This window comes from Salvelinus alpinus, chromosome 15 (assembly GCF_045679555.1).
Source record: "Salvelinus alpinus chromosome 15, SLU_Salpinus.1, whole genome shotgun sequence".
Taxonomy (NCBI): domain Eukaryota; kingdom Metazoa; phylum Chordata; class Actinopteri; order Salmoniformes; family Salmonidae; genus Salvelinus; species Salvelinus alpinus.
Genome location: NC_092100.1, coordinates 44,187,907 through 44,451,925, shown reverse-complemented (window position 1 = coordinate 44,451,925; position 264,019 = coordinate 44,187,907). Strand labels below are relative to the sequence as shown.

At 43.0% G+C, this 264,019-nt stretch overlaps 10 protein-coding genes, 2 long non-coding RNA genes and 3 other non-coding genes across 29 annotated transcripts; 4 read left to right on the top strand and 11 right to left on the bottom strand.

The window, feature by feature from the left end:
* Positions 1-9,938: 9,938 nt before the first annotated feature.
* Positions 9,939-25,150, bottom strand: LOC139540129 (protein NEDD1-like). 3 transcript variants are annotated; one of them, XM_071343709.1, is made up of 16 exons: positions 24,962-25,149; positions 23,881-24,024; positions 23,559-23,653; positions 23,332-23,448; positions 22,991-23,131; positions 22,552-22,781; positions 22,078-22,282; positions 21,274-21,448; positions 20,879-20,989; positions 20,689-20,742; positions 20,226-20,327; positions 19,693-19,925; positions 14,584-14,773; positions 12,512-12,647; positions 12,335-12,401; positions 9,939-10,904 (listed from the first exon to the last, which is right to left on the bottom strand). In XM_071343709.1, the coding sequence occupies exons 2-16, from the start codon at positions 24,014-24,016 to the stop codon at positions 10,800-10,802; spliced, it is 2,097 nt and encodes a 698-aa protein (XP_071199810.1). In that variant the 5' UTR covers positions 24,017-24,024; positions 24,962-25,149; the 3' UTR covers positions 9,939-10,799. The 3 variants fall into 3 exon arrangements, with proteins under 3 accessions (XP_071199810.1, XP_071199809.1, XP_071199811.1); XM_071343708.1 differs by having other exon boundaries at positions 24,966-25,149; XM_071343710.1 differs by lacking the exon at positions 20,226-20,327 and having other exon boundaries at positions 24,966-25,150.
* An 11,904-nt stretch (positions 25,151-37,054) lies between these two features.
* LOC139540146 (UPF0235 protein C15orf40 homolog) lies at positions 37,055-47,898 on the top strand. Its single transcript, XM_071343732.1, has 4 exons — positions 37,055-37,399; positions 46,385-46,514; positions 46,686-46,813; positions 46,905-47,898. Exons 1-4 carry the CDS (start codon positions 37,202-37,204, stop codon positions 46,995-46,997), a joined length of 549 nt encoding a protein of 182 aa, XP_071199833.1. The 5' UTR covers positions 37,055-37,201; the 3' UTR covers positions 46,998-47,898.
* Positions 47,899-71,609: 23,711 nt separating this feature from the next.
* Positions 71,610-81,365, bottom strand: LOC139540145 (small ribosomal subunit protein eS17). The gene is made up of 5 exons (XM_071343731.1): positions 81,226-81,365; positions 80,119-80,270; positions 78,299-78,404; positions 72,066-72,131; positions 71,610-71,733 (listed from the first exon to the last, which is right to left on the bottom strand). Exons 1-5 carry the CDS (start codon positions 81,226-81,228, stop codon positions 71,656-71,658), a joined length of 405 nt encoding a protein of 134 aa, XP_071199832.1. The 5' UTR covers positions 81,229-81,365; the 3' UTR covers positions 71,610-71,655.
* LOC139540562 (small nucleolar RNA SNORA71) lies at positions 72,300-72,428 on the bottom strand. Its single transcript, XR_011668226.1, has one exon. It is a non-coding gene; the product is annotated as a small nucleolar RNA SNORA71 (small nucleolar RNA).
* Positions 78,573-78,702, bottom strand: LOC139540561 (small nucleolar RNA SNORA71). The gene has a single exon (XR_011668225.1). It is a non-coding gene; the product is annotated as a small nucleolar RNA SNORA71 (small nucleolar RNA).
* On the bottom strand, positions 80,344-80,474 carry LOC139540563 (small nucleolar RNA SNORA71). The gene has a single exon (XR_011668227.1). It is a non-coding gene; the product is annotated as a small nucleolar RNA SNORA71 (small nucleolar RNA).
* Positions 81,366-89,737: 8,372 nt separating the features above from the next.
* LOC139540143 (casein kinase I-like) lies at positions 89,738-148,231 on the bottom strand. 4 transcript variants are annotated; one of them, XM_071343727.1, is made up of 15 exons: positions 148,168-148,231; positions 147,906-148,030; positions 123,694-124,041; positions 117,780-117,820; positions 117,449-117,518; positions 101,918-102,069; positions 101,510-101,744; positions 98,332-98,417; positions 97,893-97,977; positions 97,609-97,757; positions 97,127-97,234; positions 93,708-93,821; positions 92,524-92,630; positions 91,399-91,422; positions 89,738-90,191 (listed from the first exon to the last, which is right to left on the bottom strand). In XM_071343727.1, the coding sequence occupies exons 3-15, from the start codon at positions 123,869-123,871 to the stop codon at positions 90,137-90,139; spliced, it is 1,404 nt and encodes a 467-aa protein (XP_071199828.1). In that variant the 5' UTR covers positions 123,872-124,041; positions 147,906-148,030; positions 148,168-148,231; the 3' UTR covers positions 89,738-90,136. The 4 variants fall into 4 exon arrangements, with proteins under 4 accessions (XP_071199828.1, XP_071199829.1, XP_071199830.1 ...); XM_071343728.1 differs by having other exon boundaries at positions 97,609-97,754; XM_071343729.1 differs by lacking the exon at positions 91,399-91,422.
* Positions 148,232-149,178: 947 nt separating this feature from the next.
* LOC139540142 (PCNA-associated factor-like) lies at positions 149,179-153,121 on the bottom strand. 4 transcript variants are annotated; one of them, XM_071343726.1, is made up of 5 exons: positions 153,040-153,121; positions 150,879-150,950; positions 150,188-150,271; positions 149,797-149,971; positions 149,179-149,347 (listed from the first exon to the last, which is right to left on the bottom strand). In XM_071343726.1, the coding sequence occupies exons 2-5, from the start codon at positions 150,922-150,924 to the stop codon at positions 149,305-149,307; spliced, it is 348 nt and encodes a 115-aa protein (XP_071199827.1). In that variant the 5' UTR covers positions 150,925-150,950; positions 153,040-153,121; the 3' UTR covers positions 149,179-149,304. The 4 variants fall into 4 exon arrangements, with proteins under 4 accessions (XP_071199827.1, XP_071199825.1, XP_071199824.1 ...); XM_071343724.1 differs by lacking the exon at positions 153,040-153,121 and adding an exon at positions 151,032-151,499; XM_071343723.1 differs by lacking the exon at positions 153,040-153,121 and adding an exon at positions 151,032-151,306 and having other exon boundaries at positions 150,182-150,271.
* Positions 153,122-163,395: 10,274 nt separating this feature from the next.
* On the bottom strand, positions 163,396-178,226 carry agbl2 (AGBL carboxypeptidase 2). Of its 4 annotated transcripts, none has more exons than XM_071343704.1 (23): positions 178,000-178,226; positions 177,763-177,809; positions 176,499-176,565; positions 175,974-176,120; positions 172,801-172,980; positions 172,497-172,604; positions 172,224-172,374; positions 171,418-172,084; positions 171,112-171,254; positions 170,796-170,955; positions 170,515-170,641; positions 170,332-170,432; positions 170,012-170,130; positions 169,871-169,937; positions 169,669-169,782; positions 169,323-169,409; positions 169,084-169,200; positions 168,764-168,821; positions 167,649-167,876; positions 167,353-167,377; positions 166,805-167,188; positions 166,450-166,590; positions 163,396-165,778 (listed from the first exon to the last, which is right to left on the bottom strand). In XM_071343704.1, exons 2-23 carry the CDS (start codon positions 177,796-177,798, stop codon positions 165,511-165,513), a joined length of 3,495 nt encoding a protein of 1,164 aa, XP_071199805.1. In that variant the 5' UTR covers positions 177,799-177,809; positions 178,000-178,226; the 3' UTR covers positions 163,396-165,510. The 4 variants fall into 4 exon arrangements, with proteins under 4 accessions (XP_071199805.1, XP_071199808.1, XP_071199807.1 ...); XM_071343707.1 differs by having other exon boundaries at positions 167,649-167,771; XM_071343706.1 differs by having other exon boundaries at positions 169,669-169,779.
* Positions 178,227-178,243: 17 nt separating this feature from the next.
* Positions 178,244-182,579, top strand: LOC139540128 (uncharacterized). 2 transcript variants are annotated; one of them, XR_011668091.1, is made up of 3 exons: positions 178,251-178,721; positions 178,850-179,842; positions 181,754-182,579. It is a non-coding gene; the product is annotated as an uncharacterized lncRNA (long non-coding RNA). The 2 variants fall into 2 exon arrangements; XR_011668090.1 differs by lacking the exon at positions 181,754-182,579 and having other exon boundaries at positions 178,244-178,721; positions 178,850-180,129.
* Positions 182,580-185,068: 2,489 nt separating this feature from the next.
* Positions 185,069-186,537, bottom strand: gdpgp1 (GDP-D-glucose phosphorylase 1). Its single transcript, XM_071343702.1, has one exon. It carries the CDS (start codon positions 186,284-186,286, stop codon positions 185,171-185,173), a length of 1,116 nt encoding a protein of 371 aa, XP_071199803.1. The 5' UTR covers positions 186,287-186,537; the 3' UTR covers positions 185,069-185,170.
* A 250-nt stretch (positions 186,538-186,787) lies between these two features.
* Positions 186,788-189,422, top strand: LOC139540125 (calcium and integrin-binding protein 1-like). The gene is made up of 7 exons (XM_071343703.1): positions 186,788-187,020; positions 187,406-187,440; positions 187,757-187,856; positions 188,347-188,500; positions 188,621-188,739; positions 188,986-189,074; positions 189,161-189,422. Exons 1-7 carry the CDS (start codon positions 186,970-186,972, stop codon positions 189,180-189,182), a joined length of 570 nt encoding a protein of 189 aa, XP_071199804.1. The 5' UTR covers positions 186,788-186,969; the 3' UTR covers positions 189,183-189,422.
* A 9,402-nt stretch (positions 189,423-198,824) lies between these two features.
* LOC139540123 (protein unc-45 homolog A-like) lies at positions 198,825-211,237 on the bottom strand. 2 transcript variants are annotated; one of them, XM_071343700.1, is made up of 17 exons: positions 211,087-211,237; positions 206,049-206,241; positions 205,762-205,937; positions 205,573-205,662; positions 205,295-205,462; positions 204,314-204,482; positions 204,040-204,210; positions 203,656-203,827; positions 203,157-203,457; positions 202,890-202,984; positions 202,656-202,797; positions 202,330-202,470; positions 201,067-201,194; positions 200,902-200,968; positions 200,691-200,804; positions 200,098-200,487; positions 198,825-199,951 (listed from the first exon to the last, which is right to left on the bottom strand). In XM_071343700.1, exons 1-17 carry the CDS (start codon positions 211,108-211,110, stop codon positions 199,676-199,678), a joined length of 2,817 nt encoding a protein of 938 aa, XP_071199801.1. In that variant the 5' UTR covers positions 211,111-211,237; the 3' UTR covers positions 198,825-199,675. The 2 variants fall into 2 exon arrangements, with proteins under 2 accessions (XP_071199801.1, XP_071199802.1); XM_071343701.1 differs by having other exon boundaries at positions 199,760-199,951; positions 200,079-200,487.
* Positions 211,238-215,844: 4,607 nt separating this feature from the next.
* On the bottom strand, positions 215,845-219,483 carry LOC139540122 (uncharacterized). Its single transcript, XR_011668088.1, has 3 exons — positions 217,643-219,483; positions 217,144-217,380; positions 215,845-216,647 (listed from the first exon to the last, which is right to left on the bottom strand). It is a non-coding gene; the product is annotated as an uncharacterized lncRNA (long non-coding RNA).
* LOC139540120 (alpha-mannosidase 2x-like) lies at positions 219,483-241,536 on the top strand. 2 transcript variants are annotated; one of them, XM_071343699.1, is made up of 23 exons: positions 219,483-219,662; positions 222,555-222,709; positions 223,394-223,651; positions 223,832-223,976; positions 225,676-225,847; positions 226,257-226,384; positions 226,673-226,846; positions 227,105-227,291; positions 230,640-230,817; positions 230,950-231,152; positions 231,372-231,554; positions 231,684-231,798; positions 232,022-232,092; positions 232,177-232,342; positions 232,506-232,742; positions 233,006-233,128; positions 233,245-233,493; positions 233,578-233,719; positions 234,444-234,577; positions 234,836-234,913; positions 235,238-235,432; positions 235,563-235,676; positions 238,823-241,536. In XM_071343699.1, exons 2-23 carry the CDS (start codon positions 222,575-222,577, stop codon positions 238,973-238,975), a joined length of 3,540 nt encoding a protein of 1,179 aa, XP_071199800.1. In that variant the 5' UTR covers positions 219,483-219,662; positions 222,555-222,574; the 3' UTR covers positions 238,976-241,536. The 2 variants fall into 2 exon arrangements, with proteins under 2 accessions (XP_071199800.1, XP_071199799.1); XM_071343698.1 differs by lacking the exon at positions 234,836-234,913.
* The last annotated feature ends 22,483 nt before the right edge of the window (positions 241,537-264,019 follow it).

Genomic DNA, 264,019 nt, shown 5'->3' with positions numbered 1-264,019 from the left:
TTTGTCTTTAATAATTTGCTCAGATATACTTGGATGCGTAGTGTCAGCATTTGTTACTGCCATGTTATGCCTAAATTTGCTAATCTTGCCAATTAATTATCAGTTTGTTTTGTGATGAAATGAGCCATCTGTTTCAATGAATGATGGAGCCGAGTTTGCCTTTCTTCCCAGAATTCCATTTAAGGTGCTCCAAAGCTTTTTACTATCCTTTGTTTCATAGTGTAGTTTCTTCTTTTTATTCAGTTTAGTCACATGATTTCTCAATAAGTTTGCTAATCGGTTGTGCAGCCAGACTTATTTGCCATTCCTTTTGCCTCATCCCTCTCAACCATACAATTTTTCAATTCCTCAATCCACAGGGATTTAACAATTTTTACAGTCATTTTCTTAATGGGTGCATGCTTATTAGTAACTGGGATAAGCAATTTCATAAATGTGTCACGTGCAGTGTCTGTTTGCTCCTCATTACACAGCAACAGATATTATTTACATTAATAACATAGGAACAACTACAAAACTTATTGTATGACCTCTTATACAATATATTAGGCCCAGCCTTCTGAACTTTGGTTTTCCTAGATTTGGCTACTATATTGTGATCACTACATCCGATGGATCTGGATGCTAATTTCTGCAGCATTAGTAAAAATGTTATCAATAGATGTTGATGATTTCATTCCTGTGCTGTTTGTAACTACCCTGGTAGGTTGACTGATAACCTGAACCAGGTTGCAGGCACTGGTTACAGTTTGAAGCTTTTTCTTGAGTGGGCAGCCTGATGAAAGCCAGTCAATATTTAAATCACCCAGAAAATATACTTCTCTGTTGATATCACATGCATTTCACACATTATCCAGATACTGACTGTTAGCAGCTTCCCACCAGAATAGGCTTTAGGTGAGGCAGATGAACCTGTAGCCATATTACTTCAACACTATTTGACATGAGATCCTCCACCATAGGCATTTATCTTTTCTATAACATTTTATAACCTTGTATTGCTACCACTGTATCATCTAAGTGGGTTTAAGGGAGAGAATATGAATGTCATCTGTTACTAGCAAATTATTGATTTCATGAACCTTGTTTCTTAAGCTAAATATATTAACGTGGGCTATTTTGAGCTATTTTCTTCTGGGATGCTTACTTGCTTTCATTGCTTTACTGGGAAACTTAGCAGCAGTAGATGTGCTCATGTTCTTTATGTTAGTGCAGGGTGAGGTGCTCACAGTGGACTTCCTCCTAGGGCACACCGGCTTAGTGCTAACAGTATAAATCTGGTTCATAGATAGGCACATGATTACTGCATACAATAGCTGTAGGATCAGTAGAGGCATTCAGGGCAGTTAAACACCCCTGGTGTAATGTACAATTGCTGAAGCATTATGACAATGGTAGGGATTAGCTGAGCTGGGCTTGAGTCATTGTTAAGTCATTGTCTTAACGCAGCCTTATAGTGCTGTGAAAGAATCCAGGCGCCCAAATGATTTGGATGGATCCCATCCTCCTTATAAAACGTTTTGTTTCCAAAAGGTATTGAAATTGTCAACAGAAGTTACACCCATTGAGCTGCAATAATCATGTAGCCAGTTGTGAAGAGAAAGAATCCTGCTAAAGCGTTCAATGCCACGATTCAGAGATGGCAGAGGGCTAGATATGATGGGTCTTTTGTTAGTGTTGCGCAGAGAGTCAATCAAGTCTTTAAAATCCAGTTTCAACTTTTCAGAACTGCCTTTCATAAATGTCATTAAAACCCACAAGGACTACAATAGAATCGGTTTCCATGTCCTGATGTAGTACATTAGGGAGCAGCTGAGTAATGTCATATACTCGAGCTCCGGGATAAGACATTATTTTTGCACCAGGAACGGTCACATTTCTTACCATGGAGCTGCCCAAAGAAACAAGGAAATCCGCCCAGGATTCGGAGAACCCTTTATGGACGGGCGAGAGGTAGGATAACTTGAGCCCTTTGCAGGCCTCCGACTGATGGAGAAGCCTTGCTCGATCCAGAGCAGGGACGGAAGGTTGTCAACGTCGACTTCAAATTCGTAGTAGAAGGCACTGCAGCCGCAGACACACACATCAACAGAAAGATGCCCAGGGTCCCTGCTCATCTGCGTGAACGTGCCTTAGGCATGCTGCAAGGAGGCAGGAGGACTGCAGATGTGTCCAGGATAATAAAATGCAATGTTCGTACTGTGAGACACCTAAGACAGGGAAACAGGATGGACAGCTGATCGACCTCGCAGTTGCAGACCACGTGTAACACCTGCACAGGATCGGTACATCCGAACATCACACCTGCGGGACAGGTACAGGTTTGCAACAACAACTGCCCGAGTTACACCAGGAATGCAGAATCCCTCCATCAGTGCTCAAACTGTCTGCAATAGGCTGAGAGAGGCTGGACTGATGGCTTGTAGGCCTGTTGTAAGGCAGGTCCTCACCAGACATCACCGGCAACAACGTCGCCTATGGGCACAAACGCACCGTCGCTGGACCAGACAGGACTGGCAAAAAGTGCTCTTCACTGACGAGTCGCGGTTTTGTCTCACTAGGGGTGATGGTCGGATTCGCGTTTATTGTGCGGGATTTCCTGCAAGACAGGAACGTCAGTGTTCTGCCATGGCCATCGAAAAGCCCGGATCTCAATCCCATTGAGCACGTCTGGGACCTGTTGGATCGGAGGGTGAGGGCTAGGGCCATTCCCCCCAGAAATGTCCGGGAACTTGCAGGTGCCTTGGTGGAGTAGGGTAACAATCCCAGAACAACAGCAAAGGACCTTGTGAAGGTGCTGGAGGAAACAGGTACAAGAGTATCTATATCAACAGTAAAACGAGTCCTATATCGACATAACCTGAAAGGCTGCTCAGCAAGGAAGAAGCCACTGCTCTGAAACTGCCATAAAAAAGCCAGACTACAGTTTGCAACTGCACATGGGGACAAAGATCGTACTTTTTGGAGAAATGTCCTCTGGTCTGATGAAACAAAAATAGAACTGTTTGGCCATAAGGACCATCGTTATGTTTGGAGGAAAAAGGTGCAGGCTTGCAAGCCGAAAAACACCATCCTAACCGTGAAGCACGTGGGTGCCAGCATCATGTTCTGCAGGAGGGACTGGTGTACTTCACAAAATAGATGGCATCATGAGTTACGGAAATTATGTGGATATATTTTAGCAACATCTCAAGACATCAGCTCACAAATGGGTCTTCCAAATGGACAATGACCCCAAGCATACATCCAAAGTTGTGGCTTAAGGACAACAAAGTCAAGGTATTGGAGTGGCCATCACAAAGCCCTGACCTCAATCCTATAGAAAATGTGTGGGCAGAACTGAAAAAGTGTGTGCGAGTAAGGAGGCCTACAAACCTGACTCAGTTACACCAGCTCTGTCAGGAGGAATGGGACAAAATTCACCCAACTTATTGTGGGAAGCTTGTGGAAGGCTACCCAAAATGTTTGACCCAAGTTAAACAATTAAAGGCAATGCTACCAAATACTAATTGAGTGTATGTAAACTTCTCACCCACTGGGAATGTGATGAAAGAAATAAAAGCTGAAATAAATACTAAATAATATTATTCTGACATTTCACATTCTTAAAATAAAGTGGTGATCCTATCTGACCTAAGACAGGGATTTTTTTTTACCAGGATTAAATGTCAGGAATTGTGAAAAACTGAGTTAATGTTTTTGGCTAAGGTGTATGTAAACTTCCGACTTCAACTGTATATAACTGAACAAAAATATGAAATACAACATGCAACAATTTCAAAGTCTTTGGAGTTGGATTTACCTAGTTCTTCAGTGCTGTAGTTATATTTGAAGATATTATAATCCTCTCCACCTGCAACAAGGAAGTCCTTGTCTGGGTGAATTGAGGCAGAGTAAATGGAGGCAGGAGCGTCAACGGTTTTGATCAGGTCAGGGCTGGTGATACACATTGAATTTTAGTCATTAGCTCAGACAAGTTGTAGATAGTCTCATACTCTCCAACCGCTGTAAACTTAACACAATAGTTTTGATTAGCGGTAGACATATTGTAATATGACAGCTCACAATACTGTTTTACGGTCTGTCGGCTTAGTCCTTCATAATAGCCCATTGAACAAAAATAAACAAACAACGTCAAAGATTTGACTGAGTTACCGTTCATACCCACCGCCGCCAACCCCTCTTTTACGCTACTGCTACTCTCTGTTCATCATATATTCATAGTCACTAACCGGTGTCTGTATGTAGCCTCGCTACTGTATATAGCCTGTCTTTATACTGTTGTTTTATTTCTTTACCTACCTATTGTTCACCTAATACCTTTTTTGCACTATTGGTAAGAGCCTGTAAGTAAGCATTTCACCTGTTGTATTCGGCGCACGTGACAAATAAACTTTGATTTGATATAAGGAAATCAGTCAATTGAAATAAATTCATTAGGCACAAATCTATGGATTTCATGACTGGGAATACAGATACCTTAAAAGGTAGGGGCGTGGATCAGAAAACCATTCAGTATCTGGTGTGACCACCATTTGCCTGGAACACAGTGTCATACGCATCGATCCAGAGCATCCCAAACATGCTCAATGGGTGACATGTCTGGTAAGTATGCAGGCCATGGAAGAACTGACATTTTCAGCTTCCAGGAATTGTGTACAGATCCTAGCGACATGGGACCGTGCATTATCATGCTGAAACATGAGGTGATGGCGGCAGATGAATGGCATGACAATGGGCCTCAGGATCTCGTCATGGTATATCTGTGCATTCAAGTTGCCATTGATAAAATCCAAATGTGTTCGTTGTCTGTAGCTTATGCCAATTCCACTTCACTGATCCTCAACACCGGGGCCCCACAAGGGTGCGTGCTCAGCCCCCTCCTGTACTCCCTGTTCACGCCTGTAGTAGGCCTGATTTCCAACAATGACAAGACAGCCCACAGGGAGGTGAGGACCCTACCGGAGAAGGGCCAGGAAAATAACCTCTCCCTCAACATCAACAAAACGTAAGAGCTGATCGTGGACTTCAGGAAAAAGCAGAGGGAGTACGCCCCTATCCACATTGACGGGAACGCAGTGGAGAAGGTGGAAAGTTCCTCGGTGTACACATCACTGACGATCTGAAATACTACTGCTGCTGTTTAACTATTTGTTACTTTTATTTTTAAAAATTTACTTCACTTTTCTTTCTTTTTAACGTCTTAAAGCATTGTTGGATAAAGGCTTGTAAGTAAGCATTTCACTGAAAGGTCTACACCTGTTGTATTCGGCGCATGTGACAAATAAGATTTGATTTGAAATGGTCCACCCACACAGACAGTGTGGTGAAGAACGCGCAACAGCGCCTCTTCAACCTCAAGAGGCTGAAGAAATTTGGCTTGGCCCGTATCACCGCCTGGTACGGCAACTGCATCGCCCGCAACCGCTGCCCTCCTGGACACCTACAGCACCCGATGTCACAGGAAGACCAAAAAGATCATCAAGGACATTAACCACCCGAGCCACGGCCTGTTCACCCCGCTATCATCCAGAAGGCGAGGTCAGTACAGGTGCATCAAAGCTGGGACAGAAGCTGTTTTTCAGTCTCAAGACCACCAGACTGTTAAATAGCCATCACTAGCTAGGTACCACCCAGTTACGCAACCTTTAGATGCTGATGTCCTATATACATAGACATGGAATCACTGGCCACTTTAAATAATGGAACACTAGTCACTTTAATAATGTTAACATACTGCTTTACTCATTTCATATGTACTGTATTTTAGTCAATGCCACTCCGACATTGCTCGTCCTAATATTTATAGATTTCTTAATTCCATTATTTTACTTTTAGATGTCTGTATTGTGGTGAATTGTTGGATATTACTGCACTGTTGGAGCTAGGAACACAAGCATTTCGCTACACCCGCAATAACATCTGGTAAATATGTGTATGTGACCAATAAAATTTGATGATTTAAAATGTGCAGTTGTCACAACACAATGCCACAGATGTCTCAAGTTGAGGGAGCGTGCAATTGGCATGCTGACTGTAGGCATGTCCAATAGAGCTGTTGCCAGAAAATGGAATGTTCATTTCTCTAATGTTCAGCTCTTTATGCTGCCAAACATACCCTCGTAAAACTGACTATCCTACCGATCCCTGACTTCGGCGATGTCGTTTATAAAATAGCCTCCAACACTCTACTCAGCAAATTGGATACAGTCTATCACAGTGCCATCCGTTTTGTCACCAAAGCTCCATATACTACCCACCACTGTATGCTCTCGTTGGCTGGCCCTCACTACATATTCGTCGCCAAACCCACTGGCTCCAGGCAATCTATAAGTCTTTGCTTGGTAAAGCCCCGCCTTATCTCAGCTCACTGGTCACCATAGCAGCACCCGCTCTAGCAGGTATATTTCACTGGTCACCTCCAAAGCCTATTCCTCACCGAATTCAGTGGGCAAATGCTCACCTTTCGATGGCCACTGGCACGTTGGAGGGCTGACCAGTATACATCCAACTGTCTAATCTTTGAAAAATTGTTGCATGTTTATTTTTGTTCTAAGGGACAGACAGTAAAACAGTATTGTGAGCTGTCATATTAAAGTATAAGTCTGCTGCTAATCAAAACCAGTGTTAAAAATGTACAGCGGATGGAGAGTGAGACTGTCTACAACTTGTCAGAGATCACGACTAAAATTCGACGTTTATCACCAGCCTTGACCTGATCAAAACCATTGACGCTCCTGCACCAATTCAAAGGTGTTCAGATGAAGCAGATGCTAAACTACAGGACTGTTTTGCTGTCACAGACTGGAACATGTTTCGGGATTCTTCCGATGGCATTGGGGAGTACACCACATCATTCACTGGCTTTATCAATAAGTGCATCGAGGATGTCGTCCCCACAGTGACTGTACGTACATACCCCAACCAGAAGCCATGGATTATAGGCAACATTCGCACTGAACTAAAAGAGTAGTGCTGCGGCTTTCAAGGTGCAGGACTCTAACCCGGAAGCTTATAAGAAATCCTGCTATGCCCTGCGACAAACCATCAAACAGGCAAAGCGTCAATACAGGGCTAAGATTGAATCATACTACACCCGCTCCGACGCTCGTCTTATGTGGCAGGGCTTGCAAACTATTACAGACTACAAAGGGAAGCACAGCCGCGAGCTGCACAGTGACACGAGCCTACCAGAAGGCTACCGTAGCCGACGTGAGTAAGACCTTTAAACAGGTCAACATTCACAAGGCTGCGGGGCCAGAAGGATTACCAGGACGTGTGCTCCGGGCATGTGCTGACCAACTAGCAATGGCCGTCACTGACATTTCCAACAGACCCTGATTACAGACCCTGATTGAGTCTGTAATACAAACATGTTTCAAGCAGACCACCATAGTCCCTGTGCCCAAGAACACGAGGGCAACCTGCCTAAATGACTACTAGCCATGAAGTGCTTTGAAAGGCTGGTAACGGCTCACATCAACACCATTATCCCAGAAACCCTAGACTCACTCCAATTTTCATACCGCCCAAACAGATGATGCAATCTCTATTGCACTCCACACTGCCCTTTCCCACCTGGACAAAAGGAACACCTATGTGAGAATGCTATTCATTGACTACAGCTCAGCGTTCAACACCATAGTACCCTCAAAGCTCATCACTCAGCTAAGGATCCTGGGACTAAACACCTCCCTCTGCAACTGGATCCTGGACTTCCTGACGGGCCGCCCCCAGGTGGTGAGGGTAGGTAGCAACACATCTGTCACGATGATCCTCAACACTGGAGCCCCCCAGGGGTGCGTGCTCAGTCCCCTCCTGTACTCCCTGTTCACCCACGACTGCATGGCCAGGCACGACTCCAACACCATCATTAAGTTTGCAGACGACACAACAGTGGTAGGCCTGATTACCGATAACGACGAGACAGCCTATAGGGAGGAGGTCAGAGACCTGGCCGGGTGGTGCCAGAATAACAACCGATCCCTCAACATAACCAAGACTAAGGAGATGATTGTGGACTACAGGAAAAGGAGGACCGAGCACGCCCCCATTCTCATCGACGGGGTTGTAGTGGAGCAGGTTGAGAGCTTCATGTTTCTTGGCGTCCACATCACCAACAAACTAGAATGGTCCAAACACACCAAGACAGCCGTGAAGAGGGCACGACAAAACCTATTCCCCCATTTGGCATGGGTCCGGAGATCCTCAAAAGGTTCTACAGCTGCAACATCAAGAGCATCCTGACTGGTTGCATCACTGCCTGGTACGGCAATTGCTCGGCCTCCGACCGCAAGGCACTACAGAGGGTAGTGCGTACAGCCCAGTACTTCACTGGGGCTAAGCTGCCTGCCATCCAGGACCTTTACACCAGGCAGTGTCAGAGGAAGGCCCTAAAAATTGTCAAAGACAATTTGTCAAAGACCCACCCAGTCATAGACTGTTCTCTCTACTACCGCATGGCAAGCGGTACCAGAGTGCCAAGTCTAGGACAAAAAGGCTTCTCAACAGTTTTTACCCCCAAGCCATAAGACTACTGCACAGGTAATCAAATGGCTACCCGGACTATTTGCACTGTGTGCCACCCCCCAACCCCTCTTTTACGCTGCTACTCTGTTTATCATATATGCATAGTCACTTTAACTATACATTCATGTACATACTACCTCAATTGGCCCAACCAACCAGTGCTCCCACACATTGGCTAACCAGGCTATCTGAATTGTGTCCCGCCACCCACCAACCCCTCTTTGATGCTACTGCTACGCTCTGTTCATCAGATATGCAGTCACTTTAACCATATCTACATGTACATGCTACCTCAATCAGCCCGACTAAACGGTGTCTGTATGTAGCCTAGCTACTTTAATAGCCTTGCTACTGTATATAGCCTCGCTACTGTTATTTTTCACTGTCTTTTTTATTTGTTTTACTTACCTATTGTTCACCCAATACCTTTCTTGCACTATTGGTTAGAGCCTGTAAGTAAGCATTTCACTAAGGTTCTAATACTAATTAACCTGTTGTATTCGGCGCACGTGACAAATAAACTTTGATTTGACAAGGACTTTGTTGCAGGTGGAGATGATTATAAGATCTACAAATATGACTACAGCACTGAGGAACTCTGTAAAATCAACCCCAAAGACCTACAAGGTTTTCTAAGATTGCTTCATTGTATTTTCCCATGTTTTTTAGTGTGTACATATTTATATATATCCCCATATTGGTGTCTAGCTGAAATTATCATATTAATCAATGATGCGTAAAACCCTCAATGGAATCTTCCATGTTTCTTTTGTGTAGAGCCAAACAAGTGCCACTTTGGGCCGGTCCATCGTTCAAATCAGTATTTTTGAACTGTTCATTTTTATTAGAGAAAAAAAAAGTCTCAACTTAGCTACTTCAAATTTCTAGAATAACATCCATTTTAAATGGACCACAGGTATTAGTTGTCTGCCAGTCCTCAGTTGGCAGCATGCCCTTCCACAGGCCGTATGTTGTTTTACCCACTGCTGTCTGCCACAGGCGGAGTGTTCCATCCTCTGAGCTGCTGGCATAGAGCTCCTCTATCAGTGTCCGTGCTAGATCTTTGGGACGTCCCTACCCTATGGAAGTTGACATTTTAAATGGGTAATGGTTAAGGACGTCCCAAGGATCCCAGATAGCACTGATCCTATGGTTGCTTTTACTCCATTTTAATGATGCAGTCTGATCTAGTTTTTAATTTCCTCCATTAGGAAGTATTTGGGCTCTAAGCATCAGATTTGTTTTAATCAATACTATTACAGATGTTTAAGTTATTTTGTAAGTGTTGCACCTGTATTTCATTGTTAAATTAAAGAATTAACTCTTTGGAACCATTCATGGTGCATTGTAACTGAAAACTTTCAACGGTCTCCTGCGTCACTCTGAAATCAGAATGAGTTACATTAAGAGATTGTATACATAGAGTATTTATTTTCCTCTTATAAAAAAAATCTATAACAAAAGAAACTCAACTATGAGGAACAGAAACTTGGCGATGCAAGCACCCTTCATAGAGGGGAGCTCGGCACCACTTTGCTTACAAGAAGAGAAATTGATGACCGATATGGCCTTTTCTTACTTAGTCCACAACAAACACTATCATGATTATGTCTTCCAACAAAGGCATGCCCTAATTTATCTTCAGTATTCCAGTAAAAGCCAAAAGATACTATCAACTTCAACCATACTGAAGATAAGTATTTAAGCGCAATCCCAAGCTAATGCATCTTCCAATCCCTAGGTCCTTGTTGATCTCTCCTTCACAGAACTAAAAATGAATAGGTATCAGCAATATTGTAACAGAGTTTGCATCATTACTTACACTTGTCCATTATATTAGATCCACTGGTGGAGTCAACAAGGACCTGCGAGAGGAGAGACCGGTTTTGAATTGGGGCAAAATAGTGCCATGCCATCACGGGCCAGCCCAGCATGATAACCACTGTGTCATACCTTGTGACTGATAACATACTGGTCGGCCCTTGGGTTACAACTAGTAAGGCAGTTCTTAATTAATTCATTCCAAGGCCCTTGGCAATTTGACATGTACAAAATAAACTGGTGAGAATACAAAAGGGTCCCTGCATGCCATGGAAAGAGATGGAGGGCATTAAACCAGGATACAAAAAAATGGCACCTTTGGCCTTCAGAGTTCTCTCTCTGGCACGATTATTCCACATAGACCTTAAGCTCTGCGGAAGACTTTCTGTCCGAGTTGAGAAGGGACAACAACTGTATCCAGGGGTGATTAACTCTATCAAGTCAACCTCTCAGTAATTGTCTCGGAGTCGCTTGTTCTCCTCCCTCAGCTTCTCGATCTCCTCCACCAGCGAGTCATTGACAGAGTACTTCTCGATCAGACCATGGATCTCGTTCTGAAAGGCAGCAAGGAACCAAGAGCAGGGTTTACACACATTTTGACAGAAGGAATAAAACTAAATATTATCGTTTAAATTATGATTTGTTAAAATGTAATTATTCGCGAGTGCCGTGATAATTTTTTGGGGACATGACGAAAACATTAATACATGCTAATAATTGCTAAACAGTTGAAGTCAGAAGTTTACATACATTTAGCCAAATACATTTAAACTCAGTTTCACAATTCCTGACATTTAATCCTAGTAAAAACTCCCTGTCTTAGGTCAGTTAGGATCACCACTTTATTTTAAGAATGTGAAATGTCAGAATAATAGTAGAGAGAATTATTTATTTCAGCTTTTATTTATTTCATGACATTCCCAGTGGGTCAGAAGTTTACATACACTCAATTAGTATTTGGTAGCATTTCCTTTAAATTGTTTAACTTGGGTCAAACGTTTTGGGTAGCCTTCCACAAGCTTCCCACAATAAGTTGGGTGAATTTAGCCCATTCCTCCTGACAGAGCAGGTGTAACTGAGTCAGGTTTGTAGGCCTCCTTGCTCGCACGGTTTTTCAGTTCTGCCCACACATTTTCTATAGGACTTTTGACTTTGTTGTCCTTAAGCCATTTTGCCACAACTTTGGAAGTATGCTTGGGGTCATTGTCCATTTGGAAGCTTCTAAAGCCATGCCATCATTTTATGGAATTTTCCAAGCTGTTTAAAGGCACAGTCAACTTAGTGTATGTAGACTTCTGACCCACTGGAATTGTGATACAGTGAATTATAAGTTAACTAATCTGTCTGTAAACAATTGTAGGAAAAATTACTTGTGTCATGCAAAAAGTAGATGTCCTAACCGACTTGCCAAAACTATAGTTTGTTATAACAAGAAATTTGTGGAGTGGTTGAAAAACGAGTTTTAATGACTCCAACCTAAGTGTATGTAAACTTACGACTTCAACTGTATGCTGGTTGTTAGCTTACATAACTGATGTGTATAATTGTAATTGATACTTTTTTGGATAATATTAACATTTACAGAGTGGGTGACCTCCATTCAAGTGTATGTAAACTTACGACTTCAACTGTATGTTTTGAATTGGCTGCATCGCACATATGCAGGTGATTCACGCAAACACAGATGCCCTAAAGTATCATTCGGATCCTGGTTGATGTGTCGATTTTTATTTGATTGATAAACAGAAATTATACAATTATTTTCTATGACATTTCCAGGCCTGGAAAACCCCATTTTAAAATGCCATGACTTTTCCAGGATTTTCATGACAGTACGAACCCTGCAAGAGGTTGGTTAGGGAAATGGAACCACAATGCAGACTGGTTTAGCGTGTGCTTTCTCGGGGACTCAAGTGTGGTGTGCAGTGGCCTATGTGTCACAGTGGACAAGTGTGGAGTAAGACCAGAGGGACATGTCACATACCAGCTGAATGTAGAACTGTTTGACCATCTCCACCTGGAGGTTCACTATGTCTCGGTGGCAGGCGTCCCTGTGGAGGAAACAGGGTTAGCCAAAAATCAACAAAACTATTGAACAGAGAAACGGTGCACAAGACAGTTCGGCAACTGTAAGTGATATGCTGTGAGAAGGTGCACCCACCTGAAGTCTTCCAGGGTCTCATGGATCATGTTGCGGATGAACTGGATCTGCAGAGATGTGAGGGGAGCGCCTCCATCCTCTGCTCCAACAGCCTCCACTATTCTCTCTGATAGCGAGGATGCCACTGCAAAAGACACTGACAGGGTATTTTCCATTAGTTTCATCAACTCACTACCACACACTGTACATGTAATGCTGTGCATACATAATTTCATATTTTACAATACTGAACAAAAATATGAACGCAACATACACCAATTTCAAATATTTACTGAGTTATAGTTCATAAGTAAATCAGTCAATTGAAATAAATAAATTAAGCCTTAATCTATGGATTTCACATGACGGAATACAGATATGCATCTGTTGGTCACAGATACCTTAAAAAAAAAGGTAGAGGTATGGATCAGAAAACCAGTCAGTATCTGGTGTGACCACCATTTGATTCGCATAGAGTTGATCAGGCTGTTGATTGTGGTCTATGGAATACTGTATATAGACTCGCTACTGTTATTTTGCTGTTGTTTTTTTATTTCTTTACATATCTATTGTTCCCCTAATAGCCATTTTTTTGTTAAAAATTGCACTGTAAGCCTGTAAGTAAGCATTAAGTAAGGTCTACCTACACCTGTTGTATTCAGCGCATGTGACAAATAAACTTTGATTTGATGTCCCACTCTGCTTCAATTGCTGTGCGAAGTTGCTAAAATTGGCAAGAACTGGAACACACTGCAGTACACGTCAATAGGATGATAAGATGATAATAAGCATCCCAAACATGCTCAATGGGTAACATGTCTGGTGAGTATGCAGGAACATTTTCAGCTTCCAGGAATTGTGTATAGATCCCTGCGACATAGGGCCGTATATTATCATGCTGAAACATGAGGTGATGGCGGCAGATGAATTGCACGACAATGGCCCTCAGGACCTCGTCACGGTATCTCTGTGCATTAAAATTGCCATAAATTAAATGCAATTGTGTTCGTTATCCGTAGTCTATGCCTGCCCATATCATATAACCCCACCGTCACCATGGGGCACTCTGTTCACAACGGTGACATCAGCAAACCGCTTGCCCACACAACATTATACACGTGGTCTGCAGTTGTGGGGCCGGTTGGACATACTGCCAAATTCTGAAAAATGGAGGCAGCTTATGGTAGAGAAATTAACATTCAATTATCTGGAAACAGCTCTGGTGGGTATTCCTTAATTGCTCTTTTTTTCTCTTCGTGGTATCCAAATTTGATAGTTACAGTCTTGTCTCATCGCTGCAATTCCTGTACGGACTCGGGAGAGGAGAAGGTCGAGAGCCACGCGTCCCCCGAAACACGACCCAACCAAGCCGCACTGCTTCTTGACACCAATGTGTCTGGAAGCCAGCCACACCAATGTGTCGGAAGAAACACCGTACACCTGGCGACAGTATCAGCGTGCATGCACCCGGGCCCACCACAGGAGTCGCTAGAGCGCGATGCCGGCCAAACCCTCCCCTGACGACGCTGGGCCAATTGTGCGCCGCCCTATGGGCCTCCCTGTTGCGGCCGGCTGCGACAGAGCCTGGACTCGAACCAGGAACTCTAGTGGCACAGCTAGACCTGCGATGCAGTGCCTTAGACCACTGCGCCACTCGGGAGGCCTGGTGGACATTCCTGCAGTCAGCATGCCAATTGCACGCTCCCTCAAAAAGGAGACATCGTGGCTTAGTGTTGTGTGACAAAACTGCACTTTTTAGAGTGGTCTTCTATTATCCTCAGCACAAGATGCACCTGTGTAATGATCATGCTGTTTAATCAGCTTCTTGATAATCCATCGACCTGACAGGTGTGGCATACCTTGGCAAAGGAGAAATGCTCACTAACGGATATAAAAACATTTTTGTGCATTTGGAAAAATACTCGGGTCTTTTATTTCATCTCATTAAACATGGGACCAACACTTTACATGTTACGATTATATTTTTGTTCGGTGTAGTTATGTATGCTATAATACGTGTTATGCTAAATTCATTGATATAGCATATTATCTACAGCTCTCACCCACACAGACAAATAACAACACAAACTCACCTGGTACAATAATGGGCAGCGCACCATTTAGGGGCGTGTTGTAGCTCAGCTGGGCCTGCACATCATTGGTCCTCAGGCCGGGTTCAGGGGTGAAGAACGGAGGTGCTGGTTGGCTGTGTGAGGTCTGGGCTGATGACGTGGGCGTGGTTGTGGCTTCACCCTCCAGACTGGAACCACTGTCCTTCTCATACTGTCAGTCGAACAGACAACAGGTGAAGAGCAGCTTGAACATTGTCTCCAGTTTCAGTACTGCCTGGACCACAACTTGCTTAGAAGCCATTAAATCCTGCATCCATAGTCCTATTTTGAGAAGCCTTACAGTAGAAGCCAGGCATAAAATAATGCCTATTTTAGAGGGGGTTTACTTATTGGTGGGAGACAACTTTCATCTGTATGAGAGGTTGACTATTGTGTACAGTGCCTTCAGAAAGTATTCACACCCCTTGACTTTTTCCACATTTTGTTTTGCTACAGCCTGAATTAAAAATTAGATTTTGTGACACTGGCCTACACACAATACCCCATAATGGCAAAGTGGAATTATGTTTTTAGATTATTTTAAACAAATTAATTCAAAATGAAAAGCTGAAATGTCTTCAGTCAATAAGTATTCAACCCCTTTGTTATGGCAAGCCTAAATCATTTCAGGAGTAAACATTTGCAGACATTGAATATCCCTTTGAGCATAGTGAAGTTATTAATACATCCAGTCAATACAAAGATACAGGTGTTCTTCCTAACTCAGTTGCCAGAGAGGAGGGAAACCTCTCAGGGATTTCACCATGAGGCCAACAGTGACTTTAAACCGGTTATAGAGTTTAAAGCCTGTGATAGGAGAAAACTGAGGATGGATCAACATTGTAATTACTCCACAATACTAATCTAATTAAGAGTGAAAATTAAGCCTGTACAGAATAAAAAAAGATTCCAAAACATGCATCATGTTTGCAACAAGGCACTATATCAAATTGTATAGGTCACATGAGCTGAATACAACATGTTTAGACCTTACAGTGAAATGCTTACTTACAAGCCCCTAACCGACAACGCAGTTTAAACAAATTACGGATAAGAATAAGAGATAAAAGTAACAAGTAATTAAAGAGCAGCAGTAAAATAACAATAACGAGACTATATACAGGGGGGTACCGATACAGAGTCAATGTGCGGGGGCACCGGTTAGTTGAGGTAGTATGTACATGTAGGCAAAGTAATTAAAGTGACTATGCATAGATGACAACAGAGAGTAGCAGTGGTGTAAAGAGGGGGAGAGGGGTGGGGGGCAATGAAAATAGTCTGGGTAGCCAGATGGCTTGGGGGTAAAAGCTGTTTAGAAGCCTCTTGGACCTATACTTGGCCCTCCGGTACCGTTTGCCATGCAGTAGCAGAGAGAACAGTCTATGACTAGGGTGGCTGGAGTCTGACAATTTTTAGGGCCTTCCTCTGACACCGACTGGTATAGAGGTTCTGGATGGCAGGAAGCTTGGCCCCAGTGATGTACTGGGCTGTTCTCACTAACCTCTGTAGACGAAGGCCGAGCAGTTGCCATACCAGGCAGTGATGCAACCAGTCAGGATGCTCTCGATGGTGCAGCTGTAGAACCTTTAGACAATCTGAGGACCCATGCCAAATCTTTTTAGTCTCCTGAGGGGGAATAGGTTTTGTTGTGCCCTCTTCACAACTGTCTTGGTGTGCTTGGATCATGTTAGTTAGTTGGTGGTGTGGACACCAAGAAACTTGAAGCTCTCAACCTGCTCCACTGCAGCCGATGAGAATGGGGGCGTGCTCGGTCCTCTTTTTGCTGTAGTCCACAATACTCTCCTTAGTCTTGATCACGTTGAGGGAGAGGTTGTTGTCCTGGCACCACACGGCCAGGTCTCTGACCTCCTTATAGGCTGTCTCGTTGTTGTCAGTGATCAGGCCTACCACTGTTGTGTCATCGGAAAATGTAATGATGATGTTGGAGTCGTGCCTGGCTGTGCAGTCATGAGTGAACAGGGAGTACAGGGGGGGACTGAGCACACACCCCTGAGGGGCCCCTGTGTTGAGGATCAGCATGGCGGATGTGTTGTTACCTATCCTAACCACCTGGCGGCAGGATCCAGTTGCAGAGGGAGGTGTTTAGTCCCTGGGTCCTTAGCTTATTGATGAGCTTTGAGGGCACTATGGTGTTGAACGCTGAGCTGTAGTCAATGAAAAGCATTCTTACATAGGTGTTCCTTTTGTCCAGGTGGGAAAGGGCAGTGTGGAGTGCAACAGAGATTGCATCATCTGTAGATCTGTTGGGGCGGTATGCAAATTGGAGTGGGTCTAGGGTTTCTGGGATGATGGTGTTGATGTGAGCCATGACTAGCCTTTCAAAGCACTTCATGGCTACAGATGTGAGTGCTACGGGTCAGTAGTCATTTAGGCAGGTTACTTTAGTGTTCTTGGGCACAGGCACTATGGTGGTCTGCTTAAAACATGTTGGCATTACGGACTCGGACGGGGAGAGGTTGAAAATGTCAGTGAAGACACTTTCCAGTTGGTCATCGCATGCTCGCAGTACACATCCTGGTAATCGGTCTGGTCCTGTGGCCTTGTGAATGTTGACCTGTTTAAAGGTCTTACTTACATCGGCTGCGGAGAGCGTGATCACACAGTCTTCCCGGAAGAGCTGGTGCTGTCATGCATGTTTCAGTGTTATTTGCCTCGAAGCGAGCATAGAAGTAGTTTAGCTCGTCTGGTAGACTCATGTCACTGGGCAGCTCTCGGCTGTGGTTCCCTTTGTAGTCTGTAATGGTTTGCAAGCCCTGCGACATAAGACGAGCATCGGAGCCGCTGTAGTACGATTCGATCTTAGTCCTATATTGATGCTTTGTCTGTTTGATGGTTCGTTGGAGGGCATAGCGGGATTTCTTAGAAGCTTCCGGGTTAGAGTCTCGCTCCTTGAAAGCGGCAGCTCTAGCCTGTAATCCATGGCTTCTAGTTGGGGTCACTGTGGGGTCGACGTCATCAATGCACTTATTGATGAAGCCAATGACTGATGTGGTGTACTCCCCAATGCCATCGGAGGAATCCCGGAAAATATCTGTCTGTGCTAACAGTCCTGTAGCTTAGCATCTGCTTCATCTGACCACTTTTTAAATCGATCTAGTCACTGTTGATTCCTGCTTTAATTTTTGCTTGTACGCAGGAATCAGGAGGATAGAATTATGGTCAGATTTGCCAAATGGAGGGCGAGGGAGAGCTTTGTATGCGTCTCTGTGTGTGGAGTATAGGTGGTCCAGAGTTCTTTTCCCTCTGGTTGCACATGTGACATGCTGGTAGAAATTAGGTCAAACGGATTTCAGTTTCCCTGCATTGAAGTCCCCGGCCACCAGGAGCGCCGCCTCTGGGTGAGCGTTTGCTTATGGCGGAATACAGCTCATTCAATGCTATCTTAGTGCCAGCCTCTGACTGTGGTGGTATGTAAACAGCTACAAAGAATACAGATGAAAACTCTCTCGGTAGGTAGTGTGGTCAACAGCTTATCATGAGATACTCTACCTCAGGCGAGCAATAGCTCGAGACTTCCTTAGATATCGTGCACCAGCTGTTATTTACAAAAATACATAGTCCGCCGCCCCTTGTCTTACCAGACGCTGCTGTTCTTTCCTGCCGGTACATCGTATAACCAGCCAGCTGTATGTTGATATTGTCGTCATTCAGCCACGACTCCGTGAAGCATAAGATGTTCATTTTTAATGTTCCGTTGGTAGTTTAATCTTCCGCGTAACTCATCGATTTTATTCTCCAAGGATTGCACGTTTGCTAGCAGAATGGAGAGAAGTGGCAGTTTATTCGATCACCTACGAATTCTCCGATGGCAGCCGCCCTTCGGCCCCTCTTTCTCCGCCTCCTCTTCACGCAGATCACGGGGACCGGGTCCGGTTCCCGAGGAAGCAGTATATCCTTCGCGTCGGGCCAGTCAGAGTCGTGAAAGGAAAAACAGGATTCTGCCAGTCCGTGGTGAGTAATCGCAGTCCTGATGTCTAGAAGTCATTTTCGGTCATAAGAGACGGTAGCGGCAACATTATGTACAAAATAAGAAACAAACAATGCAAATAAACACAATCTGCCGGCGCCATCTAACACTGCAAAAAAAAAGAAAAAAAAGTGGCACAGCAATTAACTTTTGGTTCTGAAAAAAAGTGTTATAGTTGGGGCAAATCCAATACATTACTCAGTACCACTCTCCATATTTTCAAGCACAGTGGTGGCTGCATCATGTTATGGATTAGCTTGTAATCATTAAGGACTGGAGAGTTTTTCCAGGATAAAAAAAGATACGGAATGGAGCTAAGCACAGGTAAAATCCTAGAGGAAAACCTGGTTCAGTCAGCTTTCCACCAGACACAGGGAGATGAATTCACTTTTCAGCAGGACAATAACCTAACACACAAGGCCAAATCTACACTGGAGTTGCTTACCAAGACAGAGAATGTTCCTGAGTGGCCGAGTTACAGTTGACTTAAACCTGAAAATGGTTGTCTAGCAATAAACAACAACAAATGACAGAGCTTGAAGACTTCTCAAAATAATAAACTGGGAAAATGTTGCACAATCCAGGTGTGGAAAGCTCTTAGAGACTTGCATCTTTGGCATTGATTACAGCTGTTTCTACAATGTATTGACTCAGATGTGAATACTTAAGTAAATTAGATATTTCTGTATTTAATTTCCAATAAATGTACAAACATGTTGTTTTCACTGTCATTATTGAGTATTGTGTGTAAAAAAAATATCTTTAATCCATTTTGAATTCAGGCTGTAACACCAAAATGTGGAATAAGTCAAGGGGTATGAATACTTTCTGAAGGCACTGCACATTTTGAAAGGAAAAACAGAGACTAAATCAGGGGTTTCATTTCTGGTTCTGGGGCCTCCCTGATCGGCACATTTTTGTTCCAGCCCAACACTATCACATTTGATTCAAGTAATGAACGTCCTTAAGTATTTGTATCAGGTCTGATAGTGTTGGGCTGGGAAGACCCCAGGACAAGAATTGAATACTCCTGGTTCAAATGGTCTGTGTCAGCATTCCAAGTTGGTCAAGGTACAACAGCTGATTGAATAAGGTAGACTGACCCTTTTTGAGTCCTGTGTATCTGTCTGTGCTGGTGCAGGAGGCATGGCTAGCTCCTCTTTGATTGGTGAAGGGGTCTGGAAGACAGGCAGGGGGCTGTAACAACACCCTCCTCCAAGGGTGCCCAGGGGAGTCTTGTGTTGTGGGGGCCCACCAGAGTAGGTAGGGAGGAAGTCCAGATGGTTTGCTTTCTTCCCATTTGATTCATCTGCAGTCATTCCATGGGTTTTGTAATCTGCAAAGATCAAGTGAATCAATGGCGTTACCGTACCTATAGACTTCCAGTCATTACGCTAATGCTAGTTAAGTGTTGGCTCACGAAACTACCGATAACTTCCTCCATACTGCAGGCAGAGACATAAAAGTGGTATCCTCAAGTTCATCTGACTCTGGGTAAGTAGAACAAGGTAAATGCAATAAACTCTCAGTATCCCTCTATTAAAGTGGAAAGGATTTGGAAAAGTTTGCAGGTTTGTGAAGCTGTGCAGAACAATGTGAACTTTGAATGTCAAGAGACACACAAATGGAATCTCACCCTCTCTAACAGGAGAGAAAATGTCCAGACTGTTGCGTCCCACTTTGCTGAACTTCTCCATGCTTTGCTGCCCTTCTCTGGAGAACATATCCAAACTGATCGCTATGGTACATACAAACAACAGTCACAAATGTGGTCTCAATCATATACACCAGTATATATATATATATATATATGAGATGTACAGTGGACAGTGAACTTTGTTGAATGTTTATAGCAGTGTTTCTCAATCCATTCCTGGATGAACCCCACATGGTGCACATTTTTGTTCTAGCCCAGCACTAACACACCTGAATCAACTACTTGCCAAGCCCTTCATTAGTTGCATCAAGTTTATTACAGAGGGATAATTGAAAAAGACGCACGTCTTCAACTCATGGTTAGCGGTGCAGGGTCCTCATGACCATTCATTCAACGAGAGAACTACTTGAACTGTAAAAGAGGACATGGCAAATACACCTACCATTCCCTTTGATTCCACCAGGAGCATCACCGCTCATACTGTGGGCTTTGTAATCTAAAGACAAAGAAAACAAGCTGTCAGTTTGAAAAGAAAACAGAGGTAGAGAGAGAGTGACAACCAAATCTAAACTTGATATACCAGAGAGTAAGTTGAAACTAAATTGAAGAGTCAAAGCAAGTGTGGAGCTCACCGTCTCTTACGGGGGAGAAGATGTCCAGGCTGTTTCTACCCACGCTGCTGAACTTGTCCAGACTAGGCAGGCAGTCAACACCCAGCTGGCCCTCTGCCTCTCTGTGTGTGCCTACACACACACACACACACACACACACACACACACACACACACACACACACACACACACACACACACACACACACACACACACACACACACACACACACACACACACACACACACACACACACACACACACACACACACACACACACACACACACAATCTGCTCTCTGGACCTCTAAGCTCAGGTTTGACTACCACTGGTCTAGACCATGAATTGGAAATCGGCTGGTGTTTCAGGTCAGGATGTTGGCCAGAGTATATTTGAGGTACTAGAGCGAGTCTGACCTGTGCCCTGGGCTTGTCCATCCCCTCTTTCTACTGCATGGGGTGCAGGCAGGCTAGAGGGGGGATTGGAGGTGGAGCTGGGGGTAGTTACTGGTAGGTAGGTACTACCCAGCCTGGCTGAGATCCTCTTGCTTGTCTGGGCGCTGGAAGACTTGCTGGACGCTATTTTACTGGACTAACAGGGGAAAAACCAAGGGACATGGTTAGCTTGAAAAGGTCAAGTTTAATTGATCTCAGGTAACACATGCCAGTTAAATACCTACAAGCTACAATACTGTCTCTATTGAGATCTGTATTTAAGGTTTTAGAAGCATTTTGGTCCTTTATTAGTCAGGAGCCCATAGCCATACAATGCAGGGCTTACAGTGCAAGCTATCAAGAGATACACACTGAACTGACAAAGTGCATTACTCTGGGCAAATGCTTACTGTAAAGACAAAAGGGCACAGCATTTCCCATCAAGTGAAATAGAACACTCAATTCAAAAGCATTTGTGTCACAATAAGTGTCAAACTATTTACATAAATTAAGGAATTAAAAAGAGTTTGTTCCGTACAACATGCACAACAGACCAAAGAAAACCCACATGGTCTTGGCGTGCCCCCTTGCACAAACAAATGTCATCCCAAAATCTCAAAACCAGTGTCTCAGTCACAGTACAGCTGCAGTCCCTAACAAAAATAAAATTTGAACTCAGTTTAGGAAATTCCAATTCAGTGATTTTAAAGAGTGCTGTTTATTTTAAACTTTTCAAATCTTGTGACTGGAAATAATTGAAAAGTGCGCTGGTGGTGTGTAGCCTACCTTGAGGTGTCTGCTCTGGGAGCTCTGGAAGCGCAGGCTGGTGATGGAGGTATTGTGTGCAGCGGCAGTCTTGGTAGGGGAGCTGAGGTTGCGCAGGTCGTACAGGTACAGTCTGCCCTGGGTGGAGCCCACTACCAGCCCTGCCCCATCTGGAGTGAAGTCAATGGCCGTCAACGGGGACTCCACACACATGTTTCGGAGAATACTGCGAGAGAAGGAGCGGAAACAAACAAACGTCAACACTGTACTTGAAAGCACAAGAGCCAGTTCTAAAGTCCCCTTTGCGCTGTTGAAGAACTAATCACTAGTATAGGACAGCATCATTGACAAAGTACAAAATAATGTGAATGTGTTTTGACCCCAAAAAATTGCAACAACAAAGCTTGTAAAAAAATACCAAGGTAACAGGCTTTCTCTCAGTCAAACAGTATATCTCTAAACTTGTTTGGTCAATACTAAACCTCATGCTCTTACATCTTGCTGGAGGTGTCATAGCAGATGATCTTCTTGTCCAGACCAACGGTGACAAAGAGCAGGTCGTTGGCAGGAGAGAAGGCCAGGCCCGAGGCGGGGGCCTTGTGGGCTCCATCAAACACGTGCAGCTCCTTCTGAGTGTTGGCGTCCCACAGGACCACCGAGCCGCTATCTGACACACTGCCCAGAAGGGAGCGCTTAACCACAGAGTACTTCAGGTCGTGGATGGGCTAAGGTGGGAGGAACGTAATTTCAGACCTGAGGCATCTTAATTGTCCCCAATTTTGTCATTGTCGTCTATCCTTCAGTCTCACATTGATTTCATGACCAGTAACAACCCCTAGCCCCTACTACTCAGGCACTGGGATAGAATTGGCTAAGTATAAGCAAAGGGTCATGGTTACAGTGTTAAGTGTGTCAGGTCCAACAGAACACTCACCTGGTTGGTGCCGTGTCCAAAGGCATTACTGGACAGGTTGGTGGTGATGCTGTGCAGGATGATGTCACCACTGGTGGAGCCCGAGGCGATGTAGCTGTCACTGCCGTTGAAGGACACGCACGTCACCTCCTCTTTGTGGTCCTGGTGAGAGAGAGGAGGGACAGGTGAGGATGGAAATTGCGCCTTGAGTCTCTGTGCTAGTAATACAGGTTACTCTAAAATGCCTTGATATCTACACCGAAAGCTTGGACCAGGTGTTCAGGTGAGATGTGTTCAAAATATAAGTAGTAGAACATAGTTCCCATGGGTAGGGTCACAGGTCCTGGTAAGACTGAGGGTACCTTGAGGGTGCGATGAAGCCTCTTGGCCTTTAGGTCCCAGATGTTAACAGAGTTATCAAGCCCCCCACTCACTAGGTACTGGGACGTTGAGTTCAGACTCACACGTGTCTGCTTTTTCTGAGGACAAAAAAATATTATAATAATGTGACAACATGCGGGAGGGTAATGAATTAGAATGGAACTGAGAATATTTTACTGGCCCTGGCTGTCAGGCCACATACACTCACCCCCTCTGCAAGCTCCAACACTGGGATAGGAGAGGACTTGAGACTGGATACCACCAGCTTGTCTCCTATACTGCTGGCACTTACAAGATACTGATCTGAGGAATCAAGTCAAGGCAACTGACTGCATATAGTAATTTATGTCACAGAACAGAACTGGGTGGATGAGAAAAATTACCTAAAAAATAAATCGTTTACATGAAGGTGTGGGGGCTGCTTACAACTATGGTTCAACTAGAATGTGACAAGAGCAAAGGGAAAACAAAAAATAATACATTATAACATAGGTACATGGACATGCCCAAAGGGTTAGTAAGAAGGATACTGTTGCTGCTCCAGCACACTTGGGCCACAGGGTGTGTATTACTGTGCGGGTTGAACTGTTCCAAAACTGTCATGGAGGCTGAGTCCCAGATCTTAACACAGTCGCCGGACGACACCAGATGCGTCACCTCCTCCATAGCAACGGCTGCAAAGACACAAGGACCGCTGTGAGTGATGGCGCACACACACTCCCCCGTTGTCAGGTGGATGCAAAATGAGATGCGTTTACTGAGAAATAACGCTGCTGCCAAGAAGCAAAGATGTTTTGAGCTTGCAGTGGGTGTCTTTTCTCTGCAGTGAGACTGATATGACAAAGACTCTGAGTGATCAATGACAGAGAACTACCTCCCATCTAACTTACAGAGGGAAAGCCCATGTTAACAGAATTATTTCACAACAAATTTTCAGAGAAGCGAAAACAAATAACGTTAATGACGTAGCTAATAAATGAGCAAGCTATACAGAAGAAATGCATAATAAAACAAGTTCAAATGGCATTTAAATTGTTAGCAGGCTATTTAGGTTAGCTAGCCCAAATGGAGATTTGAGCAAAGCTGAGAAATGTTCTTATCAAACTTTGCTACATGCACTATCAGCTAACTAGTCAGCTTCTAGTTACGTTAGCTATGTTTATCAAGTCACAAGAACATTAGCTAGCTATCACCATTAGCAAAACAGCTTACTAACGTTAGCCAACTAAGCTAAAATGTAAACAGCTAGCTAAGTTACAGTAGATAAATTAGTTAGCCTGAATTGGCAAGCGAGTTGGTGGTTCTTTTGACTATTCAAAATTATCAAAATGTGCAACAAAGCTGCTATAAACACCTAAGTTAAATGGATAGTTAGTGAACCTACTAACTTTAATTAACTAGTTAACCACAGGTAGCTAGCGTTAGCTAGTTGAGACTACTTCTGCGAAGAAAGAGTAGCTAGCATGTAAACGTTAGCCAGCGGCTAAATTTGATCAAGTTGCTAGCTAGCAAACGTTAGATTAGCTAAATAAAGTTTAAAGTACAGGGTTTGGTTATACTATCCAGCTAACGTCATTAGTCAATACGAGCTTGTCAATTCATGGCACTCACTTACTTGTTACTGATTTCCTTGTGAAATTGTCCTATGAATTGTCTGTCGAATGACGGGAATTGTCATAAACAATTTCAATAGTGTGCAATTACAAACCGCAATTGGCGGCGATCCTGCATGTGGGCATTCCTGCATTTGCAGCCAGGACAGCGGCCCCCCTAAGTCCCCAGGGTTCCAGTTGGGAAGCAAGCCATCGCATGTATACAGAGGACACTGGCGGAACTGCAGTTTAACTGACGCCGAGCCCAGAAAGACAACTCATAGACGCCCCCATAGAGAACTCTATTCCACATCAGATAACTGATGGAAGCAATAACATTATATATTTTTTAAACAGATCAAATACACCTTATGGAACAGCGGGGGACTGTGAAGCAACACAAACATAGGCAAAGACACATGCATACACGCGATAACATACGCACTATACACAGGTACACATGGATTTTGTATGTGGTAGTGGTGGAGTAGGGGCCTGAGGGCACACAGTGTGTTGTGAAATCTGTAAATGTACTGTAATGTTTTAAAAATTGTATAAACTGCCTTAATTTCCCTGGACCCCAGGAAGAGTAGCTGGGGATCCATAATAAGTTAAGACTTATTCAGACTGTGTTGTTTGTAACTACCCTGGTAGGTTGACTGACAACCTGAATCAGGTTGCAGGCACTGGTTACAGTTGAAATGCTTTTCTTGAGTGGGCAGCTTGATGAAAGCCAGTCAATATTTAAATCACCCAGAAAATATACTTCTCTGTTGATATCACATACATTATCAAGCATTTCACACATATTATCCAGATACTGACTGTTAGCATTTGGTGGTCTGTAGCAGCTTCCCACAAGAATGGGCTATAGGTGAGGCAGATGAACCTGTAGCCATATTTCTTCAACACTATTTAACATGAGATCCTCTCTAAGCTTAACAGGAATGTGGTTCTGAATATAGACTGCATCACAACCCCGTTGGTATTTCTGTCTTTTGCGTAGATGTTATAACCATGTATTGCTACCACTGTATCATCAAAGGTATTATCTAAGTGAGTTTCAGAGATAGTCAGAATATGGATGCCATCTGTTACAAGCAAGTTGTTGACTTCATTAACCGTATTTCTTACTAAGCTACATATGTTAATATAGGCTATTTGTGGCACTTTTCTGGGTTACTTGATTGTTTTTAATGCTTTATTGGGAAGGTTATCAGAAGTAGACTTGCTCATGTTATTTATATTGGAGCTAATAGTGCACGGTGAGCTGCACACAGTGGACTTCCTACTAGGGCACACCGCCTCAGTGCTAACAGTGTAACTCTGGTTCATAGGCACATGATTACTGCAAACAATAGCTGTAGGATCAACAGAGTTATTCAGGGCAGTTATAGGGACTTGAATTAAGTTACTTACATTGTGTCTGCCAACACCGCTGGGATAATGTACATTTGATGCAGCATTATGACAACTCAGTGTCACAATGGTAGCGATTAACTGAACTGGTCTTGAGTCCATTTTTAGAAGTTCTGAGCTAGCCCTCCTGATTGACCCCACATGGACTACGACAGTGTCAGCTCCCGGCATCTGGAGTAGAACAGTCGGAAGCAGCCTTGTAATGTCCTGTACTCGTGCTCCTGGGTAGCATAGGGTTTTTGCACTGAGAACCAAGATGTTTCTCACCATCGAGCTGTCGATGATGACAGCTGGTGAAACAGCCGAGGAGGTCCGGCCGTTCTTTCGCCTCGGGTGATTTAGAAGACCCCTCAAGGACCGAAGGGCGGTGGGGCCCGATGGACCTGAGACGGCTGTAGTATCCATCGTGGATGATGAATGGGCCGGGTGTCTTTGGCAGCCTCACGGTCTGATGAGGGTGGGAGCTCTGAGGATCTGAACCCGAGGTAGAAGCCACCGGAGAAGGAGACAGAACAGAGGACCAAGGCTCAGGTACCTCCGGCTCAGGTACCTCCGGATCCGATCTCGAATCGGAAGCCCCTAAGGAAGAAGGCGATGGAACCTCTGTATCCAGGGTGGCGAAGCCAGTTCTGGTCTGTGTCCAGTCCGGGCTTAACATCTCTAAGGAGGCACCCGTTGCCAGAGGAAGCTTTCTTCGACTTCCACGGCGCGTGACATATTTCCATGGCTGGTTGGTTGGGTCGAGAACAGAAACATCCCCTAAGTCCATTCTCCAGGGAAGGGGAGACTTCTTCGGGGAGGGATCCCTGCAGAGTCCCGGCCATTCGGCTGTGGAGAGCCGACACGGCAGCAACTCTTCCACCAGACCAGAGCGGCGTCCGGCTACTGGGGTGGAAGGAACGCCATAATATCCTATGTCATGTTTAAATAGAGTGTTGTGAACATTGACTGAACATTGGCTAACGCTGACCAAAAGCTCAGTTTTAATGGATAAGAGTAGATACTCCTCAGTTCCACCATCCCTCTCAGCTCCTTATTATATCACAATAAGGCAACGCCAACAATAAAAAGCCCCATTGGCCAAAAATGCAGCCTACCACTCATGCCCTCCTCCTTGTTTGGCTCAAGTAATTTGTTTCCATCCAAACCTCCATACCTCTTCCTCCATGTGCGTCATAGTGAATGGGTTCTCTGGAAACTGGAAAAACAAAAGATTTTCAGTATACTAGTTGGTATATTTTTGTCAATAAATATGATTGTTTATCTTGGTAACCAAATTACATTGTCTCTCTCAATAGATTGGGCTACAAAGTGTCACTACCAAATGAAACAAGCAAATTATTTCCTATTTATAATTAATGGATCAAGAGAAGGACAATGACAACACTTGAATAGCACAGTTAAAAAGTAGTAATGGCGCAGAAGGAGATGGCCGCCGTCTTATGATCCAGTAACCAATTGTGCTTATGTGTATGTTTTTTCGCGTTATTTGTAACTTATTTTGTACATAATGTTTCTTACACCATGTCTTATGACCGAAAAGAGCTTCTTGATATCAGGGCAGCGATTACTCACCCCGTACTGGAGGAATTCTTCTTCTTAAACGAGTCGGACGGGAAGGTTTTACTCCAGACACCTGATAAGGCCCTCATCCCTGTCATTCGTTGGAGGAAAAAATGTAGATATCGTGGACGAAGGTCCGGGTGCCATCCATCGCCGGGAGGGTAATCTACCTTTACCATCAGTCCTATTAGCCAACGTACAATCAATTGATAAAACAATTGACTAACTACGAGCACATACAGTGGGGAGAACAAGTATTTGATACACTGCCAATTTTGCAGGTTTTCCTACTTACAAAGCATGTAGAGGTCTGTAATTCTTATCATAGGTACACTTCAACTGTGGAAGACGGAATCTAAAACAAAAATCCAGAAAATCACATTGTATGATTTTTAAGTAATTAATTTGCATTTTATTGCATGACATAAGTATTTGATCACCTACCAACCAGTAAGAATTCCGGCTCTCACAGACCTGTTAGTTTTTCTTTAAGAAGCCCTCCTGTTCTCCACTCATTACCTGTATTAACTGCACCTGTTTGAACTCGTTACCTGTATAAAAGACACCTGTCCACACACTCAATCAAACAGACTCCAACCTCTCCACAATGGCCAAGACCAGAGAGCTGTATAAGGACATCAGAGATAAAATTGTAGACCTGCACAAGGCTGGGATGGGCTACAGGACAAGCTTGGTGAAAAGGCAACAACTGTTGGCGCAATTATTAGAAAATGGAAGAAGTTCAAGATGACGGTCAATCACCCTCGGTCTGGGGCTCCATGCAAGATCTCACCTCGTGGGGCATCAATGTTCATGAGGAAGGTGAGGGATCAGCCCAGAACTACACGGCAGGACCTGGTCAATGACCTGAAGAGAACTGGGACCACAGTCTCAAAGAAAACCATTAGTAACACACTACGCCATCATGGATTAAAATCCTGCAGCGCACGCAAGGTACCCCTGCTCAAGCCAGCGCATGTCCAGGCCCGTCTGAAGTTTGCCAATGACCATCTGGATGATCCAGAGGAGGAATGGGAGAAGGTCATGTGGTCTGATGAGACAAAAATAGAGCTTTTTGGTCTAAACTCCACTCGCCGTGTTTAGAGGAAGAAGAAGGATGAGTACAACCCCAAGAACACCATCCCAACCGTGAAGCATGGAGGTGGAAACATCATTCTTTGGGGATGCTTTTCTGCAAAGGGGACAGGACGACTGCACCGTATTGAGGGGAGGATGGATGGGGCCATGTATCGCGAGATCTTGGCCAACAACCTCCTTCCCTCAGTAAGAGCATTGAAGATGGGTCGTGGCTGGGTCTTCCAGCATGACAACGACCCGAAACACACAGCCAGGGCAACTAAGGAGTGGCTCCGTAAGAAGCATCTCAAGGTCCTGGAGTGGCCTAGCCAGTCTCCAGACCTGAATCCAATAGAAAATCTTTGGAGGGAGCTGAAAGTCCGTATTGCCCAGCGACAGCCCCAAAACCTGAAGGATCCGGAGAAGGTCTGTATGGAGGAGTGGGCCAAAATCCCTGTTGCAGTGTGTGCAAACCTGGTCAAGAACTACAGGAAACGTATGATCTCTGTAATTGCAAACAAAGGTTTCTGTACCAAATATTAAGTTCTGCTTTTCTGATGTATCAAATACTTATGTCATGCAATAAAATGCAAATTAATTACTTAAAAATCATACAATGTGATTTTCTGGATTTTTGTTTTAGATTCCGTCTCTCACAGTTGAAGTGTAGCTATGATAAAAATGACAGACCTCTACATGCTTTGTAAGTAGGAAAACCTGCAAAATCGTCAGTGTATCAAATACTTGTTCTCCCCACTGTATATCCTACTAACGGGACATTAAAAACTCTAATATCTTATGTTTCACCGAGTCGTGGCTGAAAGACAACATGATTAACATACAGCTGGCGGGTTGTAAGCTTTTCGGCAGGATAGAACAGTGGCCTCTGGTAAGACATGGGGCGGCGGCCTATGCATATTTGTAAACAACAGCTGGTGCACGAAATCTAAGGAAGTCTCAAGGTTTTGCTCACCTGAGGTAGAGTATCTCATGATAAGCTGTAGACCACACTATTTACCAAGAGAGTTTACATCTATATGTTTCGTAGCTGTCTATATACCACCGCAGACCGATGCTGGCACTAAGACCGCACTCAATGAGCTGAATATAGGCCAAAAGCTAACAGGAAAACGCTCATCCAGAAGCGGCGCTCCTAGTGGCCGGAGACTTTAATGCAGGGAAACTGAAATCTGTTTTACCTCATTTCTATCAGCATGTTAAATGTGCAACCAGAGGGGAAAAAAACTCTAGACCACCTTTACTCTACACACAGAGATGCGTATAAAGCTCTCCCTCGCCCTCCATTTGGCAAATCTGACTATAATTCTATCCTCCTGATTCCTGCTTACAAGCAGAAACTAAAGCAGGAAGCACCAGTGACTCGGTCAAGAAGAAAGTGGTCAGATGAAGCAGATGCTAAGCTACAGGACTGTTTTGCTATCACAGACTGGAACATGTTCCCAGGATTCTTCCGATGGCATTGAGGAGTACACCACATCAGTCACTGGCTTTATCAATAAGTGCATTGATGACGTCGTCCCCACAGTGACCGTACGTGCATACCCCAACCAGAAGCCATGGATTACAGACAACATCCGCACTGAGCTAAAGGGTAGAGCTGCCTCTTTCAAGGAGTCAGACTCTAACCCGGAAGCTTATAAGAAATCCTGCTATACCCTCAGACAAACCATCAAACAGGCAAAGTGTCAATACAGGTCAAAGATCTAATCGTACTACACCCGCTCCGACGCTTGTTTGATGTGGCAGGGCTTTCAAACTATTACAGACTACAAAGGGAAGCACAGCCACGAGCTGCCCAGTGACACGAACCTACCAGATGAGCTAAATCACTTCTATGCTCCCTTCGAGGCAAGTAACACTGAAACATGCATGAGAGCATCAGCTGTTCCAGACGACTGTGGGATCACGCTCTCCGTAGCCGATGTGAGTAAGACCTTTAAACAGGTCAACATTCACAATGCCGCAGGGCCATATGGATTACCAGGACGTGTACTCCGAGTATGCGCAGACCAACTGGCAAGTGTCTTCACTGACATTTTCAACCTGTCCCTGACTGAGTCTGTAAAACCAACATGTTTAAAACAGACCATCTTAGTCCCTGTGCCCAAGAACACTAAGGTAACCTGCCTAAATAACTACCGACCCGTAGCACTCATGTCTGTAGCCATGAAGTGCTTTGAAAGGTTGGTAATGGCTCACATCAACACCATTATGCCAGGAGCACTAGACCCACCCGAATTTGCATACCACCCCAACAGATCCACAGATGATGCAATCTCTATTGCACTCCACACTGCCCTTTCTCACCTAGACAAAATGAACACCTATGTGAGAATTTTATTCATTAACTACAGCTCAGCGTTCAACACCATAGTGCCCTCAAAGCTCATCAATAAGCTAAGGACCCTGCAACTGGATCCTGGACTTTCTGACGGGCCGCCCCCAGGTGGTTAGTGTAGGGAACAACACATCGGCCACGCTGATCCTCAACACGGGGGCCCCTCAGGGGTGCGTGTTCAGTCCCCTCCTGTACTCCCTGTTCACTCATGACTGCATGGCCAAAAACACCTTCATCAAGTTTGCCGATGTCACAACTGTTCAACGACAACGATGAGACAGCCTATAGGGAGGAGGTCAGAGACCTGGTTGTGTGGTGCCAGGACAACAACCTCTCCCTCAATGTGATCAAGACAAAGTAGATGATTGTGGACTACAGGAAAAAAGGGCAGAGCATGGCCCCATTCTCATCGTCGGGGCTGTAGGGGAGCAAGTTGAGAGCTTCAAGTTCCTTGGCCAACAAACTATCATGGTCCAAACACACTAAGACAGTTGTGAAGATGGCACGACAAAGCCTATTCCCCTCAGGAGACTGAAAAGATTTGGCATGGGTCCTCAGATCCTCAAAAGGTTCTACAGCTGCACCATCGACAGCATCCTGACTGGTTGCATCACTGCCTGATATGGCAACTGCTTGGCCTCCGACCGCAAGGCACTACAGAGGGTAGTGCGTACGGCCCAGTACATCACTGGGGCCAAACTTCCTGCCATCCAGGACCTCTATATCAGGCGGTGTCAGAGGAAGGCCCTAAAAATTGTCAAAGACTCCAGCCACCCTAGTCATAGACTGTTCTCTCTGCTACCGCACGGCAAGCGGTACGGGAGCGTCAGTCGAGGTCCAAAAGACTTCTTAGCAGCTTCCACCCCCAAGCCATAAGACTGAACAACTAATCAAAGGGCTTCCCAGACCCCTCTTTTACACTGCTGCTACTCTCTGTTTTTAATCTATGAATAGTTACTTTAACTAACCGGTGCCGCCGACCATTGACTCTGTACCGTACCCCCTGTATATAGCCTCGCTTGTTATTTTACTGCTGCTGTTTAATTATTTGTAACTTTTATTTTCTATTTAGACATTTTAAATCTATTTTTTACTTAACACTTTTTTTTCTTAACTTCTTAAAGCATTGTTGGTTAAGGGTTTGTCAGTAAGCATTTCACTGTAAGGCGCATGTGACAAATACAATTTCATTTGATTTGATTTGAATGGACACCAGCAAGAGTAGATGTTGTGATGGTAACAACTAATGGGGGTCCAAATAAACATCAAACCATTTACTTGGTTTTAAACAACGTTGTGCATAACTAACCATGTTCCAAATGCATTGAACTCCACTAAGACAAGTCTAGTCATGATGTGGGGGATAAGTAGTGTCCATCTCTAGGTGAGTTATGACATGTCAATCTATCATCAGCTTCTCCACTTGAAGCAGCACCTGGGCTGCATGTTTCCTTTGGTATGGGCTGCCTTGCCTTCAGTTAAATTCCATGCAATGTGACATTTCATTTACCTTTTTCGCTATGACTGGAAAATATGTAAGCTATTGCTTTTCCTAACATTTGACTATTATGATGAATATGAGTTAAACTTAGAATAGATAAGGATTTCCCTCTGTGTCTTGGCTTGGACTGTTTTCCATTGAGGGATGAGTCTGTCACTGGATACTTGGTCCACATGTGAGTGTGTGTGCTGTGTGTTATGTTGCTTGCTCTGAAGTTTCTGAAAGAATGGGATGAACTTAAAGGGGACCCAGTGAGAAAGTGGGTGGGACATTATTCAGAAGGAATGCTGAACCACTCAACTGCAAGGAAAGGGCAGTCATAGGTGTTTTTCAGGGGTGGGAAAACATTATAGAATGTGAACATGCTGTAACACCTTGAAGTTTAGGAGCACCAAAAAGGACTGCATTACACATTCACAAGCAATACATAAGAATTTACGAAATGTTTACTTTAGAGCCTGCAAATTTCTGTTAAAGCTGCAATATGTAACTTTTGGGGTGACCTGACCAAATTTACATTGAAATGTTAGTTATCAATCTGTCATTCTTATTGAAAGCAAGTCTAACAAGCGGTAGATCTGTTTTATGTGCGCAATTTCTATGCTTCCCAATCTTAGGCTTCGTTTTTGCATCTTTTACTTTTGGTTTTGTAAAATACAATATTTTAGTTTATGGAAAATATTTCTCACAGCAGTTTAGATGGTACAATGATTCTCTACACTATATTTGCTTGTTTTGTCACATAAACTGAAAATAGGCAAACTATTTGAATTTTAGCAACCAGGAAATGGCGGAGCGATTTCTGCATAGTGCATGTTTAAAGCTATGTCACAGTATATGCAGTTATACTGCAGTTGTTAACACTGTAGTTATTCCATTTCATACGTGTTTATGTTGTTTGTAACCTACTGCTGTGTGTTATATGGCTAATGAATGAAGTTATTATGTAGCTGCCCTTCAACTAAAGTAATACAGAAAATGTTGAAGTATACTAGACATAAAAAGTGAGCGAATTGTTATGTGGGCAAATTGTTATGAATTAAATTTTCTGAATGCCTTTACAAAAAAAAACGTTTAGAAAACATGCGCAGATAACGCGCAGAGTTGACACCGATGGAGACACGCTGTTGCAACTTGCCATGCGCAGGCAGACCTGTGTGAAATTAGCCACAAAACTGCCATTTGCAGTTTGCCTTCAAAATAAAGGTCCCCAATTGATAATGATTAAAACGAATACAAATAGTGGAATCATGCCATATTTTGACTAGATAATGCTAAACAAGTTCGGTATGTTGTTATATAAATTCAACAAATGACAAAAATGTGTTAATTTTATCTGTTGATAAAAATCTGTTGAAATCACACATGTATTAGACTTTATAATTGCATTGGGGGCATACTTACAGTGCCTTCAGAAAGTATTCACACCCCTTGACTTTTTACATATTTTGTTGTGTTACAGCTGGAATTGTTAAATGGATTACACTGAGATTTGTGTCACTGGCATACACACAATACCCCATAATGTCAAAATGGAATTATGTTTTTAGAAATCTTTATGAATGAATGAAAAATGAAAAGCTGAATGTCTTGTGTCAGTAAGTATTATTCCCCTTTGTTACGGCATGCCTAAATACATTCAGGAGTTAATATCTGCTTAAGAAGTCACATAATAAGTTGCATGGACTCACTCTGTGTGCAATTGTAACAGTATAACTTTAAACCGTCCCCTCGCGCGAACCAGGGACCCTCTGCACACATCGACAACAGTCACCCACGAAGCGTCGTTACCCATCGCTCCACAAAAGCCGCGGCCCTTGCAGAGCAAGGGGAAACCCTACTTAAGTCTCAGAGCAAGTGACGTAACTGATTGAAATGCTAGTAGCGCATACCCGCTAACTAGCTAGCCATTTCACATCCGTTACACAATATTAGTGTTTAACATGATTTTGGAGCAACTACCTAATCTCTGTACCCCACACATACAAGGTCCCTCAGTCGAGCAGTGTTGATGCAAACGTAGCTAAGATGGGGTGAGGCCTGTTTCATAATAAAGAGCTAATCTGCCTTTTTAACATAACTATCAACAAGGCAGGTCCTACAGGCACTAGTTTTGTCGAACCAGGACTACTGTCCAGTCTTGTGTTCAGGTGCCATAGAGGGACAGGGTGCCCAGAACAGGGCAGCACGGCTGGCCCTTAAATGTACACAGAGAGCTAACATTAATAATATGCATGTCTAACTCTCCTGGCTCAAAGGAAAGGAGAGATTGACCTCATCACTACTTTTTTTTGTAAGAAGTATTGACATGTTGAATGCAGTTGTGCTGTCTGTTTAAACTACTATCACACAGCTCAGACACCCATGCATACCACCAGGGGTCTCTTCACAAAGTACTACATAGAGCCATGACTACATGGAACTATTCTACATCAAGTAACTAATGGAAGCAGTAAAATCTGATTTAAAAAACAGATGAAAATACACCTTATGAAACAGCGGGGACTGTGAAAAGGCACATAGGCATAGACACATGCATGCACACACACACACACACACATGATATCATACGCACTATACACACAAGCACACATGGATTTTGTGTTGTAGGTATGTGGTAGTACAGTAGTGGCCCGAGGGCACTAACTGCTGTGAAATCTGTTGTGAAATGTATTGTAATGATTTTTAAATTGTATGTGGGGCGGCAGGGTAGCCTAGTGGTTAGAGCGTTGGACTAGCAACCGAAAAGTTGCAAGATCGAATCCCTGAGCTGACAAGGTAAAAATCTGTCTTTCTACCCCTGAACAAGGCAGTTAACCCACTGCCATTGAAAATAAGAATTTGTTCTTAACTGACTTGCCTAGTTATATAAAGAAAATATATATAACTGCCTTAATTTTGATAGACCCCAGGAAGAGTAGCTGCTGCCTTGGAATAATAAATACAAATACAACTCAGTTGCCAGAGAGGAAAGAAACCGCTCAGGGACTTCACCATGAGGCCAGTGGTGATTTTAAAACAGTTACAGTGTTTAATGGCTGTGCTATGAGAAAATTGATGATGGATCAACAACATTGTAGTTACTCAACAATACTAACTTAAATGACAAGGTGAAAAGAAGGAAGCCTTTACAGAAAAAATATATTCCAAAACATGCACTAAAGTAAAACTGCAAAAAAGGTGGCAAATAAATGTAATTTATATCCTGAATTCAAAGCATTATGTTTGAGGCAAATCCAACACATTACTGAATACCACTCTTCATATTTTCAAGCATGGTGGTGGCTGCTTCATGTTATGGGTATGCTCGTCATCGGCAAGGAATAGAGAGCTTTGTAGGATAAAAATAAATGGAATAGAGCTAAACACAAGTCCTAATGGAAAACCTAGTTCAGCCTGCTTTCCAACAGACAATGGGAAACAAATTCACCTTTCAGACAGGACAATAACCTAAAACATGAGGCCAAATATACACTGGAGGTGCTTACCAAGAGGACATTGAATGTTTCTGAGTGGCCTAGTTACAGTTTACTTAAATTGGCTTGAGGATCTAAGGCAAGACTTGAAAATGGCTTTCTAGCAATGATCAACAACGAACTTGACAGAGCTTGAATAATTTTTTAAAGAATAATGTGCAAATATTATACAATCCAGGTGTGCAAAGCTCTTGCTGTAATCGCTACCAAAGGGATGTGAATACCTATGTAAATGAGCCATTTTATTTTCAATAAACTAACCTTTCTAAAAACATGTTTTCTCCATCCTCATGTAACACAAAAATGTGGAATACGTTGAGGGTTATGAATACTTTATGAAGGCACTGTATAGCCTAACCTATGGATTGTGCACCCATGAAATGCTAATATTTGTGTAAACTCTACACAGTTGTGTAAACTCTACACAGTTGTGTTCTGCTGATACCCCATTTCATGAGTGCACAATCAATAGGTTAGGCTGTACAGTGCATATAAGTATGCACCCAATGCAATTCTAAAGTATAATACATCCACAGTGAGATGAACAGATTTTTACTTTTTTTGTGTCAATTTAACTAATTATTGTATTTTATTGAATTTATATAACAACATTCCGACTTTGTTAAGTATTATCTAGTCCAAACATGGCATGATTCCACTATTTCAATGGGGACTTTTATTTTGAAAGCAAACCGGAAATTACACTGTTGTTGCTAATCTTTATTCTGGCTAGCTTCACATGGGTCTCAGGTAGCACTGTGTGCAGTAGCTTTGTTAACATTTTCTGACCGCTGTGCCTTGACGTTACTGGAGATAGATTTAAAAACAATGCACTGTAGTTTGAATAGTCACTGAGATTCCTTGATGTTCACCCAAACCCGTTCTCTTCGTTTAACCCGGATAACATTATTTCAGGTGTTACATTTGAGCAACTTTATCCAAAAGCGTCTGTCTCTCTACTTCTGTCGGAGACTGTCCTCATCATCACACCAGCTTGAGGGACCTTTGGCAGCAAGAAGAAATTACTCTGGAAACCATAACATGCCCAAAAAGGACAAAACGGTAGGGCTGTGCTAAAACAATGTCCGTGTAGTACAACCTCCGCCCATTATAGTACCCTGCCCAGAATTTAGATACTATTACTAACCGGCTACCACCTGCGGTACTCAAACCTGCACCTTGGAGAGTGCTACCCTATGTGCATAGTCATTGAACACTGGACACTTTAATAATGTCTACATAATGTTTTACCCACTTCACATGTATATACTGTATTGTAAAAGCCACTTTATGCTTGATCTGGAAATGTGGTCGGAGACTTCCTATGGAGGTTGTGACGCAATTACGAAGCCTCTGGGGCATGCAGAGGCCAAATCAAACTGTTCCGTTTTAAAATGTTGTAACATTGCGGAGGTCTCTGTATAGCTCCGCATTGACATGCTTGGTTGACAGTAGGTGGGGTGGTATGTGCTGTATACAAACTAACTTCCTTCACAATAGCTCTGCTCCACTAAGCTTTGAAAGCCTTAAAGTCTGCGGAGGCTGCATTGCTATAAATGCTGTACGGCCACGTCAATTACAGATTGACCACGAAGAGCCTTTAAGGCTCATCCTATATAACTACTGCTGTAGGCTACACACCGTTTCTATTCATATACTGGCCAGCAGCATACCACCCTGCATCCCACTGCTGGCTTTCTTCTGAAGTTAAGCAGGGTTGGTTCTGGATGGAAGACCAGATGCTGCTGGAAGTAGTGATGGAGGGCCAGTAGGAGGCACCATTTCCTCTGGTCTATTATTTTTTATCCCAATGCCCCAGGGCAGTGATTGGGGACATTGCCCTGTGTAAGGTTCCGTCTTTCGGATGGGACGTTAAACGGATGTCCTGACTCTCTGTGGTCACTAAAGATCCAATGGCACTTATTGTAAGAGTAGGGGTGTTAACCCCGGTGTCCTTGCTAAATTCCCAATCTGGCCCTCATACCATCACAGTCACATAATCATCCCCAATTTACAATTGGCTCATTCATCCCCCCTGTCCCCTGTAACTATTCCCCAGGTTGTTGCTGTAAATGAGAATGTGTTCTCAGTCAATTTACCTGGTAAAATAAGGGTAAAATAAATAATATCTATACTGTAGCGACCCAGGTTTATAAGGGCGGTTATCGACTCAGTCAATGGTGGTTCGGGCCAGAAGTTTGTGGGTTCAAGTCGCGCTCCCTGCCTGTTTCATTACATTGGTGTCGGAAGTGATTGGACCTCACATTGACTACAGTGTGTGTGCTTGACCGGTGAGCGCCTGCGTTCGTGTAATGGCCGAGCCCAATATTCTTTTAATGCTTACTTTTCCCTCATGTTGAAATTAGCAAGCAGGCAGGCTAGATAGTGCTGTTAGGTATTCGGTAGCTTGAAACTGTAGTGAATTCCGATTGGTCAATAGCAACGTGATGTCACGGAGTATTTGCATAAAGTTCCGTTTTCCCCAATATTGGTCCCACCCTGTTCACGTCCCTCACGTTTCTTTGTTTCATCGCCCCAAATGTGCTATGTGGATCTCTTGTGTATGACTGCGTCTGAGGTCTAGCGCAAGGAAGCGCTCCCTGCCTGTTTATTTACAATACACACCATCATATACATATATATTTATATTCCGTAGTCTGACATTGCTTGTTCTAATATTTCTATATTTCTTAATTCCTATATTTTTGTGATTTGCGTGTATTGTTTTATATTGTTAGGTATTACTGCACTGTTGGAGATAGGAACATAAGCATTTCGCTACACCTGCTATAACCTGCAAAATATGTGTACATGACTAATAAGAATTTGTTCTTAACTGACTTGCCTAGTTAAATGAAGGTTACATTTACATTTTTTAAATGTAATTACAATTTTGATTTGTGTAGCTTTGCTTGCCAGTCCAGAAGTCCAGATAGGACATATGAAAGAAAGATCATTGCTCAACGTTGTTTCCAACGGCTCTGCTAAAAACCACAGCTCCAAATTCACTCCATTCATAAATATTACAAGTTAACCAACACCCATCTATTTTTGTGACTAGCTGGACCTACCATTTGGTTTTGAAGTATTGAAACCAAACCATATGATTTTAATGAAAAGTATTTTAATAAACCAAATGAAAAGAAGCACTCATCATTTCAAATAGGCTACATGTCTTATCAAACAGAATATACACACTCTAAATAGGTCAGGAGCCAGACAGGAAGCCTAATAAGGACAATTAATTACTTAGGCCATATTATTTCAATCATTTCAAGGCTATAGCCTACAAAGAAATACATTGTGGAGCATTTGTGAGTGTGACATACTAGGCTGACAGAGACATTAAGCACTCAGCATTTAAACAACATTTAGTTGTATTAAATCATTATGGTCTATAAATTGTGCATATAGACTGTGATTTACTTAGAATTAAATGAAAAATGCCTTATTAGGCTCAGTGTTTTTGAATTCATTTTTGGAAACACGAGTTTGGGCAAAAATCTGTGACTTCAGGCTCATGCGATGGTGCCTGGCCAGCAGGCCAGCAGTGGAGAATATCCTCTCTGTGCTTGCAGATCCACTGGGGATGCTAAACACCCTTCGGCCACTCTTTCCAGGCTGGGAAGGGATGCGGAGTTGTTTTAGTTTTTTTACGATAGGTAGGACTAAAGGTTTTTAGGCTAAATAACACTGTCAAAACGGAAAACTCGAAAGAGGTAATATGCCAGGCATGATGGCCTATTGTATAGATAATAGAACAAAAATTAACTAAACTTTTAAGAGATCAGATTTTTTTTTTTATAAATACTTTGACACACACAATAGCTACCCACTTTCTTCCTTTCTGTACACATAGTAAGTACAACATCATGCTTTCAGGATACATGTATTTTCAGATTCCACCATGATTATTTAGTTGTGGACACAACACCACCGCATTCCCTCTTGCTCTTGGTCCTCCTCATCTTTGTAAGTCACCTTGATTTTGCACCTGTGTGCTTTATCAGTTTCTTTATGAAAATATTTGGCGAACTCCATGACAGTAGCTAAAGCATGAGGCAGCACACAGGTAGACTACAAATGCATGCTGGGCAGGGCATGCCCTGAGCTTGTGAAGTGAGCACTACTTGGAGCGCTACTGTAGCGAAATTGGAGCGGGCAAGAAGTCCAACACCCCAGCCTTTGGGAAACTCGAAACCTGCTCAAGTTAAATTGGGCACGCTCCGCTCCTCGCTCCAGCTTCGCTCACATACTCTGCTTGGGGCAGCACTGAATGATGCCTGACAGGCAGTCTCCCAGACTGTGTGCCACCCCCAAGACTACAGCCAATCACATGCAAGCAACAACGCAGCTAACTTGGCTAGTCTTATGAGTGAGCAAGCTAGCTAGGTAGTCTTGTTAGCTAGCTATCTAGCTTATCTATGCTGGTTGTTAGCTTATGTAACAGTATAGCTTCCGTCCCTCTCCTCACCCCTACCTGGGCTTGAACCAGGTAGCATCGTTACCCATCGCGCCACAAAAGCCGTTACCCATCGCGCCACAAAAGCCGCGGCCCTTGCAGAGCAAGGGGAACAACTACTTCAGAGTGACGTCACCGATTGAAACGCTATTAGCGCGCACCGCCGCTAACTAGCTAGCTATCCATTTCACATCGGTTACACTTAAATAACCAATGTGTATAATTGTAAACGATACTTTTATGGATAATATTAACATTTACAGAGTGGATGAGCTCCATTCCTGACAGGCTGATCAGATTCAGTAGCAGCCTGAGAGGTTGATACAGTGCAGTCGGAAAGTATTCAGACCCCATCTCTTTTCTACATTTTGTTACATTACAGCCTTATTCTAAAATTGATTAAATATTTTTTCCACTCATCAATCTACACACAATAACCCATAATAACAAAGCAAAATCAGGTATTGATAAATGTTTGCAATGTATTAAAAATAAGAAACAGAAATACCTAATTTACATACATATTCATACACTTTGCTATGTTTGTACAACTTGAAAAGAGTCCACCTGTGGTAAATTCAATTGATTGGACATGATTTGGAAAGGCACACACCTGTCTATATAAGGTCTCACAGTTGACGGTACATGTCAGAGCAAAAACCAAGCCTTGAGATTGAAGGAATTATCCATAGAGCTCCGAGACAGGATTGTGTTGAGGCACAGATTTGGGGAAGGGTACCAAAACATTTCTGCAGCATTGAAGGTCCCCAAGATCACAGTGGCCTCCATCATTCTTAAATGGAAGAAGTTTGGAACTACCAAGACTCTTCCTAGAGCTGAGCAATCGGGGGAGAAGGGCCTTGGTCAGGGAGGTGACCAAGAACCCGATTGTCACTCAGACAGAGTTCCAGAGTTCCTCTTTGGAGATGGGAGAACCTTTTAGAAGGACAATCATCTCTGCAGCACTCCACCAATCAGGCATTTATAGTACAGTCGTGGCCAAAAGTTTTGAGAAAGACACAAATATGAATTTTCACAAAGTCTGCTGCCTCAGTTTGTATTATGGCAATTTGCATATACTCCAGAATGTTATGAAGAGTGATCAGATCAATTGCAATTAATTGCAAAGTCCCTCTTTGCCATGCAAATGAACTGAATCCCCCCAAAACAATTTCTACTGCATTTCAGCCCTGCCAAAAAAGGACCAGCTGACATCATGTCAGTGATTTCTCGTTAACACAGGTGTGAGTGTTGACGAGGACAAGGCTGGAGATCACTCTGTCATGCTGATTGAGTTCGAATAACAGACTGGAAGCTTCAAAAGGAGGGTGGTGCTTGGAATCATTGTTCTTCCTCTGTCAATCATGGTTACCTGCAAGGAAACACGTGCCGTCATCATTGCTTTACACAAAAAGGGCTTCACAGGCAAGGATATTGCTGCCTGCAAGGAAAAATGTGCCGTCATCATTGCTTTGCACAAAAAGGGCTTCACAGGCAAGGATATTGCTGCCAGTAAGATTGCACCTAAATCAACCATTTATCGGATCATCAGGAACTTCAAGGAGAGCGGTTCAATTGTTGTGAAGAAGGCTTCAGGGCGCCCAAGAAAATCCAGCAAGTGCCAGGACCGTCTCCTAAAGTTGATTCAGTTGCGGGATCGGGGCACCACCAGTACAGAGCTTGCTCAGGAATGGCAGCAGGCAGGTGTGAGTGCATCTGTATGCACAGTGAGGTGAAGACTTTTGGAGGATAGCCTGGTGTCAAGAAGGGCAGCAAAGAAGCCACTTCTCTCCAGGAAAAACATCAGGGACAGACTGATATTCTGCAAAAGGTACAGGGATTGGACTGCTGAGGACTGGGGTAAAGTCATTTTCTCTGATGAATCCCCTTTCCGATTGTTTGGGGCATCCCGGAAAAAGCTTGTCCGGAGAAGACAAGGTGAGCGCTTCCATCAGTCCTGTGTCATGCCAACAGTAAAGCATCCTGAGACCATTCATGTGTGGGGTTGCTTCTCAGCCAAGGGAGTGGGCACACACTAAATTTTGCCTAAGAACACAGCCATGAATAAAGAATGCTACCAACACATCCTCCGAGAGCAACTTCTCCCAACCCTCCAGGAACAGTTTGGTGACGAACTGTGCCTTTTCCAGCATGATAGAGCACCTTGCCATAATGCAAAAGTGATAACTAAGTGGCTCGGGGAACAAAACAGCGATATTTTGGGTCCATGGCCAGGAAACTCCCCAGACCTTAATCCCATTGAGAACTTGTGGTCAATCCTCAAGAGGCGGGTGGACAAACAAAAACACACAAATTCTGACAAACTCCAAGCATTGATTATGCAAGAATGGGCTGCCATCAGGATGTGGCCCAGAAGTTAATTGACAGCATGCCAGGGCAGATTGCAGAGGTTTTGAAAAAGAAGGGTCAACACTGCAAATATTGACACTTTGCATCAACTTCATGTAATTGTCAATAAAAGCCTTTGACACTTATGAAATACTTGTAATTATACTTCAGTATTCCATAGTAACATCTGACAAAAATATCTAAAGACACTGAAGCAGCAAACTTTGTGGAAATTAATATTTGTGTCATTTTCAAAACCTTTGGCCAGGACTGTAGAGTGGCCAGACAGAAGCCACTCCTCAGTAAAATGCATGACAGCCCACTTGGAGTTTGCCAAAGGGCACCTAAAGGACTCAGAACATGAGGAACAAGATTCTCTGGTCTGATGAAACCAAGACTGAACTCTTTGGCCTGAATGCCAAGCGTCACATCTGGAGGAAACCTGGCACCATCCCTACGGTGAAGCATGGTGGTTGCAGAGAGAGGAGACTAGTCAGGATGAAGGGAATGATGAACAGAGGAAATTACAGAGAGATCCTTAATAAAAACCTGCTCAAGAGCGCTCAGGACCTCAGACTGGGGCGAAGGTTCACCTTCCAACAGGACAATGATCCTAAGCGCACAGCCAAAACAGTGCAGGAGTGGCTTCTGGAAAAGTCTCTGAATGTCCTTGAGTGGCCCAGCCAGAGCCTGGACTTGAACCCGATCAAACATCTCTGGAGAGACATGAAAATAGCTGTGCAGCGACACTCCCCTTCCAGCCTGACAGAGCGTGAGAGGATCTGCAGAGAAGATTGGGAGAACCACCCCAAATACAGGTGTGCCAAGCTTGTAGCGTCATACCCAAGAAGAGTTGAGGGTGTAATCGCTGCCAAAGGTGCTTCAACAAAGTACTGAGTAAAGGGTCTGAATACTTACATAAATGTAATATCATTTTTTTGTATACATTTGCAAAAATGTCTAAAAACCTGTTCTTACTTTGTCATTATGGGGTATTGTGTGTAGATTGATGAGGGGAAAAAAATATTAAATCCATTTTAAAATAAGGCTGTAATGTAAAAATGTGGAAAAAGTCAATGGGTCTGAATACTTTCTGAATGCACTGTAAATCAGGATTCTACCTTTTTTATTTTTTATTTTTATTTAACCTTTATTTAACCAGGTAGGCAAATTGAGAACACGTTCTCATTTACAATTGCGACCTGGCCAAGATAAAGCAAAGCAGTTCGACACATACAACAACACATAGTTACACATGGAGTAAAACAAACATATAGTCAATAATACAGTGAAAAAAAATAAGTCTATATACAATGTGAGCAAGTGAGGTGAGATAAGGGAGGTGAAGGCAGACAAATATATGTATAAATAAATAAAAATATAAAAGGCCATGGAGGCGAAGTGAGTACAACACAGCAAGTAAAATAAAAACTAAAAAAACACTGGAATGGTTGGTTTGCAGTGGAAGAAAGTGCAAAGTAGAGACAGAAATAATGGGGTGCAAAGGAGCAAAATAAATTAATAAATAAATACAGTAGGTAAAGAGGTAGTTGTTTGGGCTAAATTGTAGATGGGTTATGTACAGGTGCAGTAATCTATGAGCTGCTCTGACAGCTGGTGCTTAAAGCTAGTGAGGGAGATAGGTGTTTCCAGTTTCAGAGATTTTTGTAGTTCGTTCCAGTCATTGGCAGCAGAGAACTGGAAGGAGAGGCGTCCAAAGGAAGAATTGGTTTTGGGGGTGACTAGAGAGATATACCTGCTGGAGCGCGTGCTACAGGTAGGTGCTGCTATGGTGACCAGCGAGCTGAGATAAGGGGGGACTTTACCTAGCAGGGTCTTGTAGATGACCTGGAACCAGTGGGTTTGGCGACGAGTATGAAGCGAGGGCCAGCCAACGAGAGTGTACAGGTCGCAGTGGTGGGTAGTATATGGGGCTTTGGTGACAAAACGGATGGCACTGTGATAGACTGCATCCAATTTATTGAGTAGGGTTTTGGAGGCTATTTTGTAAATGACATCACCGAAGTCGAGGATTGGTAGGATGGTCAGTTTTACAAGGGTATGTTTGGCAGCATGAGTAAAGGATGCTTTGTTGCGGAATAGGAAGCCAATTCTAGATTTGACTTTGGATTGGAGATGTTTGATGTGAGTCTGGAAGGAGAGTTTACAGTCTAACCAGACACCTAGGTATTTGTAGTTGTCCACATATTCTAAGTCAGAGCCGTCCAAAGTAGTGATGTTGGACAGGCGGGCAGGAGCAGGCAGCGATCGGTTGAAGAGCATGCATTTGGTTTTACTTGTATTTAAGAGCAGTTGGAGGCCACGGAAGGAGAGTTGTATGGCATTGAAGCTCGCCTGGAGGGTTGTTAACACAGTGTCAAAAGAAGGCCTTGTTGGCTGTTTCATAGGTTAAGCTCCTTGCAGAAAGATTAGCAAACAGTGCATTATGTAAATGATCAAGAGTTAATTCCTGGCAGGCTGATTTAGATTCAATAGCAGCCTCAGAGGCTGGCAAGTCAGGATGCTGCCTTGTAGGCTGTCTGCAAGGAGCCTTACAAATGAAACAGCCTACAAGGCAGCATCCTGACAGTTAATCTACCTGCAAGGAGCTTTACCTATAAAACAGCCTAAAGCATCTAGACATCAGCCTCTGAGGCTGAAATTTAATCTGATCAGCCTGTCAGGAATGAAGCTCACCCACTGTGAGTGTAAATATTATACACAAAACATTAAGTGTCACTTATAATTACACACATATCAGTTATGTAGGTTAACAACCATCATAGATAACAAGCTAGCTTGCTAGCTAGCTAACAAGACTACCTAGCTAGCTCACAAGACTAGCCAAGTTAGCTGCGTTGTTCCTTGCATGCGATTGGCTGTAGTCTTGGGGGCAGCAAGCAGACTGGGAGACAGGGTTGTCTGTCAGGCATCGTTCAGGGCTTAAATACCCTGCGTTGTAATCAACCTGTGGCTGCTTGATGAAGTGGTTCTCATGCATCTGAAGAAATTAATAGATGATTCGTGGTACTTTTATTGTTTTGTGATCTCAACAAAACATCTTTTGTTATGTAGTGATCACGAGATAAATTACATAATGAGAACCATTTTTTATCTTATTCATATGTCCTCTCTGGAGAGGTTTGGTTAAGCTAATTGAGTCAAATGAACTTTCATGCAGACCAATGGCTACTTAGTACTGTACTGTAAACATTTTGTGCCTCTCTCTTCCTCAGAATAAAACTGTAGGCCTACAGAAGCCGTTGGAGAAACCTTCACCTTCTGGGCCAGTAGCTCGAAACAAGAACGGAGTGGTGACAATTTCAGTGCACGCGAAGCCTGGATCTAAACAGAACGCAATTACAGGTGCACTCTTTTTGTATGCCGAAAAATGATGGCAATAGAAACTCAACTATGAGACTAATTGAGGGCTAGCCCCATATTTGTGTGCTCACATTATTTGTGTATTTTTGGTGTGTAATACATTTAACGTAGCTAGGCTATGTCATTTTTTTAAACCAAAATTATCTTTCCCAGATGTGTCTATAGAGGCAGTAGGTGTCGCTATTGCCGCACCGCCAACAGATGGGGAGGCCAATGCGGAGCTTGTGCGGTATCTCTCCAAGGTGCTGGAGTTGAAGAGAAGTGAAGTCGTTTTGGACAAGGTTTGTTTATATAGCCTACTGTGTTGCCCATAACAGAACAGTTTTCAATTTAAACTAAAATGCTGCATCATGTCCTTATGTCTCTCTGCAGGGCTCCAGATCCAGAGAGAAGATTATTAAAGTGACTGGGTCACTAACCCCGGAGCAGGTGTTGGACAGGTTAAAGCAAGAGGCTTCTGGATGACATCATGGAGGACATCGTATTCCTGGTTCTATGCACCTTTACAGTATTGGTTGATTTTAAGACATCTATGGAAAACAGCTCAGATAAAACAAGATAGTAGCTATGTGTTTGCATCAGCTGATACATACACCAATAAATACACAATATGTGACATGCCCTATATGGAAGCATTCTACAATTATTTTAAATGTATAGGGGTCTGAAATGATTCCCAAAATGTTGAAGGAACCCTTGTTTACGGAGGCCATCCTCTCTCTTTTCTCAGAAATAATTAGCTTATCATCTTTTGCACTATATGATAGTTAAAATTAAATATATGAATCACAATGAGTCTTGCCTTACACGGAACCCAAACCGGATGCGCATGTGCGCCATCGTGCATACATTTATTTTGTCCCCTGTTGTGGAAAATTGCAAGATTATTTTATAATGCTTGTATTACATTATAATGGTTGTTTTATTTGACAGAATAGAGTAGTCTGTTAACTATTGTGTGTGTGTTCCACTGAGGATGGGCCTCTATGAGATAGCACTGACAGAGGAGATTTACGATGTCTTTGGGTGATAAAACCTAAAGAGCATTCCAGATTGGATGAGGTAATGGTTCTGTGCTATGAAGTACCAGGAACGAGATTAGAACCTCGTCTTATGGACCAAACTGAGCGATAATTTATAGTGAATGTTATCTGGCAAAGGGATACTCCTTTCTCAATTATAAAGGCCCTTTGTGAAGATTTCCTAAGATCTGTGGTTCGTCATGTAGGTTGAGAGGGGTGTTGGCTATAAAAGATCTTTGTAATTTTCTGTAGTAACTTCCAATGGTTCATTAGAAATGGTGCATCATTGAAAGTCAAATTGCTATTGCAATGCTCTTATTATTAAAGATGTAGTTTAAGTATAACTCTGACTGGTGTGTGAAGTTTGTAACTCGCCTCATCTGGTAAAGCAGAAATATGCCACCACACCCCCCACACCAAACGTGATCACGACACGCAGGTTAAAATATCAAAACAAACTGAACCAATGACATTAATTTGGGGACAGGTCGAAAAGCATTAAACATGTATGGCAATTTAGCTAGTTAGCTTGCACTTTCTAGCTAATTTATCCTATTTAGCAAGCTTGCTGTTGCTAGCTAATTTGTCCTGGGATATAAACATTGAGTTGTTATTTTACCTGAAATGCACAAGTTCCTCAACTCTGACAATTAATCCACACATAAAACGGCCAACCGAATCGTTTCTAGTCATCTCTCCTCCTTCCAGGCTTTTTCATCTTTGAACTTATATGGTGATCGGCATCTAAACTTTCATAGTATTGTAACGACCCTGGATTTATAAGCGCGGATATCGACTCTGTCGCAAGAGCATGCTTTTGCGGCACAGCCCATAGCGCGCTGGACCTCGGGCTAGAAGGTCGAGGGTTCGAGACCTGCTCCCTGCTGTTTCATTACAGTATTACCACAACGACCGGCAACACAGTTCGTCTTTCAATCCCCCACGTGGGTATAACCAATGAGGAGATGGCACGTGGGTACCTGCTTCTATAAACCAATGAGGAGATGGGAAAGGCAGGACTTTCAGCGCGATCTGCGTCACAAATAGAAAGGAGTTCTATTTTAGCCCTTGGCATCGCAGACGCTCGTTGGCGCGCGTGAGCAGTGGGTGCAATAATTGAATAACATGGATTTCAAAATTTATTTTGCCACGCTCGCGCACGCGAGGTGTGGTCAGCATGTCAGGTGTGGTTACTTATTTGATTGCTATTGATGTATCATGTTCATACTGAAATCTTAAGTTCCCACCTTTTCAGCCCATCTACCTTCAGCGCAAGATATAGCTCACGGTATGTAGAAATGGCGCTGGAATGTAAACCGTCCGTTTTACGGGCTCCTGTGCAATTCTGCTATTTTGTGTGTTTTTTGCCACTGATCTTAACTTTCTTTGTACATAATGTTTTTGCCACCATTTCCTATGACCTAAAATAGCTTCTGGACATCAGAACAGTGATCACTAACCTCGATTTGGATGAAGATTTCTACTTCAATCAGTCGGCGGCGCAGGACATACTACCCACCCCGGACCAGGCCCTAATCCTGACACTCGGAAGAGGAAGAGAAAGAGATATAGAGGCCGATGTGCAGGTACTGATGAAACTATGGCGGCGAGTTAATAATCCACCTCTACCCTCTGTTCTATTGGCGAATGTACAATCACTGGAGAACAAACTGGATGAGCTCCGTTCGAGACGCCTATCAACAGGACCTGAAGAACTGTAATATCCTATGTTTATTGTTAACTTGGCTGAACAAGGACGTGGATAATATTCTAGCTTGTTTTTCTCTATGCATTGGCAGACAGAACGGCAGCGTCAGGTAAGCTCAAAGGGGGTGGTGGTGTGTGTCACTTTGTTAACAACAGCTGGTGGGCGATCTCAAATATTAAGGAAGCCTCAAGGTTCTGCTTGCCTGAGTTAGAATACCTCATGATAAGCTGATGACCATATTATTTACCAAGATATTTCATCTATATTTTTCGTAGCTGTCTATTTACCACCACAAACTGATGCTGGCACTAAGACCGCACTCAATGAGCTGTATAGAGCCATATGCAAACAGGAAAATGCTCATCCAGAGGCGGCGTAAGACTGCTAAATAGTTAACCAAATAGCTACCTGGACTATCTGCATTGACCCTTTTTGCACTAACTTTGACTCATCACATACGCTGCTGTTACTGTTTACTATCTGTCACTTTGTCTACCTCAATTACTTCTTACCCCTGCACATCGACTCTGTACTGGTACCCCTTGTATATAACCAATTTATCGTTTCTCATATGTATCTATTATTACTTTTATTTTTACTTTGTTTTACTTTTATGTTTCTCTATTTTCTTTCTCTGCGTTGTTGGAAAAGGCCCGTCAGTAAACATTTCACTGTTAGTTCACACTGTTCACGAAGCATGTGGCGAATAAAATTTGATAACATTTGATTTGATTAGTTATATCTTTTAGAAAATAGTTTAGATCCTTTTGCCAGTAAAATGTCTTCCCTGCATTCTATATGTTGCCCCTAAAACTTACATGAATATACCAAACATTAGGAACACCTTCCTAATATTGAGTTGTATCAAGTTGGCTGGATGTCCTTTGGGTAGTGGTGGGCTATTCTTGATACACACAGGAAACTGCTGTGCGCGAAAAACCCAGTAGTGTTGCAGTTCTTGACCAAACCGGTACACCTATTACCTCACCCCGTTCAAAGGCACTTAAATCTTTTGTCTTGCCCATTCACCCTCTGAATGGCACACATACAAAATACTTGTCTCAATTGTCTCAAGGCTTACAAATCCTTCTTTAACCTGTCTCCTCCCCTTCGTCTACACTGATTTAAGTGGATGTATCAAGTGACATCAATATGGGATCATAGCTTTCACCTGGATTCACCTGGTCAGTCTGTCATGGAAAGAGCAGGTGTTCTTAAGGCTTTGTATACTCAGTGTATGTTTTGTTTATTTTCTTTGACCTCATGTAGTTACCAGTATTTATTTCTGTATCTGTTTTTCTTCTCATTATTTTACCCCGCTTTCGTGGTATCCAATTGGAAGTTACAGTCTTAGCTCCTGTAGGGACTCGGGAGAGGCGAAGGTCTAGAGCCATGCGTCCTCCGAAACACAACCCAACCAAGCCGCACTGCTTCTTGACACAATGCCCACTTAACCCAGAAGCCGGAGGAAACACCATCCACCTGGCAACCGTGTCAGAGTGCACTGCGCCCGGCCCGACACAGAAGTCGCTAGGGCGCGATGGGTCAAGGACGTCCCTGCCGACCAAACCCTCCCCTAACCCGGATGACGCTAGGCCAATTGTGTGCTGCCCCATGGGTCTCCCGGTCGAGGTCGGCTGCGACAGAGCCTGGACAAACCCAGAATCTCTAGTGGCACAGCTTGCACAGTGCCTTAGACCACTGCACCACTCTGGAGGCCCTTTATTTCTGTATCTTATTGCTGTAGTTGTGGTAAATGAAATGGCAGTGAATTCTCAGTGACTCCATCTCCCCTGTGGTGTGACAGCGGGACAAGGCAGTCTGCCTGAATCCTGTACTTTTAATCAGGCTGTGGATTAATATTTGATTCACAGCAGGAATTAACCTTTATTTTAAATGTCCTTTTATTTACTTTCATGCAGCTGCTTACCAAAAAAGTGACAGGATGACTGCTATATTGTTATTTTCCCCCTTACATTTTTTAAATCTGATTACATAGTCCAGATAACATGTACAGTAATCCGTTACTACCCAACCTGCTCAGCTCCAGAGGACAAGTAAGGGCCTCCAGCCCTGTCGGAAACCGAGCAGCTTGCCACGTGCAGGCGCTCCATTCCCTTGGTCTCCCTCATCATGCTGGGCTCCACTGTGTACAACAGTTCCCCGTCGATCTGCTCCCTCTCAAAGGCTTGGCAGTACTGGCCCAGGTTGAGCAGTCACTGGCAGGAGTACACCTGTGCCACACTCATGTCCGGTAGATTAGAGAGCACTCTAATTAAAGAGCAGAAGAGTGGGTGCCATGAGCCACCATGAGCCGAGTTCTCCAATGGGTTGGGAGTTTGTGTCTAGTGATTTGTAAATATTGCTGCTTTTCTCTGTAAAGTAAAGGTGTTGTCTCCAAGTAAAGGTGTTGGTAGAGGTTGATTTCATCATCCTGCTTCCGAAGGCTCATGTCGATTGGCTTCACTCCATGTATTCATGACCAATGTTCCCTCAACATTTTTGCAGCACTGAGAAAATGTCAGGTCTGCTGAGCGCAAACTTGAACATTGAAAATTCTGTGCAACTTCCAGTTCTTGTTTACTGTGAACACGGAGGGTGTACCTGCTTTAAGTTATAGTGTTAACAGTGGCCGTGTAGGTTAATGTGGCTACTTGATCATAATGTAGACTTACCAGACTGTCCTACCATCAAAAACAACGGAGAAAATGTATCCCATAACATTTTAACATGGAAATAGCTATTCTATCATTCAGCCTACAGTAGCATCCAGTGTGTGGTGTTCAATGTAGGCCTATATTCCATGAGACTTTTGAAGGCAACGTGACTGAAAATGTTGTGTTGTTTGATGCAAGAAACCACTTTACAAAATAAAAGTGCATTATTATTCCCATACCATTATTACAGAGAATCACACAAATTATGCTACCCTCTGCCTATTGGCTACTTAGCTTATTCAAGCCTGTCTCGAAATACAACACTGCCCCATTTAAGAAAAAAAATAAGCTCTTTACCTGACTCGCTTTTCAAAGATGTCTGGAAATGTATACGTTTTGTGCTCTTGTAGGAAGCAATCACTCCCCTATTGCTGACTCCTTTTTTAAGGAGGGTGGCCAGAAGAGTGCAGGTGTGTATTGCGCAAGAGGCAGAGGCAATAAGTCAGAAGCTTACGCATAACCCATCGTTCTTTAGTTAAATATAGGCTAATACTGCATTTAATTTATTACCTGAAAGACGTAGGCTAGGACAGTGTCAAGAAAAAGTATGTGAACCCTTTGGAAATACCTGAACTTCATCAAATTTGATCCGATCTTCATCTAGGTCCATCTAGACCTTTAAACAGGTCAACATTCACAAGGCCGCTGGGCCAGACGGATTACCAGGACGTGTGCTCCGGGCATGTGCTGACCAACTGGCAGGTGTCTTCACTGACATTTTCAACATGTCCCTGATTGAGTCTGTAATACCAACATGCTTCAAGCAGACCACCAAAGTCTCTGTGCCTAAGAGCACTAAGGTAGCCTGCCTAAATGACTACAGACCCGTAGCATTCACATCCGTAGCCATGAAGTGCTTTGAAAGGCTGGTCATGGCTCACATCAACATCATTATCCCAGAAACCCTAGATCCACTCCAATTTGCATACCGCTCAAACAGATCCACAGATGACGCAATCTCTATTGCACTCCACACTGGCCTTTCCCACCTGGACAAAAGGAAGACCTCCATGAGAATGCTATTCATTGACTACAGCTCAGTGTTCAACACCATAGTACCCTCAAAGCTCATCACTCAGCTAAGGACCCTGGGACTAAACACCTCCCTCTGCAACTGGATGCTGGACTTCCTGACTGGAAGCCCCCAGGTGGTGAGGGTAGGTAGCAACACATCTGCCACGCTGATCCTCAACACTGGTACCCTCAGGGGTGCGTGCTCAGTCCCCTCCTGTACTCCCTGTTCACCCATGACTGCATGGCCAGGCACGACTCCAACACCATCAATACGTTTGCAGACGACACAACAGTGGTAGGCCTGATCACCGACAACGACGAGACAGCCTATAGGGAGGAGGTCAGAGACCTGGCCGGGTGGTGCCAGAATAACAACCGATCCCTCAACGTGATCAAGACAAAGGAGATGATTGTGGACTACAGGAAAAGGAGGACCGAGCACACCCCCATTCTCATCGAAGGGTCTGTAGTGGAGTAGGTTGAGAGCTTCAAGTTCCTTGGTGTCCACATCACCAACAAACTAGAATGGTCTAAACACACCAAGACAGTCGTGAAGAGGGCACGACAAAACCTATTCCCCCTCAGGAGACGATTTGGCATGGGTCCTCAGATCCTCAAAAGGTTCTATAGCTGCAGCATCGAGAGCATCCTTACTGGTTGCATCACCGCCTGGTATGGCAACTGCTCTGCCTCTGACCGCAAGGTGCTACAGAGGGTAGTGAGTACGGCCCAGTACATCACTGGGGCTAAGCTTCCTGCCATCCAGGTCCTCTAGATCAGGCGGTGTCAGAGGAAGGCCCTAAAAATTGTCAAAGACCCCACCCACCCCAGTCATGGAGTGTTCTCTCTGCTACTGCATGGCAAGCGGTACTGGAGCACCAATTCTAGGACCAAAAGGCTTTCTAACAGCTTTTAACTATACATTATTTTAACTATACACACTTTAACTATACATTCATGTACATACTACCTCAATTAGCCCGACTAACCGGTGCCCCCGCACATTGACTCTGTACTGGTAGCCCCTATATATAACCTCGCTACTGTTATTTTCACTGTCAGTTTACTGTGTTTTTAATTAAATACCTAATACCTATTTTTTACTTAAATTGCGCTGTTGGTTAGGGCTTGTAAGTAAGCACTTCACTAAGGTCTACCCTGTTGTATTCGGCACACGTGACAAATAAACCTATTTTATTTGAGGTCACAACAATAAACTAATAACACACAAACAATTATACGTTTGCATGTCTTTATTGAACACACTGTGTAAACATTCACAGTGCAGGGTGGAAAAAGTATGTGAACCCTTGGATTTAATAACTGGTTGACCCTCCTTTGCCAGCAATAACCTCAACTAAACGTTTTCTGAAGTTGTGGATCAGACCTACACAACGGTCAGGAGGAATTTTGGACAATTCCTCTTTACCAAACTGTTTCAGTTCAGCAATATTCTTGGGATGTCTGGTGTGAACTTCTCTCTTGATGTCATGCCACAGCATCTCAATCGGGTTGAGGTCAGGACTCTGACTGGGCCACTCCAGAAGGCGTATTTTCTTCTGTTGAAGCCATTCTGTTGTTGATTTACTTCTGTGTTTTGGGTCGTTATCCTGTTGCATCACTAAACTTCTGATGAGCTTCAATTGGCAGACAGATAGTCTAACATTCTCCTGCAGAATGTCTTGATGAACTTGGGAATTCATTTTTCCATCGACGATAGCAAGCTGTCCAGGCCCTGAGGCAGCAAAGCAGCCCCAAACCATGATGCTCCTTCCACCATACTTTACAGTTGGGATGAGGTTTTGATGTTGGTGTGCTGTGCCTTTTTTTCTCCACACAGTGTTGTGTGTTCCTTCCAAACAACTCAACTGTAGTTTCATCTGTCCACAGAATATTTTGCCAGTAGCGCCGTGGAACATCCAGGTGCACTTTTGCAAACTTCAGACGTGCAGCAATGTTTTTTTTGGACAGCAGTGGCTTCTTCCGTGGTGTCCTCCCATGAACACCATTCTTGTTTAGTGTTCCACGTATCGTAGACTTGTCAACAGAGATGTTAGCATGTTCCAGAGATGTCTGTAAGTCTTTAGCTGACATTCTAGGATTCTTAACCTCATTGAGCATTTTGCGCTGTGCTTTTGCAGTCATCTTTGCAGGACGGCCACTCCTAGGGAGAGTAGCAATAGTGCTTAACTTTCTCCATTTATAGACAGTTTGTCTTACCGTGGACTGATGAACATCAAGGCTTTTAGAGATACTTTTGTAAACCTTTCCAGCTTTATGCAAGTCAACAATTCTTAATCTTAGGTCTTCTGAGATCTCTTTTGTTCGAGGCATGATTCACATCAGGCAATGCTTCTTGTGAATAGCAACCTCACATTTTGTGAGTTTTTTTTTATAGGGCAAGGCAGCTCTAACCAATATCTCCAATCTCATCTCATTGACTGGACACAAGGTTAGCGGACTCCTGACTCCAATTAGCTTTTGGAGAAGTCATTAGCCTAGTGGTTCACATACTTTTCCAACCTACACCGTGAATGTTTAAATTATGTATTCAATATAGATATAGCCCCCGTGATATGCAACTTTTCAGGGAAGTTAGGAACCAATATACACAAGCAGTTAGAAAAGCCAAGGCTAGCTTTTTCAAGCAGAAATTTGCTTCCTGCAACACAAACTCAAAAAAGTTCTGGGACACTGTAAAGTCCATGGAGAATAAGAGCACCTCCTCCCAGCTGCCCACTGCACTGAGGATAGGAAACACCACCGATAAATCCACTATAATTGAGAATTTCAATAATCTTTTCCATGCTTTCCACCTGGCTACCCCTACACCGGTCAACAGCACTGCACCCCCCACAGCAACTCACCCAAGCCTTCCCCATTTCTCCTTCTCCCAAATCCAGTCAGCTGATGTTCTGAAAGAGCTGCAAAATCTGGACCCTTACAAATCAGCCGGGCTAGACAATCTGGACCCTTTCTTTCTAAAATTATCTGCCTAAATTGTTGCAACCCCTATTACTAGCCTGTTCAACCTCTATTTCGTGTCGTCTGAGATTCCCAAAGATTGGAAAGCAGCTGCGGTCATCCCCCTCTTCAAAGGGGGGAACACTCGACCCAAAATGCTACAGACCTATATCTATCCTACCCTGCCTTTCTAAGGTCTTCGAAAGCCAAGTCAACAAACAGATTACCGACCATTTCGAATCCCACCGCACCTTCTACGCTATGCAATCTGGTTTCAGAGCTGGTCATGGGTGCACCTCAGCCACGCTCAAGGTCCTAAACGATATCTTAACCGCCATTGATAAGAAACAATACTGTGCAGCCGTATTCATTGACCTGGCCAAGGCTTTCGACTCTGTCAATCACCACATCCTCATCGGCAGACTCAATAGCCTTGGTTTCTCAAATGATTGCCTCGCCTGGTTCACCAACTACTTATCTGATAGAGTTCAGTGTGTCAAATCGGAGGGCCTGTTGTCCGGGCCTCTGGCAGTCTCTATGGGGGTGCCACAGGGTTCAATTCTTGGGCCGACTCTCTTCTCTGTATACATCAATGATGTCGCTCTTGCTGCTGGTGAGTTTCTGATCCACCTCTACGCAGAAGACACCATTCTGTATACTTCTGGCCCTTCTTTGGACACTGTGTTAACAACCCTCCAGACGAGCTTCAATGCCATACAACTCTCCTTCCGTGGCCTCCAATTGCTCTTAAATACAAGTAAAACTAAATGCATGCTCTTCAACCGATCACTGCCTGCACCTGCCCGCCCGTCCAGCATCACTACTCTGGACGGTTCTGACTTAGAATATGTGGACAACTACAAATACCTAGGTGTCTGGTTAGACTGTAAACTCTTCTTCCAGACTCACATTAATCATCTCCAATCCAAAATTAAATCTAGAATCGGCTTCCTATATCGCATCAAAGCATCCTTCACTCATGCCGTCAAACATACCCTCGTAAAACTGACCATCCTACCGATCCTCGACTTCGGCGAGGTCATTTACAAAATAGCCTCCAATACCCTACTCAATAAATTGGATGCAGTCTATCACAGTGCCATCCGTTTTGTCACCAAAGCCCCATATACTACCCACCACTGCGACCTGTACGCTCTCGTTGGCTGGCCCTCGCTTCATACTCGTCGCCAAACCCACTGGCTCCAGGTTATCTACAAGACCCTGCTAGGTAAAGTCCCTCCTTATCTCAGCTCGCTGGTCACCATTGCAGCATGCGCTCCAGCAGGTATATCTCTCTAGTCACCCCCAAAGCCAATTCCTCCTTTGGCCGCCTCTCCTTCCAGTTCTACTTTGCCCATTCTTCCACTGCAAATCTACCATTCCAGTGTTTTACTTGCTATATTGTATTTACCTCGCCACCATGGCCTTTTTTTGTTGCCTTTGCCTCCCTTATCTCACCTCATTTGCTAACATTGTATATAGATTTATTTTTCTACTGTATTATTGACTGTATGTTTGTTTTACTCCATGTGTAACTCTGTGTTGTTGTATGTGTCGAACTGCTTTGCTTTATCTTGGCCAGGTCGCAATTGTAAATGAGAACTTGTTCTCAACTTACCTACCTGGTTAAATAAAGGTGAAATAAATAAAAATAAATAAAATAGACAAGAAAAATACAATAATTTGTGTGTTATTAGTTTAAGCACACTATGTTTGTCTATTGTTGTAACTTAGATGAAGATCAGATTTGATGACCAATTTATGCAGAAATCCAGGTAATTCCAAAGGGTTCACATACTGTATGTACAGTGGCAAGAAAAAGTATGTATATATATATATATATATACATACACACACCAGTACCAGTCAAAAGTTTGGACACACCTACTCATTCAAGGGTTTTTCTTTATTGTTACTATTTTCTACATTGTAGAATAATAGTGAAGACATCAAAACTATGAAATAACACATATGGAATCATGTAGTAACCAAAAAATCCAAATCTATTTTCTATTTTAGATTCTTCAAAGTAGCCACCATTTGTCTTGATGACAGCTTTGCACACTCTTGGCATTCTCTCATCCAGATTCACCTGGAATGCTTTTCCAAGAGTCTTGAAGGCGCTCCCACATATGCTGAGCACTTGTTTGCTGCTTTTCCTTCACTCCGCGGTCCAACTCATCCCAAACCATCTCAACTGATTTGAGGTCGGTATATGAAAGTAAGTGTGTCGGTGTAGAGGGGTCTGCATAACGAAGGGGGACTTGGAACATCAAAACAAAAGAGCAAGCAGCAGCTAATGAATCATTGAGAAAATAATGAGGCAAGAGTACCAATCAGAGTGAAAGTGATTTCATCTGGGAATCGGCTTCAAAAGGGTGAAGCATACACCCTGGTGGAAGAAGACCTAAGATTTGAAAGTACAGCAAAGAGATGTGACATGTTCTCCATGCAGACTACACTACTCTGTGTGACCGGAAGGAACACCAAACCGCTCGCCTGACCCTCAACTTAGAAAGAACAGGGACATCAGATAAAACTCTTAACTTTGGACATAAGGATAATTTCTCTACAAGGTGGTTCAACTCGTAAATTCTGCCTCATGTCTATCTGTAACTGTGTCATTAGGCAACATTTTTCCTTTTTCAGTCAACACACCCATTCTCTAGATGCTGGCTGAGCAAGTGAGATCATCCAGTTTGTGTGGGTTACAGCCTTCAAACATACTTTCCACATAATGTGCCACTAAACTGAAATTAATAACACACAATTTCTGGTATTTTTCAGTCAACACACCCATTCTCTAGATGCTGGCTGAGCAAGTGAGATCATCCAGTTTGTGTGGGTTACAGCCTTCAAACATACTTTCCACATAATGTGCCACTAAACTGAAATTAATAACACATACAATTTCTGGTATTTTCCTTGGGTGGCTGTGTAAACATGTTTTTTTCGTGGCCACTGCATTTGGCCTTCAGCTGCTTGTCAGGATAGTGCAGGCAGCTGCGATTGACATGGACTTTACATTTCAGGCTGTGGGAACACCAGGCCCTATTCTGTGTCTGGGAAAATATTTTAGGCATAAAAAGCACCTCTCTAGTCTAATGTGGACAAAGAGACATGTGACAGATTCAGTCATGAAGACAGGCCTATCTGGAAGAAAGACAAAAACAAAATGTCCTCCTGGGCCCCGTGAGGACTGTGTGGCCTTTGACCTCAGTCACCATTTCACTTAGTCTCAATTTAACAGAGTAAGAACATCAATGAACATAGTTGTTCTCTTTAATCTGGCAAAATTTCACAATCCTTTCAATAACAGTGACATCTTATCAGAGATTCATCTGGACATAGAGCTTGAAGAATTTTGAAAAGGTTCATGGGCAAAATGTTGCACAATCCAGTTGTGGAAAGCTCTTAGAGACTCACCCAGAAAGACAACTTTAAACGCTGCCAAAGGCGACTAACGTATCGACTCAAGGGTGTGAATACTTATGTAAATGAGATATGTCTGTATTTCATTTGCTAACATAAAAAATAAAATAAAAATCACTTTGTTATTATGGGGTATTCTGTGTACATGGGTGAGAAAATAATATGTTTCATCCATTTTAAATTCAGGCTGTAACACAACAAAATGTGGAAAAATAATATGTATTTACAGTGCCTTCAGAAAGTATTCACACCCCTTTACTTTTTCCATGATGTTGTGTTAAAGCCTGAATTGAAAATGTATTAAATTGAGATTTTGTGTCACTGATCTACACACAATACCCCATAATATCAAAGTGGAATTTAGTTTTTAGAAAAAAATTATTAAATGTCTTGAGTCAGTAAGTATTCAAACCCTGTGTTATGGCAAGCCTAAATAAGTTCAAGAGTAAAAATGTGTTTAACAAATCGCATAATAAGCTGCATGGACTCATTCCGTGTTCAATCATAGTGGTTTCCATGATTTTTTTAAAGACTACCCCATCTCTGTACCCCACACATACAATTATCTGTAAGGTCCCTCAATCAAGTAGTGAATTTCAAGCACAGATTCAACCACAAAGACCAATCGCAAGAATGTTGCCGATTGGTAGATGTGTAAAAACATTTAATAAAGCAGACGATGAATAACCCTTTGAGCATGGTGAAGTTATTAATTACACTTTGGATGGTGTATCAATATGGGGCTCCCGAGTGGCGCAGTGGTTTAAGGCACTGCATCTCAGTGCTAGAGGTGTCACTACAGACCCTGGTTCGATTCCAGGCTGTATCACAACCAGCCGTGATTGGGAGTCCCATAGGGTGGCACACAATTGGCCCAGCGTTGTCCGGGTTAGGATTTGGCCGGGGTAGGAATTTGTTTTTACTTTCTCCCCGAGCTGAGAAAGTAAAAGATATGTAGTTCTGAACAAGGCAGTTAACCCACTGTTCCCCCGTAGGTCGTCATTGTAAATATGAATTTGTTCTTAACTGATTTGACTAGTTAAACAAAATTTAAATAAAATGTAGTTACTCCACAATACTAACCTGAATGATAGTGAAAAGTTGGAAGCCTGAACAGACTAAAAATATTCCAAAACATGCATCCTGTTTGCAACAAAACAATTAAGTAATACTGCAAACATTTACCAAAGAAATGCACTTTTTTGTCTTGAATACAAAGAATTTTGTTTGAGTACCACTCGTCATATTTTCAAACATGGTGATGGCTGTGTAATGTTATAGTTATGCTTGTCATAGACAAGGAATAGGATAAAAAGAAACGGAATAGACACTGGGAGACGAATTCACCTTTCAGCAGGACAATGACCTAAAACACAAGGTCAAATCTACACTGGAGTTGCTTACGAAGACGACATTGAATGTTCTTGAGTGGCCTAGGTACAGTTGACTCAAAATTGGCGTGACAATCTATGGCAAGACTTGAAAATGTCTGTCGAGCAATGATCAACAAGCAACTTGACAGCGCTTGAAGAAGGTCAATCCATTTGATTAGCTATTTAGCAGCCTTGTTTTCCTCTGATGTCCTGGTTGGCAGGGAGCTTGGCCCCAGTGATGTACTGGGCCGTACTCACCACCCTCTGTAGCACCTTGCAATCGGGTGCCTTGTAGTTACTGTACCAAGCGATGATGCAGCCAATTAAGATGCTCTCAATGGTGCAGCTGTAGAACCATTTGAGAATCTGAGGGCCCATGACAAATCTTTTCAGCCTCCTGAGGGGGAAGAGGCGTTGTCATGCCCTCTTCCCAGCTGTGTCGGTGTGTGTGGACCATGTTAATTCCTCAGTGATGTGGACGCTGTGTACCTTGAAGCTCTCAACCCGCTCCACTACAGCCCCATTGATGTGGATAGGGGCGTGTTCGTCCATTCATTTCCTGTAGTCCACAATCAGCTCCTTTGTCTTGCTGATGTTGAGAGATAGGTTGTTGTCCTGGCACTACACTGTCAGGTCTCTGTCCTCCGCCCTATAGGATGCCTCATCTTCACCCTGAGGGGCCCTTGTGTTGATGGTCAGCATGGCGGATGTGTTGTTGCCTACCCTCATCACCTGGGGGCGGTCCGTCAGGAAGTCCAGGATCCAGTTGCAGAGGGAGGTGTTCAGTCCCAGGGTCCTGAGCATGGTGATGAGCATGGAGGGGACTATGGTGTTGCATGCTCAGCTGTAGTCAATGAAGAGCATTCTTACATAGGTATTCCTTATGTCCAGGTGGGTGGGAGCAGTGTGCAGTGCAATAGAGATTGCATCATCTGTGGATCTGTTGTGTGGTATGCAAATTGGAGTGGCTCCAGTGTGTCTTGGATGATGGTGTTGATGTGAGCTATGACCAGCCTTTCAAAGCATTTCATGGCTATGGATGTGAGTGCTACGGGGCGATAGTCATTTAGGCAGGTTACCTTGGCGTTCAGGGTGGTCTGCTTGAAACAAGTTGGTATTACAAACCGGGTCAGGGATAGGTTGAACATTTCAGTGAAGACATTTTCCAGCTGGTCAGTACGCGTCCTGGTATTCCGTCTAGCCCTACGGCCTTGCTAATGTTAACCTGTTTAAAGGTCTTACTCACATCGGCTATGGAGAGAGAGATCACACAGTCGTCCGGAACAGCTGGTGTTCTAATGCATGGTTCAGTGTTGCTTGCCTCGAAATGAGCATAGAAGGCATTTAGCTCATCGTCTGGGTTTCCCTTTGTAATCCTTGATAGTTTGCAAGCATGTCAAAAGTTTAATTAAGATGAGCGGTGAGGTCAACTTTGTAGCAAACTCTATAGTAAACTAAATGTAACATTAAAGCACAACCAAAAAGTAATTAGGAGACAAACATTTAATGAGTGTCTTAACTGATAACCTTGTTTTGAACAATGGAGGAAGTCAATGGGATTGATTTAGGTTGTACGGAGGTGAATTGCTATTTCTGTTCCTGGGGATGAATTGAGATTGATTGGGTCAGTTGGTGTTATTTAAGTCCTCTCATCTGGCAGGGACATTGGTCCTCCTCAATCACTACTGCTTGACTGCTTGATTCAGAATAGGTAAGGCAAGAATTTTCTGTGAGATTTTCCTGGTTATCTGGCTCATTTTCTAAACTTTTTTCAACACAGAGGAGATTAAGGATGGAAGCTGTTGGAGGATGGTGGGTGTGTTGGGTGTGTTGGGGAAATGGGGGTGGAGGGATGGGGTGTGAGCGCAGTGAGTTTTGAAGACGGGCTACGTAGGCAGCGCTAAACAGACCTCAAAAGGAGACAAGCGGGAACCAAATTGTGGCCAATAGCCAAGCGGAAATTGGCAGAGGAACAAGGAGAGGATTTTAAACCCTTTAACTTGCCCCTCTTTTGATGGAGGTTTCACAGCACTGAATAGTGCAAAACCCATTTTTATTGTGCCCCGGGCACACAGAACTGGAAAATAAGATTTGGCTTTCATCCTTGATGCGCTTGGTTGAGATGAGATTACATGATGCCGAATCCAAACTTTAAATAACTCAGATTTTTTTAAACACAAACTGTCAATATCAATGCATGATTTTACCAGTTTAAGTTATGTACTTATGACTCAAGTTGATAATCTGCCCTATGCAAGGATGAAAAATACATCAAACACTGTATATCCTAATCATAGTACATTGTACTACTTTATTACCCCGTTTTCTCCCCAATTTCATGGTATCCAATTGGTAGTTACAGTCTTGTCTCATCACTGCAATTCCCGTACAGACTCGGGAGAGGCGAAGGTCGAGAGCCGTGTGTCCTCTGAAACACAACCCAACCTTGACACACTGCCCACTTAACCCGGAAGCTAGCCGCACCAATGTGTCGGAGGAAACACCATGCACCTGGCGACCTGTGTCAGCGTGCACTGCGCCCGGCCCACCACAGGAGTCGCTAGAGCGCAATGGGACAAGGACATCCCTGCCGGCCAAACCCTCCCCTAAGCCGGACGACGCTGGGCCAATTGTGCACCACCCCATGGGTCTCCCGGTCGCAGCCAGCTGTGACAGAGATCATAGTACATTGTTGAACAGTCCAATATCTATATCACTGCAGTTCTACCTGCTACCAGTGGTGCTTGTGTTATTGAATAAAAAAAAGTATAAAATAGGCTACTTTAACTGTGTAATAACCATTTTACCATGTCATATCATATTCTTAGTGATTACCTGGTATTTGCTATACAATATAGTTCCACCAAAGTTTCAATAGAGTGCAGAAGGGAAATGAAAACCAGATCCCAAGGGTATTGTGGTTTGTGTCTGCTATCATTTCAGATATGGTCTGATAACCTCGCCTCCCCCTATCTCAATCTCTACTGATGGGCCTGGTGCACTCCTTTCAAATCCACATCACTTAACCAGACCCATAACCTGCCAGTGGACACAAGGGTACGCTATTCATCACAGCCCATGAAAAAAAGGGATGTAGCATGAAATGGGGCCTTTTATCTGTGAGCTTGAAGACTATCATATAGACGCGTCTGGAAAAATAAAAACCACAAAGAGACCAGAGGAAAGAGGCACCCCTACTCGCCTTCTAACATCACTTATATCTGATCTCTCATCCATGGATTGACCAAGTCCAAATCTGTTAAGCTTCAGAGGTAAGTCAGCAGTGGGATAGAAGGTGGTATCGCTACTAGTCTGTTGTCGTCCAAGTCTTCTCAAGTAGTAGTAGACATATTTTTCTGGGCGATTTTCTCTAGATGGTTGACTGAAGTGTGCAGATGTCACCCTAGCTTCCCATTATGCTATGTTTGCTGAGTGTAATATGTTTACCTAGCCTTATTTTCAGGGGTCATTGAATTCTAGAAGGTTTACAATAGGTCTTACTGAATCATTTCAGGGACTAAATCATTTTGTGGCCTGACCGATGCCACAACTCCTGAACTATCTTGTCTTCATGGCAGATATCACATTTTCATTGCAAATGCCTCGAATCCCAGAATGTTGATACCGTAAAGGCTGAAACAATCAGAACATTTTAAAGTCAATGAAAGGCTGTCATTTTTGGTCAATGAGCTGCAGTGAGCTGGCTGGAGCCCATGTGGAGAGCTGACTTGACTTCTGCTAGCGAAAGTGCCTGCAACAATTATACCTCTATCTGTGTGGCTTGTGCTCCTGCCAAGCAGATTTGAATTAACTCCTTGTGTGCCGCTTAAAGTGTGCTTCCCATTTGGCTCAGCTTAATAGCTTTTTCCAGGTTGGAAATTGAAAACCAAACTAACCCAGACTGATGTGTATTTGTATGGATATTTTGTGATTGGCACACTGCTTTCGCTGCCAAGAGGACACACTCTCTTGACCATTTTGGTAAAGTTATGAGATGACAATCACACCCACCTTTTAGCGTGTAAAAATCATCTGTCCTCGGTTGCAACACTACTGAGTTCCAAACTGCCTCTGGAAGCAATGTCAGCACAATAACTATTCCTCGGGAGCTTCATGAAATGGGTTTCTATGGCCGAGCAGCCACACACAAGCCTAAGATTACCATGCACAATGCCAAGCGTCGGCTGGAGTGGTGTAAAGCTCACCGCCATTGGACTCCGGAGCAGTGGAAACACGTTCTCTGGAGTGAGGAATCACACTTCACTTCATCAAAAATGTCTTTTTGATACTATTGCGAAACTAACTAAAAAGCAGCATTCCCCAAGAGAGGATGGCTTTCACTTCAGCAGTAATAAATTCATGAACTTCTTTGAGGAAAAGATTATGACCATTAGAAAGCAAATTACGGACTCCTCTTTGAATCTGCGTATTCCTCCAGGGCTTAGCTGTCCTGGATCTGCACAGCTCTGCGAGGGCCTGGGATTGGGAGAGACACTTAAGTGTTTTAGTACTATATCTCTTGACACAATGATGAAAATAATCATGGCCTCTAAACCTTCAAGCTGCATACTGGATCCTATTCCTACTAAACTGCTGAAGGAGCTGCTTCCTGTGCTTGGCCCTACTATGTTGAACATAATAAACAGCTCTCTATCCACCGGATGTGTACCAAACTCACTAAAAGTGGCAGTGATAAAGCCTCTCTTGAAAAAGCCAAACCTTGACCCGGAAAATATAAAAAACTATCGGCCTATATCGAATCTTCCATTCCTCTCAAAATTTTTAGAAAAAGCTGTTGAGCAGCAACTCACTGCCTTTCTGAAGACAAACAATGTATACGAAATGCTTCAGTCTGGTTTTAGACCCCATCATAGCACTGAGACTGCACTTGTGAAGGTGGTAAATGACCTTTTAATGGCGTCAGACCGAGGCTCTGCATCTGTCCTCGTGCTACTAGACCTTAGTGCTGCCTTTGACACCATCGATCACCACATTCTTTTGGAGAGGCTGGAAACCCAAATTGGTCTACACGGACAAGTTCTGGCCTGGTTTAGATCTTACCTGTCGGAAAGATATCAGTTTGTCTCTGTGAATGGTCTGTCCTCTGACAAATCAACTGTACATTTCGGTGTTCCTCAAGGTTCCGTTTTAGGACCACTATTGTTTTCACTATATATTTTACCTCTTGGGGATGTTATTCGAAAACATAATGTTAACTTTCACTGCTATGCGGATGACACACAGCTGTACATTTCAATGAAACATGGTGAAGCCCCAAAATTGCCCTCGCTAGAAGCCTGTGTTTCAGACATAAGGAAGTGGATGGCTGAAAACGTTCTACTTTTAAACTCGGACAAAACAGAGATGCTTGTTCTAGGTCCCAAGAAACAAAGAGATCTTCTGTTAAATCTGACAATTCATCTTGATGGTTGTACAGTCGTCTCAAATAAAACTGTGAAGGACCTCGGCGTTACTCTTGACCCTGATCTCTCTTTTGACGAACATATCAAGACTGTTTCAAGGACAGCTTTTTTCCATCTACGTAACATTGCAAAAATCAGAAATTTTCTGTCCAAAAATGATGCAGAAAAATTAATCCATGCATTTGTTACTTCTAGGTTAGACTACTGCAATGCTCTACTTTCCGGCTACCCGGATAAAGCACTAAATAAACTTCAGTTAGTGCTAAATACGGCTGCTAGAATCCTGACTAGAACCAAGAAATTTGATCATATTACTCCAGTGCTAGCTTCCCTACACTGGCTTCCTGTTAAGGCAAGGGCTGATTTCAAGGTTTTACTGTTAACCTATAAAGCGTTACATGGGCTTGCTCCTACCTATCTTTCCGAGTTGGTCCTGCCGTACATACCAATACGTACGCTACGGTCACAAGACGCAGGCCTCCTAATTGTCCCTAGAATTTCTAAGCAAACAGCGGGAGGCAGGGCTTTCTCCTATAGATCTCCATTTTTATGGAACAGTCTGCCTACCCATGTGAGAGACGCAGACTCGGTCTCAACCTTTAAGTCTTTACTGAAGACTTATCTCTTCAGTAGGTCATATGATTGAGTGTAGTCTGGCCCAGGAGTGTGAAGGTGAACGGAAAGGCTCTGGAGCAACGAACCGCCCTTGCTGTCTCTGCCAGGCCGGTTCCCCTCTCTCCACTGGGATTCTCTGCCTCTAACCCTGTTACAGGGGCTGAGTCACTGGCTTGCTGGTGCTCTTTCATGCCGTCCCTAGGAGGGGTGCGTCACTTGAGTGGGTTGAGTTACTGACGTGATCTTCCTGTCTGGGTTGGCGACCCCCCTTGGTTTGTGCTGTGGTGGAGTCCTTTGTGGGCTATACTCAGCCTTGTCTCAGGATTGTAAGTTGGTGGTTGAGGATTTCCCTCTAGTGGTGCGGGGGCTGTGCTTTGGCAAAGTGGGTGGGGTTATATCCTTCCTGTTTGGCCCTGTCCGGGGGTTTCTTCGGATGGGGCCACAGTGTCTCCTGACCGCTCCTGTCTCAGCCTCCAGTATTTATGCTGCAGTAGTTTATGTGTCGGGGGGCTAGGGTCAGTTGGTTACCTGGAGTACTTCTCCTGTCTTATCCAGTGTCCTGTGTGAATTTAAGTATGCTCTCTCTAATTCTCTCGTTCTCTCTGAGAACCTGAGCCCTAGGACCATACGTCAGGACTACCGGGCATGATGACACCTTGCTGTCCCCAGTCCGCCTGGCCTTGCTGCTATTCCAGTTTCAACTGTTCTGCCTGCGGTTACGGAACCCCTACCTGTCCCAGACCTGCTGTTTTCAACTCTTAATGATCGGCTATGAAAAGCCAACTGAGATTTATTCCTGATTATTATTTGACCATGCTTGTCATTTATGAACATTTTGAAAATCTTGGCTCTCTCTAATTTTCTCCTTCTCTCTTTCTTTCTCTCGGAGGACCTGGGCCCTAGGACCATGCGTCGGGACTGCCGCCCGTGGTGACTCCTTGCTGTCCCCAGTCCGCCTGGCCTTGCTGCTATTCCAGTTTCAGCTGTTCTGCCTGCGGTTATGGAACCGCTACCTGTCCCAGACCTGTTGTTTTTCAACTCTTGATGATCGGCTATGAAAAGCCAACTGACATTTATTCATGATTATTATTTGACCATGCTTGTCACTTATGAACATTTTGAACATCTTGGCATAGTTCTGTTATAATCTCCACCCAGCACAGCCAGAAGAGGACTGGCCACCCCTCATAGCCTGGTTCCTCTCTAGGTTTCTTCCTAGGTTTTGGCCTTTCTAGGGAGTTTTTCCTAGCCACCGTGCTTCTACACCTGCATTACTAGCTGTTTGGGGTTTTAGGCTGGGTGTCTGTACAGCACTTCGAGATATTAGCTGATGTACGAAGGGCTATATAAAATAAAATTGATTGATTGATTGATCTGGTAGTCTGACGGACCAATCTGGGTTTGGCGGATACCAGGAGAACGCTACCTGCCCCAATGTATAGTGCCAACTGTAAAGTTTAGTGGAGGAGGAATAATGGTCTGGGGTTGTTTTTCATGGTTTGGGCTAGGCCCCTTAGTTTCAGTGAAGGAAAATCTTAACGCTACAGCAAACAATGACATCCTAGACGATTCTGTGCTTCCAACCTTGTGGTAACAGTTTGGGGAAGCCCTTTTCCTGTTTCAGCATGACAATGGCCCCATACACAAAGTGAAGTCCATACAGAAATGCTTTGTCGAGATCGGTGTGGAAAAACTTGACTATTGATAATATATTCAAATATTAAACTGCCCATGGCTGTATTCTATGCACTAGCAAAGACCAATAGAGCAAATATGATTCTGTAAGGCACTTGCTGGATATGGGCTTCCTACGTAGGTTAATTTATCTTACATATACAAGGAGATCAAGGCAGAGCAATTCAATATCAAAGTGAATACAATCACCGAAGAGCAAACAAAAGGATAGAAAACTGCAGGGATTGGTCATTTGAATTTTATATCCCAAAGAGGAAATATAATTTAGGGCGCTTGGTTTGTGAAGCACTTTTCCCGATCAGGACCATGGTGAGCTTCATGCTGTTGACGAGAACGGTAGTTTGCGCTTTGCTGATGTTTATAATGTGTGCTGCTGAAACGAGCGACTGTGAAATGGAAGTGGATTTGGAAACAAGAAACAATCACGACTTCTATACACAAAAACCGAATCTACCGAAAGAAAAACGTCTTGTAAATCTAGCAATATTGTTTCTCTAAACGATGCATATGCTGATGTCGCCATGCAGCTTTCGGCATTTACATTCTTCAGGACTACCTCGATAAATAGTGGGCTAAATTATTCTACATACAAAATTAAAAGCACACTGTTCCAGAGACCATAATTGGTGTAATTTACTGGTAGTAATTTATCTTTGTGAAATATATCGTTTAAAGGACTATTACGTAAACTACACAATGAAAGACAGACCAGACAGAACTTGAATTCCTGTAATAGGTTGTGCATTTTATACGGTTTCGACAGCTTGGGGCTCTACATGGTGTTCTAGAAAAACTGCAGACCAAAATAATTAATCCATGGGAAAATAAATTTGGCCATGGTAGGATTCAGTCTTTCTCTTCAGTTTAAATGCAATGTACTATTTTTGGTAAATGACGAACAATTACGAAATGCAGAATGACAACATTAATACTTTATTATGGTGTTCTGTAAGTAGTCTTAACTAGGCTATTGTAAAGTCTACTCAAATATGTCGTTGGATTATTTCATAAATGCGAACTGCTTTACATGATATTGGAACCTACATTATCGTCATTGTTTTAATGTGGCGCTGTCTGCTGATGGTCAGTTTTTTGGGGAGGGCAGGTAGCCTAGTGGTTAGAGCCTTTGGGCCAGTAACCGGAAGGTTGCTAGATCAAATCCCCGAACTGAAAAAATCTGTCGTCCTGCCCCTGAACAAGGCAGTTAACCCACTGTTCCTTGGCCGTTATAGTTAGCCTAGTTAAATGAAATAAATCTAACGTTACCTTTTTCAGCGCGACATTAATTTCTGTTGAAGTGCTTGTGAATGTAGATTACTGGATCTTTCACTGCTATTTAATGGGCAGAAAAATGTAACAAGCCATTATTTATTTTATTTTTCAAAAACAGTTGGACTATATTCAATGTTATGGTGGGAAGGGACCACCAATGAGATAGCAACGCGCTTAGACGTACGTTGAGTTTAAAGAAACATTTTAGTGTCACCTAAACGTAAACAAACTCTACATATTGTGCATTAAAGTGTCATAACTTCTTTCGTCTCTTCTTGGTCTCTGAATTCTCCGTTTCTAGTGTTCCGTTTCTCATTAAAACTTTTGATTTTTGCTAAATGTTATATGTATTTATAAATGCATCATGAAGCCTATGTTATAAAGGCAAAGTAATATAGAAATAGTAAATGTCTTTACATTATGCTGTTCTTGTGATAAGATCTTTACATTATGCTGTTCTTGTGATAAGATCTTTTGGAGCATTTCAACAACCATACCTCAAACCACTGGGCCTTTAATTTATTGTCATGGTTTTCTGTCATGATATATAAAAAAGTATATGTTCAAAATATGGCTGATTAAAGCAAAGTCCTCAGGCTGGGTGCAAGCTGAAGAACTAAGTGAAAATGTGTAAGGTTCACAAACTTCATTGATCTAAAACTACTTAGTCATGTTTTTCAAATAATTGTAAATAATGGAATTTAATCATGTCTTTCAATGTTCACATAAGTGGAAGTGTAAAGGTGCCATTTGATCATAGAGGGAACCGAGTTTTAAACTTCATGGGTCAAATGGAATGTTTGTTCTAATCCACTCGATCCAATACCCTACAATGATTTTAACAGTACTGTGCACAGTACTAACTCAAGAGCTCTCAAATGTAAAGTTATGTTAATCTCACTTCACAATGCTGCTGTAGTAGTGAGTGAGTAATACTAGACGTATGTATAGGAACCCAACCTTATTGCACAAAGCCTGCAATGACAGGTCGGCCAATTGAAACAAGCACATGAACGAGGACTAAGCACTTATCCAATTCACATTTTCCCACATTGCATGATTATCGCTTTCCCCCTTCTGAAAATGGTTAAAATCCCAATTAGGCCTCCCGGGTGGCGCAGTGGTCTAGGGAACTGCATCGCAGTGCTAGCTGCGCCACCAGAGTCTCTGGGTTCGCGCCCAGGCTCTGTCGCAGCCGGCCGCGACCGGGAGGTCCGTGGGGCGACGCACAATTGGCCTAGCGTCGTCCGGGTTAGGGAGGGTTTGGCCGGTAGGGATATCCTTGTCTCATCGCGCTCCAGCGACTCCTGTGGCGGGCCGGGCGCAGTGCGCGCTAACCAAGGGGGCCAGGTGCACGGTGTTTCCTCTGACACATTGGTGCGGCTGGCTTCCGGGTTGGAGGCGCGCTGTGTTAAGAAGCAGTGCGGCTTGGTTGGGTTGTGCTTCGGAGGACGCGTGGCTTTCGACCTTCGTCTCTCCCGAGCCCGTACGGGAGTTGTAGCGATGAGACAAGATAGTAATTACTAGCGATTGGATACCACGAAAAATTGGGGAGAAAAGGGGATAAAAAAATATATAAAAAATCCCAATTATCCTGCATGCGTTTCTACTTGTGCTTAACCAGGAATTGGCAACTCCAGTCCTCTGGGGCCAGAGTGGTGTGTCACTTTCTCCCCATACCTAGCTAACACAGCTGATTAAACTAATTGCATTCTAAACTGAAGATCACTATTAGTGGAGTATTGGACTCAGGTGTGTTAACTGGGGCAAAATTGTGACACCAATCCAGCCCTTGAGTTGCCCATCCATGTTCTAAACAGTAACACCACTAGGAAACACTGCTTTTTGTGTACTTTTTCATTTTATTATTAAGCGATATTACAAATGCCTAGACTCCTCTTGGTGTCTTGAAGTTCATTCCGACAGTTGGCTGGGTGACTTGCAGGTTCGACAAACTGCCAAAGTCCTGGAGGAAGGAGGAAGATAAAATCTAATTTCACCATCAAGTTACCACCAGAATAGATCACAGGTTAATGCTAACAATGTAAATCGCAGAAGACTGGTCTTGTAACGCCGAGTAGTTTCACCCTGAAGTTAAGACTGGGGAGGACGTGGAAGATATTTTAAAGATACAGGGTTTGACAGGTACTGGTATTCCAACAAACATGGGAAAATCTCAGTCATGGTTCCTGTACTATCAATGACTTTTTATACAGGGTTAAAACCAAGGTGTCATCTTCACGCTGCACATATATTCATCATTAAGACACCAAACGTAGCTGCCTGTGAGGGACTTACCAGTAGCTTGAGCATCTCCTTGGTGTCTGGGTCGACCTCGATTATCTCCTGGTCGAGAGCAGACACCTGGAAACAAAAACAAAGATTTAGTTACTGCGCTAATGGCATGTCAGCACTGTCCACCAAACAATGTATTAATAGTGTGCATATTAAACAGGCAACACTGCCACATGACACCAATTCAACAGCGCATACAGCAGTTACTGGCTGCAAGGTTTGCGGTCTAAACACATTTTTTTTAAAGATACAGGGTTTGACAGGAACAGGTATTCCAACAAACACGGGAAAAGCTTTCGAGATTACTATTCCTGAACTATTAATGACTATGGCAACAGTCATGCCATAGTCACTTTCGATACAGGGCAAATCAAAAAGAATTTCAGATGGATTCAAAAGGTATCACATCCCATCCCAACTATAGACTGAAGATTCCCAATGGCAGCAACGGAAGGCGATTGTTGATGACTAAAAGCAGTTTATGAGAATTAATCTTATGGTGCTTAGGCAAAGTAGAAGCATGCATAGCTATCAGGGCTTGACATTAACGCTTGTCCACGTGCCCGGGGCAAATAAATAAAATAGTCAGACAAGAAGAATATAGATTTAAGTTAGCCGAAAAAAACATGTAAAAACAGAATATCAAACAAACAAGCTCTCAGATAAAAATAGGATCAGTGTCTTCTGGATGCAATTATTGTAGACCCTCATTGACAGGCACGAGCATCCTTTCAATCATGCAGTCATCCGCAAGATGCGTTTTTGAGATCAAAGCGAGTCGCATGTGCACATTTGTTGATATTCATTGCGAGTTATTTGCCCAGTTATAGCTAATTTTGTGTGAGCAATGAAAATCCTGGAATAGTCACTGTGTGTGCATCACCTCCGTGTGCCAGTGGGCCGTTGCCAGAGGAGAGCGAGACATTTACGCAGCAGGTAAAATAATGACGCAGCGCTCAAAATAGGTTAGAATTCTCCTCTATTCAATACTAGCCATGTAATTCTGACCAAGTTAAAAATATATATTCTTAGAATAGCCTAATTGACAAGTAACTCCAATGCTGTCAAGAAGTGAATACAATATTTGAACCTTACAAATAGATTAACATCTTAGTTAGCTAACTCGCCCACCTTATTCAATGAACCAGGGATCAAATTAAATTAAATCTGACAATTAATCTTGATGGTTGTAAAGTCGTCTCAAATAAAACTGTGAAGGACCTCGACGTTACTCTTGACCCTGATCTCTCTTTTGACGAACATATCAAGACTGTTTCAAGGACAGCTTTTTTCCATCTACGTAACATTGCAAAAATCAGAAATTTTCTGTCCAAAAATGATGCAGAAAAATTAATCCATGCATTTGTTACTTCTAGGTTAGACTACTGCAATGCTCTACTTTCCAGCTACCGGAATAAAGCACTAAATAAACTTCAGTTAGTGCTAAATACGGCTGCTAGAATCCTGACTAGAACCAAGAAATTTGATCATATTACTCCAGTGCTAGCCTCCCTACACTGGCTTCCTGTTAAGGCAAGGGCTGATTTCAAGGTTTTACTGTTAACCTATAAAGCGTTACATGGGCTTGCTCCTACCTATCTTTCCGAGTTGGTCCTGCCGTACATACCTACACGTACGCTACGGTCACAAGACGCAGGCCTCCTAATTGTCCCTAGAATTTCTAAGCAAACAGCGGGAGGCAGGGCTTTCTCCTATAGATCTCCATTTTTATGGAACAGTCTGCCTACCCATGTGAGAGACGCAGACTCGGTCTCAACCTTTAAGTCTTTACTGAAGACTTATCTCTTCAGTAGGTCATATGATTGAGTGTAGTCTGGCCCAGGAGTGTGAAGGTGAACGGAAAGGCTCTGGAGCAACGAACCGCCCTTGCTGTCTCTGCCTGGCCGGTTCCCCTCTCTCCACTGGGATTCTCTGCCCCTAACCCTATTACAGGGGCTGAGTCACTGGCTTACTGGTGCTCTTTCATGCCGTCCCTAGGAGGGGTGCGTCACTTGAGTGGGTTGAGTTACTGACGTGATCTTCCTGTCTGGGTTGGCGCCCCCCCCTTGGTTTGTGCTGTGGTGGAGATCTTTGTGGGCTATACTCGGCCTTGTCTCAGGATTGTAAGTTGGTGGTTGAAGATATCCCTGTAGTGGTGTGGGGGCTGTGCTTTGGCAGAGTGGGTGGGGTTATATCCTTCCTGTTTGGCCCTGTCCGGGGGTATCATCGGATGGGGCCACAGTGTCTCCTGACCCCTCCTGTCTCAGCCTCCAGTATTTATGCTGCAGTAGTTTATGTGTCGGGGGGCTAGGGTCAGTTGGTTATACCTGGAGTACTTCTCATATCTTATCCAGTGTCCTGTGTGAATTTAAGTATGCTCTCTCTAATTCTCTCGTTCTCTCTTTCTTTCTCTCTCTCGGAGAACCTGAGCCCTAGGACCATACGTCACGGCAAACCGGGCATGATGACTCCTTGCTGTCCCCAGTCCACCTGGCCTTGCTGCTGTTCCAGTTTCAACTGTTCTGCCTGCTGTTATGGAACCCCTACCTGTTCAACTCTTAATGATCGGCTATGAAAAGCCAACTGACTTTTATTCCTGATTATTATTTGACCATGCTTGTCATTTATGAACATTTTGAAAATCTTGGCTCTCTCTAATTCTCTCCTTCTCTCTTTCTTTCTCTCTCTCGGAGGACCGGAGCCCTAGGACCATACGTCAGGACTACCGGGCATGATGACTCCTTGCTGTCCCCAGTCCGCCTGGCCCTGCTGCTATTCCAGTTTCAACTGTTCTGCCTGCGGTTATGGAACCCCTACCTGTCCCAGACCTGCTGTTTTCAATTCTTAATGATCGGCTATGAAAAGCCAACTGACATTTATTCATGATTATTATTTGACCATGCTTGTCACTTATGAACATTTTGAACATCTTGGCATAGTTCTGTTATAATCTCCACCCAGCACAGCCAGAAGAGGACTGGCCACCCCTCATAGCCTGGTTCCTCTCTAGGTTTCTTCCTAGGTTTTGGCCTTTCTAGGGAGTTTTTCCTAGCCACCGTGCTTCTACACCTGCATTGCTTGCTGTTTGGGGTTTTAGGCTGGGTGTCTGTACAGCACTTCGAGATATTAGCTGATGTACGAAGGGCTATATAAAATAAACTTGATTTGAAATGGCTGAGGGAATTATTTTATAAAGACATAAAACGTATTTGGTTATAAATGTAATGTTTCAGGGTGGCCAACCCTCCTCCAGGAGATGCCAGGAGAGAAACTGGGTGTGCAGGAATTTAAAAAATGGCCCTGCTCGAACACACAACATTGTAAAAATCAGCTGCTCAACAGGACCTTGATAAGCTGACACTGGTGTGTTTGAGCAGGGTTGGATAAAAAGCCTGCACACCCAATAGCTCTGCAGATGGAGGGTTGAAGGACCACATGTGTTTTATACAGTAGCCTATCAGTGCAGTATTTTACTTGTTCAAGGCCGCAACAGCAGGAGATACTGTGCCTTCCATTGTCAATACCAGTGATAATGAATGAATGTTACGCTGAACACAAATATAAACGCAACATGTAAAGTGTTGGTCCCATGTTTCATGAGCGTAAGTAAAATATCCCAGAAATTTCTCATACGCACAGAAAGCTTATTTCTCTCAAATTTTGTGCACAAATTTGGTTACATCCCAGTTTGAGAGCATTTCTCTTCTGCCAAGACAATCCATCCACCTGACAGGTGTAGCATATCAAGAAGCTGATTAAACAGCATGATCATTACACAGGTGCACCTTGTGCTGGGGACAATAAAAGGCCACTAAAATGTGCAGTTTTGTCACAGCACAATGCCACAGATGTCTCAAGTTGAGGGAGTGTGCAATTGGCACGCTGACTGCAGGAATGTCCACCAGAGCTTTTGCCAGAGAATTTAATGTTGATCTCTACCATAAGCCGCCTCCAACGTTGTTATAGAGAATTTAGTAGTACGTCCAACCTGCCTCAGAACCGCAGATCACGTGCATGGCGTTGTGTGTGCGAGAGGTTTGTTGATGTTAATGTTGTGAACAGAGTGCCCCATGGTGGCGTTGAGGTTATGGGCAGGCATAAGCCAGTAGGGATATCCTTGTCTCATCGCGCACTAGCGACTCCTGTGGTGGGCCGGGCGCAGTGCACGCTGACCAGGTCGCTAGGTGTACGGTGTTTCCTCCGACACATTGGTGCGGCTGGCTTCCGGGTTGGATGCTCGCTTTGTTAAGAAGCAGTGCGGCTTGGTTGGGTTGTGTTTCGGGGGACGCATGGCTCTCGACCTTCGTTTCTCCCGAGCCCGTACGGGAGTTGTAGCGATGAGACAAGACAGTAACTACTAATAATTGGATACCACAAAATTGGGGAGAAAAAGGGGGTACAAAAAAGAGAGAGATAAAAAAAGAGGAGTGGGACAACATTCCACAGGCCACAATCAACATCCTGATTGACTCTATGCGAAGGAGATGTCGCACTGCACAAGGCAAATAGTGGTCACACCAGATACGGACTGGTTTTCTGATCCACGCCCCTACCTTTTTTTTTAAAGGTATATGTGACCAAATTACCAGTCATATGAAATCCATAGATTAGGACCCAATTAATTAATTTCAATTGATTTACTTCGTTACATGAACTAACTCAGTAAAATCGTTGAAATTGTTGCATGTTTTGTTTATATTTTGGTTCAGTATATTGTGTAAAGTGGTTCCTTGCGTCATACAGCACCTTTTTGGCCCATGGTGTTAGACCTTTTTTGGGGCGGGGAGACAAGTGACCAGAGCTTTCAAAAATAACTTGGCAAAAAAAAAAAAGAGTTCATGTCGAGCCCTGGCTAAAATAAAACTGCTCAAGTACAGACAAAGCAATTACAACTCCCTACTGGACAGCAAATCAAACTCGGTACAAACACGCACACACCAGCAAGGCATAACTATAGTCTGTTCATTTGAGAGGAACACTTCTTAGCTATACGTCACAAGCACCAAAACAGATGTGGCTAGTCCATTGTCATTAAGACGCCTCTAGCCTGTTCCTACTAGGAGCGAGTAACATAATTAACATATGCCACTGAATACAATTAAGCAAACAAACTTATAGTACAGTGAGAGTGCATGCATTTTTTATATCTGTACTGTATGTGATGTGAATTTAACCTACAATCTTGGCATTGTCTAATGCTCAGAGGTGTGGGTGCAGGGCCTACAATTAAAACCTGCCAAATGCAGGTAGATTTTGGTATCAGTGGGCAAGAATGTCGAATTCACCAGCCATGTTGGCTGGTGGTCAAACTCAGGGATCTACAGTGTGAGCATTAAATAAAAATTGTCAAAAGACAAGTTAGAGCACGTGAAAGTTGTGATTTATAGCAACCAGTAGCTATTTTCAAAGTATTTCAGCAGTTTTGCTTCTTACCCGCACATCTGACCCATCTTTGTTGTAAGTGCATGGTAACAATTGAATAAGATGAGAAAAAAGAACAAACCCGCTTGCTAGTATCACTGCACTTTATTAAGCTTTACATAATCGGCCTCAAGGCCTTCGCCAGAGCTTGAAGGCCGATACGTAAAGCTTAATAAAGAGTAGTGATACAAGCAAGAGCAGTGTGCTGGTTTCTTATCTGGTAATGCACAAAGAAATACGAATCCTAACGTTATAGCTATCCCACCTCACGTAGCACCACCGCCTGTCTGGTGGGCTGTGCGCACTGAGTGAAGTGCTGAAAGATTTGTTTTTCGACGCAATGGTCTAATATACTCGAAAGTCTAGTGAGACTGTCCTTGTGTTTCGTGGCTATTTACAATGTTTTGTTCACACCTTCAAGCTAGGTTGCTTGTCAATGTTTGAGTTTGCTTCTACAGCTAGCAAAGAGACATTGTCGGCCTCTACTAGTGAGATTCTCACAGGCACAGGACTGATGGCCCCATTACCATGGTAACCTTAAAGGGGCAGTTGAAAATGTGTCTGATATTTTGGTTAAAAGGTAAAAGGTCATAAAATATTAAATTCAGCAATATTCCACATTACTTCTTACTAGTAATACATTTCTTGTTTTAGAAACATTGCTAAGCAATTTCATGGTGTTTTTTTTGGGGGGGGGGGGGTAATATTGGCACAAAAATATATTTTGTCCGGTAAAAACTGTGGTTTGTAGATTTTTGTAAATCTAAAGTTTCAAGTTATTTTTAGGCCCTGTGTGTGGGGGGGGGCACACTTACCTCTGGGACGTAGTTGTCCCTCCTCTCCCTCTCCTCCTCCTGGAGCTTGATGGAAATGCCTCTGACGGGGCCCCTCTGGATGCGTTTCATGAGATGGGTCACATACCTGAGTGCACAATCAAGAATCCAGTTCATTCACATTCAACTTCACAATTGTCACAGCATTGGATCACACCATAGGTTCAAGCTTTTAAAAAATTGCAAGATCACTAAAAACTAGCCTAAAATGAGAATGAGGTTTCACACAAGTTTAGATTGTTGCGGATGTGGAAGATGTTTGAAAGATACAGGGTTTGACAGGAACAGGTATGCCAACAAACACGGGAAAAGCTTTCAAAAATCACTGTTCCTGTACTATCAATGACTATGGCAACAGTCATGCCATAATCACTTTCGATACAGGGTTTTAAGTGGCGAACTAGCAATAATTAGCTAGGTCAGGGATATGATAGAATGAATGAGTCTGTCCCTCCAAGCCAGTGCAGCAGACTGGCTGTGATTCACCCATGCTATTACAAGTAGTGTTGAACTCCAACCTGATTGAACTGCAGCATAGTCAATGTTAATTGAATGAAGAAATGTAATGAATGAGCTACTTCAGGGTTGACCAATATGCTTTATGTTGACATAAGCTCAAATTCCATCCATAGGCAACACCAACCACAAAACACAGCATAGACTAGCATATTTTAGAATCCAAGAGAGAAATACTTACTCTCGTCTCTATCATGTAGGCTCAGCATTACCGAACAGTCCTACTACAAGTCCTATGAACAAACTTAATTTCAACTTTACCCGTTGTCTGCTGATTTTGTCCCCATGTCAAGGGTAATCAGACAAAATATCCACAGGGAATCGTCATCAACCCAACCTTCAGTACACTGGTCTGTTTATCCATTTTTCGCATGCGACAAACACTTGCACAATATGGCCGAGACGAACTGAACGTTGTCCCACACAATCAGCTGGCAAATTTCACAAACAGTTCCAACAGATGGAGAGGAAACGTGCTTTGGTCAACTACGTTAAGGTTACATTAGGCTATCATTTACATATTGTGCATCAAGTGCAATGCGTCAGGAGATAAAAAAAAAAAACAGTTGACAAAACCTACAGGTGCCGCAAAAAGTCAGATAAACACTTTTCTGTGGATACCCCATCTCCACCTCCTACTGTCAAAAAGACCAACAGCACAGACAACCGGTAATGTACGTGTAAAGATAATTGTATTCAACATTCTGGCTTGTAGAGACTCCTGCGTCTTTTTCAGGCAGACTTCATCCATACTGAATATCCCTGGGGTAACCGTGGAAACAGTCATGTTCAAGCAATGTCTAAACATGAGTCATTCAGCACAACAAATTGAAAGGGGAAGAGCAGTGTAAAATAATTTGATGTCATGTTATACAACTCAGTGGTGTTGGTGTCCTGATGACAGTATGGGGTGTATATATATATATATTGTCCAATGTGATAGTGCCTCATCCCATAGCATCCATAAAGATTTCAGTACAAAGGGGAAACCCCTAAACAATCCATCTCCTACACAACCACCTTAATCATCTTTATGTACATGCCACCACATCTCATTCACACATATAAAATGCCCACTTACCCAATGGTGTGATCAAATTACAAGTTATGGTCCTCCTTTTAAAAGACTGCATACAGCCAAATCTGACTTCTTCAAAGTCACTGCTCTAAAGATTGAATCTGTTCGAAGGCCAGTGGTGCCACCAAGAAAAATGGTTGAGAAACACTGCTCACTTGGTCCCCTTCTATGCTCTACTCAGAGACCATATGTCTAAAGAAAGACTCACCCAGCTATCTTGTTGCGCAGCTTCTTGCTGGGGATGATTGCGATCTCCTCGCACACCCTCTTGTTGGTGTGGAAGTCATTTCCCAGCCTGGTGTAGTACTTCTCAATGATGACCCGGGCGGCCTTTTTCACCGTCTTAGTCCTGACTCGTCCCTGTTGTAAAGTTGTGCAAATTACTTTCAGTTTCCCGAATGATCAGAATGGCCCAAATTCTCCACATTTAAAATGTCTGAGAGAACCAGGGTTCGGTTGGGATTGAGGACCCATCAAACACGGGAAAGGCTCTCATTTCACTTTTCCTGTACTATCAATGACCTGGCCACTTAAATCAACGCCATAGCCACTTTCGATACAGGGTTTAATGTAAGAAATTAAAGTACAGAGGCTGCTGAAATTGTAAGTTTCGGTATTCCCACGGCTGACATGCAACCTACATTTGGCTCTAACCAACCAGAATTGCAAAAACGTAACTAACTAGCCCAATACCGTTACTACTTGTAACGTTACTAGTTATCCGGGTCGCAAAGCAACTTTGTGTAGACTGGCTAACTAGCGAGGTACCTGGCTAGTAAACGGAAGTCATGACTAGTTACACCAGTGATTAATCATAACTAGCAAGCCAGTACGGTACATGGGTAAATAACTACCGGTAGCTAGACCCCTTGCTAAGGTTAACCAGGATGATTTGGCAATAAGGTACCGTTAGTTAGCCAACTAGCCAGTTATGCTTATCAGTTATCACGAATGAAATTCAATTCCCTACAGTTTAAACCTAGGTGCAACACCAAAAACACAGCGGATGATTGTGCAACATTTAAGACACTGCCAGTTCTCTCTACTGATTCTAAACCAAATCAAGACATGGAAAACGAGGTTATTCATGGACAGCCAAATGCCAGCGTACTGCTTCTTCCGTTAGCATCTCGGGGAACACTCTACATAAAATTGTTCATAAAAACTGCCAGGAACGGCATTCCAACTCAATATGTCAATGTGATTGAGTAATACATCCAACATTTTACTATTACAGACCTAAATACCATTACGGTTGGTTAAAAAGCGCCGATTACGATAGATTTAGCGGGGTTGTAAATGTTTGAGTACCCACCATATTGAATCGGGTTAGTTGAAGAGGCCAAACAAATTCTTGAGCAGAAGTTTAATAAGAGAGCATGCGGAACTGGCAAACCAAGGCAAAAATGTTCTGCTGGCCCCTAGTGGTGGAGGAATTCGTGAAACAATTATCAGACTTAATTTATTTGGAAAGATTACTATTCCCAAACTGTTTACGTATATAGGATTATGAATTCAAATGAAAAAAGTGATGTGTCCAGCAGTGTACATAAAGGTATTGTCCAAAATAAAGTGAAGAGCTACAAAACACACTTCAGGCTACTTTATAATAATGCTTGAAAACAGATACATTTGGTTTCCCCTGTTGAGTGTCAGTTCAGTCCGGTCCGTCTTCAAATAGTGCAAAAATATTGCACATCTCACATTGTACAGTCTGAGTATTAACATGAGAAACAAATTCAAGTTTCATTGTTCCTTATGCCGATTCTGTCTGTGGCTGATATGGATTCTTATGGCTTCATTCTGCCAATGCGTTGGTTCTCAGTCAGGTGATGTCACACCATAAGTTTAGCGAAAAGCAAGAGCTGCACACCCCAAAAAGTTAGTGGAGGTGCTGACTAATGGTGAGTAAACTGTGGGCTTTGTATATACATACACGTTTCAATGTCACATGCACAAGTTCAGTGAAATGCCTTTCTGGCAAACTCCAAACACATGTAAGCTTCCAGTAATTTATTGGGTAAACCAACGTTTCGGCATCACACTGCTGGAGATGCCGTTTAGAAGGCACTGTGATGCCAAAACTTTGGTGGTTTACCCAATAAATTGCTGGGAACAAATGTTTTATATCCTACACATCACTATAAGTTAACACTTTATTCTATTGTACAGTGAAAGGGAATGGGTTGACAGTGTTCCCATATTCAGTCACCTTTTTATACCTCCAGTTCATTAACATGTTTTGGGGATATGGTTACAAAGGGCTGCACATTTCACACAATGCAACATGGTCACCCCTCACCAACCCTGGTCCTGGAGCACTATAGGGTGCAGGCTTCAGCTCTAACCTACTGAAACAACTGATTAAACTAATAAACTGCTCATCAAATGAAACTTGAACAAAGTGCATTTGAGCATCCCAATAGACAATGAAAAAGTTCATTAATTAAATCAGACTACACAATCTAGTGTATTTCTAGGACAGCAAGAAGTCCGCAGCACAAGGACAGAAACACAGGGCCAAGAGTAAAGGTTAAGAGAGATTTTTATTTTACATAAAAAACAGGTGCAAACTTGAGTTATTTTGAAGTTGTGTAGTGACATTTTGGAAAGGTCCCATGACACGTTTCACTTGAGGCCTCTGGGAAGTAGGCATAATAAGACAGTCCAAACCCTTTTTTCTTTCTCCCCCCCCAAAAAAGGAATTCAAAAAGCTGAAAAAAACCAAGAGGGGGTTTTCAGGATAGGAGCCCTTAACTAGGTTGGTTAAAGCCTTCAAATACATTTTGAAGTAACATTCATGTTTCAACACAATAATATTCACAATACAATTTTAAGACTTGATTCTTATATTCATAGCTTTGAAACCATTACCAGAGAACACGAGACATAAGCTCTCATAGCACTGTACAAGTTTGCGTTCCACAGCTTTGAAGAGGGTGAAAAGAAAACCAGGCTGAGAAAATAGACTCCAATTTGAACATAAAAACAAAATCAACTTCACATAATTTACTATTAAAAATAATCATTACAATATTGCAGTCTTGTCTCTAACCACTGGAGGTCTACAGTATATAAGCAACTCTGAAAGTAATGTCAGGAAGTCTTCACTTGAGCAGTATTTGCAGCTTGCGCCCTACACAGTTCTTTAGACAAATGCAAGCAACCATTGATAAATGGTCCCTCAAACACTGAGAAAGTGCAGAGATTATCTGGAATGACAGTAAGAATGAAAAACGGTCATTAAGGCCCTGGTGGGCCTTGCTCATTTAAGCAGGACAGTATTATTTAAAAGTACACAAAGTATACCAATACAATAACTTTGTGCTTAAAACCAATGAGAAGACCTCAAGTTGAATTAAATCGACCCCTTTATGCAGTATGCAGAAGGCATGAGGATACAACCGGCCAAAGCCATCTGACTCAGTGTCATCTTCTGGTTGCTGATGGAGGGTAAAAAGCCATGCCCCCTCTGCAGCATCTAGATCATTTAGAGAGGACTTTTCATATGTACATGTTACACAAAAGTTGGCAAAACATATATTGATAAAGGGGTTTCCTTAATAAAAATGAACAATAATAAGAAAACAGGGATGACAAAACAATAACTTTGGTGGTTGGGATCAATCAAAACAAGCAGGTCTAGAATACTTAATGAAGGAAGCAAATCAGCTGTAATCATAAGCAATATTACTATAGTAGAAGCCTCATGTCACCTAAATGCGCCAAAGCAAAATAATATTTCACTACACAAATAATGAGATGGTATGGTTGTCACACAAGCATAACATGGCAAATTATTATTATTTTGAATGGTTTTTCAAAATCACTTGCAATGATCCAGCTAACCCACCGAATGGGTCTAAAATGACACCATCTTAAGAGCAGAGAATAGGGCTCATGTCTACAACACGCTAACATTTCTGCGCCCTTGGCACCAGAGGAAGGCTAGAGGTCAACAAGCTGGCACTGGGGAGCAAAGACTGAGTGAGAGAGCAAAAAGGAGAAAGGGAATGTGCATGTGTGTGGTGAGAGACAGAAATGGCTTTTCTCTGAGGTATACATCTATTAATAGATTATCCTGATACAGTGAGTGACATCTCAAACAAACCCTGCCATTGGAGGGGGTTATGTTAACATGTCGTGGAGCAATGGGAATGTAAGGCTTCAAAATGACCTACAGTGGGATCAAACGGCTGTATGGGCAAATATAGAAATATATACTGCCACCAGGGGCGTGTGGAAGTCAGTGGAAGTCCTCTGTGCTTTCAATAAACCCTAGGGTCAGCACCTCCATGCTGCACCAGCCCCATAGCAAGTCAAAAGTCCTGGTACGAACACTGTCCTTTCTCCCTGTCCTTTCACTAATTAGATATGACTGGACAGGTAAAAGCCATGAGGGAAAAGCCATCGCTTTCACCTGTCAAATCATTACTAATCTAACCAGAGGAGGCTGGTGGGGGGTCCTATAGGAGGACAGGCGCATTGTAATGGCTGGAATGGAATACATGGAACGGAGTCAAACATGCTGTCTCCATATGTTTGATGCTGTTCCATATATTCCATTCCAGCCCTTAACAATGAGCCCATCCTCCTATAGGACCCCCCCCCCCCCACCAGCCTCCTCTGGCTAGATCAGTAATTACTTCAAGGAAGGGAGGAAGTCCCCAACAAAGAGTTGAATGAGAGCGAAAGGGAGAAAGGGCGAGAGATACATGACAACAGCCTAAGCCTGGACTTTTACCCACTTCACAATTAGCCTGCTGTGGTCAGCATTGATGTCTAAAAGCCTAAACGACATGTGGGTGAATCAATCAATCAATTGACCAATCCATGTATAAAGAACATTGCTCATACGCACATAATTTAGTCCGACAATGGCATCTGAGTAAATCCTGACATTCCACTATTTGACTAAGACTCGTCCCATATCTTTCCATTCAAGTACATTTGAAATAACTTAAATCCACACACAGCACACAAAAACTCTGCTTTGTTACTCAAAAATATACGGAGCATTTGTTTGTCCATCCCTAAAAAGGCAGCTAGGGAGTGGACATGCCAAAGATAAATGCGTTATCATAGCAAAGACAAAAGTCCTCCTGCACACCAGGGGGCATCACTCAGTGTTAACTTGGGAGCATATAGTAAAAATAATTAACACTGTGCTTGGGTTTCACGCCTGTGTGTCTGTGTACAAGGGAGTTATTCAATAGAAGCATAAGGAAATAGACAATTCCTCCAGCCTTGCCTCAAGGCCACGAGTTCTTTCCACCATTTCCATAACACACAAATGAAACAGTGGATAGTACCTAGATCACGTGTCAAACTCATTCCACGGAGGGCCGAGCGTCTGCGGGTTTTTGCTCCTCCCTGTACTTGATTGATGAATTAAGGTCACTAATTAATAAGGAACTCCCCTCATCTGGTTGCCTAGGGCTTAATTGAAAGAAAAAAGAAAAAAACAGCAGACACTAGCCCCTCCATGGAATGAGTTTGACACCCCTGATCTAGATGGTAGAGAACGAGACCGGCATCCTAACTACAGACAACAGTAGGTGCAGAAGTAGTGCACTCAATCACTGTTTAAATACCTTCCCCCACCAAAAAGCAAGGTCATTCAATGATTACATTTTGTAAAATTACAGTACATCATACATTTTTTGTTCACATTAACAAAACAATAAATCGAAACAGACAAGATAACCCTTCAGGAGTCAACACTAGGGTTTAACAAGTGGGTTGAATATCATTCTCAAGTTTAGCATTTCACAACCTCAAATGTCTTGACTGCAGAGGCCATTCACGTCCTTTCACTCCGATGACATTACATAGGACACAAAGGAGGTTCCTATATTTTAAATATTCAAATTCTGCTTTCTCAACCATGTCTGCGCTAATATTGATTTAAAGTGAGAGACACCACAGTATCATCTCCCAAAATGCGACTATTTCCACAAGCTAAATAGTGACCACGTTTACATGCGCACAGTATTCCGGACAGTAGCTCATATTCCGCTTAAGGTCTTATTCGGGATATGCTGTTTACATGCAGCTTCGATATCCAGTTCATGGGTATAAACAGAATATTAGTCATTATAGTTAATATGGGTTAAAATGGAAAAGTAACTGAAATATGGACACTGACTGTAGGCCTATAACCTCTCACATGTAGCATAATATAATATTAACTCCTGCAGAATTATGGATTTCTTGCAGTACAATGATACAACAAATTATAATTTTGTCTCGGGAACAGGAGTGGAGAAATATGATTTCTTTCTATCAGCATCTCTTAAGAAAATGCTTTGGTGATTGTAATGTGTTATCTTTGACACCGTTATGCCAGCAGACAGTATTTCAACCACATAAAATATGCACCCAAGAACTGAAGTCTTAACAGAAATGTTTCATAGTTCTCAGCTTTTCATTTCCTTAAAACCGGTCAAACTGATGACACTGGACATTTTGCTCAGGACCAATCTTTCCACTGTTTTGGAGTTGCGTTTTCTCCCGGTCCCTAAACGAAACAGACAACTTTACTGGTGTTAACTAGATTATGAATGCAGCAGTCAAAGTTGCTGAGGGGAGGACGGCTCATAATAATGGCTGAAACGGCGCGAATGGCATCAAACCATGTGTTTGACACCCTTCCACTTATTCCGCTCCAGTCATTACCACAAGCCCATCTTCCCCAATTAAGGTGCCACCAACCTACTGTGTAATGCATCATTCTATCGATGTAAGAAATTCTGGTGAGCACTAATTTATTTAATCTTCTAGGGCAACAAGTTATGACAGAAGAAAAGATGCATGTATCTAACTATAGTTGACAAAGAAATGGCCTACCAAATGTCCGAAATGATACGACCTACCAAATGTCAGAAATGATAAGCAGAAGTGTCTAAATTAGGGGTGAAAGTAGCCAGTATGCTATACAGTCCAGTACGGAGTATCAGCAAAATCAATTATTATGGAATTATGGTGGATCCAACAGCGCAGATAGCCTTCTCTTTGGAGTGATTTGTTTAACAGATGAAAACATCACACAACACCATAGACTGCACAACACCAATGATATGAGCAACTGAGCCTGTGCAGACTGTGAAAAACAACAGTAAACAGTGATGAGATGTTTACATGCCACAGTATCCCGTCTAAGATCAGCATATCTCAGGCATCTTATCCTGGTTTCACATAGCCGGGACTCAAGATTTTTCGGGTTATTGTAAACGGAATCATGGCTGTGTATGTAAATATCTTCAAAAGTATTTCCTAACGCCCACATGGTCAGACAGCATTTCAAGGGCCAAAGAAGGCTCAGGGAAATAAATGATCAAAAATATATTTGTTATTTTCATGAAATAAACAGTGATTTATTAGACACAGTGATGATTTAAAAATTAAATAGTAAAGACTGCATGGGTGGCTTTAAGTCCAGGTCTTGAAGGTCCACACCGCAGCACTGCAGCTTTTTTTGTTCTAGCCCAGCACTACAGACATGATTCAAATACTTAAAGGCCCAGTGCAGTCAAAAACATGATTCTCCTGTGTTTTATATACATTTCCACACTAGGAGGTTGGAATAATACTGTGAAATTATGAAAATGTTTTGGTGGGATGGCGTTCCAAGCCACTCTGCCAATAACAGCTCGTTTACAGTTATCCCCTCCCCACTCAGATCACTCCGACAGTCCTAGCAAAAAAATTGCTTGAGAAATTGCTCTTTGTTAAGAGTCTTTCATTTTGACCATTTTAATTTAAAACAAATCACAGTAAGGTACTTAATTGTTACCCAGAACTAATTTGATATGGAGATTTAAAAAAAGGCTGCATTGAAGCTTTAACTAATCACAAAAGCCTGTGATTAGTTGACTCAAGTGTGTTAGGGCAGTGCTAGAACATAAATGTGCAACACCAGATGGTACCTCAGGATTGGAGTTGAGAACGACCGCTCTATAGGAATCAGACTAGTCAACATGCATGTCTTCTTATTGGTTGGTATGTTGTTGCAGTGACCAGACACCTATCCGATAGGCTCTAATGAGAGGTGGTCTGATTAAGGCATTCCATGTTAAGGCCAGAAGAGGGAGCAGTAGCATCTAAATCAATGGGAGAGCTCAGTCTGTTCTCCTTATCCAAGATTCTGTATACAGACAGACTGGCGGTAGAAGCTGCAACGAAGTACACATCTGGGATCAGTTCATTCTATCCCAATCCTAGCCTTAAATATTAGGAGGTAAAAAAGCTAAACTGACCTTAGATCATCATTTGGAAGCAACTTTTCCTTCATCCACACAGACAAATCTAAGTGTTTGTGGATAACAGGGACCAGTTTAGGGGTACGTGCAATGTTAACTAAAGCAATGCAAAATGCAACTCGTAACTGATCTATTGTCGATATATTGTCTCCCCCAAAAATGTACAATAGTCCAAGGCCTAAAGTTCAAAAGGAGCGAGTGGGTTACAAGCAATGATGTGCATTTGCTATAATGAACAGTGCATCAAACACAGGGATCTAGAATTCAAATCATTTTCAGAAATAAATCCCAATCTGGTAACATAATTGGTCCTCTGTCCACACACATCCCTTTGGTCACTCGCCAACTGCTGTCTTACATTTTTCTTGCTTATCCTTCTAATTAGCACTTTTAGTAGTTTTTAATACAAATATGGAGGCACCAGGCAAATGTAGTAACTGACTTGTGAGGTGAATAGTACAAGCAGGTTTTTTTTTCCTGGCAGGGATGCATTAGGAACGTGCTTGTCTTTCACTGTTCCCTCCTTTTCTACCTTTTCATTCTACTTTGACTACTTATGCCCAATCCCAAATAAACCCTTATAGATGTGAAAGAACTGGATGTGTGTTGAGCAATGTGGTGGACACTTCACCTAGCCAACCAGAAGCAAAAGTGGAACTATTAACATATTGCTTACACCTGTCACATCTTTGCAGATCTATGAGGGGACATGAAGCGGTGTCTAGGCTTGGAGCAAGAGGTTACTTTAGGACTTTGTAGTATTATTTATAAATGGGCGATTCTATGCCAGAACAGCCCAAAAATATTTAGGGTAACTCGGATTGTTATGGAAATTCTCATATAGAAACGTCATTGGAAGGAAGGATGTTTGACATGCTTTTTCCCCCTTCAGATAATCATGATGCAAGTAGCAATTTAGGCCCTTTTTAGACCTATACATGCCTCCTGTAAGATCTTATGATCCATGCACCATACATGACACAGACAACATCTTGGTGTCAGCTAATTTTAGGACATTGTTTGAAACAATATACTCTACAAGTACATCACATTTCCATAGTAGGCTCTCCGCAAATGTTTAAGTTATGATACATTTCATAAGCACCACCAACACAGTGAATGGGAAAATGGATTCAAAAGGGAACTCCCTCTGCTGGTGATTTGCTAAATGTGCAATTCTAAAGGAGGGATGTGATTGGTAAATGACCTATAATGTCAACTTCTATATATAAAATGGGTCATACTGTATCTTCCAAAGTACCAGAAAACCACTTTCATTATGATAAAAAAAAGAAAGTGATACAAATGTAACAAGCATGTCAAACATTCTTTCTTCCAATGAACTTTCTATGTGAGAATTGCAAGAACAATTTGATACTCCCAAAATATTTTCAGGCTGTCCTGATGTGGATTTGCCCTAATATCTCCTACACTTCCAAGACAGTCAAACAGGGCTAAGTGGGAGGGGCTGGGTGGCATATGAATCAATGAACCATTAGGACACATTCATACATCCACACATATGTACAGACATAAATATGCATGAACAAAAAGCAAACAATTAGGGACAGCTTAATACCTGCTTTTACTGGGGGTGTGAGAGGGTTTGGCGAATGGGGAGAGAGAGAGCGCGAGAGAGAGACGTGAGACAGAAAAAATATGGCGTCTATAGACTGCAAGACTTGTCTCCTCACTCCCTCGAAGAGAGGGAGGGATATTCGACTTTGATCTCCACTTGAGCAAAAGAAGATTAAGAGATGTTCTCCGGTATCCAGAGGGAGGGTCAGTGGTCAAATTATCAAAGAAAGGTCTCTATGGCGAAGGTCATTCAGTAGGTCCGGGTCATTAAGAATCGCATATCTCTCGTAATAAAAAGTCTCTCTCCCAACTACAACTGGAAATGTCCCTTAATTAGTTTCCTTCAAACCAAACCCGCTCAGTGACATCGGACAGAGTAGCAGGAGCTCATTTCTGCCGTGGAGTGTTCTTCTTCCGTTTTCGCTTGAAGAAGCAACAGCACCTGAGGAGAAAGGAATGAGGAGAGAAAAGGAAGGACAGTTACTTGGCAATCTACACTGAGTATACCAAACAGTAGGAACACCTAAGGAATTGAGGATGTGCCCAGGGCACCGCCAGGGCATGGACTACAAGGTGTCGAAAGCGTTCCACAGTGATGCTGGCCCATGTTGACACTAATGTTTCCCACAGTTGTGTCAAGTTGGCTGGATGTCCTTTGGGTGGTGGACCATTCTTGATACACACAGGAAACTGTTGAGCATGAAAAACCCAGCAGCGTTGCAGTTCTTGACAAAAGCCAGTGCGCCTGGCACCTTCTACCATACTCCGTTCAAAGGCACTTACTGTAAATATTTTGTCTTGCCCATTCAACCTCTGAATGGCACACATACACAATCCATGTATCAATTGTCTCAAGGCTTACAATTCATTCTTTAACATGTCTCCTCCCAATCATCTACACTGATTGAAGTGGATTTAACAAGTGACTACCATAGCTTTCACCTGGATTCACCTGGTCAGTCGGTCATGGAAAGAACAGGTGTTCTAAATGTTTGGTATACTCAGTGTGTATCTCTCACTATTATCCCCTAAGACTCATGTTGCACTCAACTCACAACTTCAAATATTCAAAATGTCAGCTTGTAAACAAACCCAACAGTGACACGTATGGGTTAGAGGTAATAAAGAATGGACATTGAACATTTAACAGGTATAAGAATGAGTGTGTCGGTGAAGAAGAAAGCAAACATTCAATGGGGAGGGAATACACCCAGACTCTGTATGCTACCCAGCTGGCCCCCCAAAAATTCTGTCATGTTCTGCAATTAGATTGTTCAAGGACGCAGGTTAATAACTGTAGAACCAACGTTCTAGTTCTTTGCGTGCCCTGTAACGCCATTCGCAAATCCGTTCTTGACAGAAAACAACATCTTTGTGTGGCCCAGGCATTTGTCTTTCCAGTTCACTCAACAAACTCTCAAAAGCTTTACATTTGAGCTACATAATCATCCTTCAGCTCCACTCAGTAGTGTGATAAGGATATTAAACCACATCATGTGAGGCCTAAAACCCAATATGAAAGTAACATAGTTATTTGTTTAATGGAAGGGGTGAAGCCAAGAAACCAACACAGTGCTGGATATGTTGTCTGGTGCTAGTCTGGTCCACTCCCTTTTGAATGGCTGATGTGCATGGGAGCGGAGACTCACCACAGGTTGAGCATTTTCACGCAGCTACAGAGAGTGTGAGGAGAAAAGACATATTAATACTGTACAGAGAGAGAAAGAGAGGGACAACAACTCAAGATAGTCCTTCTGAAATGTAGAACTGCATGCAAATACATACACACAGGTAAGAGACAAAACTGTGTCTGGGCAATGGAGGAAAGGACAATCATAGGGAATAATCAGAATAGGGATATCATCTGTAAATCTACTAGATGACATTGAATGTGAAGTTAGGTATACGGTACTTAACTATTTTGAAATGATGATTGAACAGGAAGAAAAGATTCTTACTAAACAAATATGGGGATTTTTATTTTGAAAGTTTTTGTTTTAGCTAGTTGGTATATTTTCAGAACATTTTAAGAAAATAATTCAGATAATCTTAATAACTTTCCCCCTCATATTGTAATTGAAACTAACGGAACCAAATTTGGATTTGTTGCAGATGATCAGTTTATCAGGAGATCCCCCATCAAAACCCCATCTGGTCCCATCTACAAGAGACAACTTGTTTGGACTTTATCCTGGCTCAAGCAGTTTGACTTCTTGGATCCAATCCTCTTTGACTGAGCTTCAAACTGGTTGGGATTGGACAATCAGTCAATCTCATGGATTGAGCAAAAGTCATAGTAAAGAAATTACCCCAATGACCACTGGCTGTTATAAATTGTCTTCCAATACAAATAATAACAAAGTGCTACTGAAAGAGACAGATGACCAAGCGCGAGATGGAGGGAGGGAGAGAGGGGGGGCGAGAACATGAGACAGAGAGAGAGCTAGCTACGACAGAGAGACAGAGGGCTAGCTACGACAGAGAGCTAGCTACGACAGAGAGCTAGCTACGACAGAGAGACAGAGAGCTAGCTACGACAGAGAGCTAGCTACGACAGAGAGCTAGCTACGACAGAGAGCTAGCTACGACAGAGAGCTAGCTACGACAGAGAGCTAGCTACGACAGAGCTAGCTACGACAGAGAGCTAGCTACGACAGAGAGCTAGCTACGACAGAGAGCTAGCTACGACAGAGAGACAGAGAGCTATCTTCGACAGAGAGAGAGAGAGAGAGAGAGAGCTAGCTACGACAGAAGACGAAGTGGCAGATACATACTTGGCCTCTTCCACCACCTCCACCTCGGCCTGCGCTGTGATAGGTGCGTTGGAATGGGCCGTCATTGGATCGTCTGTATTCAGGTCCCCATTGGTGGAGGTTACCACCTGAGGCACATGGAGGGGAAAAAGGTCATATCAGTCAAGCCAAAATAAGGATTATTCTGCTAGGAGGATTAAAAACAGAAAAATACAACATTGACATCTCCATCATGAGGTCAACCACTGACAAGATCATAATATAGCCCAAAGTGTCATGATTACATTAAGTGCCTTGCTCAAGGGCACATAGACAAATGTTTCACTTAGTCGGCTAGGGGATTCGAACCAGCGACCTTTGGATTACTGGTCCAACGCTCTTAACCGTTAGGCTACTTGCCGCATTTTGTGACAACTAACTTAACACTGTCACAACATAAAACTGTTTCTCACATATGCACACTAGCTTGCAGTAGGCCTAGCCAACTATCTCAACAACAACAAAGTGTCAAGTTAGCGTAAAGCGGGTTGTCATAAGCTGTTACGATGACATCATTTGTAATAAATGCTTATGGTATCTTGCCCGCTCGGTCACGCCCATGACAGTAGTTATGTAGGCCCTCACCACAGAAACATCAACTAAAGTGACGTTACCAATCTCCCTCCATACAGTTTAGCCATTGCCAGACATCCATGTGTGGCGCCATTTACCCGTCTTATTAGCCTTTACCTCTACCCCTTTACTACCGGTCTCCCTTAATGGGAAAGATTCTTGTTCGAGTGTGAATGAATGTGTTTGTCTGATGGGCCTTGTGAACCTGTCTCTCCCTGTCTGCCTCCTCCTCAGACAGAGTGTCTGCTTGCTGCTGTGTATGAGGCTGTCTCTCCTCTCTTGCTGCTAAACACAGAAACACAACACGGACAGCCTCCGCTGTTGATCATCATAACAGCGTCACATATACAGTACAACATTTTATCCTAAGCGCAAAGAGCAGGTGGTGCAAGCAATGTGGCGAGGGCCCCACCTAGCAATTCAATAAGAGGTTTCTGCCATATTGCTTTCATCTACTATGTCTATGTCCCTTTTGATCTGTGGGCTAGAGGGCTATCAAGGACATAGGGAATGAAGCAGGTTTTTTGGTTTGAAAGGCAGCCAGTGTACAGGTAGTTAACATTCGGGTCTCTCCGTTGTTGGTTGGTGTATACCTGCACAGAGCCCCCATGCCTGTCTGCAGCCAGGTGGGAGCTGCTCAGGTAGGAGGAATTTGTCTGTCGGTGTGGCTGTGCATCCCATGCTCCTCTGCGGTCTGATGCTGCCATCTGGTTGGTTGATTAGGGAGGCGGATGGGCGGAGGGGGACGTGGATGGGCCGAGAGTGAGCGAGAGAGGAAGGCGCCGACAGGCCATGCAGCACAGAAAAAAAGCAAAAAAAAGCAAAGGTGAGACATATTCACGGCTTTGCCACGCGTGTAAGTAATTGAGAACAACCAGGTCAGAACAAAAAGATAAGTGTGAAAAGGCAAAAACAATAGCTTTAAAATTAGATACATTTGTGTATTTAAAGCAAAACGTTTTTAGCCAGTTAAGAGAAACCCTGTATGCATGTTTGACATCTTCATATTTTTTTATTTCCTTATTTTATAACCCTGGTGTCTTCTCTAAGAGACTTGCCTTGTTTCTTTGACCTGAATCCTGGCTATATTGATTGAGAAGTCTGGACCAGGCAGGCTCTGCTTTGTCCCCCTGTAATTATTTCATCACCGTTCCGTTGGACAGGACAGGTTGTACGTGACAGGACATTGAGGGATTAACTGCTAATAGAGTTGTTGCAGGAGTTTTGGCAGGTGACTTACGCAGTCTGGGAGCTTTCAACTGGCCAGACTGGCTGGCATCTCCTGTCTCGCGGGGCTGAAGCCCTGGCTCATTAAAATGACTCACCTGATGGGGTGATCTAGATCGACCTCCTCAAAACCAAGGACGTTTCCTTTCTCTCCCTCTCATTTCTCTCCTCTTTTCTCCCTCTCTCATTCAAGTCCACTCTGCCTTCTTCACCTTCCATCTCTTTCTGCTTTCTCCTTCCACCTAAATCCCCCCTCCATATCAATTCCTTCTCACCCTCCCTCTGTCTCTCCATCTCACAATCTCCGTCTGGCACATACTGTAGCACCAATGGTGGCACAGGTGGAGCACTGATTAGAGATTAGTCTGGGCCTCCTGGGCGCAACGCAGTCATAGGACAATCAAGTAGCACCACTCAAGCTGCAGCCAATCAGATTTGAGACAAGCTTCCCTGCCTGTCGGGAGCAAAGTTGGAGGACTTCCAGTGGAGAAATTCATTTTGCGGCTCTCCATGCCTCTCCGGTCGAACAGTCAGGCAGAGGCGGATATGGACAAGGTATTTTGGTGCCAACATTTAAATATCAGCTGAGACTACATGCTAGGATCCCTATTTTGACCTGAAAGCTGCTTTGCTTCTGTATTTTTCCAAAAGCGAATATGCAGAAAAATATAATTTTCACTAAAACAAGCCAAATAGGACAAACCCAAAACAAAAGATGATTGAAAGCAAGGCTTGAACTCCGTGGAGCATAAGCAGAGGCATCAAGTTGGAACAAACTATATGGTCTACTACTTGCACTAATTTAAATGATGTTGGATGTAATGTAGCGTAAACTATAAAAGCTTGTTGAGATCAAATTTAGACAATCCCAAAACCATAATCATAAGTCATTCAACTCAATAGCATTGACATGAACCTTTAACAGCTTTGCAGCTCACTCTAGGTCAATTATACAATTACCCTCCTGACTTAAACTCCCCTTTACTTGGACAGTATTGCTGGTTTGAACACCATACGCACTCCCTCCATATTATTTGGACAGTGAAGCCAAAACTTTCAATTTGGCTCTACACTCCAGCATTATGGATTTGAGATCAAATGTTTTGAGGCGACAGTACAGAATGCAACCTTTTAAAAGTTCAAACAGATGTATGAAAATACCGTAAAATAAAAAGGTGACATTCTGTGCTTGCTGCCTCATATGAAACATTTGATCTAAAATCCAAAATGCTTCAGGATAAAGCCAAATTGAAAGTTTAGGCTTCACTCCAAATAATATAGAGGCAGTGTATATGGTGTTCAAACAAGCAATGCTTATCGATTGTCCGTGTGTGGCTGGCAGGGTTGTGCTAAATACGGCTGCTACTATCTAGAACCAAAACATTTGATCATATTACTCCAGTGTTAGTGGCTTCCTGATAAGTCCCGGGCTGATTTTGAGATTGTACTGCTAACCTACAAAGCATTACATGGACTTGCTCCTACCTATCTTGTCGATTTCATCCTGCCGTACATACCTACACGTACGCTACGGTCACAAGACGCAGGCGTCATTATTGTCCCTAGAATTTCTAAGCAAACAGCTGGAGGCAGGGCTTTCTCATATACAGCTACATTTTTTATGGAATGGTCTGCTGATCCATGTGAGAGATGCAGACTCGGTTTCAACCTTTAAGTCTTTACTGAAGACTCATCTCTTCAGTAGGTCCTATGATTGCGTGTAGTCTGGCCAAGCGTTGCGAAGGTGAACGGAAAGGCACTGCAGTTACAAACCACCCTTGCGGTCTCTGCCTGGCCGGTTCCCCTCTCTCCACTGGGATTCTCTGCCTCTGACCCTATTATGGAGGCTAAGTCACTGGCTTGCTCCAATCCTTCCTGTCCTCGGGATCGTGTGGTGGGGGAGAACTTCGTGGGCTAACTTCGTGGGCCTTGTCTCAGTGTAGTAAGTTAGTGGTCTTTGATATCCCTTTAGCTGTGCTTTGGCAATGTAGGTGGGGTTACAACCTGCCTGGTTGGCCCTGTTCGGGGGTAAACTTTGGACGGGGCCACATTGTTGTCTCCCCCCGTCTCAGTCGCCAGTATCTATACTGCAATAGTCTATGTGCCGGGGGGCTAGGGTCAACCTGTCCCATCTGGTGTAATTCCCCTGTCTTATCTGGTGTCTTGTGTTATCTTAGGACACCCTCCCTCTCTGAGGACCTGAGCCCTAGAACCATGCCTCAAGACTACCTGGCCTGACGACTCCTGGCTGCCCCCGCCCATCCCACTTGGTCGTGATGCTGATCCAGTTTCTGAAGTTCTGCCTGCGGCTATGGACCCCTGACCTGTTCAACACTTGTGCTACCTTCTCCCGGACCTGCTGTTTTGACCCTCTCACTCAACCCTCTCTCTTTATTCCTAGGTTCCTGCCTTTCTAGGGAGTTTTTCCTAGCCACTGTGCTTCTACATCTGCATTGCTTGCTCTCTGGGGTTTTAGGCTCGGTTTCTGTATAAGCACTTTGTGACAACTGTCCATTTCAATCTCTGTCAATTTTGGAATTAGATTCCATGTCCAATTCAACTGACAGGAGTGGAAATGGAACTGAGTAGAACCATTGGGGTTGATGACATTATAGGAAACAAACTGAAATTGCATTCATGAAGTGGCTCCAAAACAAATCTCATTATTTTCTATGAAGATTTGTTGATTTATGAATTGGATTTTAGTAGATTTTCGTGAAATTATTGGCATTTTCAGATACAGGCAAAGCTGAAGTGAACTGCTAAGTGAGACTACTGTGTTTACCTGGTTCCGTAGGGGTTGTTGCTGAGAGGGCCGGTCTCTGTTAGCATGGCTCTCTCTTGTGATGGCAGACGCACCCGAGTCCACGTTGACAGACCCCACTGGAGTAGGCTGAGAGAGCCCATTGGAGCAGAAACAACAAAGTAAATATAACGCAGAGAGCGAGACAGAGACAGAGAGACAAAAAGGCTCAAGTGGAGAGATGCCCAAGGAAAGTATGTTGTCTTCTTTGAAAAACTAGTTTTACAGTATTGTATGGCTTTCACTTGTGTTTTAAATGTCTATTGTACTTTTGATTTCACAGCTTTCCAGCTATGAACGGTACAGAAATAAAGTTATTACTACACCAAAACATACAGGACTGAACAGTTAACAAGCTGCTGCTAATCAGCACATTTTCTCTAGTCTCTTTCAATAGCCTCAGTATGACTATTGTACCTGAGACTACACTTATGCTATTTGGCACGTGAACGCTAGCTACTCACAATCGGTCTGCCATCCCAGTCGTAGGTGTAGTCAAAAGTGTATCCTTTGCGCTCAAGCAGCTCGGTGAACAGAGTCCTCAAATACTCGTAGTCGGGCTTCTCGAAGAAGTCCAACCGCCGCACGTAGCGCAGGTACGTGGCCATCTCTTCTACAAGGGGTTGACACAGTCAGTCAACATGGTTCAGGTAAAACAAGAGCTCCATCTAGTCACACAGTACCGGACAATAGACATTTCACAAAGGCATGCACTAGTGTCAAGGTCAGGAAGGAAGATTGGTAATACCTGGAAAGCTTTCACAGAGGACCTCGATGGGAGTGTTGCGCTTGGTGTCGCCAATCTTCTGGTATCGCTCCTTCAGGGTGTCAGCCTGTAGGTAGAAGGCACACTGAGTTCAACACACTTTGGCCATCTTATCTCCTTCCCTTCACACTAATGTTAAACTTCCTCAGCAGTCTTTCAATCTCTCTCTTTTTTGCTCTTCTGCTTCGTTTAGGCTACCATTCCCTTGACCCCCCTCTGAATCACTAGTAGTAGTGCATCACACTCTCCTAATATCTGGGTTGGGATTATTATTAGAGTACATCGTAGTAAAATGTCATGCAACACAAAACAAAATTGAGCGTTTCAAAAATTGGACAAATTCAGATGGTGCGATCCGTTTTTCTATCCATTTTGTGCCTACTGAAAACAACCCAGCTGATATCATACCAAGCTCCCCTACCTTGAGTCCTTGCCACGGCAGACTCCCTCGTAGGAAATACATGAACATGTGGCCCAGGGCTTCCAGGTCATCCCGTCGACTTTGCTCTGAAACAAAAAGGGAGGGGTATCCGCTTTAAGCTGCGACCGACGTCTATCCTATCTACCATATCCTTGGGTTGGGGCTTATGTAGGACTTTCAATGCATTGAGCTCCAAATTAGGAACAAAATAGAACCTTTCTGAATTTGAATTACCTGTGGCTTACAGACATGAAAGGCTATGTATGTACACATACGCTACCGGTCAAAAGTTTTAGAACACCTACTCCTTCAAGGGTTTCTCGCTATTTTTACTATTTTCTACATTGTAGAATAATAGTGAAGACATCAAAACTATGAAATAACACATATGGAATCATGTAGTAAGCAAAAAAGTGTTAAACAAATCATAATATATTTGAGATTTGAGATTCTTCAAAGTAGCCACCCTTTGCCTTAATGACAGCTTTGTACACTCTTGGCATTCTCTCAACCATTCACCTGGAATGCATTTCAATTAACAGGTGTGCCTTGTTTAAAGTTCATTTGTGGAATTTCTTTCCTTCTTAATGTGTTTGAGCCAATCAGTTGTGTTGTGACAAGGTAGGGGGTATACAGATGATAGTCCTATTTGGTAAAAGACCAAGTCCATATTATGGCAAGAACAGTTCAAATAAGCAAAGAGAAACGACAGTCCATCATTACTTTAAGACATGAAGGTCAGCCAAACCAGAAAATGTCAACAACTTTGAAAGTTTCTTCATGTGCAGTCGCAAAAACCATCAAACGCTATGATGAAACTGTCTCTCAATAGGACCGCCACAAGAAAGGAAGACCCAGAGTTACCTCTGCTGCAGAGGATGAGTTCATTAGAGTTACCAGCCTCAGAAATTGCAGCTCAAATAAATGCTTCCGAGTTCAAGTAACAGACACATCTCAACATCAACTGTCTAGAGGAGACTGCGTGAATCAGGCCTTCATGGTCGAATTGCTGCAAAGAAACCACTACTAAAGCACACCAATAATAAGAAGAGACTTGCTTGGGCCAAGAAACACAAGCAATGGACATTAGACCGGTGGAAAGTTGTCCTTTGGTCTGGAGTCCAAATTGGAAATTTTGGGTTCCAACCGCCATGTCTTTGTGAGATGCAGTGTGGGTGAACAGATGATCTATGCATGTGCATTTCCCACAGTAAAGCATGTAGGAGGTGGTGTGATGGTGTGGGTCAAGCTTTGCTGGTGACACTGTCAGGGATTTATTTAGAATTCAAGGCACACTTAACCAGCATGGCTACCACAGCATTCTGCAGCGATACGCCATCGCATCTGGTTAGGGCTTAGTGGGACTATCATTTGTTTTTCAACAGGACAATGACGCAACACATCTCCAGGCTGTGTAAGGGCTATTTGACCAAGAAGGAGAGTGATGGAGTGCTGCATCAGATGACCTGGCCTCCACAAATTGAGATGGTTTGGGATGAGTCGGACCGCAGAGTGAAAGAAAAGCAGCCAACAAGTGCTCAGCATATGTGGGAACTCCTTCAAGACTGTTGGAAAAAGAGTTTACAAAGCTGTCATCAAGGCAATGGGTGGCTATTTGAAGAATCTCAAATGTGTTTTGATTTGTTTAACACTTTTTTGCTTACTACATGATTCCATGTGTTATTTCATAGTTTTGATGTCTTCACTATTATTCTACAATGTAGAAAATAGTAAAAATAAAGAAAAACCCTTGAATGAGTAGGTGTTCTAAAACCTCTGACCGGTAGCGTATAGCCGCGGGAAGTAAAAAAAAAAATCTACAAAAGTAGTAGTTCACTGGGCCTTTACTAGTCCTGTATTAGCAGACCAATATAGCCTTCTGTAGCGCAGCCCCCCCAAAATTACAGCGCCGCAATATACAGTATCTCAGTTTATTGCATAAATCGTGCATGCATTGGATTGCAATGCTGGTGTGATAAAATAATCCAGTTTAATGAATTATAATGTAGGCTAATCCAAGTGTAGGCTATGACACAATGTCAATGGAGAAGGCTAAAACATGGTCAGCGGCAGATCAAAGTAGCGGCACCAAGTCTCTGGGTGGGATGAGTTGTCCGTGGTGCTGTCATTCAAGGTCCTTTATTTACCCTGTTCGCAAGAGCACAGGAAGGTTGCATTTTGGCTTCTGCTCAGCTGGATGAAGCCAGCGGGGCACACATGCAGTTTACAGACACCATCGGCTACAGACCTACCACAGATCTGACTTGCAGTGGTGTAAATGACGTCATCATTTCCTCAATCAAGGTTTGTACCGACAGATAATAGCCTATCATTACAGGGCTCTCCAACCCTGCGCTCTTGGAGCGCTACCGTCCTGTAGGGTTTCACTCCAACCCCAGTTGTAACTAACACCCTTCATCTTATAAACCAGCTACTTATGAGAATCAGGTGCGCTAGATTAGGGTTGGAATGAAAACCTACAGGATGGTAGATAAAATATGCATAAAATGCATCCTCCAATAGCAATGTCTGCTTATGTTCACACATATTGTCTCAAGAAAATGTTATATTTTTAATACCCTCAAACACCAAGTTAGACATACCTATAGGCTATCATCACTGTCAATCATGAATAATAATTATTCATGTTTTACCGGTGAAACTGCATCAGTGCACACATGTAGCCTACGTTTCTTCATTATTTGCCAGAGAGAAGACGGAGAAGAAACCACAATTTACCTAGGCTGCTGTAGCTTACATATTTATTTGGTTTGTAATTGTATTGTTTTTTCATGGAATTTGTGGTGATTAAATATAATTTATTTAGAATAGATCAGAATAAAAGTGAGGTCCCTCGGGCTCCCCCAGCATTACTCACCTGTTTACTGGTGAAGCGAAGGCAGCTGCACTGCGCTATTTCTTCAATACACATTTGTTAATTGTTGTGTCGCATCCCCCGCAGATTTTTTTTTGCAGCACCCCCACCCCCAAACTACTTCCCGTGGCCATGTGTAAACAGGACAGACTAGAAAAAAATTGCAAAGGCAATGCCCTTCAAATTGCAGAGTTCAGCCAATCAGATATGAGAGTAGCCTATACTGTATCCATGTAAGTACCGCACAGGGAAGTTGAGACAAGTTAAGTTGTCTGGTAGAGGGGAGAAGTACTGTAGCCCTACCTTTTCCCAAGTGGGTGTTGATAGACATGTAGCGGGCGGTCCCTGTGAGGCTCTTGTGCTCCCTGTACGGAATGTGTTTTTTGGTCTCGGGATCAATGTACTCTTTAGCCAGGCCAAAGTCGATGATGTGGATGATGTGCTCCTGCTTGTGCCCCTGCCGCCCGATGAGGAAGTTCTCGGGCTTCACGTCTCGGTAGATGAGGTTCTTGGAGTGGACGTACTCCATCCGTGAGAGCTGGGGAGCGTAGTGTGTGTGTGACGGTCAAAGGCATGCACTCAAAAAAAAAGTGTACACACAACTCCATGCACACCGAATGGACATCCACACTGGGACATACAATCAGAACAGACATGGGCATAATTCACCAAAACAAGCTTCTTTGTGATTTGGATGTAAACTTGACTTACCAGCTGAATAGCCATCATTAAGACTGTCTTGAGAGAGAAGGTCCTGTCACAGAGGTCAAAGAGGTCTTCTAGACTGGGGCCCAGCAGCTCTAACACCATGGCATTGTATTTCCCACACGGCCCAAAGTAGAAGACCTGAGGAAGACCCTCCGCTGAGATAGAGAGGGATGGATAGAGGGAGAGGAAAATAAAAAATATATAGAAGTCCATTAAACTGAAATTGAAAAGACTATCAGTAGAACAAATCATATGACAAACAATTTAGAGTTTGGATTATGCAGTGTTCCATTAATTTATTTTGAATATGCATGAGGGTGTGGCAGCGCAGTTCACATGCCCATTTAACGGCTCTACCTGTGAGACCACATACCTGGGTATTGTTTCATCATTAGCCTTTTTGGAACTAGTTTGTACTCCAGTCACATGCAGGACTTGAGACGAGCAGTAGTTATGCTGTACATAACACTTCACAAGTGGCATCTAAAGATGGCCCAAGCTGTTTGGTTGGGGTTTGTCATGAGTGTTGTTCTGAATTGTCTGTTGCAGCTGTTAGAAGCCATCTGCTGTACCCATCTCAGGAGGGAACAGAGAGGAATGGTGCCCAGAGGAACCTGGGCAAGCTAATAACGACGGTCATGAAACCCACAACTAGAACCGCCCCCATTTTCCAAAGCCAAGTAGCCATTAGCGGATGGGATTGGAAAAAATATCCAGAATTATCTCTGCTGTGTTACAACTCGAGGAGAATTGCTGCTAAAAAATCGATTACGAACAGAGGGAAGGATACATTTTGGGAATTTTAGAGTGGCTCAATCCGTTGGGATTGCAACCTGCGCCGTACTCCACTCCAATAAACATCCCCGGTGTGATGTTTCTTGTACGAGCTGAGCTCAGCAAAAAAGTGAGCTTTTTCCCCTCTCAAAGAGCGTTCTGGACGAGTACGGCGGATGAGTTTGTGCGTTTATCAACAGTACAGGAATGAGAGTGGATTTCAGATATATTCTCCTGACTGATATTCTCCTGACTCCTGCATAATTTTACTTAAATGTAATTTAAGAGTGCTTCAGAGAATATCATTGAAATTCAAAACGCCCTGAAAATGACTGATGCATTTTATTGGACGACAGAGGCTAACTACAGAGGTTGAGAGCTCCAAAACGATCCAATAGCAAACTCCCATCTGTACAGCAAAATAACGTTATTCTGGAGTAGTGCAGAAGTATCCTAGACATTATTGGAGGCCCTGGGAATGATACAGTTGCCCGGTGCATCAATGGGATGAGAGTGTGCAAGAGACAGACAGTGATGCCCAAGTTACCTTTTATATTGATCTGAACAATGGGGATTTCATTCCCAGCACCATAAACAAGACGAGAGAGAGAAAGCATGGTGGAGTCGAGGAAGAGTTAATAATATTCCCCTTAGACAAAAGAAAGTGAGGAAGATGATGAGCCAAGGGAAAAAAATTGTTGTTGAAAGTGTGTGTCTCTATGACAAGAGGGGCCCAGACAAGCAGCAGCGGAGTAGGTCAACAATTAGCCAACGTGTACAAGCTTGGTGGCTCACAAATGTGTACAAGCTTGGTGGCTCACAAATGTGACAGAGATAAGTGAGCAAGCAGAATGTGGGAGTGGGCAGGTGTTTCCAAGCTTGACGGAGGGAGGGCGCCAGAGAAATACGAGCTCCTGAGAAAAGCCCAGTGGTCCTGAAGGCCCACTCTGTGTGTAATGTGAGAAAGGACAATGTCGACGACAGCAAACGGACACATTTTCTCATGTCTTCTATATGCTGCCTAACTGTCGAGGCATTACAGGAGTTCCACTCTACAAGCTATTAACACAAATGTGATTTTACCTTACCCCTTCCGCTCCCTAAACCAATTCGTATTTGCACCATGTTTTTACCAAGTTTCGGAATGATGAAAATGGCAACTGGTCTCAGATCCCATTAAATTTAAGCAGAGGCGGGATAAAAGCCTGTTAATGCCATGAGAGTGCATCTTTTGAAATGCTTTGGGGGAAAATGAATTCAGTCACACAGGAGCAAATGTCGGCTTATCCTGAGACACGCAACCAATCAAACCATTAATCCACCCCCACACTCAAAGAACAGTCAGGCCTGAGTCACCTAGCTAGTCATCAATAATGGCAGCTCTGTCTGTATGCATCTCATGTAATTTATACCTGAATAAAAACTCAATTTAGCTCTCCAGCAAAGGTAGGCACATAAAACATACTCCACACCCACACTGTTCCAAAAACGACAACACACCATGGATCAATGCATGTCAGAGATATGGAATCTCTCCTGGCTTGAGAGCATGTTCATGAGTTTGGGATTATTTCAACACCATCATTTACGAATTTCGTCCATTTTTTCCCCCATTGTCTTTTGTTTGGAGTGCTCCGTGTGAGCAATGAGTGTGTGACTGGTTTCTCTGTCCTGATAACGTGTGTGACTGGTTTCTCTGTCCTGATAACGTGTGTGACTGGTTTCTCTGTCCTGATAAAACCCCCCCTTGGTTTGTGCTGTGGTGGAGATCTTTGTGGGCTATACTCGGCCTTGTCTCAGGATTGTAAGTTGGTGGTTGAAGATATCCCTCTAGTGGTGTGGGGGCTATGCTTTGGCAAAGTGGGTGGGGTTATATCCTTCCTGTTTGGCCCTGTCCGGGGGTTTCTTCTGATGGGGCCACAGTGTCTCCTGACCCCTCCTGTCTCAGCCTCCAGTATTTATGCTGCAGTAGTTTATGTGTCGGGGGGCTAGGGTCAGTTGGTTATACCTGGAGTACTTCTCCTATCTTATCCAGTGTCCTGTGTGAATTTAAGTATGCTCTCTCTAATTCTCTCGTTCTCTCTTTCTTTCTCTCTCTCGGAGAACCTGAGCCCTAGGACCATACGTCACGGCAAACCGGGCATGATGACTCCTTGCTGTCCCCAGTCCGCCTGGCCTTGCTGCTATTCCAGTTTCAGCTGTTCTGCCTGCGGTTATGGAACCCCTACCTGTCCCAGACCTGCTGTTTTCAACTCTTAATGATCGGCTATGAAAAGCCAACTGATATTTATTCCTGATTATTATTTGACCATGCTTGTCATTTATGAACATTTTGAAAATCTTGGCTCTCTCTAATTCTCTCTTTCTTTCTCTCTCTCGGAGGACCTGAGCCCTAGGACCATACGTCAGGACTACCAGGCATGATGACTCCTTGCTGTCCCCAGTCCACCTGGCCTTGCTGCTATTCCAGTTTCAACTGTTCTGCCTGCGGTTATGGAACCGCCACCTGTCCCAGACCTGCTATTTTCAACTCTTAATGATCGGCTATGAAAAGCCAACTGAAAATTATTCATGATTATTATTTAACCATGCTTGTCACTTATGAATATTTTGAACATCTTGGCATAGTTCTGTTATAATCTCCACCCGGCACAGCCAGAAGAGGACTGGCCACCCCTCATAGCCTGGTTCCTCTCTAGGTTTCTTCCTAGGTTTTGGCCTTTCTAGGGAGTTTTTCCTAGCCACCGTGCTTCTACACCTGCATTGCTTGCTGTTTGGGGTTTTAGGCTGGGTTTCTGTACAGCACTTCGAGATATTAGCTGATGTACGAAGGGCTATATAAAATAAACTTGATTTGATTTGATGATAACGTTGAAGGACCGTGCCTGAGCACACATAGAAGCAGGCCTACCTGGCCTGCTGTGCGCCAACATAGGAAAGTGCACATTTGGGGATGTCTGATTTCTGATCGTCTTAACTCATCACTAATAAGCTGAGCTTCTCAGTCGTTTTTTTCTTAACCTCACATAGTAAGTCAACGAAGTCTGTTTATCATGATCTGATGACCCCATATATCCAGTGAAAAAGTTTTAAAAAAGAGCTGTCTGTCCCGAGCTCACTGGCACAGAAAACTCTGAGGGGCCAGGAATAGGCTAGTTGATACAATGTTACACTGCACCATTGATAGCTCAAGTCAAGACAGAGACGGGGAGGCAGACCGGTGGAAAGAGAGATTGTGATTGAAAATGCAGGTTCTTTCATCAGGATATTTTCTACTATTTTTCTATGTATTATGTACGGTTTATTCATGTGTCCATTATGGCTGAGGCTGGTGCTCTCACATTCGTAGAATTTTAGTAGAATTTTTACTTCATCATTTAAATTCGGATCTTTATGATTAACCATGTGACAATGATTTTGAGGAACAAAAACATGATTGAATTGAAACTCTTCCACAGAAATGCACATATAAAAATATTAATAAATGACACACAGGTAGGTAGAAGTGGAAGGTTAAATTGTATGCTTCCCCAAACTTGAAACTCATGAGCGACCTATGGTCTTTACTATAACACCCAATTATATAATGCAGAAGTTGTTGCACACACAGGAGGTCCTGTGAAAAAAAACACGCCCACTGACAGAAATCATTCACTAGGCCTAATTTAACTCTCCCTACCACTAGTGTCTCAATTTTCGACTTCTCCCACACTGACGGGGAAGGCTAAGGGGGGGGGGGGGTATAAGGTTTGAGGCTAGACAGAGAGGAAGAGGCTAAACGAGAGGGATAACTGGGTCCAAAATCGTTTTTCTCCAGCAGGTGGCAAAAATAAAAAATGTAATGGCGTGACTGTCAAATTTGGTTTATTTGATCTAATAGACGTTTTGTAATGATTAGGTTGAGTGTACTGATATAAGTAGGACACGTGACATCTGGGCAACTTTGAGAAAAAACACTTTGTATATCGGAGTTGTGCCTGGTCATCTGCTAAACTCTGTGTCAAACAACTGGTTAAGTCCTCTCAGCCATGATCATACCCAGATGGCATGGTGGTTGGCACACCATGGACCCTTTCCACTGACTACTCATTCATCTCATAAAGAAAGGCCTTTGAGCTGAACCAATGTACTGTGCAGGGCATCTGGTGTCACACACACACCATTGTGACTGTCTGTAGTGACGGGTACATTTTCAGAATTGTTTTGTTACATGGACCACATCAAAACATCAAACACAAGACAAAAGTCATTAAAAGTGCCTTGGGTCGTGCATGTGAGGCTGTACTACCTCACAGGCTGACATTCATGCAACTCCGCCCATTCTTTCCCCTCAGCCAATCAACTTCAAATTGCAGATGGAGGGACAGCAAGAATCATTTTGAAATATTTCATGTGGTGGTGCCTAACTGATGGAGCTTTAAAAAAAGCACATTGCATCCAAAAACACTGAAATAAAAAACTATTTGCAAAGACTATTTCAAATGTATACAGGCTGATATACACTGCGTGTACAAAACATTAGGAACAACTTCCTAATATTGAGTTGCACCCCCCTTTGCCCTCAGAACAGCCTCAATTCATCGGCACATGGACTCCACAATGTGTCGAAAGCGTTTCCCAGGGATACTGGCACATTCTTTGGGTGGTGGACCATTCTTGGTACACACAGGAAACTGTTCATCGTGAAAAACCCAGCAGCGTTGCAGTTCTTGACACACTAAAACCAGTGCACCTGGCACCTACTCCGCTTAAAGGCATTTAAATATTTTGCCTTGCCATTCACCCTCTGAATGGCACACATATGTCTCAAGGCTTAAAAGTCCTTCAAAACCTGTCTTCCCCCTTCATCTACACTGATTGAAGTGGATTTAACAGAACACATCAAATAAGATATCACAGCTTTCACCTGGATTCACCTGGTCAGTCTATGTCATGTAATGTTTTCTACACTCAGTGTAGATTAGCTAGCTGCTTTGCTGGTTAGTTATATATTTTCAAATGAGCTAACTTTGCTAGCTAAGTTTGCTAGCTGCATATGGCTGCTATTTGGATGTTTTTTCATGCAGCAAGAACAGCTACAACTGTTAAACTTCTTAGCTACCTATTTTCTCTGAAGCAATGTTCTAATCGCAAGCTGCAATTTACCAGGCTGGTTAGATAGTAGGGTTGGGCGGTATCCAGATTTTCACATCTTCATACCGTCCTTCTCTCACTCCGGGATTTACAGTATTACCGGCTTAGTACACAAGAGGGTGCCAAAAACGCAAAAAGAAAGCCCATTGGGCTCCATTACCAGAATGTTAACTAAATTAGCACAAGTAATAGCGAACTTCCATGGAACCTGCTAGCTAAATATGCTAACGAGTGCTAAGACAGGCAATCCTGCACATAAAAGTATACATATATATGTAGGAGCTATCGAATGTCATTTTTGGTGAGTTTGGACATTTACAAGCAAATGTGAACGAGAGACATTGTGCAAATGAACAGTACTGGCTCTGGAGGAGCATGTGTACAAGCTGTCTCTGTGTGGAGTCTAGAGTCGATAGAGCAACGGGCCTGCCTGCTCTGCTCGGAGAAGATGGGAGAGGAGCAGAGAGCAGATGGGCCAAGAACGGAGAGGAGAAAAAAACGCAAGGAAATCAAAAGATAGCAGTGGCATCTGTACAGATAACTCATCCAAAGGGTTTTGTAAAACTGCTTCTTATTGTAATTTCTGCTCGGCATCACACTAATTTTGTGCTTCAATTGCATTTCTCCACTCAGATGAGAATTGACGGACAGGTATTTTATCAGTAGACAGCGCTCTAATTTATGTGTAGCTACGTTTCTCTGGTAAAATGCAAGATTAACTTGAAAAAAAACATTAGGATATGTAGCTGGCTACATTCTTTCTATGATGAACAGAAATATGATGGCCATGCATAGGTTTAGCAAAAAAATATCTTGATTTTTCATTATAAGCTAATTTAGCCTACTCGTGTGGCTGTCAGTCAAATAGCATTGCACTTCTGTTGCACTTCATCTGATGAAAACGAAGCTATTTTCTGCCGAATGTGTAGCACTAATGTATTTTCTGTGAAGGAAAACTATAGTTGCACGTCCCTGATCACTCTATTGAAGTAAAAAAAAAAACACTTGACTTTCAATATAAAATGCGACCAGTCAATACCCAGCTGGACCCTGCTCCTGCTTTCTCCAGTTGTGCTATTTACAAAAAAACACGTGGTTGGCTTAACTTTTCTGGGGAACTACTGTAAGCTTCATAATGTAAAATAATGTGACAGGTGAAATGAAGAACGTGATCTGCTTAATCTAACATATTGCACGACTGCAGGTATTTACTTAAGTAGCTACAAATTTTAATATCAAATAAATAGTTTCAATGGTATTCACGGTATTGAAAAACCAATCCGTGGCTATTTCTATATACCACGGTATATGGTATATACCCCAAGCCTATTTGATAGATATAATTGCATTTAATTAACACAATGCAGGCTCCTCCCAGGCTGGTCAGTCTACTTAGAAACCTTACCAAGGCTGGTGGGCCTCAAAGCTAGCAGTTTCACCCGAAACCTCAGAGGCTGATCTATGTGCAAGGCTCCTCGGAGGCTGATCAGAGTAAATCAACATAAAAAGGTTCCTTGCAGGCTGGTCAGTGTAAATAGCAGCCTCGGCGGCTAGTCTATATTAAGCTTCCTCCAGGGCTGGTCAGTGCAAATAGGGGCCTCGTGGGTGGACTATAATAAAGCATTCTCGCAAGCTCGTCAGTGTTAATAGGAGCTTTTCTGGCCCATAAATAACGATGGCTCGTCTTTTTTTAAAGCAACGATTGTTCTATAAATGAACAAAAAAGTAAACGCAACATGCAACAATTTCAACGATTTTACTGAGTTATAGTTCATATAAGGAAATCATTCGATTTGAATTTAAATAAATTCATTAGGCTCTAATGGATTTCAGATCACTGGGCAGGTGCGCAGCCATGGGTGAGCCTGGAAGGGAATAGGCCCACCTCACTGGGGAGCCATGCACAGCCAATCAAAATCCGCCCGCCCCCCCAGGAAGATCCCGCGTCGGATGTGGAGGTCCTGGGCTGGCATGGTTACACGTGGTCAGCGGTTGTGAGGCTGATTGGATGTACTGCCAAATTCTCTAAAGCAAAATTGGAGGCGGCTTATGGTAAAGAAATGTACATTCAAGTCTCTGGCAACAGCTCCGTTAGACATTCCTGCAGTCAGCATGACAGTTACATGCTCCCTCACTTGAGACATCTGTGGCATTGTGTTGTGTGACAAAACTGCACATTTGAGTGTGGCCTTCATTGTTCCCAGCACAAAGTGCACCTGTGTAACGACCATGTGGTTTCATCAACTTCTTGACATGCCACACCTGTCAGGTGGATAGATTATCTTGACAAAGGAGAAATGCTCACAAACAGGGACGTAAACAAACTTATGCACAAAATTTGAGACAAATAAGCTTTTGTGTGTAACATTTCTGGGATGTTTTATTTCAGCTCATGAAACATGGGACCAACACTTTACATGTTGCGTTTATATTTTTGTTCGGTGTAAAACCAGGTATAAACAGACACATTGTGATCGGATTGTGATCAGACCTTGTAAGTGTAAACAGAGAAGATTTTGCCAATCAGGTCAAGATCAGGACGAAGGATGCATGTTAACGGCAGGTATAAACAGAGCTTCTGAAAGTTGTACATATTCAGAGCAAAAACCATGTCATGAGGTTGAAGGAATTATCCATAGAGCTCCAAGACAGGATTGTCGAGGCACAGATCTGGAGAAGGGTACTAAAAAAATTACTGCAGCATTGAAGTTCCGAGAACACAGTGGCCTCCAATTTTAAAATGGAAGACCCTTCCTAGAGCTGGTCAACCGGCCAAACTGAGCAATCGGTGGCGGAAGGGAGCTTGCCAAAAGGCACCTATAGGACTCTCAGAACATCAGGAACAAGATTCGCTGGTCTGATGAAACCATTCTGTCTGAATGCCAAGCGTCACATCTGGAGGAAATCTGGCACCATCCCTACGGTGAAGCAGGGTGGTTGCAGCTTCATGCTATGTGGATGTTTTTCAGCGGTAGGGACTGGGAGACTAGTCAGGATCGAGGGAAAGATGAACAGAGGAAAGTGCAGAGAGATCCTTGATGAAAACCTGCTCCAGAGTGTTCAGGACCACAGACTGGGGCGAAGGTTAACCTTCCAACAGGACAACAACCCTAAGCACATAGCCAAGACAACGCAGCTGTGGCTTCGGGAAAAGTCTCTGAATGTCCTTGAGTGGCCCAGCCAGAGCACGGACTTGATCCTGATCATACATCTCTGTAACGACCTGAAAATAGCTGTGCAGCGACGCTCCTCTTCCAACCTGACGGAGCGTGAAAGGATCTGCAGAGAAGAATTGGAGAAACTCCCCAAATACAGGTGTGCCAAGCTTGTAGCGTCATACCCAAGAAGTCTCAAGGCTGTAATCGCTGCCAAAGGTGCTTCTCCAAAGTACTGAGTAAAGGGTCTGAATACTTACATAAATGTAATAATTCCGGGGGGTTTTCTCAAAACTTCTTCCATTTAAAAATGGAGGCCACTGTGTTCTTGGGGACCTTCAATGCTGCAGTCATTTTTTGGTACCCTTCTCCAGATCTCTGCTTTGAGAAAGTCCTGTCTCGGAGCTCCACAGATAATTCCTTCAACCTCACGGCATGGTTTTTGCTCTGAATACGTACAACTTTCAGAAGCTGTTTATACCTGCCGTTAAACATGCATCCTTTGTCCTGATCTTGACCTGATTTGCAAAATGTTCACACACAAAAAAACTTGTTTTTTCTTTGTCATTATGGGGTATTGTGTAGATTGATGAGGGGGAAAAAATCATTTAATCCGTGTTAGAATAAGGGGTCTGAATACTTCTTGAATGCTAGTCAGCTCTGAGTCAAGTACCATTGGTATATGCGCATCAGGGTTAGGGTCAATTCCACAAATTCAATTCTAATTGAATTCTCTCTCCCTGTAAATTCAACATATTCAATTAAATTTCATCTGAATTCCAATGTTAGGTCAACTCCAAGAATTCAATTCCCAATTCAATATTATCCCCAACAAAACCACTAATTCCAATTTGAATTCAATCTCAGGCTTTCAGGCGGATCATGTCACTGTTTAGACAGAATAACTCATCAGGCCTGAGCAAGACTAAGAAAAGTAGACAATGAATGTAGGGTGTTCCAGAAAGAGTGGACATCGAAATATTTCTTTATTGAGGTATCAGGGAAAGCTGTGTGCTTAGTGTGCAAAGAGAGCATCGCTGTCTTGAAAGACTACAACTTGTCCCGACACTTCCAGACAAGGCATGCAGAGAAATATAGGAATGTCTTCTGAGCAGAGTGCATCGAACGAGTTGCTTTCTCAGTCGCAAAAGCAGCAAGGACTTTTCACAAAACTGCATTCAGCAATCGACGGAATTGCGAGAGCTAGCTATGTACTGTCCCAAAAAATTGCTAAACATAAGCCATTCGCTGAGGGTGAATTCATTAAAGAATGTTCAAATCAACTCTGCAGCAATACTTTGCCCCGACAAGAAAGAGCTGTTTGAAAATGTTTCCCTGTCAAGACAAACAGTGACACGGCGTGTTGAGGACATCGCAGAGAATATGGAACAGTTGAAAGACAAGGTAAAGGATTTCACCTATTTCTCCCTGGCCCTGGATGAGAGTAGTGATGCACGTGACACAGCACAGTTGTTGATATTCTTACGAGGCATAACCCCAGACGTTGAAATTACAGAGGAGCTTGCTTCAGTGCAGTCAATGAAGAGCCCAACCACAGGGAAAGATTTATTGGAGGTGGTCAATAAGTGTGTGGCGAAGCTGGGACTGAGTTTTATAAAATTATCCAGTTTGACCACTGATGGGTGCCCAAACTTGACTGGAAAAAACATTGGCCTTTTGAAAAGGATACAAGATCTGAGCTGAAACCAGATCAGAAAATGTTTTTCCTGCATTGAATTATTCATCAGGAGGTGCTCTGTAAATGTGCCTTGAAAATGAGCCATGTTGTGGACACAGTCACTAAAGTGGTAAACTTCATAAGAGCAAAATCTTAAAAACCACAGGCAGTTTGTCTCACTGTTGGAAGAGAGAGTCGGGCCATGCAGATCTCCCCTACCACACAAACGTGAGATGACTTTGAGGAAGGTGCTTAAAAAAGGAGTGGGACCTGATGTTGGAGATTTCATTTGCAAAAACTCAGCAAGGAAAATGTGGATTTCCCTCAACTGCAAGATAAAATAAAGTTGGCTGATTTTGCCTTCACCGTGGACATCATGGCCCTCATGAATGAACTGAATTCCAAACTACAAGAGAAGGGCCTTTTTGCACATCAGATGTACAGCCTGGTCAAAGCCTTCAAGGGAAAATTACTCCTCCTGACCCGCCAAGTAGAAGCCAACAATCACCCACTTTCTGACACCACTAGTCTGTTCCCTATCAGATGACCAGCGGGAGAAGTATACATCGCTGCTGCGTGCTTTGAACGGTGAGTTCTCGTCATTTGAGGATTTGAAAGTGTTGGAAAATGGCATGCTGTTGGTTTCCTCTCCTTTCACCTTCAATGTGGATAACATTCCCACTGACCTGCAACTTGAGCTTATCAATCTTCAGTCTGATGCAGTGAATGGAGAACTATTCAAAACAATGTCACTGACGAGGTTCTATGCATCTCTCGATGAACAAAACTTTCAGAAGATTAAGAGTCATGCTCAGAAGATGTTTGTACTGTTTGGGTCAACCTACGTATGTGATCAGACATTTTTCAGTGATGAAATATAACAAGTCAAGGCACAGATCATCTCTGACTGACACTCACCTTTCAGCAATCCTGCGCATAGCGACGTCAGAAACTATACCTGACTTCACTGCTCTAGTCAATGCCCATCAGAGACTTCACTCCTCACACTGATTTAAACTACTCAATGTAATGTAGAGCTCTCTCTCGTGTTTTTGTGCATACACCCATTAACAAGAGTTTTGTCCGTGGTGCTGAATGTACAGTGTACTTCTCCCTCCATGTAGTTCATTGCGTTTAATTATGAAAACACCTACCAAAAGGAGAACATGGATGTGGTTTATTTCTGTGCATGTTAAAAAAAGTAAAATAAGTAGCATATCTGGACAGATTTACAGTAGGTATACAGTTGAAGTCGGTAGTTTACATACACCTTAGCCAAAGCCATTTTTCACAATTCCTGACATTTAATCCTAGTAAGAACTCCCTGTTTTAGGTCAGTTAGGATCACTACTTTATTTTAAGAATGTGAAATGTCAGAATAATAGTAGAGAATTATTTATTTCAGCTTTTATTTCTTTCATCACATTCCAAGGTCAGAAGATTACATACACTCAATTAGTATTTGGTAGCATTGCCTTTAAATTGTTTAACTTGGGTCAAACGTTTTGTGTTGCCTTCCACAAGCTTCCCACAATAAGTTGGGTGAATTTTGGCCCGTTCCTCCTGACAGAGCTGGTGTAACTGAGTCAGGTTTGTAGGCCTCCTTGCTCGCACACGCCTTTTCAATTCTGCCAACAAATTGTCTATAAGATTGAGGTCAGGGCTTTGTGATGGCCACTCCAATACCTTGACTTTGTTATCCTTAAGCCATTTTGCCACAACTTTGGAAGTATGCTTGGGGTCATTCTCCATTTGGAAGACCCATTTACGACCAAGCTTCAACTTCCTGACTGACGTCTTGAGATGTTGCTTCAATATATCCACATAATTTTCCTACCTCATGATGCCATCTATTTTGTGAAGTGCACCAATCCCTCCTGCAGCAAAGCACCCCCACAACATGATGCTGCCACCCCCGTGCTTCACAGTTGGGATGGTGTTCTTCGCCTTGCAAGCATCCCCCTTTTTCCTCCAAACATAACGATGGTGATCATGGCCAAACAGTTCTATTTTTATTTCATCAGACCAGAGGACATTTCTCCAAAAAGTACAATCTTTGTCCCCATGTGCAGTTACAAACCGTAGTCTGGCTTTTGTATGGCGGTTTTGTAGCAGTGACTTCTTCCTTGCTGAGCGGCCTTTGTTATGTGGATATAGGACTCATTTTACTGTGGATATAGATACTTTGTACCCGTTTCCTCCAGCATCTTCACAAGGTCCTTTGCTGTTGTTCTGGGATTGATTTGCACTTTTCGCACCAAAGTACATTCATCTCTAGGAGACAGAACGCGTCTCCTTCCTGAGCGGTATGACGGCTGCGTGGTCCCATGGTGTTTATACTTGCAAACTATTGTTTGTACAGGTGAACGTGGTACCTTCAGGCGTTTGGAAATTGCTCCCAAGGATGAACCAGACTTGTGGAGGTCCACAATTTTTTTTCCTGGGGTCTTGGCTGATTTCTTTTGATTTTCCCATGATGTCAAGCAAAGAGGCACTGCATTTGAAGGTAGGCCTTGAAATACATCCACAGGTACACCTCCAATTGACTCAAATATGTCAATTAGCCTATCAGAAGCTTCTAAAGCCATAACAATTTTCTGGAATTTTCCAAGCTGTTTAAAAGGCACAGTCAACTTAGTGTGTTAACTTCTGACCCACTGGAATGTTGATATAGTGAATTATAAGTGAAATAATCTGTCTATAAACAGTTGGAAAAATTACTTGTGTCATGCACAAAGTAGATGTCCTAACCGACTTGCCAAAACTGTAGTTTGTTAACAAGTTTGGAGTGTGACTGTTTGAGGTTGTGGACAGGTGTCTTTTATACTGATAACAAGTTCAAACAGGTGCCATTAATACAGGTAACGAGTGGAGGACAGAGGAGCCTCTTAAAGAAGTTACAGGTCTGTGAGAGCCAGAAATCTTGCTTGTTTGTAGGTGACCAAATACTTATTTTCCACCATAATTTGCAAATAAATTAATAACAAAATCCTACAATGTGATTTTCTGGATTTTTTTCCCTCATTTTGTCTGTCATAGTTGAAGTGTACCTATGATGAAAATTACAGGCCTCTCTCATCTTTTTAAGTGGGAGAACTTGCACAATTGGTGGCTGACTAAATACTTTTTTGCCCCACTGTATGTATGTATGTATGTATGTATGTATATATATATATATTCGCCTCACTCACAGAGAAATAAGTAGTACTGCTCGGTTTTACACAGTCAAATGTAACAAATAACTCAAATTTTTATAAACTGTACATATGATACATTTGTGACATCTATATTATAATTGTTTTAATAAATAAATTCAATACAGTAATATGAGATCTGTACGCAAAACATTGACATTTTAGTCATTTATCAGGTGTGCTTATCCAGAGCGACATACAGTAAGTGCATTCATCTTAAGATAGCTAGGTGAGTCAACCACATATCACCGTCAAATATACAGCATACGGATATTATCCGCTCGTGTCTTTTTACTTTCGGTTTTGTACACTGGCTTCAAAACTAAATTTTCGGTTATTGCAAAGCCATTTCACAGCTGTTTAGATCATACAATGATTCTCATTTGGTCACAAACTGAAATTAGGTGAACATTATCGAATTTTAGCAACCAGATAATGGCAGAGGAATTTCTACATATTGCGCCTAGGAATTTTCTATTCTCCGTCTGCTTAGCTAACTTTTGTTTCAACCCTGACTTTGTATTAAAAATGTGACTGATACAACTCTGATGTACCCATTGATCGATTTATTAGTTAATTGATTAATGACACTTGCCAATGACAAGACCTTATATTTGAGATTTACATCTGCCTTCCCCCAACACTGACATTATCTCTGTCTAAACACTGGTCCTGTCAATGACCCACATGCAAAGGTAACACAGGAAGCTGTGTCACAACAGCTGTGCAAGTGTGAACAGACGGCACTTCCTGTGATTGTCTTCAGTGAATGGGGGGTTTCAAACAGAAAGCAGTCATCCCATATAGAACTGGACAACTGTTCAGAAAAATAGTAAAAAAGTGATTACCATCACATCAGACTTATCAAAAGATAATATAAAAAAGACAACTACAGCCAAATTTGTCAGACCTTTATTAAAAAAAAACAATTGGGTGTGATTGGTAAAATAGCGTAACTGTTAAAGGGAAGCGACAGCACACTCTCAGCAGCGTATTCAGGGAGACACCATGGCAACGTGTCGCCTCCCGCAGAGGTTCTGCAGGTGTCTCATCAACACCACAGGACCAGTGTTAATTTCTGTACCTGAGCAAGGAGACTGACAAGTGTGTAGGAAGTTCACTGACTGAAGTGTGACTGGTTGTGTATGTGAGGGAAAGGTAATGTATATGTGTAAGAGAAAGTTCTCAAGCTTTTTCCCAGGCAACCGTTCCAATCAGTAAACCACAACACGGAGAACCACAAAAAGACTGTACACCTGCACAACATTACCATGTCCTTGCAAGCCTAAATATTCTGGAGCGATATAATGCCTGAGATTCAGGTATTCTGCGTGAGCAACCGACAAGAGGCAACACACACACCCACATGCAGTAATTTATTCATATTGAGGGCCTTCACCCTATCAGACATAGAGGCACAGTGAAATTGATATAACAGGAGGGCTTGATAATTCTTCTTTTGTGTCACAGTTAACGGGCACAGTCTTTCTTCATACAAAACATCACCAATCTGAGGTGACCTCAAGTCAGTAGGAGTGATTAGTGAGCCAAGGAAGAGAGAGGATGGAGATAAATGTGGCAAACAGAGTGAAGGTCTTACCTGTGCTGCCTAATGTTTTGTAAAACCGGTACTCCAAATGCAGCTGTGGTGCCCTTGACTTTATTGGTTCCTGGAGGGGGAATACAGAAGGAAATACTTCAGTTGAAGGGGGGCTTTTCATTCACTACACGTCAAGAATAAGAAGTACACCTAAATAGGTACATTATTCAAATGAATTATCCTTCAACAAACTACTTTCAAATTCAGGTTTACAAACACATATATTTTTTTTTAAATAAAATATGTAAATAGGCTGTTCACTCGAAGTATGATTTTAAGAGCTGCTCATTGTGTCACCACAAATAATACAGAAATAAGAATACATACTTACCAATTTTATTGCAACATACTCATTGGTGTAGAGGTTTTTACCTAGAAAAAAAAGAAAAGGTTATTAGAAGGTTGGGTAAACTATTTCAAAAACAGATCCGAGGTCGCACCATAGAAATATAATAAATAGAACGGGCTTGGATGCTCTAACCCTGCTAATTTGACTGGCAAACTCATGGGTACAGTCACATTGGCTTCCTGGTATTGAAATGAAATCATTTCTATCAACTGATACGCGGAGTCGATTTTCACATCATAAGGAGCAACACCCCTCTACCACACCCACAAATCGGGGAAAATAAACACTCTTTCCCATTGCAAAAGAGCCAACTTTGTCGTCGTTTTTTTGTTAAACAGAAGTGGCAAAACATGCCCAAAGCTGCTGATTGAAAAAATTACACGTTTTTGCTGTGAGTCAATGGGGTAACCTAGGTAACCACAGCTTGTTTTCCCCACGGGCGGGCAAGGCCGAGACATTCTAATACTATGCTGGATTGCCATGGTAATGTAGACGCTAACCGATGTGGCTCATGCAATGGACTGTACTTTTTGTAATGTCAGTTGAGTTGACTCAACAAATCACAGCACAGATTGAAGGGTACACTTCCTGCTTTTACGTCCTGGCATGGGTACACTCAAAATGTCTGCCAGTACACCCATTATGCCATCATTGACTTGAATGGGGACGCACGTTATATTCATTATACTTCTATGGTGGTACATCCAGTGCAGCCACCAAGGAACCATCTTAACTCCCACAGCTCTAAGACACAAATAACAGTGATGACTGAACAAACAGTGACTGGAAGGTTCAGAGGCGTGTAAATTTGATAAATGCGGAGGTTTTCATTGGACAGTTGAGGTGAGGACAACCAGGAGCTTCTAATGCACAATTAGGCATCTGAATATGCCCCTTGTGCAATACCATGAACCCTATCATGCTTAGCCTATTAGGTGCACGTCTTGCACGAAACTACCAACTTCGGAGGATTTAATAAAACCAGTAACTTTGGGCCTCCATTTTACTCCAATTACCTGTCTCTTTGTCAGTAATTGGAGAGACTGTATGCCTTGCTCACTAAGTCATATCGCATTACAAAAGGTGTCATCTTGGAGAGAGAAGTGAAATGCATTTGTGGAGCAAACTGAGAATGAAAGAGCTAATGCCAACAGTGCAACACCAAATGGGAAAGTGAGAACATGGCTTGTGTTTTGATGTAATGATCCTGCGCAATAGCAGTGCAATGATACTTTATATAAATGTGGGGGAATACGTAGGTCAGTGGGAGAATATGTTTTATTGTAGAATTCAAATACTTAGCGTGGCACATCATTTCAGTTTATGTGTTTTGACATGCCAGGCTTAAAGGAAATATTCACCCATGTTGAATGTTATATCATACTTTGCCATCTCTGAACAATGTTCTATCGATTCCTGGAGTCATTTCATATTTATCTGAGCTCTTGCTGTTCATGAAGGCAGAAATACACCCTTTGCAACGTATGATCCAAAAGGTGTCATACCAGCTGCATTTCTGCCTGCTTGAAAGTACTATATTATTGAAAGCTTGACTGCTGACCAGCCAACATTTTTGGGACTGTATTTATAGTGGACTAATGAAAAAAATAATAACGAGATACTCAGAGGATTATTCCTTTACATTTCAAAGGGTACAAGGTTTAGTGTACACATGGAGGCTTCTTTCCTGGTTAACACCGGCTCCAAAAGACACCTTGTGACATTTGCTATTTTACAATCCTCCACGTTCAATGTTGAAATGCCAATGATTTGTGGTGAGGTCTCCTGATTAACAAAGTCAAATTTGATGAATTCTAGTCAGAAGAGAAGAATACAGGTCTGAATAACAACTCCCTCCCAAGACAGTTAGTATTCACATCTGCTTGTTAAGATGTCTTGCCCCTGTAGGATTATCTCTTCTCAACTTCAATCTAGCAACAGCAGTCCAGCATTCTAAATGTCAGGGCAATTTAGGCCATTCTTAAATTCCTCATAAGTGAGCAGATGAGCCTATGGAACCCAGCCACACTCAGGCTGAGTGACAACGCCACAGGCAAACTATAGGCCTCAGAGAACCTCTGACAGCTCAGCAGCACAGTTCATGCGTGGAGCATACCAGAGAACAGGCCACTCTCTCGCCCACCACCTCCTGGACTAATATCCACGTGGGAGGCAGCAGAGTAGAGGGGAGGAGAATCTCAGTCTCTCAACCAGTTTCAGAACAAACAGTTAAGCCTTTCTGGCTATAGCTCTTCATTTCATGGCTTCATGCTCCTCACTGTTCTGCTTGGAGAATATGTTCATTAGACAATCCAGAGATCTTAGTCAGTCACAGGCTACAGGTGATGTGAAATAGGCCCAATGAGCTTAAAGTATAAGCAAAAACCGGTTAAAAATAAAAAAAGATAGGTCTGCTATACTGTACCCAAATGAACAACATTGTCTCTTCTCTACAAAAGAACAGCCTCCTCCTATTTACCATGCAGGTACTGTATGTCCCTTTGCTGACTGGATTAAAAAGGAAATCTTATTATGAATTCTATTAGATTCTTTCAGCATACATGAAACAAGGCAACATTAACAGCCTATTCATGGGGAAAGAAGCAGAGGGGTCTTCTTATGAGCAGGCACACCCATGCATAAACTCAGGTAGGGTCGCACAGTTTGGGGAATATTCAGAAGTGGAAACTTTCTGTGGGAATTAACTGGAATATGGGAATATATGCAAAGTAATATTAATAACATTTAAAAAAGGTAGATATTTTTTTGCATTGGATATACAGTATTTACCATATCATAAGGAGACATAATTGCAAATGATTAAATCCTTCCAATAGAAACAAAAAAAACTATTTAGTTATGAATTGAACTTTAATTAAATGAGTTCACATGGGATGATTTCACTGAACAACAAAAGGGAATATTGAAGGATCCCTAATGATCCATCGCATCTCCTAAAAACATTTTCAACATACATAGTCTAGAAACTAAAGCTTTGGTTGTCTTCCTCTCAGGCTTCCATGTCTTCTTCCTGGACCTCCTCAATGTCCACCTCTTGAACATCTTGAACATCAGACTCATCTTCACTGTCACTTTCCAACCTTGTTGAGGATGGGTCATTGTCAAAAATTCTCAAAAAGCCTCAAATTTGACCGGATGGCCACCAATTTTTCAACCCTTGTATTGGTCAGCCTGTTGCGTGCTTTGGTGTGTGTGTGTTGCAAAACAAGGACCAGTTGTGCTCTGAGGTGACTGATGTTGGTGGGATTTGGAGGACGATGGAGGCAACAGGGGAAAGAGCCTCAGATCCACAAATTCCCTTCCACCAGTTGGCTAATGAGATACGTTGGCTCGACTGCCATACTGCATCTCCATCCCAAAGCCCTTGCTTGGAAGTGTACTTCGCCAGACTGCCAAGAACCTTGCCCACGTCCAGGTCAAGGTGGCAAGACACAGTAGTGATGACACCATAGGCCTTGTTGATCTCTGCACCAGACAGGATGCTCTTGCCAACATACTTGGGGTCCAACATGTACGATGTGGCGTGTATCTTCACGCTTTTTGATGTATTTCAGTACTGCAGGTTCCTCTGCTTGGAGCAACAGTGAAGTGGGCAGGGCAGAACAGACTTCTTCGCTTACATCTGCAAGCAGAGTCTGAACATCAGACAGGATGGCATCGTCTCCCTCAATCCGTGCAATGGCTACTGCTATAAGTTTCAGAAGTTTCAGGCTGCTTACCACTCACAAAATACATAATCCAGGATGATCCTCTTGATGGGGCTGTCCATATCGGCAGACTGTGATATGGCCATTTCTTGGAGAGACTCCTTCCCCTCCAGGAGACTGTCAAACATGATGACAACACCACCCCAACGGGTGTTGCTGGGCAGCTTCAAAGTGGTGCTCTTATTCTTCTCACTTTGCTTGGTCAGGTAGATTGCTGCTATAACTTGATGACCCTTCACATACTTAACCATTTCCTTGGCTCTCTTGTAGAGTGTATCCATTTGTTTTCAGTGCCATGATGTCCTTGAGGATGTCCTTGAGGAGCAGATTCAATGCATGAGCAGCACAGCCAATGGGTGTGATGTGAGGGTAGGACTCCTCCACTTTAGACCAAGCAGCCTCCATGTTCGCAGCAGTGTCTGTCACCAGTGCAAATACCTTCTGTGGTCCAAGGTCATTGATGACTGCCTTCAGCTCATCTGCAATGTAGAGACCGGTGTGGCTGTTGTCCCTTGTGTCTGTGCTCTTGTAGAATACTGGTTGAAGGGTGGAGATGTAGTTAATTATTCCTTGCCTAAAAAAACATTTGACCACCCATCAGAGATTGCAATACAGTCTGCTTTCTCTATGATTTGCTTCACCTTCACTTGCACTCTGTTGAACTCTGCATCCAGCAAATGAGTAGATAAAGCATGTCTGGCTGGAGGGGTGCACGCTGGGCAAAGAACATTCAGAAATCTCATCCAATACATATTGCCTGTGAGCATCGGAGGTGAAACAGTTGCATACACAGCTCGAGCAAGACATGCATCAGCATCTCTGACCATGTTCCTCCATTGAATCAAAAAAAACTTCTGATTCCAGGAGGACCATGAGCTGTTGCTATTGATAAGGTGTCTGATTCATCATTTTCACCTCAAATAGAAGTAGAGGGACTTCTGTCAGAGGTTGCTTGTTGTGAGCACTGAGGGAACTTTATGCACTTGGCCAGATGATTCTGCATCATTTCTGCATTCTTCACATATGATTTGGCACAGTATTTGCAAATGTACACAGCTTTTCCTTCTACATTAGATGCAGTGAAATGTCTCCACACATCAGCTAGTGACCGTGGCATTTTCCTGTAAAGATTAGAAAAAGAGTTTAAAAATATATATACAATTCCATGTACAGATAAATAGTTAAGCAGTTAGATTAAACAACTCCTTTGTAAGATAAATGTATTAAAATGAAACATGTATGGAAACAGGTGAATTAACACTCAGTTAGCAGGCTCAAGCAAGCTAATTTACCCACATGGTAGCAAAAACTAACTAGCAGAAATTGTTAACAAGTTAGAAATTATTTAAACACACTTTGCTGTAGGCTACTATTTACTAGTTTAAAAAAAAAGAATCACATGTCATGTAAAATATATTCACCCCACCCAGTATTGTAATCAAAACTTACCAGAAAACATGTAGTCCTTGGCTCAGACAGTGTAGTAGTGTGGGCTCAATAGCATCTCATTAGTGTTCAAGATCTTGAGAATCAGCTGTACATGTGATGGATGAGTGTACTGCACATGTGATGAAGAATTCACTGTGCATGCAGAGGGTTGCAATTCCATTGAATTGGGGATAGTTTAACCAAAATATGCCACAAGACCTAGAATTGCTTTATGTGTATCCCATAAAAAGGTTTACTGTTGTAAGCTAACTTTTTTGATGATTTACCGGGAAGTTTCCGACCTTAAAGGCTTAAAAATGTACCTGAGTTTAAGGTCACCTCAGGCTGCGAGGTGTCAGATGTGATAATGAGTTGTAGTAGAGGTGCAGGGGGATAGACATTCAGCTCTCAAAGTGAAGTAATTATCCACAACGAAAATGAAATGCATCTTATTTGCGCCAATGTAATCTGTCTCTCAATTCCAGTGTCCACAGCCTTTGCAGAGTAGCGGGGGCCTCACCTCATCATGAAACAGTGATTGCATCCAACTTTAATCATCGTGTTGAGATATGATAGCGAGGGTGAGAAGAGGGCACTGACTGTCATTAGGAATTCATCAATGAACAAGATTTTACATTTCCAAGAGGAATGTAACAGAGGCCCAAAATTGTAAAACCAGTCTTCATACATACACCAAAAAAAGGTCCAAACTTATTCTTGAAAGGGTGGCGAGTTCTTACCGAGCTTCAGCTCTCCAAAGTTACCACAGCCAATCTTCTTGCCCACACGGAAGTTGGGCCCAACCATGAGCACTCCGGAGGAGCCTGATCCCGAGGGGCGCGAGTGCCCGCTGCGCCCCTGACCCGCCTTGCTGCTGCGCGCCGGTCGCTCACCCTCTTTTTCCCGTGGGTGCTCCATGGCTCAAAATGCCCCCCAGAGGACACAAGGCACAGGGAGATGGTGCGCTCCCTGTCAGGGGCTGCTCCTCAGCTGGGCAAAGGGGCCGGGGCACCGGGCTCTGCCTCTGCCCAGCCCCGTCACTGCGACCTCGACATTGGGGTAGGGGAGCGAGAGCTTTCACAGGTATCCTGGAAACAAGGAAAAAGGAAATGTCAGAAATTGACCAATTTAAATGTCCTGCTGAGATAAGCTATGGAGTGACTAGGTAGTGAGAAACCATGACAACCCCACCACACAAGGACCTGCAGGATAAAAGAACTCTACAAAAAAAAGAGTAACAAAATCAGACCACTTTTACTAGAGTAGCCTACATATACCGTGGAGTCCTAAATTGATACTATCAGGATACTGAAAATTGTGAAAATTGTGATGAGGGAGCTTATGGCTGGGCGATATCAAATTAATTCAAATGTATGTTTTTCCGTGCTATTCCAAGAATCAAGGTTTTGTTATTTTTCGTTTTTATGTCCGCTTGTTCTCATGTTGTATTTTTGGTCTAGACTCCGTCGCTCCTCTGTGCACCTTCCCCATTTACACCAGAGATCTGTATATAATGACGAGATGTACAGTACCATTCAAAAGTTTGGACACACTTACTCATTCAAGGGTATTACATTTATTTTTTACATTGCAGAATAATAGTGAAGACATCAAAACTATGAAATAACACACATGGAATCATGTAGTAACCAAAAAAAAGTGTTAAATCAAAATCGAAATATATTTGAGATTTTTCAACGTAGCCACCTTTTGCCTTGATGACAGGTTTGCACACTCTTGGCATTCTCTCAAATCAGCTTCACCTGGAATGCTTTTCCAATAGTCTTGAATGAGTTTCCACATGTGCTGAGCACTTATTGCCTTCTTTTCCTTCACTCCGCAGTCCAACTTATACCAAACCATCTCAATTGGGTTGAGGTCGGGTGATTGTGGAGGCCAGGTCATCTAATGCAGCACTCCAATCTCCTTCTTGATCAAATAGCCCTTATATACCCTGGAGGTGTGCTGGGTCATTGTCCTGTTGAAAAACAAATGATAGTGGGACTAAGCGCAAACCAGATGGGATGGCGTATTGCTGCAGAATGCTGTGGTAGCCATGTTGGTTAAGTGTACCTTGAATTCTAAATAAATCCCTGACTGTCACCAGCAAAGCTCCCCCACACCATCACACCACCTCCTCCATGCTTCACGGTGGGAACCACACATGCGGAGATAATCCGTTCACCTACTCTGCGACAGACCAAAAGGACAGATTTCCACCAATCTAATGTCCATTGCTTGTGTTTCTTGGCCCAAGCAAGTCTTCTTCTTATTGGTGTCCTTTAGTAGTGGTTTCTTTGCAGCAATTCAACCATGAAGACCTGATTCATGCAGTCTCCTCTGAACAGTTGATGTTGTGTCCATTACTTTGAACTTATCCTCTGCAGAGGTAACTCTGGGTCTTCTATTCCTGTGGCGGTTCTCATGAGAGCCAATTTTATCATAGCGCTTGATGGTTTTTGTGACTGCACTTGAAGAAACGTTCAAAGTTGTTGAAATTTTCCGGATTAACTGACCTTCTTGAAGTAATGATGGACTGTCGTTTCCCTTTGCTTATTTGAGCTGTTCTTGCCATAATATGGACGGTCTTGAACCAAATAGGACTATCTTCTGTATACCCCCCTACCTTGTCACAACACAACTGATTGGCTCAAACGCATTAACGAAATAAATTCCACGAATTTACTTTAACTTCTTTTATATAGGGGGCAGCATTTTCACTTTTGGATAGATTGCGTGCCCATAGTGAACTGCCTCCTATATATGCATATTATTATTACTATTGGATAGAAAACACACTGAAGTTTCTAAAACTGTTTGAATGATGTCTGTGAGTATAACAGAACTCATATGGCAGGCAAAAACCAGAGAAAAAATCCAAACAGGAAGTGAGAATTCTGAGAGTGGTCGATGTTAAAGTCATCGCCTATTCAATTCCCTGTAATATATGGATCTGTTTGCACTTTCTACGCCTTCCACTAGATGTCAACAGTCAGTAGAACGTGGAATGAAGCTTATGCTGTGTTGTGGGACCGGATGGGAGGTGTTTGAGTCAGTGGTCTGGCAGAGTGCCAGTTCTTGGTCACGCACTTTCCTCATGATATCGTCATGCGTTCCATTACTTATAGAGACTGAAAAGAATGCTCCGGTTGGAACATTATTTGATATATATGATAACAACATCCTGAAGATTGATTCTCTACTAAGTTTGACCAGTTTATTCGACTTGTAATATAACTTTTTGAAGTTTTCGTCCAACGTTTGCCTGCATCTGCGCGAGCGTTTGGACATGTGTACTACACATGCTAGCAAAATTAGCTAATTGGACATAAGTAATGGACATTATTGAACAAAACAACGATTTATTGTGGAACTAGGATTCCTGGCACTGCATTCTGATGAAGATAATCAAAGGGAATATTTATGATGTAATTTCATATTTCTGTTGACTCCAACATGGCGGAGAAATTTTGTTAAATCTGAGCGCCGTCTCAGATTATTGCATGGTGTACTTTTTATTAAAGTTTTAAAAAGATCTGACACAGCGGTTGCATTAAGAACAAGTGTATCTTTAATTATATGTAAAACATGTATCTTTCATCAAAGTTTATGATGAGTATTTCTGTTATTTGACGTGGCTCTCTGTAATTACTCCGGATATTTTGGAGGCATTTCTGAACATGGCGCCAATGTAAACCGAGATTTCTGGATATAAATATGCACATTATCGAACAAAACATAAATGTATTGTGTAACATGATGTCATATGAGTGTCATCTGATGAAGATGTTCAAAGGTTAGTGATTATTTTTATCTCTATTTCTGCTCTTTTTACTACTATATTTTTCTGGGAAAATGGCTGTGTTTTTCTGTGGTTATGTACTGAGCTAACATAATTGTTTGGTGTGCTTTCACCATAAATCCTTTTTGAAATCAGACATGTTGGCTGGATTCACAACATGTGTAGCTTTAATTTGGTTTCTTTCATGTGTGATTTCATGAAAGATTGATTTTTATAGTAATATATTCGAATTTGGCTCGCTACATTGTTTTCTTGATTTTGGCCAAGTGGGACGCTACCGTCCCACCTATCCTAGAGAAGTTAAACAAGGCACACCTGTTAATTGAAATGCATTCCAGGTGACTACCTCATGAAGCTGGTTGAGAGAATGCCAAGAGTGTGAAAAGCTGTCATCAAGGCAAAGGGTGGCTATTTGAAGAATCTCAAATATATTTTGATTTAACACTTTTTTGGTTACCACATGATTTCATGTGTGTTATTTTTATGTTTTCACTATTATTCTACAATTTAGAAAATAGTCCAAACTTTTGACTGGTACTGTAGATATATATTTTCACACACTTGAAGTACAAAAATAAAAAATGTTGGTGGTGAAATCATAAGGAAGGCTTACTATTAACAATAAGGACCAAAATGGGCATACAGCCTGAGATTCCCAACGGTGTGACAGGAAGATGGTGTCACATCAGAGGAAATAGCGGTCACTCCAGGGGACATAACCTATTAATAAACTTTTAAACAAGTCTAAACATTTCATTATAATCAAATAACACTTACTTGCATTAGACCTATTTGTATCCTGTTGCAATTTTGATGCTTTTAAGTGATTCTGAGTGCAATATTTATGTATTCATTCTCCCATGCCTGGTTTCTCACTCTCTGCAACCTCTGCGTCTGTCTCTGCCCTCTGGGGGGGGGGGGGGGGGGGTCTAGTTTTTCGTGCAGGCAGACATTGTGGAATGGCTGTGATGCTCCCATTCCTGGTTCTCACTCCCTGCATTATAACATCCATCCCCTTGGTCCCTTTATGTCTGTCCTACCAGTTTCCCTTTTCCTGACCGATTGGCATACGTGATCTACCCTGGGAGCCCTTATCAGCCGTGCCTCTTTTGGAGACAGAGCAGGGGGGAACAACCTGGTTAAACCTGCCATATTCTTGTCCCAAAGATTAAGCCAAGTCTAAATACACATGGCCGGTACAGTGAAACTTTGCATGGCTCATTAAATCAGTTAAGGTTCCATTAAATCGCTCCAATGTTACTTGGATAACTGTGGCAATTGTAGCGCTAAGATATGCCAACAAGTGCTGGCCCAAAACCGATACGGGGACCCTTCGTGGCACTGGTGTCTCATTCGAATGTCTGCCCTATCAACTTTCAATGGTACTTTGTGCCTACCATGGTGACGACTGATAACGGAAAAATCAGGGTTCGACAGAGTAGAGGGAGCCTGAGAAACGGCTAGCACATCAAAGGAAGGAAGCAGGCACGGAAATGAGCCACTCCCAATTCGGGGAAGTAGTGACAAAAAATAATAATACAGGACTCTTTGGAGTCCCTGTAATTGGAATGAGTACACTTCAAATCCTTAAATGAGGATCCATTACTGATGTTTAGGACTGATGTTTAGAAACATTTTTACAGTGGTCAAAAACTTCTGAAAGTGTCATTATGTTTTAACTGTAAAATTTGACTGCCTGTTGTGTATTGCCCATCGGTGTGACAATGTCCTATGGGGTGACGCCAATAAATGAAGAAAAAAAAAAAGGTGTAATCTTGGACAAAATGTAAAAGACATTGTCAAGCATGAGGCAGGTAACATTATAATAATACACAAGTAAGATAATTGCTTTAATCTAAGTTCAGTGAAATTACTGTGAATCTTACACAACATTTTTGTAAAGCTTTACACTCGGTTATCATCATTATACAAGAAAATTGTGTGTTTTTCATTTGAAATGCCGGAATATGATTAATGATTTAAAGACAGAAGTAACTAATGAGTAAAATAATTCTTATTTTGGAAACAAACCATTAAATTAAAATGATTTGTAATGTCACACCAGAGGACAAATTCAAGGCACTAATACAGGTTCATTAAACTGGATATAAACTCAAAATTGAAAGAGGCTATATAACATTGAGTTGTAACTCTTTTTAAAAACCTTTAGTTTTGGCCATATGGCAACTACCCGTGTACAGTTTCAAACTATACTTTGGCTCACATTGATGAATTCCTATTCATTATGCTGTAAACATTAGCCTTAGCATTCAACTGTAGATCATGGTCCTTGACATCAAGCTACAACTAGAAACCAGGAACTGTGTTTTAAATATATCCACGAGTGACCTTGTGTGTCTGTAGAGGCAAAGCTACAGGACCTTTGCTCTAACATGGAGGGTATAACTGCCATGAAGATAGTCACTAATATTATTCAAATGTAATATATTTTTAAATATAGTGTAGGCCTATTTGTAACTTTTATGTAGGCTACCTACCCAGTGAGGGTTTAGGCTATTAACTACAGCCATTACACTGAGTTTACAAAACAATTAAGGACATCTGCTCTTTACATGACAGACTGACTGGGTGAATCCAGAAGAAAACTATGATCCCTTATTGATGTCGACTGTTAAATCCACCTCAAATCAGTGTAGATGAAGGGGAGGAGACGGGTTAAAGAAGGATTTTTAAGCCTTGAGACATGGATTGTGTATGTGTGCCATTCAGAGGGTGAATGGGCAAGACAAAAGATTTAAGGGCCTTTGAACCGGGTGTGGTAGTAGGTGCCAGGCGCACCGGTTTGTCAGGAACTGCAACGCTGCTGGGTTCTTCACGCACAACAGTTGCAAGAATGGTTCAAAACCCAAAAGGCATCCATCCAAATTGACAACTGTGGGAATCATTGAAGTCAACATGCGCCAGCATCACTGTGGAATGCTTTCGACACCCTGTAGAGTCCATGCCCCAACGGATTGAGGCTGTTCTGAGGGCAAAAAGGGGTTCAACACAATATTAGTAAGGTGTTTTTAATGTTTGGTATACTCAGTGATATGTCTACATACCAAGTGCATACATTTCCCCCCATACATTAATGAATTAGCCTACACCCACATACATTTTTGGGAATAAACCAAGCCTCAGTAAATCATGATGGTTTATGTTACCGTTGCCACTACTAACCCTAAATGAAACATTGCAGGACAGGTCTCACCAACCTGCAGAGAACAGTAGGCATTTGGTTAATAATTCATGGAAGAAAGTCAACGTCTTCAGATCCCCTTTCATTTCCCACAATTGTCTGCTCCATTTCCCTCTGACAATGACAGGAGAGGGCCTTGGTGCTGGAGTATGGCAATCTGTCACTGTTCTCCACAATGTGGGTCGGTTATCGCTCTCAGTGACTGGGATCGCACAAATTAGTCCGGCTTCCTATGAGATATTTCCTGCGCCTGGATCAAAGAGTTTCTATCCGCAGAGGAAAAGTGATAGATGGGGAAAAAAAGCACAGTCGCTGTGAGATGGCCATCAGAAGACAAAGATAGCTTTCTGTGCTTCCTGCACCCTAGACGCAAGACCTTCAAACCTTTGTTTCACTGAGGCCATAACAGTTTGTTACAAAGCTTGGAAGCCCTCATCTAAAAGTAAAACGATACTCGTGCTCGGTTCGCATCCGACAGTGACTGCCCAGCAAGGCATTTTTCCTTCATTGTCTATGAAAATCATTGATGGAAAGGAGTTAGACAGCCACGTCAATCAAACTAGTGCAAATAACCCTTGATGTGCAATATCCAATCAGACCTGGGGTCACAGAGCTTGGACATAATAAACACAAAAGGTACTCAGCATAGAGGGGCTTCTTGAATAATTTAAACCCGTAAAAGGTTGAGTTGGGATTCACCAGTCAAGTGGGGGGAGGGGAGGTGGATACAAACCGTTAAACACACGAGTTGAACAAGTGGCCATTATATCAGCTCCCCTTCCAGTTTACTACACTTGAGACCATTCACACTTCAACAAATAGTTTACTGGTAATGTGGAGGAAAGCTTTGGTAAAAAAGCAGTCCTGCAGCAGTCTAATACTGGAGGAGATTACAGAGTTTGACTAGCCTATTTCTTTAAGGGTTGTTTTCAGAGCGGTCATGTTCCATGTGCACTAATTCAAGACATTCTAGAACTTCATTACTACTTTTCAGGGTCCTACCATTTCTATTTTTTCAGTTCTTTGGAGTAACAGAGCTGTGAATTGGAGATGGAGGGAGATTTTACACCTCACTCCAGTTAGAGCCCAGTGAAAAGAGGTAGATGTTTTCTTATGGTAGGACAATAAACAAAAGTACAGGGGAAGGTGTTTTAAATGTCATTGTGAGAATAAAGGCTGTTATTTCAATATAGAGAGTGTGTGTGGTGTGTGTGTGTCTCGCCTGTGGTAGCAAAGTCACTGATTCACACCATCCTCTCTCTACCGGCTGTTATGCAAATTCCAGCTCTGTGCACGTCGCACACTTCATGGCTAAGCCTACAATAGTGTGTGGAAAGTCAGGGATTAAATCGCTCAGTGTGACACAGTGTGTGTGTTTTTCTAATGCATTCTCTCTCTGCCTGAATAAATGTGTATTATTTTTCATCTAGCTGTGCTAAATCAAATGTAACGTCACAGTCATGGAGTGAAGTCGTTATGCAAACATGTTACAATTGACAACGCAAACTAAGAAAAATGAACAAATAAAATATACAATACAATTCATTCACAACTTCAACAGAATGAAGGGTTCTGTTAGATTTGGGCCTTCCCGGGGCCTCCTTGTAGACAGTATTTTGTAGATGGTAGAGAGCAAGTCTTGGTGTCATTTTAAACTTTACTGTGTGCTCTGGAATATATGTTAGGCATATTGGTTTATAAAGAGTGGTTTCAACGAAATTCCTACTACGATAGTGTTTCCCCTATATTCCTTTATTAGCAGCCGCCACTGCTAATATCATATATGTGGAAAAAGGAAAAAAATCTGGATGTAAAATGTTCAGTGTAAACTTAAAATGATAAAACCAGAAAGTATGTAGAAAAGAATGGACAGTTATGGAATAAAATAGCATGGGGGCCCCACTGACTTTGTTAAAATGTTTAAGTCAATCAGACCGCATTAGAAAACCACAAGACATGGCAAAAATTGTAGAATTGCAGGAAATTAGCTTTAAAATGTATTTTTTATCTCAGCCCCATGACAAAATAGAAATGCAGGTAACTAGCTATAAAACTGGATAAAAGTTTTTTTTTTTTTACATTTAAAAACTCAGTCAATGACAAAATGTATTGAATTGAAGGAAATTAACTTTTAAAAAAGGTTACATTTTGTGTCTGCGGCCAAGAGGACGGTTTCAAAAGATTTAATCTCCAGTTTTCTGGAACAGAATTTTTTTAACGGTTTTTGTACTTTTTCCTCCCAAATTTCGTGATATCCAAATTGGTAGTTATAGTCTTGTCATGTCGCTGCAACTCCCCTACGGATTCGGGAGAGGTGAAAGTTGAGAGCCATGTGTCCTCCGAAACATGACCCTGCCAAGCCGCACTGTTCGCTTAACCCGGAAGCCAGCCACACAAATGTGTCGGAGAAAACACCGTCCAGCTGGCGACAGAAGTCAGCTTACAGGCGCCCGGCCCAATTGTGCCCCGCCTCATGGGTCTCCCAGTCATGGCCGGCTGTGACACAGCCTGGGATCGAACCCAGGTCTGTAGTAGCGCCTCAAGGACTGCAAAGCAGTGCCTTAAACCACTGCGTCACTCGGGAGGCTTCAGAACCATTATTTTAAAAGCATGGGAACCGGTGAATGTTATTTACATCGCATGCATTTTACTCAGTCCAACAAAAAAGCGAAATCAAAGTGCCTATACAAAGCACTCACTGTCATTCATAAACGTCTCCTTCCAGTGTCTGCCTGCCAGCTAGTTAAGGATACTATAGCAATCACATTTCACAGTGGATTTATTAACAAAAAAGGTAGGACTTGTTTTGAATTCTGGTGCGCACCTAAGTTTGTTAGCTACATCTGGTCCAGGGTGCTGAGCTAGCCCCGGCATTGGGCCAACTCTCGGACGTTCAAAGTTCCTCCATATTAGGCGCTCCTCCATAGCTAGGTACAGTGAGCTCTGAAAGTATTGGGACAGTGACAAATTTGTTGTTGTTGTTTTGGCTCTGTACTCCAGCACTTGGATTTGAAATGATACAATGACTATGAGATTAGTGCAGACTGTCTGCTTAAATTGGAGGGTATTTTCATCCATAGTCTAAAAAATGTCACAACTTTTTGTACATAGTCCCACCCGCATTTTAGGAGTCAAAAAGTATTGGGACGAATTCACTTATACAGTGCATTCGGAAAGTATTCAGACCCCTTCACTTTTTCCACAAATCTTGGTTTCATCAGACCAGAGGATCTTGTTTCTCATGGTCTAAGAGTCCTTTAGGTGCCTTTTGGCAAACTCCAAGTGAGCTGTCAAGTGCCTTTTATTGAGGAGTGGCTTCTGTCTGGCCACTCTACCATAAAGGCCTGATTTTTGGAGTGCTGCGGAGATGCGAGAACCTTCCAGAAGGACAACCATCTCTACAGAGGAACTCTGGAGCTCTGTCAGAGTGACCATCGGGTTCTTGGTCACCTCCCTGACAGAGGACCTTCCCCCCCAGATTGCTCATTTTGTCCGGGCGGCCAGCACTAGGAAGAGTCTTGGGTGGTTCCAAACGTCTTCCATTTACAAATGATGGACCTTCAATGCTGCAGAATTGTTTTGGTAGCCTTCCCCAGATCTGTGCCTCGACACAATCCTGCCTCGGAGCTCTACGGACAATTCCTTCGACCTCATGGCTTGGTTTTTGCTCTGCCATGCACGGTCAACTGTGGGACCTTATATAGACAGGTGTGTGCCTTTCCAAATCATGTCCAATCAATTTACCACCTGTGGACACCAATCAAGCTGTAGAAACATCTCAAGGATGATCAATGGAAACAGGATGCACCTGAGCTCAATTTTGAGTCTCATAGCAAAGGGTCTGAATACTTATGTAAATAAGGTATTTTCGCTTGTACATTATGGGGGTAGTGTGTGTAGATTGGTAAGGGAAAACAAATGTACCTAATCGATTTTAGAATAAGTGTGTAACGTAACAAAATGTGGAAAAAGGAAGGGGTCTGAACACTTTCCGAATGCACTGTATCAACGAAAAAGAGGTGAACGTATGTTTTACTCTGAGCGGATTGCCACATCCCTAAAATAGCCATGAGAGGTTTGTGTTTATTAAGGATCCCCATTAGCTGCTGCAAAGGCAGCTAATGAGGATCCTTAAAATATATGACATGACGTGCCCTCAGGCCACTGCTCTACTACCACATATCCTCAATTAGGGCTGGGCGATATGGCCAAAATATAATATCCTGATAACGATACATATCACAATATAGCACATTTTCTGTAAATTCAATTTATAAATAGTTTATATAAAATGACCACATGTAAAGGCCTATTGCTTATAACATTTAGAATTAAAGTCAACAAATATTTTATTATTTCTCCTTGTATTTAGAACCTTTGTGCAAATTTTCAATTAAGCAAGTACCAAAATATTAATATATAAAATCTAAAAAAAGGTAAATAGAAAACACTTCAACTATAGTTACAAAACAAAATAAATATTAGGCCTAAAAATGTTGGGGCTTAAATGTTATTTTGGCAATAATACGTGACACATCAATTTGCATTTGGTACCTTGGGTCGAGCGTTAGCACCAACTCACAAAACCCCCGTTTCTCGACCGTGTAAATTGGGGCCATGTCTTTGCAGATGTAAGTTGTAACGGCAGCTGTTATCTCCTTCCATCTTTGTGATTCTTTGCCATATGGTGTGCCGCGGGCAAAAGCCTCTTGCAACGTCTGAGTCGGGGGGGGGGGGGTTATTTTGAGCCATCTCTTGTACTTTTTTGGGTCTCATCAGTAGACTCTCTCCGTACGGTTTCACATGATTCTTGCGTAGGTGGTAAAAGAGGTTAGTGGTGTTTGGGCCTGTTGTCGGGACCGGCCTGCGGCATATTTTGCATATGACGATTTTCTGGTCCGTGTCAGACTTTCATACCCAAACCTCGTCCATGCGACCAAAGTAGCCCCTCTTTTAGGTACGAGCTTCGTGTCTCCGTGCCACGTTCACTCTCCTCCATGTTTGTGTTGCAAATTTCCTTGCACACGAACACAAAGCGTCGTCCAATTAACTAAAAATATTGCCGTAAAGAGTGTGATTTGCAAAAAAGAAATAAGCGACAGAGCATAATATGAAACGATATAAAAACGTTCATCGTCACGAGATATATATCGTCATTATGCCCAGCCCCATCTACAAAACAAAATCCATGTGTACGTGTGTGTGTAGAGTACGTGTTAGCATATGTATGAGTGTGTCTGTGTGTGTGTCTCTTCACAGTCCCCGCTGTTCCATAAGGTGATTCTACATCTTGCATCAGTTACCCGAGTTCCATGTAGCTATGGGTCTATGTAGTACTGTGTGCCTCCCATAGCCTGTTCTGGACTTGGGGATTGTGAAGAGACCTCTGGTGGCAAGTCTGCATGGGTGTCCGAGCTGTGTGCTAGTAGTTTAAAAACAGAAAGCTAGGTGGTTTCAGCATGTCAATACTTCTTACAAAAACAAGTAATGATGAAGTCAATCTCTCCTCTACTTCGAGCCATGACAGATTGACATGTATATTAATGTTAGCTCTCCATGTACATTTAACGGCCAGCCATGCTGCCCTGTTGAGTCATTGTAATTTCGCTAAATCCTTTGTGGCACTTGACCACACAAGTGGACAGTAGTCCAGGTGTAACAAAACTAGAGCCTGTAGGAACTGCCTTGTTGATCATGTTGTTAAGGCAGAGCAGTGCTTTATTATAGTCAGACTTCTCCCAATCTTAGCTACTGTTGCATCAACATGTTTTGACCATGACAGTTTACAACCCAGGGTTACTCCAAGCAGTTTAGTCACCTCAACTTTCTCAATTTCCACATTATTCATTACAATATTTAGTTTAGGTTTAGGGTTTAGTTCCAAATACAATGCCTTAAGTTTTTGAAATATTTAAAGACACCCTTATTTCTTGCCACCCATTCTGAAACTGACACCAGCTCTTTGTTAAGTGTTGCGGTAATATCACATGCTTTAGTAGCTGACGTGTAGTGTTGAGTCGTCTGCATCCATAGACAAACTGGCTTTACTAGTTAATAACGATTTTAAAAAGTAAGAGGCCTAGACAGCTGCCCTGGGGAATTCCTGATTCTACCTGGATTATGTCGGAGAGGCTTCCATTAAAGAACACCCTCTGTGTTCTGTTAGACAGGTAATTCTTTATCCACAATATAGCAGGAGGTGTAAAGCCATAACACGTGTTCTTCCAGCAGCAGACAATGATCGATAATGTCAAAAGCCAAACTGAAGTCTAACAAAACAGCTCCCAAACTTTTTATCATTAATTTCTCTCAGCCAATCAGTCATTTGTGTAAGTGCTGTGCATGTTGAATGTCCTTCCCTATAAGCGTGCTGAAAGTCTTACCAATTTGTTTACAATAAAATAGCATTGTATTCCGTGGCGACCTGTCATTCAAGGCACCCCACATCTTTTTTGCATGTTATTTTGGCATTAATACGTGTCACATATCAGTTTGCAAACAAAAAAAAACTATATCATTGAGTTAATAAAGCCACATTCAAACATGTTCTTTTTTTTGTTTCTTGAGTACGGCACCTCCAAAATGCAGGTGTTTCAGACTTGCTCAGTGCTTTCTGTGGTGGGGCAAGCCAGCAGAAAATAAGGAGCGTTGCGCCGTGATTGGCTCAGTGTTCTGTCACTCATGGGGACACTGCGTCACTGGCAAGTCTAAGAGTAGAGCTAGAAAATTCTAGCCCCTTGGGTGCTGCCATAGTTACATTAGAAGTAGAGGTCGACCGATTAAATCGGAATGGCCGATTAATTAGGGCCGATTTCAAGGTTTCGTGACAGAGTAGAGAAGAGCCACCCTACGAATGATTACTAAACCAAACACAGTGGGAAACAACGGGCCTTCTACACCTTCAGAGAAGGGCTAAGGATTTATAAAGTAATTATTATTTTCAATTATGTTCTGATTTAATTTATTCAGTATTTGTTAGAAAGGAAAGGGTTAATACTGAAGAGAACAATGATCCAATCAGGATTTTATTTTTGTTGTCTCTGGGGAGATAAATCTAGCTAGCCTTGTCAGCCATTGGCTAGGCAATTAGAAGCTAGATATAATGCATCTGTCATTCAAGTGTATTAGGGCAGAATGTTGGAGTGACAGTGGACTCAACCAATCACATTTAGACTTGTAATGGGTGGGTCCGTTTTTACAAAAAACATATGGAAACTTGTGCCTTCTCAAAGGCCAACAGGTCACTGCGCAAAAGCGATTAGTAGGTTTTCCCACGGTCTAGCTAGCCATCTTTTGTAGGCTAGTTTGCAGCAGCTGCAGCAGGTGTTATCATAGAGGATGTTGTTGCTCATTTGTTAGCTTCTACACTACCGTTCAAAAGTTTGGGGTCACTTAGAAATGTGATTGTTTTTGAAAGAAAAGCAAATTTTGTTGTCCATTAAAATAACATCAAATTGATCAGAAATACAGTGTAGACATTGTTAATGTTGTAAATGACGATTGTAGCTGGAAACGGCAGATTTATGGAATATCTACATAGGAGTACAGAGGCCCATTATCAGCAACAATCACTCCTGTGTTCCAATGGCACGTTGTGTTAGCTAATCCAAGTTTAGAATTTTAAAAATCTAATTGATCATTAGAAAACACTTTGCAATCATGTTAGCACAGCTGAAAACTGTTGTTCTGATTAAAGAAGCAATAAAACCGGCCTTCTTTAGGCTAGTTGAATATCTTGAGCATCAGCATTTGTGGATTCGATTACAGGCTCAAAACGGCCAGAAACAAAGAACTTTCTGCTGAAACGTCAATCTATTCTTGTTCTGAGAAATGAAGGCTATTCCATGCGAGAAATTGCTAAGAAATTGAAGATCTGGTACAACGCAGTGTACTACTCCCTTCACAGAATAGCGCAAACTGTCTCTAACCAGAATAGAAAGAGAAGTGGGAGGCTCCGGTGCACAACTGAGCAAGAGGACAAGTACATTAGTGTGTCTAGTTTGAGAAACAGACGCCTCTCACAAGTCCTCAACTGGCAGCTTCATTAAACAGAACACGCAAAACATCAGTCTCAACGTCAACAGTGAAGAGGCGACTCCGGGATGCTGGCCTTCTAGGCAGAGTTGCAAAGAAAAAGCCGTATCTCAGACTGGCCAATAAAAAGAAAAGATTAAGAATGTGTTATTTTGCCCATCTTAATCTTACATTTTTATTGGCCAGTCTGAGATACGGCTTTTTCTTTGCAACTCTGCCTAGAAGGCCAGCATCCCGGAGTCGCCTCTTCACTGTTGACGTTGAGACTGGTGTTTTGCGTGTTCTATTTAATGAAGCTGCCAGTTGAGGACTTGTGAGGCGTATCTACAGTATCCCCCTCCATCCTGTCAAAAAAAGATAGGCCTGTGGCTGAATCTAGGTGATGATCCCTGCACTAGAGGAGTAATGGCTAACACCCAATTGCTGTGATTCCTATGTTATTGACACATTTATGAAATTGCTTATTCAAGTTACCAGTGTGGTAGCACTCGAGACCAGTCTTGATTCCGGTTTCGAGACCACGTTTTAAGTGTCTCGTGTCGAATACATTTGTACTCGGTCTTGGACAGTGAAGACTCGTAATTTCTTCCCGAGACCAGCGGAGTAAAAAAAAAAAGCTTCCATTCAGTAAGAGCATAAAACCGATTCGCCAGGCCAAATGTGTGTGTACACACACACACACACACACACACACACACACACACACACACACACACACACACACACACACACACACACACACACACACACACACACACACACACACACACACACACACACACACACACACACACATATTCCTTTCTTAAAACATTAATATCTATTATAGACATGTTTACTCAGTGGCGAAACTATTGGACCTGCCGTTTCCAGCTACAATAGTCATTTACAACATTAACAATGTCTACACTGTATTTCTGAGGATGGAGCTGATTTCCTAGTGTTTTTACAGTCTTATGTCCCAAAATAATTGCTCAGAGAACTTAGGGGCCTAAATTAAAATGTTTAATTGTAGGCTTAGATTGAAGATATGGCAAATAGGAGTGGCAATATCGTCTGCTATTAATCCTCAGTAATTTTCCATCCAAGTTGTCAGACCACGGTGGCTTGTTGACAAATTTTTTACCTCTTCCACACTCACTTTACAGAAGTCAAAATTTCAACACTTGTCTTTTAGAAATTTGATCAGTTATACTTAAATGTGTAGTCTCAGCATTAGGTGCTGGCATGTCATGCCTAAATTTGCTAATTTCGCCAATTAAAAACAGAGGGGCCCTGTTTCGCTCACACAGATGCCTTCTTTGGTGAGATAAATTTGCATGAGGCTGAATGTAATGAAAACGATGAGAGACAAAAGCAATGTTCTTTTTTTTTATTGCAAAATTTGAGGAAGCCTGGCTTCCCTTGGCATCCATGAATACACACCACCGCAAAACATGTTTTATTATCAACTGAAAAAATATGTTTCTCCTGTTTTGAAAGAAACATTTCACTCTCCTCCATCTTGTCTTGTGTTATGAAACCCTATCCTATCTGTCCAGTAGCGGAACAAGATTGCATGAAGTTCACATAAGACGCAATGAAATGCATCATGATATAAAGCAGGGCATAAGTTGATCATCACTAGTTACCACAGCCACAAAGTCATAAACCCTTTTTTCGTTAATTTCTGTTTTTAAAGTGTGATTAACCCTAAACACACTGCTAACCTTATGCATAACCTTAAAGTAAAAACACAAAAGCCATTGACTGTTTGGCTGTGGTAACTAGTGGAAACCACAAATTCCATCGCTAAAATCAGGAAACTGGCCGTGGTTGGTTGGCTAACATAGGTAAAACTGGATACACTAGCTACTTTAGAAAGGGCTGGATTAGCTAGCAGTTAGCAAATCTAGCAAGCTGAAAAGCTCAACTCAGCAGGGTTTCCAAAAAAAAAAAATACTTCCCCAAAGCACGTTATGCAAGGAAGAGAAATTCATTTTACCAATACAAATATGATTATTCATGTTCTGAATCATTCAGTGGGGTCTTTAACCTAATATCCAAAATGTAGTATTTATTTACATAATACATATTTTGGGTTGATTGTTTAGCAACAATAAGGACACACGCGCAACCATGGGCAAAACAGCTGACGTTGGCTTAGATTGTTGACAACATGTATATTTCTTCCCCAATGTTGATTGAAAATGTAAATAAATGTGCACAATTACCACTCGTCTCAACTACATCGTTACAGTTGTTGGTTAGACAGCTAGCATTTTTTTTTTACATATTAGCCTTGACAGGTATCAATAAGATGATGAAACAAGCTGATTGAGCCACATATAATCCCCACGTACCTTGCTAGCAATCTGCCATTGAAAATCCCAACAGGCTGACTTCTGCACCATGGCAGCGCACGCATCGTTTGTGACAGTCAACCAACCCATCTATCGCGGCACAGACTTTTTGTAACAACTTCAGGATTTTACATTTTGTGGTCCTCGCAAAAAGCTAAATTACCATGACATGAGCTAAATGATAAGGCTTTCAAAATAAAAAGCTTGGTATACACTCAGTATTCCATTGATATTTCACAGAGATGCGCTTGTTTTTGTGAGGAATCTTTAAAAAAAGCATGAATTTCTAATTAATACGAAAAGCTATACTTAAGCAATAAGGCCAGAGGAGGTGTGGTCTAATGCCAATATACCACGGCTAAGGGCTGTTCTTAGCACAACAACGCAGAGTGCCTGGACACAGCCGTTAGCCATGGTATATATTGGCCATATCACAAACCCCCAAGGTGCCTTGTTGCCATTATAAACTGGTTACCAACGTAATTAGAGCAGTAAAAAATGTTTTGTCATACCCGTGGTATACGGTCTGATATACCACGGCTGTCAGCCAATCAGCATTCAGGGCTCGGCCTACCCAGTTTATTATAACACAACACATACACATATATACACTCAGCAAAAAAAGGATTTTCAAACTTAACATGAGTAAATATTTGTATGAACATAACAAGAATCAACAACTGAGACATAAACTGAACAAGTTCCACAGACATGTGACTAACAGAAATGGAATAATGTGTCCCTGAACAAAGGGAGGGTCAAAATCACACACACACACACGACTCAAATGATATCCATCTTACCTGGCTCTATATTGTTTTATGTCATGCAGATATGATAAGAAAGATTACGAGTTCAACTGGAAAGTGAGCATGTCGGGTAACCAGTAGCCTTAATTCTGGCACAGAATTGAGCATAGTTGACACGATGAGAGAAATGAGCTTTAGACTACTACTTGCCAATGTGCAATCATTGGACAATATTAGACGAATATGAAACTAGACGAGGTACGATCACGAATATCCTACCAGCGGGACATCAAAAACTATAATATCCTATGCTTCACGGAATTGTGGCTGAATGACGACATGAATATTCAGCTAGCGGGATATACGCTGCACAGGCAAGATAGAACAGCACACTCCGGTAAGACGCGGGGGGGGGGGGGGCGATCTGTGCATATTTGTAAACAACAGCTGGTGCACGAAATCTAAGGAAGTCTCTAGATTTTGCTCGCCTGAAGTAGAGTATATTGTGATAAACTGCAGGCCACACTACTTGCCTAGAGAGTTCTCAGCTATACTTTTCTGGGCTGTTTATTTACCACCACAGACAGATGCTGGCACTAAGACCGCACTCAGTCAGCTGTATAAGGAAATATGTAAACAGGAAACCACTCCCCCAGAGGCGGCGCTCCTAGTAGCCGGAGACTTTAATGCAGGGAAACTTAAATCAGTTCTACCAAATATCCATCAACATGTTAAATGTGCAACCAGAGGGGAAAAAAATTCTAGATCACCTGTACTCCACACACAGAGATGCGTACAAAGCTCTCCCTCGCCCTCCATTTGGTAAATCCGACCACAACTCTATCCTCCTGATTCCTCCTTACAAGCAAAAATTAAAGCAGGAAGCACCAGTGACTCGGTCTATAAAAAAGTGGTCAGATGAAGCAGATGCTAAACTACAGGACTGTTTTGCTAGCACAGACTGGAACATGTTCCGTGATTCTTCCGATGGCATTGAGGAGTACACCACATCAGTCACTGGCTTTATCAATAAGTGCATCGAGGACGTCGTCCCCACAGTGACTGTACGTACATACCCCAACCAGAAGCCATGGATTACAGGCAACATTCGCACTGAGCTAAAGGGTAGAGCTGCCACTTTCAAGGAGTCGGACTCTAACCCGGAAGCTTACAAGAAATCCTGCTATGCCCTGCGACGAACCATCAAACAGACAAAGCGTCAATACAGGGCTAAGACTGAATCATACTACACCGGCTCCGATGCTCGTCTTATGTGGCAGGGCTTGCAAACTATTACAGACTACAAAGGGAAGCAGAGCCACGAGCTTCCCAGTGACACAAGCCTACCAGACGAGCTAAATAACTTCTATGCTCGCTTCGAGGCAAGTAATACTGAAACATGCATGAGAGCATCAGCTGTTCCGGACGACTGTGTGATCACACTCTCCGTAGCCGAGTAAGACGTTTAAAAAGGTCAACATACACAAGGCTGCAGGGCCAGATGGATTACCAGGACGTGTGCTCCGGGCATGTGCTGACCAACTGGCAGGTGTCTTCACTGACATTTTCAACTTCTCTTGTCAGAGTCTGTCATACCAACATGTTTCAAGCAGACCACCATAGTCCCTGTGCCCAAGAACAGAAAGGCAACCTGCCTAAATGACTACAGACCCGTAGCACTCACGTCCGTAGCCAAGAAGTTAATTGAAAGGTTGGTAATGGCTCACATCAACACCATTATCCCAGAAACTCTAGACCCAGTCCACTTTGCATACCGCTCAAACAGATCCACAGATGATGCAATCTCTATTGCACTCCACACTGCCCATTCCCACCTGGACAAAAATAACACCTATGTGAGAATGCTATTCATTGACTACAGCTCAGCGTTCAACACCATAGTACCCTCAAAGCTCATCACCAAGCTAAGGATCCTGGGACTAAACACCTCCCTCTGCAACTGGATCCTGGACTTCCTGACGGGCCACCCCCAGGTGGTGAGGGTAGGTAGCAACACATCTGCCACGCTGATCCTCAACACTGGAGCCCCTCAAGGGTGCGTGCTCAGTTCCCTCCTGTACTTCCTGTTCACCCACGACTGCATGGCCAGGCACAACTCCAACACCATCATTAAGTTTGCAGACGACACAACAGTGGTAGGCCTGATCACCGACGAGACAGCCTATAAGGAGGAAGTCAGAGACCTGGCCGGGTGGTGCCAGAATAACAACCTATCCCTCAACGTAACCAAGAATAAGGAGATGATTGTGGACTACAGGAAAAGGAGGACCGAGCACGCCCCCATTCTCATCGACGGGGCTGTAGTGGAGCAGATTGAGAGCTTCAAGTTCCTTTGTGTCCACATTAACAACAAACTAGAATGGTCCAAACACACCAAGACAGTTGTGACAAAGCCTATGCCCCCTCAGGAAACTAAAAAGAGTTGGCATGGGTCCTGAGATACTCAAAAGGTTCTACAGCTGCAACATCGAGAGCATCCTGACTGGTTGCATCACTGCCAGGTACAGCAATTGCTCGGCCTCTGACCACAAGGCACTACAGAGGGTAGTGCGTACGGCCCAGTACATAACTGGGGCTAAGCTGCCTGCCATCCAGGACCTCTACACCAGGCGGTGTTAGAGGAAGGCCCTAAAAATTGTCAAAGACCCCAGCCACCCCAGTCATAGACTGTTCTCTCTACTACAAAATCAAATCAAATGTATTTGTCACATACACATGGTTAGCAGGTGTTAATGCAAGTGTAGCGAAATGCTTATGCTTCTAGTTCCGACCATGCAGTAATATCTAACAAGTAATATAACCTAACAATTTACACAAGTGTAAAGGAATGAATACGAATATGTACATAAAAATATATAAATGAGTGATGGCCGAACGGCATAGGCAAGATGCAGTAGATGGTATAGCGTACAGTATATACTTATGAGATGAGTAATGTAGGGTAAGTAAACATATAATATAAAGTGGCTAGTGATAAATTGATTACATCAATTTTTCAGTTATTAAAGTGGCTGGAGTTGAGTCAGTATGTTTGCAGCAGCCAATCAATGTTAGTGATGGCTGTTTAACAGTCTGATGGCCTTGAGATAGAAGCTGTTTTTCAGTCTCTCGGTCCCCGCTTTGATGCACCTGTACTGACCTCGCTTTCTGGATGATAGCGGGGTGAACAGGCAGTGGCTCGGGTGGTTATTGACCTTGATGATCTTTTTAGTCTTCCTGTGACACCGGGTGGTGTAGGTGTCCTGGAGGGCAGGTAGTTTGCACCCGGTGATGCGTTGTGCAGACCTCACTACCCTCTGGAGAGCCTTCCGGTTATGGGCGGAGCAGCTGCCGTACCAGGCGGTGACACAGCCCGACAGGATGCTCTCGATTGTGCATCTGTAAAAGTTTGTGAGTGTTTTTGGTGACAAGCCGAATTTCTTCAGCCTCCTGAGGTTGAAGAGGCGCTGCTGCGCCTTCGTCACCACGCTGTTTGTGTGGGTGGACCATTTCAGTTTGTCCGTGATGTGTACGCCGAGGAACTTAAAACGTTCCACCTTCTCCACTACTGTCCCGTCAATGTAGATAGGGGGCTGCTCCCTCTGCTGTTTCCTGAAGTCCACAATCATCTCCTTTGTTTTGTTGACATTGAGTGTGAGGTTATTTTCCTGATACCACACTCCAAGGGCCCTCACCTCCTCCCTGTAGGCCGTCTCGTCGTTGTTGGTAATCAAGCCTACCACTGTAGTGTCATCTGCAAACTTGATGATTGAGATGGAAGCGTGCATGGCCACGCATTCGTGGGTGAACAGGGAGTACAGGAGAGGGCTGAAAACACACCCTTGTGGGGACACAGTGTTGAGGATCAGCGGGGTGTAGATGGTGTTACCTACCCTCACCACCTGGGGGCGGCCCGTCAGAAAGTCCAGGACCCAGTTGCTCAGGGCGGGGTTGAGACCCAGGGTCTCGACATTAATGACGAGTTGAGGGTACTATGGTGTTAAATGCTGAGCTGTAATCGATGAACAGCATTCTTACATAAGTATTCCTCTTGTCCAGATGGGTTAGGGCAGTGTGCAGTGTGATGGCGATTGCGTCGTCTGTGGACCTATTGGGGCGGTAAGCAAATTGGAGTGGGTTTAGGGTGTCAGGTAGGGTGGAGGTGATATGGTCCTTGACTAGTCTCTCAAAGCACTTCATGATGACGGAAGTGAGTGCTACAGGGCGGTAGTCATTTAGCTCAGATACCTTAGCTTTCTTGGGAACAGGCACAATGGTGGCCCTCTTGAAGCATGTGGGGGCAGACTGGGATAAAGATTGATTGAATATGTCTGTAAACACACCAGCCAGCTGGTCTGCGCATGCTCTGAGGACGTGGCCGGGGATGCCGTCTGGGCCTGCAGCCCTGTGAGGGTTAACACGTTTAAATGTTTTACTCACGTTGGCTACAGTGAAGGAGAGCACGCAGGTTTTGGTAGTGGGCCGTGTCAGTGGCACTGTATTTTTCTCAAAGCGAGCAAAAAAGTTGTTTAGTCTGTCTGGAAGCAAGGCATATTGATCCGCGACGGGGCTGGTTTTTCTGTTGTAGTCCGTGATTGACTGTAGACCCTGCCACATACCTCTCGTGTCTGGGCCGTTGAATTGCGACATGGCAAGCGGTACCGGAGTGCCAAGTCTAGGACAAAAAGGCTTCTCAACAGTTTTTACCCCCAAGCCATAAGAATCCTGAACAGGTAATCAAATGGCTACCCGGACTATTTGCATTGTGTGCCCCCCCCCAGAAGCGTCTTATATGGTGAGCGACCGAGTGGCTAGGACAGGCAAGCCCCATACTATTGTGGAGGACTTATTTCTTCCTGCTGCCGCGGATATGGCTGGGACAATGCTGGGGGAAAAGGCCATAAAAACTATACAGACAATGTCTTCATCAAACAACACTGTTTCACGACACATCAGTGACATGGCAGGAGATGTTTTGAAACAATTACTGCAAGCACACAGCTTGATATGTAAGATGGCTAAATAAAGAGCAAAATGATTGATTATTATTATTATTTGTGCCCTGGTCCTATAAGAAGCTTTTTGTCACTTCCCACGAGCCGGGTTGTGACAAAAACACACTCATTCTTATGTTTAATAAATGTATTATATAGTGTGTGTGGCAGGCTTCCAATGATGGCAAAAAAACACAGTTGAAAGTGCACTGACCCTGGTGCTAGAGGGGGTACGCAGCTGGAGGTTGAATGATTGAAGGGGTACGGGACTATAAAAAGTTTGGTAACCACTGTTTTAGAGGATTACCTATACAATTAACAATTGATTGTTGACCCATTGGTCAACAGATGAATTTTTCATTGACACCTCAATTAAACTAGTAGAGTAGGGGCCTGACGTCACACACTTAATGTTTTGTGAAATATGTAGTGAATGTATTGTAATGTTTTTATAATTGTATAACTGCCTTAATTTTGCTGGATCCCAGGAATAGTAGCCATAATAAATACAAAACACAAACTCAGACACCTGGCTAGCTTGGTTCTGACATGGGTTAGAGTAACGTGCCAGATTACTGGACATAGATAACGTAAACTCACCCCATTCCGTACAAATGTGCGTAACCGCGACATTTCAAACGAGGCTACAAAGAAAACTAAATGGGACTGTAGCGACTGTGTTGACTTCAAAATCAGGGGTGTGAACTAGGTTTCTATTCAAGCGCTGATCGACATGGTAATGCCTCTATAGTATTGGAGAAAAGTTTAAAAAAAACTGACCCTCCGTTACATCGTGACGTGTCATGTTGTAACGTACAGCACGCATAAAGCAACTATTTCTGTCTTACAATCTCTCTCCACCAGGTGTAGCACTTCTCTCATCCTTTAAAAACAAGAAATGGACAGTGACTGGGTAAGGGTCATTTTTTTCGTCATCATTCTCAAAGCCGTTGTTTACTTCTAAGATCACTTTGGCACCGCCCTAAAAGCCCGATTCAAATTCGACACAAACCTTCAAATAGGTATGTAATGACACATTATATAAACTCTTTATAGTGTTTTATTTACATTTTTGAGGTGATAAGATGATAAGTTGGACAGATCGAGTGAAAAAAGCAATTTTCCCACACGACATCTGTCCTTCTCACTATCACGCATTAGTTTCGCTTCCCCACCCGCCATTTTTAAAAAGACCCGACAGGGCTCAGTGCCTGCTTGAATTATGCAGAAACGGGCAGTGTTTAGGTCATGTAATTGATTTTGTTGGAAAGGGGAGAAATTGTGCTTTACAATGGTATTGACATTACAGTTGATCTGGAAGTATTACGTTTTTGGGGCGCTAAAATAAGGGCAATTGTACGGACCAAGGCGATGTACGAGTTTACGTTAACCACTTATGAAAAACGAGCGTCCCCGTGTGCTAAATTAGATAACCTAGCAATTTGCCATTATCCTCCTAGCTAGATCACCAGTTAACGTTAGCTAACTATTACAGTAGTTAACTAATGACGGAAAGTCGCATTTGACAGACAACAAACACTAACGTTAGTCAACCACTCACAATCCCATTACATACCAAGTATAGTACTGTCTGCACCACACACAAACAAAACAGTGAATGTATTTCCTTGTGGTCCAATGCTCTCTAGCCTAGGTAGGTGGTTCGTTAGCTAACTACAGTAGCTGGCTAAAGGTAATTGTCCAGGCAACGTCTTCAATTCAGGCCAGCAAGTTGCTAGCTGCTACTAGCTAAACCTAGCCTAGGCGGCGTTCAGAAAACGCAGATAAGCTAGTGTTAGCCAATGTTAGCTTGTGGAAATGTTACTTACTTTCAATGTGGTCCTGGATGCATTTAGTCATTCATTTTCCGTGTAGCGATTACGCCAGAAACGAGGAAGCGACGTCAATTGGTGTTTTCAGTTAGCATCCCAGAGCCTTCTTCAGTTCGCCTCCACTGATATAAAAATCAAAGATGGTGCATAAACGAAGATAGCTCACTCCGGCTGTTTACCATTGAAAAAAGCGGTGAGTTCCGGTCTAACAGGGTGTCTCAGACACCAATGCAATAGCAGCTGGGTCTTGTATACTTACGTTCATTTAAACTGAATGTCTCGCTTCCTCTTCAGTCTCTGAAAAAATGGTCCCGGAAGTGTTGCTCCAACATCCTGCGAGAAAATCAGTTCCAAGTGTATACTGATAGAACATTGTCATCATGGAAATTACAGGTCAATGTGCTTCATGGGCGGCAGGTAGCCTTGCGGTTAGAGCATGGGCCAGTATTCAAAAGGGCACTGGTTTGAATACGAGCTGACAAGGTGTAAAAATGTATTTTTTGTTGTTGAAATAAAACTGTCAATGTGCCCTTGAGCAAGGCACTTAACCCCTAATTTGCTCCAGAGCACTGTACTACATGTGACCTTGGCGTATGACATGTCTGTCACACTTGGCACTTCTCAATGAAGAATTGGTTCCACCAACCTTTCCCGATACTGGTTGAGAATCTCATGGTATTGACCAAACATGTCGCACTGGAGGTTCACCTTACAAAAGGTCAAGCATTTAAACAAATTGTTGGGACAACTTATTCTAAGATTATTTTTTAGCACTAACAGTATTGAGGTTATTTGAGGGCCACAACTCATAGAAATTGGACAAAATACAGGTAGTCTAATCATGGAACACTAATCAACATCAAGCATTGCTCATAGAGGCAGTGATCCTCATTACATTTAACAAACAAACAAAGTGACCAAATCTTTTAAGGTGGGTGCTTATTTGTCCCATTTCATTGATGTAGAAGTATGCATTACATCCTGTCCACAACATTTTGATATTGTTCTTAATGATCTAGCACCATCTACTGGTATGTAGATGTTACCCATATGACCAGAAAAATATTGGCTAATAAATTAGGGGCATGATTGCCATAGTTGTTGGACATGCAGGGAATCGACTGATACATTTGCTAATTCTACCATCATGGCATTTCAATAACAAAAGGAAACATTGTTAGCACAGAAAACCTAAGTGCAATTTAGATTGAGAAAATAGACTAGGTATTGTAAACAGGAAGAGCGTAACAAAAGGTAATGGAATCAGGCATACAAAAAAAGGTTTATTAAACTCCTGTACAAAAACCATGAATTCATCAATTATATATACAAAATCTGCCAGCCCATTCAAGTACTAGGCGCAATGGCTTTTTAATTGGGACACGATTGGCAAAGCTCATTCATCAGCATCCTCATCTTCAGCAGGCAGTGGTCTGGATCTGAAAGGTGAGTGGTTGACATTAGATTTGGTTAGAACCTGGTTGACCAGGTTCACATTTTCAGGGTACATCACCCAAAGTACATACACGCTTACAAAGAATCACAAACAGCCAGATGAGCATTAATCAAAAATAGCATGAATGCACACATTTCCCATCTGCATCGGCAAATAGTTCCACTAAACCAGGGTAAAAAATTATTAATCCCCAGAATCTGTTGCAAAAACATTACCAAGTTATCTATGGAGAATAGACCAATGCAATATATTAAAGTATCATAATGAATTCTTAATATTAGTAACTTTGGCAACATTTTTGGAACAGATTCTAATGAAAATGTTTGAGAAAACACTCCACTTCCTCCAGATCTGCAAGCACTAAAGAGGTAGGCATTTTAGGGCTGCTTTTGGACTGGCTCTAAAACTAGGCTTAATAGAAATCAAATGTACTTATTGGATGCCTTGGACACTCCACTGCCTCCAGCCTCTTCATCATCTGACTGGGGGAGCTGGTTCTCTTTCTCAGGCTCCCTGCAGGGCCCACCAAAGAAATCCCCAATGCCTTTTTGCCAAGTTGGGGTGGGCCGAGGACACACAGGATTCCCGCCAGCAAATTTACTCTTTGCTGCAAAACAATGCCAGCATTAAAATTCACAATTTAGAAGAATATCTGCCATGACTACTCACCACTTGGACACATGAGAAAGAAATGCATCTAGAGGCAATAGTTGTTAGCCATCTACCAAAAATTGTTATGTAGGTATCTAGCTTACATGGAAATATGGGCTATTAACTAGACAATTTTACTTTAAGCCTGAATGAAATCATGACTCACACTCACCAGGCGTGCCTGCTTGAGAGCCGCTTGATGCATTTGCAGAACTCGAGGCACCCAATGACTTCCTGGGTGCAGATGCAGCCACAGCTGAAAATGGATAAGTGTGTTAGTTATTAAGTCATTTTATTAAGCAAACGCCGTGTATTGAAATGCAGAGTTATAGCGTATAGTAGCAAAGTAATCTTCACCGACACATGTGACTGGTTTGTTTAGTTTGGGCGGTGAAATTGGCGCCAGATTGAGGATATTGAATAACAAGTAGTTAGTTAACGAAAATACTCCAATAAAACATTTTACTACCATGGTTTTTTTATCCAGTCTTTCGTTGTAAACAACACGTTTAATAACGTTAAGGTAACAATCAAATCCGGCACAAAAACCATGATGCGAGTACGAACGCTTCTGGGTTAGCATGAGCGCCATCTGTGTTCACAATTCTATTGAAATGGCGGGAGACAAATCTTACCCAGTCAATCAAGCCATCTAGTTAGCTAATCACTAAAATCGAATATTAGCAGTTAGTTGTTACAAAATAATGGAATGCAGGGGTTGCAATTATCTTCACAAAACTCACTGGCTACAGTAGCTAGCGATTCCAGTTTGGTACAATGAATAACCATTTAACTATCGTTAGCTAGCATGTTGTGAATCAAAATAAGTAACATAACTTGAAGTTTTGATTGTAGACCATTACCTTTCCTGTAAGTTCCGGGGACACTGTCTGCCTTCGTCCTCACCATGTTAAACTTTGTTTTTACCCCACAACCTGAAACAAAACGGGACGTACACTTTCAATGTAGACTTCTACTTTCCCGCCTGGGTTTAAATGACGAATCTCCTGGCTCACCTGACGTCATTGGTTACGTGACTATTCCCCTCCCTTCACGAAAGCCTCGCCCGTTTCTTCTGTGCAGCTCAAAGCACGCACCCTCTAATGCAAGCACAAGCGTGTTGTGTACTTCGATAGGTTATTACATTGAAAACTGCTTATGGTCTGAATAGAGACCAAGCCTCAGATATACTTGCAAGTTAGGCCAAAATCGGACTCCCGCGTGGCGCAGTGCAAGCTGTGCCACAGAGTCTAAGTTCGAGTCCAGGCTCTGTCGCATCCGGGAGACCCATGGGGCGGAGCACAATTGGCCTAGCGTCGTTCGGGTTAGGGGAGGGTTTAGCCGGCAGGGATGTCCTTGTCGCAAGGTGTAGGGTGTTTCGTCTGACATTGGTGCGGCTGGCTTCCGGGTATAGTGGGCATTGTGTCAAGAAGCAGTGCGGTTGGGTTGTGTTTCGGAGTATGCACGGCACTCGACTTTCGCCTCTCCCGAGTCCGTACGGGAGTTGCAGCGATGATGCAAGATTAACTACCAATTGGATACCACGAAATTGTGGAGAAAAAAATCCAAAAGTTAGGCCAAAATCTGCCTCATTGGAATAGTTTCCAACCAGATATACGGTACATTTGGAAAGTATTCGACCTCCTTCACTATTCCATATTTTGTTATGTTAGTCTTATTCTAAAATTTATTAAATACGTTTTTTCCCCAAATCAATCTACACACAATATCCCATAATGACAAAGCATTATCGGGTCCCTCTTGCTGCACAGCTATTTTCAGGTCTCTCTAGAGATGTTTGATCGGGTTCAAGTCCGGGGACAAGCTGGGCTACTCAAGGATATTCAGAGAACTGTCCCAAAGCAACTCCTGCATTGTCTTGGCTGTGAGCTTAGGGTCGTTGTCCTGTAGGGAGGTGAACCGTCGCCCCAGTCTGAAGTCCTGAGGATCTCACTGTACTTTCCTCCATTCATCTTTCCCTTGATCCTGACTAGTCTCCCAGTCCCTGCCCCTGAAAAACATCCCCACAGCATGATGCCTGCCACCACCATGCTTCACCGTAGGTATGGTATTGGCCAGGTGATGAGCAGTGCCTGGTTTCCTCCAGACGTGACGCTTGGCATTCAGGCCAAAGAGTTTAATCTTGGTTTCATCAGACCTGAGAATCTTGTTTCTCATGGTCTGAGAGTCCTTTAGGTGCCTTTTGACAAACTCCAAGCGGGCTGTCATGTATCTTTTACTGGGGAGTTGCTTGCGTCTGGGCACTCTGCCATAAAGGCCTGATTGGTGGAGTGCTGCAGAGATGGTTGTCCTTCTGGAAGGTTCTCCCATCTCCACAGGTCACTCTGCAGCTATGTCAGAGTGACCATCACTTCCTTGACCAAGGCCCTTCTGCCCCGATTGCTCAGTTTGGCCAGGTAGCCAGCTCTAGGAGGTTCCAAACTTCTTCAATTTAAGAATGATGGAGGCCACTGTTCTTGAGGACCTTCAATGCTGCAAAATTGTTTTGGTAGCCTTCCCCAGATCTGCGCGTAGACACAATCCTTTCTTGAAGCTCTACGAACAATTCCTTCGACCGCATGGCTTGGTTGTTGCTCTGCCGACACTGTCAACTGTGGGAGCTTATATAGACAGGTGTGTGCCTTTCCAAATCATGTCCAATCAATTTAATTTACCACAGGTGGACTCCAATCAGTTATAGAAACATGTCAAAATCAATTAAAAACTTTTTGGGTCACATACACATATTTAGCGAAATGCTTGTGTCCCTAGCTCCAGCAGTGCAGTAGTATCTAACAATTCACAACAATACACACAAATCTAAAAGTTAAATAATGGAATTAATAATTATATAAATATTAGATTGAGCAATGTTGGAGTGGCGTTGACTAAAATACAGTAGAATAGAATACAGTATATACAATTGGCTTGGTTTCAGTTGACAATTTTGATGCCAGAGAGCCCGGATGTTGCTTTTGGGGCCTTTGCACCCCACCTGTAAAGTAAACTAGGGGAAAGGCTGACCTGTTCCAGCAGGGAGTCCTGTTCATACAGCAGCCTGACCTCCTCCAACTCCATTATCTCCTTCTCCAGCTCTGTCACACCAGCTCCTTCCTCCACCTCCCTCTTTCTCCTTTTAGCTGCAGGTGTAGGACAGGGGGTCTCCTTCTCTCCTCCCTCCTCTCTGCCTCCAGCAGTCTGGCCCACCTCCTCTGGTTGCTGGCCACGGCTACAGGCCCTGTTGGTAGGATTGGCACAATCATCAATATCACTGAATTATTGGGGGGGTGGGGATATTCATGCTACATGTGATAGTAGTTAGTTACTGTATGTGTATGGGTTTATCATATTTCATTTTAAATCATTGTCATTAAATCATTCGCAGAGTCACATGGAGATAGTCATGTAGGGAAGAGTGAAGACAGTGATTCTGAAAGACTAGGAAACTCCACCAGAGGCCATATGATAAGACTCACAGTTCAGCCCACTCCTTCATCCTCTTCTCTGTCTTAGCCGGACTCACTCTGCCTTCTACATAGCTTTGCAGAGTTTCTCTGCCTAGCGGCTTGCTGCCCCCTGGACGAACCACACGAGCAGCAAGAACAGCCTCCTCACCTTGGTCTTCCTGGTCCGCTGGCCAGGGACACGCACATTATGATGTTATATAAACAGTAACAGGTAGGTATAATACACACACACACTTTCTCTCCCCCTTTCTCTTACCTGTGATGTTGGAGCGGTCTTTGTCAGCCTCGGCTTTGTTCCTCCAACGTTCCTGTACCCGAGCCCCCTGCCCTCCCTCTCTGTTTCAGCTCGTGGAACCTCTGGAACAGTGCCAGCAGACGATAGGTGGAGATCCTCTGGTCACTCTGGAACGCTACCACGGTAATCCCAGAACTTGGAAGAAACAATGGGCAAATATGAAATGGCACCCTACCAGGTGAGTGCACACACACACACACACACACACACACACACACACACACACACACACACACACACACACACACACACACACACACACACACACACACACACACACACACACACACACACACTCTTGCTCTGCCTGGTGTTTAGTTTATCCTCCATTTCTTTCTTCTGGCTCAGAACCTGGTTCTTCTTTTTAAACTGACTCTGCATTTCAGCCAGCTTATTACATCTCTCAGCCTTCCTCAGCTCAGCCTCCCGATGCATACGGTCCATCTGCAACTTCTGCTTAGCCTTCTCGATGCTACAGAGAGAGGGAAAAGGTCAAGGAGGATCTGGAGATGGGGAGGGAGAGAAAGAGCAATAGAGGAGTGGATGAAAGAGAGAGGGAGATGGGAGAGAGAGGGACTGGTTTTCCTTTAGCCAGCTGTGTCTTTGTATGTTGTTTGTCTCTCTACTAGGTATCTCCCTCACCTGTATGCTGATGGGTCCTTGATATCCTGTGCCACACCCTCCATCTCGGGGCCAACCTGTTTCACCAACAACAACACACAGTCAACCACAGAACTGACCCTCCATTTTGTGTTATTCATGTCTTTACTGTCCCACTCTCCCTCTATCCCACTGACCCATGGTGAGGGGTCTTTGGCCTTGCTGCGCTGCAGGGCTTTCAGCAGGTCCTCCTGGGCAGCAGGCTGAAGGAGAAGATGTTTACGTCCTCCCCGTCGTCAGGACAAACTGGTCATCAAAGCTACAGCACAGCTGTCCGTACTGGTTGTCATGGAGACTGAGGGCCCAAGAGGCCTGCATGGAGGTCGGATGGCTGCAGAGGGGAGGCCCTGACACTGCCGGACTGCATACTCTTCCTCCTCATTTTCCTCCTGCGGCTCCTCGTCAGTGGGCTCACGGGCCTGCTCCTTGGCTTGCTTCAGCCGGGCCTCTCTCTCTCTGCCTTTTCTCCTTCAGAGCCTGCCTGAACGCAATCTTCTCCTCCCGCTGACATTTAAATATTTACAAACACATCTCTAGTTTGTGTTTTAGGTTTACAGTACAGTTAATCTCAGACAGTGAGGGCCAAACCTTGATGCGTAATTTGATGCTGCTGAAGGTAAAGTGTCAGAGGTGTGGTAGGTGGTGCTGTGGTTCTGGGCCTCCGGGTCTGGAGACTGCACTTCCACCACGTCACCACTCCAATACAGTACCAGCAGGGTGTTCTTGTCCTGAACACTCATGTGCACACACAGAAGGAGGGTTATGATTTATTAACTAGTGATGTGCAGTTTGCATACTATTCGTTATTTTTGAACGACTCTTTTTACTGACTCGAGAGTCATGATTCGTTTTTCTGTGTGATGCCTTCATTTTAGTTGTTTGATTGACCTGCTAATCTCGGTTAACCCAGAACTAAAGTATTGCGTAATTGGTCAGATGCTTGATTACAATTTATGTTTGCGGAGTCTGTCCATGAGAGATTACAATGAGTTCTAGAGCATGATTGATAAATGTTCCTCCGGCTCAGCGGCTCCATCGACGTCGTCCGACAAACAACTGTCTGTCACATATGCCCACAGGAAAATAGATCATGCTGCAGGCAGCATAGATTAGAAAAATACATGTTTAGAACTGATTATTGATCGCATGGATAAGAATAAATGCAATTAATTGATTATTTAATGTTATGATGGACACAGCTTTGTAGAACCAAAAAATATGCAGCCTCTGCTCAACAAACTCGAACTCGAGAATTAATCGTTTGTGAGGCTGCAGTTCGTGAACGATATTGTGTTTATCACCCTCACGGCAGTCAAGCAATGCATTGCACCAAGAGTCGTTCACAATCTAGTCCGGTTGCTGCCACAACTAGACCTCGTTTCAAAAGTATCAAGAAAGCATCTTATTTGTAGCGATCAACAAATGTAGCCTACAGTGTTTAAAGCACACTTTTTTTTAACAGTCTCAGTCACAAATGAGACTATGGTGAACGACATGTAAACGAGAGTCTTGTAGAATTATGACTCTTGAGTTTTCAGTTCATCGTTCGCCGGTAGTGTGTTCTGCGTGCTCTGGGAATTACTGGCTCAAATGAACTAAATTACTCATAATTTTTTTAAATTTTGACTCAACGAGTCGAAAAGATCATAGTCAGTAAAAAGAGCCGAACTTCCCATCACTATTATTAACCTCACGTGCCATTGTCTTTTGTCAATATTTCACTGATCTAGGATCAGACTGACATGTGACTGGGGGTACCACTCCAGCCCCTGTACATGTCCTGGGACTGTGACAAAGCCAAGGTCAAGGTCGTACCTGTCCCCCACAGTGAAGAACACAGTACAGTCCATACTCTAGAGCCGGGTTTCCCAAACTCAGCCCTGTGGCCCACCCCTGGGTGCACGTTTCGGTTTTTGCTCTAGCACTACACAGCAGATTCAAATAATCAAAGCTTGACTATGAGATGGTTATTTGAATCAGCTGTGTAGTCATAAACCAAAATGCACACCCAGGGATGTCCCCAGGACCGAGTTTAGGAAACCCTGCTCTAGAGGGAAGGAGAGATTGTGGAGGGGAGGTTTATTGATATTGGTTATTGTTGCATCCTAAGAAGCTGGGTTATTTTACTGAAGACTCCGAAGCGTACTTATAATAACCAGGACATATTTATTTAATGTTCTCCTTAACACATTACAGTCGACTACACTCTACAGTATCTTCAGCCCAACTCTTCCATACATCATTGAACTTTTACCGCCCTTGCATCTCGAAATCCAATCACTTCAATGAAAGAACGGAAACCCCATTGTCATTTGTCATTTCAAATAACTGAACCCCTGCATACAAATCCCATTGGCTATTTGCAACCATTTTAAATCTAAACTCATTAACACATAATACATTTCTCAATACACCACAGTTATTATACCCATCCAGTTGGTTTTTGATCTACAAGTGGATTGTCTATAGATGGGAGCTAATGATTGATTTCACATTGGTCAACAGTCGGCGGCACTCGCTAGTCCGAATACCCAGTTGCCAGGATCTCTCCGTTGGGTTCGTACGCGATGGCCGTCACAGGTGCATTGTGCGGTATGAAGGCCTGTTTGAGAAGGAGCTCAGCTTCTCCATAGCGACTGCGTCCGGCAACCACCCATAAGATCTGGGGGTTGTAGAGCTCCAGCAGACAGACCACTCCGTCCTGAAAGCTCACAACCACCAGTCCCTCCTCTAGGGTTCACCTACACACACAGGCAGGGGCAAACACTCTCAACACAGTACATTACACAGATAAGCAAAGCGCTTTGAGACCTAGTGAAAGGCATTACATAACTGTATGGTAAAATAATAATTTAAGTCGGACAACTGTAACTCAGTGAGCTCAAAAAGTATTGGAACAGTGATTTTGTTGTTGTTTTGGCTCTGTATTTTCATCCATATCGGGTGAACAGTTTAGAAATTACTGCACTTTTTGTACATACTGTTGTCCCGCCATTTTAGGGGACCAAAAGCATTGGGACAAATTAACTTATGTGTATTAAAGTATTTGGCCCCATATTCATAGCACGCAATGATTACGTCAAGCTTGTGACTACACGTTTGTTGGATGCATTTGCTGTTTGTTTTGGTTGTGTTTCAGATTATTTTGTGCCCAATAGAAATTAATGGTGAGTAATGTATTGTGTCATTTTGGAGTCACTTATATTGTAAAAAAATAATAAGAATTGAATATGGTAATCCTGAATGAATTGAGAATAATGATCAGAGAGAAAGTTGGAGACACAAATACTGTAGGGGGGGGTAGCATTTTTTGGGTGGTATGATATGTGTGTCTAACTTTCTCATTCGTCATTATTCAAGATTCATTCAGGATTACCCATGACCATGAAGGACATGCTAACGTTGCGTCCGATCACAATCTCGTTCATGGGCTCGATCTCAAACAGACCGGTGTCATCGTTACAGTCCGCCGTGTCAATACTTTCAAAGTCTCAGCCCTGCACAGGGTGGAGGAAGTGACGTCATCAGGGAGAAATATTACACAGCAGGCAAAACTGACCACAGACCAGTTGTTCAGGCTGGCTTTTTAGGGTTAGCAGAGACCTCTTAGACTGGGGCTGAGAGGACTGTACTATATCTGAAAGGTTACTCTAATGGCTCCGTCAGTGCCAATGGTCATGAGTTCCTCCTCGTTCAGGACAAACTGCTGGATGGTGCCAGCGTGGCACGTCCTTCCACCCTTATGGCAGATCTCCACCTTGATCAGACCCCTGTCCCACACTAGCATGTTCCCCCACTCAGACCCAGACACCACTTGGCACTGTTAGGTTCTAATTCTCAGAGTAAAAACTCAACGGACACTATGAAAGCTAAAACCGAGTTAATTCATCCCAGAGGATCAATACAGCTGCATTAGACAATGACATAGTCACACAAGCACTGATATGTAACTATGTTGAGTCTCCTCCTACACATCTGAACAGCCAATGCATCTCTGCTGCTAGACAGAACCTTAGTGTTATCTGTTCTTCCTCACTTCATCTGACCTGACCTCTACCCCAAAGTGCTCACTCCTCCCCAACTCATGGCCATCATGGAGATTGGTACCAGACTGTCTCTTCTCGGATCCCTGATGGCTAACAATAACATATCCTGACATAACGTAAACATTACCCTCTTTCCCTCAGTGACATGAGTAAGTATATTTCATATTCTCAGAACCCAATAGCACACAGACAGAAGGGATGTGATCGGGACAACATAGAACAGGAAAAGAGCATATTGCTTTGGGTTTGGGTCATTTTCAATGGAATAGCAGGAATTGAATGATAAGAGCAGTGGACAGACCTTCCCCACGATATCTTTCAGGGTAGTCTACTTAAACCTTTCCAGAAGGCCTTTCAGTTTGAGACCAGTAAAAGTGCTGGCCATTTTCCAAAACCTAGAAGAATGGATGATAAGAGTTCAACTCACATGGTGTACGATTCTGTACACATAATAAGCAATTTATGTATTTATTGTCCATATTTCATGATGAAATCTGTTTTCTCTTTGGGGGGTTTGGCGTTCTATAAAGTACTTTTTGACAAATTTATAAAAGTGCTAGTACACGAAAACATTTTGATTGATTGATTGCTACTGACTTCATGTGTCCCGATCCGGAGGTGGTGAGTTGCCCGGCGTTGTCAGGTGCGAAGGTGACCCTTAGACGTCCTGTGAGAACGAAGGCCTTGCAACGCAGCATCACCTGTTCATGCCTCCACTCCCACAGTGTCAGCAAGTAGTCCGGAGCACTACCCACACTGGCCAGCAGGGTGCCCTCACGGTTAAAGTCCACAGACCAAATGTCTTGATCATTGATCATATGCTTTATAAATTGTAAAAATAAAATAAAAATCTAATAGTTTGTGTGTGTGTGTTGTAGTTCCCATACCTCTGAGAATCCGGTACGGTTGTAGTGAGGGATATTCATAGATGACGATGTTGGGCTGGTCTCCCTTCTCTGCCACAGCAAAGTATCTCTTACTGGGGTGGGCCTGCAGAGAAACACAGTGACAGATGGTTTTAAAATGAGGGTGTATCAAGGTTATCCAGGGCCAGTGTATTTGTTTGACACTAGCATGGTGGTGTGATACCTCCCCCACTGCAGGAGCGGAGGTAGTGTTGCTCCTTGGTCCGGATGTCCAGGAAGATAAGCAGGTTTTCTACCCACGATGGTCAGCGCTTGCTCATCCAACAACTGCAGGTTTGCCTTGCACCCACAGTCATACCCAAAAGAGTGCCTTGGAAAGCATCACAACCCACAAAACATATTAGCTTGAAGTAGTGGTCGGATATGTAGACTACTACACGAACCTCTGGCAAATGAGATCCACAATGTTAAAGGATACGTGAGGTGCTCCTCCTCTTTCTCCACAGCTTTACTACTCCCACAAGGCTCAGTGGTTCTGGTGTGTCAGGTCTAGCTACTGTCTGATAACCGTGGCATGATTTACATTGTCTCTCGGCTGCCTTTTCCATGCCAGGCCACCAAACCTTGGTTCTGAGATGCTGCTTTGTGCCCACTATTCCAAAGTGCCCTTCATGAGCTAGTGCAAGTGCCTGCGCATGTAATGCCTGTGGCAGCACGATGCCTGTTCTGCAAAGAACTAGGTATCCAACTACACATCAATTACTCGCAATTGAGGCATAAGCTTTACAGTTCAAAAAATGTCCACTTGCAATAGCATTACTTACCTCTCTCAGCTCTGGGTCTTTGGCTGAGGCTTCCTCTACCTCTCTGGTAGTCAGTGCTTTGGGTGTAGCACTCAATGCTGCAATCCTCACATTCTCATCTGATCCATGTGAGTGTTTTTCCTGCTGTGCTCTCACTCCCAGCAGGCAGCATCTCACTTCTGAGGTTCTCTCTGGGTCCCTGGAGTGCATCACTGCACTCCCTCTGCTGTTGGTCCGATGCCTTTGGACTTGTTTACTGTTGGGATATTATAGCCTGGTTTGCTTGTCTCATGTCTAAGCACATTATTATCTCATCATTTGCCTTTGGTACAATGACCACTGGGTTTACCCATGGGGTGAGGTCATTAACAGGTTCTACAATGTCCATGTCCAAAGGTTTCTCTACATTTTGGTCTACCTTCTTCCTGAGGTCTGTTTTGTTTTCAGTTTTCCAACTCCCTAGAACACTTGTAGGTACTGCTGTTTTAGTGAGGGCTTGGTGTCTGTCACTGTTGCGACATCAGCACCTATTCTCAGAACCCCCAGTTTCACAACTGTATCTTTGCCCAGGAGTGGTTCTTCATTTCCTTTGATTACAATGAACTCTGCTTGCTCAGTTATATTGCTGGTTGTGATTTCACATTTGAATGCACCCTTAACTGATAGTGGTTCACTAGAACAATAAGAATTAAAAAAATGATCTGTCGTAGGGACATATGAGCTGTGGCGATTTTAGCATGTACATCTTGGTGAGGCAAAAAAGAAAAGAAAAGTGGGACACATGCCAGCAAAGCCACTACACAACACTAAACAATACATTAATTGCACTATAACGGTGACAAACGGTGCCCACAAACTGTTAGGGCCTACATAAAGCTGCCCCAACAGCAGAATCCCAACACCTTACCACTGCTACACCTGGCTATCAGCCGAGCCTTTTCTGCAGCAAAACAGTTAATTCAGCCTCATTTACTGACTTTAAAAAAAACATAGCTGATATGGCTGACTTGCTTAAACAAATGTGGTTTCTACTGACAATTGAGATGTAAAAACTATAGCATAAGGGGACGACAAGCGGATAAGAGGCAATACGTAATTTCAATTAAGACATTAATGAGCAAGCGACGATGGACGTAGTCAATATAACTATTTGTTCAGCACTTTTGAAATGTACAGCGGCAGAATTCAGAACATGGGCCATTCTTACAGTATTCTCCCTGTACACCAAGTCAGAACCTTAGGAAAATAAAGGGGACACATAAACAGACAATGAAAGCTCTTACAATATTGGATTATTACATTTCTCTAAAACAGGATATAGGCTATATGTGCACCACCAAGTTAGAACAGTAGGCTAAATTAAGAGGTGAAAATAGACCAAATTATTAGGGTGAGGCACACTGAACGCCATTTGGGTCTTTGCATGTCAAAAACAATACACGTCATATAACACTATTTGACATGTTAAATAAGCTTTTAATTTGACACGTCAAATAACACAATTCTATTATAGAATGATGTGTGTGTTGAATTTGCAAGTGTAAGCCAACCGCCACCACTACTATCAGTAGCACTGTCAACGCTGTACAAAAAAAAGTAACCAAACAAGCACGAACGATGTGTTTACAATATGTGTTGGTGAAAATAGACCAAATTATTAGAGTGAGGCACATGGGTTACTAACAGCTTACTACACAACATACACTTAGTATTACTTTCTTAGCTACAGTATACATATCTCCCTGGCATATTACACCATTTATGCAGCAGCATACAATACAGATTTGGACTCACCTTGTGAAGGTGGCACAGCGGTCCTTTGTGGGCAAATCTTGTCATCGAAGTCTGGCATTCTCTGGATTTATGGTGGGAACTCTGAAAAAAAAAACACCCAGCCACTCAATTGAATACCAGGCTAACGTTAGTGGTTTCTTTGCAACGCTTGCAGTTAGCCACTGATTCCCTCGAAACGAATCATTGTTGAATTTGCGATTTCCAACTTGTTGTGTAATCTTTATGTCCAATGGCCGATGAGCACCGATACATTTTATCTATAATTTCTCTTCATTATTTCTCTTCATATGTCAAGGATTAAAAAGGATTTGCCAGTAGATTGTCAACTTGATTCATGATGATGACTGCTAGCTAAGACTTTGAAAGTAAGATGCTGACATGATCAGTCCAATCAAAGCTACTGTACATATAATGTGATTTGACGTCATTTTATCTGTGGCCATTGACCTTGAGCCTTCTTGGATGGGCACTGGCAATATAACTCTATGGCAGAACCCAAAAGGCAGATTTTCTTTTATGTCTACCTTTACTAAGGCACTTAAACTTGGAGATTACGTCCCCATGAGTGACAGAACACTGAGCCAATCATTGCGCAACGCTCCGTATTTTCTGCTGGCTCGCCCCACCACCACAGAAAGCACTGAACTAGGCTGAAACACCTGCATGTTGGAGCTGCCTTACTCTAGAAAACAAAAAAAGAGACCATGTGGGTATGCAGCTTTAATAAATCCTCTTAAGGATCGGACCCTTTTTTTCCATTTTCGCCTAAAATGACATACCCAAATCTAACTGCCTGTAGCTCAGGACCTGAAGCAAGGATATCCATATTCTTGAAACCATTTGAAAGGAAACACTTTGAAGTTTGTGGAAATGTGAAACGTAGGATAATATAACACATTAGATCTGATAAAAGATAATACAAAGAAAAACATGTGTTTCCTTTTTTTGTTCCATCTTTAAATGCAAGAAAAAGGCCAAAATGTAATATTCCAAGTTAGGCGCAATTTGGATTTTGGCCACTAGATGGCAGCAGTGTACTGTTTCAATGAACCATTGTATTTCTGTTCAAAATGTTGTATCAAGACTGCCCAAATGTGCCTAATTGGTTTATTATTACATTTTCAACTTCATAACTGTGCACTCTCCTCAAACAATAGCATGGTATTCTTTCAATGTAATAGCTACCGTAAATTGGACAGTGCAGTTAGATTAACAAGAATTTAAGCTTTCTGCCCATATCAGATATGTCTATGTCCTGGGAAATGTTCTTGTTACTTACAACCTCATGCTAATCACATTAGCCTACGTTAGCTCAACCGTCCCGTGGGGGGGACACCGATCCTGTAGAGGTTTTAACTGAATTATATATATATATATATATTTTGACATTGTTTGCAAACTGATATGTGACACATATTAATGCCAAAATAACACGCTAAACAGGCAAGACCAAAAAATATAAATATTTATATAAAAATCAAAAAATCTGGGGATAATTGTCAAACTAATATTCATGTACAACAATATAGAAGATACATAACTAAAAGTTAAGCAATATGGGTATATGTCCACTGCACACTTCTTAGGTGTGTAATTGACATGGGATTACAGTACACAAACAAGAGTGTGCAATATATAAGGCTAGTCCGTGAACCAACATGACCAAGGATGACCAAGGAGCTATTGAAATTCTAAAGTTTGAAAAATGCATGTAAAAACGTGTGAGATGAAAATGGACAAACTAAAGGGTGTGCAATTTGTAGGCCCACTGAGTGGACATTCTGAACCAAGGAGCTATTGAAATTCGAATGTAAGACAAGTTTGTACTTTGTTTACGCTCCCTAACTAATACGGAACGCTGCTCACATTTCCACGTTTACTAGCTTTGGAAAGTGAATTCATGTCCAAATCGTGAAAATAAGACCTGTGCAATGTTTCCAACATCATGACACTTATTTGGAGTCTGTGGCTCAAGTGGTTTGAAAGCTATTGAGGTTTGAGTGTGAATATCTGGCGAATATCCAACCTGAAACTGTCTTTACCTCGGTACTCAGTGGATATTCTGAAAGGGTTGTAGGTCATGACGGTAAGGAGCTATTGAAATTTGAAACTTAATTTTTTTTATCATAAAATCTCATGAGATGCAAATGGCCAAGCAAAAGGGTGAGCAATGTGTAGGCCCACTGAGTGTACATTATGAACCTTATTTGAGGTTTGTGGGTCACATGACCAAGGCGCTATTGAATTACAAAATGTTTTATAAATAATTTAAAATAGTGCGAGATGTAAATTGACCCCCCAAAAAGTGTGTGCAATATGTGTCTCTGCCATCAGGTTAGCTAGAATCAGTTTTGAACGTTTTAGGAGTAATGGCTAAAGAGCTATTGAAATTTGAAAAATGTGATTTGTCACTATGTTGACGGTCCCTAACTGCTGTTGGTGGACGTAAGAAAAACTACAGGCGAATATCCAACCTGAGTCTTTACCTCGGTCGCAGATTTTCCAATTTCAAAACGATTTGGAGCACAACACGAATTAGAAAAATAAATGCAGTACTTTTCAATGTGTGAGATGTAAGAGGTGTGCCGTGGGAGCGTGAGATGAGGGTCAAATCCATGTCTCACGGTCAATGCGTGAGAGTTGGCAGCTCTGGTTTGATGGGATTTAGGAGCTTAGGGCCGCCTGACTACTCGGCTGAGCGGACACACAGAAACAGAGATGAACACTGGGAAACACAGGAAAGAGAGTCGTGTAAATCTCCTACTAATATTGATTATGATTAAGGAGAAATTTACATGCTACTTACATGTATCTCAAGTTAGGATCCAGCCCTCAGTTTTGTATCAGTGGACCATGTTCAGCAATTTACAGTTGTATTTTCATACCATGTGTACCTTGAGTGATTTTTTTGTACAGATGTGAAGAGATTAAATGTTTGTCTTTTTAGTCACATATACTGTATATATTTTTTGTCACGTGATATGTGGATGTCTCACCCAGCTATCTTAAGATGGATGCACTCATTTTAAGTCGCTCTGGATAAGTGTCTGCTAAATATCTATGTTTCACAAGGTTTATGCTACAGTAACATTGAGTCTGAATGAAGACATGCATACACAGTTTGATAATATTACGCGGGCTGCCTAGTAATACTGAGACAGTATTTTCTGGACTGATGTTATATGATACTTTATGATCAATGATGAGCTGTCTCTTGATTAACAGAAATAACTTCTGCATTGGGAGTGACTCAATCTGATTATGCCCCAATTTGAGAAATGAAAAATAAATAATTTACATGATGAAAAATGGATACAAAATATTATAAAAAGTATGCAAAACAGTTCAGTTAGATTTAAAGTGACATGTAGACTCATCAAATAAGAAAGGTACACAATCAAGGCAAAAATACATGTAATTTCGATATCCACCTGAAAGGCAATGTGCTGTACATCTTTTTGTGGTCAAAATAGAGCAGAAACTCCCTATAGTCTCCGCCCATCTGCAGGGTTCATATCAGCAGTCTGTCTGGTACATTTGCCAATGTGTGTCTCTGCCTGGTTCTCAGCTCAAAGGTGCTGTACTGCGAGGAGGGGCAGACCCTGACGGTCTGGCGACCATCCTCTTCTCCAGATCCATCCCTGTCCCTGCTTCCGCCCCTCTCCCACTGGAGTGGAACCTGGAGTTATTGGCCAGGCTGAGTTTCTGGAGCCTACGTAGACTGTCTAGCTGTCGGGGCGGATGATCTATCTTGGTGTGGGTGATCGAGGACATCTGGGGTAAAATGCCCATTTCCTGTTTATCCTCCTCTTGCAATGTCTGTTGGGCCAACCTGAGAAGAATGGGTACCATTCAAATGAGCTCTGAATGCAAGTTAAGCATTCCACTGAGAGCAAGCAAGTTCAGCGTTTCACTGTACTTGTGCATGTGACACTTGAACGTAGTTTTTAGACATATTAGCTGGTAAGATAAAGAACCTTATAAACTGGGTGGATTGAGCCCTGAATGCTGATTGGCTGACAGCCGGGGCGGCAGGGTAGCCTAGTGGATAGAGCGTTGGACTAGTAACCGAAAGGTTGCAAGTTCAAATCCCTGAGCTGACAAGGTACAAATCTGTCGTTCTGCCCCTGAACAGGCAGTTAACCCACTGTTCCTAGGCCGTCATTGAAAATAAGAATTTGTTCTTAACTGACTTGCCTAGTTAAATAAAGGTAAAATAAAATAAATAAATATCAGACCATATACCACTTGTATGACAAAACATTTATTTTTACTGCTCTAATTACGTTGGTAACCAGTTTATAATAGCAATAAGGTACCTTGAGGGTTTGTGATATATGGCTAATATATCATGGCTAAGGGCTTATTCAGGCACTTCGCGTTGCGTCTTGCTTAAGAACAGCCCTTAGCCGTGGTATATTGGCCATATATAACTCCTCGTCGGGCCTTATTGCTTAAATATAAAACTGGTATAAGCCAAGGGGTGGCATACCCTCTCAGTACCTGTGGTTGCTTTTCACACGCCTTGCTGCTGCATCTCCTCCACACACACGCCTGCCTTCTCCCCCCCTCAGTGGCTCTCTCTTTGAGGGGCCCTGCCTCTGTACTCCAGCCCCTGCCTGGTCTCCCCATATACGGCCATGGCTACAGAGGAAAGATGGAGGGAAGAGGGGTTATAGCTGGGGCAGGACCTCAGAGGGAGAGTTATTCTCACATGTAGAATGAAAGAAACATAAATAAACTTCTGTTGTATATGCACTGTATTATACTATGTATACCAATATACAGTATATTATGTCCAGCACTATAACTAGACGCACTAGAAAGTCAAAATGCCTGGCGTGGAGAGGACAGTAACCTTTTCCCTCTGAAGTCTATGTGCCTCAGGTCTGGCAGGAAGGAGTTACCGTCTGTCCCAGGTTTACTCAGTGGTTTCTCAAAGGCTGCTTGAGGTCCACTCTGGTCCTGCTCACCCACAGGCATAGCGTCTGATACACCTGCTGTGCAGTCCCTTTCTGGGCTCCTCCGTAGGGTCTCCAGGGCATCTGTGTTAGAGGTTGGAGCCTCTGGCATGTAGTAGCGTATGGAGACCCGGGCTGCGTGGCCTTGTTTCTCTGGGCGTGGCCACTGGTGGTGGGACTTGGCTGGGTAGACGTTGGAAGAGCGGCAGGGCTCCAGGCCTTGTGGCGGGATGAACTCAGGGACCACCCTGCACTGCATGCCCGGAACTACTGGGGGAGACCTGACACATTTCCAACACAAAACACATTTGTGTGACGGACTGTCCAATTTAACATTGACATATTTATGCAGACGGTGTACGGTCCCAGTCCTGTACGTTTAGTCATAAATGCAGTCAACTTTCAATAAAGAGCATATTTTACCGCTATGTTTTGCTGTAGTTACCTGGTGTGTAAAGCAGGCATCCTCTCTGAAAGACAAGAGTAATAACAGCATTCATACTGATCGAACATCTCTGCAATAGCAATATTTGGAATGTTTGATTAGCATCTGTTAAATTGTGGGGTGGAAAAGAATGCCACTGACTTCACTCCTGATTGCAGTTCTTTGTCATACTACTTTAATTCTACTAACATACTACTTTCCTGTTAGTGAACACCTAACTTCATATTGGGTGTGTGTTCTTCATGTCAATATTGTACCATCCATTCTACCCACTCTATTTCTGCGCTCCAACCCACCTCTCATCCCAGCGTGGCTTCTGTGATCGGGGCTGAAGGGCATGGGTTGCTGCTGAATGGGGGTGGTGTGAACCCTGATCTTCGAGGTGGGCACAGGCACAGAGAAGCCGCGTTGCTGTACGGCTGTAAAAGATAAGGGGTGACGCTGAGGTCCCGGCCGCGGGGCCTGGGAGGAGCCAAACTGCAGCTGGGGACTCCAATACTGCAGCCGCTCCTCCTCCGGCTCCTCTGAGGAAGGGACGTTTATTGTAATGAATATTGCCCTGGAGGCTGAACTGAGCGATTTCCGCTATATGGGCCAGTTGCAAAGTACAAATGAATTAATGAATTTAAGGGTCGGGTTAGGCATTAGGGTTAGCATTGTGGTTAGGGTTAAGATAATATTGTATTACTTTGTGGCTGTGCCAGCTAGTGGCCACTCTGCAGAGGGTGTTACGTCTGATTCCAACTCACACTCTCAAACACGTAGATACCCTGAACGCAGCTCACTCTCCAGCTCACACTCTCAAACACATAGATCCCCTGAACGCAGCTCACTCTCCAGATCCCAATCACCTGAATTCTGATCACTTGTTCACACACCTGTATGTCATTATCACACACTATGTAGTTCCGTTCTTTGCACCCCATCATTGTGAGGTATTGTTTGTTTTGTGACACACTTCTATTCAAAGCGCTGGGTTTCCTGTAATTAATCCTCCTGTGTATGATAGTTTTGGCCTGCCTCACTAACGACGCCTTTTGCCTATTCCCTGCCTGTACTTTAGCCTATCGGATTTCCTGTTATCAACCTATTGCCTGATCTCCCGGTCAATGTTACTAGCCTTTTCCCTGCCTGTACTGTTGCCTTTTTGGACCCCTTGTGTATGACCTTCTGCCTGCCCCTGGACACAGCTACCTGCCTCCTCCTGTGGTCCTTTACAAATAAACACCTGCTGTGCTTGAAACCAGCTCTCTGTCTCCCATCATGTTCATTACACAGGGCAAGATTCATGACAATAAATGTCAACCTGAACATTCTGCATGTAAACTCGAAAAAAAAAAAAAAAGTTTTTCTTTAGTCACATGGCCAGAAAACTAAATCCATTCCTAATGATAAAAGTCTATCCATGTACCTGTGACAGGTGGCTGAGTACTCAGGTATGCAGCCCTTACAGCATCCAGGTATTCATTCTGGAACACAGTTAATGCTGAGCATCAGATTAGGACAAAACAGTCACTGCTCGTTCATGCCTTTTGTCAAGTTTGATGGGGTGGGGATGCTCAGAGTGCATTGACCTACTGAGAAGAGGTTGGAAGGGGGGGGGGGGGGGGGTTAGGCCCAGGTTGTTGTGAAATACCTTGAGAAAATTTTAACTGTAGCAGTACTTTAATTAATGACAATGCAAAACTATCAACATGCAGTAGGGCTTGAAGGGTGAATGGCAGCCATTACCTTCTCTGACTCCTCCTCCTGCCAGAGGGTCACATGGCCTATGACCCCGATGCGAGTGGTGGGATGGGGGATCCAGGAGCGTCCTGTCTGACGGCTCACTGTCACCACAAACGGCACCTACCGTTACATCAGAAGTAGAAGCTCATGTCTTCAGAAATGAGATACTGGGGAAATGCAAAAGCCACAATCTGTCTAAGCAAATGAGGAAGAGCGTGAGCTTCTCTCACTCTAATCCATACCTCTCTCTTCTTCTTCTCTCTGACCACGGCCACCGTCTTTTCCTGGATCCTCACCCTCACCATGTCCTCAGTGGGTAGCACAGGGTCCTGCAGAGAACAGACAGGAGGAAGAATGTAATTTGGCAAGTTTGGTTTGTTCCTAAAGTGAAATCTCCACCCTTCCGGGGCAAAAGGCAATGCAAAACGAACTCGCCCAATCACGCTCGATCCATTATGGGGAACTTTCGCTGGCTATATCATCTGTATGTCTCTCCCAGCCTTTTATGTATTAGGGACCACTGTATGTTTCATTGTATCTGGTGGATGAGCTGCACTAATGTGTTGTGTGTGTGTCTGTTCTTCTCACTATGTTCTTGACGTTCCTGTGGAGGACCTTTGGGTCGACGTTCCTCACTCTCTCCTGTCTCAGTCTGTTCCTCTCCTTACCACTCCTCAGGTGCTTTTTCTTCGCTTGGCTCTGCTAGAAAAGAAGTTGGCATTAGACTCAGTTAAAGCTTTTGTACACAAACATAACTGAGGTCATACGAAGGTTAAGGTTCAAACGACACCTCATCAATTTGGTTCAGTAGATGGACAGGCAGGCCATCAGACTCTGTGCTGTTTGAGCCGCTGGTACTGTGGAGGAGACACAAAAAGGACATTTAGGTGTGTGTGTGTGTGTGTGTGTGATGCTCCAAAACCTTCCTTACCTTGACTCAATGTCAGAAATGGAGACGCTGAGAGATCCATCAGAGTCGACCTCCCGGCCCAGCCTCTCTCTGACCTCCTGCCTTAACATCGCCCGCAACTCAGCTAGGCAGTGACTGGTCTAACACACACACACACACACACACACACACACACACACACACACACACACACACACACACACACACACACACACACACACACACACACACACACACACACACACACACACACACACACACACACACACTATGGCTCATCAACATGACAAGCTGAGATGTAACCTTGGTCACTGTGGTAGTGAGAGGTTGACTTCCCTCACCTTGGTTGGGTCGGGATCACAGTAGTCCAGCAGTGTGTCACATAAGTAGTACCCCAGAGACTTCAGGTCCCTGGTGGTGAAATGGGTCCCCTTCCTGTTCCCTATAATACAGATTGGCTCTGTGAAATGAAGCTCTATAGCATGCATACACATATACACACACTACACCCTGTGCATGCTTACCCAGAGTGGAGCCTCCGAAGGTGGACTCCATGGTGTAGCTGTTCTTGATGCCTAGCCTCCACATGACGACGCGTCCTGTTCCCTCTTTACTCTGATGAACCCTGAACTTACAGCTCCTGAACGAGAACTTCAGGAAGAGGACACAAACATCGTGTTTGACTCCCTAGCTGTGATTTATAACATAAATGTATGATTGTATTGTGGTTTTATACTGGAGATGCCTTCTTGGCCAGGTCTCCAGTAAAAAAATATGATTTTCTTTCTTTCAATGGGATTGGAACCTTGTCATTGGCGTTCTTGCTCATCATGAGCGGGAAGACTCTCTCATGGAGCCGTTGTGTGGCGTCATCGCTGTTGGTACAGCCATACATGAAGACGTTGTTCTTACGACTGTGACCGTGGAAATCACAATACAACACCACGTCCCTCTCAGCCATCAGTCTTGGGTGCCATGGCAACAACAAGGACAGAGGGAAAACCATGGAAACAGGGTCAGAGGCCAGAAAAGGCAGAGTGAACTGACAAACCTCTCCATAGGTTAGAAAGGTATGACCGTGTCACATCTGTTTGAGTATCCTCCTGCTTCCCGCCTCTCACCTCTTGACCATGTTCTTGGTGTGCCAGACACAGGGGAAGGAGTCCCTCAGCAGGGTATTGTAGTTCCTGTTCAGGTCCCTGCCGGCCAGAGAGCAGCGGTAGTTCCCCACAACCACCCCGTCTGGGTTCAGCATGGGCACCACCTGCAAGACCGCAAGGGAAAAACACAACAATCAACACGGGTGTCTTTATTGGGTGTTTCTAATTCTGAAGGGAAAACGTAATTTATCCCACATGGCAGTCAAATACATAAATAAAACACATGGATATTTACAAAGATAAAAAGGCCCAAAGTGCGTCAGTGACCTTAAACACAAAAGTCTCCCTCAGCAGCCTGGCGTCGTCTGACTCTCCCAGCAGGAAGTCCAGGAAGCCCTGCATCATCCAGGAGCTGTTGGTCTCCCCGGGGTGCACCCTGGCTGTAACCACCACCGCTCGCTTGGCACTCCTATCCATCCACCCCCCTCCTGGTGATGTCACTGTCAGCACGTGCACAGCATTGCCGGCCAGGCTGCGGCACAGCACCCGCAGCTTGCAGTAGGCACCGGTGGCCGAGTTGGAGGTGAGGCGGCTGAGGTAGCGCTGCAGGTGGGAGTAGGTGTAGGGGTAGCAGTGGGCCAAATAGCAGGTGTCAAAGTCGTAGGGGAACTGGCTGGTCCAGGTAAGGGAGTGTAGGGACTTTGTGTTGGTGGTTGTGTTGTTGTCCTGCTCAGCCTGGTGGTGCTGGTTGCGGTAGTATCTGATGTTGGAGCCAGTTCGGCGCCAGCCCTCTCCCTTCTCCCAGGCGGCTCTTTCAGAGTAGAGCAGAGGCCTCATGCCCAGGCAGTACAGGCTGCTAGCCTTCATCAGGTTGACTATGGTGAAGCGATAGTTGACCCCCGCCTTCATGTTTCTGACCCGGAAGTAGAACCACTGTGTGTGCTTGGTGGTGTACATGTCGGTGCGGAGGGTGAGCTCATAGTCATGGACACCGCTGTGTAAGGGGGAGAGAGGGATAGAAAGAGAGTGAGAAGGAAAGATTCTTCCCTACACACAGTTACCCTCCCTGCAACTTAGCAACAATTTGTAAATTGTAAATAGGTTAAACAGTTATACAGGCTCCGTAGACTCACACTTGAACTGCCTTCTGCAGGTTGCCGCTCTCAAAGCGTGACTCAAAGGCCAGGGTGGACTTGTCCTGATGCATTGCACAAGAGGTGGACCTCTTGATGGGCCCCCGGCTTCCTCCCACACGAGAGTAGGTGAAGTAGGAGGTCTTTGTGCCTAAACAGGGGAAAAAATAAGAACAGGAGCTAGAAGGACAGGTGAGAGAGGTAACACTGTCAGAAAATGAAAGCCTACTAAGGGCACCACTATATACCTTACTGACATAGAGTTAGGGTTACCTGGGTCAATGCAGTAAACTACGTTCCCCTTTTCCTCCCTGACAGGCATGGGGGCCCTCTCATGGCCCGTGGGCTGGTAGAACGGCTCTGGGTCTGGAGGGTCCCACTCTAGAACACAACAATATATTTCAATAACAATAACATTCCAATTTGGATTAACACGATACTGTATAATAGTTTAAAAATGTGGAGCCCACTGAGAAACAGAACTCTGTAATGGACAGCTCTGGACTGTTCTATACACTGTAGAGGTCAAAACAACACTTAGTGTTTGTTACAGCATATACAGTTCAGTGGTATGTACCTATGTGGTGTATGGCTTCCTTGAAGACCTCATACTCAATGGGCCAGCGGACCCCCTGGAAAGGGGTGGAGGGGATGGCAAACAGGTCCAGGGGCTCCCTAAGCCGGGGGATGGGACGCTCCCCGTCAAAATCTATCACCAGCTGCCTGGTCCTGAGGGCCTGTCCCAGGTGCAAGGTGACTGGGGGATAGATAGAAAACATCACTGCATCACAAAAAAAGGTGATAGGTATAGTTTTGTCATGAAATTCTATGTACAGGAAAAACATATATGCAACAGTAGTGTAAGTCAACCCAGCAGCGTGGAGCATGGAGCATGGAGGAGGTGGTGTGATGGTGCTTTGCTGGTGACACTGTCAGTGACTTTTTTAGAATTCAAGGCACACTTAACCAACATGGCTACTACAGCATTCTGCAACAATACGCCATCCCACCTGGTTTGCGCTTAGTGGGACTAAAATTTGTTTGAGAAACAGACACCTCACAAGTCCTCAACTGGCAGCTTCATTAAATAGTACCCGCAAAACACCCATCTCAACGTCAACAGTGAAAAGGCGACTCCGGAATGCTCGCCTTCTAGGCAGAGTTCCTCTGTCCAACGTCTGTGTTTTTGCCCATCTTTCTTTTTATTGGCCAGTCTGAGATACGGCTTTTTCTTTGCAACTCTGCCTAGAAGGCCAGCATCCCGGAGTCGCCACTTCACTGTTGACATTGAGACTGGTGTTTTGCGGGTACTATTTAATGAAGCTGCCAGTTGAGGACTTGTGAGGCGTCTGTTTCTCAAACTAGACACTCTCATGTACTTGTCCTCTTGCTCAGTTGTGCACCGGAGCCTCCCACTTCTCTTTCTATTCTGGTTAGAGACCGTTTGCGCTGTTCTGTGAAGGGAGTAGTACACAGCGTTGTACCAGATCTTCAGTTCCTTGACAATTTCTTGCATGGAATAGCCTTCATTCATCAGAACAAGAATAGACTGACGAGTTTCAGCAGAAAGTTCTTTGTTTCTGGCCATTTTGAGCCTGTAATCGAATCCATAAATGCTGATGCTCCAGATACTCAACTAGTCTAAAGAAGGACAGTTTTATTGCTTCTTTAATCAGAACAACAGTTTTCAGCTGTGCTAACATAATTGCAAAAGGGTTTTCTAATGATCAATTAGCCTTTTAAAATGATTAACTTGGATTAGCTAACACAACATGCCATTGAAACACAGGAGTGATGGTTGCTGATAACGGGCCTCTGTACGCCTATATAGATATTCCATAAAAAATCTGCCGTTTCCAGCTACAACAGTCATTTACAACATTAACAATGTCTACACTGTATAAAGTATTCAGACCCCTTGACTTTCCAAATTTTGTTATATTACAGCCTTATTCTAAAATGGATAAAATATTTTTTTGGAATGTCCTGTTGGAATGTGAACCTTATCCCCAGTCTGAGGTCCTGAGCGCTCTGGAGCAGGTTTTCATCAAGTACATCTGTACTTTGTGCCGTTCATCTTTCCCTTGATTCTGACCTAGTCTCCCAGTCCCTGCCGCTGAAAAACATTCCCACAGCATGATGCTGCCACCACCATGCTTCACCGTAGGGATGGTGTCAGGATTCCTCCAGACGTGACGCTTGGCATTCAGGCCAAAGAGTTCAATCTGGGTGTCATCAGACCAGAAAATATTTTAGGTGCTCTTTGGCATCTCCAAGTGTGCTGCCATGTGCCATAAAGGCCTGATTGGTGGAGTACTGCAGAGATGGTTGTCCTTCTGGAAGGTTCTCCCATCTCCACAGAGGAACTCTGGAGCTCTGTCAGAGTGACCATCGGGTTCTTGGTCACCTCCCTGACCAAGGCTGTTCTCCCCTGATAGCTCAGTTTGGCCAGGCGGCCAGCTCTAGGAAGTCTTGGTGATTCCAAACTCTTCCATTTAAGAATGATGGAGGCCACTGTGTTCTTGGGGACCCTTAAATGCGGCAGATTTATTTTGGTACCCTTCCCCAGATCTGTGCCTCGACACAATCCTGTCTCGGAGCTCTACGGACAATTCCTTCGACCTCATGGCTTGGTTTTTGCTCTGACATGCACACTCAACTTGGGGACCTTATATAGACAGGTGTTTGCCTTTCCAAATCATGTCCAATCAATTGAATTTACCACAGGTGGACTCCAATCAAGTTGTAGAAACATGTCAAGGATGATCAATGGAAACAGGATGCACCTGAGCTCAATTTCAATTCTCATAGCAAAGGGTCTGAAAACTTCTGTAAATAAGGTATTTCTGTTTTTATTTTTTAATACATTTGCAAAATTCTCTAAAAACCTGTTTTCACTTTGTCATTATGGGGTATTGTGTGTAGATTGATGAGGTAAAACAATAATTTAATAAATTTAAGAACAAGGCTCTAACGTAACAAAATGTGGAAAAAGTTATGGGGTCTGAATACTTTCCGAATGCACTATATGTATAATATTTGATCTATCCTGCTGAGAAAAACAAAGCCGGTTGATGGTAGTAGACGCTAATAATAAGATGCTTAACCGTAACCAGCAGAGGCATTCAACAGAGATCTAATCTGGTCTTTTGGGATGACAGGGCTTTAAAAGATGACTAAACTGGTCCCGTGTGGCTCAGTTGGTAGAGCATGGCGCTTGCAACGCCAGGGTTGTGGGTTCATTCCCCACGGGGGGACCAGGATGAATATGTATGAACTTTCCAATTTGTAAGTCGCTCTGGATAAGAGCGTCTGCTAAATGACTTAAATGTAAATGTAAACTGACACCACCCTCTGTGTCCTCTAATCAAGGTATTACATGGAGCAGGTGAACTGGATTGCTTTAATCAACTGGATTACACTGCTGCATCACATCCAAAAGTAACATGACCCAGCATTGGAGAAGCCTGGGAATCACGCTCTATTGTGAAATACAACAAGGTATACCAGCCCTCTTGTTCATCAGTCATCACTATCTGCCCATGCCACAAACTTGCGGGCTTTGCTTAACACTTTAACCACAAATCCAATTTTAACCATTAATCAACTATACACTGCTAACAAAAACCCATACCACTACTACTATCCAGATGAAGAGTAAATTGTTATAGTTCAAGTGTAAAATAGCTTTATTCGCTATTTTGACCCATTTGTCCTTTTTGCATGTCCATAGTGTGGCTCTCATCTTACATGCCCTCCTGCCAGGCTCCTGCTCCTCATCCTCCATGTTGGAATTATTGCTGTCAGAGGAGTGGGTGCCTGGGTGGATGGAGCCGGGGTGGTGGGAATTCCTCCATCTTTGTCTTAAGAGGTTGCCTTGGAAAGAATTATCTGTGCCTGAGGGGAGAGAATTGACATTTCTGAGGGAAGCACTGTAATGTTTTTTTTCTTGGTTTATAGCAAAGAATGCATAAACATTTTATCTGTGTATGTAAACATGTCACATAACTGGCTAATATGGCAAGAGTAGCAGTAGCACAATCTCATGTACTATGCTCAACTACTGTATAAAAGGTCACAATGGCATCTTGTTTGTTGGGGTAAGATTGGTGCCCTTGAATTGATTGATTTGCAGGATTAAATTGCATGGTAATTTGACAGAGAGTAGAGTGATGTAGGTCAGGTCTCACCAAGTAACATTTATGTAAACAAATGATGCAAGGCAAGCCTCTTGAGTTTCCAGTAATTGTGTCAGGTTGCCAAGTGCCAACCTACTTGTAAAGAGTCCATAGTGCTGTAGGTGGTGCAGGATGAGTCTCTCATAGGCATCCTCTGATGTCCTCTTAGAATAAATCAGATGAAGCTTGCATTTAGCAGGCTAGGTGATAGACTACTGCAATTATTCTAATAATTTAGTAAAAATACTGTAAATATGTGAGTAACCGTAAAACATTTGGGTCCGGTTTCCAAAAAGTATCTTACGGCTAAATGAATCGTTAGAACCTTTGTTGGAGCATCGTTAAATCTCTGAGCCATTCCCAAATCCATCGTTATTAACGTTGCACTTGAAAACGCTCGCAATCTAACGCCTGCCTCAGACCATTCGTAGAACAGCTAAACATGAAATCACATGATTTATCCATCTCTCTGTGACCGCTGATAACTTCTGACCAATGTTGACTAGAAAACAAAGTTGCCAGTGTCTTTGCAATTAATCAAAACAAGCAACCGAGATGACTGCATTAACATTTAAACAGTTGGCTATAGGCTTATTTTAATCATATTGAAATACATTTCATGTTCAATCAATTTAGTTATATTTTATACTTGTAGGCTAAGGTCTGTAATTGGTCTCAATATTTGATGTGTAGCCTAAAGTGTGTAATGATGTGCCAAATCGGTGATTCAGTGCATTTTGGGGGGGTAAGCATTAGAATAAGCCACCTCAATATTTACAGCTGTAGGTAGTAATATCTCTCTAGGAGCTAATCCCTCGTCAGTTTTGTGAAATAATTATAATGTTAAAGAAAGATTTGAATGGAGAAAGCTGATCCGAGAGCAGCGCTCCCTTTCTTTCTATCCTATCAGGATCGACACATCATGCTCCAACGAAGCACAGCAAACCTCTCTGCGTGGTGTTTTGTGAAACGCATGTTACATCTTCTGCATCTGTAGGAAATATGCATAATTAAAACACGAAATTCCATCGCTATCGGGAAACCGGGTCCTGACTAGTAACGTTATAAGTACAATCTTACCTGATCACAACAACAATCACGTTTGTGTTTTGTTGGCATAGGATACTTTGTAATAAAATAATGTAGCCTATGGCTTCAAATATTGTACAACACCTCATGTACGTTGTTCTCATATAAATAATTCCTAGAGATCATTGAAGATCTAGCTAGCTAGCCTAGCAATCAAATAAATCTTATTTGCATGTGGGATGTTTTTGCTCTACTCGTGTTTAGGTTTTTGTTAGTGGTCCACTCAACATGTTAAAATGTTTCTCATCTAACTAACTAGCTACAGTACTGACCAGTATCTCTGTGTCTGTCTTCAATGCTGGGCACATCCTGGGTGGAACTGCAAAAGAGAATTCCCACAGAAGTTAGTATTCACGTGTTGCTTGCTAAATTAGCTAACATTACTTAGCTAGGAACAGAACTTTAGACCAACAACAACGAGTGGTAACTGGTTACAGCTTCTCAGATATTATCACATATTATTGAACATTCCTAACAGTAAATAACGTTAGACAAAACCCAAAACGTACCTTTGAATGAAAAACACGTCTTGACTTGCACGAAAGGTGTGGGTGAACTTCATAGCTAGCTAGGTCACTTGACCAGTAGCAGCGAGCAAAAAAAGAACTTTCACTACAATGTTGCTTAGCAACTAATGTTCCGTGCACCGTTGCCATGGGATCAGGGGTGCATTCAGTATGACCGAACGGTATTGAAAGTTTAACTCAACGGAAACGATACTGTACTGAACGACCAGTTTAATACCGATGTGATTATGGGGGCCAGAGAGAGATTGTATGGTGGGCTGTGTGCTGCACGAGTTTTGCGATTTCAAGTGATCACACCCACCAAACGGGAGCAAACGCACCTCAAACCGTCACGAACGCACCCCAGTTCTCTTGTTTGTAGCTTTGCTTTGATCGTGGTGGCGACAATACCTAGCTAGCTACTGCAAGATCAAGATAGCGTGCAGTGCTCACCTTTTGTTTACAGCACGGGCATGGGTAGAGCACACGAAGGTAGCTTTCTATCTGCGACTTGCATTATCTAAAAAAAATATTCAATACAAGTTGTTACGGGTTTTTCTCAACGAGCGATTAACAGTTGCTATTGAGGAGATATTCGGGGCAGTTGAATAAAACGCAAACTTAGTACCAGGAAGAACTTTCCCCTTCAAAGGAGGAAAACGACTGTCTGCAAAGGCTGCTTGAAATCGCTGTTATTAAACCTGAGATCAGGCTACACATAGCAGGTTCGTTAGTTTGTCTAGTTCGACTACTCTACATTGTATGTAACAAAATGTACAGTATTTATTGGACGACTCATATCAGCTTTTGCGTTTTCAATGTTAATGCTGTGTATTGTGTTTTGTGATTGCAGTCTACCATAGGCGACTCATGACGTTTACATTGTCATTTCATCCAGACCTCCAGCAGCTCACTCTCCATGGTGATCAGGAGGTTCCCCCTGATCAGTAGCACTGTGTGCAGGAGTGGAGCCCTAGTCTGGGACAGGAGGACCAAGAGCCTACACATATTACAGAGGAACATGGGGAGCTCAGGAACAGTCAGTGGGAAGAGTAGCTTCCAAAGCTGGAAGATGATACCAAATACTCCATATTCACTCCTGCCTGTGTGAAAAGTGACTGTGATGAGAACCTAATTCTGCACTCATATCTTTATCATGGTCAACATGAAGTTAATGAAGAAAGGGTCTCTCTCCCCAGCTCCTCAACTAAACAGATCAATACAGAACCTTATGAAGAGGACTACATTGTATCAGAACTAACCAGTGACTGTCATTCTCTCGCTGCAGTAATCCAGACTGTTCTGCAGTTCAGTGTGAAAACAGTGTCAATAGGGTGGAAAGTTAAGTCCCTCATTCAGGTTTTAAGCCCGGCAAATCAAATATAACATGGACAGTAAAAAGACAAAACTCCTGTGTCATTAATAAGGGTAGGAATTCTACAGTCATCAAATCTGAAATCACCCAGTCAACGTCATAATGCTTCTTGTCATTGTAAGATGTGTGGCATGTCTTTTCGTTACATGTGTTCTTTAGTGAATCATGTGAAAATTCATACAATGGATAAAGAACATCCTTGTGGTGTGTCTGAAAAATGCATTGAGTCCTCGGAAAGTATGAAAGATCACCTGCAAATGCATCTTACAGCGAAGTTTACTTGTAACATTTGTAGTAAATGTTTTGTAAGGAATTGTAAGCTGACAGTGCACACAAGGACTCATTCAGCACTGGTTCCCATCTTAGAGTGCACATGAGGCCTCATACAAGGGAGAAATCATATGTCTGCCCTGATTGTGGCATAGGCTTGTTTCAGAGTGAACATCTGAAAGCACACAAGGATCCACACAGGTGAAAAACCATACCATTGCTGTTTTTGTGACAAATGTTTGAGGACTGGCACTAATCTGACGGGTCACATGAGGACTCACAGGGGAGTAACCATATACGGTGCATTCTGAAAGTATTCAGACCCCTTGACTTTTTCAACATTTTGTTACGTTACAACCTTATTCTAAAATGGATTAAATCATTTCCCCCCCTCATCAATCTACACACAATACCCCATAATGACAAAGCAAAAACAGGTTTTTAGAAATGTTTGCAAATTTATTAACAATAAACTGATAATACATTTACATAAGTATTCAGACCCTTTACTCAGTACTTTGTTGAAACACCTTTGGCAGCGATTACAGCCTCGAGTCTTCTTGGGTATGACACTACAAGCTTGGCACACGTGTCTTTGGGGAGTTTCTCCCATTCTTCTCTGCAAATCCTCTCAAGCTCTGTCAAGTTAGATGGGGAGCGTCGCTTGATGCTGCGATTTCTACAGCATGATGCTGCGATTTCTACAGCATGATGCTGCCATTTCCACAGCATGATGCTTCACCGTAGGGATGGTGGCAGTTTTCTTCCAGACGTGACGCTTGGCATTCAGGCCAAAGAGTTCAATCTTAGTTTCATCGGACCTGAGAATCTTGTTTCTCATGGTCTGAGAGTCCTTTAGCTGCCTTTTGGCAAACTCCAAGCGGGCTGTCATGTGCGTTTTACTGAAAAGTGGCTTCCGTCTGGCCACTCTCCCATTAAGGCCTGACTGGTGGAGTGTTGCACAGATTGTTGTCCTTCTGGAAGGTTCTCCCATCTCCAAGGAGGAACTCTGGAGCTCTGTCAGAGTGACCATCGGGATCTTGGTCACCTCCCTGACCATGGCCGTTATCCCCCGATTGCTCAGTTTGGCCAGGCGGCCAGCTCTAGGAAGAGTCTTGGTGGTTCCAAACTTCTTCCACTTAAGAATGATGGAGGCCACTGTGTTCTTGGTGTCCTTCAATGCTGTAGAAATGTTTTGGTACCCTTCCCCAGATCTGTGCCTCTACACAATCCTGTCTCAGAGCTCTACAGACAATTCCTTCGACCTCACGGCTTTGTTTTTGCTCTGACATGCACTGTCAACTGTGGGACCTTACATAGCAGGTGTGTGCCTTTCCAAATCATGTCCAATCAATTGAATTTACCACAGGTGGACTCCAATCAACTTGTAGAAACATCTTAAGGATGATCAATGGAAACAGGATGCACCTGAGCTCAATTTTGAGTCTCATAGCAAAGGGTCTGAATACTTATGTAAATAAGTGATGTTTTTTATTTAATACATTTGCAAAAATGTATAAAACCTGTTGTCATTATGGAGCATTGTGTGTAGATTGCGGAGGATTTTTTTTTTTATGAATCCATTTTAGAATAAGGCTGTAACGTAACAATTTGGAAGAAGTCAAGGGGTCTGAATGCTGTGTAGATGGAGACTGTCAAATGCAACAACAACAAAAAATATATAACAAAACTATTCCGGATCTTTCTTATCTCTCAGATATAGGACAGACACTTCAGAACCAACTTCCTTTTGATATTATCTGTTTCATGTTTCACGTAGTGCATATTTTATTAAATTAGTTTGTATGGGCTAATAGCAGTAAGGCCAAAAAATATATATATATTTTTTGTTGTTACCGCAAGTGGTCATAAAATTCCAAATCAAAAAGCTAAATTATCCTTTGTATGACCTTAAAACAATTCCATATAGCTTAGTAGAACCCCCCGAGCAGGTTTGTGATAATGTTAGTCTATTTAACCTTTATTGTATGGAAGTTTATAGAAAAATAACACCGCTTTTACACGTACTTAGCTATGTCGTTTGTCTGAATTTCCTATTGTAAGCTTACGGGTTTTCTACATCTCATGTCCTTCCTTTCTACTTGCCTCCAGACATCCTCTGTCAACAGTCAGTCTCTGAAGAGGTTCCCCCTGAGCAGCAGCACTATGTGCAGTAGTGGAGCCCCAGTCTGGGACAGGAGGACCCAGAGCCTACACAGATAAAGGAGGAACTCGGAACCAGTCAGTGGGAAGAGCAGCCTCAAGAGCTGGAAGATGATACCAAAGACTCCATGTTCTTTCCTGCCTTTATGGAACATGACTGTGAGGATCCAACTCTGCACTCCAATCTTTTTCATGCCCAAAATTATGGAAAAGAAGAGTCTCTACCCATCACCTCAACTGCACAAACAGAAACTGGTGGAGATTACTACAGAGTATCAGAACCAACTAGTGATTCTCAGCCCGTCTCTGCAGAAAATCCATACTGTTCTGCAGCTCAAGAGTAAAAACATGGATAGGATGGGAATTGGAGGACCTCAGGTTAAGCCAGTAAAATCAAAGAAAACATGGACAGTAAAAGACAAAGCTCCCGTATAAACACTGAGGGTAAGAAATCCACAGTGTTGTCCAATCTGAAATCACCCAGGCAAAATGACCATGCACTTTGCCATTGAAGTGTGTAGAAAGGAGTGTATGGAAAATCTTTCCACTACATGGGTTCATTAATGAAACGTGCAAACTCATACGAAGGAGAAATAACCTATTTGTGGTGTGTGGAAAATGTTTTGGGCCACAGAAAGTATGAAACATCACATCGAAACTCACATTGCAGATAGGATGTTTGTCGTAAATGCTTCACTAGCAATAGGGATCTGACTGTGCACATGAGAAGCCACTGGGCAGGAAGCGTATCAATGTTCTGTAATAAAAGTCACAATGGGGAAAATGTGTAAGAGTGCAATGATTGGAGTAAATATTTCAATGACAGTGGCTGCATGAACTTCCAAAAGGCCCACGCAGGCCACTGTCAACTATTTTACTCACAGTGGTGGTCAGTGCCGTTTAAGATGAGGGAGGATGGTCATTCTTTTAGGAACATGGCCTTGTTTATATTACAGCATATTGGATGACTGTCATTCATATTCCATTCACCCAGCACCCAATGTAACATCGATAGGTTTAGGCTACTACATGATACTCAAATTTTCCCTGTACCCATCATTTCATTGCTAAAACAAAGCTTATGACTTAAAGTTTACAATGTAGGTGCACTGGTCGAGAGAATTTTAAGCAATCAAGTTAAGACACAGTGACACATTCAATACCGCCTTGCACACTCTTGCCTGCATCTAGCTGATCTAGGGTGTAATCATTAGTCCCAACAGTTGGAAACATAAGTTTCTATTGGACAAATTCAGGAATGTTTATCCCCGTTTTGTTTGCTGCCATTTAAGATTTTTTTTTAACAGAATTGAAGGAATGAATACACCCCTGATCACACGGAAACACAGTTCACTTTCATAGCAGCCACATAAAAACAGCATGATCACATTGCTCGTTGGATATATCATTCCTTCTCGCAACTATCTACGTGCTCTCCTCTCACTTTTTCCCTTTGCTTGTGGGCTTCAGTGCACAACACATCAGCTGTCTGTGACCAGGCAAAAAAAACTTTCCAAGCCAAACCTTCATATCAAGACCGCTAACTACTACACACAGCCTACATGGTTGTCACGTCATAGTCAACATACCAGGACTAACGCATTAGTAAACTATCATTCAGTACAGTCAGAAATCAATTTAGCAGTTACACCGGCACGCGCCGGTCGCAATAAATTACTAAAACCAAAAGCTTACCTTGACTTACCTTGAAGTTCCATTGTTGGATAGCCATAGCAAGCTAGCTAACATCGCATCCCTCTCTGTTTGAGCCGGGTGTTTGAGTAGGCTAAACTTGCTAGCTGCATTCACTAGCTAAGTAAAAGTAAAAAATATATACAACCTAAAATAGCTAGCTCTCTCGCTTCTCAATTTTGGAAGAAGTTAATTTGTTCAAAACTGTTCAACTATTGTCTTTCTCTTTGAGTCAACTACTCCACATTGTATGCACTACAGCGCTAGCTAGCTGTACCTTATGCTTTCAGTACTAGATTCATTCTCTGATCCATTGATTGGGTGGACAACATGTCAGTTCATGCTGCAAGAGCTCTGATAGGTTGGAGGATGTCCTCCGAAAATTGTCACAATTACTGTGTAATCAATGGAAGTGGGTGAGAACCTTGAGCCTCTTAGGTTTTGTATTGAAGTCAATGTATCCAGGAGGATAGAAGCTAGCTGTCCTCCAGCTACACCATGGTGCTGCCCTACAGTGCTGCTGAGGCAACTGTAGACCTTCCTTGAAAAACAATGTGTTTTCATCAATTATTTGGTGACCTGTGAATATATTTAGTAGTTTTATCTAAAAATGATCACTTTTAATGTTTCACAATTTTTATGAAACTCACTTGAGGATGGTCCTCCCCTGGTTTCTCACCTAGATCTGTGTAGTCCTAATGCTGGATGAGGAGTAACTTGCAACCTGTGAGGCATACAATTGTTTGTGGTGTTATTCTAATATGGTGGGGAGGAAAGGAAGTAAGCTACTTATGCTCACTGACATACCTGTGCGCCTGTCATTGATGTAAAAAATGTTTTAAGTAATAAATCATTGACAGTAACCCTCAAAAGCCATTTAATTAATACATACCGGTAAACCTTTTTAATTTTCATATGTAGTTCTATTTGTGACGCAGATCACACTGCAAGTCCTGCCTCTCCCATCTCCTCATTGGTTTATAGAAGCAGGTACCCACCCACGTGGGTGACTGAAAGACGAACTTGGTCAGTGGCGGTAATGCACCTAATTTATGAAAGTTGCCAATCGCAATATAAAGTCAAGAGAAGAAAAAGACTGGAAGGAGAGATGACTAGAAACGATTCGGTTGACCGTTTTATGTGTGGATTAATTGGAGGAGTAGAGGACCTTGTGCATTTCTGGTAAAATAACATCGCAATGTTTATATCCCAGGACAAATTAGCTAGCAACAGCAAGATAGCTAAAAACGACAAATTAGCTAGCAAGTGCACACTAGCTAGCTAAATTGCAATAAAGGTTTAATGCTTTTCGACCTGTCCCCAAATTAATGTAATTGGTTCAGAGTTTGTTTTGATATTTTAACCTGCGTGTCGTGATCGCATTTGGTGTGGGGGGGACAAAATAAATGTATGCACAATGGCGCACGCGCACAGCCGGTTTGGGTTCGGAGGACCGTTCCTGTCATGCAGGTTCAGGTATCCTATACAGGACAGTTGTATATTCTAAAAACAGAGAAACTGCATTACGCCAGTGTTTGTGGTAATACATCTGAAAAAGGAAAAAAAAGTTACTGCGATTTCAAGTATGTTTTATTCAGTTGAGATTTGTTGAGTTATACTTTAATGCCCATGAAATATAATAAGCCCAATTGTTCACTTCCAGGTAAATCAGGCTTAAATGTCTTTCTGTAAATGTGCAGTAAGTTGCTGTTCCAACTGAAGAAACTGTTGGTCAGGCAGCAGATACCTCTGAATGATGGCCATCACATCTTTTTCAGTGCTGTGTTCAAAGTCATGTCTGTTCTTGAATGGTAAATGTCCAGCCAGCTCACACAGAGCCACATTGAAGGCAGATTCATCTTTGGCACCAAAGCAGGACCTCCTAGGCCACACGACAATGCGCACACCACGCCTGGCGCGCACATCAGACTTCCCAGGTGGGCAGCCTCGAGTGAAAAACAGGTTGTGTGCCTTGTTGCCCTCCACCAATGAGTCTGTGACCTGACTAATGGCACGGACAACTTTCTCAAGGTCCTCCATTTCAGCGTAGAACATAAAGCCGATGGGGAAGTCTCTCAGACGGTAAAATCCCTTTTCCGGCACTAAGGGTTGGGTTGAAGCAGTTTCTAAGTTTAGCTCCTGGTTCATGTAGTATCCATGAAGGTGGAGATGATTGACAGATGCAAACGCACCAAGACTATTGAATCCCACCCGGAAGCCCGGGTCAGAACTCAGGAGCACAGATTCGATTCCGATTTGGATGGCAGCGGGGGTCAGGACCTGTGGCGAACACTGGGTGGGCTCTGGAACTAATAAACAGTGACCAAATTCCAATGGGCTAACATTGACCATCACCATAATTCTACAGAGTTCATCACATGGGTGTCCATATTCTTTACAGGGGCCCCCACCTTTGGGGTGCGACGTAGGCTCAATTTGCTTACTCATCTCAAAAATGACTTCCTCTGGATTGATTTTGTTGAAGTTGAACTGCTTGGTGTCAAAGTTTTGTTTGATGCTTAATATTTCCTGAGGCTGTCTTCTCTCTATCCCTCTTTGAATATTCAGTTGGGCCACATACCGAGCCGGCCCAGGTAAAATTCTTGTCTCCAAGTCACCCAGGTGATAACGGAACAGCCCTCTGTCCATCCTGTCAGTCCAGCCGGCTTGAATTGTCGTGTCAAATTTAGACATCGAGGCAGTTCGGTCACCACATCCAGACCAGCAAACATGGTCAGCAAAATCTCGGTTACAGTAGACGAAACGTGTTGGCGATTTGCCGTCCTCCATTGGTCTGCAATAAATATTAGCACCGGTAGCTACCCAGACGTTACGTGGCACGATGTGTCTCGTTTCAACAATGAGATGAATGGCATGGAGTGACAACGCCGAGTCTTATCTCAAGGTAAATAGCATGTAGCTAACGCACCGTTATCTGAATCAGCAGCGTAAAAAATAAATTACATATCTGTCGAGTTTATGTAAAAATCGATATCTAACCGCTAATCTATAAGTAGTTTAACCCCGTTATTTACCACAACTATCAGGAAGCAACTAAAAACATGGCATATTTTATCAGCGTCTCCGCAGCAACACTACAAAGTACTTCCGGATCTCGGACATTTTCTAAATAAAAGTTTTCCACGTAATAGTAGTAAAGTGTCAATAACATGTATTTATTATGTATTTATTCATGATTTATACAAATAATTGAAGGAAAAATACGTAAACTGTAAGTCAATGTGGATAGGATCCATCTTCGTTCTGCTTTTCTTCCTGTGTCAGCGATTTGTATTGAGGCACGTGATCGCCATCTGGTGGTGTGTTGGCGTGCTCTATGCAAATCTTGTTACTATGGTATATTTCGTCGATTCGGAAAGGGAAGTGGCTAGCTGCTTTGGAAAGTTATCGAAGCAGAAAGTTTTCTTTCTCTGAAGTTAACTAGCTAATAACAAACAGAAGAAAAAAACAACATGGGAACAACAGCAAGTCAATTAAGGAAGGATCTGCTCTCAGAATATCAGGTGAAATAAGACAGCTATCTAGCCAATGTAACGTTACACAACAAGTTGTTGGTCATTGTACTATTTGGTAACGTGGTTAGGTTAACAAATAGTTTACTTAGCAAGCTAGTTAACGCGGTATCTAAAAACTAACCAAGTTGTTTTTAGCCAGCTAGTTAGTTATATCGTTTATGCCCTCATAAAGAGTCGCTGTTCGGTTTGAATGAATTGCCTTATATTAATTCTCAAGTGTATTGTCAGCTTTTGATGACGTTGTTGGTAGGACAACTTCTTGAGTGCATTGCAAGTGACACGACACTGATAAAAGCAAGAAGTTGAGGCATAATTATATCAATTTGGAATGTGTGGTGTATTTGAAAATAATGCACCAACTCTTCCCCTCCAGGAGCTGACGTTTCTTACAAAGCAAGAAATTATTCTGTAAGTAACTAAAGTTATTCCCCATTATTTAAATTCGCTGATGCTATTGTTGTCAATATCCTTTTTGATCATATAGTAAATATATATACTCCATCTTGCCAGAGCCAAACTTCCTTGTCAACTTAACTTTAATCCTTACTTACGCAACGTACTAAAGTCTAATTTACAAGGAAGTTTGACAGGCAAGATGGATTTACTGTAACTGTTTGAACTAGGTTGGGAAGGTTTGTCATTGTACATCTATTGCGAAAGAGACTTGTTGAGCAATCAACATCCATACAGGCAGAGTGGATGTTGTGATGCATGTTTTCTTTAGGGCACACAAGAGATTCAGTGAACTCCTCTCCAAAGAGGACAGAAACATCCCCACCCCGCGAGTGTCCATGGAGAAAGTCCTTTCACTGCCAGAACTCAAGGTGACAAGATTGCAATTAAAATTATACTAAATTACTAATAAAGCGAGTAAATTATTTTTAGTTAAAAAACATTGTAACAAATGTTTGATTTACTTTTGACTGCACTGGCCCTTTAAGGAACAATGTGGTTTTCCTGTGTTTTATATATATTTCCATACTGAGGTTGGAATCATATTGTGATAATGCCTTTTTAGTGTAAGCTGTTTGAAAAGACTACCTGAAATGTCAGCCTGTTTTGGTGGGATGGAGCGTTGGCCTTTCCATGGTGACCTCACCAAGCAGTAAATTAGTTAGTATTTTTCCCCACTTAGACCACCCCGACAGTCCTAGCAAAATTCTTGCTTGAGAAATGTCTCTTTGCTAATAAAATATTTTTGCCCATTTGAATTTAAAACAGTAATGTACTTCATTGTTACCCAGAAGTGATTAGACAGAGAAAAACGTCTGCATTGGACTTAATGTTCTGTTATGTTCTGTCCCCACCCTTTAGTCCAACCCTTTCAGAAAAAGGATCTGTCACGTATTCTCAACATCTGATATGAAAGATGGAAGTCTCACCTTTGAGGACTTCCTTGATCTCTTGAGTGCCTTCAGTGATTCAGCTACACTGGAAATCAAGTCCCACTACGCATTCCGCATTTTTGGTAATACAATTGAGACTTTCTTAGGCCTGTATATGTATGTAGTGTATTCATTGTTGTCTGGCAGTTTTTTTGGGGGGGGGCTGGTGAAAATGTTGAATTGGTATTGTTTTGTCTGTTCAGACTTTGATGATGATGGCACTCTGGATGGTGGGGACCTGGAGAAGCTGGTGAACTGTCTGACTGGTGAGACGGATGACACAAGGCTTACCACTGAAGAGATGAGGCAGCTCATCAGCAATGTGAGTTAACAGATTAAGTCCACTATTGCCTTGTTCTTTCCAATGTGGCACTGCCTCAGGGAAGACCATAAACTGGGAAGAGCATCAGCCTAGCCTATAGTAGCAGCTGTGGCAGATTTGAATACTGTCTCAACGCAGGAAATTGCATTGCTGAGTATGATCTATGGTCCTATCGCTGAGTCTACCTTTCAGGTCTCCGTTTGCAATCTCCAAGGCTAAAACAAATACTTATTTACAATATTGCAGATTCTTGAAGAGTCTGATATAGACAAAGATGGAACTGTGAATCTGTCAGAGTTCCAACACGTCATCTCAAGGTCACCAGATTTCGTCAGGTCAGTACAAATCTGATTAGAATACTCTTCATAATCTCTACATTGCACCTATGAGCCTCCCTCTAATGCTCTGCGTTGTTCTCTAGTTCTTTTAAGATTGTTCTGTGAAGTCGACAAATAAGATGCCAGGATATGGATACCTTGGATTCTCTGTCCTATTAATACTCAGAAGACCTTTTTTTTCTTCATTGTAATAATATTTTTAAGATCTTGCCTTAAATTCTTTGTCTGTAGATTAATATTTCTATTATGTTTGATAATGTATTTTTACATAATGTATATGCAATAAGAGCCCTCTAACTGTATTTTTTAAATCTAAATATCTAGAATAAAAGTAATCAAGTCTTAGTCACTGACTTTGTCATTTTTTTATTTTTTATTTGTCTGAACAAATCATCATGAATATCTAGTCCAGGGCTCTCCAACCCTGTTCCTGGAGAGCTACCCTCTTGTATGTTCACTCCAACCCTAGTTATACTGTAACTAACTTGATTCAGTTTATCAACCAGCTAATTATTAGAATCCGGTGCGATAGATTAGGGTTGGACTGAAAATCTGCAGGATGATCGCTCCAGGAACAGGGTTGTAAAAGCCCTGATCTAGTCAATCAAAATCTGCACTGTCCTTAGTGCTCAACTCCTACAGCCAGTTTTTCCATTCCATGTAGTCCTAGTTACAAAGGAAGGATAAAGGATATGTGTCAGGATGGAGAGGGGTCCTCTTTGATAGCAGAAACAAAAGTGTTCCATGGCCCAAAGACTACTTCCACCACACGCAGCCCCTGGTCCTTGAAGAACTCTACTCATCTTGGCTCGTCTGAGCTGCAGTCCCCTGTCCCAGCTGGCCATATTCACCTGAAACAGTGATACAAGTAGAGCTTGTAGCCGTGGTTATGAGGAAAGGCCATGTCTTTCCATTCCTGGATATGTATTGCGCTTTGGAATTCATAATGACTTCATGCAATACATAGGCCTACTCGAAGCCACCTAGAACAGGTGACATTTTCTAATCATGAATATTTTTTTAAGCTTACCCCAGCCGCAAGTGTAGAGATCACCCGTACCAGAAAAATAAATGGAAAAAACTTGTTATATTTCTAAATTAGCCGTTTGAGGACGCTTATGTGAAGGGCTCTTACTTGTGACTGCCGCAGTGTGGCGGGAGCCACAGCTGATCTTGCTGACCTCACATGAATGAGTGACATCCACCAGGGCTGGGAAGGCCCTGCTCTCCTCTTGATCTTCACATGTGCTGTCACCACCTAAACAGCATACAGCAGTGCAGGTAGACAACATCAATAATATATGTTTTACACTGAACAAAAATATAAACACAACATGTAAAATGTTGGTCCCGAGATTCATGAGCTGAAATAAGACCCTATAAATGTTCCATATACACAAAAAGTGTATTTCTCTCATTGTGGGCACAAATTTGTTTACATCCCTGTAAGTGAGCATTTCTCCTTTGTCAAGATACTTCTTCCACCTGGCAGGTGTGGCATATCAAGAAGCTGATTTAAACAGAATGATTATTACACAGGTGCACCTTGTACTGGGGACAATAAAAGGCCACTTGTGCAGTTTTGTCACAAGTTGAGGGATCATACATTTGGCATACTGACTGCAGGAATGTCCACTAGAGCTGTTGCTAGATCATTTAATGTTAATTTCTCTACCGTAATCCGCCTCCAACGTCATTTTAGATAATTTGGCAGTACGTCCAACCGGCCTCACAACTGCAGACCACGTGTGACCACGGCAGCCCAGGACCTCCACATCCGGCTACTTCACCTGTGGGATTGTCTGAGACCAGCCACCCGGAAAGCTGATAACTGTGGGTTTGCACAACCGAAGAATTTCTGTGCAAACTGTCAGAAACCGTCTCAGGGAAACTCATCTGCTTGCTCATCGTCCTCACCAGGGTCTTGACCTGACTGCAGTTCGGTGTCAAACGACTTCAGTGGGAAAATGCTCACCTTTGATGGCCACTGGCACTTTGGAGAAGTGTGCTCTTCACGGATGAATCCCGGTTTCGACTGTACCGGGCAGATGTGTGAGCGAGCAGTTTGCTGATGTCAATGTTGTGGACAGAGTGCCCCATGGTGGGGTTATGGTATGGGCAGGCATAAGCTACATACAACGAACAGAATTGCATTTTATCGATGGCAATTTAAATACACAGAGATACCGTGATGAGATCCTGAGGCCCATTGTCATGCCATTCATCTGCCGCCATCATGTTTCAGCATGATAATGCACAGCCACATGTCGCAAGGAACTGTACACAAATCCTGGAAACTGACAATGTCCCAGGTCTTCCATGGCCTGCATACTCACCAGATATGTCAACCACTGAGCACGTTTGGGATGCTCTGGATGGATGTGTACAACAGTGTGTTACAGTTCCCATCAATATCCAGCAACTTCGCACAGCCATAGAAGAGGAGTAGGACAACATTCCACAGGCCAAAATCAACAGCCTGATAAACTCTATGCGAAGGAGATGTTGTGAAATGGTGGTCACACTAGATACTAACTGGTTTTCTGATCCACACCCCTACCTTGAAAACAAGTTATCTGTGGTCTCCTAACCAGTTGTGCTATTGTATGTTTGTGTTATTTGTAACTTATTTTGTACATGTTTCTACCACTGTCTCTTATGACCAAAAATAGTTTCTAGATCTCAGGACAGCGATTACTCACCTCTTACTGGAATTAAAAAAAATCTTTAATGAGTCAGACGCAAAGGATTTACTTAAAACACCTGACAAGGCCCTCATCCCCGTCATTCGCAGGAGAAAGACCGAGATATCAGGGACGTAGGTCCGGGTGCTTTGTAAGGATCCGACAGCAAGTGGGTAATCTGCCTTTACCATCAGTCCTATTAGCCAATGCCAATGTTTTCCCGCACATTGACTCTGTACCGGTAACCCCTGTATATAGCATCGCTACTGTTATTTTACTGCTGCTCTTTAGTTATTTGTTTTACTTAAGACTTATTTTTCTTAACTGCATTGTTGGATAGGCTTGACCCTATCCCCTCCTCTCTTCTCCAGACCATTTCCGGAGACCTTCTCCCTTACCTCACCTCGCTCATCAACTCATCCTTGACCGCTGGCTACGTCCCTTCCGTCTTCAAGAGAGCGAGAGTTGCACCCCTTCTGAAAAAACCTACACTCGATCCCTCCGATGTCAATAACTACAGACCAGTATCCCCTCTTTCTTTTCTCTCCAAAACTCTTGAACGTGCCGTCCTTGGCCAGCTCTCCTGCTATCTCTCTCAGAATGACCTTCTTGATCCAAATCAGTCAGGTTTCAAGACTAGTCATTCAACTGAGACTGCTCTTCTCTGTGTCACGGAGGCGCTCCGCACTGCTAAAGCTAACTCTCTCTCCTCTGCTCTCATCCTTCTAGACCTATCGGCTGCCTTTGATACTGTGAACCATCAGATCCTCCTCTCCACCCTCTCCGAGCTGGGCATCTCCGGCAAGGTCCACGCTTGGATTGCGTCCTACCTGACAGGTCGCTCCTACCAGGTGGCGTGGCGAGAATCTGTCTCCGCACCACGTGCTCTCACCACTGGTGTCCCCCAGGGCTCTGTTCTAGGCCCTCTCCTATTCTCGCTATACACCAAGTCACTTGGCTCTGTCATATCCTCACATGGTCTCTCCTATCATTGCTATGCAGACGACACACAATTAATCTTCTCCTTTCCCCCCTCTGATAACCAGGTGGTGAATCGCATCTCTGCATGTCTGGCAGACATATCAGTGTGGATGACGGATCACCACCTCAAGCTGAACCTCGGTAAGACGGAGCTGCTCTTCCTCCCGGGGAAGGACTGCCCGTTCCATGATCTCGCCATCACGGTTGACAACTCCATTGTGTCCTCCTCCCAGAGTGCTAAGAACCTTGGCGTGATCCTGGACAACACCCTGTCGTTCTCAACTAACATCAAGGCGGTGACCCGTTCCTGTAGGTTCATGCTCTACAACATTCGCAGAGTACGACCCTGCCTCACGCAGGAAGCGGCGCAGGTCCTAATCCAGGCACTTGTCATCTCCCGTCTGGATTACTGCAACTCGCTGTTGGCTGGGCTCCCTGCCTGTGCCATTAAACCCCTACAACTCATCCAGAACGCCGCAGCCCGTCTGGTGTTCAACTTTCCCAAGTTCTCTCACGTCACCCCGCTCCTCCGCTCTCTCCACTGGCTTCCAGTTGAAGCTCGCATCCGCTACAAGACCATGGTGCTTGCCTACGGAGCTGTGAGGGGAACGGCACCTCCGTACCTTCAGGCTCTGATCAGGCCCTACACCCAAACAAGGGCACTGCGTTCATCCACCTCTGGCCTGCTCGCCTCCCTACCTCTGAGGAAGTACAGTTCCCGCTCAGCCCAGTCAAAACTGTTCGCTGCTCTGGCACCCCAATGGTGGAACAAACTCCCTCACGACGCCAGGTCAGCGGAGTCAATCACCACCTTCCGGAGACACCTGAAACCCCACCTCTTTAAGGAATACCTAGGATAGGATAAAGTAATCCTTCTAACCCCCCCCCCCCCCCCCTTAAAAGAGTTAGATGCACTATTGTAAAGTGGTTGTTCCACTGGATATCATAAGGTGAATGCACCAATTTGTAAGTCGCTCTGGATAAGAGCGTCTGCTAAATGACTTAAATGTAAATGTAAATGTTGGTTTAAGGGATTGTAAGTAAGCATTTCACTGTAAGGTCTACATCTTTTGTATTCGGCGCATGTGACAAATCAAATTTGATTTGATATCTGTATTCCCAGTCATGTGAAATCCATAGATTAGGGCCTAATGCATTTATTTCAACTTACTGATGCCCTTTATATAAACTGTAACTCAGTAAAATAATTGAAATTGTTGCATCTTGCCTTCTTCATCAGAGAAAGCATCTGAGCGAGCGAGCGAAACAGCACCCCTCTATATGTAGCCCGTGTATCTGATGCTATCTGGTCAGAAATAGTATGACATTCCACAAGATATAGTCCCGACACAAATCTAGCGTTGCCAGAGGCGCGACCCAGTCGTTCAGTCTTTTTGTTCTGTATCTATGAATGCGACCCAGTTGTTCGTTCTAAATGTTCCATTGCCATACTGGCTGGCAACGTGCTTATCCCTTGCTTGTTAGCTAGCCAACTACGGCTAATTTGCTGTCACGTCAAACAACACGTCAAACAATCTGCGTCACAAATTGAACTGACAGGCTGACTACGCCGCTCGTGTCGTAAAATAAATGTAGAAATCTATATTATTCAATTATTGCACCCACACTGCTCGCGAGCGTCTGCGTTGCCAAGTGCTAAAATAGAAGTCAGTTCTATTTGTAACGCAGATCGCGCTGCAAGTTCTGCCTCTCCCATCTCCTCATTGGTTTATAGAAGCAGGTACCCACGTGCCATCTCCTCATTGGTTATACCCACGTGGGTAAATGAAAGACTAACGAGGTCAGTGGCGGTAATGCACCTAATTTATGAAAGTTGCCAATCGCAATATAAAGTCCAGAGAAGAAAAACTTTGGAGGAGGAGAGATGACTAGAAATGATTCGGTTGACTGTTTTATGTGTGGATTAATTATTGGAGTACAGGACCTTGTGCATTTCAGGTAAAATAACAACTCAATGTTTATATCCCAGGACAAATTAGCTAGCAACCGCAAGCTAGCTAAATAGGACAAATTAGATAGCAAGTGCTAGCTAAATTGCCATACATGTTTAATGCTTTTCGACCTGTCCCCAAATTAATATAATTGGTTCAGAGTTTGTTTTGCTATTTTAACCTACGTGTCGTGATCGCGTTTGGTGTGGGGGACAAAATACACGCGCAGCCGTTTTGGCTTGTTTCACTTTGGAATAAATTGGGCATGGTTATTTTGTTTGTTATTTTTGTGTGGTGTCTGTGGATTGAGCAGTTGTCTCGGGGGCATGTCCGTGGCTTGGGGGGAAATCTGCCAGCGTGCTGGGGTTTTTCCTTGCCAGCGGCCTACAGTGTGTAATTACCCACCGCAAAGACTAGGGTTGAGTTATTGTAGGATTTGGGGAAGCTGCATATATAATTAATCTCTCTCCTGTGGTGCCCAGTGTGATTGGCATTTCTCTTGTGGTCTGTGTGCTCAGCAGAGGGGAAGAGCGAGAATTTAAAAAACGTATATTTTTTACTTGTGACTATGGCGTCTAATGTAGACGAGTTCATTCGCTTTCCATCAGAGGAACTGTTCGAATTATGTATAAAGAACAGCTGTTGAAGATCGCTGAACACTACAAGGCTGAAATTAGTTATAAAGGTCTAAAAAAAATCTGTTGGGTTGACTATTGAAAGCCAATCGGATGAAGTGGTATTCTTGAAGTTACCACTGGGGCACCCTCTGCCGAGAACTCGCCACCTCCTCAGCGTCTCGCTCTTTTCGTTTCAATGGCCGCTCCATCTGTTAGCCCTAGTAGTCTTTCTTTTGAACACCAGAAATTACTGCTTCTGTTATAGCTAGAGCATTATCATGAAAAGGAATTGGCATTTAAACAAGATTTGTAGCGTGTGTAATAAATGCTGTTTTTATTTGACCTTAACACATAGCTATAATACTGTTATAATGCCTTCCTTATTAAAGCAGACTTTGTTGCAAATATCTTGCTACACCCCACAGTTAAACACGTTCTGCCCGTAACAGATACTAACCTCACTCCCACACGCAGGGGAGGATGGCTGACTCAGACCTTTTATGACCACTGATAAGGCAGGCATGCCACTATACGAGCACGAGCACGCACATGCACACACACACACACACACACACACACCCTTGTTTCAGGCTGGGTTTCCAAGAACAAAGAACAGTGCCAAGAACCAATGAGACATTGACACCAGCGTGGAGGGGACGGGCCTCCACTTACAACGACCAGTCAGGAGCACGAACTACCAGAATCTACCTACGTCATTCACTGTATAAAATGTACTGCACAATATGTTTCGGGACTCTGTTCTGCTAGTTCCTTCTGAGCTAAATGAACGAGTCCGTGCACGCTTTGCTCAGATATCTTTACCTCCAAATAAGCGGTCTTTACTATACCTTATCCACCTCGTCCAGCGTCTCAACTTGGTCTCATTTCTCAAGTAACGATTCATCAACACGTGCTAAAATCAAGTTGCAATAACAGCGACTAGAGTTGGTTAGGGAAGGAAAGCTCTCAGGGGAGTTTGCGCTGGGAAGGTGACTCAGATTTACCTAGTGGTCGCTCCTCTCTCGGTTGTGCCCCGGACTCATTTGATATTGTTGCAAACTTACTGTTGACAATTTAATGAGAAGGACCCTGAGACGTTCTTTTCGTTGGAGTTTGTTGCTGACGCACTCTCTCGTGCGCCCTGTTCCTGAATGTCTAAGTGACTGACCATTGTTTATTTTTTGGGGTATTGTTCTGTCGCTTCTGTCTGGTCTCGTTTTCTTCTTTCCTCTTAAAGGTTTCTTCCTGTGCGCAAAGGTTGCTGAGGTCTGGGGAGGACAAGGTTGGCTGGGGCAAGTGGAAGTGTGGGCCGTCATTGAGGACGTAGGGCTGGGCCAGTGTGTGTCCCGGGATAAATACCTTTCCCCATTCATTGAGGAGACTCCATGTAGGTCTGGGGAGGACAAGGTTGGCTGGGGCAAGTGGAAGTGTGGGCCGTCATTGGGGACGTAGGGCTGGGCCAGTGTGTGTCCCGGGATAAATACCTTTCCCCATTCATTGAGGAGACTCCATGCAGATACACTTGGATTTTGGTTGTTTGCTTTGGCACCTTTCAACAACATCCATCATTATCACGTCTATGCACGCAACCAATCACTTACACTACTGATTACTGACTACACACACCATTGTTTATTGTATATAGGTTACTTCAGTTAAGGAATAACAAAAATGTATCACCGCGTTGTCTCCCTCTTTGTTACGGGCTACGAGCCGGTTCGTGACAGATATTATATATTGAATAATCGGGACATGCTGTATAAAAATACTTATGTTTTTAGGATATTCGTTCTGAAATAATATCCTATTGGTGAACCAACTTGTAAATGCAGATGGCCTTTTACTTAATTATAAGGATTTCTGATCACTTTACAAGATCCCTGTAAAACCTAAATATTTTGCAATTGTTTTAGATGCCATTCCCTCAGGTGTTGCTTTATTATTCAGGAATGTAACCTGACCCTCAGAACATACATACAATTAACCCCGTTGACGCAGCAATAGGAAAGTTTTGTTTTTCTTTTAGTCCATTCAACAACAGAGCTATAGGAGCCTTGTTTCAACAGGATGTTGTATCTATCTATCTATACCTTATGTCATGCCTTATTGGAATGGTTTTATTGATGTCTGTTGGGGGGGGGAAGTTTGGATGTTGCCACACCCACACACACACACCTACTTATTAACAAAATGAAGGCTGTTTCTTTCAAAAGTATTCATAAATATTATCATGCCTACCACTATGCGAATAAGTAAAAAAAAATATATTTATTTTTTAATGACCACCGAGAAACAGCGTTGCAGCTTTTTTTGTCATTGTATTCATGTAAGGGCTCAAATGTCCTTTGTATATTCTTTCTATATACTTGTTTCCCATTTGTTAAAAAGGAACACATTTTTGAAACATGCTAACGTTACTAGCCTCGTACCATGAATATGCATAGCCATCTCGAGAACTCTAAACGTTTTCTCAGTTTCCGGGATTCACATGTCCTACTTATATCAGTACACTCATAACTTAAGCATTACGAAACTTATATTCAATCAACTAAACCTCACGTACCAAATAATAATTTTTGGTTGAAGAAATTCGACACTCATTGAATTCCATCCGAAACAATGGAAAAACGCCCCCTGCTGGAGGGAGAAAGATTTTCCGCTGTTGGGCCTCTTTCTCTGGTCTAGATTAAGGGGCCAGGGTTCGGATCTAGAAGCACGATTTCGACTGCTCCTACACTTTTGCTTCAGTACTTCAGTTTAACTGACGCCCGGCCCAGAAATACAATTTTCATAGACGGCCCCATAGAGAAGTCAGATTTGAAAACTAAGACACTTTAGTCATTACCTTTGTGCACAAAGCATCCATTGAATTATTCCCCCATAAAATTGCTGAGGCAGATTTTATTCCATCACTCGCAGCCAAATATATTTTATATTCATCCAATATCTGCCATGTTTTTGGATAACATCACGAGGTCTGTGCACATGTGATGTTGGTCCAATGCTGGTCCAATTCATGCCAATGACTGGAACGAATTGCAAAAATCAATGAAGCTGGAGACTTACATCTCCCTCACTAAATTTAAGCATCATGTGTCAGAGCAGTTTACCGATCACTGCACCTGTACACAGCCCATCTGTAAATAGCCCACCCAACTACCTCATTCCCCAAATTGTTACTTATTTTTGCACCCCAGAATCTCTACTTGCACATCTATCACTCCAGATTTACCTCCTTAATCTTACTACAGTTGCACACACTGTACATTGATTTTTCTATTATGTTATTAACTGTACATTTGTTTATCCCATGTGTAACTCTGTCACACTGCTTTGCTTCATCTTGGCCAGGTCGCAGTTGTAAATGAGAACTTGTTTTCAACTGGCCTACCTGGTTAAAAAAAATTATAATAAACAGGATGAAACCCGAATATAGAAGGTCCGTGAATCGGCATATGTGAACATGAGTAGATTACCTTAAACAACGGGCAAATATGTCTCATACCGCAGTGGTCTAGATGCAGTCTTTAGTGATGAAAACAATTCATACAATGGATTAGTTAATGAAGAATCACTGACTTTACATAGCAACAGTTTTTGTCAGCCAGCCTACTAACTTGGTCGTGCTGGTTGTTTATAAAAACTACCAAGACATTGGAAATGTAGTGGAAAAAGAAAAGGCAAATAAAACCAATGATCCATATAAGGTGCAAGTAAATCATAACATAAATATTGTGTTGTAAACATTAAAAAGGAAATACATGTATTGGAATACAAAGGTCAATAGAAAACTACAGCAAGATAAAGGAATGACTTGATGAATGCATGAAGTACTATATTTGGTTGTTTCAGTTGTTATACTCTTGTTGGCTATGCATTGTGCCTTTAGCGTCAAACAGAATAATCCATGAGTGTAAGGTGGCATGGCAGTTGAAGCATGTATAATGTGTCCTCTTTAGCCCAGGTCTGGGAGATCTGTTATGATTGAAAGAAAAATTGTTGTGCTCAAATGTTTGTAGAGACAAAAGGTCATTGGGTGGCAGTTTCAAAAGGCATATACTTGATGGAAAAGGCTGCTAATTATTTTCATTAAAACAAATAATATTTAAGTGAGTGCGTGTTTTTCCTTTCTTCAAGATCCATTATGAACATTCACCAACTCCAGCTCTCAGGTTGTTGCACATCACTTAATGTTTGTAAAGCATATCAGCTCTCAAACTGAAACCAGCACAGCCTACTGCCCTCAAACATCAAAACTGCTTGCCTCCTATTCTACAAAACACACCTCACACAGAACAGCAGTGGAGCAATCATCTTATAAGTCTTTTCTCCTGTAGCATCACACACACACTTCCATACTGTCCTCAGGGCTCATTTCCTTCTCCCCCTTCCTCTGGCTTCTTGATGATGCCGTACTCAATGGCTTTATCCAGGCAGTGCTGTGCTGCTCTGGAGATGGGGCTCTGCTCTGTGGATTTAGCCAGAACGGAGAGGATCTCCAGCGCCTCGCTCTCCATCAGCGTCTCGGCCAGGCTCTTCTCCGCCTGCATCAGATTCAGCATGACCACCACTCCACGGTGACGCAGCTCCAAGCTGTCACTAAGCAACAGGGCCTGAAGGATCTCTAGCCAGTGACTGGTCTGGAATCAGAGCGAGGGAAGTAAAGTGAAACTCTGGACAGAAATAGTAAAGGAAAGTTGTCTGGTATAGTATATTCAATTTAACCTATGTGTGTATGTATGTATGTATGTATATATATATATATACACGAGGGAGGATGCATCACCGTTCCAGGGATGCGTGCACACAGCTCAGGCTGCTCTGCGGTCAGCATGGCCAGGGTTCCAGCTGCAGCTTTCCTCAGCCTCTCATCTTCCTCTCCACTGTAGAGCACCAGCAGCTTCAGACGGTCATTCCCCGTGGCCACGTAGAGCTGCTGCACCTCAGTGCTCAGGACCAGGTTACACATGCACTCTGTGGCTGCAGAGCGGACCAGCTCGTGCTCCTCAAACATGTAACCCTCTACCTTGGGTACAGCTTTCTCCTTGATGATCTTCTGTCTGAGCCGCTCGCTGATACCAGCCAGGTTGGTGAGGGCCATGAGAGACTCAAAGTTCTGCAACAGGGAGCAGTCCAGGGTGAGCAGACTGACCAGGGGACGCACCACCTCATAGATCTACACACACACACACACACACACACACACACACACACACACACACACACACAGAAGAGAGAAAGGAATCAGTGAGTTTACATGAGAGCACCACCATGGATTGAAATGGTCAAATCTGAACAGGCTCAGCAATATCTTATTACTAGATCTCCACACAAACATATTTATTTCTCATCAGTGGAGGAGGATAGGGTGGTTCTCACTCTCTCCCCAGGGAAGGCTATCTCTGGGTTGGATGTGATGGTGATCTTGGCCAGGGCCTGTGCTGCCTTGGTCTTCCCGACATCAGTACTCTCAGAAACCAGAGGGAGCAGGGCCTGGCAAGACAGCATCATTAAATGCATTTTACTGGTCAATTAAATCAAGTAAGAAAGGTGGTGTGTTTAGACATAACTGACATGAGAATGGTCTCACCTTTCCTCCACCCTGTGCCACCACTGTGCCCCTGTCCTCCTGCCTCTCCACCAGAGCCAAGAACACCCTGCAGAGAGAGATACACACAGGGGGAAAAGACTGCGTTGTAAACAGGGAAGACAGAATATTATTAGGCTAGAGCCAGGGAAGATAAGACAGACAAACCTGGCGATGCACTCCCTGCAAGTCTCAGTAAGGGCGGGACTCTCCTGTTTCCCCATGCACACCAGAGCAGACACCACACCTGCCTCCAGCAGCTTCATCAACCTCTTCTCCACAAACGAGTGAGCGTCCTGAAACAAACAGACAGTGGGGCAATCTCTTCGCTATCTTGGTCAGAGTTACTCTATTGGCCAGGTCTCTCTTAATAAAGGATGTCTTTGACCTCAATGGGACTTATTGGTTTAAAAGGTTTAAGTAATAAAATTAATCTGGGACAAGAGCTGATAAAAATAACCTAATTAGAGGAATATTCCCTGTGTCGAGACTTGGGGTGTAACGGTTCACCAAACCCACGGTTCGGTACGCATCACTGGTCGATTCGGTTTCAGTACAGGAGGAAAATAAAATTCCATTCATAATGTTCCTGGCATGGTCTGTTGTGACAGGATTGTTATGTTGGGCCTCTAAAGTTTACACTGCTGCTGCGTTTGTAACCATGTGGGAGGTGGGAATTTACCAGTTGTGAAGTCGTAAATACCAGTTGGATTCATTCATGTGATTTGAACTCTAATGCTGCGTCTACCATGAACTAAAAAGTACAGCTATCATGCTTAAACAAAATTTGAATTAAAAAAACACATTAATAGATTGCTTTTTCTAAATAATATTTTGTTGTAACATTTAACTGCTGAAAACACTGTTATAGAGGCAATTTCCTTAGTTAGTGACACCAGAGGTCACCATATGGAAGAAGTGGGTGCTCAGGATGATAAACGAGTTTCCCACTAGTAATTACCAGTTGGAGAACCGTTCACGTTTTATCCACAACTCTCTGTCCATCGTCGTCGTAATCTACTGGGAAGCCAAAATTTTAACAAACTGGAGATTTAAACGATGATGGAGGATCCGCCAATTCTGGTTTATCGACCCCACCGGAGAAATAGCTCCCGAGTGCACCTCACAAAAGAACAGTTTGAAATGCAGCAATTAAAATTTCATTTTTTCACATAGGCTCTGTTTTAATATCCTTAAAATGTTTTTCAGCTCAGATTTACTCAAGAGGCATAGCCTATAGGCCTAGTGTTTTTATTTGTTGTAATGTATTCATTCGGGTTCACAGTGCGAACTGAACCGAGGTCCCAGTACCGACCGGTTTGGTACTAATACTTGTACCATTACACATCTAGTCGAGACCCAGTGATTAGTGAGGTTTGGATGTCTAGAAGTACCTTGGGTAACACGGCCCTGACACACACAGTGCAGTACCTTGGGGTGTTCCTCTGGTACGTGCTGTTTAGCATACTTGGCAAGCTCTACCATCTGAGGGTCAGGCTTGTCCACATCATAGCTGTTAGTACAGTTCACCAGAGTAGAGCCCACTGCAAACAGTACTGTCTTATCCTCTGACTGTAGGGACACAATACACCGCCATCAGACATCACATCAAATGAAATGACTAGTTATCATTACATCTCTACACCAGTACAAAGGGAGGCTGGGAGGAACATATCTCATGATATAAAAAGTCACAATATAACAATCATATTGTCTGATTTGACCTTGATATTAAGGGGTGGGGGGGTTAAGCTTACCTTAGCTAGCTGAAACATTGCCTGCAGGGCATTCCTGTCCTCAACTAGGTCCTCCTTTACGTCAGCGTCGAAGGTGAGGTAGGCCAGGCCCTCAATGGCCCACCGCCGAGATGTTGGGGGGAGAGACTCGTTACACAGCCACCTGGGACAGGAAGAGGTACATCATCTGACTGTTTCTATAATAACAAGCTACATTTTAAGTTACACACTTTGAAAAAAACACAGGTCACATACTTCCTGCACTGTTTGGCCAGTTTCAGTGTGGACCCCTCAGCAAACTGCTTCATGCTGAAATCTGTCCCCCCAGCTGAGCCAAGCTTACACAAACCCTGTAAAACACACACTTTTTCAGTCAAAAACTGATTCAGTTGTCACTACTTATTTCAATGTTTATTTGTTATTCCAATGGGACAATTGGCCCAGTGTGTTGGAGTTTAGCTGAACCATAGACAATATAACAATTGTATAGTATTGTTCTATAGCTATTGGCTGAACCCTCACCACTAGCGCTCGAACCCGTATCTGGTCGTTCTCACTCTTCTTGTAGAGGTCCTTGAGCAGTGCCACGCCATTGGCTGTGATGAACGAGGCCCTCTTGGCCTTGCCTGCAGCGTGGATCAGAGCCTCCACCGCCACCTGCTGGTGACACACGACCTCCGAGGCACACAGAGAGATGACCGCATCCATCATACCCGACATCTCCAGGGTCCTGTTGCCCACGTCGCTGGGTCCTTGCAGAAGCACAGACACCGTCTGAATGGCGCGCAGCTTACTCTCCAGGCCGGGGCGGCCAAAGTGATGCCTGCATAGAACAATAGCAGTAAAGGTATCAGAGTAGTTCTCACACACACAAGCAGATTGTTTGGATTTGTACCGACAATGAAAATAAAAAGATGATGTTCACAATTCAATAACCTATAAGACATGACTATGCAACCTGGTGGGAGGCACAACCACAATCAACACAGACTAGAAAATCAAGACAGGACAAAACACTCACTGGACATATTCCTCGCAGAGTTTATTGAAGTTCTCCCTCTCGGCATCACTCTTCAGGTCATCATAGAGTTTGCTGAGGAGCACAGAGCAGCTCATGTGGGAGTTGTCTGTGAGAGGAGGTCCCTCAGACATCTCAGGGACCGTTCCTGCTACCTCTAGGATCTTCTTTAGCCCTGCACAGGAGAGAACAGAGATATGGTTGATTTAACTCCTTGATAGTTCATATTTACACGTACATCGGATTCAAAATACTATACAATACTGTGTGAGCCTCATCTGCATGACAGAATGGCTGCATCCACCAAAGAAGAAAATACAACATGCTCTGTTTCTACCATACCCTGGTCTCTACCATACAGTGTGAGGGAGTTAGTCTGTCTCTTACCCTGGTCTATGACCCACAGTGTGAGGGAGTTGTCTGGGTTCCTCTGGGACTTGCGGGGCACCTGTTTGACCAGGAGGTTGATGGCGCTGTCTCGGCCCGGCCCGGACACACTGCTCGCTGGCATCATCTCCACCAGGTGGCGCAGCATGGAGCGCAGCTCACGAGACGGCTCTGTACGGCACACACACAAATATATTTAAGTCAGTCACCTTTCTTTTCTATCTCTGTTTTATCGAGAAGTCACAACCTGTAACCGGAAGACATGTCATCTCACCAGGCAGTATGGCCTCGTCCTTCCCTCTGATCTCCCTCGTCATGCCCTCTGTCAGGGCCTCGAACATCACCTGCAGCAGGTGACAGGCAGCCAGGGACACAGCAGACGCCCCAGAGCCCATCACCCCACACAGCTGCTCCATGCCCAGCTCGTTCACTATGGCCATGGTCTGGAGAAGAAGATGGTGAAGGTGGTCATGGTTGAATGAAATGTCGCTAGATTTTTTATTTAAATACTGTCTAGTGTTTCATATGGAGAAACACAGATATGACCAATACTTACTGTTGCGTCAAAAAACAGAACACTCAAAACATGAGCACAATGGCAGCTCTTCCTTTAAAGAACTCCAGGCCTCAAGAGGGCAGATAACCCAAAAACACGGGTGGAACTAAAAAATTTAGCCAGGATTTCTGGAGGGACTACTTTTACATGCGCACCTGGCAGATAAGCATGGGTATAAAATGTTTGGGCTTAGCTTTGCTTGGGTCCTCAACATACAAACAGCTCATTGTTCAACCCTAAAGACGCAACTGGTATGTAATGTTTGGAATTATTTATTATGTTGCATCCAGTGCTTAGCACAATTTACATGTTTAACTCTGGTAGGAGTGGTGACTTCTTTTGTTGTGGATATTTTCTGACTGCAAAAGTAATTGCTTGAAGTGCTAGATTGAATTGTTTAAACGTTTACTTTATTCAAAGCCATGCTTTGTTGCTGTGTCATGCATTGTTTATTGTGTAAAATAATGCATGTTTATTCTCTGTTTAAGGTTATCAACCTATTCCCTATTCCTCTGTCATTCAACTACTCTATTCAACAAATCAACTGTTTCAACATATTCAACAAATGGCATCAAAACCATAATAAAACACTGGAAAGGAATTGAGTTGTCCCTTTGCATCCTTCACGTGTTGAGCAAGCCGTTTTCAAGTTTGGGCAGAGCTGAAATAATTATAACACCTAGACAACTTGACACTTACTCTGGACTGATGGCCAGTACACAGGCCAACCAGGGTCCTGAGAGCAGACAGGACCACCTCCTCCTGCTTGGAGCCCAGCAGACTTTGGATCAGCTTCACCCCGTCGTTACGAAAGATCTGCTCGGCTCCCGCCTCCTCACGAGACAGCACCACCAGGTTCTGAGCAGCCTGCCATTGAGAAATAGATCACAAGGTGTAAGGTTCATCAAAGCTGAAAACATGCCAGAGTGTGCTTTCGTGTAGTCAGTGTTTATGTAAGTATGGTGTGGTTGTTTTACCTTCTGTCTGTCCGAGGGCTGTGCTGAGGGGTCCAGGAGAAGAGAGAACATCTGCTGAACGCGAGCGTCTGTGGAGGACATCTGAACTGACTACAAGGGAGAGAAAATAAATCCTTATTATGGCCTTGGACCTCCTGGGAACATTGTAGAGACTTCATCAGAACTACATAGTCTCTGCTGGTACGTCACCTTTTTCTGGCTCTGTGCTCCCAGCAGTCTGAGCATCTCCTTGAAGGTGTTGTTTGTGGGCTCCATCTGTGCACACCTCTGAGCGTCCAGAAACGCTTCGTTCAGACGACCCAGCTTCTGCAGGGCCTGTGCCCGCCGGAACCTGGCTTTCACATCACCAGGGTCAGCATCAAGAGCTAGAGAGAGAGAGAGAGAGAGAGACACTCTACTTAGTCAAATGTAGTATATATGATCATTTTTTCATTGGTGAATGACAACGTTGACAGGTTTGTTCTGCACTCTCCCACCTTTGGAGGCATCAGCCTCAGCCTTGGTGTAGTCCTCTAGCTTGAGGTAGCAGGCGGAGCGGTTGCGGTGCAGGACAGCACTCTCCGCCTGGCTGCCACTCAATTTGAGAGCCTTGGTGTAGAAGAACAGAGCCCCCTGCATGTCCCCTGCATTGAACAGGGTATTCCCCTCTTCCTTTAGGGCACCAGGGTCCTGGATCAAAGATGTACAGATAGTGGGCACAATACTGTCACGATCTGACAACGAATCATCCAACTTCTCTCCACAATATCATGGTCATATGGGATATACGGTACCAGTCGTAGCCCTGACAAGCTATCCACCTTCTTCCCATCTCGTGTCATCTAGAGGCACTTTGCCTCAATTAAGAGTGCCTTCCTTCAGGTGGTCCTTTATTTCTTTCATGTTAACAATTGCTGAAACTCCTGTAGTAACTCCCTTCACCCACTGCCATCCAGCATGCTACTCTCAACTACACGTTTACATACAGTACCAATCCAAAAAGTTTGGACACACCAACTAATTATTTGCACCATTTTCTACATTGTAGAATAATAGTGAAGACATCAAAAATATGAAATAACACACATGGAATCATGTAGTAACCAAAAAAAAGTGTTAAATCAAAATATATTTTATATTTGAGATTCTTCAAAGTACCCACAGCTTGGCATTCTCTCAACCAGCTTCATGAGGTAGTCACCTGGAATGCATTTCAATTAACATTTTAGTCATTTAGCAGACGCTCTTATCCAGAGCGACTTACAGTAGAGTGCATACATTTTATTACATTTTTACATACTGAGACAAGGATATCCCTACCGGCCAAACCCTCCCTAACCAAACCCTCCCTAACCCGGACGACGCTATGCCAATTGTGCGTCGCCCCACGGATCTCCCGGTTGCGGCCGGCTGCGACAGAGCCTGGGCGCGAACCTAGCCCAGCCTGGGCGCGAACCCAGAGACTCTGGTGGCGCAGCTAGCACTGCGATGCAGTGCCCTAGACCACTGCGCCACCCGGGAGATGCCATTAACAGGTGAGCCTTATTAAAAGTTGTGTTATTTATTTCCTTCTTAATGCGTTTTGGCAAGGTAGGGGGGTATACAGACAATATCCGTATTTGGTTAAAAGGCCAAGTCCATATTATGTCTCGAACAAGCAAAGAGAAACGACAGTCCATCATTACTTTAAGACATGAAGGTCAGTCAATTCAGAAATCCAACATTAAGTCCAACATTAAGAACTTTGAAAGTTTCTTCAAGTGCAGTTGCAAAAACCATCAAGCAATATGATGAAACTGGCTCTCATGAGGACCGCCACAGGAAAGGAAGACCCGGAGTTACCTCTTCTGCAGATGATAAATTCATTAGAGAGTTACCAGCCTCGGAAATTGCAGCCCAAATAAATGCTTCACGCAGTCCAAGTAACAGAAACATCTCAACATCAACTGTTCAGAGGAAAACAAGTTACAGTTGACTTACAATTAATGAATCAGGCTTTCATGGTTGAATTGCTGCCAGGAAACCACTACTAAAGGACACCAATAAGAAGAAACTTGTTTGGGCCAAGAAACACGAGCAATGGACATTAGACCGGTGGAAATCTGTCTGATGAGTCCGAATTAGAGGTCGACCGATTGATTTTTCAACGCCGATACCGATTATTGGAGGATCAAAAAAAGCCGATACCGATTAATCGGCCCGATTTTTATTTATTTATTTGTAATAATGACAATTACAACAATACTGAATGAACACTTATTTGAACTTAATATAATACATCAATAAAATTAATTTAGCCTCAAATAAATAATGAAACATGTTCAATTTGGTTTAAATAATGCAAAAACAAAGTGTTGGAGAAGAAAGTAAAAGTGCCATATAAGAAAGCTAATGTTTTAAGTTCCTTGCTCAGAACATGAGAACATATGAAAGCTGGTGGTTCCTTTTAACATGAGTCTTCAATATTCCCAGGTAAGACGTTTTAGGTTGTAGTTATTATAGGAATTATAGGACTATTTCTCTCTATACGATTTGTATTTCATATACCTTTGACTATTGGATGTTCTTATAGGCACTTTAGTATTGCCAGTGTAACAGTATAGCTTCCATCCCTCTCCTCGCCGCTACCTGGGCTCGAACCAGGAACACATCGACAACAGCCACTCTCGAAGCAGCGTTACCCATGCAGAGCAAGGGGAACAACTACTCCAAGTCTCAGAGCGAGTGACGTTTGAAACGCTATTAGCACGCACCCCGCTAACTAGCTAGCCATTTCACATCGGTTACACCAGCCTAATCTCGGGAATTGATAGGCTTGAAGTCATAAACAGCGCAATGCTTGAAGCATTGCGAAGAGCTGCTGGCAAAACACACGAAAGTGCTGTTTGAATGAATGCTTACGAGCCTGCTGGTGCCTACCATCGCTCAGTCAGACTGCTCTATCAAATCATAGACTTAATTATAACATAATAACACACAGAAATACGAGCCTTAGGTCATTAATATCGTCGAATCCGGAAACTATCATCTCGAAAACAAAACGTTTATTCTTTCAGTGAAATACGGAACCGTTCCGTATTTTATCTAACGGGTGGCATCCATAAGTCTGAATATTCCTGTTACATTGCACAACCTTCAATGTTATGTCATAATTACGTAAAGTTCTGGCAAATTAGTTCGCAATGAGCCAGGCAGCCAAAACAGTTGCATATACCCTGACTCTGCATGCAATGAACGCAAAGGAAGTGACACAATTTCACCTGGTTAATATTGCCTGCTAACCTGGATTTCTTTTAGCTAAATATGCAGGTTTAAAAATATATACTTCTGTGTATTAATTTTAAGAAAGGCATTGATGTTTATGGTTAGGTACACGTTGGAGCAACGAGTCCTTTTTCGCAAATGCGCACTGCATCGATTATATGCAACGCAGGACACGCTAGATAAACTAGTAATATCATCAACCATGTGTAGTTATAACTAGTGATTATGATTGATTGTTTTTTATATGATAAGTTTAATGCTAGCTAGCAACTTACCTTGGCTTCTTACTGCATTCGCGTAACAGGCAGGCTCCTCGTGAGGTGGTTAGAGCGTTGGACTAGTTAACCGTAAGGTTGCAAGATTGAATCCCTGAGCTGACAAGGTAAAAATCTGTTCTGCCCCTGAACAAGGCAGTTAACCCACCGTTGCTAGGCCGTCATTGAAAATAAGAATGTGTTCTTAACTGACTTGCCTAGTTAAATAAAGGTGTCCAAATACCGATTTCCGATTGTTATGAAAACTTGAAATCGGCCCTAATTAATCGGCCATTCCGATTAATCGGTCGACCTCTAATCCAAATGTGAGATTTTTGGTTCCACCCACCGTGTCATTGTGAGACGCAGAGTATGTGAACGGATTATCTCTGCATGTGTGGTTCCCACCATGAAGCAAGGAGGAGGTGGTGTGATGGTGCTTTCCTGGTGACACTGTCAGTGACTTATTTAGAATTCAAGGCACACTTAACCAACATGGCTACCACAGCATTCTGCAACAATACACTATCCCATCTGGTTTGCGCTTAGTGGAACTATAATTTGTTTTTAAACAGGACAATGACCCAACACATCCCTCGGTTGTGTAAGGGCTATTTGACCAAGAAGGAGAGTGATGGGCTTCCACAATCCCCCGACCTCAATCCAATTGAGATGGTTTGGGATGAGTTGGACTGCCAAGTGCTCAGCATTTGTCAGAACTCCAAGACTGTTGGAAAAGCAATTCAGGTGAAGCTGTTTGAGACAATGTCAAGAGTGTGCAAAGCTGTCATCAAGGCAAAGGATGGCTACTTTGAAGAATCTCAAATATAAAATATATTTTGATTTGTTTAATCAAAATATTTTTGGGTTACTACATGATTCCATGTGTTATTTTATAGTTTTGATGCCTTCACTATTATTTTACAATATAAAAAATTAAGAAAAACCCTTGAATGAGTAGGTGGTTCCAAACTTTTGACTGGTACTGTACATGGTTAGATGCAAATGTAGAGAAACTGTCCTAACTAGTGGTGCATGCCCCAGCTCTTGTTCATAATGGTAAGTAAAAATACTGATAAAACATAAAATTGCCAGAATAAGACCAAATGCATATAGGTATCGTCGTAGTAGCATGTGGTTAAATGTTCAATCTGTGGATGAACCTAAATAACAGTCAGATTCATCAGGCTGTAATACACAATTAATTGGTACATACAGGCTGAAACTAATGACTGCAACATCGTTTACATTTTCCTTACAAACCAGAATGTTGAATAAAATTACATTTCAACTTACTCTACAGGTTGTCCATGGTGTTTGTCCTTCAGATGGTCGAGACAAAATATCCATAGGAAAGTATTATTTACCCTACTTTTTATTGCGCCGGTAGTGAAGTTGACATTTCAGGGTTAACCATACCTTCCTGTGGATATTTCCTCTCAAATGTCGAGCAGCTGAAGGACAAGCCGCACAGCCAACAGGTAGAGTAAGTTGAAATGTAATTTTATTAAACATTCTGACTTGTAAGGAATATTTACACGATATTGTGTAGTTTCAATCTGTATTACAAAACAATTGTGTATTATAGCCTGATGAATCAGACTAAACAGTAAGCTAACGTTGCCCCAGTATATGTGCGTTAGGTATCGACAATGTGCATTTTTTCGGTTGCTCGTAAATGTTTATTTAGACCTTTTTTTTTTTTTTTTTTAGAAGTACATACCGGCCGTATTTTCTGAGTAACGAATGTATTTTGACAACCCTTTCATCCCTCTAGATATGCTGCATTCAAATTAATCGGAACTAGGAAACTCAGACATGTCCGACCAACACATTGTGGAACGGGGATGAAAGTATAACTGCAACCATTAGTAAGTCGGACATTTCCGAGTTTCCTAGTTCCGACCAGTACGTGAACGCGGCATCGGACAACAGCAACTGGGGAAGCTAACGTTAGCTAGCTAAGAAACCCACCGAGCAATAGACTCAAAACTCTCCGCTACTGGCGATCTCTTACCATTTCCTTCCCGTTTACACTCATGACTTCCTTCTCTGGCCGATAAGCTCTGACAGTAAATGACTCTTCTCACTGCAGATTTGTTTCTTTATTTCATTGATTTCTCTGCTTTTACAGGCGCTAGTTTGTGACAGTACTTTATGAAGTTCTTCCTGTGGGTGCACGATGATGACGATTATGGAGCGGCTCCTCCCTCTACACATGCTCCATGACCAAATAAGGCAGAGAATCTCTATATGCTTTCACACATGACGGTTTATCTCTTAAGCGCTTTATTTGGTTACATTTTCATTGCAGGTATGTTATGTATTGGACCAGTAGGCCTACTGGCAATGCTTTTTACATAGGGACTGATAAAGTGAGTGCAAAGCATCTGAACAAGGCCTAACGTCAAGATGTGACATTTCATAAAATATTATTACATTACAATTCATAAAAATAAAAATAAACGCTATAATATAGGGATATGTAGCTGTCTTTTTCAAATGAAATACAGATCAAAGCTCGATGCCTTACTAAATCCATTAAGTGATAAAAAATAACAGAATCCTGCAGGAAAGCTACTGAACAAAAATATAAACGCAACAATTTCAACGATTTTACTGAGTTATAGTTCATGTAAGGAAACCAGTCAATTGAAATAAATTCATTAGGCCCTAATCTATGGATTTCACATGACTGGGCAGGGACGCAGCCATGGGTGGGCCTGGGAGGGCATAGGTCCACCCAGTTCAGAGCAAGGCCTACCCACTGGGGAGCCAGGCCCAACCACTCAAAAAAAGTTTTTTCCCTACAAAAGGGTTTTATTACAGACAGAAATACTCCTCGGTTTCATCAGCAATCCGGGTGGCTGATCTCAGATGATCCCGCAGGTGAAGAAGACAGATGTGGAGGTCCTGGGCTGGCGTGGTTACACGGGGTCTGCGGTTGTCAGGCCAGTTGGACATACTGCCAAATTCTCAAAAATGACATTGGAGGTGGCTTATGGTAGAGAAATTAACATTAAATTCTCTGGCAACAGGTCTGGTGGACATTCATGTAGTTAGCATGCCAACTGCACGCTCCCTCCAAACCTGAGTCATTTGGCATTGTGTTTTGTGATAAAATTGCACATTTTAGAGAGGCCTTTTATTGTCCCTAGCACAGGGTGCACCTGTGTAATGATTATGCTGTTTAATCAGTTTCTTGATTGCCAAACCTGTCAGGTGGATGGATTATCTTGGCAAAGGAGAAATGCTCACTAACAAGGATGTAAACAAATGTGAGCACAACATTTGAGAGAAATAAGCCTTTTGTGCATATGGAAAATGTTGGGGATCTTTTATTTAATCTCATGAAACATGGGACCAACACTTTACATGTTGCGTTTATATTTTTGTTCAATATATTTATTTATAGTGTTTTTTTTTTGTATGTGACAGTTCGAATATGAGGAGTTTTTCACAATCCTCAATGTCCCAACTAGCCCAACTCCAGTGGTAACAAAGACTAAGGTAGTGAACATTATGTATAATAAGGGTTACATGGAGAAAGTCGGATCTCTCTTAAATTAAAACGGATGGCCCACCATTCATTAAAATATATTTTACCTAAATGCTCCCTGAACTATTGAAACAAAAAAGTGACCCTGCCCTATACCCAAAATAATAGTGGATAAGTGGATATGTCTACTGTTTACACTCACCTCTTGGACCAACCAGAGCCTTGGATATGCAGTTTTAGAAACGGTTCTTTGTCCTGTATGCATTACATGGCAACGCAGGAGTTTTGATAGAGCACAGGGCTGTGGGCCAGCCAGAAGGTTGTGGACAAGAGTAGGGGTGGAAATGTACTTTATAGTAAAAGCATTGCAGGAATCTATCAACGTATTTGCAATTACGAGAAAAAAATTGCCTTTTATAAAGATTTCATCAAATTCTGCGTCATTTTGCATATTGGGCAGAATCTTTTTTAATACCAAACAATTTACCTAAATTACAGGATAAGAATGGACAGAGTGGTAGGGCTATGTATTCGTCTTATCATATTACCCCAATGTCAAATCAATGGGACTTGTTTGCAACAAAACGGTCACTGTTTGCAAATAATTATATCTGAGATGTCATTAGAAATCTGAGCATGGTACAGTACCTTCAAAAGTTAGGTCCAACCTTTCCACCCCAGACAGAGAAGGTCTACCGACACAGAAAAATGTAAGGTTAACCTAACAAGAGGTCACACGTGTTTCCTAAAAGCTGTCTGGGTTTAAACATCTTCTATTGTACAGAAAGTACAATAATTTGATAAACCGATTTAGATTACTTCCCAAGCAAAGACATTTTTTTGTATCCTCATCTATAGAAGGTTGTAACTTATCCTCTGAATGTCAAAAAACGAAACAATGACGTTCCCATACCCATCAGAGTCACGTCTTTCCCGGGTATTTTACAGCTTGTTTCTAGTGTAACCGATGTGAAATGGCTAGCTAGTTAGCGGTGGTGCACGCTAATAGCGTTTCCATCTGTGACGTCACTCGCTTTGAGACCTTGGAGTAGTGGTTCCCCTTGCTCTGCAAGGGCAGTGGCTTTTGTGGAGCGATGGGTAACGATGCTTCGTGGGTGACTTTTGTTGATGTGTGCAGAGGGTCCCTGGTTCGCGCCCGGGTTGGGGCGAGGGGACGGACTAAAGTTATACTGTTGCACTTGCATAAAGCATCAAGGACCAAAGCGCTGTTATCACTTCATATAATCGGATCCTTTTTATTTTCTTCAAAATCTTAAGTTAACAAGGGATAGACCTGTGCTTTTTGCAATTTTCTTTACTCAAAAGTAGGCATATGTCATACCCTCTCAAACCCCCTCAATTCGAGTCTTGGTTTTAACTTAATTAACAGCCTTTCACTGACACGGAGGTAACGTTAGGCTATTAAAAGACTAACGTAAACTCACTCACTTTTGTACATCGCCTTGGTCCGTACAATTGACCTTATTTTAGCGCCCCAAAAACGTAATACTTACAGATCAACTGTAATGTCAATACCATTGTAAAGCACACTTTCTCCCCTTTCCAACTAAATAAATTACATTACCTAAACGCTGCCCTTTTCTGCATAATTCAAGAAGGCAATGAGCACCGTCGGGTCTTTTTAAAAATGACGGGTGGGGAAGCGAAACTAATGGGTGATAGTGTGAAGGAGAAGATTTGTGGGAAAATTGCTTTTTTTCACTCGATCTGTCCAAATGATCACCTTATCGCCTCTAAAATGTAAATAAAACACTATAAAGAGTTTATATAATGTGTCATTACATACCTATTTGAAGGTTTGTGTCGAATTTGAATCGGGCTTTTAGTGCGGTGCTAAAGTGATCTTAGAAGTAAACAGCGGCTTTGAGAATGATGATCGCATGCAATGATGACTAGGTATCCCCCCCTTACCCCCGTCACTGTCCATTTCTTGTTTTTAAAGGATGAGACCTGGTGCTACACCTGGTGGAGAGAGATTGTAAGACAGAAATAGTTGCTTTATGCGTGCTGTACGTTACGACATGACACGTCACGATGTAATGGAGGGTCAGTTTTTTCAACTTTTCTCCAATACTATAGAGCCATTACCATGTCGATCAACGCTTGAATAGAAACATAGTCATAGAAACATAGTTCACACCCCCGATTTTGAAGTCAACACAGTCGCTACAGTCCCATTAGTTTTCTTTGTAGCCTCGTTTGAATGTTGCGGTTGCGCACATTTGTACGGAATGGTGTGAGTTTACGTTATGTGGTGGGTGGAGGAATTGACTGACAAATCTATGAATATAGCAGCCTATAGCCTAATTTTGTCTGTCAAACAGGTAGACCTACCTTTTACTTCTTAAATGTGAAGAAATAGGCTCCAACGCAAATACTTTTATTTTTAGTAAAACCTAAATAAAATGAACACTGTTTTGAATTATGCCTATTTCCAGCACCATGAGCTGTCCATTCCCAATCGATTGTGCTGTGACTGCTGCTTCAAGGTTCAGAACCTCAATGTAAATGACTTGAATCTGGATTATTGTGAGGTCAATAACTCTGATAAATAGGCTACATCATGGGCAACAAACATATTGTTTTTAATAAAATTAATTATAGTATAGAAAGCTATCAACGTTTACCGGTAGTCCTCATTTTCGCTCAATCCTTCTCAAACTGTACAGAACATAGGCAAGTCTATGCTTAGGATGTGCATTTTTTGGACTAAGCCTAATAGATCATTTTTGGAAGAAGCCTTTGACTGTCCTGCTCTGCTCTTGCTAAAACACGTTTTTGTGTGCTGCCTAACCATTGGCTGTGCTGTGTAGGCCTACTGCGGCAGTTCAGGAGGTCAGGAGGTCAGGGGGGCTCAGGATTGGAATATACATTGCAATGTACTGCAGCCTAGTTGTATTTACACTATCCCAGCAGCTATATTAGAAATATAACTTTGGTCTGTGCTTCTCCGAGCATGCACTTCGTAGCCTATAGATCATTTTATTGAGACCACACTAAATAGCATATAGGCACACTTGATATTGCACGCCCATCAGAGAATCAGAGATGAGGGGCGGCATCTGGCACACATCAATATATAGCCTAATAAGCAAATTATTCTAAAACACGGAGAAATATTGACATTTCATCAAATACAAATTATATGACCCCCCAGTTTACTGAAATTGAAAAAGCATGACCCTCCCCCGTTTTACTCCAGGTAATCATTCTGAAAATGTAGATTCATCCCTAAATAAAAAGATTCACCAAGTATTGATTTTATTAGGGCTGCAATGTTACCTTTTATTTAGTATGAAGCATTGTATTTCATTATGATAATGATGACAAAAGACAGACCATAGATATCATACAGTATCATCCAATGTTCCATACATTTACCTGAAGTAGACACCCAATGCAGGGCATTAGGTATGAGCCCTCTTGCTCAGTATAGAGACAAAGTAGTTTACTGATTCACTGTATATCCTAATAAATCTGGTATTGGTGGGAATAAATGTACCTATTAAAACTATACACATTGGAAATATACAAGCAAAACCATAAGATATCTTATGATCACTCATTATCCCTATATACTTTGGTGTGATCCATATGCATGAAAACACCCTGTTATGCCATAGTGTGGCAGTATGTTATCCAGTTTTTTGTTGTTTTAAATTGATGGCCATCAAGGGATTCAAATGCTCAAATGTAGAACTTGGCATGGACATTTCTCCCCTAAGACACTCTCAGTCTTTAATGGGTCAGCCAAATTGCCTGACTGTTGTCGGTGTCTTCTGTTACCTTAGAGACAAGAGGAGTCTTGAGGGATCTTGTGCTCACCTAGGACTTGTGAGTCCCTCCCATTGCCATGGTAGCGGTAGAGCTGCTGCTGTGTCTTGTTGCTGTAGGGGAAGAGGAGGCTAGAGATCCAGCGGGGACACGTGACATGCCTCGTAAGAGCTGACGTTACTGAGAGACCCCGTGCACGACAGAACCATAGGAAGTCCACAAGCATCAGGACCAGTACCAAGGACCCATAGAGCAGAACCACAGTCTGGAACAGGGACCTGTAGCTGTATTGGAATCAAAACAGAAAGCTCTCATGAAGAACTAGAACCAAGCTTTCCAGTGGTTAATGACTATGATGCTTCCATGAAAGTCATTTTTGCAGACAGTGCCCAAAGTTTAGGATAATAATTTTATTTGATCAGTTTCCCACAAAAAAAAAACAAAAGAACATCCATAACAACAATGCAAATATAACAACACAGGAAATATCAATATGATCAAAGCTCCAAAGTGTTCCACGGCTGAAATGAGTCACAAACAACACCATCTGTCTCTAATATATTCCTAACAGCTTGTTTAATGAATTATTGAAGTGTCAGCTTTGCTTATATTTCCACAAAAGCAACAAGTATAGGGCGTGAAGTATGTTGTATCAACTAAAAAGCCTACCATACGCTCAGTCGATCTAAGAAAAAACACAACATAAATGCTGGATAGAAAGTTCTGCTCTCCTAGGGTAGCCATACTAGCCTGCAGATTTAGGTGAGTATGGTTACTAACCTGTAAACAGGTTCTTTGGAGTTCGCTCTGGTCTCTGTCTGACTGCTGTTCATGCTATTGTGGTACTGGGAACGTGGGCAGCACTGTTTGAGCCCCAGCCCCTCTCCCAGCCAGCAACAGAAGGACAGGTCAGGGGGGTCAGAGAGGCGGGGACAGTGGAACCCTGTGTGGTGACCACCCCAGTGGTCAGAGTAGGCCTCACACAGCATAGCTCCACACCCTACTTTATTAGGATTTCTGCCAATAAAAAGCAGCTCGTTAGTTGCATATAAGATATGTTAGTTACATGTAAGACAATTGTTAATTACAATTGTTTGTAATAGGTGACTTAATCAATATTACAAATTAAATCAATCACATTTTATTTGTCACATGCTTCGTATACAACAGGTGTAAACTATCAGTGAAATTCTTACTTACAGGTCCTTTTCCAACAAGGCAGAGTTAAAGATAAAGAGGATACAATTAAGATAGAAACAAGGATAAAGTGGAGTCTTACCTGGTTTAAGTCCACAGTATTCCCCTGCCTTTGGTTTGTGCTTTGTGTGGATCATGTATGATGTAGAGCAGGAAACTTACCTGCCATTCCACAGGGAATGCTCACCTAGGGATCTGCCTGTCACATGGCAAAACCTTGCATGTCCTGTTTACCCCCTATCTGGTCCCTTATCATCCCTACATTCTTTATCCAAACCTTCCTCCCAATCCAGTCATCATCCATCACTGGTAGATAATTAGCTGAATAGTCAGGCACTCTGCTATATTTTTTATATCATAATACTCTGCAATATAATAAAAATGAAGGATATTTTTTATTGAACAAAAGAACACATTCTCATATGGACCAAATGTTATCAAAACATATTTCACAAAGTTCATCATAATGTAACAACTTTTCTGAGTGCGCATAAAAATCGCTTTAAGATATAGATGGTTATTTAATCATTGGCTTTTGAGTACATCCCACAAAGCTTTGCAGGTCTCAATCAATCGCGCTAGGCTAAAACAAAGATGATGAATACATACAAATAAATGGTCAGTTCCTGTCTATTCCTGTTCCTGTTTAATAATACATTTTCAAGTTCATAATTGTGCACGCTCCTCAAACAATAGCATGACATTTTTTTTCACTGTAAGAGGTTAAGGGGTGCTCTCCGATAGACGGGAAGCACTATTTTCATGCCACTTCGATACCATAGTGACTTTTTAGTAGCAGGTTAGGAGAATTAACATAGCAGGTTAGGAGTCTGAGGTTAAGGTTAGGGAAAGGGTGAGTTTGCAAAAATCACTTTGTATTGAAGTGGCGTGAAAAGTGTGTCCCCTCATAGAGTAGCGGGAGATCTGTTGACCCTTCCTGTCCGGAAGTAATTTAGCCATTCATTGTAGTCATTGCGATCTGTAGAATTGCTATTTTCTCATGTCATTCTGGGATTACGCATTATATTAATAAAGTCAGATTTAAATCAAATAAGATTAAGGGTACAAGACTGTACATATCAGTGGTGGCTGCTGAGGGGAGAACGGCTCATAATAACGTCTGGAACAGAGCCAATGGAATGGCATCAAACCATGTATTTGATACGGTTGCATTGATTCCGTTCCAGCCATTACCACGAGCCAGTCGTCCCCAATTAACGTGCCACCAACCTCCTGTGGTACATATCTGTGTCTTGGCAGAATCACTTCATAGCCCATAGAGCCAAGCAGGGATAGGCTGCCCGTCGTCACAGTTCTAAGACCAGTCAGAAACGTCCGACTAACCCTACGTCAATGCTGGTGTATCTCAAAACTGAACTTGGATCCGCGTTAAGTAGTAACGTTAATGATATCTTTCGCCACCGTTTTCTTACAATAAATAATTTCAAGATTCTTTCCAGCGAATATCTTGGATACTTTTTTGTATAACTAGCAAATTAGTTTTGAAGTTGAGGGTGCAGTATTTATGAAGTTTGGCAACGAGGACGAAAACTAGCATAGTTCCGCTAGCCAGCTAGTTCAGCCATAGTTCCGCTAGCCAGCTAGTTTAGCCAGGGAAAACTCGGGAAAGGATATAGCTGGGCGCACTAGGCTAATTCAGGAGACTTGTTGTTGTGCCCTGATATCAGGAGCCGGCGGCGAAAAGTTTGATTAAACGTTTCAGAGACTGAAACGAATACATCAGATAACACATATTTAAGGAGAGAGAATCGATATACAATTCCGAAATCGGCTGTAACTGTCACTAGCTAAACAAAGCTTAAAACGATGTTTGAATGACCCTGAATCCAGAAAATGAATGGTGACTGAAGTCGCTTATGGACACGTCGGTAGACTCCTCCTCCTCACCTCATTGAAAGAAAAAAAAAATGAGGGAGTGGGATGTTTCGGTTCCTATTTCGTCTCTGACACGCATATTCAATCTATGGCTGACGGCGAAACAGAGAACCATTCGGTAGCTATGGATAACCGTCCACGGGCATCATAACGTCAATTTTTTTGTGTCCCGAAAACAGATATTCGAGATGATTCGACTCTGACTGGTAGGTTGATTTCTTTGACACTGAGCTAGCTAGCTAGTTACTGGTAGCTAGGCTAATGCTAGCTAACTGGTTGTGTAGTCAGATAACTAACGTAACGTTAGCTAGCAAACGTTACAGTGTTTGAGCCGTGGGATTGTGCCCAGCAGCTGTCAGTCAGTCAGTCAGTCAGAGATGAGTGAAAACTCCAGTGGCAAAAGGATTGCTGAAGCAAGCTTGCTAATGCAGTAATGTAACAGCACCTGCTAGCTAGCTAGCTAGCTAACACGTTCTTAACCTAACGTAACAGTCGTAAATGAAACCGACAGTCTAACTAGCTAACTAAGTTGTTATGGTAACAGAGAAATGCCAACCCATAGAAATATAATGAATAGAACGGACTTGGACGCTCTAACCCTGACAAGTTGACTGGTAAACTCATTGGTACACTCGCAGTGACTGCCTGGTATTGCGATGCAATAAGTTCCATGGTAATTTGGAATGTTCTACCAATTGATGCTGGATTGCCATGGTGATGTAGATTGTTCATTCAAATGATGCTAGCTGATGTGGCTCTTTCAATGGAATGTATTTTTTTCTAATGTCAGTTGAGTTGACTCACAGCACAGATTGAAGCGTATGTACACTTCGGGTACACTCAAATTGTTTCAAATCTACCCGTTATGCCATCAGTGACTTGAATGGGGATGCCCTGTCTATTCATTCTATTTGTGTGTCATCCTGTCATTGTAGATCCTAGCTAATTTAGCTAGCTGTCTGTCAGGCATGACTGCATGAATCATATTTAATGCCTGTGTACGAATGGTATCCTATTTGGAACTACCTAGCTCATTTAAAAATACAATGACACTGACTATCCAATGAAAGCTTTGACTAGCTAGCTAGGGCCATTAATTCAAATAAAATAACATTTTATTTGTCACGTGCATAATACAACAGGTGTAGGACCTTACTGTGAAATGCTTACTTACACACCCTTAACCAACAATGCAGTTTTAAGCAAATATAGTTTAGAAAACATTTACTAAATATACTAAAGTAAAGTTACACAATACAATAACGGGGATACCTGTACCGAGTCAATGTGCAGGGGTACAGGTAATTGTGTTAATTTGTAGATATAGGTAGGGGTAAAGTGAGTATGCATAGATTCTCTCAGTAAAGTTAGCTAGCTAGCATCGAAAAATGTATTTGTCACTGGGTATCACTAGATCTTGATAGCTAGCTATATTGATACTTGTTTGCTTGAAAGATGAAGAATTATTGAGTTGCCATGTTATTGTTGCTTCACACCTCATCCCACACACGGGGAAATGACCATTAACTATTCCGGAGCTTTATTCGACTTCACTGATTGCTGCTGTTTTCATTTACAGGTTCAACAAACAAAGATACATTTCCACAAACAGGGATATGTCTTTATCACGTCGGTTTCCATCATCTCTGTATTGATGAAGGGGAATCAGCAGTCAGTGGCCTCATCTTCTTCTTACAAGCTCATGCATGGGAAATAATCAAATCTAGTCTTTGGAGTCTGATATCCTCATGTAGTGATTTATGCATTGCAAAAGATGTGGAGCTTGCAACAGTGACTTTTCCTAGCAAAGATTGCAAGCTCATTTATATTAAAGGCATAATACTTTACTTAGCTAATATCACGAGAGCCTGTCATCTCCATGTTAGGAGAGGTTTAGTCATCATGCACAGATGGCCCAACAAATCATTTTTGAATTGGGAACCATTTAGTTGTTTTGCAGCCAGTGTAAGTGTTGGGTTTTATCATCACAAATCCCCATGGCAAGGCTGTCACTGACAGCCTGTTAGTTGATAGGATTATGATCATACAGGATTTGCTGTTGGAAGGAGGAACACCTGTCTTTCTTTAGCTAGCAAGCGTCCTGAAATCCAGGCCACTGGGTTGTTTTGCTTCTTGGTATACATTCTTTATCTAGATCTGTCTGTGACACTCCTCTCCTACACACTTGCATACAGCCTTTTACTGAGTACTAAAAGCGGGATTACATAGTTGTTTTGGCCATGCTTCCTTAAACTGAGATTATTACCCTCCTGCTTCAGAAAAGGACCCTAGGACATAATTTAAATGTGACCAAGGAAACGTATCTTCTTTTTTTTTGCCATTGTTGATATGCTTAGGCTTTGTCAAAGAGAGCATCGTAGTGACATTTGTCTCATCCTGGAGTGCTTTGAGCCAAGCGAAAAAGACTATCTAAAGAGCTGGAGGTACCTGTAGCCAAGTCCTTCATTCACCCCTGTTTCTCCGCACCACTGAAGCCATGTGTTTACTGTTATGGCTATGCCCTGGCAGCCAACCAGAGCGAAATGGGACTCTGCCAGTGCTAAAGAATTAGACACAGCCCTGGGAGTTGGACTGGACCAAAGGATTGCACACACATATATACACACACACACACAGACACCATGCTGCGGAGACAGTAGGCTCCCTGTTTGAGCCCTCGCTGTTTAGTGCTTGTTTTTGTGTTTTTTTCCCTCCGCAATTCTCAAAGGTTTGGATGGTTGGGAGCACAAGGGCCACTTTGAAGGAGCCCGGCTGTGGTTTGGCTGGAGCTGACAGACTGCTTGCCAGCTACTGCTGATTTAAGTACCCTGTGTCCCTCACCACACCTACACCCCTACATCCACCTTCTCTGCCAACTGTTCCACCCCTGACTGTTCTGGTTAATGGAGGTCTAAGGGAGTGCAGGCAAGGGTGGGGAACTGTTGCTGACACTGGTCCTGCCGGTCACTTTCAGGCACTTTTTGCACTCCAAGGACTGCACTCCACTCTGTCCTAACTAAGGACCATTCCCGCTTATCTTGGAAGTAAAGAACTACAAGTCAAGGTAGTTCCTTTTTTTTTTTTTTTTTTTTCAAAAGGCTTTTCTACAGGCTGAAGGATGAAGCTGAAGAAGCAGGTGACTGTGTGTGGAGGAGCCATATTCTGTGTGGCCGTATTCTCCTTATACCTGATGTTGGACAGAGTCCAACACGACCCTGCAAGGCGACAGAACGGCGGCGGGAACTTCCCAAGGGTAAGACATCTATAGACATGGCACCACTAGTTAGCTTGTTAGTCTCAACCCTTGTCTGCAATCAAACACCATGTTGTTGTGATACATCTGTGTGCTGTTACAAGCCAGAGGCAGTACCTTTTTCAAGTTTAATGAACACTTTTCCTTTGATTTTGGGTGACATCAAAGCTGTAATTATCAAACGTAGAATACTCTAGGGCCTAATTGGTGAGATGCACACATGTTTAAATAATTCATATCTCATTCATCCATTTATTTTGTACTGTATTCTGAGAGGCATTGAGCTATTTTCATAAACACACCATGTGTAGAGATGCCCAGCCACCACAGCTGTACTGCTTGGCAGCAGCACATATTTGTGACCTGCAGACCCGCTCCAGCAACAGTGTAAATAATGAAGCCTGGATTTGATTGTTTCTGACAGGACAGTCATGTTGGCCTAAACTTGTTTTGTGGCATTTGGCTCAAATAGGACCCATAAATTGTTTGCCTTTTATTTATTCATTTACGTATTTGCTACAGCTTGAGTGAACAAGGACCTGGATTTTCACAACAGTGTTTCGTTTGGGGAGGGGACAGTGAAGTAGTGTATCCATCCAAATAGACTTGCTTGCCATGTTTAGCTCCTCCTGTGACGTTCATCCCCATTTCCCCCCCCGTGGCCTTTTTCCTCCTGCATTCTAGAGCCAGATCTCTGTTCTCCAGAACCGCATAGAACAGCTGGAGCAGCTACTGGAGGAGAACCACCAGATCATCAGCCACATCAAGGACTCTGTCCTGGAGCTGACCGACACCGGCGCTGTGTCCCCCAGCGGAATGCTGCCTTTCCGCAGTGCCAACGGCTCCTGGGTCCTGCCCTTCGACGGACGCCCCACTTTCCTCTCTGTCAAGCCCCAGGACTGCCAGTTTGCTCAGGGCCGCCGCGGACAGACCGACCTGCAGGTGAGCTGCTCTCCAGGCACTTTCTGGTTGTTGTTCTGTTGGCCATCAGTAGGCCATATGTGTATGTAATTGTTAACACACTGTCTCTTGTCTACGTGACACCTTAAGGTGAGAGATTACCGATTTCATGTGATTTGCCTCTTCTCACCACTTTGCCAACTTCGGTCTGTTGTCTTCCAGATGCTGGACGTGTACTCCCTGCTGAAGTTTGACAATGTGGACGGGGGTGTGTGGAAGCAGGGCTTTGAGATCACCTATGAGCCTGGGGAGTGGGACAGTGAGCCTCTGCAGGTGTTTGTGGTCCCTCACTCCCACAACGACCCAGGTGAGGCATACCTCAAAAGCAAGTTTCTTCAGAGCACACCTTAGCAAAACGTTATGAGACGGAAAATTAGGGTTTCTTATTGGACGAGGTCAGGTAGTAGATCTACCTTGCTGTTTCAAAACTGCAAAGTGTGATGAAGGGAGGCCTAGCGAAAAGGAATACCTTTTATTTTTTGGGTCTTACCACAATTCAATACATTTTTCATGTTTTGCTATTACCTGCTGATGACAGGATTGACAAATGGAGTGACACAATTACATTAGAATGCCAACGTCTAGGCTATTTTTAGATTAAAATGGCTGTTACTTGGCACAAGATTTGATTTTAGCCAGAGATTGACAGTTCCATTAGATTTATTTACAGCCAGTGTGAGGCCCGCTAGCTAACTTGACAGTTATTGACTTGTTGACCGTGGTAGATCCTGCAGGTTGTCACTCAAGAACAGGAATAGCCATTCATTATGCTTCCATTTGAATTAGAATAGACTTTACTCATTACTAAGGTGTCACTGAGTAAATGTTCACAGCTAGTCTTGGGTCTGCGGAGAGCTATGAGAGACCACTGGGACTGTTGTCAGTGAATCATGCTAAAGCAGTTTTCTTTTGTTCTGGGATGTCCTCCAAAAGCCAGGCCAGAGCTTTTAATGTTTAACAAGACTGCAGGTAAAGTGAAGTAGGTCAAACGGCAGGACTGGCACAGAGTCATAACAAGACCTGCAGACAACGCAATGGTAAAAGGCCCCTTTCACTATGTAGAACGTCCATATGTGAGGCTCTTAAGAGGACTAAAGGCAGTAGTGGAAAAAACACAGTTTTTGGCATTGGACCAATAGGTTTAGTGTGTGTGAGTGAATCAGTCTGACATGAGTCTGGTTCCATCTCCACTCTGTAAGGCACAGTAGCTTGGTCAATCCTGGGATAAGGAGTGAAACTCTTGTTGAATATTTTTGTGATCATTACAATTTGGCTAATCACATGACTACAAGGTGTGTCTTCAAATTGCAAGTCTGTCGTGGCAATGAATGCAAAGTGTTCCTCAAGTGTGTGACGCTTAATATGCATGCTATTAAAGAAAGCGGTTTTAAATTATTACATTGTTTTTATTTTTAAACCCACTTTATATTGTAATAATCAATGCATAATGTAATAATTATTTAATGCGCAAAAACTTTAAGTTATGCGTTCAGCATTTACTACATTATTGGCAATTTATTACATTATCAGCATTTATTACATTTTAAATGCCCAAGTTGTTAAATTATTAGCAGTTATTACATTATCAGTTGCTACATGCATCTCATCCTTTGACAATGCATTCAAGGTGGCTCATTGTAAGGCACAGTTTCTGTTCTGTTTAAATAATAAAACAGGTGTTATTTTTAATACCGCACAGCTGTTTTGTATGGTACTGTACTGCTGACCTGCTCTTACCCCTCATCTTGTCATGGCGCAATCCAGAATACACTATAGGAAATGGTACAGTACAATACAGGGTCACATTTTGTAGACCCATAAATGCTTTGAAACAGCGAGGTAGCCAAAGCCTACCACAGGAACTTTTCCAATAAGGAACTCCCATTTTTGTTTTCAGTTTAAGCGTTTTGCTTCAGTACTGCCAGTGCTACTGAACAGGACGCTGTTCCTCCTGATCTGTATTGTTGTGCTCATCACCTCTGTGCTGCTGTCTCCCATCCCGGCAGGCTGGATAAAGACATTTGATAAGTACTACACAGACCAGACGCAGCACATCTTCAACAACATGCTGGTGAAGTTGACTGAGGACCCACGCAGGAAGTTCATCTGGTCCGAGATCTCCTATTTCGCAAAGTGGTGGGAGAGCGCTGACATGCACAAGCAGGAAGCCATGCGCAAGTAAGTGTCTCACAGGCAGTACTAGCTCTCAGGCATCTTACTACTGCCCAAATGGATTCTTCCTTATTGTATTTGAGCCGTCTTTTGAGGATTGCCCACATGGGGGAAGAGTCAATAGTGCCGGTCTTGGTAGATTTGATTTCAGTTGTTTTCTGTAATTAGGTAGACATTCACAGCTGGACGAGTTCCTAACTAGCAAAACAGTATATTTTCAGTATCACTTATCACAGGCTGTAAACAACCTGCCAGGCCACATTAGCAGGGTGATCTACAGTAATTAAATAATGTGCTCCACATCTGCCTTGTCATAGAGACTAGATACTCCTGACATAGCCTGCTTTCTGGTTAATGCAGTGGCTCGGAGTAAGAGTTTGCTTTTTCTCACCTCCCTACTGTGTGGATGTCTCAGGCTAATCCTAGGAGGTCAGCTGGAGATGGTGACTGGAGGCTGGGTGATGAGTGATGAGGCCAACGTTCACTACTTCGCCATGATCGACCAGCTCATAGAAGGCCATCAGTGGCTGGAGAAGAACGTGGGTAAGTGACACGTCTGCCCTCTCCGAGACACTTTTTCTTATTCATGCAAGGGGCTTTGCACCCTAAGGTTTGGAGCAGAAGCATTTGAAAGTTAAACTGATTCAAACTCTGAGCGGATAACTTTGCAACGACACCTTTTTTGCATATTGTGTGAAATCCTGTATGACTTCGGACATAGTTCTGTCTTCTGTTCCTGTATGAGTTCCATTAAGATGACATAGAAACTGTGCACCATGCTCTGTTGTATTTTCCACGATGTTAACCCTCCTGTGCTGTGCCCTACCGTAGGTGTGACCCCCCGGTCAGGCTGGGCTGTGGACCCCTTTGGCCACAGTGCCACCATGCCCTACCTGCTGAAGAGGGCCAACCTGACCAGCATGCTCATCCAGAGGGTCCACTACTCCATAAAGAAGCACTTCGCCTCCAGCCGCAGCCTGGAGTTCATGTGGAGGCAGGCCTGGGGTCAGTGGCTGGCTGGTCTGCTGCCAGGAAAACCATCTCATCTATTTACACCATAATGTGCTTTTCTCTCTGGAATACACTGCCACTCTGGACTGTCTTTCAAAGTCAAATTGAGTTTGTGGGAAATGTGGCAATGGCCAATTTATAGTTTGAACTAAGAACAGTAACTGTGTTCCTTGCTTGTATTTGCATGGCACTTTTTATATTCACAGACCCCAAATAAGTCAACTATTTTCTTCCTTTTGTTTGTATTGCCAGACCAAAAGTCGGGCACGGACATCTTCTGCCACATGATGCCCTTCTACAGTTATGACGTGCCACACACCTGCGGGCCGGACCCCAAGATCTGCTGCCAGTTTGACTTTAAGAGGCTGCCAGGCGGCCGGGTCAACTGTCCTTGGAAGGTCCCTCCGCGGGCCGTGGTGGAGGCCAACGTGGCAGAGAGGTGAGCCAAGCAGAGAGCCTCCCCGGGGCTTTGTACACCACACTGCTGGGGGGGGAATGTGGGTCAAGGAGCATTTCCAGGGGCTGTGTGGGGGGATTGGGGGTGAGAACAGGGAGTGTGGGTGCAGAAATACAGGAAAGATGCAACTGGCTTTGAAGACCGTCACTGCAACTTGCTTGTCAATCACTAGTTTTGTGTAGAAAAAAGAAATGCTTCATAGAACTCTACAAAGCACACATTCCAGAGAGAGGCTAATAGAAAATAGTTCTCTAACTGAAAGCTATTGATTGCCTTTTTCCATTAAAGGTCTTTTTTTTAATATCTTCCATTTTCTAAGGTCATGTACAGTCATCTATTGTCCTGTAACACTGGCATTGCAATGGGATGCACTCACACATCTAAGAGATGTGATTGAATATGTAATGCATTTCAAAAGAAGACATTTCTGCACACTGCTTGCAAGCTTTCTTCTTTTCATTCAAATGTATGCTTTGACGAAGGTCACTAAACAGAAACGTTGCTATTGCCAATAATGTCAATATTCTAAAGCAGATATTCCCAAACCGTTGGGGGTACGCCAAATAAAAATGTGATTCCCATTAAAAAAAAAATAATAATAGAAATAACTTTTCTTTTTTTTCACATTTTCAAACAGTCCATTTATATTTTCCAACGGGGCTATACATTTCGCTGAGTTTTTTCTCTCGCCTGAGTAGCCTCATTTTACTGCCAAAAATAAAATTAAACCTACTGTTCAGCGAAATAACAACACAATGTCAAATACACATTAGCCTAGTCAAATAATTAACATCCAATCACATTAACCGTTACTTTCTCGCGGGAATTCCACTTAACGGTCCGTATGTAGCCAAGCGTAGCTGCTGCTCATTCCATTTGCTCGAAAATTGATAAATGTTTAAAAAAAGTAAGGCCCGCATCCATAGAGACACATACCAGCTCTACTGGTAGTACTGATACTACCAGCAGTACTACACCTGCACCTGTCGACGACACAAGTTGTTCTGCTTCCACGAGCACATCCAATGCTAGCTTCAGTAATTCTACATTTATTGTTAACCCAGCTAACATGGACCCTGACCGTTGTGAATCTGATGCAGCCGAAGAGCTACTGCCCCTTTACCCGGGAAAGCACCAAACAACAGACGGATGTTGGACCATCGAAGAAGTGCAAATATGATGAGAACTACATTGAGTTGGGGTTCACTTATATTGGGAGTAGTGCCTTTCCTCAGCCACTGTGCAATATGTGCAAAAAGTACTATCTCACAACTCGATGAAACTTTCTCTCATGTGCAGACATTTAGAAACACAACATGCCAATTTGAAAAATAAGCCACTGAAGTTTTTTGAGCGAGAATTAAGATGACTTTCGAGTCGTAAGACATGTATAAAAGCAACAGATACCATTAATAAGAAGGGGCTAGAAGCATCTTATATGGTGAGCTACCGAGTGGCTAGGACAGGCAAGCCCTATACTATTGTGGAGGACTTCATTCTTCCTGCTGCCGCGGATATGGCTGGGACAATGCTGGGGGAAAAGGCCATAAAAACTATACAGACAATGTTATCATCAAACAACACTTTCATGACACATCAGTGACCTGGCAGGGGATGATCTGAAACAATTACTGCTTCGCACACAAGCCAGTGAATTCTATGCGTTACAGTTGGATGAGCCAACAGACGTGGCAGGCCAGGCACAGCTCCAGGTATATGTCCGTTACGTTAATGGGGGGTCAATTAAGGAAGACATCCTCTTCTGGAAACCAGGACAACAGGAGAGGATATTTTTTAAGTACTGGACAGCTTTGTGACATCAAATGGACTTTGATGGTCAAGATGTGTTGGTATCTGTACTGATGGCGCAAAAGCCATGACAGGGAGACATAGTGGAGTGGTAACGCGCGCGCAAGCAGTTGCTCTCGATGCCACTTGGGTTCACTGCAGCATCCACTGAGAGACTCTTGCTGCCAAGGGAATGCCTGACAGCTTGAAAGACATTTTACAATGAAAAGGGTTAACTTTGTTAAAGCAAGGCCCCTGAACTCTTGTGTAGTTTCTGCATTATGCAGTGACCATGTAACCCTTTTACAACATACAGAAGAGCGCTGGTTATCAAGTGGCAAAGTACTGACATGTTTTTTTTAATTGAGAGGCGAGCTTAGTGTGTTATTTACTGACCGTAATTTTCACTTGTCTGACTGCTTGCATGATGACGAGATTCTCGCACGACTGGCCTATCTGGGTGATGTTTTTTCTCAAATTAATAATTTGATTCTAGGATTACAGGGACTCAATGCAACTATATTGAATGTGCGGGACAAAATTGAGGCTATGATTTAAGAAGTTGGAGCTCTACTCTGTCTGCATTAACAAGGACAACACACAGGTCTTTCCATCATTGTATGATTTCTTTGTGTGCAAATGAACTCAAGCTTATGGACAATGTCAAATGTGATATAGCGAAGCACCTGAGTGAGCTGGGTGCACAATTACGCAGGTACTTTCCTGAAATGGATGACACAAACAACTGGATTTGTTATCTCTTTCATTCCCTGCCTCCAGTCCACTTACCGATATCTGAACAAGAGAGCCTCATCGAAATTGCAACAAGCGGTTCTGTGAAAATTTAATCAGAAACCACTGCCAGATTTCTGGATAGGGTTGCGCTCAAGAGTTTCTTGCCTTGGCAAATCGCACTGTTAAGACACTGATGCCCTTTGCAACCACGTACCTATGTGAGAGTGGCTTCTCGGCCCTCACTAGCATGAAAACTAAATACAGGCACAGACTGTGTAGAAAATGATTTAAGACTGAGCCTCTCTCCAATACAACCCAACATTGCAGAGTTATGTGCATCCTTTCAAGCACACCCTTCTCATTAACCTGTGGTGAGTTATTCACAATTTTTGATGAACAAATAAGGTTTTATATGTAAGATGGCTAAATAAAGAGCAAAATGATTGATTAGTATTATATAATTATTTGTGCCCTGGTCCTATAAGAGTTCTTTGTCACTTCCCACGAGCCGGGTTGAGACAACACACTCATTCTTATGTTTAATAAACATATCGTATAGTGTGTTTGTGTGGCAGGCTTACAATGATGGCAAAAAACAACATTTGAGAGTGCGCTGACCCTGGTGCTAGAGGGTGTATGCAGCTGGAGGTTGAATGTTTTAAGGGGTACGGGACTATAAAAAGTTTGGGAACCACTGTTCTAAAACAAGCACTGTTCAGGAATTTATTATTTTGAATCCTGTAATACTGGCACCCACAAGCCACAATTGTGATGTTAATCAGTGTGTAACCTCTCTCCCCATCCTAGGGCCCACCTGCTCTTGGACCAGTACCGAAAGAAGTCCAAGCTTTTCCGCAGTAAGGTGGTTCTGGTTCCACTGGGAGATGACTTCCGCTACGACAAGGCCCTGGAGTGGGACCAGCAGTATCTCAACTACCAGAGACTCTTTGACTACATGAACTCTCACCCCGAGATGCACGTGCAGGTCAGAGACCAAGCCCACAATTCTCTGGCTCTTCTGGGGAGAGGTCTGTTAGTTATTGAACATTAGTTTTGGATGGATGTTTAGAGTGAATCTAAAATGTCCTATCTCACCTGTGTTCCTATATATCTCCAGGCCCAGTTTGGGACCCTGACCGACTACTTCACTGCGGTTTACAAGGCCAACAATGTGCCCCAGGGTGCCAGACCCCCAGACTACCCGGTGCTGAGCGGGGACTTCTTTGCGTATGCAGACCGCGAGGACCACTACTGGAGCGGCTACTACACCTCCCGGCCCTTTTACAAGAGCATGGACCGCGTGCTGGAGTCCCATCTCCGGTAAGGTCAGATGGAATCAGACAGACATGGCTTCAATACACCTGTGAAACAGCAGGTTGGCATCTGAGCCTTACTCTCAGTCGTTAATTCAACAATGTTAGCCACGTGTGTAGGTTTCAAAAGCTAAATAATTGGAAGATGGAAACCTGTCCTGCACACTGTCAAAGTTTGGGAAAAATCCAAGTCTTTGTTAAAGTATTCCTGTGTGGTGTTCCCAAGGGGGGCAGAGATCCTGTTCAGTCTCGCCGTGGCACACGCTCGCCACACAGGCATGGAGGGCCGCTACCCCACTTCAGACTACACCCTGCTGACGGATGCAAGGCGTAACGTCGCCCTCTTCCAGCATCACGATGCCATCACAGGCACCGCCAAGGAGAACGTGGTCATTGACTACGGCAACAGGTCAGTGGCTAAGAGACGCAGAATAGAGATGTGCCTGGTTTGGGGACACTGGTTTGATAAAAGACACTCATGTCTCCAACTTCAAGAATATTAGGATAATGTGTCCTTTGTCCTTTGTCTCTCCTGTAGGTTACTGCACTCCCTGCAGGGCCTGAAGAGAGTGATCATTAACGCAGCCCACTTCCTAGTGATGAAGAACAAGGATGTGTATCGTTTCTACCAGACAGAACCCTTCCTAGAGACGGTGAGGGAGAAGGACTGGGAGCGTCAACCTGTTCATGACATGGAGCTCTCTAACAATGCCTTATATAAGACTTATATAAGCTATTGTAACACTATCTTCTCTTTTCTGTCACTTTCCAATGGGATTCTGTGGTAGACAGGAGTTGTGATCTACTACTCAGTGCTTCTCTAGTGTAAGCAATCAGTGCAACTGACGATCACATACTCGTATCCTTATCCTATAGGATGACCGACGTGCCACCCAAGACTCCCTGCCCCAGCGCACACTTATCGAACTGGACCAGTCAGGACCCAGGTAACCCCCCCCCTCCACTCTGCACCAGTACAGGCTCTCATGGGTCCGGTGTTTGTGACTGATATCCCTCTGTCTCTCCGTCAGGTACCTGGTGCTATTCAACCCGGTGGAGCAGGATAGGCTGTGTGTGGTTACAGTGTTGGTGAACTCTGCCAGGGTCAGGGTGCTCACAGAGGACGGACAGACCCTCCCTGTGCAGCTCAGTGCCCAGTGGAGCTCTGCTAGCCAGATGAGTGCAGAGGTCTTCCAGGTGTGTGTGGTTGCTGGTTTAATTTGTGGTGCTCTCAGTGGCTACTTAATGGGCATTGCTTGGTACTTCATTTGACAGATGCATTGATTATATTAGGTGTAGCATGAGTGCCTCGGTCTGTCTGCCGTGTGTGTGTTTAACTTGTGTTCTCTCCTGTCTACAGGCCTCCTTCATGGTGCGTCTGCCTGCCCTGGGCCTGGCTGTGTTCCACCTGTATGACTCTGCCGACACCCCCATGACGCTGCGCTCTGAGACCCTGCTGAGGCTGTCTGGTCGGGGGCAGACTGCCCACGCTGTGGATCCCCTCCCCCTCCGCTCCCAGACGGCAGACCCACAACCCTTCTACATCTCCACCCAGGCCCTCACACTGGGCTTCTCAGGAACCACCGGCCTGCTGGAGGTGCGTGGAGGGGTCGAGGGCTGGCTGCAGCCAAGATGGTAGCCTATGTAATGCAGTACTTTTGGCCAAAGTCCTGGACTGTCATTTGGGGATGCAGCCACTGATAGGCTCTAACAGATTTGGAATTCAGCCTAAAAGTTGACTAAAATTATCAAATTTGTCCAAGGCCCTTTTCTCATTTGATGAATTCCAAATAGGCAGCACAGACTCATTTGGTTGAAGTGTAATGTATAATATGGTCTCTCGTTCTGTCTCTCGAGCAGAGTATCCGTCGTAAAGACGACCCTCAGGAGTTGAAGGTTCAGATCCAGTTTGTGACATATGGTACTCGGTCCTCCAAGGATAAGAGCGGGGCTTACCTCTTCCTGCCTGACGGAAAGGCTAAGGTGAGCTAGCTTTAAAACCCTCCTACCTCTACTAGAGATACAGTAAGTTACATGTAGACCATTTTAGGATCAGTAACCTGCCTCAATTAGAGAAACACACTGTCTCCATCTTTCAGCCCTACAGTCAGAAGGAGCCTCCGGTGGTGCGTGTGGTGGAGGGACCTCTTTTCTCTGAGGTAGTGGCTCTCTATCAGCACTTCCAACAGACCATCCGCATACACAATGTGCCAGGTGTGGACGGTCTGTCTCTGGATGTCACCACCATGGTGGACATCAGAGAACAGTCTAACAAGGAGCTGGCCATGCGACTGGTCACTGACATCCAGAGTGACGACACCTTCTACACAGACCTCAACGGATTCCAGGTCAGACCACAACACACACTTTACACTATAGAATGTCTGATCTTTGGCTTCAACATGTACCTCGATACTGTAATGTTTCCACAGATGCAGCCCCGGCGCCGCCTCCTGAAGCTCCCCCTGCAGGCCAACTTCTACCCAATGACCAGCCAGGCCTACATCCAGGACAGCCAGCACCGCCTCACCCTGCACTCTGCCCAGGCCCTGGGTGTCACCAGCCTAGAGAGCGGTAGGGAAGGACCGCTCCTATGTTGTTTTTTCTTAAAGGGGAAATCTGCAGTTGCTACATACATTTTTGGATTTATGAAGTAATGATATGTACCCATTGACTCTTTAAGAATATAACTTATAAATGCCCCATGAGCTTAGTTGAACTGTCGAACCCAAAATATAAGCTTGTCTTAAGCCAATGTTTGTAAACAAAGTAAATATAAACAAACACTATATACCCTCAAAACATGATTACAACTATAATTTTGATATCATGGTTTGTGCCAGTCCTTGCATCTTTAGCTCTGTCTATGAATTTGGTTATATTACTCCAGCCCCATACCTCAGCTTTTTTTTACCAAAACAGAGGCAGGGAAAATGCCATTGACCATCCATAGGCAACCCAATTTAGAATAGAATAGGCAACCACAGAATAATCCCCAGTTTACAATTGGCTCATTCATCCCCCTCCTCTCCCCTGTAACTATTCCCCAGGTCGTTGCTGCAAATGAGAACGTGTTCTCAGTCAACTTACCTGGTAAAATAACGGTAAAATAAATAAAAAATAAATAAATAATTTTTTTTGAAGAAGACAATGCTTTCTTTGATCATTGTCTGAACGCTCCCAACCCATAGGAATCCCCACCCAGTTAGAATGGTGGAAGTCCTCAATGGGAATGTCAATCATAAATCGCATTCTATCCAGATTCTATGATAGAGCTCTCTGCTTTTCCCTACTTCAGGCCAGTTGGAGGTGATTCTGGACCGGCGGCTGATGCAAGATGATAACCGCGGCCTGGGCCAGGGACTGAAGGACAACAAGAAGACAGCCAACCGCTTCCGCCTCCTACTGGAGAGTAGGTCCACTGGCAACAAGGTCAGTCAGTCTAGAGTACTCAGATGGAAGTTACTGGAACTTCCTGGATCTTGTTTATAGGTGTCATATCCAAGCAAATGAAGCCAATCTAGTCTGAGTGGAAACAGTGGGTAAGCCAGAAATTCTGTTTATCAGCAGTTGTTGAAAATGTCTCATCTCTCATTCTGCGATTGTTAACCCCTGTCCCTCCATTCTTTTGTCACCCCCTTCCATTTATTTTTGTAATCTTTGTCTGTCTGCTCTTCCATTGCACTCCAGCATGCTGGCTTCTTTGCCAAACTCTCCTCCATGTTTCACTCGCTCATCACAATCACTCTGAGAGGCGGTGCTCAAGAGGTAACGTTGCCACGGCAACAGTGAGGTTGCTAGCTACCCAGCCGTAGCTGGCAGGCTGTCTGTCTGTGTAATCTGTGCTATAGCTGTAGTTTTTAACTTTAGTTTAACCTGTGTTTTAGCTGCCCTCTACCCTGTAGCTCAAAGGTCTGCCATAGCAGCATCCTGGAATTGGATATGCGCTTAAAATAAAAAATAATTGTTTTCAGCTGTTCAGCTCTGCAGCTTCCCTGCTGTGTTGAGTGCTGAAGCTAAGCAGGGTGGGATGGGGTTAGTTGTCAGATATGACCCGTGTTGTCTGTTGTGACGTGTTTCTCTGCCTCTCAGGTGGTGGACAGTGGACCAACCAGCTTCCCCTCCCTGCTCAGTCACTTGACCTCGGCCATCCTCAACCACGAGGTGATTGCGCTGCCAGTGCTGCCCAAGAAGCGTGGCATCCCTCCCCTGCACACCTTCGCCCCCCTCACAGGGGCCCTGCCCTGCGACTTCCACGTGATCAACCTGCGCAGCATCCAGCACCAGGTAACTAGAAGTGAAGTCATTCTCTTGTTTGTGGAGCGTCAATATACTGGAAGATATAATACATGTAGGGTTCTGTGTGTTTACCATTGATGCTGATATGTTTCTGCTTTGCTGTTTTTGTGACGTGTAGCAGGACACCCACTCCCCGTCTCCCTACACGGCCCTCATCCTGCATAGGAAGGGTCTGGACTGTGGTCTGGAGACCCCCAACCCCGGCTTCAACTGTACCACTACCGAGGGACAGGTCAGTGGTCCTCAACCACACACACACACACATGGCTCACCACAGACACAACTGGATAGTACTGTAGGTTGCACACATGGCTCACCACAGACACAACTGGATAGTTACTGTAGGTTACACACATGGCTCACCACAGACACAACTGGATAGTACTGTAGGTTACACACATGGCTCACCACAGACACAACTGGATAGTACTGTAGGTTGCACACATGGCTCACCACAGACACAACTGGATAGTACTGTAGGTTGCACACATGGCTCACCACAGACACAACTGAATAGTACTGTAGGTTACACACATGGCTCACCACAGACACAACTGGATAGTACTGTAGGTTGCACACATGGCTCACCACAGACACAACTGGATAGTACTGTAGGTTACACACATGGCTCACCACAGACACAACTGGATAGTACTGTAGGTTGCACACATGGCTCACCACAGACACAACTGGATAGTACTGTAGGTTGCACACATGGCTCACCACAGACACAACTGAATAGTACTGTAGGTTACACACATGGCTCACCACAGACACAACTGGATAGTACTGTAGGTTGCACACATGGCTCACCACAGACACAACTGAATAGTACTGTAGGTTACACACATGGCTCACCACAGACACAACTGGATAGTACTGTAGGTTGCACACATGGCTCACCACAGACACAACTGGATAGTTACTGTAGGTTACACACATGGCTCACCACAGACACAACTGAATAGTACTGTAGGTTGCACACATGGCTCACCACAGACACAACTGGATAGTACTGTAGGTTACACACATGGCTCACCACAGACACAACTGGATAGTTACTGTAGGTTACACACATGGCTCACCACAGACACAACTGGATAGTTACTGTAGGTTACACACATGGCTCACCACAGACACAACTGGATAGTTACACACATGGCTCACCACAGACACAACTGGATAGTACTGTAGGTTACACACATGGCTCACCACAGACACAACTGAATAGTACTGTAGGTTACACACATGGCTCACCACAGACACAACTGGATAGTTACTGTAGGTTACACACATGGCTCACCACAGACACAACTGGATAGTACTGTAGGTAACACACATGGCTCACCACAGACACAACTGGATAGTACTGTAGGTTACACACATGGCTCACCACAGACACAACTGGATAGTTACTGTAGGTTACACACATGGCTCACCACAGACACAACTGGATAGTTACTGTAGGTTACACACATGCCTCACCACAGACACAACTGGATAGTACTGTAGGTTACACACATGGCTCACCACAGACACAACTGGATAGTTACTGTAGGTTACACACACGCCTCACCACAGACACAACTGGATAGTTACTGTAGGTTACACACATGGCTCACCACAGACACAACTGGATAGTTACTGTAGGTTACACACATGGCTCACTACAGACACAACCGGATAGTTACTGTAGGTTACACACATGGCTCACCACAGACACAACTGGATAGTTACTGTAGGTTACACACATGGCTCACCACAGACACAACTGGATAGTTACACACATGGCTCACCACAGACACAACTGAATAGTACTGTAGGTTACACACATGGCTCACCACAGACACAACTGGATAGTTACTGTAGGTTACACACATGGCTCACCACAGACACAACTGGATAGTTACTGTAGGTTACACACATGGCTCACCACAGACACAACTGGATAGTTACTGTAGGTTACACACATGGCTCACCACAGACACAACTGGATAGTTACTGTAGGTTACACACATGGCTCACCACAGACACAACTGGATAGTACTGTAGGTTACACACATGGCTCACCACAGACACAACTGGATAGTTACTGTAGGTTACACACATGGCTCACCACAGACACAACTGGATAGTTACTGTAGGTTACACACATGGCTCACCACAGACACAACTGGATAGTACTGTAGGTTACACACATGGCTCACCACAGACACAACTGGATAGTACTGTAGGTTACACACATGGCTCACCACAGACACAACTGGATAGTTACTGTAGGTTACACACATGGCTCACCACAGACACAACTGGATAGTTACTGTAGGTTACACACATGGCTCACCACAAACACAACTGGATAGTACTGTAGGTTACACACATGGCTCACCACAGACACAACTGGATAGTACTGTAGGTTACACACATGGCTCACCACAGACACAACTGGATAGTTACTGTAGGTTACACACACGCCTCACCACAGACACAACTGGATAGTACTGTAGGTTACACACATGGCTCACCACAGACACAACTGGATAGTTACACACATGGCTCACCACAGACACAACTGGATAGTTACTGTAGGTTACACACACGCCTCACCACAGACACAACTGGATAGTACTGTAGGTTACACACATGGCTCACCACAGACACAACTGGATAGTTACTGTAGGTTACACACATGGCTCACCACAGACACAACTGGATAGTACTGTAGGTTACACACATGGCTCACCACAGACACAACTGGATAGTTACTGTAGGTTACACACATGGCTCACCACAGACACAACAGGATAGTTACTGTAGGTTACACACATGGCTCACCACAGACACAACTGGATAGTTACACACATGGCTCACCACAGACACAACTGGATAGTTACTGTAGGTTACACACATGGCTCACCACAGACACAACAGGATAGTTACTGTAGGTTACACACATGGCTCACCACAGACACAACTGGATAGTTACACACATGGCTCACCACAGACACAACTGGATAGTACTGTAGGTTACACACATGGCTCACCACAGACACAACTGGATAGTACTGTAGGTTACACACATGGCTCACCACAGACACAACTGGATAGTTACACACATGGCTCACCACAGACACAACTGGATAGTACTGTAGGTTACACACATGGCTCACCACAGACACAACTGAATAGTACTGTAGGTTACACACATGGCTCACCACAGACACAACTGGATAGTACTGTAGGTAACACACACGCATGCAATTGGAGTCATTATAGTAGTCTGGAAAGATTATTCTGTCAAACACACTCTCAACCCCTCTTTCACAAACTGTATTTATCTCTCTCTTTACATCTCTCTCCTTGTGGCTATCCCTCCAGCTGGGTTTGTCGTCTCTGTTCCGTAACCTGGACCTCCAGCTGCTACAGCCCGTGTCGCTGTCCCTGATGTACTCCAGCCCCCCTATGGCTAACGACTCCTCCGTCAGCCTGGAGCCCATGGAGATCTCAGCCTTCAGGCTCAAACTGCGCTAGCCGGGCCCAGATACGCACCTCCACACCAGTCCAGGACCAGACCAGACCCACCCAGACCAGTTTTGGTCCCACCTGGTCCTGCTCTGTTCAGTTTTATTCTATAGGAAAACTGCCTCCCAGTGTACAGAGGGGTGGCCACGCTGGTGTTTCCTGGTCCAACCTGTGTATACACTACGCACTACACACATACACACACACACACACACACGCACTACACACCACACGCACTACATACTCTCTGAACTGTAAATTCAGCCCGTAAGAGCAGGTAGCCTTCATGACTAGACTCTATCTGCAGGGGGCAGAAGATGGCTGTCGCAGACACAGACAGACAATCTCAGAACCAGAAACCTTTTGGGGGTTTTGTGCTTGTGATAATACAGGTGCTGTCTTTATCACAGAACAGCTATTGGCGGTCTTCTGCCTTTGCATTGCAGTAGTGATGTCAAGTAACAGAAACATACTTTGTTTTAAGTTTTTAAGATAACTTTATTTGATTATTTTTTCTATCCCATCCTGGACTAACTACTGAATGTAAATATCACAAGGATAAGGACCTGGGAATAACGTGGCGACGAGTGCAATTTCTAAAGCTTTATTTGGTGTGGACAGTTTAAAAAATCTATATTTAATTTTGATGGAGCCTACCTGCGGCGGACTAGAGAACTGTTCATTCCATTAGGTGCTCATCACTGCTCATTGTTTTCTATTGACTGCATTAACCGACTGAATGCAGCTGTGTACTAGCAGTGTGAATGTGTGCTCTCTCTCGCTCTCTCGCTCTCTCTCTCTCTCTCTCTCTCTCTCAGTAGCTATGGCTCTGTAAGATACTGTATGTCAGGTAGTCACTCACTCTGTAGTCACTACCAGACTGGTGACTAGATCACACACACTACGGAAATCCCAATCCTCACGCTACCCTTTTTTTCCGTCATCATTATCATTATCGAATTAACTGGACAGCTTGCTATCCTTTCAACCGCCCGCCCCCCCTGCCTGTAGATGGTCTGAAGACAAAGCTGTCATATCCTGATGAGTTGGCTGGCTGTGGAGGACCTGGAATGGAATTTAAATGATGTTTGTATTTAAATTCTCCTAAAGCCGTTCTTGTTGTGTACTATCCTGTATGCAGTGGAAGATACAACTATGATGACGATACCTCGTATTTAACATATGACACATGGTTATGTATAGTATGCTGCTGTGGAAAACTTCTGTGAAGATGCAGTATGTCGGAGGAGTAGTGAGTGTGTAGTGAGACCCAGAGTGCAGTATCGGGGACAAGGTTTCGGTTCACACTACTGGACTGCTAATCATCATTACATTTACATTTAAGTCATTTAGCAGACGCTCTTATCCAGAGCGACTTACAAATTGATATCATATTAGTGAGTCTGTGTAGTGGTGTTGGAGCATCGGCGTACTTATCTCCTTGTTTCAAAGCCAGGCATTGAAGGCCCCTGTCTTTGCAGGGAGGATTGTGGTTCAACCTTCACTACCTAATTATGTGGAGACATTAACAGGGGTCCTCCAGGGCTGACTTAGGCAACCAGTTTACTTTTGCATATGTGGTCTTTTTTTATTTTTAAATCAGCTTTCATCATAAAACATCTCTATAGCCTTGACCCTGGTGGGGTGAAGGTACTCTATGATCCATATCTGTCTTTGGTAGTGGTGGTGAAGGTAAATCATCAGTAATGGCAGATGTACTATGTTGATATCGGGCCACTCTCACTGCCATTTCTCACTAGATGTTTCTCCTCTACCTTCTTCCCTGCCTCTTCAACCATCCTAGTATCAGTGGAGGCTGATGGGAGGATCTATTCGGTATGGCTGAAATGGAATGAATGGAACGGAGTCAAACATGTCATTTCCATGTGTTTGATACGTCCCTTTTTTAAATTCCATTCCAGCCATTACAATGTCCTCCAATAGCTCCTCCCACCAGCCTCCACTGCCTAGTGTCCAATGCTACATTTCCTCTGGGCTTTTTATATTTCTCCACCTTGCTCTCCTCTTACACCTCCCTCACTACATCCCTGATGTTTTACACTCCTTCTTCCTCAGAACACACTTCCCTATGGTCCAACATTTTACTCAACAATGCTTAGGCACTAGCCTGGTCCTATACAGTGTATGTGCAGTAGCCAATTCCTCTATTGGTATGACAACAAAAGAACAGAGTGGTGGTTGAAGTACCAACACACTGTACCACCAGACTACCAATGTACCTGCATCACTTTTCAGGTTGCATTTTCCCTCTGACTATATGTTCTACCATGACATGACACTACCACTGTACCTAGTACAGCACTCTCCCCTGTTGTCCCTTTCTCCTCCTCTATTTCCTACTGTCTGTGTGTCCGAGTCACTCTGTAGACTTGTCTTTTGTATGTGATTTGTTGTAGCACTTTTTTTTTGTTTAAGATGGAATTTATGAAGGACTAATTTGATGTTTTCCTCAGTTTTTATTTCTTCCTGGATGTGTGTTTCAAAAAAGATGCATAGAAATCAATTGCAGACAAGGTGGAGACACAATAAAGATCAAATATGATACTTGGTATGTGTTTTGCCACTGCTTATTTTCCTCTTATAACCAACTCTTTATGTTAACACCTTTTATTAAAGGCCCAATGCAGCTGTTTTTATATCAATATCGAATCATTTCTGGGTAACAATTTAAGTACCTTACTGTAATAGATTTCCATTTAAAATGGGCAAAAATAGGTTTTTACCTATCATTTTACTAGGACTGTCTCGGAGTGGTCTGAGCGAGAGGGAAAACTGAAAATTGCTTTTATAGGGCGGTGAGGAGAAGTCTACGGAAGCGACTTCACCATTCATTTGCTGTGTTCAGGGTTCACTCAAACATAGTTTCAAGCTTTGTTTTACTGTTGAAGTTACAGCTGATTCTGGGTTTGTATATCAATTCCCTCCTTAAATATATCATCTGATTTATTCGTTTCAGTCTCAATTGTTTAATCAAACTTTTCGCCGCCAGCTCCTGATATCAGGGCTAGGCCTGAGCTTGTTTTCCCTGGACAAACTAGCTGGCCATCTAAAATATGCTAGTTTTTGTCTTCATTGCCAAACTTCATAAATACTGCACCCTCAACTTAAACTTATTTTGTAGTTATACATTCATGTAACTAACAAATTTGCCAGAAAGAAACGTAATTAAATGATTTATTGTTTGTTTGAATAGTCATGGCTGGTTCGAGATATCTGTCGTAAGATGACTGTGGCTAAGGATATCATTGCTACTTAACACGGATCCAAGTTCAGTTTGGAGATCCATTGGCGTAGGGTTAGCTGGATGTTTGACTGTTCTTGGAACTGTGACAACTGGCAGCCTCTCCCCGCTTGGCTCGATGGGATATTGTAGTGATTCTGCTATCACAGCCAGTTATGTACACAGTCTTGTACCCAACTTCTTAGGGCTAGGCCCCTTTTTTCTCCACTTCCTGCCTGAATGACGTGCCCAAAGTAAACTGCTAGTTGCTTAGGCCCTGAAGCCAGGATATGCATGTAATTGGTACCATTGGAAAGAAAACACTGAAGTTTTGTAGAAATGTTAAAAAAATGTAGGTGAATATAACACAATAGATATGATAGGAGCAAATCCAAAGAAAAACCAACCTGATTTTTTTTTTTTTTTTTTGAGAGAGACCATCCTCTTAGAAATGCAAGAGAAAGGTCATATTGAAAATTAGATCCCTGGATGAAATTCTTATTGCTTCCACAGGGTGTCAGCAGACTGTTCCAGGTTTCAGGCTTGAAACTTCAAAAATGAATAAGAAATATCAGTTTTAGTAGGACACAGTCTTGGAAATCTGTGTTTGCGCACGCCATGAAGATATTACGCACCTGCTAAAATCGGTTTCCTATTGAACATATTTCTTTCTGAAATAAATATTATAGTTTGATTACATTTTAGGGTATCTGAAGAGTAAATAGAAACATATTTTGACTTGTTGAAACAGTTTAGGGGTAGATTTTTGGATTCCTTTCTCTGCAAGTTGAACGAGTGAATTACCCAAATCGATGGCGCCAACTGAACAGACTTTTTGGGATCTAAAGAAGGATTTTATCTAACAAAACAACACTACATGTTATAGCTGGGACCCTTTGGATGACAAATTCAAGGATGATTTTCAAAAAGTAAGTGAATATTTAATCGTTATGTGAATGTATGAAACCTGTGACGGGTGGAAAAATATTTTGATGTGGGGCGCCATCCTCAAACAATCGCATGGCATGTTTTAGCTGTAATAGCTATTGTAAATCGGACAGTGCAGTTAGATAAAATATAATTTAATCTTTCAGCTGATATAAGACACTTATATGTACATAAATGTTTAAAATCCATAATATTTATAATTATTTATTTTAATTGCACGCCCTCCAGTTTCACGATCCTTAACCTTTTTTTTCCATTAAACTCCTTAACTGCCTATCATATTTGTTGATTAAATCAGACTGTATTTTCTGCAGTTTCTGTCAGGGAAAGGTTTAAAGTATTTCACCTCTGTGGAAAGCAGAATTGACTTCCAGGACAGAATGGTTGTAGCTAGGCCTACTTAGATGCACATTCTGTGCAATCCTTCTACCTGATTGTTTATCAACATGGGACAGTAAGTTCAACTTTGACAACACCTTCATATGTTTTGTGTATTCATTCTACACTTTAAAACTTTTGTACAATTCCACCATTATTTCAACAATGAACAAAAAAAAAGTGAACATTTGAAAAATGGAAATACTAGTAATTTTCAAACAATTTTCTCACATGGTTGTTGGCTTCAGAGGATTTCGGTATTAAAAAAATGCATACAGCACACAAATCAAATTTGATTTGTCACGTGCCGAATACAACAGGCACCTCACAGTGAAATTCTTACTTACAAGCCCTTAACCAACAATACAGTTAAGAAAATACCTAAAAAGTAAGAGATAAGAATAACAAATCATTAAAGAGCAGCAGTAAATAACAATAGCGGGGCTATATACAGGGTGTACCGGTACAGAGTCAATGTGTGAGGGGCACCGGTGTCGAGGTAATTATGTATATTTAGGTAGAGTTATTAAAGTGGCTATGCATTGATAGAGAGTAGAAGCAGCATGGGGGAAAATGCAAATAGTCTGGGTAGCTGTTCAGGAGTCTTATGGCTTGGAGGTAGAAGCTGTTCAGAAGCCTTGGACCTAGACTTGGTGCTCTGGTACCGCTTGCCGTGCGGTAGCAGAGAGAACAGTCTATGACTAGGGTAACTGGAGTCTGACAATTTTTAGTGCCTTTCTCTGACACCGCCTGGTATAGAGGTCCTGGGTGGCAGGAAGCTTGGCCCCTGTGATGTACTGGGCCGTACGCACTACCCTCTGTTGTGTCAGGCGGGTTGCTTCAGGCAGTGAAGCAACCCGTCAGTAAAACCTTTTGAGGATCTGAGAACCCATGCCAAAACTTTTCAGTCTCCTGAGGGAGAATAGGTTTTGTCGTGCCCTCTTCACAACTGTCTTGGTGTACTTGGACCATGTTAGTTAATTGGTGATGTGGACACCATGGAACTTGAAGCTCTCAACCTGCTCCACTACAGCCCCATCAATGAGAATGGGGGCGTGCTTGATCCTCCTTTTCCTGTAGTCCACAATCATCTACTTTGTCTTGATCACGTTGAGGGAGAGGTTGTTGCCCTTGCATCACACGGTCAGGTCTCTGACCTCCTCCCTATAGGCTGTCTCATCGTTGTCGGTGATCAGGCTACCATTGTTGTGTCATCGGCAAACGTAATGATGGTGTTGGAGTAGTGCCTGGCCGTGCAGTCATGAGTGAACAGGAAGTACAGGAGGGGACTGAGCACGCACCCCTGAGGGGCCCCCGTGTTAAGAATTAGCATGGCGGATGTGTTGTTACCAACCCTTACAACCTGGGGGCGACCCGTCAGGAAGTTCAGGATCCAGTTGCAGAGGGAGGTGTTTAGTCCCAGTACCTTAGCTTATTAATGAGCTTTGAAGGCACTATGGTGTTGAACGCTGAGCTGTAGTCAATGAATAGCATTCTCACATAGGTGTTCCTTTTGTCCAGGTGGGAAAGGGCAGTGTGGAGCGCAATAGAGATTGCATAATCTGTGGATCTGTTGGTGCGGTATGCAAATTGAAGTGGGTCTAGGGTTTCTGGGATAATGGTGTTGATGTGAGTCATGACCAGCCTTTCAAAGCATTTCATGGCTACAGACGTGAGTGCTACAGGTTGGTAGTCATTTAAGCAGACTACCTTAGTGTTCTTGGGCACAGGGACTATGGTGGTCTGCTTGAAACATGTTGGTATTACAGACTATGACAGGGAGAGGTTGAAAATGTCAGTGAAGACACTTGCCAGCAGTACACGTCCTGGTAATCCATCTGGCCTAGCGGCCTTGTGAATGTTGACCTGTTTAAAGGTCTTACTCACATCTGCTGCAGAGAGCGTGATCACACAGTCGTCCGGAACAGCTGATGCTCTCGTATGTTTCAGTGTTACTTGCCTCGAAGCGAGCATAGAAGTTATTTAGCTCGTCTGGTAGGCTTGTGTCACTGGGCAATTCTCGGCTTTGCTTCCCTTTGTAGTCTGTAATGGTTTGCAAGCCCTGCCACATCCGACGAGCATCTGAGCCGGTGTAGTACGATTTGATCTTAGTCCTATATTGATGCTTTGCCTGTTTGATGGTTCATCGGAGGGAATAGCGGGATTTCTTAGAAGCTTCCGGGTTAGAGTCCCGCTCCTTAAAAGCGTCAGCTCTACCCTTTAGCTCAGTGCGAATGTTGCCTGTAATCCATGGCTTCTGGTTGGGATATGTACGTATATTCACTGTGGGGATGACGTACTCGATGCACTTATTGATAAAGCCAGTGACTGATGTGGTGTACTCCTCAATGCTATCGGAAGAATCCCGGAACATATTCCAGTCTGTGCTAGCAAAACAGTTCTATAGTTAAGCATCTGCTTCATCTGACCACTTTTTCTATAGACCGAGTCACTGGTGCTTCTTGCTTGAATTTTTGCTTGTAAGCAGAAATCAGGAGGATAGAGTTATGGTCAGATTTGCCAAATGGAGGGCAAGCTTTGTATGCGTATGTGTGTGGAGTAAAGGTGGTCTAGAACTTTCTTCCCTCTGGTTGCACATTTAACATGTTGATAGAAATGAGGTAAAACTGATTTAAGTTTCCCTGCATTAAAGTCCCCGGCCACTAGGAGCGCTAGCGGAACCCCTCGACAATATCCGGTGAAATGGCAGAGCGCAAAATTATTTATTTTTTATTAGAAATATTGAACTTTCATACATTCACAAGTGCAATACACCAAATTAAAGCTGCACTTCTTGTTAATCTAGCCATCATGTCAGATTTCAAAAAGGCTTTACGGCAAAAGCACACCATGCGATTATGTTAGGTCAGCGCCTAGTCACAAAAAAACATACAGCCATTTTCCAGCCAAAGAGAGGAGTCACAAAAAGCAGAAATAGAGATAAAATTAATCCACTAATCTTTGATGATCTTCATCAGATGTCACTCATAGGACTTCATGTTACACAATACATGTATGTTTTGTTCGATAAAGTTCATATTTATATCCAAAAATCTCAGTTTACATTGGCGCGTTATGTTCAGTAATGTTTTGTCTCCAAAACATCCTGCAAATTTGCAGAGAGCCACATCAATTTACAGAAATACTCATCATAAACTTTGATGAAAGATACAAGTGTTATACATAGGATTAAAGAAACTTCTCCTTAAATAAAGATACAAAAATATGATCGTTTTTAAATGTCCCGTTGGTAAGATATACATGCTTTCAGTTCGTCCCATTTATTTTCCAGCGATTGAACGTTAGCTAGCAGAACGGAAGGCAAGGGCAGATTAGCCACTTGTCGCCTGATCCTCACAAGGCACCTTGATCTCTTTCCACGAAACCTAAGTTTCCTCTTCCAGCGAATCTTGGGGATCTGGGACTGGTCGAGTGTCCGTAGTATATCTCTCGCTTCCGACTCTTTGAAGAAGAACTCCTCGTACAATTTGAGTGGAGTATTCCCAGTTCTGATGTCCAGTAGCTCTTTTCGGTCATAATAGATGGTAGCAGCAACATTATGTACAAAACAAGTTACGAACAACGCCAAAAAACAAACAAAATAGTATGGTTGGTTAAGAGCCGATGAGACGGCAGCCCTACCCTCCACCGCCATCTTTCTAAATTTTCACATGCTATTTATATTCAGCTAGGCAAGTCAGTTAAGAACAAATTCTTATTTACAATGACTGCCTACTAAAAAGCAAAAGACCTCCTGCAGGGACGGGGGTTGGGATTAAAAATAAATGTATTATAAATATACACTGCTCAAAAAAATAAAGGGAACACTTAAACAACACAATGTAACTCCAAGTCAATCACACTTGTGTGAAATCAAACTGTCCACTTAGGAAGCAGCACTGATTGACAACAAATTTCACATGCTGTTGTGCAAATGGAATAGACAAAAGGTGGAAATTATAGGCAATTAGCAAGACACCCCCAATAAAGGAGTGATTCTGCAGGTGGTGACCACAGACCACTTCTCAGTTCCTATGCTTCCTGGCTGATGTTTTGGTCACTTTTGAATGCTGGCGGTGCTCTCACTCTAGTGGTAGCATGAGACGGAGTCTACAACCCACACAAGTGGCTCAGGTAGTGCAGCTCATCCAGGATGGCACATCAATGCGAGCTGTGGCAAGAAGGTTTGCTGTGTCTGTCAGCGTAGTGTCCAGAGCATGGAGGCGCTACCAGGAGACAGGCCAGTACATCAGGAGACGTGGAGGAGGCCGTAGGAGGGCAACAACCCAGCAGCAGGACCGCTACCTCCGCCTTTGTGCAAGGAGGAGCACTGCCAGAGCCCTGCAAAATGACCTCCAGCAGGCCAGCTGAGTATAAGACTGTATCATCTGCATATAAATGGATGAGAGAGCTTCCTACTGCCTGAGCTATGTTGTTGATGTAAATTGAGAAGAGCATGCAGCCTAGGATTGAGCCTTGGGGTACTCCTTGGTGACAGGAAGTGGCTGAGACAGCAGATTATCACTTTATACACTGCACTCTTTGAGAGAGGTTGTTAGCAAATCAGCTCAAAGACCCCTCAGAGACACCAATACTCCTTAGCTGGCCCACAAGAATGGAATGGTCTACTGTATCAAAAGCTTTGGCCAAGTCAATAAAAATAGCAGCCATACAAAGTTGATTTACTTTTTTGAACATTTCATATGATTCATTTAAGCGATTATTTTGTCAAAAATAACGATTCACTTTACCATTGTATTAGTTGGGATCCGGTTCAATAGCGGTGAATCGAATCATGTGAATAAAATAATTATATTTTGTCAATCGTGAACATTAATATTAGGAAAAAAGATTAGATGTAGCCTTTCTTTTGGATTAAGTGGCTTAAACTTGTTTTGTAGATACTTCCAGTTGATTTAAGCATCCAATGTATGGGACATTGCATGCTGACTAGCATTTATTAAGTTACAAAGTAAACACTTCTAAGTAGCTAAAATAAATTACTAAACCAGAAAAGCTACATTTCCTGAAAATTTGTGGGCTTGCTTCAGCTGAATAAAAAGATTTGTAGCCTACCATAGCCATTTCATTTTTGATATATTAAATTAGCAAATTATTTAAAAAGGCAAAAAATGTATTTGGTAGCAATATTTAAGATCAAGGGTGGTCAAACATCCTCCAGGAGAGCTAATGGGTGTGCAGGCTTTTATTCCTGTCCCCCTCCAAACAAACCACATTTTAGAAATAAGCTGCTCAACCGGACCTTGATAAACTGGCTCTGTGTTTGAGCACGGCTTAATCAAAAGCCTGCACACCCAGTAGCTCTCCAGACAGAGGGTTGACCACATTATACAGTTTCCTAACAGGTATTCTTCTTTCTGGGGAGTTAAGTGCCTTGCTCAATGACAGGACATGGTACATGGGATCAGAGAACAGCCTCCCAGTGTCAATACAACATTACGCTTACTATTTTATACAGTGTCCTCTGAAAGTACTGGGACAGTGACACATTTTTTGTTGTTTTGGCTCTGTACTCCAGCACTTTGGATTTTATATGATACAATGAGTGAGAGTTACAGATGCACAAATATCATACCCCCAAGACATGCTAACCTCTCACCATTATAATAAGAGGGGAGGTTAGCATTTTTGAGGGGGGTATGATATTTGTGCATTTGTAACTTTCTCACTCATCATTATTCACGATTCATTATCCGACTATCCGTAATCACGGTAGCATCCACATTAATATAGAACTGTTAAGAATCATATTCTGAAACACAACCAAAACAAACAACAAATGCATCTACAAGTTGCAGAGTCAAATCAAACTTTATTTGTCACATGTGCCGAATACAACAAGTGTAGACCTTACCGTGAAATGCTTACTTACAAGCCCTTAACCAACAGTGCAGTTCAAGAAGAGTTAAGAAAATATTTACCAAATAAACTAAAGTAAAAAATAATAAAATGCAACACAATAACATAACAATAATGTGGCTATATACAGAGGGTACCGGTACCGAGTCAGTGTGCTTGGGTACAGGTTAGAGGTAATTTGTACATGTAGGTAGGGGTGAAGTGACTAAAAACAAATGGAGGGAGGGGGGGGGGGGTGTCAATGTAATAGTCCGGTGGCAATTTGATTAATTGTTCAGCAGTCTTATGGCTTGGGGGTAGAAGCTGTTCAGAAGCCTTTTGGTCCTGGACTTGGCACTCCGGTACTGCTTGCCGTGCGGTAGCAGAGAAAACAGTCTATGACTTCGGTGACTAGAGTCTCTGACAATTTTATGGGCTTTCCTCTGACAACGCCTATTACATAGGTCCTGGATTGCAGGAAGCTTGGCCCCAGTGAAATACTGGGCCATACGCACTACCCTCTGTGTCGCCTTACGGTCAGATGCTGAGCAGTTGCCATACCAGGCGGTGATGCAACCAGTCAGGATGCTCTCAAATGGTGCAGCTGTAGAAACTTTTGAGGATCTGGGGACCCATGCCAAATCTTTTCAGTCTCCTGTGGGCAAAAAGGTTTTGTTGTGCCCTCTTCACGACTGTCTTGGTGTGTTTTGACCATGATAGATAGTTGGTGATGTGGACACCAAGGAACTTGAAACCCTCGACCCACTCCAGTACAGCCCCGTTGATGTCAATAGGGGCCTGTTCGGCCCGCCTTTTCTTGTCGTCCACGATCAGCTACTTTGTCTTGCTCACATTGAGGGAGAGGTTGTTGTCCTGGCACCACACTACCAGTTCTCTGACCACCTCCCTATAGGCTGTCTCATCGTTGTCGGTGATCAGGCCTACCACTTGTGTCGTCAGCAAACTTAATGATGGTATTGGAGTTGTGTTTGGCCACGCAGTCGTGGGTGAACAGGGAGTACAGGAGGGGAGTAAGTACACACCCCTGAGGGGCCCCAGTGTTGAGGATCAGCGTGGCAGATGTGTTGTTGCCTACCCTTACCACCTGGGGGCGGCCCGTCAGAAAGTCCAGGATCCAGTTGCAGAGGGAGGTGTTAAGTCCCAGGGTCCTCAGCTTAGTGATGAGCATTGAGGGCACTAATGCTGAGCTGTAGTCAATGAACAGCATTCTCACATATGTGTTCCTTTTGTCCAGGTGGGAAAGGGCAGTGTGGAGTATGATTGAGATTGCGTCATCTGTGGATCTGTTGGGGCGGTATGCGAATTGGAGTGGGTCTAGGGTATCCGGGAGGATGCTGTTCATGTGAGCCATGACCAGCCTTTCAAAGCACTTCAGCAGTACATCAAGTCACAAGCTTGATGTAATCATTGCATGCTAGGATGCATTTGTTGTTTGTTTTGGTTGTATTTCAGATTATTTTGTGCCCAATAGAAATGAATGGTAAATAATGTATTGTGCCATTTTGGAGTCACTTATTGACTAAATACTAAACTTTTGACTACTTTAATAGACAAGTGAATTTGTCCCAATACTTTTGGTCCCCTAAAATGGCAGTCTATGTACAAAAAGTGCTGAAAACTTCTAAACGGTTCACCCGATATGGATGAAAATACCCTCAAATTAAAGTTGACAGTTTATCATTTCAAGAGCTTAGGTACAACAAAAACCCTGTCACTGTCCTAATAATTACGGAGGGCGCTGTATGTACAGAGCGATGCCGCCAATTGTTGGTTATGGAAATTTGGTTAAAAGTCAGAAGTCATGGAAAAGTCATGAAATTCCATCTGTCAAAAAGTGTATAAGCCCTGCAGTAATGATGATAGTTGCTCAGCGAAACTCTATTCTTTCTTAAGTACGGAACGTATTTTGACATTATTTAGCTTGAAAAGCTAGTGAATGGCAAGTTCAATGGCTGCTTCTTGGGTTTAAAGGAGAATTGCCAAAGTCAACATCTGTAAACCCAGATTGAGGTTCATTGGCTGGCTGGCTATCTAGCAAAGGAGAAGTAACATTAGCTTAGCTATCATCCATAACTATCTTATTGACTCGACAATCAGCTGGTTGTTGCCTATTTATAAATAAATAATTAAATAATTAATTTGAAGTTCTTGTCTCTCGTCATCACTGAACCTCTGCTAGCTAGCTACATGCCAATTAAGGATTTGTTTAGCATAGTAATGTGGAATTATTAGGAAGAACCGACTGGTTCAAAACATTAGAATATAATTAACGACCAACCTGTTTGGTTAGCAACTTCAGAACTGTCTATTGCCCGGACTATATCATCTGGTGGAAGGATGAAATAAAACAAATGTACTCATTAAAATAAAGTTAATGTTTAAGAACAGCTAGTGGCAACCCATCATTTGGAGCAGGTGGGGGTTTTGAGCACCACCTGTTTAGCAAAAAAAATTTTTTTTTTTAAATGTATATTTATTTTTTGTTGCCTGTTTTGCATGTTATTCTGACATTAATACGTGTCACATATGTTTGCAAACTATGTAAAAAAATAATAAGAATTTACTTAATAAAGCCACATACAAACATGGTCTCTTTTTTGCTTTCTTGTGTAAGGCAGCTCCAAAATGCAAGTGTTTCAGCCTAGCTCAGTGCTTTATGTGGTGGTGGGGCAGCCAGAGGAAAATACGGAGCGTAGGGGTTGTGTCACCCCCTGATCTGTTTCACCTGTTCTTGTGATTGTCTCCACCCCCTCCAGGTGTCGCTTATTTTCCCTGGTGTATTTATTCCTGTGTTTCCTGTCTCTCTGTGCCAGTTTGTCTTGTATGATCAAGTTAACCAGCGTGTCTTTCCCGTGCTCCTGCTTTTCTATTTCTCTTTTATTAGTCCTCCCGGTTTTGACCTTTGCCTGTTTTTCTGGACTCCATTCCCGCCTGCCTGCCCTGGCCTCGAGCCTGCCTGCCATTCTGTACCTCTGGAACTCTGATCTGGTTTTCACTTTTTGCCTGTCCATGAACATTCTCTTGACTACCCCTTTTGGATTGTTAATAAACATATTGGACTCTAACCATCTGCCTCCTGTGTCTGCATCTGGGTCTCGCATTGTGCCCTTATAGGTTGGTAATGTTCTCTAGTTGCGCCGTGATTGGCTCAGTGTTCTGTCACTCATGGGGACACTACGTCACCGCAAAATCTACGGGGAGAGCTTGAAAATTGAAGCCCCTTTGGTGCTGCCATAGAGTTACATTAGAAGTACCCATCCAAGAAGGCTCAAGGTCATTGGCCACAGATAAAATGTCAAATCACGTTATATCTACCATAGCCTTGATTGGACTGATCATGTCAACATCATACTTTCAAAATCTTAGCAAGCAAGCTAGCAGTCATTATCATGAATCAAGTCGACAATCTACTGGCAAATCCTTTTTAATCCTTGTCATATGAAGAGAAATTATGAAGAGAAATCATATATGAAACCCATCGGTGATCATCGGCTATTGGACAAACATTACACAACAAGTTGGAAATCACAAATTCAACAATGAGTGGTTTGGAAGAAGTCAGTGGCTAACTGCCAGCATTGCAAAGCAATCACTAGCCTGCTATTGAGTGGAGTGGGTGTGTGACCCATGTCTGGGTTTAAGGGTCTCTTTTTCCAAGCTTAAAAGGATAAAAATTCAACATTGGCCATGCTGTCAATCCATCATAACTGCTGCCAACCTTCAAAACAACTGGAAACTTGGTATTGAGAAATCTCAGACATCCGTTAGTTCAAGACAAAATGAGCTCCGACTGGGAAAATACGTTTTAAACGGTCATCCAACTCGGAATTCCAAGTCGGGAACTCTGGCCTCATTCTAGAGCTCCGACCTGAAGATCACTGACGTCATGATTCGACCTTGTTTTTTTCCCCAAGTTCCCAGTTGTCTTGAAAGCACCATAAATCCAGAAAATGACAGACTTCAATTATACAAAGTATGATGACAAAAAATGTCTTGTATACTGCTGCATAAATTATGTAACATGCCAGGGAAACACTAAGTGTATGTTGTGTAGTAAGCTGTTAGTAGCCCATGTGCCTAACCCTAATAATTTGGTCCCTTTTCCCCTCATAACTTAGCCTACTGTTCTGACTTGGTGGTGCACATGTAGCCTGTTTTAGAGAAATGTCCTAATCAAATATTGTAAGAGCTTTCATTGTCTGTTTATATGCCCCCTTTATTTTCCTAAGGTTCTGACTTGGTGTACACAGAGAGAATACTGTTTGAACGGCCCATGTTCTGAATTCTGTTGCTGTACATTTCAAAAGTGCTGAACAAATAGTTATATTGACTACGTCCATCCTAGCTCACTCATTAATGTCTTAATCAAAATTACGGATTGCCTCTTATCCGCTCGTTGTCCCCTTATGCCATCGTTTGTACATCTCAATTGTCAGTAGAAACTACATTTGTTTAAGCAAGTCAGCCATATACAGTGGGGAGAAGAAGTATTTGATACACTGCCGATTTTGCAGGTTTTCCTACTTACAAAGCATGTAGAGGTCTGTAATTTTTTATCATAGGTACACTTCAACTGTGAGAGATGGAATCTAAAACAAAAATCCAGAAAATCACATTGTATGATTTTTAAGTAATTCATTTGCATTTTATTGCATGACATAAGTATTTGATACATCAGAAAAGCAGAACTTAATATTTGGTACAGAAACCTTTGTTTGCAATTACAGAGATCATACGTTTCCTGTAGTTCTTGACCAGGTTTGCACACACTGCAGCAGGGATTTTGGCCCACTCCTCCATACAGACCTTCTCCAGATCCTTCAGGTTTCGGGGCTGTCGCTGGGCAATACGGACTTTCAGCTCCCTCCAAAGATTTTCTATTGGGTTCAGGTCTGGAGACTGGCTAGGCCACTCCAGGACCTTGAGATGCTTCTTACGGAGCCACTCCTTAGTTGCCCTGGCTGTGTGTTTCGGGTCGTTGTCATGCTGGAAGACCCAGCCACGACCCATCTTCAATGCTCTTACTGAGGGAAGGAGGTTGCTGGCCAAGATCTCGCAATACATGGCCCCATCCATCCTCCCCTCAATACGGTGCAGTCGTCCTGTCCCCTTTGCAGAAAAGCATCCCCAAAGAATGATGTTTCCACCTCCATGCTTCACGGTTGGGATGGTGTTCTTGGGGTTGTACTCATTCTTCTTCCTCCAAACACGGCGAGTGGAGTTTAGACCAAAAAGCTCTATTTTTGTCTCATCAGACCCCATGACCTTCTCCCATTCCTCCTCTGGATCATCCAGATGGTCATTGGCAAACTTCAGACGGGCCTGGACATGCGCTGGCTTGAGCAGGGGGACCTTGTTTGCGCTGCGGGATTTTAATCCATGACGGCGTAGTGTGTTACTAATGCTTTTCTTTGAGACTGTGGTCCCAGCTCTCTTCAGGTCATTGACCAGGTCCTACCATGTAGTTCTGGGCTGATCCCTCACCTTCCTCATGATCATTGATGCCCCATGAGGTGAGCTCTTGCATGGAGCCCCAGACCGAGGGTGATTGACCGTCATCTTGAACTTCTTCCATTTTCTAATAATTGCGTCAACAGTTGTTGCCTTCTCACCAAGCTGCTTGCCTATTGTCCTGTAGCCCATCCCAGCCTTGTGCAGGTCTACAATTTTATCCCTGATGTCCTTACACAGCTCCCTGGTCTTGGCCATTGTGGAGAGGTTGGAGTCTGTTTGATTGAGTGTGTGGACAGGTGTCTTTTATACAGGTAACGAGTACAAACAGGTGCAGTTAATACAGGTAATGAGTGGAGAACAGGAGGGCTTCTTAAAGAAAAACGAACAGGTCTGTGAGAGCCGGAATTTCTACTGGTTGGTAGGTGATCAAATACTTATGTCATGCAATAAAATGGAAATTAATTACTTAAAAATCATACAATGTGATTTTCTGGATTTTTGTTTTAGATTCCGTCTCTCACAGTTGAAGTGTACCTATGATAAAAATGACAGACCTCTACATGCTTTGTAAGTAGGAAAACCTGCAAAATCGGCAGTGTTTCAAATACTTGTTCTCCCCACTGTAAGTCATGTTTTTTTTAAAGGCAGTAAATGAGGCTGAATTAACTGTTTCGCTGCCAGACAAGACTCCGCTGACAAGTGTAGCAGTGGTAAGGTGTTGGGACTGCTGTTGGGACAACTTTATGTAGGCCTAACAGTTTGTGGACACTATTTGTCCCTGTTATAGTGCAATTCATGTATTCTTTAGTGTTGTGTAGTGGCTTTGCTGGCATGTATATAAAAAAACATTTGTGGAGTTTGCACCATCAAGATTTACATGCTAAAATCGGCACTGAGAACTACCCTTAGTCGGGAGTTATCACACGACCATCCCCGGGTTCCCCTGTCTTATTGCTAAATTAACCAATTTAGTTGAAACTCCCGCGCATGCAAACCTGCTGATTAGAAGGTCCTGTGTAGATTGTATTTTCAACCAGCCAACTACCAGGAAATAACACTGATCAAATCAAAGTGTTAGTGCCATCACCTGTACTATGATACAAAATATAAGAAAAACATAATTTTGATCACACTGGGCCTTTAACTGTTTTTTAGCTACTGATCTCTAGTTTGTCAAACTAGTTGAAGTGGGCAGGATTGTAGCATCTCCAGCTGAATGAATGGTCAAATCTCAAACTGATGGTTGATGAAAGTTGAATACGTACCATTTCTATAAACACTCCGTAAGAGCTGATGGAGAAAAAAAAAATGCTCTTACAATGTGAACAATACATTCCACAAACAATACACTTTTACACAACTTTAATTTGGTGTGTATGATATATCAAGTGCATCAATATGCATGATCATTTCTACCCGAGTATTGATTACATGCTAATAACTTGCTAATGTGGTGCAAGATAAACTAATATTAGCCATCACAGTGGAGCTAGGCTACAGCTAATTACGTCATATTGCTAGCAGACTTCAGAACATAAATTACAGTACAAATATCCGTTCAGTACACGTTCAAAAGAATTAGAAAGATATCTGAAACAAGACCAATATTGAAAGGCAGCAAATATCTTGTTCCCTTTCCTGCTAGGTGCTAAATTTCTCCCTTTTCCTCCCTCGCGCCCGTTTCCCATATACCCTTGGCGCATAAAACAGCGAAGGCAAAAAACCTGCTTTTAAAATAAAAGTTAAATGTTTTTTTTTTTATCAGCATGAATTATATTGAGCAATAAAAGCCCCACTTTTATTCCATAGGCTAGGATCCGCGCTATGCAGCTCTTGCAAGAGCGCATTTTTCATTGGCTGTCCACTGGTTTAAAAAAAATGATTGATAGGCAGTTTAAACTTCTTGAATTCAACCATTATTGGGTTCAAAAACACATTTAGATTTGTGAACAGCCATCCACAACAACCACAATACGTAAGGCGTAAATAGCTAAATGAGAGAGCAGCAGTGTGATTCACATCAATGCGCTATGTAGATATCAATAATAAGTGATATCCGTATCGCCGTAGACTACACCACTATCATCCTTACCTCCAAGCGTTTATTCAATTTGGATCTTTGGATGCCAACAGCAGTCGCACCATTGGAAAACAAAGATTGGACTGTAGCGTACAAAAGCCTATTCCTGCTCTTTTCCCGCAATCCATCAAACACATTTGATGTGTCATCAAAGTGGTCTCTGATTTGTGGTCAGACTCGCTCAGGTGGAACAAACGTAAACTTGCGCTTTTGTTCAATGTTGATTTGAATGTCATTGAGAAAACAGAGAAGTGTCAAAGATTTTTTTCGCAAACATCCTTTCTGAATTTAAAAGTAATCCTCGAAGTAATCAAGTTTTTCAAAAGTATCAATAATCTGATTACAATGTTTTTGCTGGTAACGGATTACAGTTACATGTAATCCGCTACTCCCCAACAATATAGTATGTAGTATATACTCATTAAGTATGTTGTATACAGTATGTTAGTACTGGTATTCCAACACAGCAAGGATGTATTGTATGAGGTTTGCTGTGCTTGTACAGGATGAAACAGATGGGGTATTTGCGATGTTCCTCTGGTACCAGCTCATGTGGGAGTAGAGGGTAATGAGGAGGTGGATGTTATCGCCAAGCAGGTTCTTAAACATCCAAATGTTGATATGGAAATGTCAAATCAGTAAAGCAGAAGCCAAGAGGTTAATAAGAACAGTGGTTAAAAACAAATGGCAAGAGTTGTGGAACAGGGAGAAAAAGGGAAGACACCTGTATAAGATCCAGGAGAAGGTGGGGGCAGGGAGGTCCACAGGCTGAGAGAGATGGGGGGGGGAGGGGGGGGGGGGGGTATAGTCACAAGGCTGAGACTGGGACACACAAGGCTCAATAGTACATTGAAATTGGTGGGGAAATGTCCAACTTGGAGGTGTGATCATTGTAAGGAGGAGATGGAGACAGTGGAACATGTTCTAATTCAGTGCCAGAAATATGTGAGGGATAGGGAGGGATTGTTATTAGATTTGAGGAGTAAAGGGGTTGAAGAGCCAGGATTAAGTGAACTGCTGGGCAAATCTTCAGGGGATGTAGTATATACAGTTGAAGTCGGAAGTTTACATACACCTTAGCTAAATACAGTCGTGGCCCGAAGCTTTGAGAATGACACAAATATGAAATTTCACAAAGTCTGCTGCCTCAGTTTGTATGATGGCAATTTGCATATACTCCAGAATGTTATGAAGAGTGATCAGATGAATTGCAATTAATTGCAAAGTCCATATTTGCCATGCAAATGAACTGAATCCCCCAAAAACAATTTCCACTGCATTTCAGCCCTGCCACAAAAGGACCAGCTGACATCATGTCAGTGATTTCTCGTTAACACAGGTGTGAGTGTTGACGAGGACAAGGCTGGAGATCACTCTGTCCTGCTGATTGAGTTCGAATAACGGACTGGAAGCTTCAAAAGGAGGGTGGTGCTTGGAATCATTGTTCTTCCTCTGTCAACCATTGTTACCTTCAAGGAAACAAGTGCCATCATTATTGCTTTGCACAAAAAGGGCTTCACAGGCAAGGATATTGCTGCCAGTAAGATTGCACCTAAATCAATCATTTATCGGATCATCAAGAACTTCAAGGAGAGCGGTTCAATTGTTGTGAAGAAGGCTTCAGGGCGCCCAAGAAAGTCCAGCAAGCGCCAGGACCGTCTCCTAAAGTTGATTCAGTGCGGGATCGGGGCACCACCAGTACAGAGCTTGCTCAGGAATGGCAGCAGGCAGGTGTGAGTGCATCTGCACGCACAGTGAGGCGAAGACTTTTGGAGGATGGCCTGGTGTCAAGAAGGGCAGCAAAGAAGCCACTTCTCTCCAGGAAAAACATCAGGGACAGACTGATATTCTGCAAAAGGTACAGGGATCAGACAGCTGAGGACTGGGGTAAAGTAATTTTCTCTGATGAATCCCCTTTCCGATTGTTTGGGGCATCCGGAAAAAAGCTTGTCCGGAGAAGACAAGGTGAGCACTACCATCAGTCCTGTGTCATGCCAACAGTAAAGCATCCTGACCATTCATGTGTGGGGTTGCTTCTCAGCCAAGGGAGTGGGATCACTCACAATTTTGCCTAAGAACACAGCCATGAATAAAGAATGGTACCAACACATCCTCCTAGAGCAACTTCTCCCAACCATCCAGGAACAGTTTGGTGACGAACAATGACTTTTCCAGTACGATGGAGCACCTTGCCATAAGGCAAAAGGGATAACTAAGTGGTTCGGGGAACAAAACATCTATATTTTGGGTCGATGGCCAGGAAACTCTCCAGACCTTATTCCCATTGAGAATTTGTGGTCATTCCTCAAGAGGCGGGCGGACAAACAAAAACACACAAATTCTGACAAACTCCAAGCATTGATTATGCAAGAACGGGCTGTCATCAGTCAGGATGTGGCCCAGAAGTTAATTGACAGCATGCCAGGGCGGATTGCAGAGGTCTTGAAAAAGAAGGGTCAACACTGCAAATATTGACTCTTTGCATCAACTTCATGTAATTGTCAATAAAAGCTTTTGACACTTATGAAATGCTTGTAATTATACTTCAGTATTCCATAGTAACATCTGGCAAAGATATCTAAAGACACTGAAGCAGCCAACTTTGTGGAAATTAATATTTGTCATTCTCAAAACCTTTGGCCACGACTGTACATTTAAACTCAGTTTTTCACAATTCCTGACATTTAATCCTAGTAAAGATTCCCTGTCTTAGGTCAGTTAGGATCACCACTTTAGTTTAAGAATGTGAAATGTCAGAATAATAGTAGAGAGAATGATTTCTTTCAGCTTTTATTTCTTTCATCACATTCCCAGTGGGTCAGAAGTTTACATACACTCAGTTAGTATTTGGTAGCATTGCCTTTAAATTGTTTAACTTGGGTCAAACGTTTCAGGTTCCACAAGCTTCCCACAATAAGTTGGGTGAATTTTGGCCCATTCCTCCTGACAGAGCTGGTGTAACTGAGTCAGGTTTGTAGGCCCATTTGCGACCAAGCTTTAACTTCCTGACTGATGTCTTGAGATGTTGCTTCAATATATCCACATAATTTTCCTACCTCATGGTGCCATCTATTTTGTGAAGTGCACCAGTCCCTCCTGCAGCAAAGCACCCCCACAACATGATGCTGCCACCCCTGTGTTTCACGGTTGGGATGGTGTTCTTCGGCTTGCAAGCATCCCACTTTCTCCTCCAAACATAACGATGGTCATTATGGCCAAACAGTTCTATTTTTGTTTCATCAGACCAGAGGACATTTCTCCAAAAAGTATGATCTTTGTCTCCATGTGCAGTTGCAAACCGTGGTCTGGCTTTTTTATGGCGGTTTTGGAGCAGTGGCTTCTTCCTTGCTGAGCGGCCTTTCAGTTTATGTCGATTTTGGACTCGTTTTACTGTGGATATAGATACTTTTGTACCTGTTTCCTCCAGCATCTTCACAAGGTCATTTGCTGTTGTTCTGGGATTGATTTGCACTTTTCACACCAAAGTACGTTCATCTCTAGGAGACAGAACGTGTCTCCTTCCTGAGCGGTATGACGGCTGCGTGGTCCCATGGTGTTTATACTTGCATACCATTGTTTGTACAGATGAATGTGGTACCTTCAGGCATTTGAAAATTGCTCCCAAAGATGAACCAGACTTTTCCCCATGATTTTTTTTGATTTTCCCATGATGTCAAGCAAAGAGGCCCAGAGTTTGAAGGTAGGCTTTGAAATATCTCCAATTGACTCAAATGATGTCAATTAGCCTATCAGAAGCTTCTAAAGCCATGACATCATTTTCTGGAATTTTCCAAGCTGTTTAAAGGCACAGTCAACTCAGTGTATGTAAACTTCCAACCCACTGGAATTGTGATACAGTGCATTATAAGTGAAATAATCTGTCTGTAAACAATTGTTGGAAAAATTACTTGTGTCATGCACAATGTAGATGTCCTAACAGACTTGCCAAAACTATAGTTTGATAACAAGAAATTGGTGGAGTGGTTGAAAAACGAGTTTTAATGACTCCAACCTAAGTGTATGTAAACTTCCGACTTCAACTGTAGGTAGTGAGATGGGATGTGTACAGCTGCAGCGATCGGTGAGCTGCTCAAATAGCTGATGCTTAAAGTTGGTGAGGGAGATATAAGTCTCCAACTTCAGCGATTTTTGCAATTCGTCCCAGTCATTGGCAGCAGAGAACTGGAAGGAAAGGCGGCCAAAGGAGTTGTTGGCTTTGGGGATGACCAGTGAGATATACCTGCTGGAGCGCGTGCTACAGGTGGGTGTTGTTATGGTGACGTGTGAGGTGAGTTAAAGTGGAGCTTAACCTAGCAAAGACTTATAGATGACCTGGAGCCAGTGGGTCTGGCGACGAATATGTAGCGAGGGCCAGCTGATGAAAGCATACAGGTCGCAGTGGTGGGTGGTATATGGGGCTTTGGTGACAAAACGGATGGCACTGTGATAGTCTGCATCCAGTTTGCTGAGTAGCGTGTTGGAGGCTATTTTGTAAATGACATCGCCGAAGTCGAGGATCGGTAGGATAGTCAGTTTTACAAGGGTATGTTTGGCAGCGTGAGTGAAGGAGGCTTTGTTTCGAAATAGGAAGCCGATTCTAGATTTAATTTTGGATTTGATATGTTTAATATGAGTCTGGAAGGAGAGTTTACCGTCTAGCCAGACACTTAGGTATTTGTAGTTGTCCACATATTCTAAGTCAGAACCGTCCAGAGTAGTGATGCTAGTCGGGCGGCTGGGTGCGGGCAGCGATTGGTTGAAAAGCATCCATTTAGTTTTACTAGTGTTTTAAGAGCAGTTGGAGGCCACGGAAGGAGTGTTGTATGGCATTGAAGCTCGTTTGGAGGTTTGTTTCGGGACTGGGGGGCAGTATTGAGTAGCTTGGATGAATAAGGTGCCCAGAGTAAACTGCCTGCTACCCAGGCCCAAAAGCTAGAATATGCATGTAATTTGTAGATTTGGATAGAATCTACACCCTGAAGTTTCTAAAACTGTTTGAATGATGTCTTTGAGTATAACAGAACTCAAATGGCAGGCAAAAACCTGAGAAAAAATCCAACCAGGAAGTGGGAAATCTGAGGTTTGTAGTTTTTCAAGTGATTGCCTATCCAATATACAGTGTCTATGGGGTCATATTGCACTTCCTACGGCTTCCACTAGATGTCAGCAGTCTTTAGAACGTTGTTTCAGGCTTCTACTGTGAAGGGGGAGAGAATAAGAGCTGTTTGAATCAGGGGTCTGGCAGAATGCCATGAGCTAATTCACGCGCGCGGCCGTGAGCGCGAGCTCCGTTCCTTTTAATTTCTAAAGACAAAGGAATTGTCCGGCTGAAACATTATTGAAGATTTATGATAAAAACATCCTAAAGATTGATTCTATACATTGTTTGACATGTTTCCACAAACGTTATTGGAACCTTTTTCACTTTTCGTCTGGACTTAGTACCCGCTCATTGTGCATTTGGATTACTGGACTAAATGCGTGAACAAAAAGGAAGTATTTGGACATAAATGATGGACTTTATCAAAAAGAAAAAACATTTATTGTGGAACTGGGATTCCTGGGAGTGCATTCCGATGAAGATCATCAAAGTTAAGTGAATATTTATAACGCTATTTCTGAGTTTTAGGCGCTGACCTAACATAATTGCATGGTGTGCTTTTACTGTAAAACTTTTTTGAAATCTGACACAGCGGTTGCATTAAGGAGAAGTTTATCTTTAATTGTATGTGAAACACTTTTATCAATGTTTATGATGAGTATTTCTGTAATTTGATGTGGCTCTCTGCACTTTCACCAGATGTTTGTTTGAGACAATGCATTTCTGAACATAACGCACCAATTTCAAATGAGGTTTTTGGACATAAAAATGAACTTTATCGAACAAAACACACATTTATTGTCAAACATGGAGTCCTGGGAGTGCCATCCGGTGAAGATCATCAAAGGTTAGTGATTCATTTTAACGCTATTTCTGTCTTTTGTAACACCTCTCCTTCTTTGGAAAATGGCTGTATGGTTTTCTGTGGCTAGGCGCTGACCTAACATAATTGCAAGGTGTGCTTTGCCCGTAAAGCCCTTTTGAAATCAGACACTGTGGCTGGATTAACAAGAAGTTTATCTTTAAAATGGTGTATAATACTTGTATGTTTGAGGAATTTTAATTGTGAGATTTGTTGTTTTGAATTTGGTGCCCTGCAATTTCACTGGCTGTTGGCGCTAGCGTCCCACATATCCCAGAGAAGTTAACACAGTGTCCAAAGAAGGGCCAGATGTATACGGAATGGTGTCGTCTGCCTAGAGGTGGATCAAGGAATCACCCGCAGCAAGAGCGACATCGTTGATATAGACAGAGAAAAGAGTCGGCCCGAGAATTGAACCCTGTGGTACCCTCATAGAGACTGCCAGAGGTCCGGACAACAGGCCCTCCGATTTGACACACTGAACTCTATCTGAGAAGTAGTTTGTGAACCAGGCGAGGCAGTCATTTGAGAAACCAAGGCTCTTGAGTCTGCCGATAAGAATACGGTGATTGACATATACCTTTTGCAAGTTCGTATCATATTGTACATTTTGCAAATTCGTAATATGTCATACGAAATGGAGTTCTTCAGATTTACATACAGAATAATACAAAATGCTCTGAGACCAGGTTGAGGGCCCGAGGGTGATCTCCACAGCACAGAGAGGAGAGCCTGCTGTGCTTTTGTGGGAGGGAGATAATGGAGTCAGGGAGGTAGAGGGCTGAGAGGAGAGATGATGCTGGAGGAACCCTGGGGCAACAAAACACTCTGCATTATCAGATGGGATTTATTTCTGGATTAACAGAATTTGACCTTTTGACTGACCTTTTTAACAACAGTAATACTATTCCTTATCTTATCCTGTAGATAAGATACTATTTATTCTTCATTTTGTAGCTTGTCTTTGTACTAGACTGGTAGCATTTTATCATGATTTTCTCTGTTTTTGCCCAGTATTTCTCATTCCGTTCCCTTGCAGAAACTGGCATGTTACAGAACTACTCAAATTGAACCAAGAGCTTAAAAAGCCAACTTGGCAAACTAACTGA

Bases quoted from the DNA above. Each gene is read 5' to 3' on its own strand.
- LOC139540129 (XM_071343709.1), bottom strand. From the start codon at position 24,016: ATGGAGGAGGTGACGCATCTGGTGTCGTCCGGCGACTGTGTTAAGATC. The intron at 23,449-23,558 runs GTGAGTGTATGT...TTTTGTCCTCAG, and splicing joins TGTTGGAGCTTGCAGAGGGG to AAAAAGCAGACACGTGTGAG. The intron at 20,328-20,688 runs GTAGGTGTATTT...TATGTACCATAG, and splicing joins TGGTGGAATCAAAGGGAATG to CGATCAGTTTGGATATGTTC.
- LOC139540146 (XM_071343732.1), top strand. From the start codon at position 37,202: ATGTTCACCCAAACCCGTTCTCTTCGTTTAACCCGGATAACATTATTT. The intron at 46,515-46,685 runs GTGCACTCTTTT...TATCTTTCCCAG, and splicing joins TAAACAGAACGCAATTACAG to ATGTGTCTATAGAGGCAGTA. The intron at 46,814-46,904 runs GTTTGTTTATAT...GTCTCTCTGCAG, and splicing joins GTGAAGTCGTTTTGGACAAG to GGCTCCAGATCCAGAGAGAA.
- LOC139540145 (XM_071343731.1), bottom strand. The intron at 78,405-80,118 runs GTGAGTCTTTCT...TTGTGCACTCAG, and splicing joins CTGCGCAACAAGATAGCTGG to GTATGTGACCCATCTCATGA. The intron at 71,734-72,065 runs GTAAGTCCCTCA...TCCTTCCTCCAG, and splicing joins AGGAGATGCTCAAGCTACTG to GACTTTGGCAGTTTGTCGAA.
- LOC139540143 (XM_071343727.1), bottom strand. From the start codon at position 123,871: ATGGAGCACCCACGGGAAAAAGAGGGTGAGCGACCGGCGCGCAGCAGC. The intron at 117,519-117,779 runs GTAAGTATGTAT...TTCCCCCTCCAG, and splicing joins AGTATGTTGCAATAAAATTG to GAACCAATAAAGTCAAGGGC. The intron at 98,418-101,509 runs GTAGGGCTACAG...TTTTTGTTTCAG, and splicing joins CAACACCCACTTGGGAAAAG to AGCAAAGTCGACGGGATGAC.
- LOC139540142 (XM_071343723.1), bottom strand. The intron at 149,972-150,181 runs GTGAGTCATGAT...ATTGTTTTGCAG, and splicing joins AGCAGGCACGCCTGGTGAGT to CAAAGAGTAAATTTGCTGGC. The intron at 149,348-149,796 runs GTACATTTGATT...CTCACCTTTCAG, and splicing joins GTGTCCAAGGCATCCAATAA to ATCCAGACCACTGCCTGCTG.
- agbl2 (XM_071343704.1), bottom strand. From the start codon at position 177,798: ATGTGCCCAGCATTGAAGACAGACACAGAGATACTG. The intron at 170,642-170,795 runs GTTCCAATCCCA...CTCTTCCTGAAG, and splicing joins GCAAGAACGCCAATGACAAG to TTCTCGTTCAGGAGCTGTAA. The intron at 167,189-167,352 runs GTAACTACAGCA...GAAATGTGTCAG, and splicing joins ATGCCTGCTTTACACACCAG to GTCTCCCCCAGTAGTTCCGG.
- gdpgp1 (XM_071343702.1), bottom strand. From the start codon at position 186,286: ATGGAGGACGGCAAATCGCCAACACGTTTCGTCTACTGTAACCGAGAT.
- LOC139540125 (XM_071343703.1), top strand. From the start codon at position 186,970: ATGGGAACAACAGCAAGTCAATTAAGGAAGGATCTGCTCTCAGAATAT. The intron at 188,740-188,985 runs GTGAGTTAACAG...ACAATATTGCAG, and splicing joins TGAGGCAGCTCATCAGCAAT to ATTCTTGAAGAGTCTGATAT. The intron at 189,075-189,160 runs GTCAGTACAAAT...GTTGTTCTCTAG, and splicing joins AGGTCACCAGATTTCGTCAG to TTCTTTTAAGATTGTTCTGT.
- LOC139540123 (XM_071343700.1), bottom strand. From the start codon at position 211,110: ATGAGTGTAAACGGGAAGGAAATG. The intron at 206,242-211,086 runs GTAAGAGATCGC...TCTTTGATCCAG, and splicing joins GTGTAAACGGGAAGGAAATG to GACCCTGGTGCCCTAAAGGA. The intron at 202,798-202,889 runs GTATGTGACCTG...TTCCTGTCCCAG, and splicing joins CTGGCCAAACAGTGCAGGAA to GTGGCTGTGTAACGAGTCTC.
- LOC139540120 (XM_071343699.1), top strand. From the start codon at position 222,575: ATGAAGCTGAAGAAGCAGGTGACTGTGTGTGGAGGAGCCATATTCTGT. The intron at 225,848-226,256 runs GTAAGTGTCTCA...TGGATGTCTCAG, and splicing joins AAGCAGGAAGCCATGCGCAA to GCTAATCCTAGGAGGTCAGC. The intron at 234,578-234,835 runs GTCAGTCAGTCT...ATTGCACTCCAG, and splicing joins GTAGGTCCACTGGCAACAAG to CATGCTGGCTTCTTTGCCAA.